We start from the raw sequence: 288,358 nt of genomic DNA, 5'->3' as shown, positions 1-288,358 counted from the left end.
TATTATTATTATTGAATAAAGAATGTTGGGGGGTATTTTCGTATTTTTACCTACCCCTCTGACAAAAAGCCCTTATTTGCAACTTTTTGAAACTAGAAGGGGGAAGTTTGAATAATAGGGGTGTTATTTGCACATTTTTGAAAATACAGGGGTGTTTTTTACACTTATTCCATTTGTAAAGTACCAAATTACATGTATTTATAAAGTACGAAATTACTTGTTTAAATGACTTTATATCCCATTCTTTTTGATACAGGTCACTTTTGTAATATAGTTTTCATTTAATAAATAATTCCATTTATATATTAAAGACCATATTAGATTTATTATTATTATTATTTTTACTAAGACCGGATTAGATTCATCAAGAAGTTCAGTAATTTTGTTCCATCCAGAGGAGTAAATAAACAGTATAATAATAGAAGGTAAAAAAAAATTTAATTTTTTATATACAGAAACTAAAATCATATATATTGTATATACATCACAAATAAGTCATCTCCTTCCCTTTCTTCTTAATTGAATTGCTCGCTAACGGGATGGGATAGTTAATAAGGACAATACTTGCCTACTCGCCGGTGAGTAGGAAGTTCATACTTACCTTGATGTGACGTAAAATTAGTGGAACACGACTCCCTATAATATAAAATAATAAAAATTAAAAAATTTGAGAGATTATCCAGATTAAACCTAATATAATCCAAATCTAACTCTCTCCCATCTCTCAGGCTACTTTGGTTTTTTCTTTTTGTCTAGGAGTGAATGAGAATGAGATCTAGTCGGAAAAAATCATTTTAAGCTAAAATTTTTAAATAAAATAATATTAGAATATACAAACAAAGCTATGAATAATGAATAGAAAGAAGAATTATAAATGTAATGATACATATACTATGGATAATGAATGGAAAGAAGAATTATAACTGTAATGATGCATATATATTTGTTTTCCATCAAAAGAAAAAGAAGATGAGAAATAAGTAATAATAGTCTATCCTACAATATCTATGAAACCATGTGAATCAGATTTTATATAATTGGGTGTACTTTAGATAAAAACAATTGATAAGTATATGTAAGAATTACACATTAAACCATGAAAGATAAAAGTCAAAACTTTCGGTATTAGCCGATTAGGGTTTTAGCGGAATAGTTTGAGGGAGAGGAAGAGAGGGAGAGAATTAAATTAGGATTGCATCATTTTGGGTTGACTTGGTAAGCATTCAAATTTTTTAATTTTTATTATTTTCTATTTTAGGAACACTTGTCACATTACTTTTGTGTTACATCAGATGTAAGCATGAATTTCCTACTCACTGGTGAGTAGGCAAGTATTGTCCAGTTAATAATATTGATTTGTTTCCAAAAAAAACCATCTCTTTTATTCCATTCATGTGTTTCCATAAATTTCTTCTATTTCTTCATTTACGTTAGATATTTAATTCCAAATTAACAAGTAACACAGGAGAAAAGACATTATTACCATTTTTTTTTTCAAACAAAACCTTTTATTTCCAGAAGAAATCAATGGCAGAAAAAAGAAGATAATTACTAAGAATGAAGGAAGATAAGTAGATGATACCTAGAAAAAAGAAAGTAATTCTCCATTTATTTGTTTAATTCATGCCTAAATTGTTTGGGTTTAAAGTAGATATAGACATTTGCTGAGCAATTTGAAATATGTTGTGGACTAGCATGGTTTTTTGTTTAATTATTTTGTGTACTGCATAACATCCCAAGCCATTTGTAATTTAAGTCAATATAAATTGTGCAACATCCCAAAATAATCCTACTGGATGATATGCAAATACTTTTGTAAATAACATCCAAGCAGTTTGTAAATATGCAAATACTTTTGTACATAACATCCAAGCAATTTGTAATTTAAGTCAATATAAGTTATATGCAACATCTCAATATAATCCTACTAGATGATATTCATCGACTCTAATCGAAGAAACACTAGTTCTTTATTTATAATTCTTCAAGATACAATAAAAGATGGTGATCCAAATACAGAAGATGATACAAGATGATTAAAACAGTCTTCACATATTTGTTCCTCTTCTGTGGTGTAAGCATTTCTTTATTTATAGTCCCAGCCAATACTTGTCTCTGGAGAGTTTTGTTTTGGGTTTAGGCCCACTTCATTAGAGTAGTCATTATAACCTATTAGGCATGTAGGGCTATTTTGGTCCTCTCGCTCAAATTTGGGTACAGTGGCATTGAATGCACATCCCTTTGAATACGACAGCAGATGGGAGTCATTAATGTGATTTTAAGTAGTGTTGCAGCCAGAGCACATGGGCACGTCGCTTCACTAGTTTAGGTTTATGGGTTGGGTGAAGATGTTCCTTAGACCCACCATACCTATATTTCAAGATGCTATGTTTGGGTTGTTGGTCTCGAGTGAGGATGAGTACCTGTACACTTGGTCTCGCCTAATGTGCCATGTGTCACTAGGGATACGTCCCTTACAATAGTCATTGACTCTAATTGGAGAAACAATAGTTCAAATTATAATCTACTTAACATCCTAAGCAATATGTAATTTGTTTCATACTTATGTTATACGTAAAATCCCAAGCAGTATGTACTTTATTTCATACTTATGTTATAAGTAAAATTCTAACAAAATTCTACTATATAGAGTAATTGCAGTACGTAATTGAGTAAGAGAAGGATCAGAAATAGATACGAAGAGATAAAGAGAAGAACACCAACATAGACCGAGTTTCTTCTTCAATTCCAGAGTAAGAAATTATTAATCAATGAACCAATCATTTTTAGACAAAGTGAATAGAAATGACTCTTATCATAGGAATTCAAGTTATACCATGAAAACAATCTGAATTTGGAATGAATCAACAATTGTTCACACAAAGGGAACAAAATTGATGATAATTAAAGGAATTTCATTGGAACCCCAAAATAAAATACTAAAGACCAAGGAGAGTATGATACCCCTCGGATCTGAGACACGGGTTGATCAGGCCCAGGCCCAAACCCGAGGGAATATCAAACAATTAATATTTTAAAACGAACACAGAATATAAAAAAAAAAAAAATTAAGATTAAATAACAAAGCTGAAAGAATTATAAAATCCTCCAAACGATAATGAAAAGTAACATTCCAAATCTCCAAAACCTCCAAGAGAACAACTTGGGAATCCATCTAGTGGACCCCTAAACAAAAATCCCAACTGAACAGAATAACTGAAAATAATTCAAACTAGAACATAGAGAAAAGTCATACGTAAGCAGATGAAAAAGAGACTGTCCTCGATAAGCACGATCAAGCTCTAAGGCTGGAACCGTCCTGTACCTGAAAAGAATAAAAGAGTGGGTCAGGCCCACGAACAAGTTCTAATCTAACTGCAATCTATACAGTGACCTGATATGCAAATACACCCTAAATACCTCACAATATTTATCTAGTCCATACATATATATATATCCACACTAAGGGACATTCACTGGACTACAATAGGGGTCTCAACCTAAATAGAAGCCAACATGCGGAAACGCACCCAAATGTGGGCATGAGTACCTAAACCTAATAGGGTACACCTCAACCTATCATAGTCAGTTACGCATCCACTGCATATACGCACCCTAACCAACGAGCCTGAAACTTAAGCTCATCTTGTGATACCATAACCACATATCTAAAGTCCGTTCAAAACCAGAGTATGTCATTCAATTATTCATTGAGCTGATATGCAATATACAATCCAGTTAGTCACCCAACTTATTCAGTTGATATGACTTAACTATAACCAACTAATCCAGGAAGTCATTCAACTTAGTTAGTTGATCTGACTTAAACACAATTAGGATTCAATATTTTACAATCCATTCCTTTAATTCAATAGGTTAGGTCTTAGCGTTTTGAGCTAAACCATCCCTAGTATGCCACCGTCCCATACCGGTGCATACAATCCTCAACATCCATGTAAATTACGACACATAAATAATAGTTTAGCAATTTACAGTCCAAAACCATTATCCAAATAATTGCAGAAGAGTGTTCAATATTTCAGCAATTAAAAATCCAAGCGTTAACCCATGGAATTACAGAAAAAAGTTTAATATTCCAACAATTAGCATCCAGAGCATGCATAGATCAATTCTAATAAATAAATGACCCTATCATGCATTTAAAATAAGTTTTATAATCATACTATATCCCATTAAATTGCTAAAATTAAACCAAGCAATTTATTTCCTTCTATCCGTTAACAGCATAACAAATAGTTTAATTTTATACTGTTCGTCCCATTAACTTAGAGGCAAAGCTTAATCAATTAGAGGTCTTAATAACACCCAAAATTAACTACTTAACCCTTCTGTGAAGTCCCAGAATTAATCAAAACAGTTCAACCCTCAAACAGTCTCAATACAGTGCGTAAAAAAAAATTCAGAAAAGGCAAAATTGAGAGAGCCTGCTCCATAAACTTGGGAGCAGGCTCTTTTGTGCTTGGAGCTAGCTTAATGCATCTTAGAGCTAGCTCCCACTTCCATGAAGCCGGCTCTCTCCTCCTCCGAGAGCCTCCAGTTTCGTTTCGCTCCATTTCAGCCCATCTACTCCGTCTCCGGCCATTCCAACCTTACTGTTCTTCCTCTAAATTGAACTTAAGGGTCTTAAATTTCAATCTAGTATTAGTTAGACCTTGGTTTATAACAGTAAGACTCAATACAAAGATTAAAACTGTGGCGACTTTTTATGCTAAAAACAGATGATAAAACCATACATGCAAGAATTACTTCAGATAAAATTTCCACAGACTACAAATAATCAATTTAACACATAATAATCATGCATGGTTCAATTAATGTCCAATTAGTCTCCTAGAGACTATCTAGGTGCACAGAACACAAACCAATGGGAGAGAGGAAGAAAAGAACTTGCCTGTGATTTCAGTTATGAAATCCCGGCGTCGTCTCTAAATTTCAGGCAACCACGGAATACCTTCAAACCTCCTATAGTTCTGGTTTAATCCACAACAACACTCCCTTGGTCCTCTCTGTTTTTCTCCTTGACAACCCTTACGGTGCCTTTGTTCTCTCAACCCTCTGTTTTATGTGAATAGAACTATGTTTATATTTGTAAAACCCTAAACCACCATAATATTATATTTTTAGGCTTAGTAAAAATATAACCCTAATTCTAATATGATCCGGGAAGGAACAGATAATTGTTAAGTCGGCCCACTAATTTAATAAACCTAATTTTAATATCATAATAATTACACTAATTTAATCTCATTAAAACACGTGAATTCCAAATAAAAATAATACAATTAAACAATTAAAGAAAATAACACACAATAATTAAAAATTTAAATAAGTCAAATAATGCACATAATAACAATTAATTCAAATAAATCAAATATCAAATAATAAATGCAAATAAACAATTAAACAAACCAAATTTACAATTAAACAAATAAAAATGCAATAAAATAACTATTAAAATGCCGAGACTATCCTTTTAAAATTAGGGGTATTACATTTTTCCCCCTAACAAAATGAATTCTGTCCTCAGAATTCGCTCTCACCTTCTTCCAATATTTCAAGAAACTACGAGCGAATGATATCCTCCCGTTCCCAAGCAGATTCAGCCTCATTGTGATGACTCCACTGAACACGCACCAAAGGGATAACCTTATTACGAAGGATTTGATCCCGACGGTCGACAATAAGACACGGTGGCTCCAAATAAGTTGCATCCGGCTGCAACTCAATCTCCCCAACATCAATATGTTGATACCGATCCTCATCTCGTAGAAATTTTCGCAACATGGAAACATGAAACACGTTGTGTACGCGATCCAAATTATCCGGAAATGCCAACCGATAAGCGACAGCTCCCACTCGATCTGTAATCATGAATGGACCGACAAATCGCGGAGACAACCTCCATTTTCTTCCTAAAGCGCATTACCCCCTTCATAGAAGACACTTTGAGTAGAACCTGATCCCCAACCTGAAACTCCAAAGCACGTGTGCGACGAACGGCATAACTCTTCTGCCGACTCTGCGCAGTACGCATGCGATCCCTAATACAAGAATCTGCTCTCGCCCACCTCCATCCAACAAACAGGCGATCGACACGGTCAGGCATATAATGCCTCAAATGGTGCCATCCCAATAGTCTTCTGGAAACTATTGTTATATGTAAACTCCATAAGTGGCAAATAATCCTCCCAGTGGCCCTTGAAATCAAAAACACACGACCAAAGCATATCCTCTATGATCTGATTAACCCTCTCAGTCTGTCCATTAGTCTGAGGATAATAAGCAGTGCTAAGATACAACTCTGTACCCAAAGCCTGCTGAAAACTCTTTCAGAATCCTGACACAAAACTCAAATCCCTGTCCGATATAATAGACAACGGAATTCCATGCAGCTTTACAATCTCTGTAATGTAAAGTCTCGCCAACTGCTCCGAAGTGAAGTCAATGTGAATAGGCAAGAAATGAGCTGATTTAGTCAATCTGTCCACGATGACCTAAATGGAATTGTGATCCTTGAAGGAATTAGGCAATCCCTCCACAAAATCTATAGAAATGCTCTCCCATTTCCACTCCAGTATCGGCAGTGGCTGTAGAGCTCCTGGCGGCCACTGATGATCAATCTTGACCATCTGACAAGTACTACATCGAAAGACAAAAATAACAATGTCCTTTTTCATACCTACCCACCAAAACTGCCGCTTCATATCCTGATACATTTTATCACCCCCTGGATAAACAGAAAACTCAAAGTGGTGAGTCTCAGTCATCACATCCTTCCTCAAATCATTAGCAGAAGGTACCACCAACCGTCCCTTGTACGTCAAACCCTCATCAGCCCCAACATAGTAAAAGGGAACCTCCCCGGAAGCTATCTCTGCAACTCTGTCAATGCACTGCTGATCCGTGAGTTGTGCCTTCAAAACCTTGTAAATGATAGAAGGTGTAACTACCATACAAGCCATAAAAGCATCTGACAATTCATCCACCGTTTTCAAAGTATTCCACTCAGTAGTGAATAGAGCAGAAAGACTACCAACAGGTCGGCGACTGAGTACATCTGCCACCACATTCGCTTTCCCTGGATGATACTATATAGAGAAATGATAGTCTTTCATAAACTCTAACCATCGACGTTGTCTCATATTCAGTTCCAGCTGAGTGAACAAATACTGCAGACTCTTGTGATTGATAAATAATCTAAAGAACTCACCCAACAAATAATGCCTCCAAATACGTAAGGCAAAAACCACAGCTGCCAACTCCAAATCATGTGTTAGATAATTAAGCTCGTAAGGCTTAAGCTTACGAGATCTATAGGATATCGGTCGCTCCTCCTGCATCAAAACACATCCAAAATCCTGCAAAGAAGCATCTGTGTAGACAAGATACTCTATCCCGTTTTGTGAGATAGGCAAAACCGGTGTAGAAGTCAACTTAGTCTTCAGCTCATCAAAAGCTTTCTGACAATGTTCATCCCACACGAACCGTGCACTCTTTTTAGTCAAATGAGTAAGTGGTCCGGCTATCTTGGGGAACCCCTGGATGAACCTCCGATAATATTCTGCCAATCCGAGGAAACTCTGAATCTCGGTAGGTGAAGTAGGTTGTCCCTACTCAACCACTGCAAAAACCTTGGCTGGATCTACCGCTATTCCTCTTTCTGACACCACGTAACCCAGAAACTTCACTTCCGGCTGCCAAAATTCACATTTCTCGAATTTGGCATATAACTGATGCTCACGAAGCATCTGCAAGACTATCCGAAGATGTCTAGCATAATCGTCCTCTAACCTTGAATAAATCAAAATGTCATATAAACTATCCAAACCAGAATGTTGAATACTCCGAAGAGCAAAACACGGAAAATATACAAAATACTCTGAAACTACTCCCTTTTAGATTATTATGCTATCCTGGGAATTCTTCTTCCGAAAACAAACCTACCATATTGATTTACACAAGTTCTTTTATAAGCTTCTTGGTAATCGTCTCGACTCAACACAACGTCTATACAAGCATATTTATTTTATAATTCTTTCAGCTTTGTTATTTAATTCTTAAATTTCTTTTTGTATTCTGTGTTCATTTTAAAATATTAATTGTTTGATATTCCCTCGAGTTTGGGCCTAGGCCTGATCAACCCGTGTCTCGGATCCTAGGGATATCACAGTTGGTATCAGAGCACTCCAGGTTCAAGTGTCTCTGGGATGTTTCATATTAAGACTTCCACGTAGCGTTTTTTCTTGATTAGAGTTTAAGTTTAGGATTCATTGTATTCATTTATGGTTCATTTAACCTCGTACTGATATCTGTCTTTCTATGTTAACAGCATGGTTAACGCTAGAAGAGGACAGATGAACAGTCGACAAAGGAGAGTGGCACGTAGGCAACAGGAACGCCTACGGCGTCAGCAAATGGAGGAAGAGCAGTGAATGTCTGGGTTTCAATATGATGATGGTCAGTTTCAAGAAGAGCAGGAGGAGATTCAGCAAACTCGAGATCAGAGAGGAGATCCAGAGTATCCTCCTCACATCAACGACCTTATTGCTCGGGCTATAGAAGCAGGGGTAACAGCTGTACTTCGGAATCAGCCTCAGGTACAGCCAGCACCGATACCAACACCGGTTGTTCAGACTGATACTTGGGAGAAGGCTAGGAGTTCTGTCACAAAGGGGAGCCTACCTGAGTTCACAGGCTCTATCGATGCGAAAGCAGCTCATCAGCGAAAGAAGAATATCGAGCGACATCTTCGTCTGGTTCAGTGCACGGAGGTTCAGAAACAGATGTTTGCTACCTTCAAGCTAGTTGGAGATGCACTACAGTGGTGGGAGTCAGTTACTACCGCAGAGGAGAGGATGGCATTGACTTATTATCAGTTTAATGCACGCTTTGATGAGAAGTACTTTCCTTATGCAATCATGGCAGCTATGAAGACAGAGTTTCTTAATCTGCAGCAAGGGAACATGTCAGTGGCAGAGTATGAGCAGCAGTGCACACGCTTATCTCTGTTTGCTCCGGAGGAGGTGGATATAGAGGAAAAGAAGCGTAATAGTTTCGTTAAGGGACTCATGTGGTCTATTAAGCGATCTATTACCGGTTGTCCAGCTTATACTACCTATGCTTAGGTGGTAGTAGGGGTACACAAAAGAACCGAAGAACCAGAACCAGAACCGAACCAAATTTTCGATTCTCACGGTTCCGGTTCCGGTTCCGGTTCCTAAAATGAGGAACCGTTGAGATTCGGTTCGGTTCCGGTTCTGGTTTCACTGTTCGGTTCCGGAACCGAACCGAACCGATATATATATATATATATATATATATATATATATTATATAATTATAGTTGTGGGCCTTGATAGCCTTGTGTTATGTGTGGCTGTTACTAATAGACTATGGAATTCCTTAGGACACGTGCACCACTAACTAGCATATATTATATATAATTATAGTTATGGGCCTTTAAATAAAAATTAAAATCACTCTGAATCTCGATAAAAATTAAAAGCACAAAACCTAAAACTAGTTTTACACTTTCACCTAACCTCTCAAACTCACTCCGCCTCCCCTCATCAGTCCTCTCCTCTCCACTCATCTCCTCTCAGTCTCAGACTCTCACTATCTCAAGTTCTTAACTCGCTTGTCTCTATCTTCTCAGATCACAATCTCGCGGCGCCGACTGGCCTTTGATTTGTGGATTCGGTCGGATCGTTTTCTATCTTCTCAGATCACAGTCTTACAGCGCCGACTGGCCTCTGATTCGTGGATTCAGACGGATCGATCTCTATCTTCTCAAATCACAGTATCGCGGCGCTGACTCGACTCTGATTCGTGGATTCGGTCGGATCGTTCTTTATCTTCTCAGATCAATTCGTATTTTTTTACTCTAAATACTACTACTTATTAATAATTTTTAACAAAGAAGATGATGAAATTTGTCATTTCAGTATTATTTATTTCTGTCAATTTTTTATATGTACGTTTCAACTCGATCATCAAAGCTATATATTCTGATTAATTAGCATTAATCAAACTGGCCTATTGCATGAACTAACTGTGTGCTTGCTTAGGAATATCTTCTGGGAATTGAAAGTTTCTAATATATATGGTAAAGGCAGGTTATAGAATTACATCGATCTGTATTTTGTTTTAAGGAAAATTAAAATAATTTTGAAATAGTCATCTTGGTCAACGGTTCCATGGAACCGAACCGAAAATGATGGTTCGGTTCGGTCCGGTTCCAAAGCTCAACGGTTCCGGTTCCGGTTCTATTTTTAAGGAACCGTTGAGATCGGTTCCGGTTTCGGTTCCGGCAGGAATCGGACCGAACCGAACCATGTGCACCCCTAGGTGGTAGACGCTGCTTTATAGCAGTATCAGTTGACCGTGGACTTCAAACAGGCCAAGGGTGATAAGCGGGGTGATAGAGACTCTGCAAATCAGTCAGCTGAGAAAGGGAATGGCAACGGACACCGACAGAATGACAAGGCAAATTCCAGGGACAGCAGCCTTGGAAGAAGCACAAGGGTGGTTCGGATGCTCACAGGGATGGGGCACCTATTTAGCGACAGCAGAATGGGGGACCACAGGCAAGACAGGGTCAGCCACAGGCTAATCGACAGAGGAGGCTATTTGGTACTTTCCAAGATGGTGCCTATACTTGTGTAGAGTATGGTCACACTTTCAGGCAGTGTCCTAAAGTAGGACAGGGGCAGGGATAACATGTGCAACAGGGACAAAGGGCACCGGTACCTTTACCAGCTCCACAGGTTCCATGGATTCAGGGACAGACATATCCGGCTTTGCCAGCGCCGCCGCAGCCTCATGGACAGGCACCGGAGCAGTTACATTATGTAACGACCCACTCCACCACATGGTATGATATTATCCGCTTTGGGCCTGAGCCCTTGGAGTGGGTCGTTACAAAATGGTATCAGAGCCTGACCCAGCCGGAAGTGTGCCGACGAGGACGTCGGGCCTCCAAGGGGGGTGGATTGTGATGACCTTGTGGGCGCGTGTGCCATGGGCTGGTGCAAGAGACATTGTCAGGCTACCACACTGGCGATCTATGGGTGCACAGTCCCACATCGCCTGGGTAGAGGAAAGGTGAAGTGCTTATATGTAAGTGCATCATCTCCAATTGATATGAGGCATTTTGGGGTGAAGCCCAAGAGCAAAACCGTGCGGGCTCAGGCCCAAAGCGGACAATATCATACCATGTGGTGGAGTGGGTCGTTACACATTACGGTAGGGTTTTCAACCGCATGCCTCAGGATATTCAGGCACCCCAGGCTATTGAGGGTATGTTTCATATTCATGGTACAAAAGGTCGTGTTTTATTTGATATGGGTGCTACACACTCATTTGTAGCTAGATCTTTTGTTGCTTTATCCGGGATGACGACACGGGTATGCAGTAGACCTTAGGGTATTTCTACACCGTTAGGCAATACAACCATTTTACATGAGAGTGATGGGCCTGTGACACTAGATATTGGTAGACTCAGATTTTTAGCCAATCTTTTGGTCCTGGACATGCACACTTATGATGTGATACTTGGGATGGATTGGTTATCGCATCACCATGCCCAAGTTAATTGTTATGATAGGTATGTGGTTTTTACCATACCTGGTCAGGATGGGTACGTCGTTGCTATGCCACGTTCTAACGGGGTCACTAGCACATATTTGTTCCATATGGAGGAGGAAACGGAGGAGGAGAGCGCTGTAGCATTGGATAGTATACCAATCGTATAGGACTTTTCGGATATTTTTATGGGATTCCAGGGATGCCACCTAGTCGCGAGATTGACTTTGTGAGTGACTTAGCTCCAGGCACTACGCCTAATGCTAGGGCATCATACGAGAGGGCACCAGCGGAGATGCGAGAGCTGAGGGATCAGATTCAGTAGCTAAGGTTTTATTCGTAGAAGTACTTCACCCTGGGGAGCACCAATCTGTTTGTGAAGAAGAAGGATTGTTTACTTCGCCTGTGTATAGATTACAGGGAGTTGAACAAGGTTACTATTCGTAACAAGTATCTTTTGCCCAGGATTGATGATCTTTTTTATCAATAGAAGGAAGTTATATATTTCTCTAAGATTGATCTGCGGTCTGGATATCATCAACTTCGGGTTAGGGAGCAGGATGTTCCAAGGACAGCGTTTCTCACTAGATACGGACCTTATGAGTTTCGTGTGATGCCGTTTGGGTTGACTAATGCACCAACGGTCTTTATAGATTTGATAAACAGAGTCTTCAGGGCTTATTTAGATCAGTTTGTCATTGTCTTCATAGATGACATTTTGATTTATTCAAGGTCAGAGGACGATCATGCTAAACATCTTCGGATAGTCTTGCAGACGCTTCATGAGCATCAGTTATATGCCAAATTCGAGAAATGTGAATTTTGGTAGCGAGAAGTGAAGTTTTTGGGTCACGTGGTGTCAGAAAGAGGAATAGCGGTAGATCCAGCCAAGGTTTTTGCAGTGGTTGAGTGGGGACATCCTACTTCACCTACCGAGATTCGGAGTTTCCTCGGATTGGCAGGATATTATCGGAGGTTCATCCAAGGGTTCCCCAAGATAGCCGGACCACTCACTCATTTGACTAAAAAGGGTGTACGATTTGTGTGGGATGAACATTGTCAAAAAGCTTTTGATGAGCTGAAGACTAAGTTGACTTTTGCACCGGTTTTGTCTATCCCACAGAGCGGGATAGAGTATCTTGTCTACATAGATGCTTCTTTGTAGGGTTTTGGATGTGTTTTGATGTAGGAGGAGCGACCGATTTCCTATGGATCTCATAAGCTTAAGCCTCACGAGCTTAATTATCCAACACATGATTTGGAGTTGGCAACTGTGGTTTTTGCCTTACGTATTTGGAGGCATTATCTGTTGGGTGAGTCCTTCAGATTATTTAGCGATCACAAGAGTCTGCAGTATTTGTTCACTCAACAAGAATTGAATATGAGACAACGTTAATAGTTAGAGTTTGTGAAAGACTATCATTTCTCTATACAGTATCATCCAGGGAAAGCGAATGTAGTGGCAGATGCACTTAGTCGCCGACCTGTTAGTAGTTTTTCTGCTCTATTCACTACTGAGTGGAATACTTTGAAAACAGTGGATGAATTATCAGATGCTTTCATGGCTTGCATGGTAGTTACACCTTCTATCATTCAAAAGGTTTTGAAGGCACAACTCACGGATCAGCAGTGCATTGACAAAGTTGCAGAGATAGCTTCCGAGGAGGTTCCCTTTTACTATGTTGGGGCTGATGGGAGTTTGAGGTACAAGGGACGGTTGGTGGTACCTTCTGCTGATAATTTGAGGAAGGATGTGATGACTGAGACTCACCACTCTGAGTTTTATGTTCATCCAGGAGGCGACAAAATGTATTAGGATATGAAGCGGCAATTTTGGTGGGCAGGTATGAAAAAGGACCTTGCCATTTTTGTCTCTCGATGTAATACATGTCAGATGGTCAAGATTGATCATTAGCGGCTGCCAGGAGATCTATAGCCACTGCCGATACCAGAGTGGAAATGAGAGAGCATTTCTGTGGATTTTGTGGAAGGATTGCCTAATTCCTTCAAGGATCACAATTCCATTTGGGTCATCGTAGACAGATTGACTAAATCAGCTCATTTCTTGCCTATTCGCACTGACTTCATTTCGGAGCAGTTGGCGAGACTTTACATTACAGAGATTGTAAAGCTGCATGGAATTCCGTTGTCTATTATATCAGACAGGGATTTGAGCTTTGTGTCAGGATTTTGGAAGAGTTTTCAGCAGGCTTTGGGTACAGAGTTCCATTTTAGCACTACTTATTATCCTCAGACTGATGGACAGACTGAGAGGGTTAATCAGATTATGGAGGATATGCTTCGGTCGTGTGTTCTTGATTTTAAGGGCCACTAGGAGGATTATTTGCCACTTGTGGAGTTTGTATATAATAATAGTTTCCAGAAGACTATTGGGATGACACCATTTGAGGCATTGTATGGCCTACCGTGTCGATCGCCTGTTTGTTGGATAGAGGTGGGCGAGAACAGATTTTTGTATTAGGGATCGCATGCATACTGCGCAGAGTCGGCAAAAGAGTTATGCCGATTGTCGCACACGTGCTTTGGAGTTTCAGGTTGGGGATCAGGTTCTACTCAAAGTGTCTTCTATGAAGGGGGTAATGCGCTTTAGGAAGAAAATGGAGGTTGTCTCCGCGATTTGTCGGTCCATTCATGATTACGGATCGAGTGGGAGCTGTCGCTTATCGGTTGGCATTTCCGGATAATTTGGATCACGGTCACGTGTTTCATGTTTCCATGTTGTGGAAATTTCTGCGAGATGAGGATCAGTATCAGCATATCGATGTTGGGGAGATTGAGTTGTAGCCGGATGTAACTTATTTGGAGCCACCGTGTCGTATTGTCGACCGTCGGGATCAAATCCTTCGTAATAAGGTTATCCTTTTGGTGTGTGTTCAGTGGAGTCATCACAATGAGGCTAAGTCTACTTGGGAACGGGAGGATATCATTCGCTCACAGTTTCCTGAAATATTGGAAGAATGTAAGAGCAAATTCTGAGGACGGAATTCCTTTTGTTAGGGGGGAAGAATGTAATACCTCTAATTTTAAAACGATAGTCTCGGCATTTTAATATTTATTTTATTGCATTTTTATTTGTTTAATTGTAAATTTGGTTTGTTTAATTGTTTATTTGCATTTATTATTTGATATTTGATTTATTTGAATTAATTGTTATTATGTGTATTATTTGACTTATTTAAATTGTTTAATTATTGTGTGTTATTTTTCTTGAATTGTTTAATTGTATTATTTTTACTTGGAATTCACGTGTTTTAATGAGATTAAATTAGTGTAATTATTATAATGTTAAAATTAGGTTTATTAAATTAGTGGGTCGAGTTAACAATTATCTGTTCCTTCCCGGATCATATTAGAATTAGGGTTATATTTTCACTAAGCCTATAAATATAATATTACGGTGGTTTAGGGTTTTACAAGCATAAACATAGTTCTATTCACATAAAACAGAGGGTTGAGAGAACGGAGGCACTGTAAGGGTTTTCAAGGAGAAAAACAGAGAGGACCAAGGGAGTGTTGTTGTGGATTAAACCAAAACTATAAGAGGGTTGAAGGTATTCAGTGGTTGCCGGAAATTTAGAGACGACGCCGAGATTTCATAACTGAAATCACAGGCAAGTTCTTTTCTTCCTCTCTCCCGTTGGCATGTGTTCTGTGCACCTAGATAGTCTCTAGGAGATTAATTGGACATTAACTGAACCATGCATGATTATTATGTGTTAAATTGATTATCTATAGTCTGTGGAAATTTTATCTGAAGTAATTCTTGCATGTATGGTTTTATCATCTGTTTTTAGCATAAAAAGTCGCCACTGTTTTAATCTTTGTATTAAGTCTTACTATTATAAACCAAGGTCTGAACTAATACTAGATGAGATTTAAGACCCTTAAGTTCAATTTAGAGAAAGAACAGTAAGGTTGGTATGGCCGGAGACAGAGCAAATGGGCTGAAACGGAGCGAAACAGGACTGGAGACTCTCAGAGGAGGAGAGAACCGACTCCATGGAAGTGGGAGCCAGCTCCCACACTCTTAGAGCCGGCTTCAAGATGCATAAAGCCGACTCCAAGCACAAAAGAGCCTACTCCCAAGTTTATGGAGCAGGCTCTCTCAATTTTGCCTTTTCTGAAAAATTTTTGATGCACTGTATTGAGACTGTTTGAGGGTTGAACTATTTTGATTAATTCTGGGACTTCACAGAGGGGTTAAGTAGTTAATTTTGAGTGTTATTAAAACCTCTAATTGATTAAGCTTTACCTCTAAGTTAGTGGGACGAACAATATAAAATTAAACTATTTGTAATGCTGTTAACGGATGGAAGGAAATAAATTGTTTGGTTTAATTTTAGCAATTTAATGGGATATAGTATGATTATGAAACTTATTTTAAATGCATGACAGGGTCATTTATTTATTAGAATTGATCCATGCATGCTCTGGATGCTAATTATTGGAATATTAAACTTTTTTCTGTAATTACATGGGTTAACGCTTGGATTTTTAATTGCTGAAATATTGAACACTTTTCTGCAATTTTTTGGATAATGGTTTTGGATTGTAAATTGCTAAACTATTATTTATGTGTTGTAATTTACATGAATGTTGAGGATTGTATGCACCGGTATGGGACGGTGGCATATTAGGGATGGTTTAGCTCAAAACGCTAAGACCTAACCTATCGGATTAAAGGAATGGATTGTAAAATATTGAATCCTAATTGTGTTTAAGTCAGATCAACTGACTAAGTTGAATGACTTCCTGGATTAGTTGGTTGTAGTTAAGTCATATTAACTAAATAAGTTGCGTGACTAACGGGATTGTATATTATATGTCTGCTCAATGAATAATTGAATGACATACTCTGGTTTTAGACGGACTTTAGATATATGGTTATGGTACCACGAGATGAGCTTGAGTCTCAGGCTCGTTGGTTAGGGTGCGTATATGCAGTGGATGCGTAGCTCTCGCTATGATAGATTGAGGTGTACCCTGTTAAGTCTAGGTACTCATGCCCACATTTGGGTGCGTTTTCGCATGTTGCCTTCTATTTGGGTTGAGACCCCTATTGTAGTCCAGTGAATATTCCTTAGTGTGGATATATATGTGTATGGACTAGATAGATATTGTGAGGTATCTAGGGTGTATCTGAGTATCGTGTTACTGTATGGATTGCAGTTAGATTAGAACTTGTTCGTGGGCCTGACCCACTCTTTTATTCTTTTCAGGTACAGGACGATTCGAGCCTTAGAGCTTGATCGTGCTTGTCAAGAACAGTCTCTTTTTCATCTGCTTACGTAGGATTTTTCTCTATGTTCTAGTTTGATTTATTTTCAGTTATTCAGTTTAGTTGGGATTTTTGTTTAGGGGTCCACTAAATGGATTCCCAAGTTGGTACTCTTAGAGGTTTTGGAGATTTGGAACATTACTTTTCATTATTGTTTGGAGGATTTTATAATTCTTTCAGCTTTGTTATTTAATTCTTAAATTTTTTTTATATTCTATGTTCGTTTTAAAAAATTAATTGTTTGATATTCCCTCGGGTTTGGACTTGGGCTTGATCAACCCGTGTCTTGGATCCAAGGGGTATCACAGAGAAGGAGGAAGACGACTTAGAACACAAAATTGAGAGTTAAATAATATTAAACCAACCCACCTTCTCTATTAAAATATTTTGTAAATATTGTTTAAAGTTTATATATATATGGAATACAACTTAAAGAGGGGTGGTGAAAAATTAGTTACTCAATATTTTTAAGGGCTATTATCATAAAACCCCCACTATTTTCACATTTTGATCATAAATTCCTAACATGTTTCAGAAAACCCAATATGCTTTAAAAAGTAATCACATTCAGGGGCGACTCAATCTAATTTGGGGCCTTAGGCGAAAAATAGAAAGTGGCTTTTTCAACAATATAAATAAAATTAGTCACAACTCAAAAACAAAATACACAAATATATACACACACAAATTTATAATAACAAAAGTTAATAAAATTTAAAAATAATTAAAGAAAAAGAACCATTGAACCTGATTTAGAAAACCCAAATCCAATACTTCTATAATTTTTCAATAGAATAAAAATGAGTTCATAACAACTATAAACTTGTAATGAGAGTGGGAGGAGAAGACTTGTGAAAAGAAGAAGATAAAACATAAAAAAATAAAGAATATGGATAGTTTTTGCCATTTTCCCAAACAACAACCTTAAATAGATATTTAATATTTTCCTGTTGGTGTAACTTACCCAAAAATATTTTTAGTGTTGGTGTAAAAAACGTGAATGAGAGAAAGAAATAGGGGAAAAAAATATTTAATGATACAAATTTTTTAGCCTAATATTAAATTTCTATATTGGTTAGGATTTATTGTAAAAGGTGAATAAGAGTAGAAAATGGGAGTGAAAAAAAGTCATATAAGGATGTAAATCTTTGGGGGCCAATATTAAATTTATGTATCAATTAAAGTTCAATGGAACGAGGGATGAGAGAGAAAAAAGAAAAAAGAACTTATTTTTATTTGAGACCTAATATAAAATTGAAACGATTGGGGAGAGACAAAAAAATTAATTTAGATCTTTGAGATCTAATATAAATTTTTTATATTTATTAGAGTTTAACAATATTAGGAAATAATTATAGTATAACTTAATATAAGGAAATTTTAAAATTTTGGTGCTTTCCTATTGGTTGGGGCCTTAGGCCTAATCACATTGCTTAAATATTCATATCTGACCCGTTAACCTGGTTGTGAAATAACAAATTTGACCTTACTATTTAATGTTAATTTAAAAACTAAAAATTATTTTATTAAAATTACAAGAATACCCTTTTTAGTTTTTTTCTTCACCCTCTCTAAAAATCTCACCCCTTCTCTCTAAAACAGACCCATCAAACCCTAATCGTCACCTTATCAAAAACCCTTAACACCTTATTCACTACCTATTTCAATGGCTTCCCTCTTGGCCATTCTTCACGCCTCAACAAACCCTAGTCCAAAATCGTCCAACCCCCACCCACAATGCCAATATCGCCTCTTCAATTTCGCTGCGGTCAGTGATCATGACTTTCTGCTCACTTCTACTCTTGGTGGTGATATTTCGACACCTAATTATTTTTTTTGTGTTCATCACTGAATTATCCATCAATCTTAAGTAAAAACTTGTTGACTTCTTCACGTACAACCAGGTTGCCAAAACGTGTTATTTTAAAGGATTTATTAATTGGGATTAATTACTTTTATTTTGTTTAAATGATTTGTTTTATTTAAATGAGTGCTTAGATTAATTGTTTTATTTTAATTAGATTATATTTCGTGATTATATTTGTTGAATTGATATGATATTTTGCTTTATGGGAATGTTATGATTGAATTGGTTGTTTGATTTGTGTGTAATTTGCCTATGTAAGAATTATTTTGTTGATAAATTAACTTTTAAGGTTTGGTACGTGGTTGAATTGTAGGCATGGATGAGTTGCCAAAGGTATAAATATATTGCCTAAGTATTTGTATGAATAAAATACATACATAAGAAGCATGGATGAGTTGCTAGTTTAAAAGTATAAACATATATATACTTGTGAAGGCATGATTGAATTGCCAATGTATAAATAAATATACTTGTGAAAGCATGGTTGAATTACAAATGTATAAATAAATATATTTATAATGGTATGGTTGATTTGCCAAGGCATAATTAAATTGCTATGTGTTAGGTGATTAAAATTTCATCCAAGGTTATTGTATGTATAGGTTGGATTAGGATTAGATATTCTTAAATTAGAATAATCTAGTAATTACAGGTTAGTGTATTATTTTATGTATATTAATAAAATAATATTGGTGGAGACATGGATGATTTGTCAAAACCTAGATATTGACTGTGTGATTTAAATAATTAAATTATTATTGGGTTTTGGATTAAATATAATATTCATTTAATTATATTCTATTGTTTAAATGATTTAATTAATTGTCTAGGATGTGATTGAGGTTAATGAATTTTTCTTTAAAAGAAATGGTGGATTGGTCTAGGTATGATTATTATTTAATCATTGTTAATGGTTTTGGAATTTATTAACCTAGTAATAGATGTGACTATTGTATTATATATATTTATATATATGTGTGTGTGTGTGTGTGTGTGTGTATTTTATATATTAAAGATAAAAGGCTTTATTAGGATTGACTTTGGTCAGATATAATATTTTTATTGGTTTTCAGAGGCATGGTAGAGAGAACTTGCTCGTAGGTTTGACCCACTTATTTTTATCTTTCAGGTTACTAGAGGTTCAAGTTTCAAGGTTGAGGATCCGCAGTTGGAGGACTTATCTATTATTTTGTTTGAAATACTTGAATTGTTTTGAGATCCCTTAATTTTGTGCGCGGATTTGATCAACCTGTGTTCTGAAATCTAGGGTATCACAAAATGCGACCTAGAAACCACCATGGACGGCGACAAACCGTGGTCACCGTCCCCCTCTAAAACTATTGGGTCGCTGACCAACAACCCAACCCTCTCCAAATCGCCACCAGATGAATTGTAGCCACAATAATAACACAATGCCATAACAATCAGATGTAAAATTTATTTAAAATAATTGATTGATTTCAGTTGGAAGTTACAATACTAAATTTTATTTGTTTCTAGGGTTAAGTGCAAAAAATTCCCCTCTACTATCGATATAGTGCAAAAAAGTCCCTATATGGTATAAAATCCCCCTATACTATCAATTTGGTACAATTACCCCTATTCACATAAAAAGATATTAATACACTCTCTAATATAAATTTCAGGGTTAAGTGCAAAAACCCCCCCTTATATATAGGGTTTGTGCGGAAATAATCCCTACTTTTTGAAAATGTGCATTTCAGTTCATAAAATTTAAAAAATATGCAAATAAGCTACTCTGACCACTTTTTGGTCAAAATTGACATATAATAAATTCAAAAAAACTATTTCCTTTTTTTTTTTTTTTTTCTCTTGTCCTATGTTCTTTTTCTTGTATATCATGAAATATATCAAAATAATAGAAAATGATTGTGGAACACACACACACACACACTCTCTTTCTTTCTTGCTCTGACCACCATTGAATTTTTTCTCTCTCTCTCTTTATTGCTCTGACCATCATTTAATTTTTTTTTTTTGGATAAATAAAATAAATGAGAAAAATATACAAATATAAATGGGGCATACTCCATGCCCTATAAGAGGCCAAAGCCATTCAGGCCAAAGCAATAGACGAGTCCAAAAACAAAAGGCCATAAAAAAAAAAAAAAAAATGTGAAGTCCAAATATGACTTAAATTCAAAAATAACTAACTGAACGCGAAAGAGAGGCTTGATTATTAAGTTTGTCATATATATACAAATATTTCTTCTTATTTGAAAATTACACTAACCTCTGCCCCTTCCTCTCCCTCTATCACCTCTATCGCCACCATAGCTTTTAAAGCCGCTGCCACATTTGGGGCCTCTGAGGTTTCTTCCTTCTCTGAAGCCCCTTCCTCCTTTCCCTCCATCACCTCAGGCGCCTCTGAACCTTTCACCATCGCGACCTACGAATCAATCAACCAAATACAAAGGAAAAAAAAAAAAAAAAGAGAAAAAGAAAAGAATAAATTATCTAAAATGATAATTTTACATTGCCTAATTTTTTAAATATTATTTCATTTATATTAGAGGGGGTATTAATGTTTTTTTTTTTTTTAATGCGAATAAGGGTAATTGCACCAAATTGATAGTATAGGGAGGTTTTGTAACACACATGGATTGTTTTGCACTATATCGATAGTAAATGGAGATTTTTTCCACTAAACTCAAGGGCAAAATAGGGTTTTTGAATTTATTTTATGTCAATTTTAATCAAAAAATGGTCAGAAGGGCTTATTTGTACATTTTTTGAATTTTATGGACTGAAATGCACATTTTCAAAAAGTAGGGACTACTTCTATATAAACCTTATATATTTGGTTTTTTGCACTTAAGCCTTGTCTCTATTGATTATGCAATAAAATAGTAATCCAATTCCAAACTAGAAAAAAATGATCTTCTACGGATTCGGGAAACCTGTGCATAAATGAAATTGTATTGTGATTTGAACGGTTTAATTGGTGAGAACACTTTACACACTTTACGGTTAATAGATATGAATATTGAGGTAATGTGGTTATTTCTAAAAATGTAGGGGCTTTTTTCAAACTACTTGAGGGTTTACGATCAAAATTTAAAAGTTGGGAGGTGTTATGATAATAGCCTATTTTTAATTTACTTGGCGCTTAGACAGCCACTTATTCCGCAAAGGAGAAAACCAGGGGTTACTGTGAGACTCGAGTTAGCTTCATTACTCAGAAGATTTTTTGCATTTCATTCGAAATTATTTGTGGTGATTAAGGAGGCTGGGGAAACGACCTGCGTGTTTGCGAAGTGGATTGAGTGAGCTATGAGTTTACAAGGATTCGCTATTCAGTAATCAGTATGGAATAATTTCTATTGATTAATATATACATATAGTAGTATACATATAGTTTATCTGGAATGGCTTGCTCCGTTCTTCAGCAACACGCCCATAGTTTCATCTCCAACCATCAGGTCAGTCTTGAATACTTACTCTCACTATTTTATTGGGAAAAAAAAAAAAAGTATGTAAAGTGCGGTGGTTTGGTTTTTCGAATTGAAGCAGTCATTCAAAGAATTCCGGCATGAATTGGGCCAAATCAGATGCAACAACAAGAGGATTGGATTTAGGGCCCTCAGAGCTTCTTCTGCCGTTGAGACCTATTCTCCTACTTCATTCCCACTCTTTCAACCTCCGCCGCAACTGGAAGATTATCATTCTTCGTCTGAGGTTCACCATCAATCTGTCTCTCTCTCGCGTCATTTCCACGGTCAATTTTTTTATTATTATTAATATTATTATAAATTGCATATTTTTACGAGAGATACCATCCTTGGAATTAATTTAAATTGTTTCCTCTTATCTTATCCACACACACTCTTTTTCTCTGAAATTTTTAGAGGGAACTTTCCCAACAATTGGAGCCAGCAGATCCTGATTTCTATAAGATAGGATATGTTCGAAGTGTTCGAGCTTACGGCATTGAATTCAAGGACGGGCCCGATGGATTCGGAGTTTATGCTTCCAAGGATGTTGAACCTCTTCGACGAGCCAGGGTTAGTCGCTTTCCATCTTGGTCCATTTTATCGCTACCCAATATCATGCAATTTCTTTTTTTTCCCCTAAGTATATCATTCAATTTATTGCTTATTCTTTTTATTAGTTAATCTTGTTGATGCGTTGCAATTTTAATATCACGACATGATAGGCTTTATAATTTTAATTTCTGTACCTGACTGCTTAGGTGATCATGGAAATTCCATTAGAACTGATGTTAACCATAAGCCAGAAGCTCCCCTGGATGTTTTTTCCGGATATTATACCAGTGGGTCATCCAGTTTTTGACATTATTAACTCAACCAATCCAGAGGTAATTGTGTTCCTTTTTCTTTTCTTTTTTTAGTTCTATTATCATATATAAATGTTTGATTTATATATATATTGATTGACTCCCTTGTCAGGTCAGGAGATAAGTTCCCTTATTCTTCTGCTTCAAACTTGTTTTTTATTAACAATTTGTTTCACAACCTATTGGTAAATCAGACTTTTGGTTTATTTTAATTTTCTTCATGGTTTGTTTATTTGCTGTGGCAGACAGATTGGGACCTGAGGTTAGCATGTCTTCTTTTATTTGCGTTTGATCGAGAGGATAACTTTTGGCAGCTGTATGGTGACTTTTTGCCAAGTGTTGATCAGTGCACTAGCCTGCTTCTCGCTACAGAGGTGTGTGCAAAATGTAGATATAGAACTGATTCTCTCTTGCAAAACTGTTCAATGATGTACTTCCGGTGTCTGCTTTTATATTCTAGTTTTTCAGTTTTCTTAATTAACAAAGTTTTGAATCATCTTCTTCTGTGGATTCCTTTTGTTCTTGTTTAGTCCCCTTCGTTTTAGAAGTTGTTTCTATTTCTACATCTGTTTCTTCTGCACTTTCCCTTCTTTCTTCCGTTTTTGAGGTTTCTTTCAGTTTCTTAGTAAGAATGGGTGATGGTATTCTGCCAATTATCCAAGTCAGGGATATCCCTTGCACTAGTAAATATTTGATATGTGAAACAGTATTTTAAAATGGTCAAACGCTTACTTGGTTTTGAGGTTTGACTTAAGGAAGGATCAACAAAATGCATTGAGACCCAATCTTAATACTTGCGGCACAAGAATTGGTAAGCATACGAGGTTTACTGCCAATGTCTTGAGTCCAGCTAATAATACCTTAGGCACTTAAATACACGTCTAATAGAGGGTCTCCCTGTCAAAAACAACTTCAGATATTGTTGGACTTCCTACAAGGCTTTAAAATTCTCGCTTCAAAGATTCCAAGTTTTCATTTTATTGTTTTGAAGTCCTAACTACTCTTAAATTATCTAAACATGGATAACCGTGTAATCCTAATTCATTATTCAACATTGTGTATGCTTTCAAAAGTCCACATTTTTTTTGCGTCATCTTTCTCCTGCATGAAATAGTAGTAATGCACTTTTCCTTTTTGACTGAATTAATATGAAAAACAGGAACATGGGCTGAAGCCTCTTGCCTCAAGGCTAGTGCATCACACTCTGCGTGAAGTGTTAGTCTTTCTGATATGATTGTTTAAATTTGTGAAGTGTTAGTCTTTCTGTTATGGTTGTTTAAATTCGAAAAACTAGACAACACCAATACGCCATTCTTTTAAAGATCAATTTTCCTAACTCTAATAGTAGCATATATGCATCTGAAATTCTATTGATCATCACCATCTATTGGTTACTTGAATTCATGTTCGCCCCAATCAATTGTTGAGACAGAGCCTTGGACTTTTCAATTACAAACATGAGAAAAGAAAATACAGATAATGACGTGGTTGGCTGTGTCAAACTTCAGCACCTGTATCTTTTTAAGAGCCATCATCTGCTTCATGTTTCTTGAGTACTTAATAATCCTTTTGACTTTGCTTATTTTCCTTACTCTTCTTCATATTCTGTAGGAGGACCTCATGGAGCTGCAGGATCAGAATCTTGCTTCAACCATGAGAGAACAGCAACGTCGAGCCTTAGAATTTTGGGAAAAAAATTGGGTATGAAGTAGCCTCTCTCTCTCTCTCTCTCTCTCTCTCGCTCGTCTTTTTTTTTTGACAAGTGAAGTATCCTTTTCTCTTACTTCAGTATCATTCATTATTTTGATGCTGTTGCATTATCAGTATTCCAGTCTATTACTTGCTATTTTAACATTCTTTCTTTTTTTGTATTCTAGCACTCTGCGGTACCGCTTAAAATAAAACGCCTTGCTTGTGAGCCAGAGAGATTCATTTGGGCATTGAGTATGGCACAATCTCGATGCATTAACCTGCAAATGAGAATCGGGGCATTAGTTCAAGATGCAAACATGCTCATTCCTTATGCTGGTTAGCTTTTCCACTTTGATTTTTATCTTATCGACTAAAAACTCTGCCCATGGGATCATTGTCTCTTCTACAATACCGATTGGGGCTTATTAAGATAAAAATATGCCCTATTGCAACAAACGCAGCGAACCAAGAACAAAACAAGAATCATGACAGAAAAGTAAACATGCCGCACATAAAGATTTACATGGTTTGGCGTAAGCCTACTCCACGGTGAAGATCCGGTGAAAGATTTCACTATTTGAAAAACAGCAGATTGCAAGTTTCAGCCCCAAACCTTAGCTCTTGCTCTTACTCTCACTCTCTTTCTTGCGATTTTCAGTCTTCTCTCATTATTCCACTCAAAACCCTAAACGCCCTTATATACCGGGCTACAAGAAAGTGCCAAATCGACCCGGGCCGAAACAAAATTTGGGCCACAACATCACATGTCCTGACTCCTTACATTTTTTAAATACGATTTAATTCAAGTTTGTTTTTTTTTTTTGATAAATAAAATTTTATAAAAACGCTCAAAAGGGGAGCGAATCCCAAGAGAAATTCAAGTTTGTTGTTCAATTACTACTGTACCAGATGTCTAGAAATTGCTTTTTAAACAAATAAAGATATACTCACTGATATCAATGTATAAACATAATATAAAGCAATTTAAAGTGCACACCAGATTTTTATGTGGAAAAACTCTCTTTCGGCGAGTTAAAAAATCACGGGACCTAGTTTGGCGGCAGATCAATCCATTATGAAGAAAGAGATGTACAGTCCAAGTTTGTTCAGTACCCTCAAACTCTTAGTTGATCCCTAAATACAGATTTACAACAAACCTTCCGTCCTTCGAAGATCTCCAAGTTTTCCTTTTGATATCTACAACATTCAATACACTCAACACTGCCTATTCACTGATTAACTATCATCCACTTGTCTGTTTGGATTAAGAATCTAGGTGATTACTCTGAACAGTGTTGTTGTAAACTTTGCAGCTCAGCAATAATAGTATCAACGCCAATTATATATCATCTACTCGCCAAAACTAATGTGCATGATGAATGATGAAAAACAAATAAATATTGCACTCAGCATTTTACTTTGATCTCACAAGTATAATACTAGAAAATATGACTGTTATGACAAACACAACGAACTCAAGTTAAACCAAGAATCATGACAGAAATTAAATACGCCACACAAAGAACACAAAGATTTATACGTGGTTCGGCAACAGCCTACGTCCACGGTTGGGATCGGCGAAAGTTTTCGCTATGTGTAAAATTGAAGATTACAAGTTTTTAGCCCCTTACTCTTTGTTTCTATATGAATATCAAAGTCTCTCTTCTCCATACTCCAAATCCTAAGTGCCCTTATATATCGGGTTACAGGAGACTAATTAGGGTCCACGACCCATGAACAAAAAACGGGTCAAAAATTTTATTCAACGGGTCGTCGGGTTATAAGTGGGTCCCGACACAAAATTCGGGCGACAATATCATAAATCTCCACCTTAACTCAAATTATGCCAAGCTCCACAATCTCTAGCTACTCCTTTCGCCGCCTCCACATGCCCCTAAGGAGCTCAGCAACTGCAAGTACCAATCAAGTCCAGACAATGTCTGAACTTGAGTGTAGGAATGACCTTAGTCATCATATCTGCCGGATTCTCTACTGTCCCAATCTTCGTCATTGCAATAGCACCTTGTGCAACCACATCTTTGATGAAGTGAAACCTGACATCAATGTGCTTGGTCCTCTCATGGAACATCTGAATTTTTAATCAAATGTATAGCACTTTGGCTGTCGCAAAACACAGTCAAATCATCTTGCTGCAAGCCCAAATCACCAAGCAAGTAGGGCTGCAACTTGGGCGGGTTGGGGGGGCTTGGCACTCATCTCGGGCTAGGCCCATATAGAAAATCTTTAGACTAAGCCCATCCCGATCCCGCCCTTAAGCCCTAGCTGAGGTGCCCAAGCCCATTCTATACATAATTTGTCCAGCCCGAGATCGCACTAAGCCCACCTTAAAAGAATTTGTGTGTAAAAAATAAATCAATTAATGTTGCACCCATGACTTGAACCTGAAACCTTAAGTATAAATCCCAAGCACACTACCAACTTTACTCCTACACTTTTGTGACTTAAGCATAATTATAAATATATATTATATTTTCGGGCTCGGTTTAGGCTTCAGGCTTCATCCATATCAACCCAATCCCAGTCCGAATTGAATTTGGGCTCAAAATATATAACCCCGGCCCAAACCGAAATTAGAAAAACATTGGCCAAGCCACAAAATTTCGGGCTGGGCTCGGGTTATTTCGGGTTGGGCCAGCCCGAGTTGCAGTCCTACAACCAAGCCTCTCAACTATATAGCTTCCTTCACTGCCTCTGTAGCTGCCATGTACTTAGCCTCAGTAGTAGACAATGCAACTATGGGCTGCAAAGTCGCCTTCCAATTGATCACACTCCCACAAAGAGTGAAAACATATCCTGTCAAGTACCTCCTCCTATCAAGATCTCGAGCATAATCCAAATCAACATATCCAGCAACACTCCCACAGGTATCGCTGCCTCTGTTATAGACTAACCCAACATTTGTAGTGCCTTGCAAGTATCGTAATTGTTGACTTTAAGATATAATCAAATCAAGAGTAAGTGATAAAGAAAAAGAGAAGAAAGCGGATGCAAGAAAAAGAGAGAGAGATGGGGAAAGAGAGAAAGAGTGAAAGAATACTTTCATTCTTCCACCACATTCTATTTATTATGCCCAGCTTGACTAACATATTTTGCAAGCAAGTCTTGCTCACACCCTTAGTCAAAATATCAGCAACTTGATCATGTGCATTGACGTATGGAGTATAAATCAGCCCAAGATGAAGCTTTTCCTTGATGAAGTGTCGATCGACTTCAATTTGCTTTGTCCTGTCATGTTAAATTGGATTGTGGGCAATGCTAATAGCAGCCTTGTTGTCACAATACAACTTCATTGACTCACGAAAAGGATAACCCAACTCACCCAACTTTGTACGTAGCCATAACAACTCACAAACTCTATGTGCCCTGGATTTGAACTCAGCCTTTGCACTAGATCTAGCTACTACACACTGTTTCTTGCTTCGCCATGAAACAAGATTACCTCCAACAAATGTGTAATATCCTGAAGTAGATCGTCGATCTGTCACAGACCCTGCCCAATCAACATTAGTATAGGCTTTAACACGCAAGTGGCCATGACTGCCAAACAATATCCCCTTACCAGGTGAACCCTTGAGGTAGCGAAGAACATGATGAGATGTCTCAAGGTGAGGTATATGTGGAGCATGCATAAACTGACTAATCACACTAGCAGCGTAAGCAATACTTACTTACTTCAGAGAATGGGGTTCGGAAGCAGATTGAGGAAATGGATAGAGACATGTCTTTCTACTGTAAAGTTCTCTGTTCTTGTGAATGGGTCTCCCGTTGGTTTCTTTGGGTGTTCTCGGGGTTTAAGACAAGGAGATCCCTTGTCGTCTTTCCTTTTTCTCATTGTAATGTAGGGTCTGGGTAGACTTATGAGGAGGGTAGAGGATCTTGGTCTTATAAAGGGCTTTAGGGTGGGTAGAGATATAGTCCATCAGTTGGAGATCTCTCATTTACTTTTTGCGGATGATACCCTGGTTTTTTGTGATGCTGATGTGTCACAATTTAGATCCTTGAGGTGCATTCTGGCTTGTTTTCAGGCAGTTTCTGGGCTGAATGTCAACGTGGCTAAGAGCGTGCTATTCCCGGTTGGGGATGTTTAGGATATTTCTTCCTTAGCCGCAGTCCTTGGGTGTTGGGTGAGTTCTTTTCCCATTCCTTACTTGGGTTTGCCCCTAGGGGTTTCCTCCAGGTGAGTGGGGAGTTGGGATCCTGTGATTGACAGGTATGTGAAGAGATTGGTAGGATGGAAGAAGCAATATCTGTCCAAGGGAGGAAAGTTACCCTTATAAAGAGCACTTTATCAAGCCTTCTTACTTATTTTTTATCTATGTTCCAAATTCCATACTCCGTTGCCAAAAGGATTGAAAAGATCCAAAGGTATTTCCTTTGGGGCAAAAAGGGCGAAGAGTTTAAGTATCACCTTGTCAGATGGGAGCAAGTTTGCAAGCCTATGAAGTTGGGTGGTCTAGGCATTAGGAGGTTGGTTCCCTTTAATCAAGCTCTCTTGGGTAAATGGTTATGGAGATTTGGGAAGGAAAGGCATTGCCCTTGGCGAAGGCTTATTTCATGTCGTTTTGGGGAAGAGAGTGGCGGTTGGTCTACTTGTCCGGTTTCTATTGTGGGAGGAGTTGGTGTATGGAAATCCATTCGGAAGGGTTGGGATGTTTTCTTTTCCCACATCAGATTCAAAGTTCGTGATGGTAGATGTGTTCGATTTTGGGAGGATTTATGGTGCAGTGAGTCGGTGACCAGCCATTATCTTGTACATTTCCCAGATTATATAGTATTGCAGTTGATAGACATGCTTGCGTAGCTGACTGTTATCGGCTTGATAGTAGTGGGGTTACGTGGGACGTGCACTTTCGGCGTTCTTTTTAAGATTGGGAGATGGACGAGGTATGTGTTCTTTTGGATCTATTGTATCGGCAGGAGACAGTTGGCAGAGGTAGTGATGATCTTATGTGGATCCCCTTTTCCCATGGTCGTTTCGAAGTACGATCCTTGTTCCTATACCTATCTAACTTTGATAGCCTTGATTTTCCATGAAAGACCATATGGCGTTCTATTGCTCTAACTAGAGTGGCATTCTTTGTATGGACTGCTGTATGGGGTAAGATCCCGACAATTGATAATTTGAGGAAGAGAGGAAACTGTATCGTTAATTGGTGTTGCCTGTGCAAACAAGATGGTGAGTCAGTTGACCATGTCCTCCTACATTGCCCCGTGGCGTACGGCTGCTGGAATCTTATATATGGTTTGTTTGGCATGCTTTGGGTAATGCCTTGATCTTCTAAGGATTTGATTCATGCATGGAGAGGTTGTCGTGTGAGAAGTAGTGACGCGACTACTGGAGGATTGTTCCACATTGCGTGTGGTGGTGCATTTGGAAGGAGAGGAAAAACAGAATGTTCGAAGGGAAGGAGTCGTCCACGGCGACGCTGAAACTTCATATTATTCGCTCTGTTTTTAGTTATGTGAAGAGGAGTTCTTGTTCCTCCTCCGATGATTTAATCATTTTTTTGGATTCTTTGGGGCCTTAGATTCCGCTTCCACTTTTGTATAAGGGATGCGTTCCCCTTTGAACGCCTTTTATTCAATTATTACTTATCAAAAAAAAAAAAAAAAAATCCAGGCGCGTGAGAGATAAGTAAATCAATCTCCCAACCAATCGCTGAAATCTTCCCACATCATCTAGTGGGTCTCCATCTACATCATTAAGCCTATGGTTCTACTTAATGGGAATATCAATAGGTTTAGCTCCAAGTCTGCCTGTTTCAGCCAATAAATCTAACATACACTACCGTTGAGAAATGAACACCCCTTTCTTCGATCTGCACACCTCGATGCCAAGAAAGTATCTCAATGATCCGAGGTCTTTAACCTCAAACTCTGTCCCCAAGAATGACTTTATTCGACGAATCTCTTCCAGATCATTTCCAGTGAAAACAATATCACCAGCATATACAATAAGGGCAATGGTGCTTTTCACAGCAGTGCTGAACCTCTAAAACCAAGCACGTGGCGACTGCTTTAACCTATACAAGGCTTTATTTAGCTTGCACACTAAATTCTGACCATTGGCAAACCTAAAGCCTGGTGGCATAGTCATATACATCTCTTCCTCTAAGTCACCATGAAGGAAAACATTCTTTACATCTAGCTGATGTAAGGCCAATTCAAATTAGCTGCCAAAGAAAGAAGAACACGTATAGAGTTCATCTTGGCAATTGGAGCAAATGTTTCCAGATAATCAATTCCATACGTTTGAGTGAAGCCCTTTGCAACTAACCGAGCTTTATATCTCTCAATTGTTCCGTCTGCATGATACTTTATTGTGTAGACCCATTTGTAGCCTACTGGTTTCTTACCCCTAGGTAATGGAACAATATTCCAAGTACCATTCTTCTCAAGGGCCATCATATCTCAAGCATAGCTTTCTTCTGTTAAGTTTGACTGAGAGCATCTGAAACACTAGAAGGAACAGATACAGAGGAGACACACGAAGTGAAAGCACGATATGTTGGAGATAAGGCATCATAGGATACAGACTGAGATATGGGATGCTTTGTACAATTACGAACACCCTTATAATAGGCAATAGGGACATTAAGATCAACGATTTAGCATGAATGCTATTGGGAAAAGAATCAAGAGTATCAATGTCAACTAAGGAAGTACTTGGATCGAGGGAGACTTCTTGGTCCTGGGGTGAGTCAATAACTTGTTTTGTTCTCCTAGTGTAGACAATTGGCTGCTTTCCTGCTGCAAATCATTAGTTTTAAGGAGGACTAGACATAGGCACCTCAGTAAGAAGCTCCCCCTAAATGGGAACCTCACCCTGAATGGGAACAGGCAAAGGAAGGGGGACATTCCCTCTGAATGAACAACGGATTCTCTACCTGTATAGTAGTCTCCCCTTGTAGAGAATTCCGAGCAGGGGAAAAAAAAAGGAACAGACTCAAAGAATGTAACATCTATGGAGACAAAGCGATGATGAGTGGTAGGGTTATAACACCGATACCCTTTCTGAGTGGCAGAGTATCCAAGAAAGACACATCGGTTTGTCTTAAGGTCCTTTTTGTCCTTGCAATGATGAATGTGAACATAACAAACACAACCAAACACTTTTGGAGGGACAGTAGTAAACAAGGCAGTGTCATGGTGTAAGACAGAGAAGGGGGATTGATAGCCAAGAACCTTAGAAGGCATGTGATTGATAAGGTATGTAGCTATTAAGGTTGCATCAGCCCAATAACTTTTAGGCACTCCCATCCCAATTAGAAGAGAACGGGTCACCTCCGTAATATGATGGTGTTTTCTTTCAGCTACACCGTTCCGTTGTGGTGTATCGACACAAGAGGTTTGATGGACAATCCCGTTATGAGCAAAAAAGGAGGCAAGGCCACCATACATAAACTCTCCTCTATTATCAGATCAAAGGATTTTGAGGGGACAATCAAACTGAGTACATACCATCCTCCTATGAATAATGTTACACGATCCTAACTGCTAAAGTCTTAGGTAAGATCGAGCTCCTTCCCTCGCTAAGGTAAGGGTGCCCCAGAGCATGAGATCCAAGTGTTTGGCATCCATCTTTGGTTTTCATAAGATAAAGCCAAGTATATCGACTAAAGTCATCAACAAACACAACAAAGTAACGAAAACCAAGTAACGAAGTAGTAGATTCAGACCCCACACATCAGAATGAACAAGCTGCAAAGGAGCTGTATTTTTATTAATACTAGTAGGATAAGAAATACGACATTGTTTGGCAAGAACGCATGTTTGGGAGATTATAGTTTCTCTTATGAGGGTTTTATATTCAAACCTCGGCCACTTCCAAATTAAATGGAAATATTATTTTTTGATTGTTTGGATTTTTTAGTTCCTTTCAACTGTTTTACATTGACTTTTCACAAGTACACGAAATACCCGTGTTGGACACACCACACTTGGACCAGAGTGTGGTTTTATGGGAACACATTTGGTGATGGAGACCTATGCAAGTTTGCAATTCAGGCTGTTGAAGTGCCAGAACATATGAAGAGTTCATTAACTTATAATCCTCTAATAACTTTACCTCGGTGTGAGGTCCTTTTAGTCCCTCAATTTAATAAAGCCACAACAGGAACAGCGGCAATAACATTATCAGAGAAAATCACAGTGATAAAGCTATGGATCCTCCAGTTGTGTAAATAGTTCTTCAGATGCGCAATTTGTCCTTCTGCCAACCTCTTTATGTGGCAATGCTGGCGCTTAGAAATCAATTTCACCACATTTAAATGGAGATTGCCCCTTTCTTCTGCAGCTTCGTTAACTGCCTATTTACAGAAAATTCTAACATTCAGCTTTTGAATCTTGAGCTGGTTATTGGAAGACTCCTTTTCCTCCGCTATGACTTGCCACATGACTCTAATACATTCTTTGAACTTCTTTTCAAACTGCGCAAGAACTGATTCGTCAATTGAGTTTGCACCTGAGATCAGATAATATTAAGGTTTTGAGATTAGATCTGTATAATTGTGAAAGAGATCAGTGAAATCCTTAACAAGCTTGAGCTTTTGAACTTCCATGACATGAGGCATAACATAGAATAAGAGATCATGATTGTCCACTTGCTTTTATATTTGATCGAGTCTCCCCCTTTAGCAATCAGTTTTCAGAGTGAGTTTGGACCTTCCTTTCAATCCAACTCCATTCTTATTACTGAAGTCGAGATCGGAGGGGTTGGTGGGTTGACAAAGAGGTGTTGGGCATTACACTTAAAACCGGTTGTGAATGGATTAGTAAATTGGCTCACTAGACCAGCAAATCGTTTTTTCTTTTTTTTTTCCCCTGAATGTGTTTGATTTTATTAATACAAGATAAAACAATAATGTACAGAAGAATGAGTGATCAAGGCATGATGACAAGGATAGAAAAAAGGAAAACAATCTGAAAGGGGCATACCCCAAATCAGAAAACAAAAAAAAAAAGAACAATGCCAAAATAGCACATGAAAGAAGAAGATACACTGCCAAACTGCAAAAAGAAGAGAGAATGACATCAAAGGTAACATCCACCAACACTTCCAAAAATATGGGTTCAATCAGAGAGAGATAATCTAACCGAGTTTCCCCTCCAAACATGCTATCATGGCTAGCTTTTGAGGTGAATTTCTGTCACATCCGTGTACTCTTCTATTCCTTTCACCCCAAATGCACCACAAAGCAGCTGTGAACAAACACCTTTCCAGCTTGCATTTTATAGAATGACCTTCAGTATGATGCACAAACCAATCTACCACCTCTGAAAAGTGTTGGACGTGAAGAATATCCCAGTGACAGAGATGAGAGAGCCACTGCCACACTAGCTTGGTTTAAGTACAACACCAAAAGAGATGCACAAATCGTTTTGTTGAAAAGAGTAAAATGTTTTGTGCAACTTTTTCTGCAACCAAACACCGAAAATTGAGAAAATGTTTTGCATCGAAATAAGAAAAGCATAGAAGTTATGTGAATCTTATTTAAATCAAAATATATTTTTTACTTTTGTATCCTAAAGGTAGACTGTTGCGACATATTTCGTATTCCTTAGCAAATATTAATCTCAATTGTTAGATATTTGAGTCTGGCATATTCCTCATCAAAACATACTTGTATAAAGTGTTAAGAGTGTCGTTGAGTTGATCAAGAACATCTGTTGAGGACATGGTGACCATAAAATGCAAGAATGGTATGTATTCAATCATTTGGATATGCTAAAGGTAAGTAAACTTAGATTGACTTTTAGTTTAGCCTGTTTTATTTTTGTGTTGGGGTTTAAAAGTTTTAAAAGAGGATTTTGCTTAAATGGGTTTTTAAAACTAAGCAAAAATTTTGTTTTCATGAAAAATTGGAATTAGAATCTGGAATCAGTACATCTCAATTGATCGAGATGGTTAGTCGATCGATCAACAGATATCCAGTGGTTTTGGTCGATAGGTCGATCAATCGAATGTTTACAGTTTACCCACAAAAATAAATTCAATTCAAGTCAGTTTCGATTGATGGGTCGTCATCGGATCCGATTGAAGAATTTCCTGATATTGATGAAATCCAGTTGAACACATTGTCTTCGCTGCTACGAAGTAAGCCTCTTGCTTTGAAGTCAATTTCGTTTGTGGAAAGATCTATCTCAACTCCACATCCAACTCTCTAGCCCTCTCTGCCCCTAAATCCCTCACTGTCGTTGCTTCCATCAACAGAATCGTCAGATATGGCTAACGAATCGGGTGGGAAATTCGAGCACATTAAATCAGGTGTAACGTTGTTGCCGAAGACGAAGACGAACATGCGTGCTTCTTCGGATCCTTCTCGCTTAGGAGCGAAGGTTGTGGTGGTGTCGGCGTCGCCTCTGCGGCAACCACCGTCGAAGTCATGCCTGGACAATTTGGGGGTATAAGGATACATACATATATATATATATACACACACACACACAGAGCCCATTTCTCTATCTTCCACAACCCCTTCACAATCCTTTTCTCTCTCCTCCACAGCCCTTTCACGACCCCTCTCTCTTTCCTCTCTCCGTTCTCTCTTTTCCTCCTCTTGCCGCTCCAACACCACCCACCGTCGCCACCACCGCCAACCCACCCCTTCTCTTTTTTTCTCTCCACGACTCCAACCTCATCACTTACCATCGCCACCACCACCCAACTTCACATCCACAACCCACGACAGTAATCCCCAATTTGGCCCTTAAATCCACGCTCAGTTGGTGCGACAAGTGCTCGAAAGGCGAGATTGTGGTGGTCGTCGAGTCCGACAAGAATGTCGAGACCTTTTACTGCTACTTGGCTGCCATCATAGTTGATGAGGGCGACGTTGGAGCCGTCATTGCCGCCCTCGCCAAAACAGAAGACGAAATCGACCAAGTTAAATCGAAGGCCTCTTGTTCATCATCATCATCTAATTCACCGGTGCGATTCATCCTTAACAACAGCTCGCTGTCGTCGTCGTCGCCGCTGCCCTGTGTATGTGTGGATATATATATGTATGTATTTGTATATACATATATATATATGTGTGTGTATAAAAAAGAAAAAATGGAAGGATGAAGAGGTGGTGGTTTGGTGGAATTAGTGTTGGCAATGTCGTGGGAAAATAGGCGGCTGCTGTTGGGGCGGCAATAGGAGGAAGAGAGAGAACGGAGAGAAGAGAGAAGGAAATAAATAGGTCTGCAAATACTAAACCCAGAGGAGGTTAGAAAGGTAATTTCAACATTCAAATTGGTCAATATAAAAGTCAAAGGGCAGCAATGTCAATTCATTACATGTTAGAGAGCATTGTGGTGTCTTTGTTAACTATATCAAACTTGAGGGGGTTTCTTTGTAAAAAAATAACTCAACTTGTATATGGTTGTCCTTATGGCAAACCTCAAGGGTGTCGGTGTACTTTACCCATATATCTTTTTAGGATACTCTTCCATGTCATAAGGTTACTGGTGTTATGATCCTGTACACAAACACATGTATCACTCTCTTGATGTCACCTTTCATGAGCATACCCTTTTTTATGGTTATAACACTATCTTGCAGGAAACTTCTACTCTCGATCAACAGGCTTCTCCTCTTGCTCGTCCTCTTTCTAATTTTCAAGAAGAGTCTTCTCTTGTGGTTTCCTCACCCCCTTTGCAGGTATATTCTCACCGCCCTCGTGCTTCGCCTCCACTGCCTTCATCCTCCTTAGATTCAGGTTCAGGTACATCTCATCTCTCTCCTTTACATTTCCCTGGTCTTGTTCTTGAGTCTCGGTATCCCACTCTGGACTGCAAATCCCCTGCTCGATTTGGATTCTCGCTTGTAATACTGATCATCCTATTTCGCAGTATATCTCTTATGATGGTCTTTCAGGGTCTTATCGAGCCTTTCTAGGCAAACTTGATTCCATTTCCATTCCCAAAAATGTGTCTTAGGCTCTTCGGAATCCCAATTGGATGTTTGCTATGAAGGTAGAAATGGATGTTTTGCAGCATAATAAAACATGGGAACTTGTATCTCTCCCTCCTGGTGAAAAGACTGTTGGTTGCAAATGGGTATTCAGTGTTAAATATCTGGCTGATGGCTCTATTGATCAGCATAAGGCCCGTTTGGTGGCCAAAGGGTTTACTCAGATTCCTGGTAAAGACTTTAATGATACCTTCGCTTCGGTGGCTAAATTGGCCTCAGTTCGTTTGCTTGTCTCCCTGACTACCCTCACAATTGGCCTCTTCATCAGCTTGATGTGAAGAATGCTTTCCTTAACTGTGATCTTCTTGAGACTATTTACATGAATCCTCCACCCGGATTTTAGGCTGAGGGGGAGTATGCTGGAAAGGTCTATCGATTACGGAAGTCTTTATATGGATTAAAACAATCTCCTAGAGCTTGGTTCAGCCACTTCAGTGATGTAATTCTATCCATGGAGTTTGTCAGATGCCATTATGGCCATATATGTTTTATCCACCGTTCTTCCACTGGTCGATGTATCATTCTTCTTGTCTATGTTAATGATATCATCATTACTAGGAATGACATCCCTAGGATTGCTCAAGTAAAGCTTCAATTGGCTAAAGGTTTTAATTTGAAAGACCTTGGGCAGTTCAGATATTTCTTGAGAATTGAGGTTGCTTGATTTTAGTAGGGTATCTCTTTATCGCAAAGGAAGTATGTTTTGTATCTTCTTCGAGACACAGGTTTGCTTGGTGTAAACCTGCTTCCGCTCCTATGGATCATAATCTGAAGATTTTGGCCAAGTCTGGAGATCTCCTTTCTGATCCCTCACAGTATCAGCGCTTGGTAGGAAGATTGATTCATCTTACTAAACACCCGTCTTGATTTGGCTTTTACGGTTAGTGTTGTGAGCCAGTTTATGCATGCTTCTCATATAACTCATATGGATGTGGTATATCATATTCTTCGATATCGTAAGTCCTGTCATAGACTGGGATTATTCTATTCTTCTAGCAGGCAGGTTGGACTATACTGTTTCAGTGATGCAGATTATGTTGCTGGGTCCAAGATTGACAGACGTTCCACATCTGGCTTTTGTACTTTCTATGGAGACCATCTTATATCCTGGAAAAGTAAGAAGTAACCTGTAGTTTCGAGATCTTCAGCAGAGGCTGAGTATCGTGCCATACGTCATGGGGTTAGAGTTTCAGCACCACTCTAGCTACTCCCGTGCGGCACCAAGACGTTGCTTCTACTTTTGCAAGTACCTGGTCAGCTTAACTCCCATGCCCACCTTAGCCAACACACTCCCCTCGTGCACTTACTAGTGTTGTAGTGGCCCTCGCCTCTCCTCACTTGGTTTGCGCGCGCACACACACACTAAGGCACTTAAGTTAGCAAGGAAAGAACACTTCTCTTACTTCAAAGAATGCTTTGTACAAGACTAGTTCTCAAACTCTCTACAAGGCTCTCAAGACTCACTCTAGGACTTGATGGCTACAAAATGAAGTCCTATTCTTATTTATAGGTATCCCCATCCCTAATGGACGGCTAAGATGCAATCTAACCGACGGTGGAGATCGATTTTCTAGATTCTTCTCCCACTTTCTTCACACTTCCATATATATCTACAAGTATCTACAATATTTTAAAACTCTCCATACTACTCCACACAACTCTGGAGAACTGTAGAACATTCCACACACTTTTACAATATTCTACACATATCTAGAATCTTCCACACAACTCTAGACAATTTTGGAAGACTCTAGAAACTCCTCTCGCCATGCAGCGTCCTACTCAGCGCCTGCGTGTCGCCTGCGTGGCGTAACCTCCATAGGCGGGGCGTGACACATAGCTCAGGATACTTGTGAGATTCTATGGCCTCGATCTTTCTTGGAGGAGCTAGGGCTAGGTGAAAAATAGTCCTCAGACTTGTTTTGTGATAATAAGTTAGCCATCATGCTTGCTTCAGATTCTGTTCTTCACGAGAGGACTAAACATATAGAGGTGGACATTCATTTTATCAGAGAGAAGGTTTGTTCGGGAATTATCAAGCTGTGCTTTGTTCAGTCCTCTAATCAGTCGGCCGATGTGTTCACCAAATTCGTGTAAATAGTGACAATAATCATGCCTTACATTTACGATTTTATTAGCTAGCATTGACTTACCTTAATATAGTTGCTGTAATTATAGGATTTGATTAGGTGATTTACCTTTTAGATACATATTGTAATTACTCCTTAATTGTAGCCACTTGTTTGGCAAATCTTGTAATATAAATAGTAATGAAAACCAAAGGGAATGCATCGCTTCCATCATCAGAAATTCTGCTTTAACTCCATTTTCTCTGATTAACATGGTCTCAGAGCAGGGTTAGTCAAAGACTTGCATTTTTTTTTTTTCTCCGTTTAGATCTTTATTTAGTTCTCTGTCCGGATCTGATTCACAACATCATCAACCTCTTTGAAACCTCTGCTTATAGCAGATCTTTGCTGATTTATTACTCTCCTTGCATTATTTTGACTAATAACTCCGTTGACATTTATTCAGATTCGACTCTTACGTTGCATATTTGTTCCACTTTTGCTATGGATAAAAGTGACATCATTCCTATTCGTCTTGCTGGTGCTATCAACTATGTGGGATGGTCTTTTCATCTCAAGCACTATGTCCAAGGACAAGGATTAGTTGGGTTTGTAGATGGAACTGCCGCTGAGCCTACTGATGACAAACCAAAGTGACATGGATCCAAAACAATTCAAAGGTGATTATTTGGATCTTGAATTCTATTGATCCTTCAATCACCTTGTCTCTTCAGTCCTTTTGTACCTCATAGATGTGGAAATATTTGAAGAAAGTTTATCATCAGACCAACAAATCAAGGAAGTACTTTATTGACATGGAGTTGCCTAATACAGTCAAGGCGATAAGACTGTACAAGAATACTACAATGGTTTCCTCTCACTCTAGCATGAGAAGGATTTTATGATCTTGGATGGTGTTGACCCTACTGCACATTCCCAAGTTCTTAAATTACAAGAGGAAGCCCATGTTAATCAATTCTTGATGACACTACGCCCAGAGTTTGAGTCTGTACAGGCTGCTTTAATGAATAGAGAAGCTTATCCAAATTTAGATACATGTTTCCAAGAGGTTTTGAGAGAGGAACTTCCTCAAAATCTAGCTGCCTTCCATACCCAAGCTGATCCTACCCCAGCTAATGAGTCTTCCTCCCAGGCCATTCTTTTGACACCTGATCAGATTCGCGAGATGATTAATGCTTCTGTTGCATCTGCCTTTACCTCCATGGGTATTAATGGTCGGTACAACTCAACTTCCTCTTCTACATTTAATTCTCCATCCTCTTGGGTTATTGACTCGAGTGCGTCTAACCATATGACTTCTGTAGAGCATAGCCTTGATAAATCTCATCCTTATACTGGAACTGAAAATGTTCTGATTGCAAATGGCCAGAATATGCCTATTTCTGGTGTTGGTTCTATTACCCTCTCTACTCCCCAAAACTAACTTCTTAACTTATCTAATGTTTACTCTGTTCCTAATTTATTAGCAGATTATTATCTGTGGGATAATTGGTTGATAATGGTTACACGGTTCAGTTTACATCTTCTGGTTGTGTGATACAGGACCGGCAAACGGGGAAGGTGATCGGGACAGGGAGTAAACGTGGGAGAACATTTCTGTTGGACGTGGGACTTGGAGTATTGCTTGCGTCTTCTGTTAGCTCTCAGAATAATTTGTGGACCATTTGGCATCGTCGCCTTGGTCATTTGAATAATGATAAACTTTATTTTTTATTCAAGTGCGGTTATTTGAATTGTTCTTTGAATAACAAAAAGTTTACTGATTTGTTATAGTCCAAATGTATCTCCTGTTGTTTAAGTAAAAGTCATGTTTTACCATTTTCAGTTCATTCCTCCCGTCATACTGGTCCTTTTAACATTATCCATACAGATGTTTGAATTGCACCCGAATCCAGTAGGCTTGGTTATAAATATTATGTCACATTCATTAATGATCACTCCCGGTTTACATGGATTTATTTTCTTCGTTATAAATTTGTGGTTTTGTCCACATTCAAAAAATTCAGTAATCTCGTGGAAACTCAATTCAACAGAAAAATCAAGGCCCTCCGATCTGACTCAGGTGGGGAATACATTCTTAAAGAGTTATCTTCCTTTTTCTTTGATAAAGGGATCCTTTCCCAGAAAACCTGCCCACACTCCTCAGCAAAATGGGATTGCCAACGCAAACATCGGCATATTCTAAAGACAACAAGGGCCTTACTATTTGAATCAGCAGTCCCTTCTAGTTTTTGGTGTGAGGCAGTGCACACTACTGTCTATTTGATTAATAGACTGCCCACTCCTGTGCTTGAGAATATTTCCCCATATGAATCTTAATTTCATTCCCCTCCTTCTTACACACACTTGCGTACGTTTGGATGCCTTTGTTTCGTTCATCTTCCTTCCTTGGAAAGAAACAAATTGTCCCAGTAAGCAGCTAAGTGTGTGTTCCTTGGCTACAGTGATGAACATAAGGGATTTTTATGCTATGATCCAGAGGCTCGACGAACACATATATCCCGTAATGTGGTCTTCCTTGAGCATATTCCCTTCTATTCTCTTCAAAAGGAGTCTCATATATCAAATATTACTTACCTTATGCATCGATCCTATCTCAATGTTGCGACTTTACCACGTCTCAACCTTCATGGAGAAATCAAAAGCTGCTCTATAGGCAACGATCTGGTTTTTAGGGTTGATCATCAAAGCATCAAGGAGCGAGAATCTGCCTTGCGATCATGCTTGGTAGGTCGCTTTGATAGAGACGTGGGGAGTACTGATGGGATTGAGGCTTTGGCGTCGAAAACTTGGAAGGTATCAAGCGGGGTGAAGGTTTCTCCTTTGCCCGACGATCTGCTATTATTTAGATTTCCATCGGAAGCTGAGGCCTTAAGGGTATTGGATGAAGGGAGGAAGAGATGGGGCGAAGCTTTGTAATCCATCGACATTTGGTGCTTTGCGGCTGGATGTTCTGCTGTAAAAGAGAGAATAATACGAAGGGTGATCTTGTTTGGTTTGCCTCTCCATCTCTGGTGTAATAAGCTTTTTGAAGCAATTGGGAATTTATGTGGTGGATTTCGAGGTGTTGAGGTAGACGTCTCGGCGAATGGACAGAGAATTCTCCTCTATGTTTCCGTCGAAAAAGTAATACCTGAGTATGTTTTTGTTGAGGACCAACATGTGGCCTTCAGGGTTAATCTGATAGAGGAAATCACACCTCGCATCTTTCCGAAATCCTACTACGGTCTTGGAGAAAGCCCTCACATCCTGGCTGTTGTAACAGTAGGTAGTCGCCAGAAACACCAAGGCGTTGAAGGAAAGAGGCGACTGCATTCTCACACACCTGAAGCGCGTAGACGAGATAGATCCAAGAATCGTGTCAATCAAGCCCTCAGTCATCGCCTTGTGTTCCCTCATAATATCCGCGCTAACAGATACCAACCACGTGGCCATAATCGTGGCATTGAAGATGATCTTTATGTTGCAGATTCAACTGGGGCAAAACGTGGATCTACAAAGGTCTATGGGCCAAATATGACAAGTGGGCCGCTAGTTAATCATGGCCCACAGGAGTTTAATAGGGCTGTTCATCGGGGGCCTGTTTCTTTTCAAAACAAGCCCAGCCCACATTCTTGAAGCAACTTGAAAAGAAAGGTTTTACGGGGGCCCAATAATAAAATCTTAGTTTCTCTTATTAACTCCAAGCCCAGCCTACCTACTTCTACTGAAATAAGCCATTCACAAAGCTGTCGTTCTAAAGAAACCTCTGTAACTTTCTGGAGTTCACCGTAGAAGAAGAGATGGAGGGGTTTATCTGTTGCTCCAGCTGGTGAAGGTCTTGATAAGAAGGGATTGCGTCAGTCTCAGTGTTGTGCAGGTATCTCTTCTTCATCCCTCTCTGTTTCTACACAGATGAAGGGACGAATCTTCAGATCTTCATCTCGGGACATTCACAGTGGTGTTAGATGGTCCCGAAAAGAAAAGCAGAAGTGGACTTCTCTTGCTCTAGGTATGCCTTCAGCTTCACACTCTCAGAGCTTTAATATTCCATCCTCTTCTTCTACCTCTTCTAGTGAGGTGTTGAGGAGTGTCGGCGTTGTGACTGAAGTGGAAAAGAGGTGTGGGCTATCGGTAACGAACAGTGGAAATGGCCTTATGCATGGGCTGAATACAGAAGGAAAAGATGATAGTGTTTCTGGTGTTTCTAGGCAGCTGGAAATCACTGATAATGCAGTCAAGAAATTTTATGAAGGGGTTACAGTCTGTGTGGGCAGAGATTTGCGTTTTCAGTTGTCCAATGATGAGGCTGTAGCTCTGTTCAATGAGCTTCGATTAAATGCAGCTTTGAAAGGCCTTAACTGCATGCCTTCTGCAGCGGTTGAGGGGAATGATTTTGCTACAGATTCAGATTCTTTTTATGAGAATGACAGAGAGTATGCAGAGGAGGTGGTTGATAACTCCGGCCTTCTTCAACAGGTTAGTTCCAAAGAGCTTGCACCCTGGATTGGGTTGTTGACAATATTGGAGTCACTAGTGAGCTGTTGGGAGTCTCTTCAGAAGGTAATGATGATCAGACATTATCTATCCTTCAAGCAATTGTGGAAGGGAGAGAGGTCGCAGTGATCAATGAAGTTATAAACACGAGGCCTTTATCGTCTTGGAAAGGGGCAAAGGAGATAAAGAATCTTATTTCTGAAGTCAATTATGAAGGGAAAAGAGGTGTGGTGAAGGAAAGGGGAAGGACCCAGGAGTAGGAGTCTTAAGAACGGTGGAGGGGAGATAATTTTATCAGGTTTTTAATGAAGCTACGAATCATTACATGGAATGTTCGAGGTCTCAATGATCCGAACAAGAGAAGGGTGGTGAAGGTAGCTTTAAGAAAGTGGGGTGCCCAGGTTGTTTGTTTACAAGAAACCAAGCTGACATCCATTTTTGACGTGGTGGTTAGGAGTTTGTGGGGAGGTAGGTTTGTGGAATGGGAGGCTTTGAATGCCATAGGTACTTCGGGTAGGATATTAATCATGTGGGACAGCAGATGGTTATCTAGAACGGACGTGTGGATGGGGAGATTTTCTGTGTCTTGTCTGTTTAATACGGAAGATGACAATTTCAGATGGGTTTTTACTAGAGTTTATGGACCGGTTATTGATGAGGAGAGACCCATCTTTTGGGAGGAGCTTAGTCATGTCCAAGGATTGTGGCCTCTCCTTTGGTGTTTGGGAGGAGATTTCAACTTTGTCAGGTCCCATCAGAGAGGTCTACAGGGGAAGGTCACTGGAAATGGATCAATTTTCTGATTTTTTTGATGAGCATCTTCTAGTTGATTTATCAATGGAAGGTGCAGCATATACTTGGTTGAATGGTAGGGATCCAATCACTCTTTCAAGACTGGATAGATTTCTAATTTCTGGGGCGCGGGAAGAGAATTCCTGGATGTCATTCAGGCGGTGTTAACAAGAGTCATCTCTGATCATGTTCCCTTGGTCTTGGATTGTGGGGGCTTGTGTACTCGAAGAACCCCGTTTAGATTTGAGAATATGTGGCTACGTGCAGAGGATTTCCAAGAGCAAGTCAGATCTTGGTGGGAGGGAGTCATTGTTTCAGGATCGCCCAGTTTCATAATAACAAAGGAGTTAAGAGCTCTCAAATTCGCTCTTAAACAGTGGAACAAGGATGTTTTCGGGAATCTGGAATGGAGGAAGAACAGAGTCCTTGCTGATTTTTCCGAGATTGACCGTCTTGAGGAGGCGGGTGGGGATGTGGAGTCTCTACGTTCTAGGAGAGTCTCCTGTCAAGCGGTTCTTGCTGAGATTGCTTGTATGGAGGAGATCTCGTGGAGACAAAAATCTCGAGCTCTTTGGCTAAAAGAAGGGGATAGGAACACAAAATTCTTCCACAGATTAGCTAATGCTCATAGGAGGAGTAATCATATTGGAAGAATTCGGGTGGAAGGTGTGGAGTTGTGGAGAGAGGAGGAGGTGCGTAATGAGATTGCTTCTTTTTATCAGAAGCTTTACACCGAGCCTTTAGCTTGGAGACCTAAACTTGATGGTCTCCATTTTGAGGCTTTATCTGAGCTGGATAGAGATAGGATTGAGAATCCTTTTACTGAAGAAGAAGTTCTAAAGGCTTTATCAAGTTGTAACTGGGACAAAGCTTCGGGCCTGATGGTTTTACTATGCGTTTTTTGTTGGAAAGTTGGGTGATAGTAAAACATGAGGTAATGGGTCCTTTTCAGGAATTTCATTCTTCTGGTGTCTTTGAGAAGTCACTTAATGCTTCATTTATTACCCTTATCCCCAAGAAAGGAGGCGCTTTTGACATAAAGGATTTCCGTCCGATTAGTTTAGTGGGTTGTATTTACAAACTTATTGCTAAGGTGCTTGCTCTAAGGATGAGGGAAGTAATGGATGGGATTATTTCGGACTCCCAGAACGCCTTTGTTGGAGGATGACAAATTCTTGATTCAGTTCTTATTGCTGGCGAATGTGTGGATTCTATATTGCGAAGCGGTATTCCTGAAGTTTTATGCAAACTTAATATTGAGAAAGCATATGATCATGTGAATTGGAATTTCCTACTCTATTTGTTACAAAGAATTAGGTTTGGAAACAAATGGAGGAAGTGGATTGAGACTTGTCTTTCATCTATCAAATTTTTTATTCTTGTGAATGGCTCTCCTGCTGGTTTCTTTGGTTGCACCCGGGGCATAAGACAAGGTGATCCTTTGTCATCTTTCCTCTTTCTTGTTGTTATGGAGGGATTAAGCAGACTTATGTGCAGGGTAGAGGATCTTGGCTTTATTAAGGGTTTCAGAGTGGGTAGAGATTTAGCCCATCAGATGGAGATTTCTCATTTACTTTTCGGAAACGATACCCTGGTTTTCTGTGATGCTGATGTGTCTCAACTTCGTTATTTGAGGTGCATCCTAACTTGTTTTCAGGTGGTCTTCGGGCTAAGGTCAATGTGGCTAAGAGTGTGCTTGTCCCAGTAGGGAATGTTCAGGATATCTCCTCCTTAGCTGCAGTTCTTGGATGCAGAGTGGGTTCTTTTCCTATTCCTTATTTGGGGTTGCCCTTAGGGGTCTCTTCAAGGATAATGGGGAGTTAGGATTCAGTGATTGACAGGTATGCAAAGAGATTAACAGGATGGAAAAAGTAATATTTGTCCAAGGGGGGTAAAGTTACTCTTATTAAGAGTACGTTATCGAGCCTTCCCGCTTATTTTCTTTCTATGTTCCAAATCTCTTGTTCTGTTGCGGATAGGATTGAAAAAATTCAAAGGGATTTCCTGTGGGAAGGAAGGGGAGATGAGTTTAAGTATCACCTTGTCAAATGGGAGCAAGTTTGCAAGCCTGTGAAATTGGATGGACTTGGCATAAGACGAATAGTTCCTTTCAATCAAGCCCTCCTGGGTAAATGGTTATGGAGATATGGAAGGGAAAGACACCGTCCTTGGCGTAGGTTAGTTTCCCGTCGGTTTGGGGAAGAAGATGGAGGTTGGTCTACATGTTCGGTTACTCTTGTGGGAGGAGTAGGAATGTGGAAGTCTATTCGGAAGGGTTGGGACGCCTTTTCTGCTCATATCAGATTCAAAGTTCGTGATGGACATCGCATTTGGTTTTGGGATGATCTTTGGTGTTGTGATCAGCCACTATCTCATTCATTTCCTAGATTATTTAGTATTGCAATTGATAAACACACCATTATAGCTGATTGTTATCGTCTTGATAGCAGTGGGATTACATGGGATGTGCACTTTCGGCGCTTTTTTCAGGATTGGGAGATAGATGAGTTTTGTGTTTTTTTGGATCTTCTGTATCGGCAAGAGGGTGTTGGCAGAGGAAATGATGATTTGATTTGGGTTCCTTCTTCCCACAGTCGTTTCGAAGTAAGATCCCTGTTCTTATGTCTATCTCATTTTGTTAATTATGTTTTCCCGTGGAAAACTATTTGGCGATCCATGGCTCCAACTAGGGTGGCTTTCTTTGTTTGGACTGCTGTTTGGGGAAAGATTTTAACAATTGATAATTTAAGGAAAAGGGGCAATTGTATTGTTAATCGGTGCTGTCTATGCAAGAAAAATGGGGAGTCTGTTGATCACCTCCTTATGCATTGTCCTGTGGCGAATGACTGTTGGAATCTTATTTTCGGGTTGTTTGGCATGTGTTGGGTATGCCACGATCTACTAAGGAATTGATTCATGTATAGAGAGGATGTCACGTGAGAAGGGATGTTCGCGATTTCTGGAGAGTCATCGCACATTATGTTTGGTGGTGTATTTGGAAGGAGAGAAATAGTACAATGTTTGAAGATAAAGAGTCGTCTACGGCAATGGTGAAACATCACATTCTTCGTTCTCTTTTCAATTATGTGAAGAGGAGTTCTTGCTCTTCTTCTGATGATTTAATTATTTTTTTGGATTCTTTGGGGCGTTAGCCCCTGTTCCATTTTTGTACAAGGGACACGTTCCCCTTTTGAATGCCTTTTTATGTTATTATTACTTATAAAAAAATAAAAACTATACTAAAGAATTGCAGGTTTATAGTCAAAGGTTGCAACGCCCTCCTACATCTGCTTCTGCTCCCGATCACTCATCCGTGCCACCTTCATCACGTTGGTCTTCTCTTGTTTCTAAACTGCCTGACCGCTTTGGATTTTCTGCCCTCCTTTCCAATGTAAATTCTATGTATGTTCCTTCATCTTATTCACAAGCCAAAGATCTACCATGTTGGCAAGATGCTATGACAGAAGAATTAATTGCTCTTGAATCAAATCACCCTTGGGATTTAATTCCCGGCCTTATGGAGTTCTAGTAATTGGAAGTAAATGGATTTACTCATTGAAGTTGAAACCTGATGGTAGTTTGGAACGATACAAGGCTCGCCTTGTTGCTCAAGGATATAAACAAGAGTATGTTATCGATTATGAAGAAACATTTGCTCCGGTTGCTAAGATGCCCACAGTTCTAACTTTACTCGCCGTTGTTGCCATTCGAGGATGGCCTTTTTGGCAAATGGATGTTAAAAATGTATTTTTGCATGGAGATCTTCATTAGACAGTTTTTATGAAGCCACCACCAGGATATGTCTGTCCTCCCAAACATGTTTGCCACTTGCACAAATCTCTTTACGGTCTTAAGCAAGCTCCTCGTGCATGGTTTGAAAAATTTCGCAGTGCCATCATCAAAGCTGGATTTCACCAGTGTTAATGATAACTCCTTGTTTGTTAAGCGCACAACTTGAGGTTCTACATGGTTACTATTATATGTTGATAATATGATCATTACGGGAAATGAATCAAATGATGAATCTGGAATTACCTGTCTGAAGACCTACTTAATGCAATCCTTTAAAATGAAGGATTTGGGACCTCTCACATACTTCCTAGGATTGGAAGTTTCTCGTTCCAAAGATGGTATTTGCATTCGGCAAAAGAAATATGCTGAAGACTTATTATCCTTGGCTCATCTAACGGATTCAAAACCATGTGATACACCATTGGAGTTGAATGCTAAGCTACACAAAGATGATGGACCTCCTCTTCCCGATGCTATTATATATCGTCGTCTTGTGGGAAGCTTGATCTATCTCAGTATGACTTGTCCAGATATATCTCATGCAGTTCAAATTATTAGTAATCCTCATAAGCCCCATCTAGCTGCTGTTCATTGTATTCTTCGTTATATTCGGGGAACTCTTGATTGAGGGCTCTTTTACTCTTCCACCTCTTCCTTGGCACTTCACAGTTAAGCTGATACTGATTGGGCTGGCTGCCAAGATACACGATGCTCTAAAACTGGTTGGTGTATGTTTTTGGGGTCATCTCTAATCTCTTGAAGTGCAAAAAGCAGCCAACAGTTTCTAAATCCTCAGCCGAGGCTGAATACAAGTCTATGTCATCTGCTAGTGGAGAGGTGAAATGGCTTCGTAGACTTCTTCGGGAACTTGGAATTCCAATTCATGGTCCTCCTCCATTCTATGTTGACAACACGAGTGCTATACAGATTGCTAATAATCCAGTGTTTCATGAAAGGACCAAGCATATAGACGTAGACTGCCATTTTATTCGGCACCATGTTCTCACAGGTTCTATACAGCTTCCTCATGTTTCCTCTGAGAACCAGCTTGCAGATTTGTTCACCAAAGCCTTATCTCGTCTACGTCATGAATTACAAACGACCAAATTGTTACTTTATCAGAATCCGCATCATCATGCCTTACATTTAGGATTATATTAGCTAGCATTGACTTACCTTGATATAGTTGCTGTAATTCTGGGATTTGATTTGGTGATTTACCTTTTAGATACATACTGCAATTACTCCTCCTTGATTGTAGCCACTTGTTTGGCAAATCTTGTAATATAAATTGTAATGAAAACCAAAGGGAGTGCATCGTTTCCATCATCAGAAATTCTGCTTTGACTCCATTATCTCTGATTAACAATCCGTTTGTCTATCTTTGCTTCATTCCTCGATTACCAAGCTGGGCTTGATTGATATCTTCACTCTAGCTTGAGGGGGAGTGTTGAAATATCTTTATTATTATTATTTTTATTAGCTGTTTTTAACCTTTTATTAGGTATTTTATTTAAGATCCCTGTAATCATGGGATTACGTAGATAAGATCCCCTTAATCATGGGATCATGTAGATAAGATCCTCATAATCATGGGATCACGTAGATTTTGGCATATTTTCTGTTTTTTTTTTTTTTTTTTGATTTAGTTTCCTTTCTTTGTACCCTATTCTTGTAAATAAATATAACTCTTGGCTCTCGGTTTGAGTAAGCCAAAATCCAAAACTTCTTCTTTTGTATAATAATGTATCAGTTGAGTTCTCATCGATGAAATTTTTGCTATGGAATATTAGTTATCTTGGCTACTTTGTTCTTCATCACCTATTGAATAAACTTGGTCATATTTCGCAGACATGCTAAACCATTCCTTTCAGCCAAATTGTTTTTTTCATTGGCGTTTCAAGGATCGAATGCTTGAGGTGATGATAAATGCTGGACAACGTATTAAAAAAGGAGAGGAGGTATACTTCGATATATTTTTATATGCTGAATTTATATATATATTTTTATATGCTGAATTTATATATATATTTTTTTGTTTCTTTCTTTCTTTTTACAAAGACACATGCAAATAGGACTCGGAGAAGTTCTGTTGAGTGAATAAAGATACGGTAAACAAGAAAGAAAAGGCAATAAAGCATCGTTCATCCATTATTTAAGTTCGTGAAATAGATAGTTGAAGATTTTCTATTACTTATAACAGAACCTGTATCTTTCCTACAGGTTTTTCAAGTGGTAGTCCTGGTCAGCCAGAAATGTTTAACATGGAAATTCCCATAATAAAATTTGTGAACTTTTTACCAGTAATTCTGTAAATAGTATTGCATTGATGCAAACATTGTGGGAACTGGTAGCCATTGGATATTCAATTTGGTTTGAGATTCCAACGCAATTAGTTTCCCTCTTAAAAGCTAACATGCAATATGTTATTCACTTCTTTCTTTATATAAAATCTGGTCAAAAATTCGAAATGGCTTTGATCTTGCCACATTTGAAATCCTTACCTTCACAGTTGCAGGTATAAATTTGCAATTATTAATGTAGGCATTATGCTCAATGCGGATACAGCTTATATGTAATATAGGCTTTAGAGAATTTCTGTACTTTCTAGTTTTCATGCATTTGCATGTCGACCATTGGGCATTTAAGTTGTTCACAGTAACAATTGACAAAATTATATGTAGAAGGATCCCTTAAATATTCTCAGGACTAATAAGTTCGAACATCCTATGTCTTGAAGGACCAACTTGATTTGATAGTTCGAAACTATTGCTCTATACACTAAAAGTTTATTTGTTTGTTTTGATATATTTATTTTAAGAATATAATTTTGTATAGACGAAGTGTGTGTGTGTGGATGCATATACATGTTGACTACGTGTAGATTTCATCGAATTGCTAGTTTACAGGTTAATAGTTATAATCTATTTCTGAAAAAACCAAAATATTCATTTATGAAATTTGATTTTATCACGTGTCAAAGAACTCAAGCATCATCAATCGCAACATGTGATATTGGTGTCGAATACAATATTTCTTCACAAGTTATTCAATTGATATTTTTTTGTTATCTTTTTTTATATATTTTTTTCTTTGTCTTGCTGCTGTGAAAATATTAATACAATAGATCTGAAGTTACCTTTCTTGTGATGGATGACAATAATAAGCTGATAGCTATGTGGAACCAAAAGCCAAACATAGAATAAGAGACAGTGCAGGATAAGAATGCTGGTTTGACATGGTTGATTACTGCATCAAGCGGCTAATCTAAGTTGATGGTTTCCTTTATAGTTGATGAAAAAAATATGAAATTTGTTCAAATTAGCCTGGACAGTGAACCTTATATAGATTTCTAAGTCCTACACACTGACCAGGATAGCAAATCTGATTCTGGTTAACCAGAACACTACCAGCACAGTCATTCCACCCATAAACTAAACTTAGGCCTTCGGGAAAACATATATTGTATTTTCTAAAAAGAAATTTGACGAAAATATTGTCACGACAATTAGGAGGCATTCAAACATATAAGTTCCGAAAACTTCTCCCAAAGGCAATTTGGGACACTCCCTTTTGGGACCCATCGTCCTTGCTGGCTTGACCTTCATGGGCTTGTACATGCTCTCCCATTTTTGGCTGGTGATTAGCTTTGATACCATCCTTCACACCCAGCCTCGCTGTGTAGATATAGTCCGCTTTGCAAACTCTCCGTGCTCACGGTTTTCAAAACACATCTACACAATTAGGAGGCATCCACCTCTTGGGACCTAACGTCCTCATTGGCCTAACCCTCATGGGCTTGTGTACGCTCCCCCCATCGCCAACTGGGCAATGGCTCTAATACCGTCTGTCACAACCTGCCCTGTGTAGATATTGTCTGCTTTGTGCACTCTTCGTGCTCGTGGTCATCTACATAATTAGGATGCATCCACACATATAAGTGCCAGCAACTTTTCCCCCAAAGCAATGTGCGACGTCACAAATATATTCATTATGACCACTCAAAATTCTAAAACATGATCTAGGGTTCATTTGAACCTTTGCAAATTGTTAATCCAACTTGATGTCCTTGCATTATCGGTAGAAACCACTAAAGTAAATGTATGTGCACTGAAGAGTTTGTTAAAAGGAAGTTGATCATCTGTGACTAAATATTACTAGTAGCATTTCAACTTTGAAAATTCTTAAGATTAAACTCATTAGCAATGAAATGCAGTTAAACAAACTTATCAAAAAAAAAAAAAAAATGCAGTTAAACAACATTTTCATGGCCTTTGGAGCCGTTCAGTGTGCAATAGAGTTACTATGGAAAGTATGGTGGTAAATTTCAATGATCATTGCAGTAATGTATCTGTTTTTGGTCCCAATTTAATCGTTATGTTTTGAACTCGTTACATTTTTGTATGATGTCAATAACCTTACACATGTAATAACATTTCTTGGCCATGATTGACTAGTTGTCAATTGCCAAAAGATGTCTTAGGCTGGTAATTTTCTCTTCCATGTGTGCTCATTTTCATTAATACTGCATAGAACGTGAAGATAACATTGTTGGTTTTATAACTTCTTTGCAGATGACGGTCAATTACCTGAATGGACAGAAGAATAACATGTTCATGCAAAGATATGGTTTTTCGTCATCTGTGGTAATTCTTCTTAGCTCTACACTTTGCAAACAGAAAATTATTCATTTTAACATTCATTTTCTGTTTTTATATTGTACACATTGTTATGTAAATTGAAATAGTGGTGCATTTTTCTTAAAATTACAAGTAAATCAGGTTGTGGGTGGTTATGTTCCTTGCTAATTAAGTGAAAAAGAAAATAAGTAATTGTTTTACTCCTCGGCAAGCCTTTTTAGTATGTATGAACAGATGTCTACAACCAATAAGGTACACTTGATTAAGAAGTTGTTCAACTTGAAGATGGCCGAAGGTGGGAGAGTCAACAAGCATCTAAATGTGCTCAATGAGACTCATTGTGAGCCAATGAAAGTCTGTTGAAATCAAATTCAAAGATGAGGTCCGAGCATTGCTAATTCTAGGGTATTTACTTGGGAGTCGTAGTGGCACAATTACGGTGATAGTAGCTGTGCAGGGAGTCTTAAGTTGAAGTTCAATGAGACTGTTAGCATGATTCTGACTAAAGAAATCAAAAGGCAAACAAGAAGGGGTCTCCACCAGTGGTTCAATATTGAATGTTGAAAGGCAAGGTTTCTAACAAGAAGAAAGGCAACGATAATGGACGTGGCAGATATAAGTCTAGGAATGAAAGGTCACAGTCTCGAAATCCCAGAAATTCCACAGATTTTAGATGCTAATTATTGGAATTGTGGCAAGAACAGTCATTATCGAAGAGATTGCAGATTTTTGAAGAAATAAACTGAAGGAAAAACATAAGCAAACGTGATCTCAGAAGAATCAAATGATGCATTGATATGCTCTTTGGAGAGCAATGCCGAGTCATGGGTATTGGATTCTGGTGCATCGTTTTATGCTACCTCAAGCAAAGAGCTATTCGATAGCTACGCACCGGGTAACCTTGGTAGGTGTATCTTGGCAATGACCAGGCCTGCAACGTGGTTGGCAAGGGTGAAGTGCAGATTATTTAAGTGGGTCTGTATGGAAATTGAAGGATGCCAGACACATCCTTCAGTTCAGGAAGAATTTGATTTCGATGGGACCGTTTTCAAAAGGTTATGTTACAACCTTTAATGGAGACTCGTGGAAGGTTTCTAGAGGTGCTGATCATTGCATGTGGGAAGAAGGCTGGCACTCTCTACATATGTAGGTCGATAGCAGTTGCATAAAATAAGGAGGATCACAACCTTGGCACTAGAAGGTAGGCTACATGAGTGAAAGGGGGCTCAAGATTATGCACTCGAAGAGGAAACTATCAGAGGCCTCAAGGCAATTGATATGAACTTCTGTGAGAGTTGCGTGATGGGCAAGCAGAAGAGGGTGAGTTTTAAGAAGAGTGACAGAATTTACAAGGAGAATAGCCTTGAGCTAGTTTACCCAAATGTCTGGGGACAACCCCCATCTCATCTATTGGTGGAAAGTCCTATTTTGTGACTTTATTGATGATCACACAAGGAAGGTATGGGTCTATTCCTTGAAGCACAAATCCGAGGTGTATAAGGTGGTTAAGAAGTGGAAGGCCATGGTGAATAACAAGACGGGTTTGAAAATCAAGAGGTTGAGGTCAGACAACGGTGGTAAGTATGAAGACACCGGGTTCAAGAAGTTCTATTTTGAGAATGTGATCAAATTCCAAATCCATAGGATCCGAGTCATGGACGGGGATGAATACAAATCGGACTCTTGCCCAAGTCCGACTATCAAGCTAGGGGTCAAATGATCATGTAAAGTGCCAATAACATGTCCCAAACATCCTAATACAACACCCAAATCACATAGCATACATATACACATGAATTAGCCAAAATGATCCCTTTCACATCCATTGATATACCCATATCCCATATACATACAAGGGATACAAAATAAGAGAGTTGTCCAAAAATATGCATGCCAATTGAACATAAGTCCTTCCAAAAGAAATATAGTTACATCTCAATAACTAGTCCACCAAAGATTTCATTAAGAGTTGGTATTACTAACTATATGTAACATTTGGCAAAAATAGCATGAGGAATGGACTAGACACGACAAAAGACAATCCAAAAGCTACAATAGAAGTCTCTAAGCTTGTGGTTGTGGATCCCCACCACTTCCTTTCCATTATCTAAAAATGTTAATGGGGTGATCAACACTTGCCCAGTAGAAAGTGGTTAACTAACACTTCCTATAGCTATGTGAGTCATGCTCGAGAAATCATATAAGTAAGCAAAGGAAGGAAGGAGGAGGGATCATGCTTAGGTGAGGGAAATTGAAGTCGACTACACAAGAGCAATGAGTAATGTAAGAATGAGAATCTCAAGTAATTAACTAGAGAAATTTTAATTGTTGATATCCATAGTATTTAGTATTTAGCAATTACTATTCAAAACTAGAATGCATGTTATGAATGGTGAACTCACACATACCATACCCGCCACCCAACTCAACCCACACAAAAACCTGTTAACATCACCCGATGCGGAGCAGTCTCCCCGTCACCACGAGGGAAATTGGATAACTATCCTTGGTGAGGAGCAGTCTCCCCAACACTATTTGGGGCCTAGTTAATTCAACCATATACGGATCACTCTCCCCGTACCCCTCTAGGCTAGTTAACACACCTGAATGCGGAGCAGTCTCCCCAACACTATTTGGGGCCTAGATAACTCAACCATATACGGATCACTCTCCCCGTACCCCTCTAGGCTAGTTAACACACCTGAATGCGGAGCAGTCTCCCCGTCACCCGTTATCGAAATCATTTTTCCAACAAACTTGGGAAAATCAACCACCACCCCACACATAATGCATGTGTGATGAATGAATATGCATCTAATCAAACCTTATTTCAACATTAGAACACGACTAACGTCAATTTCCAACATTTAAATATAATTGTCAACACTTAATATGAATTCCAGCATTAAAATATAAATTCCAGCAATTAAATCACATTTTCAGCAAATAAAAATAAATTCCAGCAATTAAATATAAATTTTCAGCAAATACATTCAATTTTCAGCAATTTAATTCAATTTCCAGCAAATACATTCAATTCCCAGCAATCAACATTAAGTTCCAGCAAAGAAATTCAATTTCCAGCAATTAACTTCAATTTCCAGCAAAGAAATTCATTTTCCAGCAAATACATTTAATTTCCAGCAATTAAATTCATTTTCCAGAAAATACATTCAATTTTCTGCAAAGAAATTCTTTTTCCAGCAAATACATTCAAATTCCAACAATTAACTTCAATTTCCAGCAACGAAATTCATTTAATACAAAGTCGATAATTCAAGGTATACTAAAAAAAAAAAAAAAACACTTCAAATGCCCACACAACTAAATGAAATTGCTAGTTAAACACCCCTACCTCGAAATCTAAGCAAAACCCCAAAATGAGTCAAGGTGCAAACTTCTCCGAAATGAAATCTGAGATCACCGGTGCGTAGCTCTTGTTGTGCTCATTAAACTTCCCTTCTATGGTCTCCTCAAAATCCAAGCCTAATTAGATCAAACCCTCATCTTCTTAAGCATGTAAAAGTTATAAACAAAGAAAAAGAAAGGAAAGATAGAGAGAGAGAGAGAGAGAGAGAGAGAAGATACGGCTGAGAGAAGAGAGAATATCAAATTTTTGCAGCATGGCCAGAGATTGTTGGGATTTGATGCTTCGATTATTTGGGGTCCATTGGGCCATGCCTTTTTCCTCTAGAGGGTTGATTGAGGCTTGGAGAGGCGTCTCTGTTGGGGCTGGCATTAAGGACGCTTGGAGGGCTACGCCGCTTTGTATCTGGTGGTGTATTTGGCTTGAGAGAAATAGGAGATATTTTGACGAAAAAAAGAAGCCTGTTTCTATGCTTAAGTTCTCTGTTATTTCTACTCTTTTTTGTTGGGTTTTAGGGAGAGATTATAGATCTATGGAGGAAATTATTGTTTTCTTGGCCTCTCTGAAGGTCTAAGGTGCCGTTTGGCCCTTTTGTTTCTTTGGGCTTCGCTTCCTTTTTGAGCATTTTTAATAAATTCTTACTTATCAAAAAAAAGAATGACTTACCCACCTGTGTACAAGTCTTGGTCAAAGGGAGGTCCCATTTGTGCACTAACATCTCTGAAAAGCCCTCCATGCTATATATGTGCACACAACACTAAAACAAATGCACTTAGTCACAATTGATCACATTAATTTGCATAAAAAAAAGATGACGAAATTAAATCGGGAAAATTCCCGAACACGAAAACCCGTCCCCTGGCCCACACGGGACCTCTTTGGCCCGAAAACTCAAAATGCACCAAATGATCATAAATACGTTTCTATGAGTCTGGAACTCGAAGAAACGATCTAAATGACTCTTGTGACCCACATGGCACGTATACCCATGCACAAAATACACAGAAAATAAGGAAAAATACTGAAAAAATGGGAAATGAAACTGGACCTCACAACAGCAGAACGAGATGGTAGAACGGATGAACCGAACATTGACACAGAAAGGCAGAACCATGTGCAGACATTCGGGTCTTCCCAAATAGTTTTGGTAGAAGCAGTTGGTACATCCTACTTGATTAATCGTGGATTATTAGTGCCGTTAGAGTATCGGATACCAGAACAAGTTCGGAGCAGCAAGGAGGTAAATCTTTCATGGTTAAATGTTTTTGGTTGTACTGCATATGCAATAGTGACCATGCTAGGGAAATGTTCGACCCCAAGTCACTAAAGTGCATCTTCATTGGGTATGGTGGAGATGAATTTAATTATCGATTTTGGGATAACCAGAAGAAGAAAATCATCAGTAGTAGAGACGTGGTTTTCAACAAGAAAATGATGTACAAGGATAGGGATGCAACACAGTCAACTAGTCCTGTATTAGAGTAATATTAAGTATGTTGAGTTGGATGTTCCAGAGAGAGTAGGATGGTAGAGTAGACACTTGAGGGTTCACGGCCAAAACTCACCGAGCATAGTGCACCGCAGAGTCTAACTCCTACACCTGCACCTCAAAGGTCCACGTGTCCTCATGTACCGAATCGGAAGTATATGTTAGGTTGAAGATGCTAGCAAGTGGGATCTTGTAATGAGAAATGAGATGAAGTCCTTTATCTCCAATAAGACATGGGAACTAGCCAAGTTGCCTGTGGGTAAGAAAGCTTTTCAGAACAAATGGGTGTGCAGGGTCAAAGAGGAATATGATGGTTCTTAGAAATCTAAGGCAAAGTTGGTGGTCAAAGGCTTTCGGCAGAAGGAAGGAATTGACATATTTTCCTTAGTTGTGAAATTGAATACCATTCGTTTAGTTCTTAACATTGTTGCAGTAGAAGGATTGCACCTTTAGTAGTTGGATATGAAAACTGCTTTCCTCCATAGTGACCTAGTGGAGGAGATCTACATGCAACAACCGGAGGGTTTCTTAATTTAAAGGGAAGGAGAAACTAGTGTACAAGTTGAAGAAAAACTTGTATAATTTGACGCAAGACCTGAGGCAGTGATATAAAAAGTTTAATGTTTATACAACGACATGGCTACAACAAGTGCAACGCTGACCAGTGCTGCTACTTCAAGGTTTGAGTCAAGTTACATCATTCTCTTGCTTTATGTTGATGACATTTTAGTGGCAAGATCTGATTTTGAAGAAACTAGCAAGTTGAAGAAGTAGTTTTCTAGTGAGCTTGAGACGAAAGATCTTGGTACATCGAATTAGATTCTTGAGATGAGGATTAACAGGAACAAGCAAAAGGTACTTTGCAGTTGTCTTGGGCTGATTATGTTGAATAGGTTCTGAAGCGGTTCAACATGAGTGATGCGAAGGCGGTGAGTACACCCTTAGCTAGTCACTTCTGATTATCCAAGGATTAGTGTCTTAAGACAGATGATGAGAGGAACTTTATGGCTAGAGTCCCATATGCCTCAACCATTGGAAGTTTGATGTATTTAATGGTGTCCATACGACGAGAAATTGTGTAAGTAAGTAGGTTTATAAAAGATCCATGCAAGCTACACTGGGAAGGAGTGTTGTGGATATTGATATATCTACAGGGTACCACAAATATAAACCTATGTTTCGTGAAGCTACATGGGTATGTAGATGCAAACTTTGTTGGTGATCACAGAAGAAGTAGTAACGGGTATGTTTTTGTTAACTTTAAGAGATAATAAAAATAATACTAAAGTAGAAGAAGATGAAGAAGAACAGAAGAAATAGGCAACTGGCCATGACGGCCAAACAATATCCCCTTACCCAGTGAATCCTTGAGGTAGCGGAGAACATGATGAGCTGCCTCAAGATGAGGTGTACATGGGGCATGCATAAACTGACTAATCACACTAACAAAGTAGGCAATATCCGAGCGCGTGAGAGATAGGTAAATTAGTCTCCCAACCAATCGCTGAAATCTTTCCACATCATCTAATGGGTCGCCATCCACATCGTTAAGCCTATAGGTCTGCTCAATGGGAATATAAATAGGTTTATCTCCAAGCTTGCCGGTTTCAGCCAACAAATCTAACACATACTTTTGTTGAGAAATGAACACCCTTTTTTTGGATATGCACACCTCGATGCCAAGAAAGTATCTCAATGATCCCCAAGAATGACTTCATTCGATGAATCTCTTCTAGGTCATTTCTAGTGATAACAATATCATCCACATATACAATATGGCCAGGCACTGGTGCAACCTGTGCTTTGATGAAAAGAGTATGATTTGCCTGACTTTGTGTGTACCTTACTCTTTTCACAGCAGTGCCGAACCTCTTAAGCCAAGCATGTGGGGACTGATTTAACCCATACAAGGCTTTATTTAGTTTGCACACTAAATTCCTACCATTGGCAAGCTTAAACACCGGTGGCATAGTCATATACACCTCCGCCTCCAAGTCACCGTAAAGGAAAGCATTCTTTACATCCAGCTGATTTAAAGGCCGATTCAAATTAGCTGTCAAAGAAAGGAGGACACGTATATAATTCATCTTGGCAACTGGAGCAAATGTTTCGAGATAATCAATCTCATAGGTCTGAGTGAAGCCCTTTGCAACTAGCCGGGCTTTATATCTCTCAATTGTTTTGTTTGCATGATACTTTATTATGTAGACCCATTTGCAGCCTACTGGTTTCTCACCCCTAGGTAATGAAACAATATTCCAAGTACCATTCTTGGCAAATGCCTTCATTTCCTCAAGCATGGTAGCTTTCCATGGAGTTTGACTAAAAGCATATGAAACACTAGAAGGAACAGAAACAAACGAGATAAACGAAGTGAAAGCACAATATATTGGAGATAAGGTATCATAGGATACAAACTGAGATATGGGATTTTTGTACAACTACGAACACCCTTACGATAGGCAATAGGGACATCAAGATCAACATGAATGCTATTAGGAAAAGAATCAGGAATATCATTGGCAAGTGAGGGATTACCTGGATCGAGGGAGACTTCTTGGTCCTGGGGTGAGTCAATGACTTGTTTTGCCCTCCTAGTATAAACAATTGGCTGCTTTCCTGCTACAAATCATTAGTGTTAAAAAGGAGTAGACACAGGCACCACATATACCGCGGATCCAACTCCGTGCTAAGTTAGTTGGGGGTTGCATAGGGCACAAACTTGACCCAGGGTTCCAATTACACACCCTAGAGCTTTACAAACCATGCTCTAATACCATGTTGACTTTAAGAGATAATCAAAATGATAGTAAAGTAGAAGAAGAGAAGAAAGAGGAGTAGAGAAAAAGAGAGAAAGAGATGGGGAAAGAGAGAAAGAATGAAAGAATTTTTTCATCCTTCCATCACATTCTATTTATACTAACAAGTTTAAAAAATTATACATAAGCACCCAACATTATATCAGTAATAACAAATAAGCCCCTAACAACAGTTTTCACGTGGGCACATCTGCAATTAGTTGGGTTTCTCAAATACAGAAGATTGTAGTGTTATCCAACTGCAGAGGCAGAGTATGTGGCAGTGACAGAGGCCAGCAAAGAGATGGGTTGGTTCCAAGGGTTGTTGGTAGAGTTGGAATTTAAGCAGGTGAAGAATGTTTGTACATTTACATCTGGTGAAGAATTCAGCATTTTATTTAAGGACCAAGTATATAGGACTTCAGTATCACTTTATTAGATCATTGTTAGAAGATGGGGTGTTGACACTTGAGAAGATACTTGACACCGAGAATCGGCTGACATGTTGATCAAGACAGTGACCGTGAAGAAAATGAAGTTGTGCACAAGTGCTCCAACCTCCAATTTGCGCGTAAGTGCTCCAGCCTTCAATCTGTGCATAAGTGCTCCAGCCAAAAAATTGTGGGTCAAGTTGTTTCACTATATATATTGGGTTTTGGTACCAACCCTAGGTGGACGAGAGGGGTGAGATCATTTTGCCTACACAAGAGAGAGCAAGAGAGAGATTGACAGGAAATTCTCCATTGTAATCCTTCATCTTTTCATAGGGAAATTGTTCGGTGTGCTCTGTGGATGTAACACAAAGTTTGGGTGAACCACGTATATCTTGTGTTCTTGTGTGATCGTCTATTTTTTTCTTCATGATTGCTTTGTTTGTGTTTTACTCATCGGACATTGTTGTTCGTGCTTCCGCTACAACAATTGGGATCAGAGCATCTAGTTGTTTTGCAACAACTGGTATCAGAGCAATTGATACCACGACGACGCTAAGGCCCACCCTTGGGATCACTGTTCTTAAGTGAAAATGTGAAATTAAATGGTAAATACTGTTGGAGCATCTTAATTTTCTCTTCATGAAAAAGTATCAATTGTGGTTAACTCTCAATATTTGTGTTGTAGCTCTTATCTACTACAAAGCCAAATGTAAAGGATGACATTGACTACGTACATTCTGTTTATTGAAACATTATAGACTTGAAGAACATCTGGTGTTAAACAACTCAATTATGGAGTTGGTCGGTTTTAAACCCCTTTTTTTTGGTTTTTTTTTGGCGGGGGGGGGGGGGGGGGAAAGAAGATAAGATATAAGATAAGAAATCAATTTTTACCATTTTTCTTGTCATGTAAAGCTTTTTTTTCTTGAGTGAACATCAGGCATGTCTATTTTGAGCAAATCTTGCAGAATTCTTGGGTTGTGATCCTTGGCACATTAAATCCAATCTTGTAACAGTTGCTGATATTTTCCTTGGATTAATATCCTGGTATTTCTGAATTAAAAACTTGCAGAATCCTTGGGATGTCATCCAGTTCTCTGGCAATGCACGGGTTCATTTGGATTCCTTCTTGTCAGTCTTCAATATTTCTGGCCTTCCTAAAGACTATTATCATAACAGTATGGGATGCATATCGTTTCTCTTTACAAATGTGGTCCTTATGTGATATTTATTGGTTACTAACGTAACTTTCTTATAAAATCCCCATGGCAGGTCGATTATCAAGCAATGGAGATAGTTTTGTTGATGGAGCAGTCATAGCAGCTGCAAGAACATTGCCCACTTGGTCAGATGGGGATGTCCCTCCAGTCCCAAGCACAGAAAGGAAAGCCGTAAAAGAGTTACAGGAAGAATGCCAACGGATGCTTGTAGAATTCTCGACAACTTCTGAGCAAGACCAGAAAATTTTGGGTAATTTTATTATGATTTCAAGGATGTGTCAAAGTTCTCTTCTGTTTTTTTCTTTCCTTCTGGTAGCTGATGCTTCAAATCTTCCTTGTCCAAAAAGGGTTTTGACAGAGTTGGTCTCTTTTTATATTTGGAAAAGCTAGCAAAGTCCTTATTTTCATGAAAGATGGTGAATTCAAGTCTTCACACTTAAGGCTCTACTGTTACACTATGAAAGTAGGACTTGAATTTAGTAGTCAAAAACTTGAAAGGATATGTTCTATTGAGTTTTTAGTCAGTTTAACTTGAAACTTGGTTATAATTGAGTTGGTTCAGCAATTGCAGACAAGTCAACTTGCTGAAAGTATCAAATAGTATTGAGGGCTTCAGTTTCGGTCTTTTGCTCTTTGGGTCTGGCTGAAAGATTATATGCTGGTTTCTAACTTTACACATTTCTCCTTTTGCCTGGCTCAAGTGCAATCTGATCAGAAAGTAAGGTGGTAAACGAAGCAGAAATAGTTGAGGAGAATATGATTTGTTTATATTGGTGGAATCCTGATTTTCTCATGTCTAATTTTTCTTTTTTTTTCCTTTTCTGTCCCTTTGTATTCACTGTTGACAGATTCTATGCCACAAGCTAGGAGGACGCTTGAAGCAGCAATCAAGTACTTACTGGTTCCTAAGTTTCTTCATTTGGTGATATTTTTTTTATTCAATTTAGTGGTTAAACATGTGCATATATGCAGGTATAGATTGCACAGGAAATTGTTGATAGAGAAGGTCATCCAAGCGTTGGATATTTATCAAGAGAGGATATTGTTCTGATGGTGGATAACTTTTTAAAGTATGTGATGCAGTTCCAGTTTGCACCAAAACATGCATTATTCATGTGTATGTGGCCATTGCAGTAGTTTCCATGTTGAAGTACACCTGAGAATGCTCGAAAGATAATAGGGAAAGCATTTTTTTAGAACAGACTTCTAGTCTTGTAGGTATATTAATACTAGTACTCCGTAGTATAGAACAGGATACGGAGGGAATTTTTTTTTTTTTTGCCTTTTGATTTTAATTTCTACTTTTTAGTTATTTATTATTATTATTATTATTATTATTATTATTATTTTATCGGTTTTGGCATATGGTTTGGCATTGAGAGTTTGAGATACATCTCCTCCGTAATGTTTTCAAAATCAAATAATTTTGTGCACTGATCCCCTCATCAAAGATATGTCGGAACAATCATTACCATTTAACCTTATGGAGCATTACATGAAATGATTTAAAAAATAATGAAAAGCTCGTAATTTTCGAATTAAACAATACAAACCGACGTTTACCTAAAATGTGAAGTTCGGTGCAATCTGCTATTGATCTATTGGATCTTAAAAACAATCAAGCCTTGTAAAAATTTACCATTTCTTCTTCTTCTTCTTCTTCTTCGGGGGAAAAAAAAAAAAAAAAAAAAAAAAAAAAATTCTCTTTGTCATAATAAAATCTGGAAAAAATTATTAGACAACTGATTTTTTAGTTTATATTACAAATACGAGATATGCAAAAATATATTGGGTAGTCACTAAACAAAATTAAGTTACTAATAGAGTAAATTCTTATTTTATTACAATAGGGCCGAGTGACTTCCCACTTAAGCCAATTTATTGGGGTTGTCATTTCAAGTCTCAACAATTAAAGGGTTGTAGACACTCCAATTTTTGCCCTCCCCACCAACTATCTAGACTTTGAGAAGGAACCACGTTTCTATCTCCCGAGACCATTTTCTAGTAGGGCCCATTTGTGATAGAAAATTGAGAACAGAGAACCAGACTGTCTTCACCATCACAGTTCTAAATCACATAACAAGAAAACATTTTGATAGGCCACATCACACACTTTCCTCGAAAATGGCAAAATTAAGATTTTACACTACAACCCTGGGATCTGATTGTTAGAACGACAAACGGAATTCACCATCGAGTTCAGAACACCCAAAAACACTAGGGTACATCTCTCCTAGAGGTCCTTACCCTTCTCCATCACTCACTTTGACCAAAACCCTCAGCGGGGCCCGCGATCAACCCCAAGTTTGACTTTTCATACCGATGGTCAAACTCACCCACGGACTTCACCATTGTGCTTAGAAGGTCCAAAACCTTAAAAAAAACACTGTAATATTGCCTACCTTCCATCCTGACTCCACCTTTGACTAAATCTTTACGGTAGAGACTAAACAGTCAATTTCGAGGTTTTAATTTTCTCCGAAGGGTCAAATAGACAAATGGACATCGCCATTGGATTCATAGGGTCCAAAAACCTTATAAACCATTATAATATTGGCCATGTTCCAGTCCGGGGCCACTTCGACCTAATTTCCACTCCTAGGGGCAATGCAAACAAATCAATACTGTGCATGGGATTCCAGACTTCACTAAAGGACAAAATGTGCCACATAAGATGTATGAGGTCACTGTGAGTAAGGGTGGCAATATTTGACACGACATGTTAACATGACACGAGATAAGAGGGTTTGGGTTTAGGCTAATCGTGTTCGTGTCGTAATCGTGTCGACACGGATTGACTCGCTAACTAAACGTGTCGTGTTCGTGTTGGACCTATAAACCCGATTATGACACAATTAACCCGATTAACTAAATGTGTCATGTTCGTGTAAAAAATGACCAATTTAGCTAAACATGTCGTGTTCGTGTCAAAAATGATTTAAACGTGTTTTTTATGTAGTGTAAAGTCTTACCCATTCATTAAACAGGTTATGTGTGTCATGTCGTGTTACACGTGTAATAATTGTGTCGTGTTCATGTCAAGTGTCTTAGACACTATTAATAATCGTGTTATGTTCGTGTTGACCCTAATCGTATTCGTGTCGTAATTGTGTCAACACGAACACGACACGCCAACATTAGTTGCCACCCCTAACTGTAAGGTCAAAAATCCCTGAAAATGGCCTTAAATTCGATCAAATGAACATTAATCTTAAAATTAAAGCAATTAAATTGTAGTCCTCGGAAACGGCGCCAAAAATTGATGCGTTTCTCAATTCAAGTGTAGTTTGTAGGTTAGGAATCAATTTTAAATTTATTCCACTACTTTAGCAATATAAAGAAGTAAAGGATCGAACACGAGGACTATAGGCTTGAATCAAATTTAACATCAATGAACGTGAGATCAAAAGGATAGTGATTGGTTTGTTTAAAACTAATGCTAAGATTAAACTAAGTAAAAATGCAATGAGAGAATATTTAATGATCAAGTGAAAGCAGATGAGAGAGAGAGGGGCTTAGGACATGGAATTCACCTCTAAGCCCTTGTAATTATACCAATTGCATTCAATTATTGGGGAAAATGATGTGTTTGTTTTTCAATGATAAAAACTACTCGCAATAGAACGAATCCTTGTAGGATAAAGCTATATTAAGAGTGTCGAACCTCAAGGATTGTGGTGGATTTTTAAGTATAAAATTAATCATAATCTAATTATATGAAAAGATGATTTTGTTGTTTGATTAAGTCTAAATTGCATTAAAATGAAAAGTAAACTAAATTAGCAAGTATTGAGATCAAGGGAAGAAGAACTTAGGGCTTGACTTCACCGCTAACCTCGTAACATGGTCAATTACTTCAACTATGGGGAATTCATTTTTATGTATACTCAGGAATTGAATAACTACAAGTACGTTCTAATTCAATTTAAGAAGATAATGGATGAATCAACATTAAGTAATGGCACGAACTATCTACCTAACTACTTTAATCTACGGTGTAGTATAACTGATCTTCCCTAAACATAAATTATCAAAACATTCATTCATACATATTCAATTAAGCACCGTTGCATGATCACTTCTTAAACAGTTAAGAGAAGCCGTTAGTCACCAATCTCTCACAATAAAAATAGTTTGAGTTTGATTAAAGTAAAATTAATTCTAAGACAAGAAATCAATTTCATCAAAAACCAATTATATTCATTGAAAACCCAATTGCTTAGGAATACTAAATCAATTGCTCACAACTAATAAGTGCCAAAATATACACATTTCGGCCTTTATTCTTATGATTGTTAGCACTTTAGCCCTATCTTTATTCATTGTTTAGTACTTATTTGCATTATTGTCATTTTCAGGTTGTTGCACTAGAAAATGGTTCATTCCAGTGCATTAAAGTTTTTTTGGAGTTGAGCAAAATGCAGCGAAAAGGGGAAGCTCCAGAAATAGCCAAGTAGGAATTCACGATCAATCCTGGGAAATCATGATCAACCTTGGCAAAGTCATGAACAATCATGGCCAGCATAATTCACGATCGATCCTGGCAAAAACACGTTCGATCATGCTTCGGGCAGAATCATTTAATGCTCGTTTTGGGCCCCAATTTCGCGGAGCCAGGGTCAACGAGATAGCCTGACTTAAATGTTTGGGTTTAACTCATTTTGGCCTCCAAGAGTCACCTATAAATACATGATTGGACCATTTTTTTTTACAAGGGTTGGACATTTAGGAATTGAATAGGTAAGGAGAAATTCTAGATTTACTCTCTCTCTCTCTAGGGTTTCTCTCAAGAAAAAAGAAGAAGAAGATGAACCCAAACTTGGAGATGGATTGTGAGACCACCATGATGACATTTACCTTTTCTATGAGTGGCTAGTTATTTACTTAGGTCTTGGATGAGCCCTAAGCTTGTGTAATTAAACCCTTATTTTTAATTTTTGGGATTATGTATTGTAATTTCTGCTCAAGCACAAATTCAAGAAAAACCAGAAAAAATGCCAAGTGTTGAAGAAAAGACGCTTCAAAAATAATTGATGGAAATTTGGTTAAGTATAGAATTTATGCTTAAGCACAATTTGTGCTCGCGCACAAGCTGCAGAGCTCAAGCACAAGAATTTGTGCTCGAGCATTATCAATTCAGGAAACTTTCCAAAAGTGCAGGGTTAATTCTAAAAATATCATTTTAAGTTCCAGACGGGCTCAGATGACTTCAGAAGTCCTAAAGCCCATCTAAGAAGGAATAGAAGTCAGTTGTTTCTATAAAAGAAAGTCAAAAGCAACAAAGAATCTCTATTGTAATTCTTTAGATCTAATGGCGGCTTTTAGGGTTTTTAGAGTTCTCCTTGAAGATTGAAGAAAAAGATCCCAAGAAGAGGAGTTGCAGTCCATGGAGATACTTTCCAAACCAACAAAGATGATATTTTCCATCTTCATGAGTAGCTAAAACCTCTCTCAGGGCATTGATATAACCCGAATCCGATTAATATGGTTTGATTGTTCTTTACTTTAGGGATTTTTAGTATTTGTGTAAATTGATTGTATGATTATGAGCAATTGACTTAGATCTTCTAAGCAATTGAGTTTTTAACAAAATAAAATTGGTTTTGATAAAATTAATATATTGTCTTAGAATTAATTGTTCTTTAACAAAATTCAAACTATTCTTATTGTTTGAAATTTGTGGCTAAGGGCTTCTCATGACAATAAGAATAACGATTATGCAATGATGCTTAAACCGTTTTTATGAATGAGTGTTTTGATAGTTTAAGTTTAGGGAAGACGAATTATTCTGTAAATTAGTTTAGAATAGGTAGGTAGATAATTCGTGCTAACCGAAGATAGGTTATTGCTTAACAAACATTCATGATTTATCCTCTTAAAATTGAATTGAATAGAATGTTAATTCATTTAATTCTTGATCATGAATAAATAATGAAATCCTTAAAGTTGAGTCAATTAATCATATTATGAGGTTCGTGGTGAAATCAAGCCCTTAGTTCTTCCTTTGATCTAAGTTTATTTTATTTACTTTTTTTTTTTTTTTCATGCTATTGGAACACAATCACATCAAACGAAATCTTTCTCTAAATTAAAATAAAAATTAATTTTAGACTTGATAATATGCCATAAAGAATTTGTTTTATTGCGAGTAATTTTTACAATTAAAAAACAGACACATCATATATGTGTACATATATCAACAATCTGAACACCACAAAGCCTTTGTACTCGGCCTTTGCATCCTAAGGTTTGGATAAGCAAACCTAAGAACTGTAAGTAACTGCCATTAATGGTATCTCTCCTCTCAATTGGACCCAACCTGGTCTTCTATCCCTTCCCAGACTAAACAAGAACCATAAACCAACTTGTCCACCGAACGCCTAGTTTTTGAGGTGTGGTGGTTCGTCAATGGGTGGTGGTCGAGGTGTGGCGGCGACAGTGGTTTTGAAGATGGAGAATAAGATAATTTATGTCTCATCACTGCTATAGTGTGTTAGGTTTGTGGCTCAAAATTTGTGCGCAGAAAATTAGTTTCCTTTTTCGTTTTGGAAGCTGCGAGAAACAGTTTCCTGATTGGTTTTGGAATCCAGAAAACTTGGGGAAAAAGGCTGAAGATTTGGGAAAGAAGTTATACCTACTATTTTAGAGTTGAAGATGGATATGATAACTCCTTGTAGGTAAGTTGATCATTGTTCAATAAGGAATTGGATTTGAGGAATACTTGTTCAACAAGGAATTGGGTTTTGAAGATTCTATAAATGGAAATGGGTATAAGAGGTTTAGAGAGAGAGAGAGAATAGAGAAAAGATGTAAGGGGTTTAAAGGTGAGTGTTGTGAGAAGAGGGGAGAGTATATGTAATTCCCGATTGTATACGTGTAGCCTAAAAAAGATGATGAGTGAGTGAGTGGGGTTTTGACATGTGGTTGTATATTTTCTTCCTTGATTCATAATAGTGAAATATCTCTCTCTCCCATGGACGTAACACTAGAGTTGGGTGAACCATGTAAAATATTGTGTTATGCGTTGATGTATGTGATTGTTATCTCCATATATGCTTGTGTTGATGTGATATAATGATGCTTCTGCTGTGTGTGATGAAAGAGGGATTTAACTCTCAATAACAGTCAACCGTTGAGTGGGTTGGAGGGAGTTAATTATCCCCAACATAGTGGTGGTTCACTGGAATTTGTTGCCGGAGTGGATGGTGGTGATGGTGGTGGTGGTGGTGGAAGAATTTTGGAGATGAGGGAAACGTTGTGATTCATCGCTTATCATATGTACAAATGTTTAATTTTGTGGATTTGTTGAATATTTAGTGTATGCCCAAATTAGATTGTACATAAAGTACAAAAACGTGTATGCTATATTTGGAGTTCACGAGTTGGAGTAATGATACCCAGTGAATATATGTCTACATGTTCTTATTCTGGGTTTATAATTAATTTTGTGGATCTGTTGAATATTTGGTGTATGCCCAAATTGATGGTGGTGGTCGAGGTGTGGCAGCAGTGGTTTTGAAGATGGAAAGCAAGGTTTTTTGCGTCTCATCACTGTTATGGTAGTGGCTCGTCGAATTTAATGCCGGAGAGAATGGTGGTGCTGATACAAAGAGAGAAAATAGGGTCATTCCCATGTTGACGCAAACAATGGACTCTTGCGTCTTCTTGGTCTGCGATGGTAGTGGTGGTTCGCCGGAGAGGATGGTGGTGGTAGTGGTCTTTTTGGTTACTTGGCAGGTGGTATGGTTTTCAAGGTGGGGGACTGGTGGGTGGTGTGGTTCTTTGCTGGAGCGGGAGAGGAGAATGGTGGTGGTGGTGGTTGTTTATGATTTTAAGGAAGGGGTAATTTAAATTATTGGTGAGGGGTAATTTGGACTTAAAATATATTGGAGTTTGTCAAATATGAAATTATTTGTGTAAAATTGTCACAAACACAAAATTAAAGACAACTTTAAGATTATTGTCTTTTTATAAAATGAAGGGTAATATGGTCATTATAAAAAAAGGTAATATAGTCATATTAAAAATAAGGATTCTGGGCTGTCATCGTCAAAGAAAATATTTGTATAGAGGGTTTATTAAACTATTGCATATTTACATATGGATAAAATGTATAAAACTTCCCTGAACTATTAACTAACTTGCAACAAATCTCCTTAAACTACAAAAATTTTCAAAAAAACCCTTTTGTACTAAACATTTTTTTACAATTTGCCCCATTCAGCAATGTGCCGGTTGAAAATTGTCGTAAAAAAATCATATGCAGTCACTTGACACACTTTTTGAATTTATATGACCATAATGCCCTTATGAATATGAAAGGCCAATAATGCCCTTTTTGCTACCATGAGATCCAAACACCACCCATACAGCCAAACCCATTATAACTTGCTCACACCCCCAAACACTACATTGTCATCTCACACATTCTTAATGTCTATATATAAATTACACACATATATCGTCTTCCTTCACCGAATGTCTCTCACTATATATACATATTTACATCCATCCATCCTATTGTGTAGTTCTTGGCGGTTAAAAAAAAAAAAAAAAAAAAAAAAAAAAAAAAAAAAAACTCTGCAACTTATCTTAAACCAATCTCCACCACACATATAGATCATTAAACCCAATCTTTGTTTCAATTTTTTTTAGCTTTCTAGAATGTTTTCTTCCTTGTGGGTTTAAGGAATCTTCTGATGTGGGTATAAGAGTGGCCCAAAATCTAGTTTTTTAACACAAAGGTGGATTTTTGGAGGATTTCTGGTAAATATAGGAACTGAGCTAAAGGTAGATTTTAGAGTTGGATTTTGAAAAGGAAAACCCACTTCATTAGGTCTCATAACGAGAATGAGTTGTGATGAAATTAGGCACTGAGAGAGATGAATGATAAAATGTAAAAAACTTTCCTAAACTATTGACTCACTTGTAACAAACCCCCTTAAACTACAAAATTTTTTTAAAAAAACCCTGTTGAACTAAACATTTTTTGCAATTTGCCTCATTCGGCAATGTGCCGGTTGAAAATTTGTCATAAAAAAATCACATGCAGTCACTTGACACACTTTTTGAATTTATATGACCATAGTGCCCTTATGAATATGAAAGGCCAATAATGCCCTTTTTGCTACCATGAGATCCAAACACCACCCATACACCCAACCCATTATAACTCGCTCACACCCCCAAACACTACATTGTCGTCTCACATACTCTTACTGTCTATATATAAATTACACACATATATCGTCTTTCCTCACCGAACGTCTCTCACTATATATACATATTTATATCCATCCATCCATCCATCCATCCTCTTATGTAGTTCTTCGTGATTAAAAAAAAAAAAAAAAAAAAAACTCTGCAACTTATCTTAAACCAATCTCCACCGCACATATAGATCATGAAACCCAATCTTTGTTTCATATTTTTTTAGCTTTCCAGAATGTTTTCTTCTTTTGTGGGTTTAAGGTATCTTCTGATGTGGGTGTTGGGATTTATATGCCCTAACATAGCAAATTCCTATTTGGATTAAAGTGACATATGTTCTTAACATTTTTGAAATATTTATGTTTTATACAATTGGTGAATTCAATGTATTATATTTCGATTCATTATGGAATTGATAGTGTCTACTTAATCACAAAAGATATTTATATATGTATGTGATAACGATCAATACATGAATATAAATAATAATCATAAATAGTTCATAGTCGGTAATTATGGATGGACTCATTATTAATTAAGATTTGAATTGGATCCGCGTTAGGTTGAGATATATTGCGAGAGCCGTCGTATTCAATTGCTGCCTATCACTGTCATGGCATTTGACTCTTAAATATGAGAAAAATATAGACTCTTTTATTAATTAGTAATTATTTTGATTTGTTCGGCGGAATCTTCAAAATCTTTAGACCGGCACTTTGGGTAATTATGTAATTAATAATTAGAGGGTTATATTTTTAATATTTGCATTATTGCTACTTGTATTTATTTTGTATTGGTTATGGTTGATTACAAAGTAAATTCGAAGGCCTTTATATATTTTTAGACAAATTGATTTATTATGTATTTATTTATTTAAATTATTATTTTTGTCAAACAAATGTTTTATTGTGATCAAGCCGGAAATAATCAAAGGTACCAAAATAAATATATTAATTAAGTAGTCGGATTGATGGTTTTATTTATCCGATAACTAATTATGCATAGAGGGGTCAAAGTGCAACATTGACTTAGAGGTTATTTATTATTTAATTGGAGTTCAATTAATTTATTTTAGTGGAGTAGAAATTAATTTATGAATTAATTGAATTGAGTCCATGAATCGGGCCAATTATTAATTCAATGTAGCCAAGAAAATAATAAGCCCAAAGGATTATCACTCATAGCACAACTTGATATTGGAATCCTATTAAATTTGAAATATGTGAATTAGAGATTGAGAATGATTTATTATTTCTTTTCCTTATCTTTATGTTGTCTATATATATATATATATATATATATATATATATATATGGTTCATGTATATTTTATGAGAGACTTTTGGAAGAAATTTTTTTTTTTTTTCACTCTAGAATTTTAGGATTAGTGTTCTCATCTAATGGAAGCTCCCACAAGCTTAGTTTTTCAAGGTCATTCGTGGAGGCTATTCTTAAATACAAGATCATTACCAAGAAGATAGAGATCTAAGGACAAAATGATCTACAATAAGGGAGAACATTCACTTTATAGAAAGAGATTTAAGTTTTACTCAAACTTAATGTAAGTATTCAATTCCTTAATTGAATGATACATCAAACTTAATGTAAGTATTCAATTCCTTAATTAAATGATACATCATATTTTATTTTTGCAAAGAACTTGTCTATATATACATAAGCAATCAAGATTTATGTATGAAAATTCCGCAAATTATTTTTTTAAACTTGTAAGTTTCCCGATAGTGGGTATAAGAGTGGCCCAAAATCTAGTTTTTTTAACACAAAGGTGGATTTTTGGAGAATTTCTGTGATACTGAACCTGTGCTGATGACTGGTGTTGCAGGGCTTAACCGAAGTTGGCTTAACATCTTCTACAGCATCTCAATTTGTTTATTGCTGAAGGGTGCAGTTTCGGCTGTTGGTTGCTCATCTGTGGTGGGAACCGAGCTAACGGTAGATTTCAGAGTTGGATTTTGAGGGATTGTGGTGGTAAGTAATGGGCACAAGAGGAAAACCCACTTCATTAGGTCTCATAACGAGGATGAGTTGTGATGAAATTGGGCACCAGAGAGATGAATGAACCGGTATACCTAATTACCCATTGAAAAATAAATCCAGATGTTTTGACAGTGGCGACGCCCTCGACAACTTGATAACTCCATAATTCAATAAATACACGAATTGCTCCGGATTCGATTTTGCCTCATTCAATCCAAAATTTGATTGGGACGAATTGCTCATATGCCAGTAACTCTTGAATTGACGGCCATCACAACTTCGAGTAGTTCGGAGGAACAACCACCATCGAAGTCGCAGTCATTGAATGCTATATGGACTAAGAATTGTTGCTGGATAAAATGGTGTGGGCATAAAGTTTAGTGAGAGAGAATGGTGTGGGTGGCGTGTATATATAGAGCCTTCTCTTTATTACAACTTAAGTTAATAAAGCCTTGAAACCACGTCGTTTTTCTGACTTTCGATACCAGCTGGCGGGTAAACTGCAAAATAAAAAAAATAAAAAAATTAGTTCCGGGTTTCTTGTATTCAGTTTTTTTTTTTTTTTTTTTTTTTGAGAGGGGAAGAGGCATGCAATGGATGCTGCTGAAGCGACAGCGGTAGTGACGTCAATCTTCATATACCCGATCAAATCATGTCGTGGAATTTCTGTTTCTGTAGCGCCCCTTAGTTCCACTGGTAATTCATGACAGTAATTCATGATATGTTATGTTAGGGTTTTTATTATTTATTATTTGTTAATGCTTAAAATTGTACCTTTCTAGTTCTCCTGCTGTTGTTGCCGATGATAATCTTGTTTAACAATTGCAAAATTGAGTAGCACCGTCAATATATAGACTATTATGGTTCTACATGCTGCAAGCAATTAATTAACTCAATTTCTACCATTATGCTTGTGCTTGAATATACAGGATTTCGATGGGATCGAGAGTGGTTAGTTGTTAATTCCAAAGGTAGGGCATACACTCAAAGAGTCGAGCCAAAGCTTGCTCTAGTTGAAGTGGAGCTGCCGATTCAAGCTTTTGCTGAGGGTTGGGAGCCTACTAAGACCTCATATTTAGGTAAAAAAAACATCATTCTCGTATAAATTTCCACCTCTTTTTTTTTTTTTTTTCAAAATTTTGTTGTTATTTTTATTTTGCCTAAAAAAATATATAATATAGGGGCAAGTGCAAAAAAAACCCTATTAAATAATAAGTGCATATAAATCCTGTATTTTTAAAGTTCACCTTGATGGTTAATTTTGACTAATTTTTTTTATAAAAATCCCAAAACACCCTTAATATTAAACTTTCTTTCACACCCATTTAAATCTCACTATAAAAATACAAAATTGCCCTCACTCATATAATTATATTTTTACCTCACCACTGATATAAGTAACAAAAAATAAATAGAATTAAATATATCATATTATGTAATATTTAATATAACTATTCACCGCCATTACCATTACACAACCCACCTACCTCGCCATCTGTGAGGCCATACAATCTCGCCACAGCCACTACCACCAACCAGTCATACAAAAACAAGAAAGTGATTGATGGCTATGATATCAAAATTGGTCCTCAAATATAATCATGTGATTCTTTAAGGTAGTATGTGAGTGTGTATATTTATTTATTTATTTATTTTGCTAATTTGTTAGTTTTAGTGATATGCAAACTGAGATATACTGTGACCCATGAAATAGCCATTTTCTCATCCTTGCCCAATCCTTATCAATCAATATAGGATTGCCATATGATGACTTGAACATGCCCTCAGCCAGCCAAAGTAGTTGTCACCACCTTTATTTATTTATTTATTTATTTTTGATAAGTAAAATGTATTAGAAAGCGTTCAAGAGGGGAACGCATCCCAAGAATTGTTCAAAAACCAAGAACAAAATAAAGAAAGCCTAAGGATCCAAAAATCCCAAAAAGTCCAGAAGCTCCTCAACAGAGGAACAATCTCTCCCCGTACCCCAACAAAAAAGAGAACAAATAATAGAATACTTAAGAGCCCCAATGGATAACTCCTCCCCAATAAAGGATCTTCTATTGCGTTCTTTCCAGAGACACCACCAAATGCAAAGGGGAGTCGCCCTCCAGAAATCGCGAACTCGAGCCTCCACCCTTTGTCCCCTCCAGATATCAATAAGACCCCGTGAAGTCCGAGGCATAACCCATTGAACGCCAAAAAGACCCAACATAAGACTCCAACAGTCATGGGCCACTGCGCAGTGCAAGAGAAGGTGATCCACAGACTCTCTATCGGTCTTATACAGACAACACCGATTAACAATGACATGTCTCCTCTTCCTCAAATTGTTAAGAGTTAGGATCTTGCCCCAAGCAGCAGTCCAAGCCAAAAAAACCACCCTAAGAGGAGCCTTCGAATGCCAAACCGTCTTCCATGGATAAGAGGGGGTCTGAAAACCAGACAGACAAAAGAAGAAAGACCGGACCTGAAAAGTCCCCTGCGAAAAAGGCACCCAAGTCAAAAGGTCCGCCCCAGTACCAGCCACCTCCTGTCGATACAAAAGGTCCAAAAAGGCAGTGACATCATCCAGCTCCCAATCTTGAAAAGCTTACCGGAACCGAACATCCCATGAAAACCTACCGCTATCAAGGCTATAGCAGTCGGCAACCAAAGCATGGCAATCCACAGCAATCTTGAACAACGTTGGAAACTGACGACACAATGGACGCTCCTCGCACCAAGGATCCTCCCAAAACCAGACACTCTGACCTTCCCAGACTTTGAATCTAATATGCTTAGAAAACTCATCCCAACCCTTCCCAATGGATTGCCACACACCCACACCAATAGCCGATCTAGCCTGTCGAGCAGGCCAACCCCCTCTATCCTCCCCAATCCTACAAGCAACGATCTTCATCCAAAGTCTATGTCTTTCACTGCCAAACCTCCAAAGCCATTTACCAAGAAGGGCCTTGTTGAAGGGGGGCAACCTCCGAATCCCAAGGCCTCCTGACTTGAGAGGCTTACAGACCTTCTCCCACCGAACAAGATGATACTTAAACTCCTCCCCCCTACCGCCCCAAAGAAAATTACGTTGAATCATCTCAAGTCTCCTAACAACAGAGGAGGGAATCTGGAACAGAGAAAGGAAATAAGTTGGGAGGTTGGACAGGACACTCTTCACCAGCGTAACTTTTCCTCCCTTCGAAAGATATTGTTTTTTCCATCCAGCCAGCCTTCTCTCGAAGCGCTCAACAACCGGGTACCAACAACCCACCCTTCTTGAGGAGACCCTCAAGGGCAAACCCAGATAAGAAATAGGGAAGGAACTCGTCTTATATCCATGGACAGCTGCCAAGGAGTTCACCTCCTGAACCTCCCCCACAGGAACAAGCACACTTTTTCCCACGTTAATTCTCAAACCAGAAACAGCCTGAAAACAAACCAGGATACATCTCAGGTAATGCAATTGTGACTCCTTTGCCTCACAAAAAACCAACGTATCATCCGCAAACAACAAATGAGAAATCTCTAATTGATGAACTGCCTCATGACCAATCTTGAAGCCTCGAATAAGCCCCAAGGAAACAACCCTCCTCATCAGCCTGCTAAGAGCCTCCATAACAATAATAAACAAGAAGGGGGAGAGGAGGTCCCCTTGCCTCAAACCACGAGAGCTGCCAAAAAACCTGAAAGGGGAGCCATTAACCAGCATCGAAAATCTGACAGACGAAACACAAGTAACAATCCAATTCCTCCATCTCTCACTGAAACCATCCTTTCAAGCACATAGAACAAAAAGTTCCAGCAAACATGATCATAGGCTTTCTCGATGTCCAACTTACATAGAACTCCAGGAGCACCGCTACGAAGCCTAAAATCCACACATTCACTGGCAATGAGAACGGAATCCAGATTTTGTCTGCCCAATAAACGCATTTTGAGCCTCTGAAATGACTCCGTCTAAAACCCCCCTCAATCTTGAGGCCAAGACCTTGGCAATGAGCTTATACAAACACCCAATCAAGCTGATAGATCAAAAGTCCTTAATATCAGAAGCTCCACCCTTTTTAGGAATCAAAGCAATAAAAGAAGCATTCAGCGACTTTTCGAACTTTCCAGTGGCATGAAACTCATGAAAAGTGACCATAATCTCCTGTCTAACCACCTCCCAGCTTTCCAGGAGAAAACTCATAGTGAAGCCATCCGGGCCTAGAGCTTTACTGCCATTGCAACTTTTCAAAGCCTCTAGGACCTCCTCCTCCGTAAAGGATCTCTCCAACCCATCCCTATCCTCTACTGAAATAGAGTCAAAATGAAGCCCATCAAGCCTTGGCCTCCAGCGAAGAGGCTCAGTATATAGCCTCTGATAAAAAGAACAATGCTCCATGGTGTTGTGCTTAATAGCTTACTTAGATCCAGAGAATTTAAACTTCTAGAGTGCACACTTCAGTTTTGGGTCTTCCTATCATACAACATATAAGTTGCAGGTATAGTTGATTGAGTTAATCATATGCAAATGGCCTGTACTTCTTGATCATCGTCATTACTGCCGGATGAAGATCGATGCCTCTAATCTTGCTGCGGTGACGAGGACCAACGACTCTGCAACGAAAATTCTACCAAAGCACCACCACCATGAAAAATTCTACCCCCATTCCGCCATCACCAATACACCACCACCAACCCGGCCGCCATCGCTGCCACTACAGTCACACCACCACCACTACTCCTATCTCTCTAACACCCAAATAGACCAATTGATAATGAATGTGCATAATAAAACGTCATCAAACCACATAAGAAGATGAAAAATCATGTATTAGAACAAAATTGAGAAAGATAGGCAAAGCTTAGAAGAAATTTCGCTGATTAAATTATTTTACAAATCAAATTTAACCCAATATTCAAGTATGTGGGTGTGTGTGTGTATATATATATATATATAAATGTATAAAAATATACACACGTAACCCAACTCATCCAATTTTGCATTTTATTTTATTTTGGTTAAAGCTTTTACAATGAATTGAAGGCACCATCGTTGAGCAGAGCACCAAGATCAATCTCAACCACGACCCCAATTTACCATTCTTGATTTGAATCTTACAAACCCTAATCCAACCTGAAAACCTTCGACATTGGAGAGCTAAAAGAGAAAGGGTGGAAGTGGTGGGGACCGATGGGAGGAAAGAGAGGTGGTGGCTATGGTGGGTGGAGAGAGAGAGAGAGATGGGGGTGTGTGTGTAGGGAGAGAGAGGGAAATGGATGGGATTTACTTGGGTATCTTTTGGTAATTTCAGGATTAAAAAGCTATTATAAAATAAGAGATGATGCTATTCTATATATAAATAGTATACTATAAGGGTATTTTAGTCATTTCAATGTTCAATTAATCCCAAATTGTTGATTTGTCCTTATTTGCACAAAATGAAAAATGTAGGGGAGTTTTTTGAACAATAGGGGGGTATTTGCACATTTTGTATATAAGGAGGGTGTTTTTTGCACTTAACCCTATAATATATATATATATATATATATATATATATATATATATATATATTGGTAGGTGTTAGCATATATGATAGCCACGATTTATGAAATGACTTACCATATTAGCAGATATTTTTTTTTTTTTTGATAAGTAAGATTTTATAAAAAACGCTCTAAAAAGGGGAGCGAAACCCAACGGAACAAAAGGAACAAAAGGGCCAAAGGGCTCCTTAGACCTTCAGAGAGGCCAAAAAAACAATAATATCCTCCATAGATCTATAATCTCTCCCTGAAACTCAACAAAAAATAGTAGAAATAACAGAGAACTTAAGCAAAGAAACAGGCTTCTTTTTCCCGTCAAAATATCTCCTATTTCCCTCAAGCCAAATACACCACCAGATACAAAGCGGCGTAGCCCTCCAAGCATCCCTAATGCCAGCCCCAACAGAGACGCCTCTCCAAGCCTTAATCAACCCTCTAGAGGAAAAGGGCATGGCCCAGTGGACCCCAAATAAACGAAGCATCAGATCCCAACAATCTCTGGCCATGTTGCAATGTAACAGGAGGTGATCAACAGTCTCCTCATTACACAAACACATGTAACAGTGATTAACCACCATATTAGCAGTTATTTGACTTACCATATGCCATAGAATATGCTTCAGAATATGCTGTGATTTGATTTAGTTTTCTTTCTTGCAATATGAGTATGTGCTCTTTTTATCTATAAATACTAGAGTTATGAATGAGTGATTCATCTCATTCAAGCCTTTACACAATTCTCTCTTTCTTCTTTTTATATTTCTACTTGGTATCAGAGACAACACCTTTCCATACCTTTCAGCAGCCTTGCTACTTGTGTGACAACCACCTTAGGCTGTTTGTAACATCGTGTGATGTTGCCTACACATGTTTTTCTATGTTGCTGTTTTGTGATCGAAAATAGGTATTTTTAAATTTTATAATTTCTTTTTTACTCTTCTAGGGTTGGATAAATTGGGATAATTGGTCTCCAACACCTAGAAGGGCTTGGGTAAAAAAAAATTTAGTCAACAAAGAGGTTCCGGATATTAAGAAGGAGGCTGTCTGGCTATATGTAAGCGGGCAGCGCTCCTTAAAAAAGTATGTATTTGGATTTTTCGGGAATGGTCTGAGGAGATATTATTACTGTTTATGGTCTGAGGAGACCCTTTGATTTATTAACAAAATTAGTGGTGTTTTTGGAGTTTTTTTTATTGTCGTGCAATAGATTATGGTATCCTCAACTGTTAATTCTCTTGGCTCAAGTTATGTCGGTGGTGGTGCCATTTTTCCCACCAACTCATAAAAAAATCCAGGACTTCAAATCACCATAGTGAAGTTGGATAGTTCCAACTGTTTGATTTGGGCACAGTCTGCCAAGGTGTTCATTGGTGGCAAAGGCAAGATTGGCTATATTACTGGTTCTGAAAAAGAGCCAGCTGAGTCAGAGAAAGCATATCCACAGTGGTTTGCAGATAACGCTATGGTTATGTCTTGGCTAATCAATTCGATGCAATCAAACATAGCTGTTGGCTATATGTTTATGAAGACTACTAAGCAGATTTGGGATTCAGTTTAACGCACCTATTCTCAGAGGCAGAATAATGCACGGATTTTCCAGCTGGGGCGAGATATCACCAGGATTTCTTAGGGTGACGTGACAGTTTCAGGTTACATTGCTAAGCTTCGTGCTATTTGGGAGGAGATGTCATATTATGATTCCTTCCACTCTTGGAAGGATCCAGATGATGCAGTTTTATATGCAGGGATTGTGAAGAAGAATCGAGTGCTTCAGTTTCTTGCCGGGTTGAACGACGAGTTTGAGTATGCTCGTGTTCATTTATTGGGCTTATTTTCATTCCATATTCTTGGGGATGCATACTCTTATGTGTTGTCAGATGAGAGCCGTCGGACTCATCCACCGGTCCTTCTCTGGGACGACAACGTGGACGATGCGACCATTGCGGAAAAATTGGTCACATCAAATCTCATTGTTATACTTTACATGGACGCCTACTGCAACAGAAACAACAGTCTCAATCCTCTGCACATTCTGTTACAGAACCAGTCTTGTCATCAACTCCTGACAACTCTGTCTCTACATCTTCTGCCACAGTTACCTTGACTCAAGCTGATTTGGACAAGTTCAAACAATTCTTCAACCAAATGGAGGCATCATCTCAACTGACCTCCACTTCTGCTCACTCAGGTATTATTGCGTCTACACATAGCGTATTTACATCTTCGACACTATGGATCATTGATTTTGGTGCTTAAACAATATGATTGGTATGTCCGCATTCTTCCAATCTTATAGTATCTGCTCTGGCGATCGCAAGGTTCGCCTTGCGGATGGCTCTCCATCTTCCATTGCTAGGAAGGGTCATATATCAGTTACTCCTTCATTAACTTTGCCAGATACACTTCATGTTCCACAGTTGACTACAAATCTTATTTCTGTTAGTAGGGTTACCAAATAATTAAATTGTAATGTAACGTTCTTTCCCTCTCATTGTATTTTTCAGGATCTGGTGTTGAAACGGACGATTGGCAGTGGGCGTGAAGTGGACGGTTTATACCTGTTCAAACTCAATATGGTCGTAACTCAATATGGTCGTACCATTAAAAAATTCAGATCTGACTAGGGTACGGAGTACACTTATAGGGAGGTACAGCGGTTATGTACAGAATTTGGGATTGAGCATCAGATGGCTAATGTTAAAACTCCTCAACAGAATGGCAGTTCTGAGAGAGAGAATCGCCACATCCTTGACTTAGCTAGAGCAATCTGCATTGGCATGAATGTCCTCAATCATTTTGGGGAGATGCAGTTCTTACAGCTATTTACATCATTAATAGGAATCCTTCTAGGGTTTTTAACTTTTCAGCCCCACTCTCAATCTTACATCCTAATTCATCTCTTTTTTTGATTCCTCAGTGAGTCTTCGGGTGTGTGTGCTTTGTTTAGCAGTTGGGCAGACTCGTACAAAGCTTGACCCCAAAGCTTTGAAGTGTGTGTTTTTGGGCTATTCTCACTCTAAAAAAGGTTATAGGTGTTACCATCCTCCCAGTCGTCGGCGACTTATATCCATGGATGTTTCTTTCTTTGAGTATACACCATACTATAGTGGTTCAGTTGGTCCTCTAAGTGAATGGTTCCCATTGAATATAATTGATGATCACCTTCTTCCGTTTTCAACTCCTCTACCATTACTTGTTTTGTTTTCTATGATTCCTTCTTATGATACCCCTTCATCAGGGGGAATTGTTCCTTTTTCACAGGTTTATAGTCGGAGACAACAGGTACAAGCTTCTACTCCCACGATCGACGGCCTTATTCCTTTGGCACCAGCTCCGCCTTCTCAAGCTATTGTTTCACTTAATGATCACCCCATTGCTCTTCGAAAGGGTAAACTTTCTTGTAAATACCCTATTTCTAATTTTGTTTCTGATTGTGCTCTCTCACCCTCTTATCGGAGTTTTCTGGTTTCTGTTGCCTCGGTTCCTCTTCCTTCTAGTGTTGCAGATGCACTAGCACAACCAACCTCAATGGCGTGATGCTATGACGGAAGAACTACAAGCACTTGAGAAAAATCAGACTTGGGACATGGTTCCGCTTCCTATTTGACGAAAGGTTGTGGGTTGTCGTTGGGTGTTTACAATTAAGCATAATCCAGATGGGTTAGTTGCTCATTACAAGGCCCGGTTGGTTGCCTAGGGTTACGCTCAGACTTTTGGCATAGATTATCGGGAGACTTTTGCCTCTGTTGCCAAGATGAATACCATTCGTGTATTATTTTTCGTTGCTGCGATTCGATCTTGGCCTCTATTTTAGTTAGATGTCAAGAATGCCTTTCTTAATGGTGATTTGCACCTCCTCCAGGCTTTCGTTCTCCTGCTCATTCTGGTATGGTCTGTCGTCTTCATCGTTCTCTGTATGGCCTCAAGTAGTCTCCTCGAGCTTGGTCTGATTGCTTTGGCACTGCTATGCTCAAGTTTGGTTTCCATCAAAGTGCAGCTGATCATACCTTATTTTACATCATTCAGACGGTAAGACTGTTGCTCTCATTGTGTATGTCGATGATATTGTTCTTATCGGAGATGACACTAATGGAATTGCTGAGGTTAAGAGCTATCTTGGCCGTCAGTTTGAGATTAAGGATCTTGGTCCCCTACGGTACTTCTTCGACATTGAGGTGGCTCGCTCCTAGGCTGGCATTTTCATCTCTCAACGCAAGTATGTTCTTGACTTGCTTTCTGCTTCTGGTTAGCTTAGCGCTCATCCTGCTGATACTCCGATTGAGTAGAATCATCGGTTGGCTGATTCTGAGGGGGAGTTGTTGTCAGATGTTGGTCAGTATCAATGACTTGCGGGGAAGCTCATCTATTTATCCATGACTCCACCTGACATTGCTTATGCCGTAAGTGTTGTGAGTCAATTCATGCATTCTCCTCGTACCCTTCACCTTGATGCAGCTATTCGGATCCTTCATTACTTAAAAGGGTGTCCGGGCCGTGGTATTTTGTTTGCCAATCATGGCCACTTATGTGTTGAGGCTTGGATAGATGTTGATTATGCAGGTTCAGTTTTAGATAGGAGGTCACTTCGGGTTATTGTACCACAAATGGTGGTAACTTGGTTACTTAGCGTAGTAAGAAGCAGGATGTTGTCTCTCGATCTAGTGCTGAGGTAGAGTGGCTCTTGGGGTATGTGAGTTGCTATGGCTGAAAACCTTGATGACAGACTTGTGCCTTCCAGTGTCGGTTCCATTCTCACTCTACTGCGACAACAAATCTGCCATTAGCATAGCAGCAAATCCCGTTCAGCATGATAAGACTAAGCATATAGAGGTGGACCGTCACTTCATTCGAGAGAAGATCATCTCTGGTCAAATTTGCACTCCATTTGTCACAAGTTCTCAGCAGCTTGCAGACAAGATTGTGTTTGAGAATGCATTTTCCAAGTTGGGCGTTTCAGATATCCACGCACCAACTTGAGGGAGAATGTTAGCATATATGATAGCCACGAGTTATGGAATGACTTACCATATTAGCAGAGATTTGACTTACCATATGCTATAGAATATGCCATAGAATATGCTTTAGAATATGCTGTGATTTGATTTAGTTTCCTTTCTTGTAATATGAGCATGTGCTCTTTTTATCTATAAATACTAGAGTTGTGAATGAGTGATTGATCTCATTCAAGCCTTTACACAATTCTCTCCTTCTTCTTTTTATATTTCTACTGTAGGTGTAGTTCGAAGCCAAAAGATTGGTTTACTCTCAGAGCAAGTCAGAAAAATTACAGAGAGAAAAGAGAGTAAAAGAGACAGGGGAGAGAGTGAGAGCCAAAAAATGAGAAATTTGATTGGGCCTTGATGATAGCTCGCGTTAGGGCGCAGTGCTCTATTTATAGAGGTAGGGCACAATGCTCTATTTATAGAGGTAGGCACGTGCTAGTCACGAGAAAGTCATCATGCCTATTAACTAGGTCGCGTGTGATGTGTATGTTATCAATGATAAAAATCACTCACAATAGAACAAATTCTTGTAGGATAGGGCTATGTTGAGGGTGTCAAACCTTAAGGACCATGTTGGTATTGTTGAGTACGAAATTAATTCCAATTTGATTCAAGATAAGAAAATTTGTGGTGGTTTTTCTATTTCTAAATGCAATGAAAATAAAAACTGAAAATAAACTAAGTTAATGGAGAATAGATATAGAGAATTAAGGGACTTAGGGTATTGACTTCACCACTAGCCTTGTAAAATGGTCAATTGCTTCAATTATGGGGAAATTCATACTTTGCATAGTTGGGAACCAAGTGGCTACAAGCACACTTTAATTCAATTAAGAAGATATATGAATAAAAACTAAGCCATAACTCATCTTCAGTTGGCACGAATTGTCTACCAAACTACTCTAATCTATGGTGTAGTACACCAACTCGTCTTTCCTAAGCATGAATTATCAAAACATTCACTCACACATTCGTTAAGCACCATTGCATGATCACTACTTAAATCGTTAAGAGAAGCCCTTAGCCGACAATCTCTCACAATAAAATAAGTTTGAATTCAATTATAATAAAATCAATTCTAAGACAACAGATTAATTTCATTAAAATTGATTATAATCATTAAAGCCCAATTGCTTAGTACAACTAAGTCAATTGCTCATGACCATGTAATCAATATACATAATCCAGAAAAATTCCCAAAGTTAAGAACAATCAAACCATGCTACTCGGACTAGGGTTACATCAATTCCCTAAGGAATGCTTTAGCTACTCATGGAGAGGAAGGATGTCATCATTGTTGGTGTAAAAGTTCTTCTCCATGGACCGCCAATTGGAATATTCAATCTTCAAAACCCTTGTTCAAAATCATAAGAGAGAGAGAGAGAGAGCAATGTTACTTAATTACACAATAATCCTAACTACTATAGGTAATTACATAATGACCCAACATAAATATATATATACATAAACATTCTAACATTCCCCCTCAAGTTGGAGAATATATATCAAATAATCTCAGCTTGGAATAGATAGTCCTTAACCGGTTATGACCCAGTGCTTTGGTAAACATATCAGCTAGTTGATCTTCAGACTTCACAAATGGAGTAGAGATGATCCCACTTAATATTTTTTCTCGAATGAAGTGACAATTAACCTCAATATGTTTGGTCCTCTCATGAAACACAGGGTTTGATGCAATGTGAACAACTGCTTGATTATCACAAAACAATGGAGTATGAGCTTCAACTGTCAACCCAAGTTCTTTTAGAAAATGTTGTATCCATGTTAACTCACTAGTGGTATGGGCCATTGCCCTGTACTCAGCTTCAGCACTAGATCGAGCTACCACCGTTTGCTTTTTTTCTTTTCCATGTAACAAGATTTCCTCCTACAAATGTACAGTAGCCTGTAGTAGATCTCCTATCTGAAGGAGAACCAGCCCAGTCAGCATCTGTTAGACCTTTCACCCTGAGATGACCATTTGATTTGTATAGTAACCCAAAACCTAGAGCTTGCTTGAGATATCGGATAAACCGAAGAACAACAATCCAATGTGGCATTCTAGGAGCTCCTATGAACTGACTTACAACACTAACTGCATATAAAATATCAAGTCGAGTGATAGTGAGATAAATTAATTTCCCAATAAGGCGACGAAATCTGCCCGGGTCATTAAATAGATCACCCTCATCAGACACAAGTTTTGTATTTGAATCCATAGGAGCATCAACCGGATGACCACCTAACATACCTGTTACTTCTAGCAAGTCCAACACATATTTTCGTTGAGATAAACTTATACCCTCATTGGATCTAGCAACTTCAATACCCAAGAAGTACCTACGTTTACCCAAGTCTTTAGTGTGGAATCGATTTTGCAGGAACAACTTCAACTTAGCAATGCCTTCAAAATCATCACCTGTGATCACAATATCATCTACATACACTACAAGAAAAATGAAGCCAGCTTTAGTGCGCAGGTGAAATACCGAATGATTGGTCTGGCATCTGTTAAAACCAAATTCTAATGCCGCCTCAGAGAATTTTCCAAACCAAGCCCGTGGAGATTGTTTCAATCCATACAGGGCCTTTTTAAGGTGACAAACAGTGTAACGATACTCCCCCTGAGCAACAAACCCAAGTGGTTGCTCCATATAAACTTCTTCAACCAGGTCACCATGTAAGAAGGCATTTTTGACATCCAATTGAAACAACGGCTAGTTACAATTGGCAGCAATGGAAATAAGAACCCGAATAGAAGAAATCTTAGCAACAGGGGAAAAAGTCTCATCATAATCAACACCATAAGTCTGAGTGTACCCCTTTGTCACTAGACGAGCCTTCAACCGCTCAATAGACCCATCATGAAGGTATTTAACTGTGTAGACCCACTTACAACCAACTGTTTTGGAGCCCAAAGGTAAGGGAACAAGATCCCATGTTCGATTACAGTGAAGGGCATCCATTTCATCTACCATAGCTTGTCGCCAACTCGAATAAGAGAGAGCATCCTGCAAAGTCTTGGGAACAAAAGTAGCAGACACTTTGGATAAAAAAAACAAGATAAAGAGGATGAAATATGACGGTAGGAGACAAAGTTAGAAATGGGATGTGCAGTAACACATGACCGAATACCTTTACGGAGAGCAATAGGCAAATTATCAGGTAAAGGCGTCGGATCCGAAGACTCTGAAGGAGATGGAGGGAGCAAAGTAGGCGGTCGAGGTCGTCGAGTATAAACCTGCAATGGGACAACGGAGCGAGGAGGTGCGGAAGCAGGAAACGGAGAGGGAACAGTTGGTATAGGTGGCTCAGAAGTAATATCGAGAGGAGTAGTAGAATCAGAAAAATATGGGAGAGACTCAGAAAATGTGACATCAGCACTAGTGAAATAGTGTTGAAAATGAGGACTGTAACAACGATAGCCCTTCTGAGTGCGAGAATACCCACGAAAAACACACTTAGTGGCACGAGGGTCTAGTTTATTAAGACCGGGTCCAAGGTTACAGACATAACACACACATCTAAAGACCCGCGGAGTAAGATTAAACGATGCGGAGTCGGAAAATAGAACAGAATGAGGAGATTTACCTTTTAACACTGACGAGGGCATCCGATTAATAAGATGACATGCCGTAAGAATAGCATCACTCCAAAACCGTTTGTGAACATGTATATGAAATAAAAGGGCACGACAAACTTCCAGGAGATGACGATTTTTACGTTCAACTACTCCGTTTTGTTGCGGAGTATAAGTACAAGATAATTGATGAATGATGCCTTTAGCATGAAAATAAGTCTCAAAAGGGTCCGAGAAATATTCTTTCCCCTGCTGCTAAGATTTCTTCTATTCGGGTTGTTATTTCCATTGCTGCCAATTGTAACTGGCCGTTGTTTTAATTGGATGTCAAAAATGCCTTCTTACATGGTGACCTGGTTGAAGAAGTTTATATGGAGTAACCACCTGGGTTTGTTGCTCAAGGGGAGTATCGTCACACTGTTTGTCACCTTAAAAAGCCCTGTATGGATTGAAACAATCTCCACGGGCTTGGTTTGGAATATTCTCTGAGGCGGCATTAGAATTTGGTCTTAAAATATGCTAGACCGATCATTTGGTATTTCACCTACGCACTAAAGCTGGCTTCAGATCTGACAATGACGAATGAGGCTTCAAATCTGAGGACGACGATGACGAATGAGTCTCTCAACCTACCGGCGACCAAAACTTCCAGCAAAGACACCAACAACACACTCGCGATTCCGATCGCGATTCCAATCTCATACAAGAACAACACAATTGTCGTTTTCCACACCCAGATACCATGTTCAAATTCATGAGAGAGAGAGAAATTTGTATCTCTATACTGTATATTACCCTTAAGCCGAATGAGGCTTATATAAAGGAAAAGAGTTATAACCTAATTACACAATGTTACTTAATTACACAATAAATCCTAACTACTATGGGTAATTACATAATGACTTAACATAAATATATATATACATAAACATTCTAACAACCCTAAAAGCTGCCAAAACTCTCTTCTATCCTCCTCATCCTCTTCTGTTGGAAATCTCCTATATATATATATATATATATATATATATATATATATATATATATATATATATATATATATATATGTTGTAGGGTTTCCTCTCAAAGAAAGGAAATAGAAGAAGCCCGGTAAAAGAAAGAAGCCCAAACAGTTTTCTATATTTTTGTCAATTTGCAACGTTGTTTTGACCAATTTGGAGTACGAATCTCGAAACTACTATTAGACACAAAAACAACGGGCTTCAAGTCTTCTTTTCAGAGCCCTTGAGTTTTCCCAATTCCGAGTTTTGGGTAAAACGTTATGTCCAAAATACTGAAGTGGGTCTAGAGTGTCCTGCTCAAGTAGTTTCCTTATTGGAATAGGAAACCTCCTTTTCTTCATATAATGACCCAAAAACGCCTATTTCTTGTTGAAAACTCCTTTTAAAGTCTTCTAGAATTATCCTTGAAGATCTTGGCCATTGGATCACCTTGGATAGTCTAGCTCTTGCGGTTTCCATCCGTTGATTGAACTCAAAGACCCTAAAAGTAATGGAATTGACTCAATTTTTGGAGATTGCCTAAAAATGACAAAAATCAATAAAATAACATAAGTACTACTACTATGTAATCATCACTAAGGAGTTATAACATGCAAGTTTAAGGGCTTAAATGTGCAACTTTTAGCACTTATCACACCCCCAAACTTACATATTACTAGTCCCTTAGCAATACAAACCCTAAAAAAAAATAAAAAATAAAAAAGAACTAAACTAATTCATCTTTCGTGGAAGAATCGATTGCATTTAACATATGCAACAAGCCTTTAAACCCCTACGTTACCTTTAGTGGACGAGTTATAGTCTCGTGAGGGTTTACAGAGATGATACCCACAAATATCCAAAATTTGTGCATTTAACGCATTTAGCTCATTCATAACCTGTTTAGCATAACAAAGTATCCCAACAATCATTAAACAAAGAATTACAACAAATATGTAAATTATGCACATTCAGAAATAACTTCGAACCCTCAACATCATGCACAACAATTATGGTCCCCAATTGAAGTTCAAATCCACATATCAAATAATTTCGAACTCTAGCATTCTTATAAAAGTGAACTTACATCCATCTATGTTGCTCACCATCCATGCTCATGTTTATTCCATAACATTCCTTATTTTGCTAGCAAATTTTTCAAATTTTGATTCTCAAGACATAAATAACAATTCTAACGTGTGTGCATTTATTTCAATTTATATATATATTTTTTCACCTTTTTTTTAATTTTTTTTTTAATTTTGTTTTTAATTTTTAATTTTTATTTTTTATTTATTTATTTTTTTATCAATAAGAGCTTTCTAGAAAACTCATGTAGCAAGCTTTTGGCCAATGATTCCCAAACCGGCCGATTTTACGGCATTAGGTGTTAAGACACCCCAGAGGACTTAATCACTCGAGTTAACTAGGGTACAAATCCAAACTAACTCTTCAACCTCTACTTTTCTAAGTTTTCCACCTTTTTACGTGAATCCTCAATGCTTAACTGGTGTTGCCTATGTAAAACAGACGGAGAGTCCGTGGACCACATTCTTATGCATTGTCCTGTCGCGTCTGATTGTTGGAATCTCATATTCAGTATTTTTGGCGTTCAATGGGTAATGCCTAAGCACTCTATTCAATTAATTAACACTTGGAGAAGATGCCCAGGTTATGCTCGTGATTTTTGGAGGATCATCCCACACTGTGTTTGGTGGTGTATTTGAAGAGAGAGAAATAACAAAAATTTTGAAGGAAATGAATCATCTCTTGAAAACTTAAAATCTCATCTTCTTCGTTCTCTTTTCTGTTACGTAAGAGGCAGTGCTTACTCCTCGATTGGTGACTAATTTGATCTATTGGACTCTGTTGATCCTTAGGTCTTTCGTTTTTGTGTATTAGGAATGCATTCCCCTTTTGAACGCTTTTCTAATATATTTTTTACTTATCAAAAAAAAAAAAAAGAAAAAAAAAAGGGTCTACTTTTGCATACATTCCTATCATTATGCCACAATCATCAAAATTTTCAAACCTACCAACTCATCTCAGTCAATTACAAAATATAATGAGATATCAAGTTTATACTCCACATAATATGTGCAAGTGTGCTCATGTGCAACGTGAAGTACTCTAGAAGTCAGAAATCATGAAAATATGGAAAGACGAATAATGTGGACCACTTATGCTGACACGATGTCAAAAAATTTCAATTTATCCCCAAAATAACATTAATTCCACATACATGATATGTTAATACATTAAAAACTGCTTTGTGACACGATGTCATAAAATCGTTGCTAACACCAAATGCTCTCAACTCTAGCATTCAAAAACTGCAATTTTTTTTTTTTTTTTTTCAAAAAATGTGGAATTAATTAACAAACTTGCAATTATATTGCCCAACCCCCAAACTTGAACTGCACATTGTCCTCAATGTGCAATGAGAACAAAAATAGAAGAAGGGTTAGAACAATATTACTATAGAAATGATGAATGTCAAAAGCAAACTGTCCAAAGCATAGGCAATTATCAAGCAAGGTGGTACCCCCACACTTGAATGCAAAAACCTGTCAATGAAAGCAACTAAACACCACCACGTGAGAGTGAACAAGTCCCTAAAGGGTATGAAATAATAAACACACTATATATATATATATATATATATATATATTAAAACCTATGAAATCTACAATTACAAATAAGACGCAATGTATCCCATGGGTGCTAAGTTTAACGTCTCTAGCAAGACGGAATGTCACTCGCTAGCCCGTATCTAACAACTCGACTACCTCCTTCATCTCGTGCACCTAAATTCTTGCACTTAAAAACAAAAATAAATCAATAGAATATTATATACCAGACCTAAACTAACAATCAAACTAGAACTAATCTTTAACCTAACAATAACCGTTACACAGTCGCCGACAACGACGCCAAAAATTGATGTGTATGTTATCGATGATAAAAACCACTCGCAATAGAACTAATCCTTGTAGGATAGGGCTATGTTGAGGGTGTCGAACCTCAAGGACCGTATTGGTATTGTTAAGTATGAAATTCATTCCAATTTGATTCAAGATAAGAGAATTTGTGTTGTTTTTTCTATTTCTAAATGCAACGAAAATAAAAACTGAAAATAAACTAAGTTAATGGAGAATAGATATTAAGAAATAAGGGACTTAGGGTATTGACTTCACCACTAGCCTCGTAAAATGGTTAATTGCTTCAACTATGGGGAAATTCATACTTTGCATATTAGGGAACCAAGTGGCTACACGCACATTTTGATATTAAGAAGGTAAATATGAATAAACACTAAGCCATAACTCATCTTCGGTTGGCACGAATTGTCTACCTAACTACTCTAATCTATGGTGTAGTACAACTCGTCTTCCCTAGACATGAATTATCAAAACATTCACTCACATATTTGTTAAGCGCCATTGCATGATCACTGCTTAAACCTTTAAGAGAAGCCCTTAGCCGCCAATCTCTTACAATAAAAGAAGTTTGAATTCAATTATAATAAAATCAATTCTAAGACGAGATTAATTTCATTAAAATGGATTACCAATTGCTTAGTACAACTAAGTCAATTGCTCATGACCATGCAATCAATATACGTAATCCAAAAAAATTCCCAAAATTAAGAACAATCAAACCGTGCTACTCGGACTAGGGTTATCAATTTCCTAAGGAATGCTTTAGTTACTCATGGAGAGGATGTCATCATTGTTGGTGTAGAAGTCATCTCCATGGACCGCCAATTGGGATATTCAATCTTCAAAACCCTAAAAGCCGCCAAAACTCTCTCTTCTATCCTCCATCTCCTCCTCTATATATATATATATATTGTAGGGTTTTCTCCCAAAGAAAGTAAATAGAAAAAGCCCGGCGAAAGAAAGAAGCCCAAACAGTTTTCTATATTTTTGTCAGTTTGTAACGCTATTTTGACTTGTTTGGAGTACGAATCTCGAAACTACTATTTGACACAAAAACGATGGGCTTCGGGTCTTCTTTTCAGAGCCGCTGAGTTTTCCCAATTCCGAGTTTTGGTAAAAAGTTATGCCCAAAATGCTGAAGCAGGTCCAGAATTTTTCTGCTCAAGTTGTTTCCTTATTGGAATAGGAAACCTCCTTTTCTTCATATAATGACCCAAAAACGAATATTTCTTGCTGAAAACTCCTTTTAAAGTTTTCTAGAATTATCCTTGAAGATCTTGGCCATTGGATCACCTTGGGTAGTCTAGCTCTCGCGGTCTCCATCCGTTGATTGAACTCAAAGACCCTAAAAGTAATAGAATTGACTGAATTTTTGGAGATTACCTAAAAATGACAAAAATCAATAAAATAACATAAGTACTACTATGTAATCATCACTAAGGAGTTATAACATGCAAGTTTAAGGGCTTAAATGTGCAACTTTTAGCGCTTATCACACCCCCAAACTTACATATTACTAGTCCCTTAGCAATACAAACCCTAAAAAATAAAAATGAAAGAACTAAACTACTTCATCTTTCGTGGAAGAATCGATTGCATTTAGCATATGCAACCAGCCTTTAAAAGTGAACTCTAGCATCCTTATAAAAGTGAACTTACATCCATCTATGTTGCTTACCATCCATACTCGTGTTTATTCCATAACATTCCTGAACTTGCTAGCAAATTTTTCAAATTTTGATTCCCATGACATAAATAACAATTCTAACATGTGTATGCATTTATTTCAATTTTTTTTTTTTTTTATTTATTTTTTTTTATCAATAAGAGTTTTGTGCAATGTTCGGATCCCTTAAGCTTTCTAGAAAACTAATGGCATGCTTTTGGTTAATGATTCCCAAACTGGCCGATTTTAGGGCTTAGGTGTTAAGACACCCCAAAGGACTTAATCATTCGAGTTAACTAGGCTGCGAATCCAAACTAACTCTTCAACCTCTATTTTCCTAAGTTTTCCACCTTTTTACGTGAATCCTCAATGCTTAATGAGGTAAGAGTCCCAGTTACTCAGTGGAAAACGGTCTACTTTTGCATACATTCCTATCATTATGCCACAATCATCAAAGTTTTCAAACCTACCAACTCATCTCAGTCAATTACAAAATATAATATGATATCAAGTTTATACTCCACATAATATATGCAAGTGTGCTCATGTGCAAAGTGAAGTACTCTAGAAGTCAGAAATCATGAAAATATGGAAAGACCAATAATGTGGACCACCTATGCTGACACGATGTCAAAAAATTTCAATTTATCTCCAAAATAACATTAATTCCACATACATGATGTATTAATACATTAAAAACTGCTTTGGGACATCAAACTAGCTTCACAGACATAAAATCATTGCTAACACCACATGCTCTCAACTCTACCATTCAAAAATTGGAATTTTTTTTTTCAAAAAATGTGGAATTAATTAATAAACTTGCAATTTTATTGCCTTACCCCCAAACTTGAACTGCACATTGTCCTCAATGTGCAATGAGAACAAAAATAGAAGAAGGGTTAGAACAGTTTTACTATAGAAGTGATGAATGTCAAAAGCCAACCGTCCAAGGCAATTGTCAAGCAAGGTGGTACCCCCAAACTTTAATACAAAAACATGTCAATGAAAACAACTAGACACCACTACGTGAGAGTGAACAAATCCCCAAAGGGTATGAAATAATAAACATACTCTCACTATCGCACACATATAGAGTAAAGTGTCATGATAAACAAAATAGAAAATAAATAAATAAATAAATAAAAATAAATATATATATTTTTAAAACCTATGAAATCTACAATTACAAATAAGACGCAATATGTCCCATAGGTGCTAAATTTAACGTCTCTAGCAAGACGGAATGTCACTCTCTAGCCCGTATCTAACACTCGACTACTTCCATCTCGTGCACCTAAATTCCTGCACTTGAAAACAAAAATAAATCAATAGAATATTATATACAAGACCTAAACTAACAATCAAACTAGAACTAATCTTTAACCTTACAATAACCGTTACACAGTCCCCGACAATGGTGCCAAAAATTGATGTGTATGTTATCAATGATAAAAACCACTTGCAATAGAATGAATCCTTGTAGGCTAGGGCTATGTTGAGGATGTCGAACCTCAAGGACCGTGTTGGTATTTTTAAATATGAAAGTAATTCCAATTTGATTCGAGATAAGAGAATTTGTGTTGTTTTTTCTATTTCTAAATGCAATGAAAATAAGTTAATGGAGAATAGATATTAAGAAATAAGGGACTTAGGGTATTGACTTCACCACTAGCCTCGTAAAATGGTCAATTGCTTCAACTATGGGGAAATTCATACTTTGCATATTAGGGAACCAAGTGGCTACACGCACATTTTGATATTAAGAAGGTAAATATGAATAAACACTAAGCCATAACTCATCTTCGGTTGGCACGAATTGTCTACCTAACTACTCTAATCTATGGTGTAGTACAACTTGTCTTCCCTAGGCATGAATTATCAAAACATTCACTCACATATTTGTTAAGCGCCATTGCATGATCACTGCTTAAACCTTTAAGAGAAGCCCTTAGCCGCCAATCTCTTACAATAAAAGAAGTTTGAATTCAATTATAATAAAATCAATTCTAAGACGAGATTAATTTCATTAAAATGGATTATAATCATTAAAACCCAATTGCTTAGTACAACTAAGTCAATTGCTCACGACCATGCAATCAATATACATAATCCAGAAAAATCCCCAGAGTTAAGAAAAATCAAACCATGCTACTCAAACTAAGGTTACATCAATTCCCTAAGGAATGCTTTAGCTACTCATGGAAAGGAAGGATGTCATCATTTTTGATGTAGAAGTCATCTCCATGGACCGCCAATTGGAATATTCAATCTTCAAAACCTTAAAAGCTGCCAAAACTCTCTCTTCTATCCTCCTCCTCCTCTGCTGAAAATCTCCTATATATATATATATATATATATATATGTTGTAGGGTTTCCTCCCAATGAAAGGAAATAGAAAAAGCTTGGCAAAAGAAAGAAGCTCAAACAGTTTTCTATATTTTTATCAGTTTGCAACGTTGTTTTGACCTGTTTGGAGTACGAATCTCGATATTGCTATTAGACACGAAAACGACGGGCTTCGAGTCTTCTTTTCAGAGCCACTGAGTTTTCCCAATTCCAAGTTTCAGGTAAAAAGTTATGCCTAAAATACTGAAGCTGGCCCAGAATTTCTTGCTCAAGTTGTTTCCTTATTGGAATAGGAAACCTCATTTTCTTCATATAATGACCCAAAAACGAATATTTCTTGCTGAAAACTCCTTTAAAAGTCTTCTAGAATTATCCTTGAATGATCTTGGCCATTGGATCACCTTGGATAGTCTAGCTCTCGCGATCTCCATCCATTAATTGAACTCAAAGACCCTAAAAGCAATGGAAATGACTGAATTTCTAGAGATTACCTAAAAATGACAAAAATTAATAAAATAACATAAGTACTACTATGTAATCATCACTAAGGAGTTATAACATGCAAGTTTAAGGGCTCAAATGTGCAACTTTCAGCCCTTATCAGCGTGTCATACCAATATCCTTTTCTGTGTCGAAGCCCGGATGTCCCGGTCCCATGGGTTTTTGTGTTGCGGGAGTCACCCGTTTCCACCTCCATCCCACTCCGATGAGCCTCTCATTCAATCCTTCCATGCCACATTTTACCCCTTTTCCCATGCTAGACTATGACAAAGTGTTGCTCATGACACTCATTATAGCCGCTTGGGATGCCATCATGGAGCTCCAATGACACCACTCCTCCCACACCGTGCTTGGACCTTAAAGTAGTCCCTTATGATGTTTATTCAAAATGTGCCGCGGTTCACATCCTTGAACACCATCATTGAGAACTATTCTTAGTCTTTGCACGCAGGTTTTGTTGCGATTACCATTTGCTCGGGTGAGACCATAACATTAGTTTACTCCTTGTGATAACATTGGCAAACAAATTATATATTTGTTTTGCCAAGTTAAATACAAGTGTGTTTGGTGACATGATCGTCTACCTCAAAATACCTTTCTTTTACATTCTTTGGCTTTTCACAGCCCGAACTATGCCGGAAATATATTACCCTTCACTACCGACACCTTTCCATTCCTCCGTGGAAGTACTTAGTTACTCAATAGTTTGAGATAATATATTTAGACATAGCCGCGGACAAGTCCCACAAGAGATGGCCCAATACTCTCATGTGTACATGCCCCCATGCTTTGCAAATGGTCATGCTCATGCATTAACGATGCACGCATATGAACTATGAAGTATGAACCAAGCTTGTACGCGCATATGAAGCATGAACCAAGCTTGTGCATATATAAGCGACGTGCGTGATACCCACATGCTATGCAATATTGTCTCGGGTACCAGTGACCTTTCTAATCAATATTGATGATAGTTAGAACAAGTACTCATCGCTACTAATGCAGGAATGTTATCACCTTTTTTTGCTTTTTATTACTCATTAGTTAATATTTATATATCCACACATACTGGACAAATGCATAGAGATACTCACACATAGATTATAGGGCGTGGGAATAGGTGATGCCCTCATGTTAGGAAAAGCTATATTATTGATTTCCATATGCCCTTCTTAGCCAACTAGTGTTTTCCATATAATAACATAAATGCATATCTATATATATATATATATATATAAATGCACGTGTATACGTGTTGCAATTAAACACTTTTGCTCCATCAATTATGATATCCTGTAGCCAAAACTAACTAACTATATATGTACGCATATATTTCCCATACTTACACCTATTAACTACTTAAAAATAATGTAAACCCATTTTTATTTAATATGCATTACAGTAGGCATGGGTATGGTTTGTGATTTTGGTTCCATGGAAGAGTTAGTTTGAAATTCTAAACTGCTGTAATAATTCGCTCTCCACAGATACCAAGGGCCTTGTAGCCTAGTGGTATCTCCTCTACCTCTCAAAGTGGATGGTAAGGGTTCGAGTCCCCAAAGGGACAAAGTGGGCATGTGAGTGGTGTGTGTTTCTTGCGAATGAAAAATACGTAGTAATAATTTCTCTCCACAGATGTCTTCTGTCTTCCCTTTGACTATGTGAGGGTTTGTTGAAATCAAGAGCTGTTTTGTCTTTTCTGTTAATTTTACGTGAATCATATGGGTTGCTTTTGTTTTCCTAGACCTATTTATTCTTTTATAAATAATTGTTTTATTAGGTGCTTTGAAAGAGATTTTTACTTATGATTTTATTAATTAACAATTATTGGTATAATTTTATTTCAATTATTGATATGATTTTATTAATACTCTATCATTCACTTCCTCCTACAGTTATAAGGGCCCCTGGGATGGACGTGCTTAAGGTTTCATTGAGTAAACCGTGTGAAGTAACTGATGGTGTCTCAGTGTGGGAGTGGACAGGCTCGGTCTTGGATGAGGGAGACGAAGCATCAAAATGGTTTTCTAATTATCTTGGTAAACCGAGTCGGCTAGTGCGTTTTAATGAAGGTAGCACTTGATTTAGTGTATCATATATAGTTGCAAATATAAAATTGTTTGCATACTGTTTTTCTGTAGGATTATGATGTGTTAAGGTTCCATTTGTTGCAGCAAAAATCATTTTCTGAAAGAGGAACTCCTGTTACAGCCGAATTTTACTATCAGGCTGTTTTAGGTTTGCAATATGAGGGCTGTAAAAAAAAAAAATCTGATGAGGAATCTTTTCAAAGCATGTCATGTTTCTTATAATGGAGACAAATTTTCTTATGGTATTTGGTGTGAGCTGCTTCCATCACTTTACCCTGGTTTGACAAGAAGCAAATTATTGCAGGCGTTTCCGTAGTTCTTTTCCCTCCGACAGATGATTCTGATTACAAAAGTTGGGGTATTTTGTACATGTATGGTGAAATGATAAAAGCTAGGACTGTCAAGCATGAAAATATGATTCGAGTCTGAAGTAAGCCACTTTGTGCAAATAATTCCAAACTCTACATGTGTACCTAATTAATCCTTGTAGCTCCCTTGATTAACAAGGACCATAATGGGTAATGACTTTTTATTTTTTCCTTCCCCTCATTAGGTTCCACTTTGATATAGAGGAGATGATTGTGGGGAGATGTTCACTTGAATTCCTAATGTGCGTCTCCGTTTTTTTTTCATTGGCAAGAAAGTCACACTCCCATTTGTCCCTGACGGGACTCGGACCCTCACCTCTCACAATGAAAGGTAGAGGAGATACTACTAGGTGTAGCAAGGGTCATTTGTCTTGCATCTGATCCAGATGGGAAAGTGATTAGGTATAAATGAGTGGGTATGCAGCACTACCCAACAATTTGAGCTTATGGGTAAATGAGCAAGCGTCCACCCGTTACAATTGGTATCAGAGCCAGACCAGTCTTTTATCTGGTGTCACGCCAAGCACCAGGACAAGAGGGCGTCCGGGTTTGCAGCCCGGGTAGGCAGGGTGGCCCGAGCCGCAACGAGGGCGTTGTGATTTTGGGTGGGGGAGAATGTAACAAGGGTCATTTGTCCCATATCAGATCCATATGGGAAAGTGATTGGGTATAAATGAGTGGGTATGCAACACTGCCCAACAATTTGAGATTTTGGGTAAATGGGCAAGCGTCCACCCGTTATACTAGGCCACCACCTTTGGTATGTCTCCGTTGTTATCACCATCATCTCACCTTGTATCCTTTGTTGACGATAATGATTATAATTAAAAGAGAGAGGATGAATGCTTATCTGTTGAACTAAACCTATTATATAGATTTTGGAAGTGTGGAAGCAAGCAAGTTTGGGGGCTGAAACTTGTAATCTCTAGATTTTCGCATAGTGAATTCTTTTGCCGGATCTTCACCATGGATGTAGGGTTTGCCGAACCACACTAAATCATTGTGTTCTTTGTGTGTGGTGCATTTACTTTATGTCTTTTTTCTTGGGTTCGATGTGTTTGTCGTAACAACTCTGATGCTAGGTGACTAGCTTGTTTAGTTGTTTGTCAAATGAAGCTGCAGCATGCCGTGGTGGGTTTGGATCCTAAGCATGGTATACCATGATTTATATTGTGTAAAAGAAAATCTATAGAGTTGGTTGATAAATTTATAAAGCAATGTAATTTTGATATACTATACAGCATTATTTATTTAATAGTGATCGTTATTTCTCTGTTATTGATCCCATCTATTTGACATTCATTCATATTAAATTCCTGGAGGAAATTTGAGTAGCCTAATGGAAACCTAAACCTTATTTTGGCTGTCCCTCTCATATCCTAACGGCACTCCATGAAGCCCTCCCCCTGTTTGTCTTTAATCAGAGTCACGAGATTTTAGGTATCTGTCTATTTGCAATTGTGTGTGTGGTAAAGCTTATAACTGTCACGAAAATAAAGCCGTCCTGTTATTTTTTTTGTTTTTTTGTTATTCCTTCTTTTTTCAGCTTGTGACTTGCTCTCTCTCTCCACACACACGCTCAAGTATTTTTCTTTTCAAAATGTTGTGTTCAGGTTAGAAACATGTTCTAATTTAATTTACTTTTGGGTCTGTTTGACTCTCATGGAAACTGAATTAGATTGTTGAGTCTGCGTTGTTGCCTCACTTGGGATAATCTATTAGATAAGAAATGGGCAGGACTCAGAAAAGTTGATGACTAGGATCAAGATTCTCACAAAAAAATTATTGTTGTGCGTAACTTGCAAATAAATGGGTGTAATTTTGGTTGGTTATTTTTCTATGCAGTATCAGAGACTAGAGCGGTGGACCCTAATTATGCTTGTGGATACAAAATTATGTTTTCTGACCAGTATCCGTTCCTCCTGCTATCCCAGGTTAGGTTAAGTTCACAATTAATAATTTATGTAATCCTTGCTATTGGATAGAATCTCAGACCTGGATCTTGTCAATGCATTTTTTGCAGGGTTCATTGGATGCACTAAATAAGATTCTCAAGGAGCCCATATCAGTTAACCGTTTTAGACCCAAGTAATTATTTGGCTTGCATCTATTATTTCATTTTAGCTGATCCAAGCATTTTGTTTCTTATGGTACATATATAATAAACTGTCTGAATCTATGAAACTTGCTTCAGTTGGAGGCTTGGGGGCTGGAGCTTGTTCCAATTATTTACTGCTTTAGACCCATATGTTTTACTACATATTCTAATCCTCAATCTTAAACACTTTTTTTTTTTTTCTTTTGACTCTTTCTTCCCTTTCTGTGTTCTCACATGTGATACCTACTGTTTCTTATCTTCTTAAACATTTATATAACTTTTTAGTTGAATGTCACAGCATTCTTGTTGATGGTTGTGAACCTTTTTCTGAGGACTTATGGAAGGAGATCAAGATAAACAAATTTACATTTCATGGTGTCAAGCTATGCTCCCGCTGTAAGGTAAAATGTTATTCACCTTCATTTTTCTCTTTTTATATGAAAAATCACTTTTTAAAGCATATTAAAGTATTTTACATTTACCATTAAAAACAATCATTATTTTCATAGTTGCCGATTTCTTCTTCTTCTTTTTTCTTTTTTTCGAGTATTGCATTTTACAGTGACGTCAGCTAGTAAAATATTATTAACTCAGCTAGGAAAATATTATTCGCGTCTTGGTAGATACAACAGCAACAACCACTACCAAAGACTTTTCCCAACTACTTTGGGTCGGCTACATGAATTATATTCTTCCATTTCGCTCTATGGCCATAGCACTTGGTAGATATGAACTTAAAAGATAATATGCAGAAAGCGACTGCAGCTTGTTCATGCCTAAGCAACAGAGCTTAACAGGTAGCCCATATTGAAGTTCTGAGGTTTTTTAGAATTATAAATTCACAATTATCAAAATCACATGTTTACTTGAAAAAAAATTTGTTCTGTTTTGCATTTTTAAATGTCCAGTAAGATCAGCAGTAACATGAGTGATCAAATTATTTGTTGGCGCTCACTTTCCCGTGGAAATATCATGTCAGACCCTTTTTGGGGATTGCCATCTTTAATTTGCAAGCCGAATATACGAGTTCTATGATTTTTATTTTATTTTTTATTTTATTTTTATTTTTTTGCATAAAAAATGTTCCTTCTCATCATGAATAGGCTTGTTAGATTTGTGATGTTTGATCATTGATTCGTCATGTTTCTCTCTTGGATATATGGATGTATTATAACTTCTGGCTGTTTACTGAGACTCATAATTTTCAGGTACCCACAATTAATCAAGAAAATGCAGTGGCAGGATCTGAGCCAACTGAAACTCTTATGAAGTTCCGGTCCGATAAAGTCTTGCGCCCGACAAAGAAACAGCAGGGGAAGGTGATATTTGAGTAACAAAAAACAGTCAAACAACCCTCCATTAATGTGAAGTGTTCTGAAAATTCATGTAACATATTGCTGCAGGTATACTTTGGGCAGAATTTAGTCTGCAAGGACTCTCTTACTGAAGAAAAGAGAAAGATCATTGAAGTGGGAGATCCTGTTTATGTCCTTCATGAGATCTCTTCCTGTGTTGATGCAGCAGCTTGAACACTTTTACTGTCTTGTGTCTATAGCTGCTATAATGAATAATACAGTATGTGTGTCATAATAAAAGAACCAGTGGGTGGTTTGATAGTGTCTAGCATTTTCATAGGCAAAAAGTTCCCAAATGAGATGCATATTCAGAAAGTTTGTGTGGTACAAGTCTTTATAAAAGAACTTTGAACTGCATGCTGGCACTTCGACTCGGAGCATATTGGACTGGCAAATGGGGCTACTGTGAGGTGACTTTGTCCTTTATAATTATTTGAATCAGTAAGTTACTGTTGCGAAGCATTTCCTTTAATAGATGCATTAGTTGCGAACACAATTAAGTACTTAAATTTGAGAAAGTAAGTATCAGCGGAAATGTTTTGCTGCAGCTTTTAATTTACAAAAACTTCAAAACGCACTTGGAAGTTGGAATGCATTCTAATAATGCACTCTTGATAAAGAAATGCAATTTTCTTGTATCACAATACAAGTACTTACGTGGGTAGAGTAAGGAATGATATGATAGCTTAAGGATTGCCAGACCCAAAATAGTTGGTAAAAGCTTCCGTGTCTGTAATTTATTTAATTTAGTGTATGTAATTTTTAAATTTTTTATAAAATGTCCCTATAAAAATTCTCTTTGTCTAGAAATTTCTCTAACTCTTTCTTCTTTCCTTCTTTTAATTTGTTGTTTTTTCAGGTTTCTTTGATCCCTTAAAAAAAATTTGCATTCACTATTTTCAATAAAACTCTAATTTTCCTCGTCAAAGCTTTCATTTTTCTTTTCTTCTTTCTTTTATTCTTTTTCTCTTCTTATTTTTATTTTTATTTTTTATTTTTTTATCATGCTCATTATGCCTCGTTCTAAATTAAATTACTGGCTTCGTCCCTTAACACACACCTCACGTGTGGCCTTCTTTTGGTCCAACGTGTGTTTTGATTTTAATTATAAGGGTGATGGTATGGTTTGAACTCGGGATCTTATCTGCTCTGATACTATTTTAAATCATTTATTCTAAAAGTTTAAGCTATTAAAGATAGTATAACTTTAGTGGTTAAATATTTCGATAAAATACATATACCGAATACCTTTAGATGGTTAATGAAATATTGAACACATGCCTGTGGCTATGAATATGCCAATAAAACGAGAAATACTGGTTGTCATAACCTCAGATGAAGTTATTACAAATGACATTCAAAAGTTAAATATAGTCAGCAAAATGGCATGTAATAGAAAAAGATTTAAGACAAACAATTAATGTTGCGGACCAGGATCATATGGGATTTAGATAAAAATGAAGAAGATGATGATTGATTATTCATGTGGAAAGGGATGAGTAGGTGGTTATAATGTGGTGATTGTCGCTTAGAGCATCTCCAGCAGTATGTTAAAACATCCTTTATGTAAAATAAACACTGGCACGTATAATGTGTAATTTTTTTTTTATCTCCAGAAGATACACAAATGTGTAAAATTATTGTGTATTTTACACAGCCACATCAACATATTTCTTTTCTCCCCCCTCTTTCTCATTTCATTAACAAATCAATCCTATATTAAGTAGGTTTGTACAAGTTATGTAGAGACACGTGGTTGGTTATTATTGGCAGATATATTTTAACACAAAAGATATAAAATAATGGCTGGAGCTAAAAATAAGTGGCCCAAAATTTTTGTATAAATCTACTATGACACATCAGAATTACACTATATATATATATCTGATGTGTATTTTGTGTAAATTTGATGTGTGATAGTAGATTTACACAAAAAAAAAATTTGACTAATTATTTTTAGCTCCAACCATTGTTTTTTATATTTTGTGGAAATATATATATATATATATATATATATATATATATATATATGCCAATAACAACCAACCATGTTTCATACCCAAAATCCTACATAACTTTTACAAACCTACTTAACATAGGGTTGATTCGTTAATGAAAACACAGGGTTGATTCGTTAATGAAATGAGAAAGAGGGAGGAAAGAGAAATTATGCTGATGTGAATGTGTAAAAGGGTTGTGCAAAATACATAACAATTTTACACATTTGTGAGGAAATAATGTATCTTAACATACTGCTGGAATAAAAAAAGTTTTACACATTATGTATATTTTACACAAATTGATCTTTTAACATACTGTTAGAGATGGTCTTGGAAATAATTTTTCGTAAATGAAAAAACTGAATTGTATCTGTTTACAAGGACTTCTCTCTTCATCTCCTCCTGCATCTTTCCTACATAATCAAGAAATATTCAGAGATGCAACAGATGAGAAGTTTGTACGCATATGTATACACATCTATACAGAAAAAGGGGATCATTAGAGAAAGAAAGTACACAACATAGTTTGTACACATAGTGACCTAGAAAATTTTGTAAGGGGGCGGTCTTTTAATTTGTGGGGAGCAAACTTATATAGTGGGTCCATTTTAGTAATTTTTATAGGGTTTTCTTCATAAATTTTAAAACAATTAAAGTATAAAATGGAAATAAAATAAAATAAAATTAGTGGGAGCGAATTATAATTTTAGTGGGGCCATCTTCATAAATTCTAAAAAAATTGAGGTATAAAATGAAAATATAAAAAATCCAGTGGGGGCATCTGCCCCCACTGGTCCTATGTTAGGTCCGTGCCTCTTTGTAGTCGCATATGCAATGTAACAAAATTAGGCCATATCAGCATAACTAAACAGAATGGGTTATTGCACTTGTAAATTTTTTTCAACTTCACACGCATAGCATAAAATGCACCAATATGTATGACGATGTTATTAAAAATGTTTAATATTATACTTTTTTTTTATGAAAATATACTTAATTATGAAATGAAAGATATATTATCTTCCATTAACAAATGATACGTCAACAAGTTTCAACTTTAACTTGAAATAAAAGGTAAATTGCACTCACACCATTTGAAGTTCACCCTATCTACTCATATGTATAATTTGGATAAACCTACCTTCATACTTTTTGTGATTTGTCCTCTGATTACACTCAACCCCCAACCATCTTCTATCAGTCAGAAAAGTACTTTGAATCTATGCAAAATGTCCATTTTACCCATTGACTTGGTGAAAAGACCTATGACTTTACTTTCTCAATTGAAATGACTAATTTACCTCTTTTAAAATTTTCATATATAGACAAATATACCCTTTTTTCCATTCTACATAAACATACAAATTCATGCAATTTTCAAATAAACAAATTATTATTAAATTTTTTTGTTATAGAAGTAATTTTGCTTTAATCAAACTCAAACTATTTTTATTGTGAGAGATTGGCGGCTAAGGGCTTCTCTTAATGGTTTAAGTAGTGATTATGCAATGGTCCTTAATTAAATATGTATGAATGAATGTTTTGATAATTCATGCCTAGGGAAAATGAGTTGTACTGCACCCTAGATTAGAGTAGTTAGGTAGACAATTCGTGCCAACCGAAGATGAGTTATGGCTTAGTATTTATTCATATTTGCCTTCTTACTTGAATTAAAGTATGCTTGTAGCCACTTGATTCCCGAATATACATAAGTTTGAATTTCCCCATAGTTGAAGCAATCGACCATATTACGAGACTAGAGATGAAGTCAATCCTTAAGTTCTTCTCACTTTAATCTTATCCCTTGATAATTTAGTTTATTTTCAATTTTATTGCAATTTAGAAGTAAAAAACAACAAAATCATCTTCTCTTGAATTAAGTTAAACTATCCCTATTTGCTCCTTGATTCCACGAGCTTATCGATGCAAGGGAGTTTGGCTAGGAATAATTTTATACTTAACAATCCACCATAGTCCTTGAGGTTCGACACCCTCAACATAGCCTTATCCTACAAGGATTTATTTTATTGCAAGTGGTTTATCATTGATAATACACACATCAGCGGGATTGCTGATTTTTGCTCTTTTCAAATCCTACATAGGCTGGACTTTCTCAAAAAGCTCTAGCACGAGTTTAGGGCCCGTTTTTTATGACAGAGGTCATAAGAATGACTATTGAAGGGGGAGAACACACAAGATATTGGATTGGCAGCTTGGAGCAATCTTCCATTGTTGAAGCTTAAAGAAGGTGACTTTGGTCAAAGTTTCAGTCCATGGAGATGGCGTTCATCACACCATTGAAGATTTTTACTTTCACCTAAATCATCTATTAGCTAGGGAATTGATGTAACTCTAGCCAAGTAACATGGTTTAATTGTCTATATTTTTAGGGATTTTTATACACATGTGTATTGATTGCATAATTGTGGGAATTACATTAGTTATACTAATGTAATTGGATTCTAAAGTTTATAATCAATTTCAATGGAATTTTCTTCTTGTCTTAGAAATTAATTGTGTTTTAATTAGGATATTTGACTAATCCAGTTTGTCCATGCGTCTTCATTAAGAAATCCAGATCTGGATTTGCTATTATAGTAGTATATGTTGACGATTTCAATCTTGTGGGAACTCCTGAAGAGCTTACTATGACTGCTAATTATTTGAAATAAAAGATCTTGAAAAAACAAAATTATATCTCGGCCTGCAGATTGAGCATTTACCAAATAAAGTTCTTATCCACCGGTTAACATATATAGAAAATGTCCTGAAGCGCTTTTATATGGATAAGGCTCATCCATTGAGCTCCACAATGATCTTTCGATCACTTGGTATTAAGAAAGATCATTTTTGTCCTAAAGATGGTGAATAAGAATTTATTGGTCCTGAAGTACCATATCTTAGTGCAATTGGTGCTCTGATGTATCTTTAAATTGCACTCGGCCCAATATAGCATTTTTAGTAAACTTACTAGCACCGCACAGTTCTGCACCAACTCAGAGACATTAGACTGGGTGAAGCACATTCTGCGTTATCTTTGTGGAACTACTAATATGAGGTTGTTCTATTCAAAAATATCAAAGCCCTACTTGATTGGATATGCAAATGCAGGATATCTTTCCAACCCACATCAAGCTCGATCCCAAATAGGGTATGTGTTTACTTGTGGCAATACTGCTATATCATGGTGATCTATGAAGCAGACAATGACTGTAATACCCTTAATTTTAAAAGGATAGTCTCGGCATTTTAGTTATTGTTTTATTGTATTTTTGTGTGACTATTTGCTTATTTGTTTAAGTGTTTAATTGTTTTCAGTATTGATTTGATTTAATTGTTTAATTATGAATTTAAATTTCATTAATTGATTTCTTGTTTCCTTTACTTGACTTGTGTATTTAGTTGTATATGTATTTTCTTTAATTGGATTAATTCAGTATTAATTGATTTATTGTAATTGTTTAATTATGTAAAATAAGTTAAATAAGTTTTGTTTTTAAAATACGTTAATTAACTAGGGTTCTCTAAGAGGTCAGTATGTGTAGCCGACATAGATTAACTGGGGTTTTGTTCTATGGGCCGACTTGGATGTAATTAGGGTTATATCTCTAATTATACATGGACTAGGGTTTATTGTTCTAAGCCTATAAATATAACATTACTGTGGTTTAGGGTTTTAGAAATCTTAAACGTAATTCTGTAAAACAAGAAATAAAGAGAAACAAAGAGAGGTTGTGAGGGAAACAGAAGAACCTAGGTGAAGGTTTCGACTGTGGTTTATGGGTCGGACCTAGGAGAAGGGAAACCAGAACCAGAGGAGGCTTGAAGGTATTCGGTGGTTGCCGGAAATTTAGAGACGACGCCGAGATTTCATAACTGAAATTACAGGCAAGTTTTGTTCTTCCTCTTTCCCGTTGGCTTGTGTTCTATGCACCTAGATAGTCTCTAGGGTTTAATGGATTATTAATTGAATTATGCATGCTTAGTATAGGCTAAATTGAATATCTGTATGTGTTGAATTATTTCAGTTACGATTCTTGCAAGTTTTGTTACAATGTTTGATTCTTAAGCATGTTAAATCGGTAAGGGTTCTAAGGTTCTTATTAATGCAAACTGGTTTAAATAATGGGACCGGGATGATACTGGATATATAGTAGACTGTTAAGACCATTAGAGACCTTTACATAGATGAACAGAATCATCGGAAGTTGCCGGAGATGAAGCAGAAGACGCGTAGTAGGCAAAGAGAAGGCTCTTTGATTTAAAAGAGAAGGCTCCATGCCTTAGGGAGCTTTCTCCCAAGTCTTGAGAGCAGGCTCTCTCATTTTGTGCGTTCTGTAGTTTATTTTTCAGAACTATTTGGGTGCTTAGCTCTTTTTAATTAGTTGTGGGACTTTGCAGAGGGTTTAATTATTGAACTTAAGTTGTTATTAAGACCTCTAAATGCCTGAGTGGTCCATTAAATTAATGGAGTTAGTAGTGTGAAATTTAAACAACTTCGCATGCTGTTACCGGTTGGAAAGGAAATTAATTGCTTAGCCTTAATTCAGCAATTTAATGAGTTGTAACATGATTTAAATCTTATTTTGGATGCATCGTAGGGTCTGTTATTTATTAAATTGTACCTATACATGCTGTGGACTTTGGTTGCTAAACTACTCTTTATAATTCTGTAGTTTACATGGTTTTGAACTGGATTAGACTTTGGGTTTTAATTGTTATAATATCACCTACTGTTCTGCAATTAATTGGATTTCGGTTTTGAACTGGATTATGGTTTTGGAATTTAATTGTTGAAATATTATATATTATTCTGCAATTAACTGGAGTATGATTTTAAACTGTAACTGCTGAAATATTTTACCCTATTCTGTAATTACCTGGATTATGGTTTGGAACTGGATTATGGATTTGGACTTAAGTTGTTGAACTGCTATCTAGGTTCTGTAATTTAAATGGATGTTGAGGATTGTATGCACCGGTATGGGACGGTGGCATACTAGGATGGTTTAGCTCAAAATGCTAAAACCTACCCTATTGGAATAAGGGAATGGATTATAAAACTTGAATCCTACTTATATTTAGGTCAACTCAACTGAGTAAGTTGAGTGACCACATGGATTAACAGTTGTTCGTAGTTAAGTCATATCAACTGAATAAGTTGAGTGATTAACTGGATTTTAAATTGTATGTCAACTCAATGAATAATTGAATGATATACTCTGATTTTGGACAGATTTTAGATATATGGTTATGGTACCACGAGATGAGCTTGAGTCTCAGGCTCGTTGGTTAGAGTGCGTATATGCAGTGGATGCGTAACTAGCTATGGTAGGTTGAGGTGTACCCTGTTAGGTCTAGATACTCATGCCCACCTTTGGGTGCTTTTTCGCATGTTGCCTTCTATTCAGGTTGAGACCCCTATTGTAGTCTAGTGAATGTCTCTTAGTGTGGATATATATATGTATAGACTAGATAAATATTGTGAGGTATCTAGGGTGTTTCTGTGTATCGGGTCACTGTATGGATTGTAGTTAGATTAGAACTTGTTCGTGGGCCTGACCCACTCTTTTATTCTTTTCAGGTACAGGACGGTTCTAGCCTTAGAGCTTGATCGTGCTTGTCGAGGACAGTCTCTTATTCATCTGCTTACGTAGGATTTCTCTCGATGTTCTAGTTTAGTTTTATTTTCGGTTATTTAGTTCAGTTAGGATTTTTATTTAGGGGTCCACTAGATGGATTCCCAAGTTGTACTCTTAAAGGTTTTAGAGAACTGGATTAACATTATTCACTATCGTTTGGAGGATTTTATATTTGTTATTTCTTTCAGCTTTATTCTATTTATTATTTCATTTTTATATTCTGTGTTCGGTTTAAAATACTTTAATTGTTTGATATTTCCCTTGGGTTTGGGCCTGGGCTTGATCAACTCGTGTCTCGGATCCAAGGGGTATCACAATGACTGCCACTTCTTCAAATCACTTTGAGATCCTCGCAATTCATGAAGCAGGTCGGGAATGTATTTGGTTGAGATTTATGATACAACATATTCGGGAATCGTGCGGACTCTATCCAATAATAGATAGCCCCACAATTTTATATGAAGACAAAATTGCTTGTATCACACATATAAGAGGAGGCTGTATCAAAAGTGATAAAACCAAACACATTTCACCAATGTTCTTCTCCGCACAGAAGTTCCAGAAGAGCCGTGACATTGATATTTAGTAGATACGATCCAGCGACAATCTATCAGATTTATTCACTAAAGCGCTTCCAGCTACAACATTCAAGAAGCTAGTGCATAATATTGGAATGCGTCACCTAAAGAATCTTCATTGTTGAACTAATGCAACAATGAGGGGGAGCAATTAATTGAAAAGATATTGGCATACTGTACTCTTTTATCTTCATTTAGGTTTTTTCCCACTAGATTTTCTTAGTAAGGTTTTAATATTGCAGTTTTAACCCATGCAATACACTTTTTCAGATACACAAGAATATTGTATTCTTTTTTCTTCGCTAGGGGTTTGTCCCACTAGGTTTTCCTTAGTAAGGTTTTAACGAGTCATATTCTTAGTGTAAACTAGTGGACCCCAAAGAAGGGTATTGTACATGTGGGATCCATGTGCCAAAAGCAAAAGCACTGATGTATAAATGTAATTGGAAATTAAGTGGACAAAATGGGTTGAATAGACATGTGTGCTTTCGTGTTTAAAATGTAATTAAAGTGTGAGCAATTAATCAGTTATCAGAACTTGGAAGTTACACAAACAAGGTCTTTATTTATGTATGCTTGTGTACAAGGTGAATTAATGAAAAGCAATTCAAAGCTCCTTTTTGTAATGACACTTCTGTTAGTAGTTCTCTCATATCTTTTTATATATATTTCTTTCTTTATATTAATAATAAAATATAAGGATAATTTTACTCACACCCCCTTAGGTATGGCCATTTTTCACCCTCAAATATGTTTTGAAAATAACTATTATTTAGGTTGATTTTTATTTTTCTGTTAAAGTCTCCATTAAAAGAATTAGAAAAGACAACTTTGCCCCTAATTTTTTAATCCCATTTATTACAAAAATATCAGATTGCTTAAATGACAATTATACTGCTACACCCACCTTACGTCAGTGCTCCGTCCAGCCTCGGCTGTGGCCCACCTCTCTTCGACTTCTTCTACAACTTTTCGGACAGTCCCGTACATTTCGTCCTCTTTATATCTCACCATTCACCATCTACCGTAGATACAAAAACCTATGTTTTTAGTTCGTTAGATTTTGAATTTTCTACAAAGGCTTCGGCGACTCTTTTTAACTCCTTCACCACACCATAGTCCAGACCCATTACTTTGTCCTCCTCCTTCACCACATAGAGTGATGGATCTTATCACTGGTTCGGTGTCGGCTGGATCGGTGGTGCTTGAAGCGGTGGTTGATGTTGTATATTTGTCAATGGCATTCGCCGGAGATGGTGGTTTTGTCCACCCTAGGAACTACATGCGAAAGCGCGTTGATTTATGAGTTATCAAACCTAGGTTCAAACCTATCGGAGTTGTCAAACGGCGAGGAAGAATAAGCGATGCCGAAACGACCGGGAAGAATAAATGGTGCCGAAGGATGTAACAGAAAGTAGTAGGTTTGTCAGTGTTGGTGGCTTTCGTGCCCGCCGCCGTCATCATGATGGATCGCTTGCCCTACCGTCGTCGTTTCTTGTACCGGCCCCACTACCGTCTCTTGCGCCGACACCCTTGTCGGTGTTGGTGGTGGTGTGTATAATATATATATATATATATACACACACGTGTATATATATATGTTTTATATATATAATTTGTAAATTTACAAAATTTTTAGAGATATTTTAGTCCTATAATATAATTATTTAGGCTAAATAGTTGTCTTGACAAAAAAAATAAAGGGTATTTAAGTCATTTTATATCATGTCATTGCTTATTTTTGAAAGATATTTGAGGGTGAAATATGACCAATGGGGTGTGAGTGAAATTAACACTAAGGCTATGTTTGATACGGTGGGTTTGAAGGGGGAGGATAACATTAGTTATGAGGGAAATGGAAGTGAATGATAATTTTAACCCCCTGTCGTATTTCGTTGATTAGTGAGAGAAAAGAAAGGAAAGGATAGTAATTATGTTTGGAAAAAAAAAAGGAAGGAAAGCATTTTTGTAAATTTACTATTATACCCTTTTATATTATAAAAATTAAAGTTATGGGCCTCATAATTTATAGGTCAGGGATGATGGGCCACCAGAAAAACAAATATATTTTTAGGGCAAATAATTTTAGCCTTCGCCTCCATCTTTATTCTCGTTCTTAACTCTAAACTTGCCTCTCTCTCGCGCTCACTTTCTCTGTGCAACTGCAAACTACAAAATCTACAAGAATCAGAAGTTCAAAACCCATATATTTCAGAACCAATAGTGAAGTAGTTAGGTCCGACGGTTTCCATGAGCGGTGAAGAGGTCTGGTCAGCCACAAAATTGAAATTAGCTCCATCCATGTACCTATTTGACATGTTTGATTCATCGCCGGATTGAACTTCGCCGCCCACTCGCCGTCACGCACGCATGCGAGTAGATTTAACACGTCTTTCATGTGCACACGCGCCTCTTCATCTCCGGTGACTGCAATTCTGTTCCAGCCTCTCCTTAATATAGTGAATTTTGGTGCCCTAGAATCAAGGGTAAATTTAGTATTACATTGCTCTCTCGTGCTCTGTCCTCCTCTTTCTTCCCATTTTTGGGAGGATTACAAAAGTCACTGTTGAGCCTATTTCTATTCCTCTAAAACCCTCCATTTCCTTTCCTTTCCTTTCCTTCCAACTTCCAATACCAAACACGTTTTTTTATCACCCTCCGTAACATTCTTTTCCTCCCATTTCCACTTTACCAAATTGAGCTAAAATATAATTGAAAAGGAAAAAGTAAGCAAATACGACTCCTTTGGGTTTCTCCATTTCCCATTCGGTCCAAACACTGGTAAGCTTTCTGTTGTCTGTCTGGTCTCTTCGACCTTGAAAAATCATCATTCAACGCAGTAAACCCTAATCCCATCGAATCGACTTGAAACATTTTTTTCCCTCTCTAAAAATGTGTCTCCATATAAGTCTCTCTTTATATATAATCGAGTTCTTCTGTCTACAATTTGTTCACACCCACTTGAATGAATAATTTCAACATGAACGCGAGTATTCTTCATAAAGGGAGTTGATACGGCATTATGTCCATCAGTAACTCAATCCGGATGCAGCGGCAGCAACTAATTTTACCATTACTTTCTTCAAGTCCATGTAAGTTTTCTCTCTCTCCTCCGACTGCACATCATCATTACTTTTCAGCTCTTACCATTCCATCCACAAAAACTTGTTCGGAGAAGAACGAACATGGGGATGTATGCCAGACCGAACCCCCTATTATTTCAGATAAGATATTCCAATCAGCTGCAAAATTGGGTTCTTACAGATTGGGCGATTCCACTTTTTATTCTCTGATTGAAAATTATGCCAACTCTGGCGACTTTAGGTCACTGGAGAAGGTTTTGGATCGGATGAAACGGGAACGGAGGGTATTCATAGAGAAGAATTTAATTACAGTGTTTAAAGCCTATGGGAAGGCACATTTCCCGGAAAAGGCGGTGGATTTGTTCTACAAAATGGTGGATGAGTTCCAATGTAAACAAACGGTTAGATCATTTAACTCAGTTCTTAATATAATTATTCAAGAGGGTCTTTATTATCGCGCTTTGGAGTTCCACTGCCATGTTGTAAATACTAAGAATATTTTGCCAAATGTGCTAACTTTCAATTTGATTATTAAAGCCATGTGTAAACTAGGGTTGATTGATAGAGCAGTAGAGGCATTTAGAGAGATGCCTCTTTGTAATTGCACTCCCGATGTTTTCACTTACTGTACATTGATGGATGGGCTGTGCAAGGAGAAAAGGATTGATGAAGCGGTGTCTCTGTTGGATGAGATGCAAATAGAGGGGTGCTTCCCTAGCCCCATGACATTTAATGTGCTGATTAATGGCCTCTGCAAGGAGGGTGACCTGGCTCGTGCTGCAAAGCTTGTGGACAATATGTTCCTAAAAGGATGTGTTCCAAATGAAGTGACCTATAACACCCTTATTCATGGTTTGTGTCTCAAAGGAAAATTGGACAAGGCAATTAGTCTTTTGGATAGGATGGTGCTAAATAAATGTGTTCCCAATGAAGTCACCTATGGTACAATCATCAATGGGCTTGTGAAGCAAGGAAGAGCTGTTGATGGTGCTCGTGTTCTAATCTCTATGGAGGAAAGAGGGCACCAAGCAAATGAATATGTATATTCATCACTTATTAGTGGGTTTTTCAAGGAGGGAAAATCAAAAGAGGGAATGAGAACGTGGGAAAAAATGCTAGAGAAGGGATGCAATCCCAATATTGTTGGTTTCAGTGCTCTTATTGATGGCCTGTGTCGAGAAGGAAAACCTGATGAAGCTAAGGAAATTCTGTCTGAGATGGTGAATCAAGGTTGCATTCCCAATGCTTTCACTTATAGCTCCTTGATGAGGGGTTTCTTCGAGATGGGGAATAGCTATAAAGCAATTATCTTGTGGAAAGAGATGGCGGATAACAATTGTATTCATAATGAGATATGTTATAGTGTACTCATTCATGGCCTATGCAAGGATGGGAAGCTTAAGGAGGCTATGATGGTATGGAAGCATATGTTGGCCAAAGGCTGGACGCCCGATGTTGTGGCTTATACTTCAATGATTCATGCCCTCTGCAATGCTGGGTCCATAGAATTGGGTTTGAAACTTTTCAACGAGATGCTCTATCAAGAGTCTGATTCTCAACCAGATGTAATAACTTTTAACATACTTTTCACTGCTTTGTGCAAACTGAATAGGATCTCCCATGCCATTGATCTTTTAAATCATATGTTGGATCGAGGTTGTGATCCTGATCTAGTTACATGTAACGTTTTCTTGAAAGCTTTGAAAGAGAAGCTAAACCCACCACAAGATGGGAGGGATTTTCTGGATGAGCTTGCAATACAACTATACAAGCGACAGAGAACAATAGGAGCTTCCAAAATTGTAGAAATGATGCTTCAGAAGTTTCTTCCTCCAAAAACCTCCACTTGGGAAAGAGTTGTTCGAGAACTTTGCAAGCCAAGGAAGATTCAAACAGCTATTTATAAGTGTTGGAACAACTTATTCTGCTGATTCATTAGGTGAGACTATCTGTATGTATTATAATTTCCAGTGATTTCACTATTAATTATCATTAAACCTTACTGTTGATTATATATATATAAGTATAATTCAAGCCATTTAAATGCTTCAATAAAATTTGTACTATTAGTGCAATTCCTAGAGTTACTGCATCAGCATTTTGAGCTTTCAATATTTTATACCAATTACGAATTGACAAAGGATATCCTCTGTTTAGTATTCAACATTTAATGGGTAGTTGAGATCTCAAATTCTTACACCTTTATGCAAACTTGCTTGGAATTTTGTAGAACAAGATGATGGCTTTCCCCTTCAACTATTCTTTGTTATGCAAATGACATCTTTCTTACCATGTATTCATTAATTTTTTTGATAAGTATGTATTCAGTAATTCACAACCTTCGATTATTTCTGAAACAGAAAAAAAAAAAAAAACCAAGGACTAAAAAATATTAATGATACTCCAAATAATTCTGACGGATACAATATTGATGACACTGCCTGAATTCTTGCACATGCTTAGTATAAGTAGATTTGTCCTGTTGCAGTTAGCATAAGCCCTTCTCCTGAACATCGTTGCTTTTATGTTGACAGACGTATTTTGCATGCAAAATTAGTCGTGACACAGCTTAGTTGAGTTGAATTAAGTTTGCAATTATATTATTGTTAAGCATTATTTGACCTTGCTTCACTCTTCTCAACACACCATATTCACTCACATTTGAGGTGCAGCGATTGGAGCTTACAAATTACTTGGAGAACATGTGTGATAGAGAATGGACCTACACTAATGCAATCTAAAATGATTGGGATGTCATGCATAAGCGAGTATGAGTATGAAAACATCCACTTTGTGCAAATAATATCAGAGTTTAGGTTTGTTTTTAGTCTACCGCACCCAGCATCCTCTACTGGCAAGACCTATTGCAATATACCGGATACTATAAATTTAGCTTTTCAAATAATGTGTTGAAGGAGACCATCTATTTGAAGGATACATAAATTAATTTCAATAAACATTTTTGTACTTATTTTATTTTATTATTATTTTAAATTTTTTTTCAATGAAGGTGAGCGTTGGCACAACGGTTTGGTTCTCTATTGTGTGACCTAAAGTTCACGGATTTGAAACAAGGAAACAACCTCGATCTCTAGATGCGGAGGTAAAGCTACGCACATCTAACCCTCCCCAAACCCTGCAGTGGTGGGAGCCTCGTGCATTGGATTTTCCCGCTTTTTAAATCATGTTAAAAAAATATAAAAATGATTTTTTAGTGTCCTATGAATGTGTGTTGTTATATGAAAATTCTCACATAATTTTCAACTCTCATACATGTGGTGCTTTTGAACCTGATTTGCTTATGTTTCTTTTTCATTATGCAGTCCTATCTAGTAGGTGGAAGACTATCTCGACTGCCTTTTGATGCGAAGAAAGGTTTGACTTTTCAAAAAGAGATGATGACGATCACTAATACTATCTTCAAGCAGAGGTAAATCAGCTATAAGATTTTATTTTAGTTTATTTTAGTTTATGCTCCATTTGGGCCATTGCTTGGTGAAATATTAAAAGTTTAAATGGTCAAGCGTGAGAATGGGGGGTTTTGGGCGCAAGGGCAACCACATTTTTCAAATAATGCCAAAGTTTAGAACTGTATACAGTCCACCCATCCAAGTGCCCTGCAGTAACTAGACCACATTGGCTAATGACCTTAAAAAATAAAGGATAAATTACATGTACGTCCCCTCTAATTAGGGTTTATTACAGTTACCTCTCTTGTGTTTTGGATAATTTTAGATACCTCCGTTCTAGCTACATGTCCTATCAAATCAACCACTACCTTTAGTTTCATTAACGGTCAGAGATGGTCAACGCTAATGTGATAAGTTTTTTTAGCTTCATATGACTAATGTGCCATTCAAATTACTGAAAAGAAACTTTTGTCCAATGCTTGTTGTGTGAAAAAGACAATTATGCCCCCAACTGACAGCAATTCCTTCAAAGGACGAGGAGGAATGTTTGAGAAAAGTGGTGGCGGGGGGTTTCGCAGGCTAATGATCTTTTTGCTTCCATAGCTCACATAAGGCTTCCCTTTGTTTTAGGGGTACAACACCACCACACAATAGACATTTGGCAAAAGTGTTTCCATAGCAATTTGAAGGGCTCATTTGTCATATGAAGCTAAAAAACTTGCCACGTCAGCTTTGACCATCTTTGATCATTGGTGAAACTGACGATACATTTGTTGCACACATGTAACTAGAAGGGGGGTAATTATAATTATCCAAAACATAGGGGACGTAAGTGTAATAAACCCTAACTAGAGGGGCGGTAAGTGTAATTTACCCGTAATAAACTTGTACTGTTTTTCTCTGCGTAGCTTCATGTTATTCATTGTCGTACTGCCTAATATTTTGCGTATTTCACCTCCACCTCCACCTTTTTTATTTTTTTTTATTTTTTTGTTAAATTGATTTCTCGAGTTATAGTTAAGAAATTACTGTCTGGCTCCAAGTAGTTGTGAAAAGGTGTTCTCAAGTTAAGCTGGGAAGGTAATATTTGTTTATTTTGAAATGACAAGCTATCTTACCCTTTAAGGTAAGCTCAAGTTACAGAACTAGCTTATAAATTCGAGTTCCTAACCACAACCAAATAAAAATATAGGGGCTCATAATTCTGCAGTGAAATAACATTAGGATATATTTTGCCATAGGCGCTATACTTTGAGCACTTGAGCAAAATAAGCTTATAGTTGATAAAGTGTTGTTCCAACATTGTTAGAATTAAAAACAAGATGACACATTCAGGCTGTCAAAAGAAAAGAAAATAAAAGAAAGAGAAAAAGAATAAAATCCTTTCAAAAGTTAAAACCTCCACAAACAACTCCGATCTACATATTAATCAAAATAGAATAAGATAATGAATTTATGCCCATTATATTGAACTTATTAACACTATATCCAAACAAAAGAATTATACCTTGAAAAATAGTATTATTGTTTATGGGACGACTTATAGACTTATAGTAGCATCTATAACTGCTAAAGCAAGTATATCTCTTTCATGTCTTCCACTGTTCTCTCAATCAGTAAATTTGTCTTCTGTTTTTTACAGAAAGCCGGAGAAACCAAAAGTCAAGCAAGTCAAAAATTGTTAAAGGAGGTTATTTAATTTTTTGACAAAGAGTTTAAAGCACAATATCTGCAAACGCATAGTATAACATACAAATAGACTAACAAGATAAAGATAGGAAAAAGAAAGAAAGAATGATAGATGAGATACTACAAAACATGTATTTGGAATCAATATGTGAACAAAAAGGTTTCCAAAGCATTCACTACCAAATTTCATCAATCATCTTTTTTTCTTTACTTCTCAGCTTTCTATTTCCATGAAAGCATTGAAACTGTTGTACTCCATTTGTTTTAATGGAAAACCTTTTGAGAACTTTTTCAATAGAAAAAGGAAAAAAAGGACATTTTAGGAAAAAATTTCTCACTAACTTTATGGTGATACATTCCATGTATCTCTTTATTTTATTTTATTTTATTTTTCTGTAAGGAATGTGTCTGCTTGCTAATCAGAATATGACATAAATTTAAGAACTAAAATTGAATAATTCTCCAATATATATATATATATATATATATGTATGTTTATATTGGGTAGTATTAAAAAGTGAACATATAGTCACCAAACTTTTTTTTGTTACGATGCAACCCAGACTATGTTTTAAAGCCAAAAAGACAAGAGAAGAAAAATTGCACTCCAAAATTCTCAATACAAAGCTAATGGATAAATATTTTCTTCTATATTCAGTGGGGTGCAATTTGAGCATACCATCGCAAACTTAACCCAAACCCAACCCAACCTAACCTTTTCACGGTCTTGGACAGCACTTTCTAAACCTTGAGTCAGGATTGGATTTGAAGATTTCAGTTTGGGTTGTGGTTGGGCTGAGGTTTCAGGCATCCTGAAACCTACTCCAATTTGTCAAACCTGATCTTAACATGAATATATATTATACACACGCATACCACACGTGGATAGTTGTTAATGTGGTAGCTTATGAAATTTTATTTGCATATTTTAATGGTATAATTATTATTCTGAAAGGTATTTTGAGTGATTTGTAATTTTGAAGTAGAACTATCATTGGGTTCCTGTCAACCCGAACTCAACCCAAATTTCCTAACCCGTGCTCAGAAAAGTGTGTGGATTGGGCTCTATCTTAGAAGCTCAGGTTGGGATCTTAGGTTGAAGGTTTCATACTTTGGATTGAGTCTGGACTAATTCCTCAACCTCCCTGAGTTGCAGCCCCAATTTTCAGGACGTACGTGCCTTGCTATCAGTGAGATATGAATGATATGAGTAGTTCTTTGTGATATATATTATCATGCTAGGCATGAATTATATATCGATATATTTGCATTCGTACTTCACATAAGATTTTATTTGCACATGCAACTTGAAACAGGAATCAGAATTCAGATAGTGAACTGGAGGATGCAGTTCTCAATCATCAAAGCAGAACTTTCGGACTCAAGCACTTAACAAGCAGATGCACACTTTTAGAAGCTGTCCCTTAACAAGAACTGACATTTATTTATTTTGTTACTGTTCCTTGTATCAAATTGAAGTGCTCTGATTTGGTCCCTCATTGATTTTATTTTTTATTGATGAATTTTTGTGGTTTCAGATGTTTAATAAGAGTAGTGGGTTGAGGTAGATTTTCTTAGGGCCTTCTTGGAAGAGTGGCAGATTGTTAACGCTGGGTGGAGAGCTGAGTAACAACATGCCATTTGATGCAACACCTAACTATAACATTCAACCACTAATGTGAAGATTTAGAGCAAAATTAGCAGCATGAGAGCCAAAGGCAACTTTAGTGCTTCACCGTGTGTAGTGTTAATATTCTAAAACCTGACAGACTCACTCTTGTTTCTTGAGTAAACTTCCCAAATAACCTTTACGAACACTAGTCTAGTCCATCTATAGTCTCTCTTACTCTCCCTTCCCCAGACACGCACTGTCACACACATGGCCATTCATCATGCATTTGGTATATGGTTTATTCTCTCATGGTGTGCATCCAAACATGCACACAGTACACACACAAACACTCATATGTAGGTATCATATATATATATACATACATACATATATATATATATATATCAACTTATTTTGTTTATATATAGAGGGGAATTATTCCTTCTTTTTTTCTTCTTTTGGATGCTGATGTGCGTGATATTTCTATTAATAATAAACAACTCGCAATAGAACGAATCCTTATATGATAGGGCTATATAGAGGGTGTGGAAACTCAAGGATTGTGGCGGAATTGCTAAGTATAAAATCAATTCGAAATTCGATTTGGGTGAAGAATTTGATTTGTTTTCTATTTCTACTTTGCAATGAATGTAAAAACTGAAAATAAACTAAGTTACGAGAGAATATGTATTAAGAGAAGGGGAACTTAGGGATTAACTTCACTACTAGCCTCATAACGTCGCCAATTGTAGTAATTTTGTAAATTCATATTTATGTATATTCGGGAATCAAGTGGCCTTACGTTCACTTCCAATTCAATTAGAAAGGTGTATATGAGCAAACACTAAGCATAACTCATTTTCGGTTGGCATGAACTATCTACCTAACTACTCTAATCTACTGTGCAGTACAACCCGTCTTCTCTAGGCATGAATTATCGAACCATTCATTAATATATTCGTTAAGCACCATTGCATGATCACTTCTCCTATAATCACATAAAATAAGAGATGTTTGAATTCGATTAAAGTAAAATCAATTCCAAGACAAGATAGAGATTTCATTAAAATCAATTATAATTATTAAATCTCAATTGCATAGTACTACTAAGTCAATTGCTCTTAATCATGCAATTAATATACATAATCAGAAAAGATCCCCAAAAATAAGAACAATTAACAATTGTTACTTGGCTAGGGTTACATCAATGCCCTAAGAGATAATTTAGCTACTCATGGAGAAGGAAGAAATCTTCAATGATGTGTTGAACACCATGTCCATGGACTGCTATTTCTAACCAGAACCACCTTCTTCAACTTTCAACAATGAAGAAAAGCCATTAGCTGCCAATCTCTTTCTAAAACTTGTCTCTGCATAAACCTACTTCAATTGTGGTAATCATACCCTAAATAAGTTTCAGGACGGGCCTCAATGTGAACCATAAGCTTTTGATGAAGTCTGGTCCGTAAAACATGTAAATCCCACAACTATTAGGATTTAAATTTGATGTACCGAAGATCGATAGTAGGTGAGCTGCGATCAATCTTGTGCACCGCAACGATCGATTGTACCAAGGCCACGATCGATCGTAACCTTGGCATAGAGTTTTTGGTCTTCGGAAAGCTTGCAACACATGCATAAGGACATTAGAGTATTTAGGATCGATCCTAGAGGAGCTAGGATCGATTGTAGCTTCACAAATTTGACTTTTTCATCCTTTGGAGTCCGGAATTGTCCCCAATCATGCCATTGCTCCTCCCAATCCTCGGAAACTGTTAGCATATATGATACCATGATTTATGGAATGACTTACCATAATAGCAGAGATCTGACTATGCATATGTTAAAATATATGATAGCCACGATTTATGGAATGACTTACCATAATAGCAGAGAGTTGACTATGCTATAGAATATGCCATAGAATATGCTTTAGAATAGGTTGTGATTTGATTTAGATTTGATTTAGTTTCCTTTCTTGTAATATGAGCATGTGCTCTATTTAATCTATAAATACTAGAGCTGTGAATGAGTAATTTATCTTATTCAAGCCTTTATGCAATTCTCTCCTTTATCTTCTTTTTATATTTCTACTTGGTATCAGAGCCAACACCTTTCCACACCTTTCAGCAGCCTTGTTACTTGTGCGACAGCCACTTAGGCTATCGTGTGACGTTGCCTACATATGTTTTTCTGTATTGCTGTTTTTTGATCGAAAACAGGTAATTTTAAGTTTTACAATTTCTTTTTTACTCTTTTAGGGTTAGGTAAATTGGAATAGTTGGTCTCCAACACCTAGAAGGGCTTGGGTAAAAAAAAAAAAATTAGTCTACAAAGAGGTTCCGGATATTAAGAAGGAGGCTGTCTGGCTATATGTAAGCGGGCAGCACTCTTTAAAAAAAGTATGTATTTGGATTTTTCGGGAATGGTCCGAGGAGACATTGTTATTGTTTATGGTCTGAGGAGACCATTTTTTTTATTAACAGAATTTGTGGTGTTTTTGGAGTTTTTTATTGTCGCGTGACAGATTATGGCAGATTCAGGGTCCTTGACTGTTAATTCTCTTGGCTTAAGTTCTGTGGGTGGTGGTGCCATTTTTTCCACCAACTCATTAGAAAATCTAGGACTTCAAATCACCACAGTGAAGTTGGATGGTTCTAACTATTTGATTTGGGCATAGTCTGCCAAGATGTTCATTGGTGGCAAAGGCAATATTGGCTATATTACTGGTTTTGATAAACAACCAGCTGAGTCAGAGAAAACATATCCACAGTGGTTTGCGGATAACGCTATGGTTATGTCTTGGCTAGTCAATTCGATGCAACCAAGCATAGTTGTTGGTTATATGTTTATGAAGACTGCTAAGCAGATTTGGGATTTAGTTCAACGCACTTATTCTCAGAGGCAGAATAATGCACGAATTTTCCAGCTGGGGCGAAATATCACCAGGATTTCTCAAGGTGACTTGGTAGTTTCAGGTTACATCGCCAAGCTTCGTGTTATTTGGGAGGAGATGTCATATTATGATTCCTTCCACTCTTGGAAGGATCCAGATGATGCAGTTTTATATGCAGGGATTGTGGAGAAGAATCGAGTGTTTTAGTTTCTTGCCGGGTTGAACGACGAGTTTTAGTATGCTCGTGTTCATTTATTGGGCTTATCTTCATTCTCTACTCTTGAGGATGCATACTCCTATGTGTTGTCAGATGAGAGCCGTTGGACTCATCTATTAGGTGTTGCTTTTGTTGATCGTTCTGCTATGGCAGTTCGGGTTCCCAACCTTTCAGGAACTGCACCATCCCAATCAGTTCAGAGCTCTACCACCGGTCTTCCTCTGGGACGACAAAGCGGACGGTGTGACCATTGCAGAAAAATTGGTTACATCAAATCTCGTTGTTATGCTCTACATGGACGCCCACCGCAACAGAAACAATAGCCTCGATCTTCTGCACATTTCGTTACACAACCAATCTCGTTGTCAACTCCTGACAACTCTGCCTTTACATCTTCTGCCACAGTTACCTTGACTCAAATTGATTTGGACAAGTTCAAGCAATTCTTCAACCAAATGGAGGCATCATCTTAGCCAACCTCCACTTATGCCCGCTTAGGTACTATTGTGTTTGCACATAACGTATCTACATCTTTGACACCATGGATCATTGATTCTGGTGCTTCAGACAATATGACTGGTATGTCCTCACTCTTCCAATCTTATAGTATCTGCTCTGGCCATCGCAAGGTCCGCCTTGTGGATGGCTCTCCATCTTCCATTGTTGGGAAGGGTTACATATCAGTTACTCCTTCATTAACTTTGTCAGATACACTTCATGTTCCAAAGTTGACTACAAATCTTACTTCTGTTAGTAACGTTACCAAACAATTAAATTGTAGTGTAACGCTCTTTCCTTCTCATTGTATTTTTCAGGATCTGGTGTCGAAACGAACGATTGGCAGTGGGCGTGAAGTGGACGGTTTATACCTGTTGGATGCTCCTTTGTCACCTCAGGCACATTTAGCTTCATTTTCTAATATTGTTTCATCTAATAAAGCCCATCTTATGCCTTGGCACATACGTTTAGGACATATTTCTTTCGGTTATTTAAAACATTTATTTCCTTCCTTATTTTGTAACGTGGCAGTGTCAGATTTATCTTGTGAGACATGTCATATGGTTAAACATGTTCGTTCCAATTATCCTGCTAGTAGTAATAAATCTGCTTTAACACCTTTTGATCTTGTTTATTCAGATGTGTGGGGTCCTTGCCCAATTACTTCTAGTCTTGGATTTCGATATTTCGTGTTGTTCATTGATGATCATAGTCGTGTTATATGGGTTTATCTTATGAAAACCAAAAATGAGGTATACACCATTTTTAAAAATTTTATGACAATGGCTCAAACTTAATATGGTCGTACCATTAAAAAATTCAGATCTGATCAGGGTACGGAGTACACTTATGGGGAGGTACAACGGTTATGTATAGAATTTGGGATTGAGCATCAGATGGCTAATGTTAAAACTCCTCAACAAAATGGTCGTTTTGAGAGAATCGCCACATCCTTGAGTTAGACAGAGCAATTTGCATTGGCATGAATGATCCCCAGTCATTTTGGGGAGATGCAGTTCTTACGGCTGTTTACATCATTAGTTGGACTCCTTCTAGGAATCTTAACTTTACAGCCCCACTCTCAATCTTACATCCCAATTCATCTCTTTTTTTGATTCCTCCGCGAGTCTTCGGGTGTGTGTGCTTTGTTCAGCAATTGGGGCAGACTCCTACAAAGCTTGACCCCAAGGCTTTGAAGTGTGTTTTTTTGGGCTATTCTCACTCTCGAAAAGGTTATAGATGTTACCATCCTTCCAGTCGTCTGCGGTTTATATCCATGGATGTTTCTTTCTTTGAGCATACACCATACTATAGTGGTTCAGTTGGTTCTCAAAGTGAATGGTTCCTATTGAATATAATGGATGATCTCCTTCTTCCATCTTCAACTCCTCTACCGTTATCTGTTTCGTCTTCTATGATTCCTCCTTGTGATACCCCTCCAGCAGGGGAATTGTTCCTTTTTCACAGGTTTATAGTCGGAGCAGGTACAAACTTCTACTCCCACGATCGACTGCCCTGTTCTTTCGTCACCAGCTCTGCCTTCTCAAGCTATTTTTTCGCTTGATGATCGCCCTATTGCTCTTCGCAAGGGTAGACGTTCTTGTACATACCCTATTTCTAATTTTGTTTCTGATTATGCTCTCTCACCCTCCTAGTGGAGTTTTCTTGTTTATGTTGCCTCGGTTCCTCTAACTTCTAGTGTTGCAGATGCACTAGCACAACCTCAATGGCGTGATGCTATGACAAAAGAACTACAAGCACTTGAGAAAAATCAAACTTGGGACATGGTTCTGCTTCCTATTGAACGAAAGGCTGTGGGTTGTCGTTGGGTGTTTACAGTTAGGCGTAATCCAGATGGTCAGTTGCTCGTTACAAGGCCCGGTTGGTTGCCAAGGGTTATGCTCAGACTCATTAATATCAGGAGACTTTTGCCCATGTTGCCAAGATGAATACCATCCGTGTATTACTTTCTGTTGCTGCGATTCGATCTTGGCCTCTATTTCAGTTAGATGTCAAGAATGCATTTCTTAATGGTGATTTGCAGGAGGTGTACATGGTTCCTCCTTCGGGCTTTCGTTCTCGTGCTCATTCTAGTATGGTATGTCGTCTTCGTCGTTCTCTATATGGCCTCAAGCAGCCTCCTCGAGCTTGGTCTAATCGCTTTGGCACTGCCATGCTCAAGTTTGGTTTCCATCAAAGTGCAGTTGATCATACCTTATTTTTACATCATTCAGGCTGTAAGACAATTGCTCTCATTGTGTATGTCGATGATATTGTTCTTACCGGCGATGATACTACCAGAATTGCTGAGGTTAAGTGCTATCTTGGCCGTCAGTTTTAGATTAAGGATCTTGGTCCCCTACGGTATTTCTTGGGCATTGAGGTGGCTCGCTCCAAGGCTGGCATTTTCATCTCTCAACGCAAGTATGTTCTTGACTTGCTTTCTGCTTCTGGTCAACTTGGCGATCGTCCTGTTGATACTCTGATTGAGAAAATCATCGGTTGGCTGATTCTGAGGGGGAGTTGTTGTCAGATGTTTGTCAGTATTAACGACTTGTGGGGAAGCTCATCTATTTATCCATGACTCGACCTGACATTGCTTATGCCGTGAGTGTCGTGAGTCAATTCATGCACTCTCCTCGTGCCCTTCACCTTGATGCAGCTATTTGAATCCTTCGCTACTTAAAAGGGTGTCCAGGCCGTGGTGTTTTGTTTGCCAATCATGGTCACTTACGTGTTGAGGCTTGGACAAATGCTGATTATGCAGGATCAATTTCAGATAGGAGGTCAACTTCAGGTTATTGTACCACTATTGGTGGTAACTTGGTTACTTGGTGTAGTAAGAAGCAGGATGTTTTCTCTCGATCTAGTGCAGAGGCAGAGTATAGGGCTATGGCTCTTGGGGAATGTGAGTTGCTATGGCTGAAAACCTTGATGACAGACTTGTGCCTTCCAGTGTCGCTTCCATTCTCACTCTACTGCGACAACAAGTCTGTCATTAGCATAGCAGCAAATCCCGTTTAGCATGACAAGACTAAGCATATAGAGGTGGATCGTCACTTCATTCGAGAGAAGATCATCTCTGGTCAAATTTGCACTCCATTTGTCACAAGCTCTCAGCAGCTTGCAGACATTCTTACAAAGGGCGTTAGCAAGATTGTGTTTGAGAATACATTGTCCACGTTAGGCGTTTCAGATATCCACGCACCAACTTGAGGGGGAGTGTTAGCATATATGATACCACGATTTATGAAATGACTTACCATAATAGCAGAGATTTGACTATGCATATGTTAGCATATATGATAGCCATGATTTATGGAATTACTTACCATAATAGTAGAGAGTTGACTATACTATAGAATATGCCATAGAATATGCTTTAGAATAGGTTGTGATTTGATTTAGATTTGATTTAGTTTCCTTTCTTGTAATATGAGCATGTGTTCTTTTTTGTCTATAAATACTAGAGCTGTGAATGAGTAATTTATCTCATTCAAGCCTTTACGCAATTCTCTCCTTTATCTTCTTTTTATATTTCTACTGAAACACTGTTGAAGGCCTGAATTAGTTAGAATTGAAACACTGTTGAAGGCCTGAATTAGTTAGAATTGACCAGAGTTGACGATGAATACCTAAAAATGACTGAGATCAAGTAAATGATATAACTACTACTACATAATTATTACTAAAGAACTAAGATATGCAACTTTAAGGGCTTGAATATGCAACATTCAGCGCTTATCAGCTACTACAAGTGGAATACATTTATTTCCAGTCATAACTTATACATTAAGAATAATGTGTTCCCTTCTTCAGCTAGATTACTGATTTCAGAAGCTTGTAGCATGCTAAGATATGTGAGGCAACTGCCGAGTGACACTTATTAAGAAGGATTGTTCCTCAACCAGGGATAGGAGAATTTAATTATCTCAAGGCCCTGGATTTCTCATATTGTTTGCTTCTTCAGGTACCTTAACGGTTTCTGGCTTGTGTTGCTGATGGGCCATATCGTAAGTTGCATGTAAACCAATGAAGACATAGTAAACAAGCATTACAATGGTGCAGACACAGAACCTTATAAAAGCATCAGATCCCAAAGATCCCATTAGAAACAAATTTGTTGCAATTGACAAAGATGGAAACCACGGGACAAGTGGAACACCCCAAACCTTTGGTGTGCGTTGCTGCGGCAAAAACACCGAAATCCCCATAGTCCCCAAGAACCAAAGAGGAAGAGTGATGGCATAACCAACCCAACCATTGGGGTACAATCCCCAGTAAGCTGAAGTTCCCATGGAGGAAGCAATAATGATGAGCAGGAAGATTATTAGCTTCAATATGTTTACTTGAGGAGTGATCCCTTTCACATAGTATCTCCTCACAAGAAGTGCAACTGCCATCATCATGAAGATAAAGAGCGTACTCAGAGATAATAAACTTGCCAAGACATCCAAACTTGAAAAGAAAGCAATGCAGGCACTGGAAATGGTAATCAGGAGTGTAGCATTTATAGGGGTTTTTGTCTTTGGGTGGACGAGAGCAAACCATGGTGGGATCATGTGAGCTCTTGCAATATGAGTAGTATAGCGTGCCTGTCCAAGCGCCCCTACCAGAAGAACAGTGGTCATCCCCTTGAGAGCTCCGAGAGCTACCAAGTACTTTGCCCATTTCATCCCCACGCTCTGAAACGCAACAGAGTAGGCTGCATTGAGATCTATTTCTGTGTATTTCTGCATCGCACTCAATGAAAGTGCCATCAAGCAATATATGACAGTGATGATAGACATGGAACCAAGCAATCCCAACGGTATATCTCTTGGCGGATTTCTTGTTTCCTCTGCCATGGTTGCGATATTATCAAACCCTCCATAAGCAAAGTAGACAACTGCTGCCGCTTTGAAGATTCCTTTAGCACCATAAGGCAAAAATGGTGTAAAATTGGAGGTGTTGGCATGAGCAAAGCCTGCAATTATCACGAACAAAATTACTATAGTGTTTACTGCAGATGCAATCCAATTGACGTATGAAGTTTTTCTGGTGCTGATCATAGCAAGTGTGGATGCAATTGCTAGAATTCCAACAGCAATTGGGTCCAAGAGGTTGAATCCCTCTTTGAGTTTTGTTGTGTGTATGCGTAATGAGTTAGGCTGAAGGTTCAAAAGAGTTGTGAAGTATGAAGTCCAAGCTCGAGCAACTGCTGCACTTCCAACAATACTTTCAAGAAGTGTGTTCCCTGCTGTTATAAATGCTGCAAAGTCTCCTAGTTCTACCCTCAGGTAAGCAAATGAACCACCAGCGACAGGAATTTCCACAGCAAATTCTGTGTAGCAGAAAACAGAGAGCATTGCTGAAACACCCGAAGCGATGTATGATAAGACAATGGCTGGTCCAGCGTTGTTATGGGCTTCTTGGCCGGTGAGCACAAATATGCCAGCTCCAATGACTGAGCCAAAGCCAAACCAGGTAAGGTCCCACCAGTTGAGGCAGCGTTTCATGTCGTGTTCGCTCTGTTTCCGGAGCTCCCCAAGCTCGTTGGCATCATCAGATCGGCTTAGAAGACGATCCTTGAACCGGAAGCATGTTTGTCTTAATGCAGATAGGTAAGCATCCATGTTGTTGAAAGATTCTTCTGGGAAGAACTCTTGTTTGCTCCATCTCCTCCAATAGCTTCTTGGTGGGATCTCGTCATTCTGTTCTCCAACAGATGAACCCATTACTGTTTGTCACCTTTGGTTTTTTTTCTTTTCCGCTCTTCACCTTGTGTTGTTGATGGGTACTGAAGACTAGGGATCAAAACCAAATTGATGCGATGCTGCTGTTAGATAAGTTATTTCTTAAGTGAACCAGTACTGGCTAGCTGCTGTTGCAACTTGCTGCAAGTCTGGAATCTATCGATCTTGTGCAAGAGAGCTAGCTAGCTTTTGATTGGTAAACAGAAATTAATATAATATGGTTGTCACGGTTCTACCTTGTCATTTTCATGGCCCACTTATTACTAAGTAAATAACCCATTGTTATCAGATCACAATTTCATTGTCATTTTCCAGCTCATAGTTTTTGGATGTTTGTGAGAAATTCAAACTGTCATTGTATTATGGGAGCCACTTGCTAAATTATATAGATGGATATTTGTTTTAATTTTCAATTACAAGCTAAGATTTGGATGGTTCATATCTGCCATAAGAGAATGACACCACATGAAAAATAAATAAATAAAAATAAAAATAAAAATTGAGTTCTATCAATGATCTCACTTCTTCTACTGATGATTAAAATGTGAGTTCTATAAAAATGTGAGCCTTGAATAATTAAAACATTATGCTATGCTAGGTAGCATGAAAATGTGTCTGGGAACGCCTATACTCTCAGAATGATCTCACTTCTACTGATCAAACGTCTAGAAGGATGAAATGAGAAATGTTAAAAATAAGATGATAGATCAGAGTTTGAGTAAATACAACGCCCTATGTGGATATTGTTTAATGACCCACTCAAATCATGTTTCAAGGCTTTCAAAACATATTTTCACCCTGGGAACATTTTAGAACCTTTTGAAAGCTTCCAAATGCTTGAAACTCAATTAAGTGAATTTTATGAAATTAAACCAACTTCAAAACCTAAGTCAAAGGTATCCCAAACAATCTTAAGTCTTTACCAACTTATTTCCCAACTTCTCTAAGGTGATTAAACCTCATGGAACTAACACATTGTTGAGATATTTCAATGCAGCTTAGCTGCATACTTTAATCCTCATCGGTAAGGTGACTGACAAAGACAAATGTGACCAACGAAACTCACATCCTAGCATAAAACTTGCCACATACAAAAACTATCCTCATGTAGTCTGGATGGGTGGCGGTGGATTGTCAAACAACTCCGAGCCCTCAGAGGGACAGATAGTTGATATCCAAGCAAAAATTTTCTTGAACCAAACAATGTTGCATTAACATTGCAATTATTTCTTCTCTTTTACTGTATCATCAGTACACATTCACTGATCGCATGAGAGCAAAAGAAAAAGGAAAATCGGCAGGACCAATCTCCTCAGAAAGTTAATTTTTCTGAGGTAAGCCATTCTTGTGCAGCCACCAAGTCAGGGAGCACAGTTGCACCAGATTTTCTCCAATTCTCAGCATCAGGTGTCTTAAATCTATCCAACAACAATGCATGCATCCCCACACTCTTTGCTGGCAAATAGTCTTTGCGCATGCTGTCTCCAATGTGCAGAGCTTCCTCCGGAGCAATATTTCCAGCCCTCTCCAAGGCAATCTCATATATCCTCGGATCCGGCTTTTCTACACCCTCTAGACCAGAGAACACGCCAAAATCCCACTCAGATCCCTGAATTCAGAAAACATTATAAAAGGAACTCAGTATTCTCCACACTCGGCATAGTTTTTGCTATGAATTTATTGTTACCTTGATACCTGATTAAATCAAATCAACTACATAGAATTCAATTGGGATTCCAATATTTCCATTATTATTTCGTACTTACCTGATTTAAATCCAACGCTGGAAGAATAACATCCTGATAACGGTACTCTGCATTGCTGACAATCCCAACTGTTACACCTTTTTTACGAAGCCATTGTAAAAATGGCTGGGAATCTGGAAAGACAGAATAAGGTGCCGATGAACCAAAGGATGCGTATATTCGTCTAAACACCTTGTCAAATGTCTCCTCATCGTAATCATATCCTGCCTGTCAACAGAACAAGTTTCATACTCATTGCAAAGCTAACACATTCCTATAAATTGTATTGAGAGCATATATTCATACCACGGCTCATCAACATTTTTTTTTTCCTTATACTTGACGGGGGAAGGGGAAGGGGGATTATTATTATTATTATTTTGCCTTATTATCATTTGAAATCAGCCTGTTACCAAATTCGGTACACTGCATCTATCACAATATGTAAAACGGGTGGATTACTGATGTGCTTCTTGCTTTTTCAGAAAATTAATGTGAGTTCCTCTAATAATGTGCCACACGGTTATTAGTGACATGCTGGAGAATGCAAAAAATATCCATGATATTCTTATTTTATTTGGTATAGGCAAGGCCTGAGGCCAAAAAAATCCAGGATGAAGTAATATATCTTACCCTGATAAAGGAATCTCTCACACAAGTCTTCCACCAGACAATGTTGGGTATTTTGGCTCCATAACCAAAACATGGATACTTTTTTGCCACATCTGAGTATGCAAGCTTAAAACCCTCGTGCACACGTTTGTAATCAGGACATGGCAACCCAACAGATTTGGCTGCCATACAATAGTAGTCACCAAGCTCCCCTTTGTAAGCTATGAGCGTACCAGTAACATCTATTGTAATACAGCGTAACTTTGATAAAATAGACATTGTAAAAAGTGATTCTGCCTAGATGTGTGAAATCAGAAATGCCCAGAGGGGCTTATTTTATGTACTTGAGTAAGATCATGATGACAACCAACCAATATAACAGATCAGCCAGCTTCTTTAGAAGAGTCAACAGCCCTGCATTTGAATAAGTCAGCCAATTGTGTTACAGAATGCATCAGTATATTTTGAGCAAACATGTAAAACCAGCTCAAACCATTCTCACTTGAGCATGAAAAAATTTATAATTATTGTTTAAAAAAAATAAAAATCTAAATGTCTAACGATAACAAATTGTCATCGCATTCACGTCTAAACAATTACATAGGCAGCAAAGAGGGCTCGTCTATCAAATTATAAGTCACTTCTAAACATAGTATTATTCTACTACATTTATTTGTATCAACAATAGCAATATCGAACACAAACCTATCAAAGCTACACATTGCCAACGTCTTACACAAGCTTATAACATTTGGTAAGCTACATATCACTGTTCTCATTTTAAACTTCCTAGCAGTTCCATATGGTTCCATAAATAAATTTATATCAGTTGACTGAAATCCAACCCAAGAAATAAATTAAAAGCATTGATCCCAAGTGCCGGGTGAGCTCTTCAGTTCCAACTCGGTTAACCTTGTATATCACATTCAAGCGGTCATATGGTTGATTTCATCTTTTATTATGATTAATTAATTAATTAATTATGAGAAGTAAATATCATCTAATTCTCAACCACTTCCACCTACCAAATTTTAGGACATCTCTAAAGTTCTGTATTTTCTTATCATTCCCATTTTAGGATTCAGTAATTACATTTCAAGAAAATTGTTCACATTCCCAAAATGAATAATTAAACATAGCTTCACGCGGCCCCCCCCCCCCCCCCCCCCCCCCCCCCCCTCTTCAAAACACACACACAAATGAGCCCACTTAGTGAAACACAGAAACCACATTTTCAGAACAGCAGCAATCAAGGCCCAATATGTTCCGCATATTCAGTAGGGTAGACAACAGTGTAGTTCTTGCTTCAAACACCATAAGCAAAAGTCATCAACTAACAACTGGAAAGTTGCATGTTAATTGATAAATATGACATACAAATCGCATGCTTTTTGAAAGACAGAATATGACTTCACAGTATGACTAATCTAGTTCAGAAAAAAGGTCCATGGATTTTACATTGTCAAGATCACAGATATTCAATTCAATATATGAAGATCTGCAAATTCTTTATCTTTAAGATAAATATGTGAATTCTGAAAAACTCAAGTAAGAGAGTGTATCGGCAAAAAAATTGAAAAATTCTATCGGAGACAAGATGAATTATACGTAGTAAGTTAATAGTACAGAAGAGATAATAAATGCAAAATTATATAATAAAGAACAGAGAGAACAAAGTAGAGCCATGAAGAAAGGCTAAAATTGTCTGCCTGGTCAAGTCTTAGAGACAATCACAAAGGTCTTTCACAACATCTTTTACGATTTTTCTCCCTTAAAGTAATAACATCCAGAATAAATCAGATTTTTATGACAAGGTTTTGTTTCCTGGCAGGAACAGAAATTCCAAGGAGAAATTCAGTTTAAAGATTTATAACCAGAAAATTGACCTATGACGAACTTCAGGCTAAAACATGCACAATTTCTTTGTGCTAGCACCACACAAAATTATTACAACAAATACTTGTTTAATTTCTTTTGCTTGGTCGATTCCTAAATCAGATGGAAAATGAAATGAAGCTGATACTGGAAGGTATTAGACCCTTAACTTATATTGAGTTTTAATGTCATGTTACATTTTGATAAACAAACATACCCCTCACTTGAAACTCTTAGTCTTCGTTTGGTTAGAAGGAAGTGAAAGAAACAATAAGTTTCCTAGCATGTGGTTAGAATGAAAACTTAGAAGGTTGTAGAAGAATTCCAATGGATGATTTGGATAGTATGGAAATTACAAATATATATTACTTTATACTCAAATATGCCTCACTTATACTAAACAGAAAACAAGTCTAAATGATTTTTTCTTAAATAAAAATCTTTTTAGCCTTTTTAAAAAAAATAAAAGTAATGTAAAATATAAAATAAAATAATTTTCTAGAAGATTCAATTTTTAAGAGAGAGAGAAATGAAATATTTTACCATTCCTTTGAATTCATGAACTCAATCCATTGTAGAGAGATAGAGAGAAAGGGCACAATTAGATGTTCAAATAAAATTATAGAACATAAGTTACGCAGGAAAATAAATATTTCATGCGTATCTTGCAAGACAATTTTTTGGATAATTTAAGTGGTTCTGAAAAACATTCTCTCCTTAAGTTTTCCTTTTTCCTGCTATCAAAACTCTGACAATTTTTTTTTTTTTTTTTCATAAATATTTATTTCCTGCATTGTCAACCATTTCCTGTCTAACCAAACAAACCTTAGAATTAGTGATGATTATATAAAAGTTTTCCAAAAATATCTCTCCCTCCTCTCTCATTTTTAAGTCTTCTTTTCAATGGTATCATATGATGATTTCCAACTTATTATCACAAAAGGCCCGACACCTCAAAAAATAAAAATAATAATAATGATTAAATAAATCATAGTACAAATGCATTCAAATAGTAAATATTTATCATAATATATCTTCCCCAAACTCATCAAGAACAGATATTTGAAATCAAATTATTTTTTGAACATTTTCAGAAATAATATATATATATATATATATATATATATATATTATTCGGGTAATAAATAGACAAATATAGTGTATAACATTGTTGTATAGTATTGTATGAGTTGTCACACGTGTACAGTTAGATTACATTGTATATTAGGGTCATCTGTATTCTGTAGCCGCCTTCACCTACCCCTCATTACCATATATAGAATTACCATGTATAGGGTTTACTTGTTCTCCACTCACCTACTCCCGTAACTTCTCCTATATAAATACCATTGTATTATTGTATTACTAACTTAATAATATATACGCTTTCATATATTCTCTCTCTCTCTATCTTTCAACATGGTATCATAGCGGAAATCGATCCCTTTTTAAATTTTTTTTTTTTTTTCTTTTCAGTCTTACTCAAACTCCAATCTTGATTCCATCTCAGCTTTCTCTTAGCAATCTCTTCTCGGCGTTCTCTCCTCGGTGATCTCGATTCTCGTCTAGACAATCTCTTTCGGATCCCTCCTCGGCTCTCTCCTCGGTAATTTCTCTCGGGTTCATCCCGGCTTAATCTTGGTTCTCTATCTCAGCTCCCTCTCGCTACTATATCTCATTTGTTCGGCAGCTCTTGTTATGGATACTAAGGAATCTCATCTTCTTGGGTCAATCACCAGCACCAAACTAAAATGCTCCAATTACCTTCAATGGTCTCGAGCCGTACAGGTGTTCTTACGAGCTCAAGGAAAACTGTCCTATCTTAAATCAACCAAACCCACCAGTGATGAAAATATTATTGAGGCTTGGGAGAAAGAAGATGCTCAGATTATGACTTGGTTATGGAACAGCTTGGAGCTTGAGATATTCAATAATGTGTCCTTCCTAGAATCTGCATAAGATATCTGGGAAAATCTCATCTGTGTCTTTCTAACTTTACTTATTTTAGCAATTAATCAATTAATCTTATGCAAGATAAAATTGTAAAGTAATAGAGTTAGAGATGACACCAGGATTTTTAGCAAGGAAACCCCAATTAGTAAAATAGACCAATTGTTTGTGCGGGAAAAACCTCGTGGACTGTACAGTCCAAAATAAACCGATCCACTATATTTGAAACAAAATACAATGGAGTTTGACTCAGGCTCACACCCTATCGTTCTACCAAACACCAATTGCTGACAATCTTCTGGCTTTGCGACGTTCCGTCCAACAGCACTTGACCTCAGGCTTACTCATTATCTCTGTAGAAGGATTGCTAGTATATCAAACAACACTTCTCGAATGCTTTGACCCTTTCAAAATGTGATCGCTTCACCTCTGTTCTTCAAGATCTTAATTTGATGTAGAATAAGTAGATCTGTTTTTCTGATCGTTGTAGATGCAAGACTTTGATCACGATCAGGATTTGATAAACACTATAAACTCACTCTTGTGTTTATGTGTGTTCTACAAAGAATAACAGAAAAATCAACTTTAATTTTCTGCAAAAATATCTCTTTAATAGGCTTTTAAGAATTATGAAGTTGTAGTGCAAAAGCCGTATCAACCTAGATGTAAATCAAGGTTTATATAGAATTTTTAAAGACCTAGATATGCATAAGAAAAGGTAATTTTCGTGCATACGACTTTTGAAAGAATTCTAAGCCATATAGGAAGTTTTAGACAAAACAAGAAACTGAAATCCTAAACTGTATCAGCAATTGGTACCAAGTTTGATCCTTCAAACCTGGGGCTTTGTTTGTGACTTGACCTTCATCCATTTCTTCAAGATCTTTTCTACAGGTTGATTAGAACCTCTGTATAGCAGACCAAAGCTCTGATACTAATTGATGAACGAAGAGCGGGTTTAATTGGTTCTTTTACAAAAAAAATTCCAACACTTAGTCAAGATCAAGTGTAAATAGGCTCACACATTCAATCACAAGTACATAATGGTTTTACAAGGAAAATCTCTCTCAACTAGAGATCAAAAACCTTGGTTCTTAGCAACAACCAATGTAATCTTCCACTAGTTGTAACGCAGGTAGATACACATACAACTGTCTCTCATTCTGCACACGCCCTAGCTCACAACAATGCACATATGCACTCCCACTGTTCTATGCAACCCTACTTGGACCCTATGAGCCCTCACAGCTCACCAAATACATATATAAAGATGTATTACAACAATACTTAAGCTATTATGCAAGATAAAACTGAGAATACAACTCAAAGTATCAACCACAACAGCAAAACTTCAATCTGCAGAACCTGTATATAGTACCCTCAACCTTATACCAACATTATACACAGATGATTTCTCAATGATTCAAACAAGGTATATCACTTTCACAGCTCAATAGGGCTTATGTTTGCATAAAACCCTAAAACCTAGGGTTTCAAAGGCCAAAATACCAAATGACCATTTCTCTGTGTAAATATCAACTTGTACAGCCTTGAATCAACTATAGAAACTTGCTCAAATAATAGGAGTTCAACTCACAGCAAGATAACATGCATATATACTCATGACAGAAGGCTAAACCAGAAAAACAAGTAACAGGTGGAGGTTTGAGACATCAAACTCAACTACAACAAGAATATGAACAAGATCACAAGTTCTGCAGTTGTAAAATGGTAAAATAAACTAGCCTCAACCGCTAAATACCTCTAAACTTGACTTAAGCATGGATTGAACCTCTGACCAACCATCTGCAGCAAAAACCCTCAATACACAGCCTTGTACTTCATCTTCAATTGTACATTCACATTATAGAGATTATTGAGTTGAAATGGATTGCAAATTAGTATCAAAACTCAATATAAGGTCATTGTTCTTGGTGTCTCGAGCGCATGTCAATATTGCTCACAAGCATGCTCAATTAGGCCTTACGAGGCACACTTTCTATAACAGCATATATATAGGGTACAATGGATTTTAAACCTACAAAAGAGGAAATCCACATGGCATCACCTACCAATCATTGGCCAGATAATGTTCTAACATTCTCTCATGACCACATTGCCCTTGCTACAGCTCACTATTTTGTCTTCTAGTAAGCATGTAAATTGACAGCTTGTGTATATATATAAACACCGGCAATATATATCAAGCTTAACCACTAAGCAATGCATAACAAGCTTCATCTTCTCACACTAGGACCACAAGGCACGTGTCACTAGGATGCTCATCAATTGCATTGACCAAAATACCCCTGTAAGGGACACTTGTCAATATACACAGTTTTCTGCAGCTGCAACTGTAGACACTTGATCAAACTGTGAATAAGAGCATTAAAATACAATGTACTATCACAAACAAATGTATTATGATAGAATACAAATGTAAAAAGACTTAATTGCCCCTGAAAAACTCTATAGCCAAATATCAACCTCTGAACCAGTCTTGTAAACCCTAATTGACTGTAACAAGCACTGTCAACACAATATAGCTTCCTCAAGCTACCTCAAGTGATATCTCATGAATGTAAAATGACAATACTACCCCTGTAAGCCTCTGTAATGCACTAAGTACTCAAGAATCAATTTAAGTTTACTGAAATAGACCTGTGACAGCTTTTTGACATTTAAGAGGGCAAACCCTAAATCAAAGATGGGACCAACAAAATTACCATGTATAGGGTTTACTCATTCTCCATTTACCTACTACCGTAGCTTCTCCTAAATAAACACCATTGTATTATGGTATTACTAACTCAATAATATATATACGTTTTCATATATATTCTCTCTCTCTTTCAACAAACATGAAGAAAAGTACAAGTCATCACCATTTAACAATTACTAAAGTAAGGCACGTGTTGTCCCCATGATATTCCAAGTGTACGAAGAACCCGGTCTAATTACTTTGTTGAGGCCCAAAATATTTGGTGTTTGTTGTACCTCAAGTGATTGGTGCTTACTAGCTAAGGCAGCGTTCCAAGGAGGGAAGGATACTTCTCATTGACATTCAAACTATTTCTCCCACATATGGCCAAAGGCTTAGCTACCTGAATTTAAAATATTTGTATGATTCAATTTGATGTTTAGGTTATAAACTTCCTAGCAGTTCCATATGGTTCCATAAATTAACTATTGTATCAGTATTGCCTGAAATTCAACGCAATTGACTTAGTTCAATTAAAAGACTTGATCCCAAGTACTAGGCAACTCTTTAGTTCCCAAATCCAACACTACTAACATTGTTTACTTGTTCACATGGTCATATGGTGAATGTCATTATTTATTTAGTTATTAAATTATTTAGTTGTCTAATTATCAGAGTTATCAACCACTTCCACATACCCAAATTTCAGACCTCCAAATTTCTCTAATGTATTATTGTTCCAAGACCAAAGTGAACATGGGCAGAGCTAGTAAGGAAAGATATGGTAACATATGGTTTGACTGAGGCTATGGCCTTGTATAGAACAAAATGGAAAAATAGGATTCATGTAGTTGGGAAAAGGGCTTTGTTGAGCTGAATTGAGAATTATTATTGCCGTTCTAGTATATGGTAATTTACGTGTAAAGAGGATTAACCTTCCCACATTCCCATAACGTAATTTGATGATAATAAAAAGTGTCTACTCAACTCTTGACAAGAAGAAAGGAATTAATTTGCTGCTCATATAATCAAACAGTTAAGCTTTATTTATATGTTTTGTTTTTTTAATGAACCCACCTACGAAACCTACAAATAACGTGCGTTGTTTGGTTTAGTTTTCTGAAAACAGTTTATATTCACAGTGAACCAAAAAAACAGAGAACAGTACAAAATTTTGTTCAGTTAATAATTTTACTTTAAAATAATATATATATATATATATATATATATATATATATATATATATATATCATTTTCTAAATACTCAATTAGAAAAAGGATTGTATGCACAGAGAGTTGTTTATTTATAAGTCTCTAAAAATGTATTATGTTTTTTGAGTTCCCGAAAACTGTTTCTTCTCTAAACTAACAAGCCTCAAATTTTCAATACAGCTGCAGTTAGGCCCAATGCATCCTGCACATTCAGCAGGTTCATCAATGGCTCAATGACGCACCCAAATAGAATGCCTCTTTCATACACAAAGTAACATTTCATAGTCTGAACTACTCTAGTTAGTCAAAAAGGTAGGGCCTCCACTGTTTTGACATAGTCAAAATCATAGATATTCGATTCAATGCCTCAAGATCTACAAATTTTTAAGCTTTACCGAAAAATATGTAAATTCTAAGAAAACCAGATAAGATAGTGTATAGGCACAAATTTATTAGTCTAATTGGAGAGGACTCTAAGTGCAATACACTTGGTAAGATACCAATAAAGAAGACAGATATGCCACGAATCAGAATTAACAAAATTACAAGAAGATTATGGGGAAAAAAATTGACAATAGAATTAATTAAACTATAAACAGAGATGGGAAAAGAAAGATAAAATGCAGCTTGTCTGATGAGAATCTTGCTAGAATTATTACATTCCAACAAACAAATCACAGACAGAGAGAAACCATAAAATAACTGATAGATTGACAACATACCCCGAAGCTCAAATCGATGGGAATCTAGGTTGCTTCTGCGAAATCGCCAATTTTGAAGTTGGCTTCAGCTGCACATTTTAGTTTCTTGCGATCTTCTATTATTCTTCGAGTATAAAATAGCAGGAGTGTTTTGCACTGATGTCCTTCTATTTTATCGTTTTCGCACTAGCATTTCTTCTCGAATTTCTATCATTACCCGTACCTCCAAAGTTTCTTAACAATGCCCCCCATTTGTTAAAGAAAATTACCGTAGTATTAGTTGTGTTTTTTTTTTTTTTTTTTTTTTGGAAATAAACTCACACTGTGATTAGTGTTAAATCTGGGCACAACTCTCGCAAAGTTAATAAATTAAAACGAAAAACGAACTTAAATGATATGCATAACTTATAAGTAATTACATATATATAAAGTTTATCTTACAATCCTCTGTTATATAATAATAATAATAATGTGCTACTAAAAAGAATAATGTGCAGGTTGGGTGTTGTTTATGTGAATATGTGCTACTAAAATAAGTGATTTGGTTATTAGAGGAAGATTCTACTCATCATCACCATTATTTCAAAATTACAAAAAAATTACTTGTAGAATTTGATAGATTGGAGAAATTTTTTATTTCCTTAATGGGTTATTCTAAGAAGCTCACTCACAACCTAAATTTTTAGTTACACACTAATCATTAATATAAGAAACTTACAGTTTTTGACTATATACTATTCTTTTTATAAGCAATATTTTTGGTTAACTGTTACAACGAGGTCTATAGAACTTTGACAACTTTCACTTTCTCTTTTTGTAAAGTGTGTAAAACACCTCTTTGTTAAATACACAAATTTCATTTTTATATGGGTGACTGAGGTGAGGTAATGCCTCCATTCTAGACATACAAGGTCTTGATTAATACAATATTCAGCTCCTACCCCCAAAACTCAAAATAAATAAATAAATAAATAATAATAATAATTGTAGTTTGTTGTTATTATTATTAGAGATGTGCTATTTTAGCTGACCACTTGGGTTGCGTTCATGATCCAAGTTAATATATCATCACAAGACTTTCATGTCTCACACTAAAGAATCTAAAAATTGATGCACTATTGAATGAAATACGCTTAAATGGTGGGTTATAAATTTGATTGTTTAATATTAAAATCGTCATAAGAACACTAGTTAAAGGCCCTGACACTACCACGTGGACGTAGAACCTATATGAAGATTGGTTTGATTTAAAGGTATAATACCTACCATACCAGTGGAAGCAGATGAGTGTTTCTGAATTTTCTCCCTCTCTTAATGTGTTTCCTTTGTTTTTTTAAATTGTTTCCTTATATTCTACCTATATAATTTTTTAATTTACTTCATTCCAAAAACATATTTCTTTGTATTTATAACAATCTATATCTCTCTATATATTTTTATATATATCCCTTAATATTAATTTATATATATACAATGTGCCCCTCCTGACAACAAATTTTGGCTCCCCTGGATGAGAGGATGAACATGAATGGAATATGCAAATGTTGGGGTAATAGGTAGAATTCAGATGTTTTGATAGATACCAAGATAAGAATAAAATACAACAGAAAGTAAGGATAAAATTGCAAATCAAAAAATTAGAGACAGAAAAAAACCATGGACGATGGCATGCGGTTTTAGTACAGGGAACTGGGACGGTATCTAGTTTTTGAATATATTTTATATTTTATAATATAAATTAGCTCGAATAAACCAGCAATCTGCCGTTGTAAAATTTGTTGTCACAAAAATTTCCTATAGGTTTTTTTTTATTTTATATATATTGTCACCAATTTTTATGTGAATTGTTTTAAACAAACCTAATATAATAATATATTGAACTACTATAACATTCTAATAATAAAAAGAGATGGTGGGTGCTACATCTCTCACAATTTTTTTATACTTAATGATGAGCTAATTTAAAATGGATATTAGTCAGAGACAAATAAGATAAGATAAGATATTCAAAGGTTTGAAATCAAATTAAAGATACGGCTGATATTCAAATTCAAAGTACGGGAGAATATCTTCGAATCTCCAATAGACTAGGAGAATTGTTATATATAAATACGAAACCTGACTACTGAACAGGTATGAGACAATTGAATACATTAAATTACTGCCATTTTTCAGAGGTCACTGATTTGATCGGCAGAGCTCTTGGCAGGCACCACACCAGCGTACATTAAGATTCATCTCTTTTCTTTGCAAGGAAAGAGTGTCATTCCGAGCCGTGCTAATTTGCCGCATGTGGGAATGATTAGTTTCTTGAAAAAATATGACTCAAGCTGGGACGCACTGTTCCAAATTAAATTAGGAAAATTGTTAGTTTTATGTTGGATATTTGACTGTATCAACAAGTTGATGTGACCCAACAGACATGCAAATGGGAGCAAAATGTATTCAAATTCCCTTTGGGCCGTTTGACTATTTTTTACTATCATAATGTCAAATTGAGAACACGATCCGGGAACACGACTCCGAGCAACACATTACTCAAAGGGGCACAGCTCGAACAACTAAGGCTGGGGGCATATTGACTCGAGATGAGAGCCAATTACAACTCCAGTGAGTTTTTGAGTGAACCAAGTTATATGGCCTACTATTGAGACCGTAAAAATAATTTTTGTATACTATAATTATGATCCCACGTAAACCACGAGACACGTGCTCTCATGGTCTAACCAATACACAAATATTATGATATATATATATATATATATATAAAGTAATATCACTAAAATCAGTAACTTAACTTGCAATTTGTCCTACATATATGATTTTTTGTGAATAAATATACACGATTTGGATGATCTTTAATAATTGCATGCCGATAAAGTTGGTGTGAAATTGCATGTTAAATGTCAAAATCATGAACATTGAGTCGTTTTTGCTCATTTATTTGTGCATGACATGCTAATTATCGCAATGTGCTAAAAAAATGTTCGGTGATATGATTCACATATTCTATTATAAGATATGGAAGGAAATTAATGCAAAATGAATAGCAATATGTTTCTTTGCATAGTATTTTGGCCATGAAGGATCATGCCCACCTGGTTGAAATTACAAATCATTATCACTATATATATATTTATATAGAGAGAGAGAAAGCTGTAACCAGCAAATATTTGGGGAGATGAGCTCCAATGACAATTTAAAAAATAAAATAAAATAAAATAAAATAAAATTCTTAACTCCCCGTGTCTAAAATAAATGTTGTATACTCTCGTAACTTTGATTTTATTGTTTGTTGTTTAACAATAACAACCCAATAACAATTAATATAACATGCGTACGAATTTACTATTGGGGAAACGGAAGTTTTAAAACTTTATGAGGGATTTTCAAATAAAGATCTTGATTCATGTGTAGAGACAAATTTTACGCATAAAGAATATGATGAGCTTCAATTAAAGATAGAAAACTTACCTCTCCTCTAAAGTGAATATTTTCACTTATTGTAGATCCCTTTGCTAGATGCCTCTTCCTTAGATCTCCATCCTGTTGGTAATTATCTTACTGTAAGTGCAAAATTTCGCTCAACCAATAATGATTGAGAAAAATAAAACAACTCACTCAAAAACAATAAAAATAAATAAGAACAGTGTATAGAGAAGCGTAGAATTGCTTGGCCCTTTTCATTGGAGGTCTGGGCCTCTATTTATACACAAAAATTGGTAGAATTAAGGTGGGACTCGCGTTGCTTGTCCTCCAATTCTTCCCATACATGACTTTCTTTATAAATAGAGTTCTTTCTATTGTATAATATTTCCTACGCAGAACTTGCCTTGTATAGAACTTCCTATCAAAGAATTCTCCTTTTATGATAAATCCTTCTACCGATAGGACTTGTTCAATCTTGGAAAACTGGGCTGAATATATCTTGAACTAGTTGGGCTTGAATAACGGGCCGGATGTTTAATGTTAACATGTTGGGCTGTTAATCTCTTGATTCGAGCTTCAACAGGGCTGACGGTCAAATAACAATAGTATTGGGCTTGTGAACAGTGATCTTGGACTAGTATCAAACTCAATTTGGGTTTGAGCGAGGTGGGCTTCATAAACTCATCAAGGATAAGTTTATATTTATGGTGACGTGGATTATTCTCATTGGAGGGAGATTTTTCCCTCCACACTTACCTTTAGAAATCACCAATAAGCCTACATGAATGACCTTGGAGAGCTAAGCTTGTGGGAGCCTCCATCAGATGAGAACACTAATCCTAAAATTCTAGAGAGAGAAAAACTTTTCTTGTTTTCCAAAAATATTGCACAAAGGTGTAACCTAAAATACACGTGAACCCATTTATATATACGCAAAATAAAAATAATAATTGAAGACAATATATTTTTCTTAATCTCTAAAATTATCGTGATATCTCAAATCTAATAGGTCTCCAATATTAAGTTGGACTATGAGTGAGAATTCTTTGTGCTTATTATTTTCTTGGCTACAATGAATTAATAATTAGCCTGATCCGTTATACCATGGATCCAATTCAATTAATTCATAAATTAATTTCTACTCCACTAAAAGAAATTAATTGAACTCCAATTAAATAATAAATAACCTATAAGTCAATGTTGCATTTTGACCCCTCTATGCATAATTAGTTATCGGATAAATAAAGTCATCAATCCGACTACTAAATTAATATCTTTATTTTGGTACCTTTGATTATTTCCAACTTGATCACAGTAAAACATTTGTTTGATAAAAATAATAATTTAAATAAATAAATATATAAAAAATTATTTTATCTAAAAACACACAAAGGCCTTCGAATCTACTTTGTGATCAACCATAATCAATACAAAATAAATACAAATAGCAATGATGCAAATATTGAAAATATAACCCTCTAACTATTAATTACATAATTACCCAAAGTATTGGTCTATGGATTCCAAATTTCCGCCGAACAAATCAAAGTAATTATTAATTAATAAAAGAGTCTACATTTCTCTTATACTTAAGAGTCAAATGCCATGACAGTGATACCTGGAGGAAGATTATATTATGAACCACATACCCAGTAGCCAAATAATATTAGAGGAGATGGTTGGCATATCAGATATACCCCATATAGACACACCTAATATAAATACTGAGAATAATGAGACACAAGAAGTCCCTGTTGAAATGACATCATCTAGTACATCGATTCCTGCACCGGTCCTTCGTCGTAGTGGGAGGACTATCATCCGACCCGATAAACTAACCCTTTTGGGTGAGATCTATGAGGCCGTCCCCGATAAACACGAGTCGGACCCAGTAAGCTATGCGGAAACGTTAACCGATATAGATGCGAATCATTGGAAAGATGCCATGAAATTAGAGTTGGAATCTATGTATTCTATAAAGTCTGGGAAATTGTAGAACTTCCTAGTGGGGTTCAGCCCATTGGTTGTAAGTGGATCTACAAACGAAAGAGATGAATGGATGGGAATGTTAAGACATTCAACTCAACGTGAAAGTATTAATTATTAGTGCTCATTATGACTATGAGATATGGCAAATGGATGTTAAGACGGCATTTTTAAATGGTCATCTTGAACAAGACATCTACATAAGGCAACTAGACGGTTTCGTGGTTAAAAGTCGTGAGGACTGTGTATGTAAGTTGAATAGGTCTATTTATGGACTTAAGCAAGCTTCATGCACATGGAACATTTGTTTTGACTAGGAAATCAAATTATTTGGCTTTGAACAAAACATGTTTAAACCTTGCGTTTACAAGAAAAAGCACGGTAATGTCATCATGATTCTCGTTTTATATGTTGATGACATTTTACTCATTGGTAATGATGTAGAGGCTTTGTTATCAGTTAAAAGATGGTTGCTCAATAAATTTGAGATGAAAGATTTTAGAGAAGCAAGCTATATTCTAGGGATCAAGCTTTGCGAGATCGAGTTAAAAAAAAATAGGCTTGTCTCAAGAGTCTTACATTGACAAAGTTCTGACCAGGTTTGGAATGGAAAACTCTAAGAAAGGGTTTTTACCATTTAAACATGGATTGGCTCTTTCCAATGACCAGTCTCCCAAGACTGATAAGGAAATTGAGCAAATGAGGCGGATACTATATGCTTGGTAGTCTTATGTATGCCATGGTCTGAACCAGACCGGACATATGTTACTCTATAGGGATTGTCAGTAGATATCAGTCCAATCTTGGACTTGATCATTGGTCAGCTGTGAAGAATATCTTAAAATACCTTAAAAGAACAAAGAGTCTCATGCTCATTTATAGAGGTGATGATCTGATTCCAGTCGAATATACGGATTCTGATTTCCAATCAGATCTAGATGCCAGGAGATTTACATTTGGATATGTGTTCAAACTCAATGGAGGGGCAATTAGTTGGAAGAGTATAAAGCAGGGTTGTACTGCTAACTCAACCATAGAAGCAAAATACATTGCAGCCTCTAAGGTAGCAAAAGAAGTTGTTTGGTTGAGAAACCTTCTAATTGAACTATAGGTTGTGGAACATATAGATCGGCCTATACTGCTTCATTGCGATAATAATGCGGCTATAGCACAAACCAAGGACCCAAAATTTCATAAAGGAATAAGACACATTAAGAGGAAACATCATGTGGTTCGTGATATAGTAAAGCGAGGAGATATACTTGTGGCCAAGATTGCATTAAAACATAACCTTACTGATCCATTCACAAAGGCTTTACCAATCAAGATCTTTGATCGTCATATGGAAAATATGGAAGTTAGATGTCATTCGAATTGACTATAAGGGCAAGTGGGAGCTGTTGGGATTATGTGCCCTAGCATAGCAAATTCTTATTTGGATTGTAAAAGTCATCGTTCCTTATCTGAATATTGTTATTAAGGCATTATACAATTGGTGAATGGAATGTATTATTTTTTCGATTCATTATGGAATTGATTTTGTCCACTTGATTACAAGATATATTTTATATATGTATGTAATGGCAATTAATACTAAGTTATAAATTAGTAATCATAAATGGTTCAAAGTCGATAATTATGGATGGACATTTAAATAACTAAGACTTGAACCGAGTCCACGATAGGTTGAGATATATTGCGAGAGCCATCGTATGCAATTGCTCTCTATCACAGTCATGGTTTTTAACTTTCAAGTATGAGAGATGTATAGACTCTTTTATTAATTAATAATTACTTTGATTTGTTCGGCGGATATTTAAGGATCCATAGATCGGCACTTTGGGTAGTTATGCAATTAATAGTTAGAGGGTTGTATTCTCAATATTTGCATCAGTGCTACTTGTATTTATTTTGTATTAATTATGATTGATCACAAATTAAATATAAAGGCCTTCGTATGTTTTAGACAAAATGTTTTCTATATATTTATTTAGTAAATTATTATTTTTGTGAAACAAATATTTTATTGTGATCAAGCCGGAAATAATCAAAGGTAACAAAATAATTATATTAATTATGTTGTCGAATTGATGGCTTTATAATCCGATAAATAATTATGCATAGAGGGGTTAAAGTGCAATATTAACTTAGATGTTATTTACTATTTAATTGGAGTGTAATTAATTTCTTTTAGTGGAGTAGAAATTAATTTATGAATTAATTGAATTGGGTCCATGGATTAATGGACCAGACCAATTATTAATTTATAGTAGCCAGGAAAATAATAAGCCCAAAGATTCTCACCTATAGCCCAAGTTGATATTGGAGTCCTATTAGAATTGGAATATATGAATTAGAGATTGAGAAGGATATATTGTTTTCTTTCCTTGTCTTTATTTTGCCTATATATACATTGGTCCATGTATATTTTAGGGGTGACTTTTGAAAGACAAATGAATATATTTTCTCTCTCTAACTTTTATGGCTTGCTTTCTTTTCTAAAGGAGGTTACCATAAGCTTTGCCTCTAAGGTCATTCATCAAGGTATATGGGTGATTCCTAAAGGGAAGATCACTATCAAGAATAAGGAAAAAGGATCTTGCTAAGGAATCTACAATAAGTGAGAACATTCACTTTAGAGGAAAGATTTAAAGGTTTACTCAAACATTTGATATAAGTATTCGATCTATTAATTGAATGATGCATCATCTTTTATTTTATTTTATTTATAAAACTTGTCTCTATGTGATAAATCAAGATTTATGTATGAAAATCCCTCAAAAAGTTTTTAAAACTTGCACGTTTCCGAACAGATGTAAGTGGGTGATTGAATTTTATAGTGGGTTTACAACCTAAGATGGAATAAAAGAATGCTCGATTACTAATCGGGAATAAAAATAAAGTATGGAATGACCCCAATTCTAAAAAAGGTCAATTTCGAGTTGAAAATCAATATCTACACTTCAAAAGCAGCTCTAATAGAAGAACATAAATAATAATTACCGTGCATTTTGTTGCATTCTTATTTGATACTTGTTGTATTTAATTGACATTGTATTTGACATTTTAAGTCCAACGCTCTCTTCAAAATGATTGGGGGCAATATTCGTTTGCAAAAAAGATTACAATCTCCTATATTAGATGGGTTCTCACAAAGGTTAGAAATATATATTCCTTATTAAAGGGAGCTTACGAAGCTTAGACAAAATAATTAATCCCTTATTAAAGGGCGAGCTGAGAAAGCCGTAAAATTTATTCCCTTATTATAGGGCGAGCTAAATGAAGTTCGTAAAATTAATCCCTTATTAAAGGGCGAGCTGAGTGAAGCTCGTAAAATTTATTTCTTTATTAAATGACAAACTAAGTGAAGCTCGTAAAATCTCTCTTTCATTTAAGGGTAAAATAGTGGCCAACACATGTTTTTATGAGCTTGTAAATACGTGACAATCTACAATATGCTCGGTCGATATATAAATAAAAAGTGTTCCCTTCCAAAAGAAGGGAAAAATAACTTTTGACATTCTCGATACTCGATAAGCGAAGCACGAGAATAGGATGAGCCAATTTAATATGGATATTAGTAAAAGAGAGATAAGATAAGATATCCAAAAGTTTGAAATTAAATTAAAGATAATGCTGATATTCAAATTCAAAGTACTAGAGAATATCTTCGAATCCCCAATAGATTACAACAGACTGTGAGCATCGACATATATAAATACGAAACCTAACTACTGAACAGGCATGAGACAATTGAATACATTAAATTACTGCCATTATTTAAGAGCTCCGATGACTGACTTGATCATCAAAGAGCTCTTGGCAGGCACCACACCAGTGTCAGTCAAGGTTCATCTCTTTTCTTTGTGGGGAAACGGTGTCGTCCCGAGCCGTGCTGAATTTCGCTTCAACACTTAATAATTAAAGTTCTTAATCTACCAACTTTTTTTATTTTAAAAAGTGAATTTTTGAATTTAGCTTTGTTTATTAGACACGCATCGCGCGTACATACAAAAAATTACAATCACTAAAGAGTAAGTTGTAATACCCCTAATTTTTAGAGCATTTAATTTAATTATTTTAATTGTATTTTAATTTTTTTATTTGGTTAATTGTTAATTTTGTGATTTAAGTGCTTATGTGATTATTTGTTTAATAAGATTATTTGAATTGTTTAATGTGTTTTACTTGTCATTAATTGTTTATGTGTAATCAGTTTAATTATTTAATGTGCTTTAGTTAATTGGGCTAGTTTATTTTTTAATTTAGTCATGGATTGGGCTTGGAGTTGTTTGACCCAAAAGAATGGGTTGGGCTAATTAGAGAAGGCCTAGATGTTTACATAAAACTATGGCCCATGGGAAGGTGCATATAGTATTATATATATATATATATATGTGCATGTTATTTATATATATAGATATATATGTATATGGTAAGTGGTTAGTGCTTTGGTAAGTTATTAAGTAAAAGGAATAATAATAATAGTAGTAATAGGATTATTATTATTATTTTATTTTAGTTAGTTTTATGTTAGGATTTGGGTGTTAGTATATATAGATGTGGGAGTTAGAAGAAGATGGTTTTACACATACGTGAGTTACAAAAGAGGCAGAGATCTAGAGACAGAGAGAGATGAGGAATACGAAGCTGACCGGAAATAGCTTGAAGATCGCCGGATTTAGAGAATAAGACCGGAGAATTCATAGTTGGTTTTCAATTCGAAAATCATAAGCAAGTTCTTATTCTTTCTCTTCTCCTTTGGATATCTGATATCTCCATCTCTTGTTGAACTTTAGGAATTAAATCAGAGAATTTAATTGGATCAATTGATTGCCATGCATGAATTGAATTGAAGGATTTTGTGTTTTAATGTGTTCAATCTTCGACTTGATGAATTCTTTGATTTGATGCATAAAACTTGTTTTAAATTGTTAAATCTTGTGTAGATTCGTTGTATAAATCATGGGTGATCTTATGAGACTTAGAAATCTTGTTTTAGGACCCGAATCGTGGATTTATAGATCAAAAATCAGATCTGCAAAAGCTGCTAGGAACTCTGCGCTCGAGCACAAACCTGTTCCGACGCACAGTGCTCGAGCACTGGGGTTTGTGCTCGAGCACAGAGGGTTGTGCTCAAGCTCTGTGGGTTGTTTTCTTCAAAATAGTTTTAAATAATCCTATTTTAAATGTAATTAATCCCGAACACGTTTATGGGTATTGGAGACAATAATATAGGTCTAAAATATATACTTTGGTGATAGACCTTCATGTTTTGATGTTAGATGGAAATAATTAAATTAATTAACTAAAATTAATTTAATCTTTTGTAATATTTAATTTGTGTAATTAAATATGATTGTTGATTTCATTATTATATCAATTAATCTTTTGGAATATTTAATTTGTGTAATTAAATATAGTTGTTGGTTATAGGATTATAATCATTGTTGTTGATATTCTTATGATCTACAAGCATGATAAATGGATATAATTAATTGTTTATCCTTGTTAAATATAAGTTGTTAATATTATGATTTTAAAATCATGTTTCTATCATAACTGTAGTTCTAGACTTAAATTGTTATGGATTATAATTGTCATGCTCTTAAATATATAGTTATGATGAGATTTATTCTTGTATGTAATGTTGATCATTGAGATAGCTATTAAGTTACGCTCTTTGATAATTTGTACTATTGTTAGATATGGTATTGATGTGTAAGTGGACTGGCTATTAAGTCATGACACTCTACTTGTGCCATTGTTAGATATGACATTTATTTATTAATGTTGTATATATATATGTGTGTGTGTGTGTGTGTGTGTGTGTGAACCATGATACAAGCTTAAGGTCTTCGGATCTATGGTTAGGACCAGGGGCGAAGCCACGATTTCAATTCAGAGGGGGCACAATTTAAAATAAAAAAAAAAAAAAAAAAAAAAAAAATCGACTAACATTGATATAACATGCAAAAAGAAGAATTTTAAGAAGAAAAAAGAAAGAAAATTGAGATATATTTCAAAGGAAAAAAAAATTAGAGTATGATTCTAAAAGGAAAATTTGACTTTCTTTTAAAGAAATTTAAGGAATTTAAAGAACAAAAGAAAGAAAAAGTTAAGATAATTTTAGAAATTTAAAATTTAGGGGTGCACGATATATAATTTTTCATATATACTTAAAAAAAATTACAAATTAACTATATATATTCTATTGGGCGGAGCCAGGCCAGGTGGGCACATGCCCCCCCTAGGCCTTAATTGGCTCTGCCCCTGGTTAGGACTAAGGCGTATATTGTTGGATTCCGATGGGTAGCCAGAATAGGTGATGTGTGTGCCCTTGTAGATGACAGTATTCATGATTACTTTGTGTGCGCTTTGCATGATGCCTACTACATGATTGAGACTGCCATATTACTAGTGAGAGTCCTAATGTGTATAAATGTATATATCGACTATGTAGATATAGCATGAGTTTGGCTAGGGACGTATTGATTATCGGTTCTCTGATTGGGTCGTAGTAGAGCGAACTTGTTTGTGAGCTTGATCCACCATTTTATTTTTCAGGTACTCGGCAGTACCAGTCTTAGAGTTGTTCGTGTAGATCAGAGATTATTCATTTTCACTCTTTCGGATCATTGATGTAAGACATTCTTCAGTTTATTCATTTATTTATCAGACTTAGTATTAGTATTTACTTCAGTTGGGATTTTATTTAGGGGTCCATATGGTATGGATTCCCGAAGAGAATTATTGATATCAAAGAAGTTTATTAATTATTGGATTTTATTCATTAAGGATTTAATTATTTAATTAATATTTTAGTTTTCCTTTCAACTTTTATTTATTCTATAATTACCTATTTGTATTCTGTGCTTGTTTTAAAATATTAATTTCTTGATATTCCTTGATTTTGTGCACGGACCTGATCAACCCGTATTCCGAAATCGAGGGGTATCGTAGTTCTATTGAAAAAACTAATTGGTAAATTACACAAAACTCCCCTATGATTGGCCATAATTGCAGGCACCTCCCCTATGGTTTGGGAAATTACTCGGATCTCCCTTAAAAATAAAACTAACTTACACAGACCTCCCTTCTGTTACAGTCAACGCAAGTCAATGACGGATTTTACTGATGTCATGTACACACCTCACATGTTTTATCCTTTTGCACGCGCCAACAATTTCTTCACCCTCTGTTGGCAAACTATATGATTTAGGGTAATTGCACGGATCTCCCTTATAATTTGCCATAATTACAAGGACCTCCCCTGTAGTTTGAGAAATTATTCGGACCTCTCCTAAAAATGAAACTATCCTACGCGAACCTCCCTTATGTGACAGTCAACGGCAATCAATGACGGATTCTGCTGATGTCATCCACTTAACTAAGTAAAATACCCATAATACCCTTATCCCTATCATTATATATAATGTTCCCAAATGGTATATATAGACATTGTATAACACATATATTTATTTGCACAAAGGGAATTTTGAACCTTGAGATGAACCCCAAATGCATTCCAACCCAATTATACATACATATACATATATATATAATTTTTACAGAGAAAGAGATGTTCTTCATGATTCAACCCCATACCCATACAATCACGCAACGAACAACAAAGGGGAGAGTTTTGAGAGTCGATAAAATTCAGAGCAACAACCAAATGGGAAAGTGCACATAACTTCAATATCCATAGACGCGAGCAAGGGCACACAACCTTAGGCGACTGATTTTCAGTGAGTTTCAGAAGATCAAACAAAGACCAAATTAGAAGCTTCAGAGATAACCCAATTGAACTAAAAGCTGGGTTTTCAATGGATGAACAATTGCACCGCTTAAGGTTTGGTATTTCAAATTTCACCGTCGGTTTAAAAATCATTCTCTTTATCAACAAAACCCAGTCATTGAAATCAACAACTTCGCTTTCTCAGACAACAAAACCATATTTGACATTAAACTTCAAATAAAAACAATTAAAATCGCGACTCGTAGTTTTGGCTAATTGTTCTGTAAATATGGATTGATATAATATGATCCCTCTTTCTCGTTTCCATTCATTATGTGTTAACGGGTCTTTGGGAGGGGTGTTTTAGGCATACTTTACTGAGTTATTTAACTCACCCCTTTATTTAATAATTTTCAAGAACCACCAAAGAAGTGGTTGATGAGGTACCTCCACGAACTTGGAAGTGGACACGTGTTCCTTTCGACTCGTTTTGTAATGACAACAGTTTTTATAAAGACTTGACCATGGATTTGTAATTTTTGTTATCTATTGTAAAAACGTTGTGAACATATTTTTTTGGATGACTTATGGTCATCTTGGAATGTATATTGGGAATGTATGTTGACTTTAGTTCCACGTATGTAATGCTAAATTGAAATTGGGAATTATGCTCTTATGTAAATGAACTATTTTTACTATGAAATTTAAATAGACGGAAATTGGGTATGTAAGTGATTGAATGATTTAGTATATTAATGTTTACGAGTGTAATGGGAGCCTTGGGTGTCATATATACCATGTTTATTACAAGTTGAAAAATATTTTAATGACCTTCATGGGACCAAAGTGGTGTCGACACTCAAAATAGGTTTTTCTGTGCCATTTTATGCATTCTGGCCATGAAATGGTTCAGCCCCTCTGAACCGGTTGAGATATGAATTTAGGTTTCGAAAATGGGCTACTACCCAAGTTGAACAGGTTCAAATGTCCCCGAACTGGTTCAAGTGTCCCAAAATCAATTGAGTCTTGACATATTAAAGTTTTGGACCCCCAATTTCAAGTAACCATAACTTCTTAATTTTTTTTTTTGATAAGTCATAACTTCTCCATTTGAAATCCAAATTAGGTCATTCTTGAATCCAAACTAACGAGCTTGATGTCAGCTTTCCAATGATACCAACCGCATTCCAAAAATACAAATGTAAAGAGAGTTATGACCGCTGTTCCAGAAATCTCTTAAACCGAAAAGGGATATTTGTGGGAAACCATGGTTGAAGTCCTTAGAACCTTTTAGAATGTTATCAAATGATTAGAATGGATTTAATGGACCTTATTTGACTTGTTTAGGGTCAAATTATCCTCCTACCTTGTATGAAATGACTATTTTGCCCCTAGTAGGCCCTCACGTTCGGGTAAGGACCCAAACTTACTTTCATCGCCTGTTAATGACTCGGATCCTCCGAGGTTGGGTCATTACACACACACACACACACATATTCCCCGTTACCATGTTTGACAACAAATCATAGAACATAGAAACAGAAACAACAATTTGGAATTTGGGATTTGCTATGGCGTGTGAAGCATTAAGGTGGGGAAAGGTGGTGGGTGGTTGAAGATGGGTTTGGTCGCAGAATGTCTCAGCCTGAGAAGATGACTTTGTCAGTATCGCCGGAATGTATAGTCGATGGGTGGTGGTGATAAAATTTTAAATAATAGGGAATTTTGGTGAAAAATGTAAGAGAAAGAGAGAGTGGAGACAAGAAGAAGTGTTGAAAATTAAGTGTCCCTGGCATTGTACCAATGGAATTGAATTCCTTAACACTTCCTGATTCCTTCCCCCACCCCACCACTAAATTGTTTGGCAAACAAAGGCAGATGGATCAAAAGTTTAAATAAATGGGTAGACAAAATATATATATATATATACACATTTGTTGTTTATCTTCTAGTTGGTGCTCAGCTGTGGTGGGGGTGGTGGTTCGCCGGAGAGAAATGGTGGGTGGGTGGATGGTGGTGTTTGGGATGGAGGTGAAGTTGGGGTTGTGGTGATGGTGGGTTGTGGCTAGTGGTGGGAATGGAGGTGAAGTTGGGGTTGGGTGGGTGGTGAGTTGTGGTTGGTGGTGGTGGTGACCGTTCAACAATGGTTTGGAAGGCAATTTGCATAATGTGAAGGGATACTTTGAAATTACTAGTGCAGAGGTCATATTTATAATACATTTTGTTAAAGTAGCATTATGTAATAGCATACAAATAAATTGTCATTTATTAAATTATTCCTTAGAATAATCACAATTGATTAATTGTTACGGAAAATTGTCAAAAGTATCGATCAGATAGTACACATATTCTTCTGAAAACGCTCGAGTGCACAAGGGTGGTACAATCAGTACTTGGGTTGCCCTTCCAAGGAATGTATAATTAACATGTTTCAATCAAAGTGATTGAGAAAACACAAAAATAAGAAATAAAAAAGAAAAAGAAAAAGAAACTCACAATTTACCCATCACTAGGAGGAGGACAAAGGAAATTACTGTGCTCTGAACTTCAATTTCTTCCAAATTTTTACTACGTCAATTTTATAATAGGATCCAAAGGACGGTGAAAAGTAAGAGAAGAAAAAAGGGAGAAACTTTACACAGGCTGGACTAAATTACGTTGGATTTCCCATTACAAAAGATTCAGGTGACTAAATGAAAGGGATTGGGGTTCTCTGGACTCTGTTTCCACATTAATAATCAGCAAGAAAGCAGACTAAAAATAATAGTTGGCAGATTAATGATTACAACTATGTACAGGTCCCAACTTGGAGTTCTCTATGTGTTTTTGGCAGGTAAGAAATAATTGGCAATACTTGGACCTCGTCTGGCTGAATTAGAACGCTTGTGAGGTCGTAGCCAAGCTCGCACTTCATCCTGGATTTCCAATGGTAATTCATTAATCACGGAGGGGTCAATTTCAGCAATGTTATAACTCCATACATCCTTTCTTTGTTCATCTCCACCTAAACTAAGCGCGCTACTGTTGGTCCAAGTCTCTGCAAGTTGAATTTCTTGAGACGGCTCTGCTTTTATCAGGTCAGGGCAAATATTACCTACTGACTTTGAGCCTGCACCAAATTCAACATGTGCGTGCATGAGAGAGAGAGAGAGAGAGAGAGAGAGAGAGAGAGAGATAAGTTTTGATCACAGAATTACCAGAGGATGTAGATGCTTCAGTTTCTCGAACAGTTTCAACATGCTCTTGCTTTGAAGAAGAGCAAGAGTTGAGACTTTGGAAGAATCTCAAAATCGAAGACGTTTCCTGCCACAACAATGGAGTAAAAAACCAAGTTATTTTTATTTTTTATTTTTTTTTTGTTTACCTTGGCAAGTAACTTCCACACCCAATTATCCCCGTGGGGACCATTTACCTTCCACTTCGGAAGGTACAGGAGATACCAGGCTACAACCTTCTGTCAAGTGATTTGCCCTTTAAAAAATAATAATAATAAAAGAGCTAGAATTATGATTGGTGGTGTCATATAAAAAAAGTAAAAAGTCATGCCACACTTTCTCTGCATGTTATTAAATTGAGCCTTTCGCAGACAAACCAACTATAGTCCAAATTGAAAATTTATAACCTGAATTAAGAAAGCCAGATTGTCCCATTGTTCTATGTTTCGTATTATTTTCAAATTTTCACCAGGATCACTACATGGATCATTAAGAAACAGTAACACGGGCCAAAATTTCTTCGCCACTTTTTTCCTTTATCAAATTTAATTTCAGGATTAACAACAAACTTTTTTTCTTTTACCGCGATTACTTATTTTGACTCAGTATCCAACCCACATTTTTTGCAAATATTTGCTGAATCAGAATTAATGCTCTTCTAAACAAGCAACATCATGATCCATCTTACAGCTGAACCATCTGAAAATATATTTATCATGATCAGTAGGTTAAAGAGAGATTCTTTTTCCTTTTCTTAATTTTTATTTGCTCATTTCTATGGCAGTTCAGAAAATCTGTAAGGAAAGATGGCTGAATCAGATATATTGTGTTGTTCTAAGAAGTTCCTTAATCTCCTTTATGGACATATTTCTCTCACGTCCAGTTGATAAAGACACATTACAAGTTAAAAAAACAAATAAACAAGCTAGGAGAGAATGAGAGCAAGAGTGACAACAAGAAGGTTGTTTTGGAAGTCGTGAACTTGCCACAGCTTCTAGTCAACACAGACACTACAAGGTTGGCGGCAAGGAGAGTTTTCTTTAGGGTGGATGAGAGGGGAACAAGAAAGCGAAAGGACTTTCTACAGAGTTGTCTAGTCGGGAAGTTTGACAAGGAAGTGGGAACTCTGGCGCACATAGCTCAGTGGGCGTGGAAGGTAACGGGAGGTGCCAGCATTTCCCCGCTGCCGGAATCACTTATCTTGTTTTGGTCGCTGTCATGCCAAGAGGAGAAGAGGGTTCTCAATGAGGGAAGGAGAGATTGGGGGAAGCTTCCTTGAAGCTAGATGTATGCGTTTTCAGAGCAGGTTGCTCTGGAAGTCTTAGAAAAAGTGAGGGAAGAATCCTCATTTACGGACTCCCTGTTCACTGTGGAGTCGGTCATTGTTCAAAGCAGTGGGGAACAAATGTGGGAAATTCTTAAACGTCGAGGCAAATCTGAGCTTGGACGCCTCCAAAGTCTGAATAATGGTGCAAGAGGGAGTTGTTGAGTTTTAAGATATAATCAAATCAAGAGTAAGTGATAAAGAAGAAGAAAAGGAGAAGAAAACGGATGAGAGATAGAGAGAGAGAGAGAGATGGGGAAAGGGAGAAAGAATTAAAGAATACTTTCATCCTTCCACCAAATCTATTTTTAATAACGAGTTTCAGAAATTACACATAAGCCCCAACATTATAGAAGTAATAACAAATAAGCCCAGCTTGACTAACATATTTTGCAGGCAAGTCTTGCTCACACCCTTAGTCAAAACATCAGCAACCTGATCATGTGTAACGTATGGAGTACAAATCAGCCCAAGACGAAACTTTTCCTTGATGAAGTGTCGATCAACTTCAATGTGCTTTGTCCTGTCATGTTTGAACTGGATTGTGGATAATGTTAATAGCACCCTTGTTGTCACAATACAACTTCATTGACTCGCGAACAAGATGACCCAACTCACCCAACATTGTACATAGCCATAATAACTCACAAACTCCATGTGCCACGGATCTGAACTCAAGCCTCTGCACTAGATCTAGCTACTACAGACTGTTTCTTTCTTCACCATGAAACAAAATTACCTCCAACAAATGTGCAATATCCTGAAGTAAATCGTCGATCTGTCACGGACCCTGCCCAATCAGCATCAGTATAGGCTTCAACACACAAGTGGCCATGACTGCTAAACAATATCCCCTTACCAGGTGAACCCTTGAGGTAGCGAAGAACATGATGAGTTGCCTCAAGGTGAGGTGTACGTGAAGCATGCATAAACTGACTAATCACACTAACAGCGTAGGCAATATCCGGGCGCGTAAGAGATAAGTAAATCTGTCTCCCAACCAATCGCTGAAATCTTCCCACATCATCTAATGGGTCTCCATCTACATCATTAAGCCTATGATTCTGCTCAATGGGAATATCAATAGGTCTAGCTCCAAGCCTGCCTGTTTCAGCCAACAAATCTAACACATACTTCCGTTGATAAATGAACACCCCTTTCTTCGATCTGCACACCTCGATGCAAAGAAATTACTCAATGATCCAAAGTTTTTAACCTCGAACTTTGTCCCCAAGAATGACTTTATTCGACAAATCTATTCTGGATCATTTCCAGTGATAACAATATCATCAACATATAAAATAAGGGCAGTGGTGCAGCCCTGGTGCTTCTTGATGAAGAGAGTATGATCTGCCTGACTCTGTGTGTACCCTACTCTTTTCACAGCAGTGCTAAACTTGTCAACCAAGCACGTGGCGACTGCTTTAACCCATACAAGGCTTTATTTAGCTTGCACACTAAATTCTGACCATTGGCAAGCTTAAACCCTGGTGGCATAGTCATATACACCTCTTCCTCCAAGTCACCATGAAGGAAAGCATTCTTTACATCCAGTTGATGTAAGGGACAATTCAAATTAGCTACTCAAGAAAGAAGAACACGTATAGGGTTCATCTTGGCAACGGAAGCAAATGTTTTCAGATAATCAATTCCATATGTCTGAGTGAAGCCCTTTGTAACTAAACGAGCTTTATATCTCTTAATTGTTCCTTCATACTTTATCGTGTAGACCCATTTGCAGCCTACTGGTTTATTACCCCTAGGTAATGGAATAAAATACCAAGTACCATTCTTATCGAGGGCCATCATTTCTTCAAGCATAGCTTTCTTCCATGGAGTTTAACTGAGAGCATATAAAACACTAGAAGGAACAAATACAGAGGAGATACACGAAGTCTCGCGCTGCAGTATGTGCCGTAGATAACCCCGTAAAAGGACCAGGCCTTGGCCTAGCATTCGCATTAGCAGGAGCTGGAGTAGGGCGACCGTGTAGATTCTAGTATGTTTCCCTAGTGTGGCGCGTACACCCACAGTGATCACTCCTCAACTTGCTTTTGTCATCCTGTTTCCCTCTTTTTAGAGATTGGGATTGTTCCATTGTTGTGTGGCAAGAGCAGACCTCTCAGACAATGGTGCTTCTGGCTTAGGTTTAGTGCATACAGGTGCAAACATAGCCTTCCTTTTACTCACCTCAACCTGGATATACGAAAACACATCTCTAACAGAAGTAGGGGCTGGATACCTGCCTACTTATACCCTGGCATGCTCGTATCTCGGATGCAGACCACCCAAGAACTCATAGATTCGATTCTTTCTACCACAACATGAAATGCTTTAACATCAATTGCACACACAGGTATATAGTCTTGGTAGTGATCTAACTCTTCCCATTAACCACATAGAGTGTGGTAATATGTAACAAGAGTTTGGTCTTCCTGCTTGAATATTTAAATTTGTTGTTGGAGTTCATACAGTTTTGCAAAATTACCAACCGAGGAATACGACTCTTCCACAACCGTCCATAGCTCTTTAGCTGTTTTCAAAAACAGAAACCCTTTGCTGATCTGTGGCTGTATTGACTGCAACAACCACGTCATAACTAGTGCATTATTTACACTCCACTCTTTGAATTCAGGATCGCTCTTAGAAGGATACGTGACAGTCTCTTCGATATAGTCAATCATCCTACAACAAGTGAAATGCATATGAGTAGATTAAGCCCACTCCATATAGTTCGTCTCATCCAGCCTAACAGTCGTAATACAAAGGCCTGGATGGTGATCACTACTACCTCACAACACTGGAGTCAAACTAGGAGAAGACCCAGCTTCTTTTGAAGTCACCTACCATCTTCTAAGATGTATAAAAAAGCGACCACACAATCACCACAAACCCTAGAAAGCAACAAAGTAGACCATACCAGAATCGCGAACAACGAAGAAAAAGTCGTCGTTGCAGAGTACGTGTGGATGTGATTTAACACTACTTCCTTGCAAATAAATCCCATCTTGGAATCTCTTCAAAACCCTTCACACCCACTAGGGTTTACACAAACTTGCCCTAGGGTTTCAACTACACATCTAGAGCTTTACAAACCATGCTTTGATACCATGTTGACTTTAAGATATAATCAAATCAAGAGTAAATGATAAAGAAGAAGAGCAAAAGCGAATGAGAGAAAAAGAGAGAGAGATGGGGAAAAAGGAAAAGAATGAAAGAATACTTTCATCCTTCCACCACATTCTATTTATAATAACAAGTTTCAGAAATTACACATAAGCCCCAACATTATATAAATAATAACAAATAAGTCCCTGACAACAGGAGTAACGATTTCAACGCATATATAGGTTGAGGGTGCTGGACTATGTTATCAGATGGCTTTCATGGAGGAAACACCCTCGGAACTAGTTCCATCAATAGCTTCCTTCACAGGACGTGACGAAAATCGTTGATTTTAGAGGATGAATGGTCTACGAGGGCAGTCAATGCAAGGGGGATCATAAATTATTTGTAGAGACGAGGCCCGTTATAAGGATAGGGATGGAGTGCGCTACATGGGTCTGTGGTGTGGGGAAGGGTGACGTCGAACAAGGGGTCACATGGAAAGTTGAACCCTCCCCCTAAGAAAAATAAATAAAAAAGGCTCTAATATATGGGATACAGATAAGGGGCTAAGTGTCGTGAGAGGGATAAAGATGGGGAGGGTGAGTCACGTGAGAGGCACAGGGCCAATTTAAAACGAAATGGGCTGGGCTACAAGCTTAACAAGAGAGATGGGCTAACTAATGTTAACCCAAAGGCACAACACATGGAGGGCTGGCAAAGGTAACGGAAATGGGCCTATTAATCGAAAAGAAAATCAAGCCGCAATATGGAGAATTTGGCCGAGTCAGACCGACCCAATAAACGAGATTGAAACAGACCCAACAGGCGATAAAGAAGCTAGGTAAGTCTGAGCAACTTGGTCGTTGTATTACAAGGCCAACTCAAGTTAAAAAGTATCAAAAAGAAAGAATGGGCAAGGCTTAAGTAACTGCGCTAGTTAGCACAGTATATGTAGTATGGAAATGAGGCCTGGTTTATGGAGAATATTGAGGAGGTAAGCAAGACTTTAAGTCTTACGTATGCCGGGGGAGATGAGAAAGCTCATGACTTCTTTCAATCCAATGAAAACGAAAGGAAATTGATTATGAGGAAGAAAAGCTCATATTGGGTGGGGTAGCGAGAGCTTCAGAACCTAATCTCATGTGAACTATGATCATAGGAGTGGGGGTGGGATTGAGATGAATTGAGGAGGGACAAAGAGAGGGTAGAAGGGAGGGGGAAGTGATTGTTTGCCAATGAAGCTTAGAATTATTTTTTGTTTATTTATTTATTTTGGTGTGTGTGTTGGGTTGGGTTGGGGGGGGGGAGGGTGGGGGTGTCGTTTAGTGGGAAGCTTTACATACGGTGGGGTCATCAGGGGGCATTGTGGTGTTTTGGGATAGAAGATGGGTGTCGAAGGTTGATGTTTGGATGGGGAGATCCTCATCTCCTTATTGTTTTCTTTGGAGAATGAAATTTAATGGGTGTTCTCGGGGGTGTATGGCCCAATTGAGGTTTGGGAGCAAAGAAATCTATGTGAGAAGTTGGAGTGTGTGAGAAGGACCGGTCCTTGGTGTGTGGGCAGAGATTTCAATATGGTCAAATCACCTAAAGAGAGATCCCCACATTGTTCCGGCTTGACAAATTTTTGATCTCTGGGGAGTGGGAGGAAAAGTTTTCGGATGTGGCTCAAGTGGCATTGGCTACATCGGTTTCAAATCACATTCCCATTCTTCTGGTTTGTGGAGGCTTGAGGAGAAGGAAAGTGTCGCTCTAGGTTGAAAACATATGGCTCCGAGCAAAGGAATGTAAGAAGAGGGTTCGGAACTGGTGGACTGGCTATAAGGTGAAGGGCAACCTGAGATATCTGTTGGCCAACAAGCTTCAGTGCTTGAAGGGAGACATTAGGAAGTGGAATCAAAAGGCTCGAATTTAAACCGTAAGGAGGGAGTGGAGGGGATAAATGAGGCGTAGGCTGGTAGGAGGGAGAAATGAAAATTTGAGTTTGGAGAGATTGTCTTGTTGGAGGAGATCTCATGGTGGTAGAAATCTAGAGCCTTACGGTTGGAAGAAGGGCATCGGAATACGAAGTTCTTCCACTAGTTGGCAAATACTCATAGGCGAGGCAACCACATTGGTAGGATTTGAATTGATAGGTGTTTATTTAGTGAGAAGGAGGAAATTCATTGAGGGATAAGGTCTTTTTATCAACAGTTGTACACGGAAACTGCTAGCTGGAGACCTTAACTTGATGGACTAGAGTTTGAGGGCATCTCAAAGGAGAATAGAAACTGACTGGAAAGGTCCTTTAGGGAGGAGGAGGTGGAGAGGGCCTCGAGAAGCTGTGATGAAGAGAAGGCCTCGGGGCCAGAGGCATTCCTATAGCTTTCTTCCAACAGAACTGGGAGGTAGTCAAGGCAGGCGTGATGGAAGTTTTCAGCTCATTCACTGACAGGGTCAGTTTGAGAGGAGTCTCAATGCATCCTTTATAGCGCATATCCCAAAGAAGGGGGAGACATAGAAGCAAAGGACTTTTAGACCAATTAGCTTAGTAGGGGCATTTTTAAACTCATCGCTAAAGTTTTAGCCATTTATTTGAAAAAGGTTATGAACGGTGTGATCTCAGACACTCAAAATGCTTTTATGGGAGTGACCGCTAGCGAATGTGTGGAGTCTAGAATCAAGATTATGCAAATTAGACATTGAGAAGGCTTTCAATCACGTGAATTGGGACTTCTTGGTAAATATATTGGAGAGGATAGGATTTGGTGGAAAATAAAGAAGATGGATTCATTTCGGCATATTTACAGTTGGGTACTCAGTCCTAGTGAATGGCTCTTCAGTTGGGTTCAACTCTCGAGGTTTATGACAGATGATCCGCTTTTTGCTTTTCTCTTCACTATTATCACAGAGGCTTTCAGTATATTGTAAAGGAGGGTGGAAGGGCTAGGTCTCATTCGAGGGTTCATAGTGGGTAGAGAGCAGCTTAAACAGTTAGTGATATCTCACTTGTTGTTTCCAGATGACACCGTCATATTTTGTGATGTGGATGACTAATTGAGATACTTGAGATGCGTCATGATGTCCACCCAAGCAGTCTCAAGCCTAAAGATCAACAATGGAAAGAGTGAGATTGTACCAATGGGATAGGTTAAGGAGATTAACTCTTTTGTCGATCTTCTCTGGTGCGGAGTAGGGTCCTTCCTGGTTTTTTATTTGGGCCCTAGGGCTACCTCAAGGAAGGCGTTTTTTTGGGACCCCATCATGGAACGGTTCGAAGGAGGCTTGTTGATTAGAAGAAGCAATCTCTCTCAAAGGGTCACTCTTATGAAGAGTACTATTTCGAGCCTTCCGAATAGACATTCCTTAGTGAATTAGGGAAAGGTGTGCACTCCCATACTTTTTTTTTGATAAATAGAAGGTGTGCACTCCCATACAACCAGGGGGGATTATAGTATTAGGAGGTTGGATTTGTTCCATAAGGCTTTTTTTGGGCAAATAGCTATGGAGGTTTGGGATGGAGAGGAAAGGCTTATGGAGGCAAGCTATTGTGTGTCAGGTGGGAGAGGACTTCGGAGGGTGGATTTCCAAAGAGGTGAGGTCTCCAATCGAGGTGGGGTTTTGGAAACTTATCAGAAAGGGATGGGAAGAGTTCTTCAAACGCATTTGGTACATAGAAGGAGACATGTTAGATTTGGGAGGATGGTGTGGAGACAATTCCCTGGCGCTTGGATACCCATGAGTCTTCAGGGTTGTTGCGGATAGACATTCCTTGGTCATAGACTATTATCGACTTGATAGAGGGTGGGAGAACGACTTGGGTTGTGCAGTCCCAAAAAGATTTTCATCATTAGGAGCTAGTGGAGATCGCAAAGTTCATGGCCTTGCATTACAGTCACATTGTGGAAGGGAAGGGTACGGATAAGATGGTTTGAAAGGTCTCTTTGAAGGGGGTTTTCTAGGTGCGCTCATTCTATCACAGCCTTCTAGGGATGCCAGGACCGCAATTCCCTTGGAAGGCCATTTGGAGATCAAAAGTCCCCTTGAAGGTGGCTTTCTTCACCTAGACAGCAGCTCTTAGCAAGACTGACTTAGGACAACCTTAAGAGGGCATGGCAGATTATGGAGAACTAGTGTCGCAAATGCAAAAAGGAGGAGTCGGTGAACCACCTCCTTTTGCACTTGTCAGTGGCGAGGGACATTTGGTCAATTTTTTTGACAGTGTTCGACATGCATTAGGTTTCTCCCGGCTCCACGGTAGAGACATGATCGAAGCTTAAAGAGGATGCATAGTGGGTAGCCGAGCCCAAGATGTTTTTGAGGAACAATCCCCTTTGTTTATGGTGGGGCTTGTGGCGTGAGAGAAATAGGAGGCCCTTTGATGAGGAAGAAACCCCTATATGATCTCCCAAATACATTATTTTGAATTCTTTATTCTTTTGGGTTAATAGGCGTAATGGTAAATCCATAGGGCACTTTGTGGATTTTGTTGATTATTTGAGATTATAGACGACCATGTTAGGCCTTCTGTGTATTCCTTTGTGAGCGCAGCCCTCTTGAGTGCCTTTTAATGAAAATTTTCCCTACAAACAAAAGGCAGCTGAAAACAAATAAAAAAAATAATGTGTAGTGAATAAAGTTTGAAAATCCAAAAACTAACTGAAGATACGGATGCCTATGCAGTGAAAGATGATTTAGCAGCCTCCAAAATCTAAAAAGACAAATATATAATAGCTATAGTCGAGGCAGATGGTTCAATTCCAAGCAGCTAAAGGTGAGAAAAGAAAAGAGGGAAAAGAAAAGGAAATAAAATGAGAAGGCGGCTAATGAGGTTCGGAGATCTATGGATAAAATGGATTGAATCTTGCATCTCATCAGTTATGTTCTCTGTGCTTGTGAACGGCTCTCCTGCTGGTTTTTTTCCGAGTTCGCGTGGTTTGAGACAAGGAGATCCTTTGTCGTCTTTTCTTTTTCTTATTGTCATGGAGGGATTGAGTAAATTAATGAAAAAGGCAGAGAATCTGGGTTACATAAGGGGGTTCACTGTTGGCAGAGATGTTGCCAACCAGATTGAGATATCCCATTTGTTGTTTGCAGATGATACCCTGGTTTTCTGTGATGCTGATGTTTCCCAACTCAGGTATTTGAGGTGCATTCTTACATGCTTCCAAGCAGTGTCTGGTCTTAAGATTAATGTTGGAAAGAGTGTGCTTGTCCCAGTGGGGGAGGTCTCTAATATTTCCACTTTAGCTGCTGTTCTTGGATGTGGAGTGGGTGCCTTTCCACTCCCTTATCTGGGCTTACCTTTGGGAATCTCCTCCAGGATAGTGGGGACTTGGGATCCGGTGATTAACAGGTATGAAAAAAGATTGGCGGGGTGGAAAAAACAGTATCTTTCGAAAGGGGGGAAGGTCACTCTTATTAAGAGCACCCTTTCGTCCCTTCCCACATATTTCTTATCTCTATTTCAGATCTCGTGTTCTGTTGCTGAACGAATTGAAAAAATTCAGAGAGACTTTCTTTGGGGTGGAAAAGGAGAGGAGTTTAAGTATCATCTTGTTAATTGGGAGCAGGTTTGCAAACCGTTGAAGTTTGGCGGTTTAGGTATCCGGAAGTTAGTCCCTTTCAATAGAGCCTTATTGGGGAAGTGGTTATGGAGATTCGGTAAAGAACGTCATCGACAATGGAGAAGAGTTATCTCGTGTCGTTTTGGGGAAGAGAGTGGAGGTTGGTCCTCTCGTCCTGTTTCTATTACCGGGGGCGTTGGCGTTTGGAAGTTCATTCGGAAAGGTTGGGTTGTGTTTTCCACCCATATTCGGTTCAAGGTTCGTAATGGTATGTTTGTTAGATTTTGGGAAGACTTATGGTGTGGTGATCAGTTGTTGTCTCTTTCTTTTCCTCGTCTCTTTAGCATTGCCAAGAATAAGCATGCTTATGTAATTGACTGTTATCATCTTGATAACAGTGGAGTTACGTGGGATGTGCGTTTTAGGCGTTCCTTTCAGGATTGGGAGATAGCTGAAGTTTGCGTCTTTTTGGACCTGTTGTATAGACAGAAGGATGTTGGCAGAGGTTGTGATGATATTTTGTGGACTCCCTCTTTTCATGGTAGATTCGAAGTTCGATCCATGTTCTTGTGTTTGTCTAATTTTATTGGATATGATTTCCCTTGGAAGTGTATTTGGCGCTCTAAAGCTCCTCTTAGAGTTGCCTTCTTTGTTTGGACTGCTATTTGGGGAAAAATTCTAACATTGGATAATCTGCATAAGAGAGGTAATTCCATTGTTAATTGGTGCTGTCTTTGTAAAAATGATGGTGAGTCCGTGGACCATCTTCTTATGCATTGTCCTGTTGCACCTGATTGCTGGAATCTCATATTCAGTATTTTTGGCATTCAGTGGGTAATGCCTAAGCACTCTTTCCAATTAATTAATTCTTGGAGAAGATGCCCTGTTTCTGGTCATGCTCGTGATTTTTGGAGGGTCGCCCCACATTGTGTTTGGTGGTGTATTTGGAGAGAGAAATAACAGAAACTTTGAAGGGAAGGAATCGTCTTTTGCAAACCTTAAGTCTTTTATTCTACGCTCTCTTTTCTGTTATGTCAGAGGCAGCGATTGCTCCTCGATCGATGACTTTTATGTTCTATTGGACTCTGTTGGTCCATAGGTTTGGCTTTTACTCTTTCGTTTTTGTGTATTAGAGACGCGTTCCCCTTTTGAACGTTTTTCTAATATATTTTTACTTATCAAAAAAAAAAAATGAGAAGGCGGCGGAATAATAGGAGGAGTAACATATGGAAGGAAATAATTACCAAGATAGGATTAAGAAGAGATGAGAACTTCAGCTACTTCCTGTTTAATAAACTCTACAGGTCAGTTTGAGAAACTGAATAAACACGGGGGAGAGCATAAAATCTCACCGATCTATCTATCTAAGGATAAAAAAATAAAAAAATTAAAGAAGAAGAAGTTAATGTCTCAGACACATTATTAATCGTAAAGACGGGTACAACTATCTAGTCTAAACGCTCTAAACCTTTTCTTAAGTACCAAACTAACCCCTATATGAAATTGATCAACTTATAAAAATGATATTTTCTCCTAGTATGGAACCCTCGATGCAAAAGGATTTTACACAGAAAGATTCTCATAATAGTAGCCAAAAGCAAAATGTATACTGAAACCTTTTCTCTCGATATCCTTTTTTTCTGCTCTTGTGATTTCACACCATGTGTGGCACACTTGATTCCAGTTCCTTCCCCTGCGATTTCTGTTTGTGGCTCATTTTGATTTAGTTTAGAACAGCTATTGGTTCCTGAATGTATACCAGCTTATATTATAATGCGAAATACAGATAAAAAAAATAACTAAATAAAAAGATGAAAAGGTAATAAGGAAAGAAGACTAGTAATACAGCACCTGAGCATAACACTGCTGAAGTTTCATGGCTGAACCCAGCTTGTCCCTGCTTGCTTGTGGAGCATAATGGATCCTGGTCATCATCAGATCTCATGACAAAAATTGTCAATCAGATATGATACATTACAGTTATAACTTACAGTAAAAAAGGCTAGAAATCATAGGATCAATTTGGCCAGTCAGAAGTGTTAAGAGAGTTGTATTTTATGTACTTTTACATTTTTATTAGGGGAAACTTTTTCTTTTCCTTTCTTTTAGTTAGTCAGCCTTTAGGGCATATTTTTTATTGTATTCTCATGACTGTAGTTCTTTGTAAAATTGAATATACACAACTGGTTCTTTTTTCATCTTCTCTGTGCAATATTTTCATGGAATCAGAGCTTGTTCATTTCTGGCCCTAAAGATCTGAAGCAAACAGAAAAAGGAACAAGTCTCCTTACAATGGTAAGGAAGACTAGGAATACTCCAATCACTGTCGGAACCTAGATTTCGAAAGGGAAATTTGGGAAAAAGCCTTAAGAGAAGTTTATACTCTGAAAATAACTCAAATTATATTGACAAAGACTTGGTTACAGCAAATGTAGAGGTCTGCCTTTTTTATAATACTATTATTAGTGACACTTGACACTTCCTCAAAAAGACTTCTAGAATTCCCACACAACTTTAATAGCACTTCACCACTTTCGTAAGTGAACACTTAGTAGTTCTAAAGCTTAATTAATTACTACCCAAAAACTAGAATGACTCTTTTGACTTTTTCTTCAAGGCACCATCGACTACCCTAAAGTACCCTTAATGATTTGCATCAAGATCGCAATCGCAAATCGCTGCTGGACTTTGTTCGAGTACACAATCAGTCAATTTGCATGGCATCATCTTCTTTTCTCTTCTTCGATTTGTCACAACCCTATCGCAGCAGTTGCATCTTCTGTTTGCATGATTGTTTTCTGTTCGATTTTCTCTTAACTCCATTGTCACTGGCAGCTTGAAGGTTCGCCGACTTGGTTCATCCTCTCTGGTTAGTGGTTACTGCTTTTCTTCAGTTGCCTTCGCGTTGCAACAGCAGCTCATCTCGCAGCAATCAAAAACCCTAATCCAGTGTTCGACACCTTGGCTCCTGCACTTAGTTTGCAAGTTCCCAGTAGCAATGTGTTCGCATCTCAGTGTTCTTGGTCTAACAAATTACAATCACATTGTAATTTCTATTCAGATCAGTTGGTATCGAAATCGCACCGCAATATCTGTTTGGCTTCATCTCCATCAGTTTACTTGAGTTTCGGCTTGCAACCCATCACAACTCATTGCAATCCATTGTTCGACTTTCAGACACTCTGTTCTTCATCACACAACAGCTGGAATTTCAGTAACCATTGCAAGCCATCGTCTCGATTAGTCGCTCGACCGAGTTGGATTTTTTGTTCGACTGCTGCATTTTACTGTTGAGGATTTTCTGTTGCTTCTTACTGTTTAATATCGACTTTGCGTATAAGAGTGACTTACATAACACGACCTAAGTTCGCATCGAGTAACTCGTCACACAACACAATAGTGACCTGTTATCACTCACTTGTCTTTTTCTCCGTTGGTTTCATTCTTCTCTGAACTTTGTGATATTTACCAGCTCCTATGTTGTCATTGATTGTAGAGCAGTTGCAGAAGCCTATTTTCACCCATCAGCCAAGTGATCTTGCAGTTTCTTCCTCTGTAGGTTTGTCTTCATAAGCTTTCTCAGGTATATGTAGGACCACTTGGGCTTTTGACACAGGTGCCACGCACCATATCACTAGTGATTGTTGATTATTCACATCTATTTTTTCTCCTCCACCATCTATTTCAGTTTCAGCTGCCAATGGCACGTCTATGCCATTGGTTGGTATTGGAACAATTGTTTCTGCACATTTGACTCTTCCTCATGTTAATTGCATTCCTCACCTTACATTGAACTTAATTTCTATTAATCAATTGTTCGATTCTGGATACTCTATACATTTCTCATCAAATGGTTGTGTTGGATAGATCCTCATTCCAAGAAGCTAATTGGGACAAGCCACAGAGAAGCTCCATGTTCCAACTCAGCCCAAAACTGCACCTGCTTGTGAGTCGACTGAACATGACTACCCTTCAACTGAACCTCTACATGCTCCACCTACTCACTGACACTCTGAGCTCTCCCTGAATCAACTACTTCCTTTTGCGGAGTAAACATCGCGGACTCATGAAAGGTCACATCCCTGCTAACAAGTATCTTCTTTCCCAAAGCCTTTTGGGCATCATAATCTGTATCCCTTGACCCCGGGCTGATAACCAAGAAATATGCATTTCTTAGTCCTCGGTTCAAGCTTCCTCTCATTCACATGAGCATACGCTGGAAGCCAAAATATTCTCAGATTACTATAACTAGCATGAAAACCAGACCATACCTCCTCTGGAGTCTTACAATCGCTAGCAGTCGTTGGACACCAGTTCACCAAGTAACATGCTGTAGAAATAGCTTCAGCCCAAAACGCTTTGTCTAACCCTGCATTAAGCAGCATACATCGTGCCCTCTCCAATAGCGTTCTGTTCATCCGTTCTGCAACTACATTCTGCTGCGGAGTCCTCCTCACTGTGTGGTGTCTCACAATCCTATGAGTCTTGCAGAACTTGTTAAATTCTCCATCACAAAATTCCAAGCCATTGTCTGTTCTCAAGAACTTGACCTGTTTTCCAGTCTCCTCAATCAAGGTCTTCCACTGCTTGAATGTAACCAAAGCCTCATTCTTGTGCTTCATAATATAAACCCAAACTTTCCGAGAACATTACACTTATAGCTGCTACTTCTGTTGATTTGTCTTTTTTTCGTTTGAGTCCTCAACATTCAAAATTTTATTTATGGAATTCCCATCTCGGACATGTTTCTACGTTTACACTATTTAATTTCTACTCGGGTAATTACAGTGTCATGACATTTATGATTGTAATGGTTGCAAACTTGCAAAATTTTCTGCTTTGCCCTTCAACAAGAGTTCTACGAATTCTATGGAATCTTTCGATTTAGTTCATTCTGATGTGTGGGGACCAATTCCATTTCTATGAAAGAAGGGTCCAGATATTATGTTTGTTTTATTGATGATTATAGACGATATTGTTGTGTTTATCTTACGAAGCGTCATTTCGAATTTTTTTCTATCTTTAGTGCTTTTTGTGCTATGATCCACACTCAATATTCCAATATTATCAAATGATTTTGATTTCATTTAGGTGGAGAGTATAGTAATAGTCCATTCCTTGATCTGTTGAAAGCTGACACTCCTGAGCAAAATGATGTTGCTGAGCGAAACATCAACACATCAAGGAGATTGGTTGTTCCCTTCGGTTATTTGATAGTGTTCCTAGTAGTTTTTGGGGAAGGTTGTTCTCACTGTTGTCCATATAATAAATAGAATACCATCAATTGTTACTTCTTCTCCATATTGATCTCTTTCTTGATGAAATCTATAATACACCTTCTATTGGTGACATACCTCCTCCTAATGTTTCAACTTCTTCAGCGCCTGTACCTCTATCTATTGTTTCTCCTCCTATTGTTCATACTTACACTCGCACGAATAAAGCAGTTTCTTCCACAGGTACATTTTCTTCATCTCTCTCGGCGGACTCTCCATTGGTTTCTGATGATGTTGATCCTACTCCTCCTCACTAGCCTCAGCGTGTTCGTAAGTGTCCTGATCATTTTGGTTGTGCTAATTTTTTTATTCTTCTACTTTCTTCTCTTTTATGGCATCTATTCCTTCACTTTCTGAGCTCACCTGGAGGCAGTTCTTAATCTTCTCTAGCAACAGGCAATGAACGAAGAGTTTTATGTTTTGCACAAGACTCAGACGTGGTATATTTGCCTTATGATAAAGGTGCAGTTGGATGCAAGTGGGTCAACAAAATCAAAACCAAGTTTGACGGCTCTGTAGAACAATATAAAGCCTGTTTGGTTGCAAGAGGGTTTACCCAGGAATATAGTATTGACCATGTAGAGACTTTTGCTCCTATAGCCAAAATGACGATTGTCCGCATATTGATTGCTATTGCAGCTATTCACCAGTGGGGTCTGTCATAGGTGGATGTAAAAAATGCATTTCTGAATGGCGACTTGACTATAAAAGTTTATGACAGCTCCTCCTGGTCTTTCTCACAATCCTAGCCAGGTGTGCCAACTTAGAAAGGCATTGTATGGTCTCAAACAATCTCCTAGGGCATGGTTTGAGAAGTTCTCTTCAGTAATATGTGCTTTGAGTTTTCATACCATTGATCATGATTCTGCTCTTTTTATTAGCTTTACCTCTGCTGGCCGTATTATTCTTCTTTTATATGTTAACTGGTGATGACACTACTGGCATTGATCTTTTGAAATCTCAATTGCAACAACAATTTGAGATGAAGGATCTTGGTCCTTTTCACTATTTTCTTGGTATTAAAGTAGCCCATTCTCCAAAAGGTTATCTTCTCTCTTATGCAGCAAATGTAATTCATTTAGCTCGTCTCACTGATACTCGGACAGTTGACACTCCTTTAGAGCTTAATGTTCGCGACAGTTCTACTGATGGTGTTCCTTTAGTAGAACCCACTTTATATCGAGCTATAGTTGGCAATTTAGTGTATTACACAGACATTCGACCTAATCTTGCCCATGTTGTTCTCTTTGACGGTCAATTTGTATCCTTTCCTACTATTGTACATTGGGCAGTGGTACTCTGTATCTTGCGCCATCTTCGGGGGACTTTGCACCAGAGTTTATTACTTTTTTCTACATCAGCTTTGCACCTTTGAGCTTTTTTTGATACTGATTGGACTGGGGATCCCACAGATTGTAAGTCCATCATAAGTGTCCAAAGGTGTCTTGAACATGCCCCCGCTGTGTCCATTTTGTGTCCAGCAGAAAGAAAGCTCAAACTCCAGGATAATCTAACTGTGTTGAACAAGTGTCCAGCCATGTCCCAAACATCTCTGTGTGGAACACGCATCTGATCCCACACGGCACCCCTAGAGGAATGTTTGTGCCTCCTAGCATAAATCAGTGTGGAAAAAATAGTGGGAGAGAAAGAGGGAAAGTGTCAAAGTCCAAAAAGTTGTTAAAACGGTAGCATTATAGAAGCATGTGCAAGTATATGATAAATCATAATGTCAACATGCAAACACATAATATGAGGGGGTTCAAAATGATTATTAGGATTTAGGACATGTGTGCCAACTCGGGCAACGGTGTAATCCCTCAATATAACTCCACACAATGAATCATTTCTCATTCAATATTGTTCTTTCTATTACCCCTCATCCACCATACCATCCTTATTTTAACCGTCATTTGAACATGTTTCTTAAGTAACCAAAATTATGCTATATAAAGCAATAGATCGTCTTGTAGCCATCCTAGATTCTGTAAAATTGACTTAATAACTAAAAACTATTCTTCACTCCATTTATCCTTCTTCATGGTGACAATTGTGCTAAAATAATTAATTAAGTTATCTTGAGGCATCGGAGGTACGGCTGCGCACATCTGGCCCTACCATGAACCCGCAATGGCGAGAGCCTCATGCACTGGGTTTGCCCTTTTTATCTTTTGGCAATCAATTTTGCTCATAATCTTATATTTCTAGGTTTACTGAATTACACTATGGAAGTCGATATATCCTTTAGCTTAATCCTCCTCATCCTAAACCCATATATTCCAAAGTGCCTATATAGTTATGACATAGAATTGATCACACATTACTTTTGTCAACTGAAGATATACATCTGCAAAGAACATTATTCATGCATAAATCCAAAATAAACCCAATGAATTTGTCCATAGTATTGAAAAAGATAATAGCTTAATATTGTCCTTGATAAAAGTCTACTGAGATTCATTACTCGAAAATACCATGTGCAAAATAGATAAAAATACAAAAATCTTGGCTAATAGAATTGCAAGAGTAATTCCCTATCTGATTGGGAAAGAACTGTCAGCTTTTGTGAAAGGGAGACTAATTCAAGACAACATTATTAGGTCTCATGAGCGGGTGAGAAGATTTACTAGCAAAAGAAGTGAAAGGTTTATGGCTCTCAAGGTGGACCTTCATAAGGCTTATGAGTTATGATTCAGTCAAATGGAGTTTTTTGCAGCAAGTGTTGACAGCTATAATAGGGTTTGGATCTAATTTGATTGCTTGGATCATGGAATGTCTGCGCTCTGCATGGTATTCACTATATGTATTTTTGTACCAGGGTTGTGTCCGCGTTACATTACAAGCATTGCCGTGTTATCATGTCCAAACTGTGAAATCTTGTGTCCACACAACAAAGATTGACATAAAGGTCTTACCTTTGCGTTTTCTGAACTTTCTACTCAGCATGCATGCAACATGTATTGACCATGAATCACGGTATAATTCTGTAACTTTTTATGTCAATACTAAGGCCTAAATAGGCTAAAGATAAGGTTCCCCACAGATTGGTTCATTTTATTTTATTTTCTATTTACTTATTTTGAGAACCATATACTGGTTCAATTGTTGAAGCAAAATGCCACACCCTTTCTAATTCCAATCACTTCCTGCATATGTCATATTTGATGGTACTTAAAAAAAAATTACTGGCTGAACATTCTTGTGATAAGATAGTATAATTCGAGATACAATTGTCAGGAAATGAAGCCATGTATTGGCATATTCCTCCTCAAAACATACTTTTATAAAGTGTCAAAGTGTTGTTGAGTTGATCAAGAATATCAGTTCAAGACATGGCAGACACAACATGAAAGAAAGATGGATACTCAATCACTTGGATAGGTTACAGGTAACTGAACTTGGATTGTCCTTAGGTTAGCCTATTTTATTTTATGGGTTGGTGCCTATGTTACCTGGACTATGGTACGTGTGTCGAACACAGGTATGTATCCATGTGTCAGACGTGTCAGATCTCTAAACACGATACATGGACAATGCTAAATATTCATTTTATTTAATTATTTTTTTTTTTTTTGATAAGTAAGATTTTATTAAAAACGCTCAAAAAGGGGAGCGAAACCCAAAGAAACAAAAGGAACACAAGGGCCAGAGGGCCATTTTATTTTATTTATTTTATTTAATTATTTTATTTTATATTCTAGAGTAAATTAATGTTTAAATCTAATATAGTGTTCAATATAGGCATTTAACTCATTTTAAAGTAATAATATAACATAATTGAATGATTGAATATGCTTTCTAAGTAAATGTCCACCCAAAAGTGTCGAATACATATCCCAAACCCATGTACAAGCAATACGTGTCCAACACAGGTACTTCACTCCTTTTGAAGAGTCCATGTGACATAGGTTGGTGGCTTGGTGCTCAACATGTTTTAAAGTTAAATGGTTTTTCAAAACTAAGCTAAAAATTCATTATTGTGAAAACTGGAGCTGAAACCTCATATCAATAACAGCTCGACCACTAGAGGTTTTGGTTGATCAATTGACGGAGGTAAAGTAAGCTTCGATCGATGCAGATCCAGTGAGGTTCGATCAATAGTCGAACATAGACGGTTCGATTGTGAGGTATCGATCAAAGTGTCGAAACCTGCTGTGAACATAACTCTCGAGAATCAAAGTTTTAATTGGGTTTGATGACTAAAAATGCGATAGACTCTCTTGTTGACCATTGTGATGTTGTAGCCCGAATTTGGTGTCGGGCCACGTTGCGACCCGATGACCCGTTGGATGAGTTTTAATTGGAAATTTGTTTACCTGTTTTTGCTCATGGGTCGTAGACCCTAATTAGTACTCTCTTGTAGCCCGATATATAAGGGCCCTTAGGATTTGGAATGTGATCATCAAGAGACACTGAAAATCGTATAGAGAGAGAGTGGGGGTAAAACTTGTAATCCCTGATTTTACAAATAGTGAAGACTTTCGCCGGATCTCCACCGTGGACGTAGGCTTTTCCGAATCACGTATAAATCTTTGTGTTCTTTATGTGGTGTGTTTATTTTTCTGTCGTGTTTCGCAATTGTTGCTTCGTTTGTTGCGTTTGCCTTAACAACTATAAATATGGGTTTAGATTAAATTGAGAGTAAGATCTTTAATTCTTCAACTCCTATAAACACTTTGGGGAGATTTGGGATAGACTTTCATGTTTTAACCCATATAGATTATTCTTGAATGATTGAATACACATCAACTACACGGAGAGATCAGTTTTGCTACAATAAACCAGAGCAACAAAGTATAGAGACGGAGAACAATCAATAGAGAAACAGGTTCGTGGGAAACGGATGTAGTTGACAGATGAGAAGAATGTCCCGGAGATCTTCAAAGGCACTTAAGAATTGGTATTCTATTGTGTCTATAGATTAGTTAGGAGATCGGGAATACTGAACTGTGACAATATTGTACATCTCTTTGTCTATAATGGATTGTGCCTGACCGGACAAGGTCCCGTGATTTTTTACTCTCTTTTTGGTTTTCCACAAAAAAAATTAATAAATAAATAAATAAAAATAAAAAAAAAAAAATTTGAGTCTCTTCTACTCTCTCTTACTTAGTTTATTTATATTTACTGCTTACTACATATTTGTGAATTGAAATTAAACTGCAAACTTGTTTTCACGAATATAAAGGTAATAATTAATTGTGAACTTAAGAATATTTAAAAGCAGAAACATATTCACAAGACATATTCGCCCCTCCCTCTAGGTCTATAAGATCAGAACGATCTCATGTATATGTACGTATTCAATTGATACTATACTGAATTGGTTGATCCCATCATAAATTGATCACTAATGAAAAACAATCAACTTAAATTCGAACCTGCTCTTTTATCATCTTTCTTTCGTGTTCATGTTGATCCAAACTAGGCATGACATTCTTAATCCCAATTTCTTCCCCACATAGTTCTGTTTTAGGCTCAGTCTGATAGGTATCACTTCCTGATTGAAATGTTACCTTATTAAAACTTTTGAAATAAATGTGAAAAAAATAAGAGATGTAGAAACAAAAATGACAACCGGTACAAAAATAACACTACCAGATGCTGACGATAATTCAGCTTCTTGGATGAATCTGTCATTTGATTGCTTTGGGTAAGAGAAAGATTGATCTTGGCCATGAAAGTATTTTGTGATTGAACATGTTCCCTGCCAAAAGCATTCACAAATCACAAGTTAATAGATCATGTCACAATAATATCTGAACCATTAAAACAAGTTGAAAACTTAAAATTTGTAAAAACAATAAATTGATATATACTCAATTATGTCTGAATGCATATGTTAATAGATACTTATCCCTACATGGCATGCTTGTAATTTGAGGAAATTTGGTGGGGCCCTTGTTTGACTTTTGGGGAAATTGTGTATATCTAGTATATAAGTGAAGAGAGAGGAAGAGAGAAGGCATTTTCAGCCCTATCCTCTGGCAGACAGCAAAAACCTTCTTCTCTATCTACTTTCTTTTTCTAGATCTAGAATTTCATGGCCATGTATCATTAGCTTCCTTTGAGATTTAGACAAGAAAACTTGAAGACCACATCAAGAGCTACAATCTTATGGTTTTTATTTTCAATTTGAAGCATCTTCATGTTGGGCTGAATTGGGGCTTTTTCTTCTAAGTGAGGTAGGGGTGTCTAACTAATGAATTCCTTGGTCTATGTAAGTGATTGAGTGATTTTCTTTGTATAAGCACGCTAATTGAAGTAATTGTTATCTTGACAACTTATAAATTGCTAGTATGTCAATAATTCATGTTCCAAATGATACAATTTGATGAAATTGTCTTCCTTGTAGGTAGAGTTGTGCCATATCATGACTTTATTGGCTATATTTTGTGTGAATTGTATAGAACATGCTAAATTGTTGTTAATTTCTGATTTAGACTTGATTACCAGCATGTTATTTGGTAAAGTATGCCTCCTTGTTATTGTAATTGGAATTTAGCATGTATAGGATGATAGACACAAGGCTTAAAGTGCTATATATGTGAATTGTTCATGAACAATCACCATGCTGGAACATTATAAAGTTTTGCTGGAAATTATGTTTATTTGGTGGAAAATTATTTAGTTACCAGAAATTTTGTTTATTTGCAGGAAATTATCTTTAAATGCTGAAAATAGTATTTAAATACAGGAATTTGTATTTATATGTTAGAAATTTGATTTAAATGTCGAAAGGAGGTAATGATTGTCATATTGCTATTGTTATAGCTTGTGAGGTTAATTCTCATCATCTCACCATACATGGCATTGTGTGTGTGTGATGGAAGGTAAGTGCGAGTATTGAATTTCACAAGTTTTGTGGAGTTGATTTTCCTAAGTTTGTGGAAAATGGATTGAAAATGCGATTAGTTGTGGTTTAAATAGGAAGGGCAAGGCCCTAGGGTTGAAAATCCCAAAACTTGGCCAAGCGGGTGTCGTTACCGACGGGCTAAAAACCCGTGAAGCGAGGGTAGGGATATGGGAAGGTACCTCATATTCGGTTGTGAACCAATCCATGTGTTTGTGTTGATATTTGGATCACAAGGTCGTGTTGTGTATGAGTCCATGTGGGGGACTTCATGTTGCATAGGTGTTAATGCATATGATTCGGATGGTGTTCCTAAAGCTATTTTGTTTGAGTTATGTTGTAGTACCAGCATGCCAACACTATTTTACTCTTTGGAATTTGTGGGAACTTGTACATCTACTTTTACTTCTATCCTCAAAGCATGATCCCTTCTTCTTTGTTTCACTATATGCTATGTGAGCATGACTTACGAGACTATAGGAAGTGTTATTTAGCCACTCACTACTAAGCAATTTTAAGCTCACCCGTTGACAAATTTCAGGTGAAGAGCAAGTGGAAGGAAAGATTCCTCAATCTCATCCTTGAAGTTGCCATGTGAAGCTTGGAATCCATTTTGTCTTGTGCATTTTATCATGTCATAGCTTTTGGCGTAAATTGATGCTATGCACGAAGTAATGTCTATATGTATTTTACTTGGTGCTCGTAAATATATGAAGTGTGTATGATTTTGAAGCTCTAGCATGATAAATGGTGTTATGAGGACTTAAAACAGGTAATGGGATATTTTAGGTGACCACCATACTTGGGTTCAATTGGGAGCCTAAGGACTGGGTTTATTTCTTTCATGTTCACGGACCGGGTCCTACGGATTCGGGTCGTGACATATCTAGTTCATATAACATAGGTTACAAGTAAGGACAATGAAACAATTCTCCTCTTTGGAGTACTCTAGTTGCCACCATTAATTATTCATAGCTTTAAATGGGTAATTATACTTTTTCAATTGATGGTTAGAACAAATAGGTCATGAAAATCAACCTATTTGTACTTACAAAGTCAAGATGATTGTAATCCCTAAAAAGTTAGAAGGAACTTTAAAATTGTATTTACCAAATGCCTTTGCCGTTTAATTTTATCAAGAAAAAAGTATTCCTTCATGAAAGGCCTTCCCAGTAAAAGACTTTAATGTCAAGAAGCTTCCCGAAACACTACCTAATAAGGAAAGCTAAGAAAATGTATGTAAAAGTTAAAAATAATTATAAAAATTACACTATTTATGTGAAGAAAAAAAAAAAAAAACAAAAAAACAAAACAAAAAAAAAAAAAACTGAAAAAACCATTTACAAATTAGCAAAAAGTTGGGAGAGCTTGACTTGAGATATGGATCAAGTTAGATGCATTAAAAACATAAACCAAACATTATTAATGAAAGACAAAAAAAAATTAGATATATGGAAAAGTTATTTTAAAATACTTACGAGAAGAATATCTTAGACAGAAATTGAGAGTAATGAAAGAGTATAGGAACGATAAGACAAATAAATAAGAAATAAGTTGAGGAAACAATTTTCCATGAAGACCACTTCTCATTATATTTGTTTTGTTCAATCGACAAAGGGACTGGTACACCATGTGCATGCACTGTCTGAGTAGGATATGGGATTCAGTGGGCTCTTAAAGCAAGTGCATTCTTGTCATTGTGGCTCATTTTGAGGTACTTGGATAAGTCACAGGAATCACAACTCCACAACAAAATTCTAGAAGGTACTCAACTTGGTACCTTGTTGCCTTAAGTGCACACTAGCACCACCCTCATCACCCCTATAATCAAAATGTGCCCCTACCGCATCCTAATCTGATAGCCCAGTGCAGTGGAGACGTCCCTTTGGACCATATTGGTGCGTACATCGTGACTATGTGAGACCGCCGTGTTGGTGTGAGCACAGATTTTTTGTTGGACTATAAAAAAGATTTATAGGCAAATGGACAATCCTTTAAAAAAATAGATAAATAAATACATAATTATCAAGACCTTGGTGTATTTGGGTCCTAAATAACCCAAACTTTCCTATGGAGATTTAACCCATGACCCATCCACTATGGTCTAACCCTTGAAAGTCTATGTTGACTCTCTCTCTCTCTCTCTCTGACTCTGTGTGTATGTGTCTCTCTCTGTGACTGTATGTGTGTGCTGAGTCAGCTTAGGCTTCCACCTAACCAGTCTACCTAGGGTTTCACCTACATTGAACCTTTGTTTCCTACTCAGCCACGACAAAAAAGACTTCCTCTTAAGTCAGCGGCAAGGGAGAAAAAAACACCTTCAGCGACTGTTAGCCTTTCCTACTTACAGAATTTGTTTGCTTCAAACTGTAAGTCATAATAAATATTAATGAGAAGTTGAAAATCAGAAAATGAATTGTGAGAATTACAATGGCCATTACCAGTTTTTCAATTTCTTATTTTCGTCTGTTTGTCACGGTAACTACCAGCTAACTCCACTCAACTCAACTACCAGTCAACAGGAACAAAAAAATGGGTCTAAGGATGTCCTTTGCACCATCATTAAACATAGGTGATGCTACTACGGTAAGTCCCTATTGCAGTACCTGCTTCTTTGATTTCCAACTTACCAACCCCACTTTTTCCATCATAAATTACATTAATCTAGAGACGTTAATACAGCATACACATACTAAGTGACTTGTGTAAACTTAAATTTTGAACATTGGCAGAAAGAAAATGCAGTAGTGAGTTATTAGTACTTTTATCATGATCCAAAAAGGTTCTTTAACCGGGAAGTTTACGATATGACCTCTGTAATTTTCAGGTGGAAAGGGGTTAAGTTTCGTTACAGTCACAAAATGCTGATAACAAACCTAACAAACCTAACAAACTCCAGCAGCTAAAAATTAGACACGATACTCAGAAATAAGTATTAAGTAATGCAAGTAAACAAAACATTGTAAGACAATAAATTACAACAAAACAGATAACTTTGAGCTTACAGATGGTATAGCAACTATTTTACCGGCCGAGACAGAAAGAGCTGTTATCCCCCATCCATTGTATTGACTATTTTGAATCTTAACTCTGAATAAGTCAAGATATTCGCGCAATCCAGCTTGAAACAGGTTAAAGGCATCTTCTTGAATCTTGGCAGTCCCATACCTTAATGGACATGACTTGGAAGGAAATTTTTTATGGGAATCTGAGTCACCAGACTGCAAGATAACATATGATCAACACATAAACATATTGATATATATATATGCATGAGATGTTTAAAAAATTTTAATTGGTGGAAGTAAGTAACCACAGATATGAAAGTACTCGAAAATATGGTTGGAAGAAACAATAACAACCTTGTATGCTCTAACATGCAGAGTGAGAGTGTGTGCGATTCGCTTATTCTGGTCCAGATCAGAGTGAAGACGTTCACTGAGTTCTTCACAAAGTTCATTAAGCCAGTGTTCAACCTGGAAGACAAGCACAGGAACAAGTAGGGAATGACAAATAATGAGATGATCTCCCTTACAAGTGAAGATAAGCATTGCTCAAAGCACTTCTTACTTTCTTAGGAATGAAAGCATAACAAACTAGCACTAAAAATGAACTTCTAATGACAAAGAAACATCAAGTCAGAATTTTGGAGACATGATTGTATGGACTTAACCAAAGATATAGATAAATGATTTTAGTACAACAATCATATAATAGATAAAGGCGACCTGGGATTTGATGTTATGGAGGAATTAGGTTATGAAAAGCCATTGAGTTTAACTTTTTAAGGATCTGGAACAGAGGTATTTGGCATGGAGAACCTTAAGAAGGGTAGGAGTTGAATGGCTAACAAATTTATTTAATAAAACTTTGGAGGAAGGCACGATGCCTAAACATACAATATCCAATAATCAATTTAGATTTATGTTAGGGAGATTGATGCAAATCATTAATGGTGCTTTAGGAAAGTTCCCTGAATTCCATATTCTTGATCTGATTTGGTATAGATTTTTGGTGCGACATATGGCCATGAGTAGCTCCAATGTAAAAATCAGAGTAGTTCAAGGCTTGGTTCATAATTTATCTTCAAGCAAGTTTTGGAGATTTCACAAGAGAGCTCCGAAAGTTAGTTCAGAGTTGTTCTTTGTCAGTAACAGAAGCTTATTGTGCTTTGATCGAGCGAGGAAAAGAAGAAAGAAAGTATGGATGGCTTTATTCTGGCTTGTCATTGATCGTGGTAAATTGTTTCAAACTCAAGGGCGAGTTTTCTTCAAGTAGGAGGGTCTGATGCAAATCATTAATGGTGCTTTGGGAAAGTTCCTTGAAGAAAAACTCAAAGAGTCATTCTTGTTTTTGGGTAGTAATTAATTAATCTTTGCAACTACCAAGCGTTCACTTAGGAAAGTGGTAAAGTGCTATTAAAGCTGTGTGGGAATTCTAAAAGTGTTTCTAGGATATGTCAAGTGTCACCAATTGGCAATAGTAGTATTATAAAAAGGACAGACCTCTATATTTGTTGTAACCAAGTCATAATCAATATCAATTTGAGTTATTATCAGTTTATAAACTGTTTTTTTTAGGCATTTTCCCATATTTCCCTTTAGAAATCTAGGTTCCTGACAGTGATTGGAATATTCCTCGTCTTCCTTACTACTGTAAGGAGACTTGTATCATTTCCGTTTGCTTCAGAGATCTATAGTGGTGGTTTACTTATAAAGGCAGTCAGTGGAAAATTGAAGAAACAGGCAAAAACACATGGTTTTCATAGACTTAGAGAAGCCATGTGAAAGGTACCAGGAGATATATTTTGGTGGGCTCTAAATAGGAATATGTGGTGGGCTCTAAAAAGGAAACAAATTCCTATAAGATTCATAAATCTTATTCAGAATATGTATAAGGATACAAAAACTAGAGTTTGTATTATATGTGGGAGACTAATGATTTTCATATAAAAGAACGATCACACCAAGGTTCAGCACTAAGCCAATGGTGCATGTTATTTGTTGATTACATAATGTTATTGGATAATTCTAAGGAAACCTTAGCAACAAAAAGAGTCAACAGGTTTAAAAATTAGTAGAACTAAAATAGAATATCCATCTAAGATTGAAAGGGAAGTTATACAAAACAGCTATTGGACCAGCCATTCTTTATGAGACAAAAATGTCTGGCAACTAAGATATAACATATGCATAAAGTGGTTGTGGGAAAAATGCAAAGTTGAGACAGATTTGTAAAATTACAAGAAAGGGTAGAATTGGAATTTAGGAATGAACATGTTTTTGAGATGATTGAAGTGGCACCAAATAGAGATAAAATGCGAAAAAAATCAACTAAGATGGATGAACATGTGCAAAAATTAAATTAATAAAACACTAAGTGCACCTGTTAGGAAGAGTGACATGGTCCATATTAAAAGTAGTGCTAGGGGAAGGGGGAGACAAAAATTAACAAAGATAGAGTTAGGAAGAAAGGATGTAACATGTGGTTTGACTAAGGTTGTAGAGTTGGAGCAGAATGGGAAAATATGATTCATATAACCGACCCCAAGTAGTTTGGAAAAGGCTTTGTTGAGCTGAGTTAAGCAGAATCATCGTGTTCATGTCGTGTTTGTATCCTACCTTTTAGGATTTGTAGGATCGTCATATCCGTATCATTTCATATCCATCTGCATTGTTCATAACCATGCTTCTTAGCTAAATGATATAACTAAGAATGGAATTCCCTTGCATAACAATAATAAAGATCTCGCAAGCAAGCTTTGGTTGTGAATCTAAAAAGGATTCCTAACATAGAGGAGAAAACATATAACCCTAATGGGTAGCATTCTCCACCAAAAAGGCAAAGAAAAGCATTTTCTCTTCAATTAAATGAAGAAAACTTTTCACGCCCATCATTGTTGGATATTTAACAAATAAGAAAATGATTTCTTACATGAATCATATGTTTTGTATAGCTATAAATTATATCCATTAAGTTATGAAATAAAAAAGTTAAATCAATATACTCTTAGGGATTATTACTCGGTGCAACAGAAAAGACACAGGTTCCAAAATGTACAAACGCGGTTATGCGAATCAAGTTATAGGTCAGGTATATACCTAATCCACACCTTCCAACATTCTAAATTGACACAACTAGCATGGAGTAATGGAGCTTTTTTTAACAAAACTCGCCTATGTGGGAATCTTTTCAATAAATAAGCAGCCTTCCTCTTTCGTTGTTCTATCTCTCTCTCTCTCTCTCAGAATAAGGAAACAATAAGAAAAAGGAGGAGTAGCAAGCCATTGCTTCATTCGTCCACTAACTCCGTGTCACAACTGACTTCACAAGGGACTGATGGAATAATAATACTGTTCTTTTACCAAAATTTTGGCCTTACTAACATAGAGTTCTTAAAGGTAGGCTTCAGGAGTATTACTTTGCAACTCCCTCCTCATACTTTTTGATGCATGCACCCTCTATACTTTGGTATTTTTAATTTCTGGGTGGGCATGTGTATTCATTTTACTGGAATTAATGAAATAGATATAATTGTCATTCATCAACATATCATGATCAAGTTGATGCACTGGTAATCGTAACAGAGGAAAATCTTGGGGAAGCATGGAATTTCTTGCAAGGGAAAGCAGTGCAATGACTCGAACTCCATATCTTATACAGAAATGCAAGGCAATGCTTTTCAATTTTCATAATTGTTGAAGGATATAAATATAAAAGTTGCACCCTCTCTAACAACTTAAGCTTTTGGAGTAGATGGTTGTTAACATGGTATCAGAGCCAAAGGTCTCGAGTTCAAACCTCACGGTCACCCTAATTAAAAAAAATTTAAAAAAAACACGTGTTTGACCAAAAAGAAGGCCACACGTGAGGGGGCGTGTTGAAGGATATAAATATAAAAGTTGTACCCTCTCTAATAGCTTAAACTTTTGGAGTAGATAGTTGTTAACAATAATCGTCGTAGTACCTGACTTCTTGTGTATTTTAATAATAACAGACAAGATAAATGGCTGTGAACAAACTGTGATGCTATTGATACATAACTACAGATATTGCAACGACAAAAAATGCTGAAGAAACTGCAACCTGCATTAATAATTATGTAAATTCACTAATACATTTCAATAAATAGTATATTATGAGCACAACACATTAAGTTTCACTCATGTCATGGCATAAATACATTTTTTTTTTCATTAACCACATAATGAAGAGAATCACTTGATTATTTAAGAAACATTCTTTGTTGCGGTGGAAATACTTACAGAAGCAGTCGTTTTCAGAGCCCTAGGTCCAGGAAACGTTTTCCCAGAACCATGACTCTTGGGAAGAAGGCGACCCTCAACCTCTTCCCCACTGATCCCCCTTGCAATATTCCATAACCAGGTACTGGATGCAAGTAAAAGTTAGGAATCAGAAATAAAATGCCTAACAAAAAATCAATCTTCATATATTTATGTATTGCAAAGTAAAGCTTATATGTAAAAAAAAAAAAAAAGGAGGAGTTTGACAATAAAGATATGTCACATCCTATGGCATGAAAGTTAATGATCCAATCCTAGTCACGTAGTTACCACTTCCCCCACCCCAAAACACCCACACACAGAGACAGCAAGAGAGAGAGAAAATAAAAATGAAAAGCAACAAATACTATTACAGGATAAGGGACTTACTTATTCAGCAGCAGGAAAAAATAAATAAATAATCAGAAAGAACAAGGAAAAAAAAACTGATTTTTTAAGAGGGGGGGAGTGACAAAAATGAACTAGACCAGGAACTAAATCAGGAGAGTGAAATTGGAACCATTTAGATTTATTCAAAATAACTTACAAGTTTTGGACATTAGCAATGAGTTCCCAAATTTTCCATTAGAGGATATGTTTGGTTAAGCACTTGAGTTTTCCTAATTGAAATGCCACCAACGATCAAAGAATCATACAAGTTCTAAAAATAATGTCTAATGATAGATAATAACCCGGTATTTATGCCATAACATTCTTGTAGTTTCTCCTCGGAAAACTGCAATAGATCCCCAACAGTATTCACACCAAGGTCAACTTGCAAGGAACTCCCAAGCTTTCCCCCAAGTTGTTTCCTGCACATCAGTTTAGCCTCCAGCATTTTATAAGACCACACAAGCAGCAATGTCATCCACAATAAAATGAAAAAGAGTAATGCATTTAAAAAAGAAAAACATTTCCTATTGCACAATTAAAATCCCCAATTTAAATTTACAAAATAAATACAGCTAAATTACAGGCACAACATTTGACCTCAAATTGCAAGTTAGAAAATGGGTATAATAAGTAGAAAGCCTACATCTAAAGCAAGACCTTACATTTTCTTTATAGGTAAAGGTTTGAGCAATCCCATTACAGATGAGAAGGGAACAACAGTTTGTTGTGCAGGTTTATTCATACCACTTGCCAGTTTGGCCAGCATCTGCTTACAAAGTCATATATAAGCTAATATCAATAATTATAAAGTAACAAATAAAATTCCTTTCAGCAATATAATGCACCACAAAGAGATAAATAAAGGAACTGAGCACCACTCCCCACCTTATTATGAGCGACCCCAGCAGAACATGTAAATTCAGTCTCCTTCAAAACTTGCAACCTTAGTTCTGCAACAATAAGAGCCCCACAGGCTAACAATTTATCACGGTGATCAGCATTACTCCTACGGAGCCACTCCCTAACATTTTCATCAACATCATTTCCATCCTGGAGCAAATACCAATTTTAGTAAAGTAGCTGTTGCAAATGCAGAATATGTAGGTACAGAGATAAGACACTCGAAGAAAGAAACTCCTTGCTAACACTATCTAATGCTTATAGTTTTCTTTATTGGTGGAAACATGTTACATTAATTAATTAATAATAAGCAAATCTTCTCGTCAACTTCCATAAAGTGAGATTCCATGCACTGCATGCTTACGTGTTCCTCCTTTAAAAAAATAATAATAATAAAATAATAATAATAAATAAATAAATTGTGTGGCCCACCAAAAGGCCCATAATTAAAGTCTCGTCTTTCGTATACTTGGGATACCATAAACCTTTCTGGGAAAGAGGCAAACTACGGTATTTGCCATTTCTGCTGCTGTGTTTTGAGTCAATGTCAGGTTTGAGAATAAACTTGTGTAATCACCAAGTTGATTCAGGGTAGAGAATAAGAGTCTCATCCAATTTGGGTTGATGGGTGGTGATGTAGAACAGCTTGCTCACGAGTATCTGAGCATACAGGATCGCCGCAAATCAGGGAGGCTGAAAAGATAAGGAGACTAGAAGAAAAATAAATAAATAAGGAAAAGTCAACAATAGAAAAAGGAAAAGTTGAAAATAAACAGGAAGATTGGTGGCGGAGTTCACAATAGGCAACATCATGATTGATTTGGTCGAGCATGGGGAAGACAAGGGTGAGGAAGGTGAGTTCCTTACCTTTGAAGAAGAAGAGGTGATTGAAGGAGACAATGGCGAGTTGTTGTCCCACTCTTTAGTCATGAGGAGGTTGATGCTCACGCCAAAGGAGGAGCACCCACAGCATCATAATGTGTTCCGTATACGTTACACTATCAGCCATAAGGAATGTGACGTTATTATTGATAGCGGCAGTAGTGAGAACATTGTTTCCTTAACAATGGTCCGATCGAGCTACAACTTCGGAGGGCCGAAGAGGATGACGAGGGGAACGAAAAAGTCTCCTGGCCGCCTCCAAATCTAAACCCTAGCCTCCACCCAAAATTTCAAAGTGTCCCAAACCGAAAATAAAACAGGGGTTTTGCTTCTCTCGGTGTCCCTATCATTTCTCCCTTCTACGGCAATGTGAAAAACCAAGTGGGAGTGGGCTAAAATGGAGCTTGAAGCTTGGTAGGAAAAGAAAAAATAGAGAAGAAGAGAGAGGAGAGAGAGATGGCCGGATGGGAGAGAGAAAATGTGAGGTTTGGTGGGTTAGTAATCCCTTTTTCTCATCATATACATACACATATCTATGTTCTACACTCTCCACCACACACATATTAATACACATATCATATAATACAAGCATTCACTCTCTACCACACCTTTTTCTTTTTATAAGTAAAGATGTATTAGAAAGCGTTCAAGAGGGGAATGCGTCCCAAGAGCTGTACAAAAATCAAAAAAAAGGATAAAGAGGAAGACCTATGGACCCAAAGACCCCAAAAAGTTCATGATCTTTTCTAAAGAAACACAATCTCTCCCCATTCCCCAACTAAAAAGAGAACAAATAATAGCAAACTTCAACGCCCCAATGGAGATCTCCTCCCCATCAAAAAATCTTCTATTTCGCTCTTTCTAGAGACTCCACCAAACACAGAGGGGGGTCACCCTCCAGAAATCGCGAACACGCACTCCCACCCTTTGGCCCCTCCAAATATCAATCAAGTCTCTCGAGGTCCGGGGCATAACCCACTAGACGCCAAAAAGACCCAAAATAAGACTCCAGCAATCATGAGCCACAGGACAATGCAAGAGAAGGTGATCTACAGACTCTCCATCATTCATACACAGAAAACACTGGTTGACAATGACTTGTCTTCTCTTCCTCAAATTGTCCAAAGTCAAGATCTTACCCCAAGCAGCAGTCCACACAAAAAAGGCCACCCTAAGAGGAGCCTCACTACCACACATCTAACACCAACAAATCAACCGGGTCCCACCAACCTCCACAAAATGCACTAATGCCCCAATGTGATAAATGATAACACACAAATGTATGGAATGCCTCGCAATGTCATGAATAATGAATGTGACCCCAATAAAATAAAAGAATGTGTCAGGAAAAATTCCCAAGCACTTGACCCAACCCGAGCCCACATGACCCGAACACGAAAAAAAAGGAAAAAGAAAATGGAGAAAAAGGAAAAAGAAAATCTGTCCCCACAAGTGGGTCTTTTCATCATATGTGGCCCCTACCTTTGAACTCCATGGCATAAGATGGAAACCTTTGGAGCCAATTCGGAGAACATAATGCTCTATCAAGTCTAGATTGAATAATCTCCCTTCAAGGCAAACAGTGTTAGGTTTTGGTGGTGAAAATGCTAAAAGCAAGGTGTAAGAGGCAATATTTGTCCAAGGGACAAAAGTTCAATTTTATTAGAGCACATTATCTAGTACCACCGGCAAATAGTGCCACTGGTGCGAGTTAGAGCCCCAGAATCACTCCCCAGGACCTTGTTGCGGCGGGACCAAAACTGGTTAACTGTCCCTTTATCTAGTCTCCCAACATACTCCATGTTTATGTTTCCAGTTTCAACCCAGAGCGGCTAAGAAAAATTCTAGAGAGACTTTCTAAGAAGAACCAAGTGATGATTTTTATTACCACCGAGTGGATTGGAGGTGGTATGATCACATTGAAAAGATGGGCTTTGGGTATGAGTAACCATCAGTTGTTTAACTAAATCTTTTCAGTCAAGTTGTGGCTTGCGTCTGAGAGGGAGATCCTAAAGAGGAAGGTAGTTGAGGAAAAATATGGCATTGCCAAAGAGTAGCAGTCAACAAATGAAGTCAGAGATTCACATGGAGTGGGGTCTTTTTGGAAGAGTATTAAAATGAGGTGAGAGGATTTCTCCAAAAGATCAAGTTTGCAGTTGGATATTGGAAAGAGAGTTGATTTTGCTATGAAAGTTGATGTGGCAACCGAAGCATAACCTGAACATTCTGAGCCTAATGCGACCAATGACACTGATGATGTTTGATAACTTAATTCAGCGATTAATTCTGAAAGGATTTTAAGCGCTTAGCCAATTAAGTGCGTTTGATAATACAATTTGAATAACACTAAAAACGGTAAGCATCACTTAAAATGGGGTAAAATTTTAAGTAACGGGGACATCACTTATCACTTAATGTTGAACATAAAAATTCAAAAAGATAACAAAAAATTTTTAGTTTTTAATTACCACTTAAAAACTTCAGCATTTAAAATTCAGCTCTTAAATTTTTCAGTACTTAATTTTCAGTTTTATCAAACAGCAACCCAACTAACCCAAGCTTAGAAAAAATATGGCTGGGTTTAGCCTGCAAGGTTGAAGTGCAGATTGGGCTCGAGCGTGGGTTGAGTGTCTTATAGATGTACTTAGTCTTATCAAGATCTCCCATCACAAGGGTTTGCTGTTTGTGCTTTCTTTTTTCTCGTTCTCTTGTGATGCGGACGTTCTTGGAGGTTGCTAGGTTGCCTTGTTTATTTCAAGGCGGAACTATAAGATCTGCTTTCACTTATCGAGGGCATTCGATTTTTCTGGATTCCGACTCGGTTGGAAGGAGAAGAGAGGACCTTCGATCTTGTTTGGTGGGTAAGTTCGATAAGGATGTGGGTGATGGGGCTCAAATTGCTGCTTGGGTGTCGAGAGTTTGGAATGTCTCCTCTAGTGTGGGAGTTTCGTCGTTGCCGGATTCTCTGCTTCTCTTTCCGCTTCCTTCTCCGGCAAAGGCAACTCGTGTTCTTTAAGTGGGTCGACGTGACTGGGGAAAGGCAACTCTGAGTGTGGAGGCTTGGAATTTTAAGGTGGGGTGTTCGGAGGTTCTAAAAGAGAAGGGGCTGAAGAAAGTTTCGATTTACGGTCTCCCTCTTCATCTCTGGAGCCAAGCTTTGTTCGTGACAATCCGTGATTTGTGTGGTGATTTTATTTGGGTGGACGCTGATGAAGCAATTGATGCTGAGAGAGTTCGTATCACAGTGGCGGACGGTAAGGTTTGCCCTTCGTTTGTGTTCATTCATGATGATCGGTTTTGCTTTAAGGTGGCTATTTGGGAGGAGAAGCCTCCTGAGCTTGTTCCGACAACAAATAGTTTGGAAGGGGGTGATGGTTCTCATCTGTTAAAGGAGAAGGAATGGTTACAGTGGGAATCGTCGGGGGTGAAGGGGATGGCAGAGTTTAAAAAATGGAAAGAATGGAGGGATGCGCTGTGGATCCAGAATACGGAGTGCTTTAGAAGATTGTATGCTCAGAAACGGCGGGATGGTCCTTCTTTCATAACGGATCATCGCCGGCAAGATGGGTTCCGGCCGAATCAGGGGGGTGGAGGTCTCACCGGGAACGGCCGTCGGTCTTTTTTGCAGAGTTGGGATCAAAGAAGGCATCGCGGTGATGTTCACGTGCAGCAAGCGCGTGGGAGGGGGAGGAACCTTATGCATACACGTGGTTGGCGTCCACGCCATGCCCGTTACAAGAGTTCTACAGCTGTACCCAGGTTATTTTCAAATTCTGCTCCAAATTCAGCTCCATTCGCTTGGGCTCGAAAGGGTTCAAATCCTTCTCGGGATGATGGGCCTGTTCTTGGGCCAGGGAGTGGAGCTTTGGATGTTAAAGGGTTTAAAGATGATTCTACATCTTTAGGTGGGCCGAGTGAGGGGCCTAAGGTTTGTGGGCCGGTTGGAGGTTCGATTTCTCATCCATTTAAAGATGTTTCTGCTGAATCTGGGTCGAAGTGTGGGCTGGAATCAGTCCCTTCTTGCTCTGGAGTTGGGTTGAGCAACAAGTTTAGGCCCTTATCTTTGTCTTCCTCAGTGGACAGAAAATGCTCTCAGCCATCGGGTTCTCTCAGTGCAAGTTTCAGAGAGGATAGGCAAGCAAAGCCTGCGCAACGTCATCGCCTATCTAAGAAGAAAGTCATCTTTCCTGCGCTTCATAAGAGGTGGACTCGAAAGGCCAAGCAAAAATGGGTGATGGCTTCGCAATAGGGTTCTGATCCGGGTAAGTCCACAGTTTTTTCTGGGTCCTCTTCTCTCCATACTTTCTCTCTTCTTCTCCTTCTCCTTCTGTTGGGGGATCGAGTAGATCGTTGGGGTTGGAGAAGGGTGGGGTGAGCACTATTTCCAATTCTTTGGCTCCGGTTGGCAAAAGTGACTCGGTGTTAGAGTCAGTTGAAGTTCATGACGACGGGTCTGTGAATGGGCTTGGTCTCGCTCATCTTTCAGAGAATTTTGGTAAAGGTATTACGGTCTGCGTGGGACGGGATGTAAGGGTGATGATCAATGATGCTTCTGCCACTGTTTTGTTGAAGGAGATTCGGGACCTTTTGACCTCGAAATCTATCCAGTTTGAGGAGGATCCTGACTCACTGCTATCTGATTGCTCCCTTTCCTCTTCTGTCCTTGATGATTGGGAGGGTGATGCTGGTTCTGTACCTGATGGGGATTTGGGTTTAGTTCAATGGGAAAACATTAAGCAAGCAGTGAACTTGGCTATTCATTTGGTTGTTGTTCGTCCGGAGGAGGATTGGATGAGAGGTCCTTCTGTTTCTGAAGAGTTGAATGATTTGGAGGAGGACTGGGTGAGGGAGAATGGGATGGATGTGGGTTCTCAGTTGGGTAAGGAGGATGAGGCGATGCGGTTGTTTCAGGAAGTTCTCAATTCTCAACTCAAGGAAAAGGTGGGAGGTAGGGGAAGTAGGGGAAGAAGGCAGGATGGGGTGGGTGATTTGGTGTTGCAAAATCCCACTGGTTTTATCACATATGAAAGGAGGAATAGGGGATCTAGGGAGAGTGATGGTGGAAGGAGGTGAGGGTTTTCTAATTCTGTTATTTCCCTGTGAAGCTACAAATCCTTTCTTGGAATGTCCGGGGTCTTAATGACTCGGTCAGAAGAAAAGTGGTGAAGTCGGTCATTCGTAAAGGGGGAGGTCATGTGGTGTGTTTGCAAGAAACTAAACTCGCTTTGGCGTCGGATGGGTTGGTGCGTAGTCTTTGGGGTGGGAGATTTGTGGAGTGGATTGTTTTGGATACTGTTGGCTCTTCGGGTGGCATCTTGATCATATGGGATAACAGATGGGTGTCTAAGGTGGATTCTCTTGTTGGGAGATTTTCTGTTTCCTGTGTGTTTTCCTTGGTGGAGGATGGTGTTCCTTGGGTTTTTTCTGGTGTTTACGGGCCTACAGAGGATAGCGTGCTTCATCTGCTTTGAGAGGAATTGGGGGAGATTCGAAGACGATGGATGCTTCCTTGGTGTGTTGGAGGAGACTTCAATGTTGTTCGATCTCCTTTTGAGAGGTCGACGGGGGGTAGATGGACTTCTGATATGGAGCTTTTCTCGGAATTCATTGATGAGTGTAGGTTGATTAATCTGCCTCTGGAGGGAGGGCCTTTTACTTAGTCCAGTGGACGTTCTCCCCCCACTCTCTCTCGACTTGACAGGTTCCTTGTGTCTGGGGAGTGGGAGGAGATGTTTTCTGATGTTGTGCAAGCTACTTTGGCTCGTCCTATTTCTAACCATGTTTCCTTGATGCTGGATTGTGGCGGGTTGCGGAGTAGACGCTCTCCATTTAGATTTGAGAATATGTGGCTTAGGGCTGAAGGTTTCTTGGAAAAGGTCCATTTTTGGTGGGAGGGGTTCGGGGTGTTAGGCACCCCAAGTCATTCACTTGCAAGTCATTTGCGTCGTTTGAAAGGAAGCATTAAGATTTGGAACAAAGAGGTCTTCGGGAATCTTGTGTGGAGGAAAAATCGGGTTCTGGCTGAGATCGCTGATATTGATAGGATGGAAGGTCAAGGGGATCTGGCAGATGCTTTGAAGGTTAGGAGAGCGGAGTGTAAGGCGGAGTTTGCTGAGATTGCGATCATGGAGGAAATCTCGTGGAGACAAAAGTCTAGAGCTTTGTGGCTCAAGGAGGGGGATAGTAACACGAAATTTTTTCATAGATTGGCCAATGCTCATAAAAGGGGCAACCATATAGGGAGGATTCATGTGGAAGGGGTGCTTCTTTGCAAGGAGGAGGATATCTGCAAGGGCATTTCTGAGTTCTACAAGAAGTTGTTTACTGAGTCTGTTGAGTGGAGACCTTTGCTTGAAGGGCTTCAGTTTGCCTCTATTTCTGGTGAGGACTGCTCTGGTCTGGAGGTGCCTTTCTCTGAAGAGGAAGTTCTTATTGCTTTGAAGAGTTGCAACGGGGATAAAGTCCCGGGTCCTGATGGTTTTACCATGAGATTTCTTTTGGAGTGCTGGGAGGTGGTTAGAGGGGAGGTTATGGGTTCTTTTCATGCTTTCCACGCTCAGAGCTCTTTTGAGAAGAGCTTAAATGCCACTTTCATTTCTCTCATTCCGAAGAAAGGGGGGGCGATGGATATTAGGGATTTTCGCCCTATTAGTTTGGTGGGGTGTTTCTATAAGTTGATTGCCAAGGTCCTTGCTTCAAGGCTTCGGAAAGTCCTGGATGGCGTCATCTCTGATTCTCAGAATGCATTTGTGGGAGGTCGTCAGATTTTGGACTCAGTTCTTATTGCTAGTGAGTGTGTAGACTCCCGTTTGCGTAGTGGGGTTCCGGGAGTTTTGTGTAAGCTTAACCTAGAGAAGGCTTACGACTATGTGAGTTGGAGCTTCCTTCTTTACCTGATGGAGAGGATGGGGTTTGGGGATCGATGGAGGAGATGGATCTATTTTTGTATTTCCAGTGCTCGCTTTTCTATTCTTGTGAATGGTGCTCCTACCGGTTTTTGCCTCTAGCTCGAGGGGTTTGAGACAAGGGGATCCGCTTTCCCCTTTCTTGTTCCTGTTTGTGATGGAGGCCCTAAGCAGATTGATGAGCAAGGCTACTGAGTTGGGATTTTTGAGAGGCTTTCGGGTGGGCAGGGATGTTGCTCCCCAGTTGGAGGTCTCTCATTTGATGTTTGCCGATGATACTTTGGTTCTTTGTGATGCGAATGTGTCCCAGCTTCGTTATCTGAGATGTGTCCTGATCTGGTTCCAAGTTGTTTCTGGCCTTAAGGTGAATGTGGGCAAAAGCATTTTGGTGCCGGTGGGAGAGGTTCCTGAGATTGAGTTTTTTGCTGATATTCTTGGTTGTTGTACTGGCTCTTTTCCCATTTCTTACTTAGGGATGCCTTTGGGGGCCCCATCAAGATGTGTTGGGGTTTGGGATCCTATGGTGGATAGATTTGAGAAGAGGTTGGCGGGTTGGAAGAAGCAGTATCTCTCCAAGGGAGGTCAGGTCACTCTGATTAAGAGCACCCTTTCTTGCCTTCCTACTTATTTTATCTCTCTGTTTCAGATTCCCTCTTCAGTTGCGGAAAGGATTGAGAGATTGCAGCGTAATTTTCTGTGGGGGGGTAGAGGTGAAGAGTTTAAGTTTCATCTGGTTTGTTGGGATCAGGTGTGTAGGCCAATTCGTTTTGGTGGTTTGGGTTTTTGAAGACTGGTGCCTTTCAATAAGGCTCTTCTTGGTAAATGGTTGTTGAGATTTGGGGTGGAGAGGCATTGGCCTTGGAGGAGGGTCGTTGCTTGTCGTTTTAGGGAGTCTAAAGGGGGGTGGTGTTCTCTGGAGGTGCGTAGCCCTCGGGGTGTGGGGGTTTGGAAAGTCATTCGGAAGGGATAGGATGAGTTTTCCAAACACGTTCGTTTTCGCATCAGGGATGGTAGGAGGATCAGTTTTTGGGAGGATGTGTTGTGTGGGGATTCTCCTCTCGCCATCTCTTTTCCTCATCTTTTTAGGATTGCTACGGATAGGCAGGCCATGGTGGTTAACTGTTATCATCTTCATAGTGGGACTCTTGTTTGGGATGTTCGATTCAGGCAGTTGTTTCAGGATTGGGAGATTAAGGAGGCCATTCGTTTTTTGGAGTTGTTGTATCGCCAAAGGATTGTGGATGGGGTTTCTGATTGTTAGTCCTGGGTTGCAACCTCTCATGGGCGCTTTGAGGTTAGATCCTTTTTCAGATGCCTCACGGATGTTACTAGAGCTCGCTTCCCTTGGAAGGCTTTTTGGCACTCTAAGGCTCCTCTCAAGGTGGGTTTTTTTGCTTGGACTACTGTTTTGGGAAGGATCTTAACCCAGGATAATTTGAGAAGGCGAAATCAGGTGGTGGTCAATCGTTACTATTTGTGTCTTCGGGATGAGGAAACTGTGGATCACCTTCTCCTCCATTGCACCATGGTTAGAGACTGCTGGAATTTGATGTTTGGCTTGTTTGGGATTCTTTGGGTTATGCCTGGATCCGTTAGAGGGTTGATTGAGGCTTGGAGAGGTTGCCATGTGGGGCCTCACATTCTGGATGCTTGGAGGGCTACACCTCTTTGTGTGTGGTGGTGTATTTGGCTCGAGAGGAATAGAAGATATTTTGATGGGAAAGAGTTGTCGATTTCTACACTTAAATTCTCTATTATTTCCACCCTTTTTTGTTGGGTTTCTGGGAGAGATCATAGATCTTTAGAGGAAATTGTCGATTTTTTGGCCTCTTTGAAGGCTTAAAGGTCCTTGGTGGCCTTGTGTATATCTTCAGAGCTTCGCTCCCCTTTTAAGCGCTTTTATAAAATTTTCTTACTTATCAAAAAAAAAAAAAGAGTGTCTTATACCTCAAGTTGACCACTCAGCCTGTCCGATTTGCACTCCGAATTTTCGCTAAACTCATCCTGTATTCCTAGTTCTGAAGTAACGTTCTTATGTTCAATTCTAAAAGTACTTTATCTTATACCATCCTGACTTAAGAACTTCTCTCCACCCCTGTAATTTAGCGCACATCAATTCTTTAGTTTCATCTATCAGGACAATATCATCAGCATAAAACAAACAGTATAGATCCTCATCTTGTATCTATTTAATCAATTCATCCATAATCAAGCCAAAAATAAGAGCACAAGGTTGATTCCTATTTTTAACCAACAGTGAATTGGAAATTTACTTGATTATCCTGCAATTATTCTTATTATATTCACAATGCAATTGTACATATTATTTGTCATATCAATAAATCTATCTGTGACTCATATTTCTAAATACACCATATCATATCTCTAGGGATCCTATTATAAACTTTCTGTAAGTAAATAAAATCAAAATGAAGACCTTTCTTCTTCCCTCTACAATTTTTCCACAAGCTCCTCAATTAGAAAACAACTTCCTTGTTTACACCTCTAACATAAATCCAAATTAATTTCACTGGCATTTTTATTTCATGTCTTAGTCATTACTCAATCATACTCTCCCACATATTTATAATAATATATTACATTTTCATGTGTTTTAACATTGTTCTGTGTCTGGTTTATATAAATTTTTATTCATATAAATGTTTTTAGTATTTTTCCCTCACCCGAATCATATGGACCCTCTTAACAATCCAACTATAGGATACTTATTTTCACAACTTTGCAAGACCTCCATCTCTAGCTAATATTGGTACAAGTGTGATTGTCATCAGAGCAAGGAGAAGTAGAAGGTAAGTTAGGTAACAACTGGAATCATACAAAGAATCCTCATCTATTGATGCGTAAAACTTTAGAGAATGTGGAGTTGGCGATTCATGTTACAGTGATAATAGTCAAAGCTACCAACAGAAGCATATATTTATAAGCTGTTTATCTTTCCCGAACTTCCAGGTCCCAAATCTTGATTTAATCCGAAAAGTATCAGTTGACTATTCAATGCAATACTAAAACTTCCAACAGCCCATGGTGCAGAGAGAGAGAGAGATAATAAGAAAAAATCATACAGATCAACAGGGAAAAAAGAAAAAAGAAATCCAAACTCACGGACATTTTCAGAATTTGAAGGACGGAGTAACAAAATCAGAAAGAATGGCAGTATTTCCTCTATGAAAAATTATCTCCTAGTTTTTTTAAAAACACGTGATAACAACAATAAAAATATTTAATATCATGTCATGATATTAAGCATCATTTACTAAGCACTACAAGGATCATAAGAAACTGGAAGAAGTCAAAAAGTAAAGTCTTCCACCTGATTAAGCCCCAAAACATGTGATTTAAGAACTTCTTCAGGAATTGCTTCCAAGCTCTCTGGAGGAGTTTCTGCCAGCATTATTTCTGCAGCATCAGTAAGGTCAAGATACACTTCATCAATTGAAGCCCGCTCACATCGACCTGTCCTTGCAAAAATAGAAACCACCTGCAAGTTGAATAATATAAACCATAAGTTCCATTCCCTAAGACAATTACAAAATGGAATAAGGTTAAAAACACAAGGATAGCTTTAAAATTCCTTAAACCTCTGAACCCGCATTTCGGTATATGCTCAAGTCAGCTTTACCACGAGCAACTGGGACTCGGACAAGCTGAATTTGTGGGCAAACTTGCTTAGCCTCATCACCTCTCATCGAACTTAAAACATGCAAGAGACTTCAAAGAGTCAAAGAAAATCAAGTTACAGCCAAGAAAAAAATAACACTCTACGTACCGCTTCACCCCGTATTCGCGGGCCTCATAGCTGACAGCAATCAGGCCCCCACCTTTCCAGGAGTTATATTGTATCACAGCAGTGGGCTTACCTCTTAAATTTGGTTGCTTACGCTGCTCCACTACAAAGACACAAATTCGAAAAGCCAATTAGCATGGCAAAACTAAAGATGCCGCAGTAAATTTAGCAAATCACATGCCAGCTCAAAATTTTCACATATTTTTTATGTTCATGATTATTTAGTAATTTCTGGAGAACTTATGACAATTGTAAGGATATAAGAAAAGTCATAAACCCTAAAATCAGAGCTAAGGAAGGAAAACAATTGCAATCAACAGGAGAACGAGAAGGCCGATTCAGAGAAAATCATGGAGTATAAAAATAAAAAGCCCAAATTATTTTTAACTGATACGAAATGGAAATCCAAACCTGACAACCAGCGACTGATTTTGCCTCAAGGGCAGTGATACCGTAAAGGGCATATGCCAAACTATGGTAGGCTTTGGAGGGCCTTTTTGGCATCTCAAAATGTGCTTTGAATCCTTGGAAATCCTTTTACAGAGAATGGGTGTTCGTTTAGCTTACCTAGATTGGTTTTTAGAAGAAGCCCAACTCTTTAAAAGCTCTACTGGTAGAAGCTTCCAGGAGCAGCTTTTTGAACAACTTCTCGCAAGCTAGGTGGGAACTTATGTGACAAATCTGAAGAAAACGATTTGAAGTCTAGACTTCAATAGATGTTCTCATACAAACCCTAGTCCTTCATAAAATTACAAGCTCCTATAATAGTGATTCAAAAGAGCAGGAAGGACGACCAATGAAATTAAATTGCAGAGAGAATAAAATAAATCAAGTTCGTGTTAAGAAATAAATATGATATATAAATGAGCAAATTGCACTGATCTCCCCTCTAGTTAGAGAAAAATACACTGTGCGCCCCTATGATTTGGATAATTACACTTACCTCCCTTATAAGTTACGGACGTTAATGTCTGTTAATAGAGCATATGAAATTATAATTTTGTCCTTGTTATTTTAACGCTCTCTGCTCAAACCTTCAACTACCCACAACCTGTTAAAATTCAGAGGTTTGTTTCCCAAAGCTCCTGATCTCCATCTGTCCATCATGCAAGGGAAAGAGAGCACGATCTCCATCCATGGCAGAGAACACCATCATGGAAGCAAAGGAAAAGCTCATGATTTCACTCAGAATTGGAGACATTTCCTCAAATCCTCTGTCACCACATTGATAAACCAGTCTTTGATCTTCCTTCACTGTCTCTCTCCCCTGTACCCACCAATTCTGAGCCAAAGAAACAGCCATTGAAAGCGGCCTTGCAATTTCGTAAGCTTTTCCATGTTGCAATCTAGTTGCGGACTGTCAGAAGTTGGAATCAAAGAACCTCAGAAGTTTCAAAGAAAGAAGCAAATTGAATTGAATGAAAAGTTAACTAAGAAAAAAATAATAATAATAAATAAATAAATAAATAAATTTATTGAATGAAAAGTTGGGTTGGCGATGGAGCCAACATGAGAACAAAATGGGTCCATACTCCAAACATCTACATCTCCTGTAAATATTACTTCTATATAGCATTTCATTACACACACACACACACACACATATATATATATATTCTGGCTCTTCAGACTTTAGGCTTCAGGTTTGAGTGTGGAGAGAGACTTTTCTGGGTTGTGTGTGGATTTCTGTTTTGGGTTATCCCCTGAAATGCATCGATTAGCTGATATAGTTATTATTCGTTGTCAATGCAAAGAGGGAGAATTTAAAGAGAGAGAGTTTTAGATAGAGGGGGCATGTAAAAGAAAATTAGGAGTTAGTGAGAAGGTAAAAATGTCTTCACAGACATTTCAAGGGCATAATTGTCATTGAAAGTTTAAATTTTGACTCACGACAAATTACGCGTACCAAGAACACAATCAAGACTCACAACAGAAAAGTAAATATGCCACATAAAGAACACAAAGATTTACGTGGTTTGGCAAAAGCCTATATCCACGGTGAAAATCCGGCGAAAGATTTTACCATATGAAAATCAGGAGATAACAAGTTTCAGCCTCCAAACCCTAGCGCTCTCTCACACTCTCTTTCGTGCATTTTCCAATGCTCTCTGGTAGACCATCCAAACCCAAAACGCCCTTATATACTCATCTACAAAGAGTCCTAACCAGGGTCCAAGACCTGCGCCAAAAAAACACACACAAAAACCCAATTTATTTGGCCAAGACCGGGTCTTGTGAACAAAATTCGGGTCACAACTTCACAAAATCAGTTTCAACCACTACAGAAGATATTACCTAAAAAGAGGTCACTCACATCTTATAGTAACCCTGATAGTTTTGATGAGTGTACAACTAACTTGACAGTGCAATCAGCAATACCATGTGTAAAGTCTCCACCTGCCGTGAAGCCTTCTTTGTATCCCAATGTCTGGGGCGTCCATGAAGTTCAAGATTCTTGCATTGACTGACACTCTGACATAAGTGAAAATGTATGAAGGCATCAGAAAATAAAACTTTCCAGGTGGATCTAGTGACACTTTATTGTATTCTTTGGGTTAAAGAAAAGATTAGGTGACACTAGTTGTAATCCCCAGCATAATTTGAGGAGGTGGAGTGTCATTAGTTGCTTATTGTTGAAAGAGAGATAGAGAAAGAGAATATATGAAAACTTATATGCTATTGAGTAAGTAATACAATAACACAATGGTGTTTATATAGGAGAAGCTACGGGAGTAGGTGAGTGGAGAACAAGAAAACCCTATACATGGAAATTCTATATATGGTAATGAGGGGTAGGTGACAACTCACTAACTGTACACATGTGACAACTCATACAATTCTATACAACACTCCCCCTCAAGCTGGAGTTTAAATGTCAATAACTCCCAACTTGCTACATATGGAATCAATAGAGTTCTTGGGAAGCGTCTTAGTGAAGATGCCTGCCAGTTATCTACCAGAAGGAACAAAAGGTGTAACAATCTCATTCGAGTCAACTTTAGTTTAAATGAAATGGCAATCTACTTCAATGTGTTTAGTCCTCTCATGGTAGACTGGATTGCTAGCAATATAAATAGCTGCCTGATTGTCACAATGAAGAGGAATTGGGTACTGGACTGAAATCCCAAGTCCTGTAAGAGAGTTTTCAACCAAGTAAGTTCACAGGCAGGGTGTGCCATGGCACGATACTCTGCTTCAGCACTAGAACGAGCCACAACTGACTGTTTCTTACTCCTCCAAGTTACTAGATTTCCTCCTATGAAGGTGCAGTAACCCATGGTGGACCGACGATCAGAAGGAGAACCAGCCCAATCTACATCTGTATATCCCTCAATCCAAAGATGTCCAGAAGATCGATTAAGCAAACCACGTCCCGGAGCACCCTTGAGATACTTCAAGATGCGTACAACTGCCTCCATATAATGTACCCGAGGACTGGTCATGAACTGGCTCACAACACTGACTGAATAGGAGTTGTCTCGGCGAGTGATTATGAGGTAAATAAGTTTACCTACAAGTCTCCGATACGTCTCTGGATCATCGAGTCGGTCACCATCATCCACCTTAAGTTTTACATTAGTATCCATGGGTGTAGCTATAGGTTTTGAACCAAGATATCCAATATCCTGTAATAGATCAAAAGTATACTTCCGCTGAGAAGACTAATGCCTTGCTTCGACTGAGCCACCTTAATTCCTAGAAAATGTCAAAGTTTGCCCAAATCCTTAATAAGGACGCTAGAACCCAAGTGTTGGATTAGAACTTGTATCCCATCTTTGTCACTGCCAGTGATAACAATATCATTTACATACACCACAAGAATCACAATACGACGTTTCGTTTTCTTAAAAAAAAAAAGAGAATGGTTAGCTTAGCTTCCGGTCATACCATGAGTTACCACTGTTTTACTAAACTTATCAAACCATGCACGAGGGGACTGTTTGAGGCCATAGATAGACTTATTGAGATGACACACACACTCCCCCTTATACTCAAACCCAGGTGGTTGAGTCACATAGACTGTCCCATTAAGGTCACCGTGCAGAAAGGCATTTTTAACAAGAAGTTGATGAAGTGGCCAATCTAGATTAGCTACAAGAGAGATTATCACACAAACAAAATTCAGTTTCGCCACAGGAAAGCATGTCTCAGTATAATCAAGGCCATAAGTCTGAGTGTAGCCTTTAGCAACAAGTCGAGCTTTGAGACAGTCAACAGTACCATCAGTCTTCTGTTTAACAGTAAAAACCCAACGACAACCAACAACCCAAATATCAGCAGGCTTAGGAATAAGGTCCCAAGTATGATTCAATTTTAAAGCGTTTATTTCTTCTTCCATAGCTTTCCTCCACCCTGGATGAGAAAGTGCCTCCCTGTAGGACTTAAGAAAAGTAATAGAGGATAATGACAAAGAAAAAGCTTAAAAAGAGGAGGACAATTTATTATACGATACAAAATTAGAGATAGGGTGATTGGTACAAGACCGTTTACCTTTCCGAACAGCAATAGGTTGATCAAGATCAAAGTCCGGAGAGATGGAAGAATCTCCAGGCGTTGAAGCGACTGGTGGAAGTGTCAAGGCTAGGCTTACTACTTCAGTCGTTGGAACATGATTAACTACTCTTTTCCGGCGACGAGCATAGACATAAAGAGCTGGTGGGATGTCAGAATCAAAAACTGGGCTGGAAGAACAGAACAGACTCTTGAAGAACAGAGTCCTCTAGGCGACTGCCTTCCTGAGAATAATAAGGAACATCCTCAAAGAAAGTTACATTTGCACAAACAAAATGTTTACAAATAGTTGGACTGTAACATTTATATCCCTTTTGAGTGCGAGAATAACCTAAGAAAATACATTTGTGAGCACGAGGATCAAGTTTGTCTCGTCCCGAGCTTAGATTATGAAGAAAACAGACACACCCAAACACCTTTGGAGGAATGGAAAAATGATTTTTGTCAGAAAACATTATTTGGAAGGGTGATTTTCCTTAAAGGACCCGAAAAGGCATGCAGTTTAAAAGATAAGCAGCAACCAGGACTACATCTGCCCAAAAATGTTTTGGAACATGCATTTGAATTGTTAAGGCACGAGCGATAGCTAGGAGTGGGCCATTCATCCGTTCAACAACTCCATTTTGTTGAGGGGTATCAACACAAGATGTTTAATGGATAATGCCCCTCGACTCAAGAAACTTTTGAAAAACATTAAGTTTATATGCAAGGGCATTGTCAATTCTAAGAACAAGTAATTTTGCATCAAACTGATTTTTGAATTTCAGCATAAAAGGATTGAAAAACAGAGAATACTTGAGATCTATCTTTAAGAATATAAACCCAAGTTAAACGTGAATAATCATCAATAAATGACACAAAATAACGAGCACCAAATAAACCAGTAGTACGAGCTAGTCCCTAAACATCCAAATGTACTAACTCAAAAGGTTTTAAACTTTTATCAAAACGAGACTTAAAAGTAGCCCAACGATGTTTACTAAGTTCACAAGTAGTACAATTAAACTTAGAAAAATCAACTAAAGAAGGGACCAAGGCTCGAAGACTATTTGAAGAGGGATGTCCAAGGCGGCAATGCCACTGGTAAGCTGAAGAAGAGGTGGAATGTAGAGATGTCAGAACAATAGTTGGCTAGAAGTAGTAAAGACCATCCTTCTCAAACCTCCCACCAATCGTCTTCTTCATCTTGAGATCCTAAAAGACACAACGGGAAGGAGAAAAAGTAACTGAGCAATTTAAATCTAATATGATTTTGCGAACTGACAATAAATTGAATGAAAATTGAGGCATATATAAAACTAATGAAAAAGTGAGACCCGAAGTGCGGAAGGTACCAATTTCATGAGTAGGTGATTTGGTACCATTCGCAATAGTAACAACCAATAGTGAGAAAACATGAGAAATATTAGAAAGAAGAGATGGGTTACCTATCATGTGATCGGATGCCCCTGAATCAATGATCCAAGGTGTAAAAGATGAAGCATGGAGACACGTATTACCTGAAGTAACGATAGTAGTGGTGAAGGAGGGCTGATTTGCACGCTCACGCTTTACCAGTTTGGTGCTAATAATTGATCCAAGAAGATGGGATTCCTTAGTATCCATCACAAGAGCTGCCGAACAAATGAGATATAGTAGCGAGAGGAAGCTGAGATAAGAGAACCAAGATCTAGCCGAGATTAACCCGAGAGAAATTAAGGAGAGAGCCGAGGAGGGATCCAAGAGAGATTGTTGAGACGAGAACTGAGATCACCGAGGAGAGATCGCCGAGAAGAGATTGAGAGAAAGCCGAGATGGAATCAAGAACGGAGTCTGAATAAAACTAAAAAAAAATTTAAAGAGGGATCGATTTCATACCATATTGAAAGAGAGAGAAAGAGAATATATGAAAACTTATATGTTATTGAGTAAGTAATACAATAACACAATGGTGTTTATATAGGAGAAGCTACGAGAGTAGGTGAGTGGAGAACAAGAAAACTCTATACATGGTAATTCTATATATGGTAATGAGGGGTAGGTGACAATTCATACAATACTAATTGTACACGTCTGACAACTCATACAATACAAACTGTACACGTGTGACAACTCATACAATACTTTACAACACTTATAAATATGAGAGACCTCAATAGACCACAAGACAGAGAGACACGTGAGATCCTTGGTGTACTGAGGATATGTACCAAAATAACCTTGCATTTCTTAGTGTGATCTCAATATAAAGTCCAAGTGATCCCTTAAATTATACTCACTCTGTCCCATATTAGTAGTCCACCTTTCTATTTAGGGATGTCCCATATTAGTTGTCCCATTTGAAAAGTCAAAGCAAAACAAGACTATCTTTCCATAATTACCCTTTAAATTTTCAAAAACCTCAAAACCTAGTGATATGCATATTTAAACTTAAAAGGACAAAACTAGGAAAAAAAAAAAAACTTAGAAGGACAATTTTGTACTTCACAGTGGGTATTAGATTAACCTAAAACCTTGTCAAGGGGTTTAAAGATTTAGGTACAACAGTACAAGATGACAAAGGTCTAAGACCATGAAAATTTGGTATTCTCACAGGTCGGTGTAAGGCAGGCACGAGGCAAAAAAGTCAGTTCAATACATAAGCAGGCATCAGCACAAGTTCGAAAAATTGATTCTCTGTGCTGACTGCTGAGGCAGTTGAGCTAGTAGAAGAGGACTAATGTCCAGGGGAAAGTGCTTTAGAATGACATAATTAATTAAACAAAGTCGGGACAAGCAAGAAGCAACAATTCTTAAGGGCTCATTCATGTGGCACAAGAAAGCACAGAGACGTTAGGCGCCATACTTAGTGCAATACAGTGTCTGCAATGATAAGCATGTAGGACCAAAGATCAGAGAGCAAAGGCATTCAATGGGGTACGACTGAGCATAACCTAAGAGGAATATGCCTCAAAGGATCTAGTGCTATAAGGAGGCAAACATATTGAATGAAGATGGACTGGATAGAATGGAGGCTCAACAAAAAATAGTACCATGTCATGGGAACGCCTAGTCAATTGGAAGGACTGACTTCGCATATGCAGTGGTGTGCAAGTTACAAAGGCTAGGTGGTGAAGAATCACAATCTGGCACTAGCAAATGTTCCATTTACTTGGAACCTCCCAAAGGCAACTAAAGGTCACAAACCTTGACAGGACCAAGAATTTCACTGGGAGATGACATAATATAATGGGTTTGGATAAGGTGTAGTTGTGTTTCATTTTAAAATGCATCACCCTACCTAACACACTTATTAAGTAGGTCTATCAAAGTCAGGAAGTTGAAGTCATATGACCTGATTTGACCTGTTAATTATTCGGGTCATGGTGACACAATACAATACGAACGTAAATGTGGTCCAAACAACACAATTATTTTTTTTTGATAAATAAAAGAATATTATTAAAAGACGCTCAAGAGGGGAGCGAAACCCAAGGAAATACAAAAGAGCGCAAAGGACTCAAGCCTTCATAGAGGCCAAAAAATTAACAATTTCCCCCAACGATCTATGATCTCTCCCTGAAACCCAACAAAAAAGAGTTGAAATAATAGAGAATTTAAGCACCGAAATCGACATCGCCTTTCCTTCAAAGTATCTCCTATTCCTTTCAAGCCAAATACACCACCACACACAAAGCGGCGTAGCTCTCCACGCATCCTGACTGGGAGCCCCCACATGGCAACCTCTCCACATCTCAATCAACTCTCTAATAGATCCTGGCATAACCCAATAAAACCCAAATAAGCCAAGCATCAAATCCCAACACTCTCTAGCCAAAGAGCAATGAATAAGAAGGTGATCCACAGATTCCTCATCACGAAGACACATATAACAACGATTGACCACCACCTGGCTTCTCCTTCTCAAATTATCCTGGGTTAAGATCCTACCCAGAACTGAAGTCCACACAAAGAAAGCCACTTTGAGAGGAGCCTTAGAACGCCAAACAGACTTCCAAGGAAAACGAACTCCAGGATCAAAAGAGAGGCACTTGAAGAAAGACCTCACCTCAAAACGCCCCTTGGAGTTTGCGACCCAATACCAACAATCCGAATCCTCCACCACAATCCTCTGGCGATATAACAACTCCAAGAGACGAATTGCCTCATCAATCTCCCAATCCTGAAAGGCATGCCTGAATCGAACATCCCAAACCAGTCTCCCATTATCAAGATGATAACAGTTAACCACTAAGACCTGCCTATCCGAAGCAATCCTGTAAAGCTGAGGAAAGGCAAAAGCAAGAGGAGCATCACCACACCACACATCCTCCCAAAAACAAATCCTCCTCCCATCTCTAAGATGAAACCGAATGTGCTTGGAAAAATCATCCCAACCCTTCCGAATAAATTTCCAAAACAACACAATTATGAATAAAATAATTATATAATAAGCTAGTATAATAAGCTTTTATACAAAACAAGTTATGTCATCATTAACAATGAAATCAACTTACCAAAAATCCCCAAAAAGAAGAGTGAAGTATAAGTAAATGAAAAGGAAAAGAAGAAGAATTGATTCACAATTTAGAATCAAATGTCGGGTTGCTTTAGCATTGAATAAGTTGGAGCAGTCAAAGACAGAGGGAAAAAAACGTATAGTAATCAATTCATTCCCGAAATCCAAGTGCCCTAAGAACCGATAAATTATTGGTGATATATATATATATATATATACACATATATATATATATATATTATATATAACAAACACAGATAGAGAGAAAGAGATATGGAACAGACCTTGAACGTAAAAGCAATCCATGTCGATGTGAGCGATGATCCTTGCATCAGATGATTCAGGTCGTGCAACTGGCATCGTCCCTCTTCTTGCTTTCGCTCTTTACTGCCCTTTCACTCTTCGACCTTCGATCTATTCCCTTCCCTCCCAGGGTATTCTCTTGTCAAATATCCAGGACGGATGGGGCGCGTAATTCATTTCGTTTCATAATATAGTATGTACTGCGTATAGGGTTTAATTCATTTATAACACGTGATTTGTCAATACTTCAAGCAAACCCACATTATCAAAAAATTACTCGGTCTCTCTTGAACATTGTCGACTGACTTTAGACAACTCGGATACTATGAAAATTGATTACATTGCATGTATGTAATTAAATGACAAAACTAGTCTCACGATATATCCAATTAATTAAAAAAATCAAAATTGATATTTTGTCAATTATTAAAATAACCTATGTAACATTTAAGTCATCAAAATACAAAACGACAGCATTTTTTGTGTAAATATATTTATATTTATTTTGGTATAATACAATACTAATCTCTGTTTACCAAACCCAAAACCCAATTATCCAAAATCTCTTTTCTTCTGTCTCTAATGACACTTTAATTAATCAAGATTAACTTAATCAAACTCACGCCAGAAATCATCATTTCTCGCCGTTGAAATGTCAATCTCAATCAGGTTCTCTTTTTCGACTTCACTTGTTCTTTTACCATCCAATGCAATCTCAATCAACCTATCTCTGTCGTCTTCCTCTCACCTGAAACCCATACTCTCCGGCGAGTCCCAGCCTCAGATCATCGGAAAATCGCCGTCCGACGAGCTATCCGAGTCAGATTCCGAATAATACAGCGACAACGAACTCCGATGGTGCTCACCGAATAATACAGCGACAACGTCGTCGTTTCTTTCTCCTTCTTCATCTTCACCTTCGTACTCTTCGTATATGAACTCCAATGGTGCTCTCAAGTTCCATTCAACAAACGAATCGGCGTAAAACGGATTTGGATCCAAATCCAAACCCAAACTCGTTTCGGGTTTGGACTGTGGGTGTTATTCGCGTGAGACCCATTTGCGATCTTCCTCTGGTGATGATGAATCATAGGTTTGTTGTGTGTCGGTGGAATTGAATTCCTTTTCCGTCGTTTGGATGAGTGCTAATCGAGGAAAAGAAAGAAAAAGAATTCCAGTTGAAATCAGAACTAGGGAGAAAACAATTCCGAGGAAAAGTCTAGGGAAATATAGGAGAATTAGGGTGTAGAGTGTGACAATGCTCGAGAAGAGAGAGTCAGAGGAAAGAGTGGAGAGAAAGGAAAATGTTCTTTCTAGAAACTTCATGGTCGAATTGAATTCCATAAGGAGGAGATTCAGAAAATAAAATAAGGGAATTCAGAGAGGGAGAGAGGGAAGAGAATGGAAAGGAAAATGATGGTTGGGATGAGATAATAGACATAATAAATACATACGCAGTCGTTTTGTACTTTGGTGACTTAAATGTCACCAAGGCTATTTTAGTAATTGGCCAAATATCAATTTTGACCTTTTTAATTGATTTGGTATATCAAAGGGGTAGTTTCATCATTTAATCACAGACATGGTGCAATGTAATCAATTTTCATAGTGTTGGAGGTTTTCTAAAGTAGGTTGGGGTTATTTGATCAAAAACTTATAGTATTGGGGGTTTTGTGAAATTTGCCAATAAAAAAAGCAAAAGTGTAAAAAAAAAATTTAAAAAAAATCCCTTAAACTATCAAGAAAGTGAAAAATAACTCACTTAATTATCTCGGATTGCAAATCAAACTCTCAACTATACAAAAGGTTGCAAATAAGTCTCTTCCGATCACTAGTCCACATTTTCTGGTCAAAATTATCACAATACCCCCACTTCTTAATTTATGTAAAACTTATAAAATATCAAAAATGTTTAATACCCATAATACTCTTCAAGGACCATCTTGCAACTAACCAACAGTTCACGGTTTTTTTTTTTTTTTTTTGTAATTTTGCCTAATAATAATAAAAAATATTAATAATTATAATAATAATATTAATAATAATAAAATAATAATAATAATATAAAAAATAACAAAAATAAATTACTTGATTAGTTGCTCGATGGATCCATATGCCTATAAATAGTTTTCGCAAGCCCATAAATTATCAAAAAATATTTCAAATAATAATATTTGTAGACACTAAAATTTTGTGGGCTTTTTCCTTGGCAAATTGGCCCATCAAATATGGGTCTTATGTTTATTTAAATTGTTCACTTAGCCCAAAATTTAAATTATTTAACTAGCCTGGTAGGTTAGTTAAATAAAAAAATAATTATTCCCAATAAAATATATGTGGAGATAATTATTCTAATGGATAATTATTACAATATAATAATAATAATAAAAACATATTATTATGATTGTGTGTTTATCAATAAATGACACATATCACTATCCTATTCATCTAGGAAGTCTGTAAATAGAGGGATGGAGGAAGGAAAAAGGACATCTAGAAATTCAGAAATCCAGAAGACTCAGAGAGTGAAAACTTAGAGAATATCATTCTCTAAACATTCATTCTCTCAACCCTAAAGTCTTGAAGAAGTACAACAATAAACACATTTTAAATCATGTCGTTAATTCTTCCTCAAATTCATCAAAATTCTCTGAAGATCGACGAAGAACAACAAGCACATCCAAAGTCGTATCGTTCTTCTTCAAATTCAACTAGTTTGAAGAATCACTAAACAACACTGTTTGAGATCAAACTTCGTTAGCTGTCGATCACAAATCATTTATGTTGAACAATAAGCACATCCAAAGTCGTGTCGTTCTTCATCAATTTCAACAATTTTGAAGAATCACCAAACAACATTGTTTGAGATCAAGCTTCGTCATGCCTTGATCATAAATCGTTGACAGACACCGTTCGAAATCAAGCTTCGTCAGTAGGGACGGAATAAGAAATTTTTTTAAAGGGGGCACATTGTATACTAAATACATATAAATTAGTGTTTATAGAGTGTATATATATAAATATATATAGAAAGAGAGACATAGGTAGACATATATAGAGAGAATGATATTTTGGGGATGAGATAAATTAATAAATTATATATATATTGTTGGAAACGTAGCATACAAAACATAAACATTGGGTGAAATTTTGGGTAGGTCCTGCTAAGAATTTCGTGCGAATCTATAAACGAAAGTGGTATATTTACTTTCTCAAATCCGTTTCCAGATAAATAAGAAATTAGTTCAAAAGTAAGGTATTTGATAAGCTTGAGTGAGTATGCAAAATGTAGGAAGTGGTTGGCCCACATTGAAAATAAAGTGAAACCAATTAGAATTTATATAGCCCAAGTTTAGAATTTGGGATTGGCCCGAGGCACCCAAGTTTTTAAAAGGGGGAGGACCTAGATAAGCTTGGGTCTAAGCCATTTACCACACACGTGCGTGCCATGCCCGCCTGGTCCTGTCCGAGCTTGGGCTTAATTATAAAATTCGATTAATTTTTTGTTAAATGAAAATTTTATTTTGGGCTGGGCTTACGAATGGTTGCACCTGGTGTGAACCAGTGCATCCAAGGGTTGTACTTAGTGTGAACCCCATTTGAATAAGTGCCTTTGGTGTTAGTTCAAGTTAAATCATTGTGTCCCGTGGTTGTTCGGGTTAACTGAAAAGGCACCTGCATGCCTATAAATCCTTGGGTCATTTGCAAATCATACCAAACTCATAAATCTTCTTCTCTAATTCTGAGTTTTCATTTCTTATTTTCTTCTCTTGTATTTACATACACATAGTTTTAGTGTGTTAGTTCAAGTCTGGTTCAGAAATAGAGTATTTCACCGAGCGGGTTCGCCCATTTCTCTGGTTTACAATACTGCTACATAAGAAAGAAAGGTTGTTGTATCATAGGGACATACACTACAGAATCCGTCAGTACTATAGTGGGGCAAATCTGTCTTAAGGACATAAAATCAAATTTTAGCATCGGACTATTATCAAGTTCCTTTATATATATATATATGTGTGTGTGTGTGAGTGTGTGTGTGTATATATATATATATATAGTTCGGTTTTATTATTATACTAGTATAAGTTCGGTTTTATTATTATACTAATATAAGTATATTTTATTTAGTATAATATATATGATTAGAGAATTTTATATATATATATATATATATATATATATATATATATATATATATATATTTATATTATATTTAAATTGTATTACTATAGTATATGGTACATAAAGACCATTTTTGGACAATATATGTAATACTCCTAATTTTAAAAGGATAGTCTCGGTATTTATTTCATGGTTTTATTACATTTTTAAATTCATTATTTGATTATTTGGCTATTTGTTTAATTGTTTAATTGGATTATTTGTTTTAATTAAAATTGTATGCTTATGTGGTAATTGAAGTATATAAGTAATTGTTTCTTTGATTTATTCTTAAATAGTGTGTTTGCTTTCATGAATTTATTTGTAGATTAAATGTGTTGTTTTTTTTTTTTATGTTTTTTTTATTTATTTTAAAAAGGTTTTTTAAATGGATAATAGTAATAGACCAACAGTTAGGTTACATGGACTACTTGAATGGGAGTTGGTTATGGGTACGGAAATTTACCCATATATGGATGATTGTATATATATTTAATATATACGTATATAAGGATGGAGAATTATTATTATTATTAATTATTTATTATTAATACTAATATTAGTAATTTCAGGTTAGTAGTGTATATATATATATATATATATATAAATTATGTGTATATATTTGATTATCACGTGTAGGACATTATATGTATATGTAATTATATTTTACTTTCATTTCTTTTTCCTTAAGTTCAAAGACTTGGAATGAAAGAAGGATTAGGGTTTGTATAAGCCTATATATATGTGTGTTATGTCTGTCAAGGGTTAGAAACCCTATTCATGTAAACATAGTGGTGGAGAGATATACAGAGAGGTTTGAGAGAAAAGTGTAATGCCCCTAGTTTCAAAAGGATATAAAAGAGATTTAATTATTTATTTTATTGTATTTTAGGTACTTACGTGGCTATGTGCTTATGTGACTTCATGTTTATGCTTATTTGTTTTAATTGCTTATATGATTTATTTGATTTTTTTGGATGTTAAATGATGTGTAGATTAATTGTAATTATTTGTTAGGATTAAATGATTTAATTGGTTTATGATTTTATTTTATGTTATTTTTTAAAAGGATGGATTTGGATAGTAGTATTGGACCACTCACTTGGGTCATATGGACTATTTGGATAGGATGAGTAACAGGTACGGATATATTACGCATGGATGTTGGTACATATATATATGGGTATATATGTATATTTATGGATTTTGTACTTATTAGTATATTAAATAATTATATTAATAAGTATAGTTAGTTTATTTATATATATATATTTACGTACAGACTTTAAATATATGTATTATGTTTTTTTTTTTTATTATTATTATTTTTCTTCTCTTATCATTAGACGTAGGTTATGAATAGGATTAGGGTTTGTTATAAGTCTATATATACATATTAGGTTTGTCTGTCAAGGGTTGGAAGAAACCCTATTCACGCCATTTTTTAGAGACAGAGAGTTTGAGAGAAAAATTGAGAGAGGAAACTAGGGTTTTGGCCAAGGGATGAAAGGTCGGACCAAGGAGGGAGGAAGAGGGTTTACTTATGGAATAGAACCAGAGCTGTAAGAGGCTTGGCGACAATCAGACGTCGCCGGAAAGTCTAGGAAGAAGACGGTTAAAGGTTTCAAACCGAAACCTTAAGAGGTAGGTTTTATCTCTGACTCTTTCTCTTAGACTTGTGTTCTATGCATGCTTAGGTAGTCTCCAGGAATTTATTTGAATGTTAAATTAATCTTTTATTCGCGTTTAATTTGATCTGGAACAATTCTTGTTAATTTAAATTATAGTTGTCTGATCTTGAAGCATATAGTATGATTAATTATTTTCGTTGTTGTTAATAATGCAAACTGTTTTATATAAATTATTGGGATGCTACTGGATATAGCTCAGACTCTTAGGATCAGTATCAATGAGGAACAGAAGAGTTGGAAGTTGCCGGAGATGAGGCAGAAGGGGTAAAACAGGTTCAGGGCTCTCAGAGGGGGAGAGAGCCGACTCCATGGGTTAAGGAGCCTACTCCCTCATGTATAGAGCCGGCTGCAAGGTGTAGGGAGCCGGCTCCATGTGTGGTTGAGCCTGCTCTCAATTGTTCGGAGCAAGCTCTCCTGTTTTGATGCGTACTAGAGGATGTTTGGCTACTGTTTGGATGTTCTGGGATTCCCAAACTGTGTTAGGTTAATAATGAGAATCCTAAATATTGTTTTCATGATGTATTAAAACCCCGTATTGCATAAATTATATATATTTGCTAATGGTTTGAATAGTGTGAAAGTTTAAACAATTTTGCATGCTGCTAACAGATATAAAGGATTTAATTGCTTCATTTTATTTTAGCAATTTAACGGATTATGACATGATTTTTAAATCTTGTTTTGGATGCATAATATGACAATACACCTATCAGATTTTTATTATGCTTATTCTGGATTGTAATTGATGAACTGTTTATTCTGTTTTGTCAATTATTAGATTTGTTTTGTGAATTATATGCACCGGTATGGGACGGTGGCATATTAGGTATGGATTAGATCAAAATACTAACTCCTACTTATTCTGAAATAAGGAATGGATTAACTATAAAGGTTAAGTCCTACCTATATTCATGTCCGGTCAACTAAAATAGTTGAATGACATATTGGATGTTTATTTTTATATTCTGCATTAGGAAAGATATTATATATATGATTATGGTACCGTGATATGAGCTTGAATCTTAGGATCATGGTTAGGGTGCGTATATCGCCTAGGATGGATAACTGGACATAGTTGATGTTCCCTGGTAGGTCTAGGTGTACATGCCTACGTGATGTGCGATTTACATATTACCTTCTATTCAGGCTGAAACAGAACTATGGGCTAGCGAGCGTCCTATAGTGTGTGTATATATATACATATATGGACTATTTAGTTATTGTTGGGGTTATCTAGGATGTATCTGAGTATCGGGTCTCTGTTTGGACTGTAGTAGAGTAGAACTTGTTTGTGGGCCTGACCCACCATCATTTTTTAGGTATTCGTTAGGAGTAGGGATTGTTCGTGCTGAGTAGGGATCATCTACTTCACTCTTTCGGATTATTTACTTAGGAGTTCATTTATCTTTCAGTTTTCTGATGTAGACAGTTATTGCTGTCATTTGTTTAGTTTTGGTTTTCCAAGGGTCCATAGAGTATGGATTCTCGAGTTGTATAAATTGGAGGATTAGTTATATCAGAAGAATTTGTTAATGAAAATTTATTCTGAGGTTTTATTAATGGATTATCATTTTAGTTTCTTTCAGTCATTTATTTATTCCTGTTATCTATTTTATATTCTGTGTTCGATTATTGTCATTTGTTTTTTATATCCTCGGGCGTTCGGGCATGGGCCTGCCAACCCGCATCTGGAAATTCGGGGGTATCACAAAAACTAAGAGAGGGAGAATTAGGGTTTGGCTAGGAACAAGGGTTGAATAAAGGAGGGGTTATTGAAGCTTGCACGTGGGTTGAACCAAGAGCAATGGAGGGTCTGTGAAAGCAACCAAGGTCGTCAGAATAATCAGTGAAGAAGGTTTAAGGTTTCAAAACTGAAACCAAAGGCAAGTTTTTTCTCTTACTCCTTCCCTTAGACTTGTATTCTGTGCATGCCTAGATAGTCTCCAGGATTTAAACGGACATTAAATTGATATTGTATGCATGTTAATTCAGAGTTTAAACTATATTACGGGTTGTTAATTGAGGTTGATTTATTGTATCAATTGTTTCGAATTATGTATTTTAATTGTTGTTAATGATGCATATTGGATTTTATGAGTTTCTAGGATAATTTGGGACACAGATTAAATCCCTAAGAACCTTAATAAAACATTACAGAGGGTTCTTCACATTGCCAGAGGCGAGGAAGATGATGGGTTTCGGCATACGGCTCTCTGGAAGATAGAGCCGGCTCTCTAAAGGAGGGAGCAGACTCTAGGAGAGAGAACCGGCTCTCCATCATGGAAAGCTGGCTCCCTCCTTGGGGGAGGCAGTTCCCCTACTGGCAGTGCACCTACGGGTGTAATTTTGGTATTTTTGGAACTTCAGGGGCTAAAATGGGATTCTGAACTTGAATGGGGTGTTTTAAATGATTTAAATAATTATGTTAAAATTCCAGAATGGTTAATCTATGCTATTATGCTAAGATATTAGACATCATGAAATTTTAATACTGATTTGCATGCTGTCAAGGATTATGGAAGATTTAATTTCTAGTTGTTATTCTAGCAAATTAAATGAATTTATATGAAAGTACTTGCGGAATATTTTAGTATGATGTGCTCAGTTTCATATCTGATTTTCATTATATCGTTCTCTAGATTTTAAATTGATGAACTACTTTATTTGGTTTTATCAATTATTGGATTTTATGGATTATATGCACCGGTATGGGACGGTGGCATATTAGGGACAGATTAGCTCACAACGCTAAGTCCTACCTATTCTAGAATAAGGGAATGGATTAACTATAATGTTAAGTCCTACTTATAATTCGTGTCAGGTCAACGAATAGTTGAATGACATTACCTTGGTTTGGATGGATTTATATATATATAATTATGGTACTATGATATGTGCTTAAGTCTTAGGATCATGGTTAGTGTGCGTTCTATTTAGTGTGCACTGGTAGGTCTAGGTACACATGCCCACTTTAGGTGCGATTTGCATGTTACCTTCTATTCAGGTTGAGACAGACCTATAGTCCAGTGAGCGTCCTATAGTGTGTATATATATTTATATGGATTATTTAGTTATTGTTGAGTTGTCTAAGATGTATCTGTGTATCGGGTCTCTGTTTCGATTGTAGTAGAGTAGAACTTGTTCGTGGGCCTAACCCACTATTATTTTTTAGGTGTTCGACAGTTCCAGGCTTAGGGCTTGTTCGTGCCGAGCAGAGACAGTCACTCACTATTCCGACTATGTAGGACTTTGCTTTATGTTTTAGTGTTGGTTTTCTTTTTAGTTCAGTTTTAAATTACAGTTAGGATATTATTAGGGGTCCACTAGATGGTTCCCAAGTTGTAATAATATTGGAGGTTTTGGAAAGATTGAAATATTTTATTAATATTTTAAGAATTATTATTTAGATTGTTCTTAGCTTAATTATTTATTCTTTATTTCTTTTGTACTCATGCTTAATTATTTATTCTTTATTATTTACATACTAAATTCTTTGGTATCCCTCGGATCTGTGCTCGGACTTGATCACCCGTGGCTCTAAAATCGAGGGGTATCACAACATATATAGAATATAATGAAATAATTTAAGGGAAAAAATTTAAGGAAACATATATAGTATATACTGCCTCCGTCTCTGTTCGTTAGCCTTCGATCAGAAATAATTGACGGAGAACAACAATTGCATCCAAAGTCTTGTCATTCTTCCTCAAATTCAACAAGTTTGAAGAATCACCAAACAACATTGTTCAATATCAAGGTTCGTCAGCCCTCGATCAGAAATCGTTGATAGTCTTCCTCAATGACAAATACTTGAAGAAGACTCTTGACAACCCAGTTCAAGATCAAGCTCTAATAGCTCTTAAATCCGACCAACAAAGGAAATCAAATTAGATGACAACTTCTTTCTTTTGTGAAGATATACAGAGAATTGTAGTCATCAATTTTTATAAATTAATAAAATAATTATTTGCTCCATATTTCGTTTGCATATACGAAATTTGTGTGCACAATAATAATAATAAAATAGTAGTAGTAGTAGTAGTAATAATTATTAAAATAACAAAAATAAATTGCTTAGATGCAAGATATGTCAATCAATTTTAGAACCCATGCGAATTAACAATAAGAAAAATCAAAATGTCAATAAGAATAATAATAACTAATAATAATACTGGTAGTAGTAATAATAATAAAAATTTAAAATAATAGTAAAAATAAATTACTTGATTAGTTGCTTGATGGATCTATAACTTATAAACAACTTTTGTAAGCTCATAAATTGTAAATAATAATAAGGGTTAAATGCAAAAAAAAACCCCCTAAAGTATTGTCATTTTGCAAATAACCCCCCTGAACTAAAAATTGCCCCTTGAACTATTGATTTGTTGCAATTAAAGACAAATCCATCATAAAAGACTATTTTACCATTTCTCATTAAAAATTTTATTTCTTATTAAATTATTTTTATTGTCTTTTCTCTTATGTAAATATTAATTACAATATTTACCTTAATTTTATTATTAGTATCAATTTATCATAAAAATAATAAAAAATAGATAAATAATAAAATACTTTTGAAAAAAAATACCTTCTTTTCATGTCATATATTCATTAAAAATTAAAAAATTAATTAATTTTTTTTTTAAAATTATACTAAAATTTTTATTTAAATAATTAATTTAAAAAATTAAAGGTAAATTTATGCAAATTTAATGAAAAATACCTCATCAAATTAGTATGAATTTTTTCATAATTTATTTTGATAACACAAATATATTAAATGTAATTCAATAAGAAGGGGCATTATGGTCATTTAATGAAATATAGTATAGTCCTTGTGGTATATTACAACAAAATGAGATAGTTTAGGGGGTTTTATGCACATAATATAGTTCAAGAGGATTATTTGCAAATTCAAACATAATTTATGGGGTTTTTTTGCACTTTACCCTAATAATAATAACTATTAAAAAATTTATACGATTGTGTATTTTGAGGTAATGCCCAAATTATCCTTTTGAATGACTATTATACCACCATTTGCAAATAGTTTTAATGATTTTACTTAATTTATATACATTTCACGATTAGAAATTAAGTTCCAAGTCCCAATTTACAAAATCAATTACTTCTAAGACTTAGAGAACCTAATACATTTTTTTTGAGTCCCAATTTATATTTATTTTTTTCCCTGGCTAACACAAAGGAAGCTAAGAAACAAAATTTTTTTTTAAAAATCTATCCCTCAATGGATTGGATCAACCAAATGTCCCATTCTACATATGAGACTTTTGAACTAGGAGCCCATTTATTAAGCGAATGGGGCTACCTTGGTTACATATTCTTGGAGTCGAAGAAAGAGAGAACGTTGGCATTTTTTATTTTGGTCCAAAGACGGAACATTTCACATCCTCTAGGGCTATAGAAGCAACAGTCCCCCCTTTTACATCAACTTCATTGTAGCCCCAATGAATCAGGAGCTTCAAACCCCTGAGAGCAATTGATTTTGCTGCAACTTCAGCACCTGTGACATGAGAGAAGGAATTCAAATTGGATTTTACTCAAAATAACGAACATCAGTACTTAATGTACACTCTCCAAAATTTCATGAGGATCTCATTTAGAGTTGTTAAAACACCAAACATTCTTCCCCTTCCAAATTTGCCACAGAATACTGAGATGTCAACCAAATCCAGAACTCATGTCAATCCTCAGAGGGATGTTTCGATATCTAGTTGTAAATTTTCGGAGTAGGGGAGCTTGTAGTGGCTGTATTACCATAAAAAGAACAATATTTCCCTTTTTATGTCAATTTCCACGATCTCTTCCACTTTAAGATGAAATTATTGAGGCAAACTGCATCCATGGAGATGGGGACTAATAGCTTCTCATTCACTCAGAGTAAGAGTAACCTGATAAGCACTCTCGACTGTAAAGTGTACACCTTCCATTTGGTGTCAATCCCCTATACCATTGAAATATCGAATCTTCAACACCCAACTGTCTCAATAGGGTTTGTTGCACATTTTGGTTGAAGATAGCTCTGATCACATTCTCTTTCCACTTTTGAGTCTTGATTAATCAAGTTCTGCTACATAGGTTACTGATGTACTTGGAGGAGGAATTGTTGAAACAAAAAAATTGCCATTACCAATTAACAGTCCAACATTTAATTAAAACCATTTACGGTCATGGAATACTCAAGACCCAGGTCCATGCAAAAAGTATATTTCCACATCATATCTGGAGACACTCAGATTAGTTGGGAACAAAATCTCTCAAATTCTTAACATATATGAAAAGCGATCATCTGAAAACGAAAGATTATATTCTAAACTAATTGCTTAAGCACAAATAAATATGAGTAATGAACTATGTTATAGCGACAGAAGTCAGTATCACTAGAATTCACTTTTATATTGACTCCATCCATACAAGTCATCTTCACTGTCACAAGACTTCAAAGGACTCTGGACTTCCAATAAGTCGGGTTCCATATCCTCAACTTTTTCCTCAACCTGCTCATCAGATTTTGCTACCACCTCCTGCACACATAAATCATTATATAGTTAGAATCAGGTCATTACTACTAAGACCAAACTATTTTAAGTATGAGGCTTCAACTAAAGAACGATGTTACCAGCCATAAATGCATTGAGAAGAAATATAAGATACTTAAAAAGTGAAGAGAGGCAGAAAACAATAGGCCACAAGCATAAGCATAAACTAATTTAGTCCAAGCCAACATTTTGCATTTAAATGGATTTCATGTTGGATTACCTAACTTTTCTAAAAACCAGTTCCTTTACCTATTTATTCGGCTTCACAGTAAGAACTGTGTCCATAATAAAAGGCCAGAGCCAAAATCTCCGTATAACCCAATTTCTGACCTTCCTACGAATGCAACTTTTGTAATGTATTGCCCGCATATATGTCGGGAATTGTGTCTCAAATTCCTAGTTTAATCAGGTTTCTATTTTAAAGTCGTATTGTGTTAGGAAATTTCTTGCAAGGCAAGTCTTGGGCTCCAAAAATGGTAATCCTTGTCCAACAAGGAATTGAGTTTGGAACTCCATAAATAGGCACCTAGGTTATGGGTTGAGACTTATGAGATTGAGAGAGATGTAGTCTCGTGAGGGAGTTGATGGGTAGAGGTGATGGGTTGGTAGAGTAGAAAAAACACCGGTGGCACTGGTAGCAAGGAAATAGGCTCGTGGAGTGGTACATGGTGAAAAGACATGTACGTGATGTTGGTACTCTATTGTTGTAATATATCTACGAATCATAGTGGAATCTCTTCTCATCCATGGACGTAACCCTGAGTTTGGATGAACCATGTATATCTTGTCTTTGTGTGTGATTGCTTTGTTGACTTTCATTGGATCTGTGTGTTCGTGCGCTTCCATTGCCCCAACAATATATGATATCGTTTTAGCCAAAAAGTCATACAAATTGAATAATAATGATATTGTTTATACAAATTGAATAATTACTTTAGAAAAAAATCTACCAGTATGCATTGTGATCTGGATTGAGAATAATGCAATTGAGAAAGGTTGAGAAGCTATCGGTTAATGTACCAAAGCATGGGTCCCTAGAAACTTGAATGGGATGGCACAATTTAAAAGGATGTCGTTACCTTGAACAGATCAAATGACTTTACGGAATAACTTCATCAAAATTCTCCAAAAAAGTTAAAAATAAAAAATAAAATTCTTCACAATACATCTTAGGGGAGATCCACTAACAGTGATAGGAAGTAACTAAGAGTTCGTACTTTTATTAGGGGAGATCCACTAACAGTGATAGGAAGTAACTAAGAGTTCGTACTTTTATGAATGTACTATCCAGATATATAGTCCGCAAATGAGTATATGTAATTTTCCACGACAATCTTAAAATCACACACCAGCTATTTACCCAGTACAACAGTAAGAAATAATTAAAGAGCCATACATTAGTTTCGGGAGTCAACTCCACCTCCTGCTCTCCTGTCAAGCCATATGAGTCATCTGCATTGTTTTCTTTTCCCAGAGCTGCAACTTGCTGCAGGCGCTCAATTACTAGTTCAAAATGGGAATGATCTGGAAGAAAAGTCAAATAATAATTACAATTTACAGCAAATTCCAACTCACCACATTTAACATTTAATAAAGGTTCCAATTGAAAAAACACAGTTATATCCTCAGACTAAATTTTGGTGGGAATCCAGAAACTGCAATCTTGCAATCTACTTGTCTCAGCGTATTTTACCACGTATGGTGAACCCACCAGACCTCTACTGAGTTAGATGGATGTTATGGTTAAACAACCTGGTTGTATCTATAAGAATGTGCATCATTTTTTTTTTCCTGGGTGCAATATCAAATATCAAACACTTTTCAAAGGTTGATTTGCCAAAGGCAAGTGTTACCTTTTTATAAAAAAAATTTAGTCTCCCTTCCAGTTCTTGTTTGTTTTTTGAGGTCCCTATGTCGCCTGGTATGCTGTTCATTTCTATAATCTGAAAGAAGAGGGAGTATGGTACTCTATATAGTCTAAAATGTGTTGTTGTATATGTAGGTTTACATAAATCACACCAACTACAGGTGATGTGATGTTTTGGCCTGAATTTTTTTCGGTTTTTACCCGATTTTTTGACCCATTTTTCTCTTGCAGGTTTTGGACCTTGTTTAGGACTCATTTGTAGCCCGGTAGGTATATAAAGGCATTTAGGGTTTGGAATGGGATAACGAGAGAGCACTGAAAACGCAGGAAAGAGAGTGACAGTGAGAGTGAGAGGGAGAGAGCGAGCTAGGGTTTGAGGGTTAAAACTTGTAATCTCCTGTTTTTCTGCATAGTGAAATTTTTCATTGGATCTTCACTGTGGTGTAGGCTTATGCGTAACAACATAAATCTTTGTGTTCTTTGTTTGTGGTGTGTTTAGTTTTCTGTCCAGATTCATGATCTGTTCTTGGTTCGTCGTGTTTGCCTCAACAAACTGGTATCAAAGCTTTCAGCTCAAAGCTAGGATGGCAAACAAGTTTATGGAAATCGAGAAGTTCAACAGCATAAACGATTTAAACCAGTGGCGGGTTAGGATGCGTGCTCTGTTGATTTCAACATAGGTTATTCAAGGCATTGAAGGAGAAGGATGCACTGCCATAAAAGATTTAAGGATAAAGATAACGTTATGAAGAAAACGATTATGTTTTGCTTGAGTAGCGAGGTTTTGCGGGAAGTTTCTGGAGGGACTACGCCAGATGGGCTATAGAAAAAGTTGTAGGCCTGGTATATGACAAAATCTCTTGCGAATCGCTTGTATCTTGACGAGGTAAACAATATTATCATGGACTTGAGTAATACTAATTTTAAAATATCATATGAGGATCAGGCTATAATTCTGTTGCATTAGAATCACCCTCATATGAGAACTTTGTTGATACGATGATGTATGATAGAACTGTGTTGTCTATGGAAGACATGAAGACAACTTTGAATTCTAAGGAGTTGCACAGAAGGGTGTTTGAGAGCTACACAAAAGGTTCGGCAGAGGGATTCATTATTAGAGGGAGAATGAATCAAAAGAGAAAGTATTGCAACAGAGGTCGTTCTAAGTCTAAGAACAAAACGAAGGTGCTGAGATGTTACATCCATCACAACGAAGGGCACTTCAGAAAAGACCATCTAGAGCCTAAGAAAGGAAAGGTAAAATCCTTTGAAGCCGGTGAAGTGGCTGTTGTAGAGGGTAATGGTTCAAACTACGAGTGAATTTTTTATTCACATTGCTCGTATCACATTTGTCCAAACAGGGACTGGTTTAACTCCAATCGGTCCATTGACGGAGGGGAAATCCTAAAGGGGAACAATGTGCCATGAAAGGTTGTAGGTATCGATACAATTCGAATCAAGATGCATGACATTGACGGCATAGTAAGAACATTGGCAAGAAGAATTTGATTTCCCTAGGTATGTTGAATTCCATAGGGTGCAATTACAAGGCTGAAGGTGGAGTCATTCGAGTTTCAAAGGGTGCTCTTGTAGTGATGAAGGGACTAAAGCATCATGGTTTATATGTGTCGTAGGGTAGCACAATCACGGGTTCAACTGCAGTATCGCCCTCGGATCCAGATTCACATACTAGGCTTATGCGGTTTGGGCATATGAGTGAGGGGGGGATGGATGTTGGTTGAAAAACCAGGAATGCAGAGTGAAGTTTAATTCGAGAACCCATCGAGCCAGAGGTACATTGGATTATATCCATTCTAATCTTTGGGGTTCTTTTCAGGTTGCTTCACATAGTAGCGGTAGATATACGATGACGTTGATTGATGACTTATCTCATAAAGTGTGGGTTTATATTCTGAAGCACAAGAATAAGGCCTTTGTCATGTTCAAGCAGTGAAAGACCTTGATTGAGAAGCAGACTGGAAAGCATATCAAAGTCCTTGAGGACAGACAATGGCTTGGAATTTCGTGGCAAAGAATTTAAAATGAGTTCTGCAAGGATCACAGGATTGTGAGACACCGCACAATGACGAAAACTCCGCAGCAGAATGGAGTTGCAGAACAGATTAAAATAACACTGTTGGAGAGAGCACACCATATGCTATCCAATGTTGGTTTAGGCAAAGTGTTTTGGGCAGAAGTTGCTAGCACAACTTGTTACTTGCTGAACCGGTCTCCATCGATTGCTATAGACCGTTCTCTTACCAGTTATAGTGATCTGAAAAATATTTAGATGTCCTGTATATGCTCATGTCAATGAGAGGAAGCTTGAACCGAGGGCTAAGAAATGTATATTTCTTGGTTATGAGCCCGGGGTCGAGGGATACAAATTGTGGTGCCCATATGCTTCGCGAAAGAAATTACTTCTTAGTAGGGATGCAATCTTTCATGAGTCCGCGATGCTTGTTATGCTTACTGATAAGTGCTTAAATATGCACATTTCAACCCTTATCCTTGCATAAGTTAGCGCCTTAATCTATCTTTGTTTTCCCATTTTAGTCCTAAAGTGCTTTATTTCCCATTTTCAGGTACTTAGGGCTAATCCGAGCTAAATCCAGTGCTTAAAGGTTCATTTGAAGATTGTAGCAAAATGGAGCAAAGAAGGCAAGCTTGGGGCAGGATTCAAGGCAATTCGATCGATCAGATTGCATTGTGGCATCATTCGGATCGGTTGGAATCCGATCGATCGACCACTTGATCCGATCGATCAAGTTCGGGCAAATCAGCTGCGAACTTCCGATCTTCAGCCTTCTTCAAGAGAGCTCGGGGTGCAATTAAGGGATTGACCTTGCGTACAGGTTCTGACCAATTATAGAGCCCAAGAGTCAAGAATAAATAGGGATTGAAGCTCATTTTGCAAGGGGACTTGATTTGGATTAGAGCTTGGGTCCTCTATCTACTTTCTCTCTCTAGGGTTTGCTCTCAAGGATTGGAGAAGAAGTGTGGCTGAGCTTGGAGATGGAGTTTGAAGCTTCAAAGATGACATTAATACTCTCTATGGCCGGCTAACTTCTCTCTTAGGGCTTGGATGAAGCCCTAAGCTCAAGTATTCATGTCAATTGTATTCAATTTGGGGGAATAATTAGTATATGAATTGTATGATCTTGTGTATTCAATTTGGTTGTACCAAACATGATGATGCTTAAATTCTTCAATTGATCTTCATCTAATCTATATGTTGTCTTACGTTTAGATTGTTAATGATTAATCTCTACATCACTCACTCTTTGTAATTGTGGTTGATGATGGTCATGCAATAGTTTTAATTGGATATAATTGCATTAACTTGATGATTCATACTTAATCTTGATGGATTGTACCACACCTTTAGTTTAATTATAGTTATGTAGACAATTCATGCTTGATTTTGATGGTTCATGCTTGTTAGTGATGATTATAGTATTATCGTGCCTTTTGATGTGTGCTTGTAGCCACGTCTTCATTATACACACTTGTTTCCCCAAAATATGAATGCAATTGGTGTGATTACAAGGGCTTAGAGGTGAATTCCATGCCCTAAGCCTCTCTCCCTCCTATCTTCCTTTAACTTGATCATTGCTATACTCTAGTTGCATTTTTCGATAGTTTAATTTTAGCATTAGTTCTAATCAAACCAATCACTATCCTTTTGGTCATATGTTCATTGATGTTAAATTTGATTCAAGCCTATAGTCCTCATGTTCGATCCCTACTCACTTTGCTATACTTTGTGGTAGTGGTATATATAAATTTAAGATTGTTTGCTTCCACACTATACCACATTGTTAATCAAATCTAAATTGAAGTTGGAAGCCATCACTTACTCTGCAGGAGGAGGTATTTGATTCAACGAGAGCTCAAGATGTCAATGAGCGGGTGGTGCGTGTATATGATGTGTTTACAATGCATGTGTAAGTAATTGAAGTAGGAACTCTTTGGAGTTGAAGAAACTCGATTTTGGAGTGCTAATATCTAGCCAGCCTTGCAAGAATGCTATAGAATAGATCAGGCTTTACTCCTCCCTAATAAGCACGGGACACCTACAACATGTTACCAAAAAGAGAACTTGGCCTCTCACTACTACGAACATTTTTTCCCATAAAGATTTGATCATCTATAGCGAGTCAGTCATTTTTGGCCAACCGATTGGCATGACATCATGAACACTCCTTGGATTTGGTTTAATACTTGTGTACAACCCCTAGAAAGTTTCTATAGCAATCAACACGCATGTTACCATTAAAAAATTGGATTGTGGCGGATTGTGCAGTAGGCGCTCTCCTTTCAGATTTCGAGAACATGTGGTTGCGGGCTGAGGGCTTTCTGGAGAGGGTCCGTCCCTGGTGGGAAAGGTTTGGTGTGGCTGGCACCCCTAGTCATGTGCTAGCAGGCAGATTGCGTCTTTTAAAGGATAATCTTAAGACTTGGAATAAAGAGGTTTTTGGGAACCTTGAATGGAGGAAAAATCGGGTTCTTACTGAAATAGCGGCTATTGCTCAGATGGAGGGTCAAGGGGATTTGGTGGATTCTTTGAAGGCTAGGAGGGCGGAGTGCAAGGCAGAGTTTTCTGAGATTGCTGTCTTGGAGGAGATCTCGTGGAGGCAAAAGTCTCGAGCTTTGTGGCTTAAGGAGGGGGATCGAAACACTAAATTTTTCCACAGATTGGCTAATGCTCATAGAAGAGGCAATCATATAGGGAGGATTCGAGTCGAAGGGGTCATTTTTTGTAAGGAGGAGGAGATTCGCAAAGGATTCTCAGAATTTTTTGAGAATTTGTTCAACGAGTCTGTTGAGTGGAGACCTTTGCTCGAAGGGTTGCAGTTTGACTCCATTTCTGAGGAGGAGTGTTTGGGCTTGGAGTTGCCTTTTTCTGAGGAGGAAGTTCTGTTTGCTTTGAAGAGTTGCAATGGGGATAAGGCCCCAGATCCAGATGGTTTTACTATGAGATTTCTTCTTGAATGTTGGGAAGTGGTTAAAGGAGAGGTGATGGGCACTTTCCATGCTTTCCATTCTCGGGAATCTTTTGAGAAAAGCTTGAATGCCACATTCATTGCTCTCATTCCAAAAAAAGGAGGTGCTTTGGATGTTAGAGATTTTCGCCCTATTAGCTGGTGGGTTGCATCTACAAGCTGATTGCCAAGGTGCTTGCTTCAAGGTTGAGGAAAGTGTTAGATGGCATCATTTCGGACTCTCAAAACGCTTTTGTAGGAGGCCGTCAAATTTTGGATTCAGTCCTTATTGCAAGTGAGTGTGTGGACTCCAGATTGCGTAGTGGAACCCCGGGTGTTCTTTATAAGTTGGACATTGAGAAGGCGTATGACCATGTAAGTTGGAGCTTTCTTTTGTACCTGATGGGGAGGATGGAGTTCGGCGATAGATGGAGGAGATGGATTCATTTTTGTATTTCCAGTGCTCGCTTTTCGATCCTTGTTAATGGTGCTCCTACTGGTTTTTTCTCTAGTTCAAGGGGCTTAAGACAGGGAGATCCCCTTTCCCCCTTCTTGTTCTTGTTTGTGATGGAGGCCCTTAGTAGATTGATGAGAAGGGCTACCGAGTTGGGTCTTTTGAGAGGCTTCCGGGTGGGCAGGGAGGCAGATTCTCAGTTGGAAATCTCTCATTTGACGTTTGCTAATGACACTTTAGTTCTTTGTGATGCGAACGTTTCTCAGATTAGATATTTGAGATGTGTTTTGATTTGGTTCCAAGTTGTTTCCGGCCTTAAAGTGAATGTGGGAAAAAGTGTTTTGGTGTCGGTTGGGGAGGTCCCTGAGATTGAGGCTTTTGCTGATATTCTTGGCTGTCATACTGGTTCATTTCCCATTTCTTACTTAGGATTGCCTCTGGGAGCTCCTTCGAGGTGTGTGGGGATTTGGGATCTAGTGGTGGACAGATTTGAGATAAGGTTGGCGGGATGGAAGAAGCAGTATCTCTTCAACGGCGGTAGGGTCACGCTGATTAAGAGCACCCTCTCTTGTCTTCCCACGTATTTTATCTCTTTTTTCCAGATTCCCTCTTCAGTTGCGGAAAGGATAGAGAGGTTGCAGCGTAATTTTCTGTGGGGGGGTGGAGGGGAAAAGTTTAAGTTTCATTTGGTGAGATGGGACCAAGTTTGCAGGCCAATTCGCAATGGTGGGTTAGGTCTCCGTAAATTGGTGCCCTTTAATAAGGCCCTCCTTGGGAAATGGTTGTGGAGGTTCGGGGTGGAGAGACATCGGCTTTGGAGGAGGGTTGTGGCATGTCGTTTTGGGGAAATGAGAGGAGGGTGGAGTTCTTTGGCAGTTAGAGATCCTCGGGGGGTGGGGGTTTGGAAATTTATTCGGAAGGGTTGGGATGATTTTTCCAAGCACATTCGGTTTCGTCTCAAAGATAGGAGGAGGATTCGCTTCTGGGAGGATGTGTGGTGTGGAGATGTGCCTCTTGCCCTCGCCTTTCCTCAGCTTTACAGGATTGCTATGGATAAGCAGGCCATGGTGGTTAATTGTTATCATCTTGATAATGGGAGACTGGTTTGGGATGTTCGATTCAGGCGTTCCTTTCAGGATTGGGAGATCGAGGAGGTCATTCGTTTCTTGGAGTTGTTATATCGCCAGAGGATTGTGGAGGAGGATTCGGACTGTTGGTCTTGGATTGCAAACTCTCAGGGGAGCTTTGAGGTGAGGTCTTTCTTCAAGTGCCTCACTTTTGTTCCTGGAGTTAGTTTCCCTTGGAAGTCTGTTTGGCGATCCAAGGCTCCTCTTAAGGTGGCTTTCTTTGTGTGGACTTCGGTCCTGGGTAGGATTTTAACCCAGGATAATCTAAGAAGGAGAAGCCAGGTGGTGGTCAACCGTTGCTCTATGTGTCTTAGTGATGAGGAGTCTGTGAATCACCTTCTTATTCATTGCCCTTTGGCTAGAGAGTGTTGGGGTTTGATGCCTGGCTTATTTGGTGTTTCTTAGGTTATGCCTGGATCTGCTAGAGGGTTGATTGAGGCGTGGAGAGGTTGCCCTGTGGGGGCTCTCAGTCAGGATGCGTGGAGAACTACGCCGCTTTGTGTGTGGTACTGTTTATGGCTTGAAAGGAATAGGAGATTCTTTGAAGGAAAGGCTTTGTCGATTTCGGTGCTTAAATTCTCGATTATTTCTACTCTTTTTTGTTGGGTTTCAGGAAGAGATCATTGTTCTTTGGAGGAAGTAGTTGATTTTTTAGCCTCTTTGAAGGCTTGAGGCCTTTGTGGTCTTTTGTATTTGCTTGGGTTTCGCTCCCCTTCTGAGCGTTTTTTAATAAAAATTTTACTTATCAAAAAAAAAAAAATTTGGAGCTTTTTCTAGGAATTTACAGTGCTTACTGAACATATCAATAGTATGACAATAGTTTTTTCTTATAATTTTCAACCATCCAACTACAATGCACCGCCCGAAGAACCACATATATAGATACAAGACACAAATACGACACAACATGAACACAGAGACACAGCAAATTGTAAAAAAATTAAGAGACGGCAGGGAGGCGTTGACTAATAAATACTATATGATCCTGTATTTTAAAAGTAATATTATTTTCATCAACCTAAAGACGAAAAATTCACAAATCATAATAATTAATGAGCTATAAAGATAATTAATTTATTGTTTAAAGGCCTACATAATTGAAACTACTCCACAACAACAATAATTTTTTTTTAAAACCAAATAAACTAAATATTTTATGTCATGACCATCGTATTATTAAAAATTCAAAGTAGTCATCATATTCACAGATTTACCCACATTTCTTTTTAAAACTTTCTTAAACCTCCCTAATAATGAGACGAGTCCATGGGGTGTCCCAAAATTAAAATAATTAACAAATTCCGGGCAAGTCTTTTGGCGTGTCAAACAAGTGTCGGGCCGTGTCCAATGCGTGTCGGTGTTCGACATGGATTATTTGACCTTTCAGGTGTGTCCATGCTTCCTAGGCACATCATTACAACCCCCCACCCCCCAAAACACACAAAAATAAAATAAAATAAAATAAAATAACAACTTTTTTCTTGAGATGTGGTGTTTTCCCTTTGAAACAAAAAGAACTGAACTTCATCATCTAAAATTCTATATAAACACAATCTCTGGTTTAATGCCTGCAGCACTAAACCTTCAAAATATTGGGCTCCAATCATTTATCAAATGTAGTAATTCACACCTTTAGAAATTACATAAACACTTGTGCCCTCAGAATGTAGAGAGATAGATAATCCAAAGAACAGAACTTCACCTTTGGAGCGATTAGTTAGAGCTTCACGAAGCCTCAAGGGGTGCTGACGCTCTTCTTTCTTGTATTTCAACTTAACTTGCCTACGTGTCCGATCAGGGAAAAGTTGCTGTACCATTGATAAATCTGTACCAAACTGCCGCACCGCCTAAAACACACATCAAAGCAAATAGTGGCCGAAATAAATCAATGTAGTGGAGAGGGAAAATTTAATAGCCTATTCAATTTGAGCCTACATATATGCAATTTGTCTGATTGGAATCCATACTGATGAGGCATCACCAGAAATTAGACGAGTTGAAGCTTAGAATTTCTTTATCTGATCTCTTTGCAGTACCCATGTAATAGCCATGCCGTCACATACAGAGAATTGGGAACTACATTTAGAAATTACAGATTTGGTACTGAAAAATGAAATGGGATGTGAACAAGGCATCTAACTGAAGCCTTGAGATTGAATTGAGTATTTTAAGTTGGCTATACTGCTTTCATTGCAGTTGGAAAATTGTCAATCTGAATTGGGAATATTTAATCTTATTGAAACCTTACGCCCAGTTTGGTTTAAGATGAATGGAAGGAAAAGAAAGAAAGAAAATGTAATGGTGGTTACAGTATATTGTGTTTGGTATAAAATTTTGGATGGAAGAAAAAGGAAAATGAAGGGATTTGGAGGGATACAATAGGCATGAAAGGAAAATCTCATGTAGAGTTCTGTAGAGTGGCAATAAGGGCGATATCTGTCAACTTTTCCACTATCAAGTATAACCACAAAAAAACCAAACTCTACCTTACGTAAAGTTGACGGATTACGATTAACCTCTGGATCCGAAATTACTGCTTATACACCTTGTATTGGCCATAATTCACAAGAACATTCTGTAGTCTTAGTAAGAGGGAAGGGAATGGTGGTTACAGCATACTGTGTTTGGTATAAAATTTTGGAAGGCAAAGAAAGAAATTGGAGAAATTTGGAGGGATACAAATTAGGCATGATGAATAGGTTTGATGTCCTCCCAAAACTGGGAAGGAATAGAAGGAAAGGGCTACAAAGTTTAATAAAATTTCTTTAATACTGATTTGGCCCTCATTTAAAATAAATAAATAGAGACTAAAATACCTTGAGTCCTAGGACATGTTTTTATTCTACTTAACCATTTGTTTGCGTTCGGATTGTCACTTTGACTTGAATGATGTGTAGCATAATCATTATATTTGTCTTACCACTTCTTACCTATATATTTGTCTTTTAAATGTGAAAGGGTATAGTGGTAAATTTATTAAAATGTTTTCCTTTCCTTTCTTTCCCCAAGACTCATCATCATCCTCTTTGCCTTTATCCCATATTAATGAGGTTGGCCACATGAATTCCCTTTTTCTATTCTTTTCTATCATATATCTTTTCTTATATTTAATTTTTTAAGATCGTTCTTTATTACTTCATCCCATGTAAGTTTTGGTCGGCCTCTTTGACGCTTACATTCTAAGCAAACAACTCTTCCTCTTCTAACCAGCTCCAATGTTATCATTTATAGGCGCTATACCTAGTGTTCCCCTCACACATTCATTATTAATCTTCTCTCTTTGATTACTCATATCATCCAATGTAGCATCCTCATTTTCGTAACATGAATGCGTTGATGTTGTTGTTGTGTCTTTTTCAATGCCCAACACTATCCTCCATATAATATAGTTGGGCTAATAATTGTTCTATAGAATTTTCTTTTTAATTTATCTGGTATTTTGTTTTTCACAAAGGACACAACTAGCTTTCCTCCATTTTGTCCACCCCGCACCAATTCTACTTACTGCATCACCATCTACCCCCTCATCTTTTTGTACTATTGATCCTAGGAAACGACAAAAAGCTATTTTGAGTAACGTTTTGGTCTTGAATTGTAGTTCTTATATTTCCATCGTTTGTTACTTTCTCAAATTTACATTCCATATATAATGTCTTAGTTTTACTAATTTTTAAGCCTCTTGCCTCCAATGTCTTTCTCCATATTTCTAGTTTCGTAACTTTTGTTGCCAATGTCTTGGCACTCTATCTTATGCCTTTTCTAAATCTATGAAACCATATTTAAGTCTTTTTGGTTACTCTAATATTCTCCTATTATTTTCTTATTATGTGTGGCTTCGATAGTGGATCTACATGGCATAAATCCGAATTGGTTATTAGATATTGATATTTCTTTCCTTAATCTTTGTTCAATTATCCTTTCCCATAATTATATTGTGTGACTCATTAATTTAATCCATCTATAATTTCCACAATTTGGTATATCTCCTTTATTTTTATAAATTGGTACTATTGTGCTTTTCCTCCACTCACTTGGCATTCGTTCTTTTCTAAAAAAATTATTAAAACAACTTTGTTTACCAATCAATGCGTATCTTTCCTAAAGTTCTCCATGCATCTGGTCCAACCTTCTTATTATTACCCCTTTTCTTAAGTGTGTCATCTGCTTCCTTATTATTAATTTCATTTACCATTCCTATATAAGGTTCATTACTTCCGTAAATGTTGAAAGTAATTTTTTCATCTTTCCAATATATCTTCTTTTTTCCTTTTTTTTTTTGATAAGTAAGATTGTATTAAAGAAGCGTTCAAAAGGGGAGCACATCCCTCAAAAGCTATACAAGGCCATATAGGCCTCTAAAAGTCCAAAAAATCAACTATCTCCACCATGGATTTACAATTTCTCCCTAGAACCCAACAAAAAAGAGTGCTAATAATGGAGAACTTCATCGCACCTAGGTACTGGCAATGGGAGTCTCAAAAATACCCTAAAGTTTTGTTGGTAATATCTACATAAAATTTTTAATGTAGCAATACATTTTGGATCATTAGTTATTTATTAGATCGGTTTTGAAAAAGGTATCTAACTATCCAATTCTTAAAGAGCAACAAGGCCCTCCTTGGGAAATGGTTATGGAGGTTTGGTGTGGAGAGGCACTGGCTTTGGAGGCGGGTCGTGGCAAGCCGGTTTGGGAAGTTGAGAGGTGGTTGGAGCTCTTTGGAAGTGAGGGGGTCTCGGGGGGTGGGGGTTTCGAATTTTATTTGGAAGGGGTGGGATCTCTTCTCCAAACATGTTCGTTTTCAATTCAGAGATGGGAGGGGGATTAGTTTTTGGGAGGATGTTTGGTGTGGGGATGTTCCTCTGGCTCGTGCTTTTCCTCAGCATTACAGAATTGCTTCAAATAGGCAGGCCTTGGTGGTCAACTGTTATTATCTTGATAGTGGAAGACTGGTTTGGGATGTTCGATTCAGGCGATTGTTTCAGGACTGGGAGATTGAGGAGGCCATTCGTTTCTTGGAGTTACTGTATCACCAGAAGATTGTGGCTGAGGAGTCTGATAGTTGGACTTGGACTGCCAACTCTCAGGGGCGGTTTGAGGTGAGATCTTTCTTTAGGTGTCTCTCAAATGAGCCTAGAGTTTGCTTTCCTTGGAAGTCTGTTTGGCACTCTAAGGCTTCTCTCAAGGTGGCTTTCTTTGCGTGGACCTCTGTTCTGGGAAGGATATTAACCCAGGATAACTTGAGAAGGATGAACCAGGTGGTGGTCAATCGCAGCTACATGTGTCTTCGAGATGAGGAAACAGTGGATCACCTTCTTATTCATTGTACCATGGCTCGTGATTGCTCGAACTTAATGATTGGGCTATTTGGGATGCTATGGGTTATGCCGGGAACCGTTAGAGGGTTTCTTGAGGCTTGGAAAGGTTGCCAAGTGGGGGCCCATATTCGGGATGCTTGGAGGGCTACACCTCTCTGTGTGTGGTGGTGCTTATGGCTTGAGAGGAATAGATGATATTTTGAGGGAAAAGAGATGTCGATTTCTTTGCTTAAGTTTTCTATTCTTTCTACTCTTTTTTGTTGGGTTTCAGGGAGAGATCATAGATCTTTAGAGGAGATTGTCGATTTCCTGGCCTCTTTGCAGGCTTAGTGGCCCTTTGTGGGTTTTTGTATTCCTTTTGGGTTCCGCTCCCCTTCTGAGCGCTTTTATATGATTTTACTTATCAAAAAAAAAAAAAAAAAGAACAACAAATCAAAAACTACAAAAAATACTTGATAAAATTTTCTATGCAACACAATATATGCCCCAAAAAGGGTAACAGTAAGGAAGTAAATATGCAGTGTAGATATATATGTGTGTAATCGCAAGCGCATGAGTATATGTGTGTAATTGTCTGCGTATATGTGTATAAATGTCTTTATGTGTGTAACTGTGCGTGTCATGGGTTTGAAAAAAAGAGAGATGTGTATCAAACAGAACATGTCACCGAAGCTCTGTTTGGTAAGGTTGCCAGAGAGTTTAGTGGATCAATACGTGTCAAAGATGTAACGAGGGGTTTCTTGGATTTTGGGAACCTGCAACCTAGGTTGTAATCCTTTCTCATAGTGGATTTGGTTTTCCTAGACTAGGTCCTATGGTTTTTCCTACTTAGATTTTCCATGTAAAAGAGCTAAGTATCCATTTTTCTATTCTATGCATGAAAGATTTGACTGACTAATTTTGTAGACATAAATTTCTGTTATGATTTAAATTTTTGTGAAGTTAGTTTAAAACAATAATTTGAAATAAATAGTTGGCTTATCTGTAAATTTATGTAAATGAATATATACCTCGTAGAACAATTCCGTTTCCTGTTTCGACCACCTTGAAATGGGTGTTTTGTCCATGAAAGACTGATAATTATAACAGGTAGAGCTCTCCTGAACTCTAGGAATTGTTTGTTCAACGTCAGAGATTCCGCCATTATCTGAAGCAAGGGTCTCATCATTATAGTGGGCAAAAGAATTACTGCCACTGCAACCAAAATAAAAAATCAATAGATGACATATGACGTTGGAATACTGTTCAACAGGTTCCTAAGAGAAATGTGCCAGCTTTAAGACAAGCAATGTGTCACGAGAACAAAAATGGATATGGAAATGCTACAATCTAACCAAGCAACCATGAAAGACATGAAAATTTTGGCTGCCATTATGTTATCACATTCAAGGTTTAGCAATGCATGACCTCTACAATTCTACACAATCAAGATGATTTCTTGCCCCACCACTAGTCAACATTACTTTCCAATGCACTCCGCTTCATAGAATCAATGACAGTGGAGAGAGAGAGAGAGAATAATTATAACTTACCGTACACTTCATTATGCCAAAGAAAGCTAATGTATAAAAGAAGGAAAGGATGCATTGCCACTTATTAAAAATAAATAAATAAATAAAAAGGGTGCATTTCCACTTAGCAGCTTACTTATGCATGACGCATCCAAATCCATTCCAATATAATCAGATTTTACAAACATAGAGTATTCGCAGAATGTAATCTGGCAAAGAAATTACAGAAATATACATTGCTTCTTGTTAGGTCATAGGACATAGGACTTGGGTTGGTTAATTTCATTCAAAACTTGGTCTATATTTTTATTTTAGCATAAAGCTTCAAGCAAGGGCAAAAAAGTAATTGCAACTAGCCAAAATTGAAGTACATTATGCATATACATTCATGTTTTAAACATATTAGGATTTACAAATACATGTTTTGATTCATAAAACTCCATATAAAATTGCTTTTGGAAGTTTCCATTTTCAAAATCTCAAGAATCCAAAATAGGATAACTTTGATGGATCAAGGGATTTGTTACTGGAGTACTTTTGATCAATAGAAATTAGTTCAAATCGATTGAACCTGCATGAATGAGTTTCCATATAGAATTAAACACTTGCAACCCCAATCCTTTCATACCTCTAAACTCTACATAAGACTTTATGGTCTCATAAAATAAGAGGCATCCAAGTAATCATAAGTCAACCATATATAATCATATTGAGTGCATTCTAGCAATTCATATGCTAGAATTTTCTTTCTTTGTGCATTTATCAACATACATCGAGATGATTAACGTGAACTGAGTTCTGAAATTTAGAGATCCTAGTGCAACGACTTTTCGACACCGGAAGTATTTTCCACACATATACATAAAACATACATCACTAGTCAAGGGATCATTGTGCAAAAGAAGAAATGCATGAGCAGTAGATTCATTGACTAGTAGCAGCAGATTTCGAGGAGAACGTATGGCAAAAATTTGGGTCAGAAATAACTGGGAAATTCTTGATCTAGAATCTGATTAACCTACTGTGTAATACTTTTTCTCATTTGATCAATTTAGACTAGGTCTCATGGTTTTTCTTTGTTGGGGTTTCCATGAAAAAATCATGAGTTTCCTTACTTTCTCTGTATACGCAAACATGAATAATTTTTACATGCTTACAAGTTAGTTGAAATTCAAAATATAGTTATTAGTAGCTTAAATTTTGATTTTTAGTAAAATTTGTTAATAAACCTATTCAACCCCCCTAGGTCTAGGTCACGATTTTCGAGTACTCGAGTGTAGGATTACGATCTATGATCCTTCATATATTAATGCAGATACTTAAAAAACAACATAACTTGGAATGCTTAAATCATCCGGTCAACATAACAGCTGACAGCCAGTGTCAAGTATCTAAAGCCACTAAACCAGCTTATTCAAGTCCGCTTATTTTTCCTTCTTCGACTTTGCCTGTATAATTAACATTGGTTTTTTGCAGCTGTTGTACCATCAGGAGGTCGAGAGTGGAGGTTCTGATTCCTGCATGTGGGTTCCCTCTTCCCAGGGCCGTTTTGAGGTTTAGTCTTTTTATAGGTGTGTTACGGATGCCCCGGGAGTTTCCTTTCAATTGAAGGCTATTGGTCCAAGGCTCCTCTCAAGGTGGCTTTCTTTGCATGGACTTCTGTGTGGGGGAAAATATATCGACTCAGGAATATTTAAGAAGGAGACAGGTTGTGGTCAACTGGTGTTGTATGTGCTGATCATGTCCTTTTGCACTCTCCAGTGGCTAGGGCCTGCTGGGCTTTGTTGTTGAGTTTGTTTGGGGTTCGGTGTATTATGCACAGGTCCTCCAGAGGGCAGTTGAGGCTTGGAGAGGTTGTACAGTGAGGGCCCAAGTCCGAGATTTGTGGAGGGTTGCGCCTTTGGGTTCTAATGGTGTTTATGACTTGAAAGAAATAGGAAATCTTCCTTTTGAGGGTTGCGCTCCCTTCTTAGCGCCTTTTTATACAAATCTTATGTAACATCCGTGATTTTCTATTTATAGCTACCTAAGTGATACATCATATACATATACATATATTGTGACCAGTTGAGTGGATAAGATATTTAAGAATTTGAATTAATTGAAGGTTGTGATGTTGTGGCCCGATTTTGGTGCCGGGTCGTGTTGCAACCCACTTACAACCCGACGACCCGTTTGATGAGTTTTGTGTAGGACAGTCCTTTTTGACCCCTTTTTGCTCAAGGGTCGTGGGCCCTAATTAGTACTCTTTTGTAGTCCAATATGTAAGGGTGTTTAGGGTTTGTACTGGGTGTAAGAGAACACTGAAATTTGTACAGAATTGAGAGTGAGGGGCTGAAACTTGTAATCCCCTATTTTACACATAGTGAAGACTTTCGCCGGATCTCCACCGTGAACGTAGGCTTTGCCGAACCACATACTAATCGTTGTGTTTTTTGCTTGTGTGTTTATTTTTCTGCCGTGTTTCGTAATTGTTGCTTGTTTTGCTGCGTTTGTCATAACAAATTGTTATCAAAGCTTTCGGTTCGAAGAAGGGATGGCGTCCAAGTTTCTGGATATCGAGAAGTTAACAGCAGAAACGATTTCAACCTGTGGGATGTAGGCTCTGTTGGTTCAACAAAGGTTATCCAAGGCGCTGATGGGGAAGGATGCACTGCCAAAAAAGATTAAGGACAAAGATGAGGTTATGGAGAAAGAACACAGTACAATTTTGTTGTGCCTAGACTAATGAGGTTCTGCGAGAAGTTGTTGTAGAGACTACGGCGGAAGGGCTGTGGAATAAGTTGGAGTCCCGGTATATGACAATAACTATTGCGAACCGTTTGTATCTGAAGAAGCGGTTGTTCACTCTTCAGATGCACGAAGGCTCATCTCTCAAAAACCATCTTGACAAGGTAAATAGTATCATCACTTGAATAATATTGATGTCAAGATAGAGGATGAAGATCAAGCTATTATTCAGTTGTGTTCTCAACCACCCTCGTATGAAAACTTCGTCGATACGGTGATTTATAGCAGAACTGCTTTGTCATGGAAGATGTGAAGGCAGCTCTGAATTCCAAAAAGTTGCAGAAAAGGGCGTTTGAGGGCAATACAGAAAGTTCGGTAGAGTGGCTAGTTGTTACAAGGAGAACGAGTCAGAAGGAAGGGTCTAGTAGCAAAAATCGTTCTAAGTCGAAGAACCAGGCGAGGGTGCTGAGATGCTACATCTGTCGCAAGAAAGGGCACTTTACGAAAGACTATCCGCAACGTAAGAAGGGAAAGGGAAAATCCTCTGCAATTGATAGTTTGGTTGTTGCAGAGGGTAATGATTCAAATGGTGGTAACGTTCTCATAGTCAAAGCGTCTATATTCGACTATTGATCGAACCTCACTAGATCTGCATCGATCGAAGCTCACTGGACCTCCGTCAATCAATCAACCAAAACCTCGAGTGGTCGAGCTATTATTGAATATTGATATAAGGTTTCAGCTCCAGTTTTCACAATAATCAAATTTTTTGCTTAGTTTTGAAAAAACATTCAACTTTAAAACATGTTAAGCGCTAACCCATGTCACGTGGACTCTTCAAAAGTAGTGAAGTACCTGTGTTGGACACGTATAGCATGGACATGGGTTTGGAAAATGTATCTAACACTTTTGGGTGGACATGTACTTAGAAAGCATATCCAATAATTCAATTATGTTATATTATTCCTTTAAAATGAGTTAAATGCCTATATTGAACACTATATTAGATTAAAACATTATTTTACTCTAGAAGATGAAATAAAATAATTAAATAAAATGAATATTTAGCAGTGTCCATGGATCGTGTTTCGAGATCTGACACGTCCGACGCATGGATACATACCCGTGTTCAACAAACATACCAGAGTCCAAGAAACATAGGCGCCAACCCATAAAATAAAATAGGCTAACCTAAGGACAATCCAAGTTCAGTTACTTGCAACCTATCCAAGTGACTGAATATCCATCTTTCTTTCATGTTGTGTCTGCCATGTCTTGAACTGATATTCTTGATCAACTCAACAACATTCCAACACTTTATAAAAGTATGTTTTGAGGAGGAATATGCCAATACATGGCTTCATTCCCTAACAATTTTATCTCGAGTTATTCTATCTTATCACAAGAATGTTCAGCCAGTAATGATTTTTAAGCACCATCAAATATGACAAGTGATTGAATATCCATCTTTCTTTCATGTTGTGTCTGCCATGTCTTGAACTGATATTCTTGATCAACTCAACAACACTCCAACACTTTATAAAAGTATGTTTTGAGCAGGAATATGCCAATACATGGCTTCATTTCCTAACAATTTTATCTCGAGTTATGCTATCTTATCACAACAATGTTGAGCCAGCAATGATTTTTAAGTACCATCAAATATGACATATGCAGGAAGTGATTGGAATTAGAAAGGGTGTGGCATTCTGCTTCAACAATTGAACCAGTATATGGTTCTCAAAACAAGCAAATAGAAAATAAAATGAACCAATCTGTGGGGAACCTTATCTTTAGCCTATTTAGGCCTTAGTATTGACATAAAAAATTACAGAAGCATGCCGTGATTCAAGGTCAATACATGTTTCAGGCATGCTGAGTAGAAAGTTCAGAAAACGCAAAGGTAAGACCTTTATGTTAACCTTTGTTGTGTGGACACAAGATTTCACAGTTTGGACTTGATAACACGGCAATGTTTGTAATGTAATGCGGACACAACCCTGGTACAAAAATACACATACTGAATACCATACAAAGCGCAGACATTCCATGATCCAAGCAATCAAATTAGATCCAAACCCTATTGTTGTGAACAATTGCTGCAAAAAACTCCATTTGACTGAATCATAAGCCTTATGAAGGTCCGCCTTGAGAGCCATAAGCCTTTCACTTCTTTTCCTAAAGACCTAATAATGTTGCCATGAAATAATCTCCCTTTCACAAAAGCTGACAGTTCTTTCCCAATCAGATAGGGAAGTACTCTAGCAATTCTATTAGCCAAGATTTTTGTATTTTTATCTATTTTGCACATGGTATTTTGGAGTAGTGAATGTCAGTAGACTTTTATCAAGGACAATATTAAGCTATCATCTTTTTCAATGCTATGGACGAATTCATTGGGTTTATTTTGGATTTTATGCATGAATAATGTTCTTTGCAGATGTATATCTTCAGTTGACAAAAGTAATGTGTGATCAATTCTATGTCATAACTATAGAGGCACTTTGGAATATATAGGTTTAGGATATGTAGGATTAAGCTAACGGATATCTCAACTTCCATAGTGTAATTCAGTAAAACTAGAAATATAAGATTATGAGCAAAATTGATTGCCAAAAGATAAAAAGGGCAAACCCAGTGCACGAGGCTCTCGCCATTGCTGGCAGCTCTTGGTAGGGTCAAATGTACGCAGCCGTACCTCCGATGCCTCAAGATAACTTAATTAATTATCTTAGCGCAATTGTTACCATGAAGAAGAAGGATGAATGGAGTGAAGAATATATTTTAGTTATTAAGTCAATTTAAAAGAATCTAGGATGGCTACAAGACGAGCTATTGCCTTATAGTGCAGAATTTTGGTTACTTAAGAAACATGGTCAAATGACGGTTAAAATAAGGATGGTATGGTGGATGAGAGGTAATAGAAAGAACATGATTGAATGAGAAATGATTCATTGTGTGGATATTAAGGGATCACACTGTTGCCCGAGTTGGCACAGGTCCTAATAATCATCTTGAACCCATAGTTGTTAAATGCTCGAGGCCTCTTGGAGCCTGAGGCGCAAGGCAAGGCGCGCGCCCGACTGAAGCAAGGCGCGAGCTGAGGAAACAAAAAAAAAAGGCACCCAATAAAGATGCAATAGTAAATATAAAGATGCAAAAGTCAAGTAAACCAAATAGTTTCAATAGCATGCAATTTGCATTATACTAGTATCACTATAAGCACTAAAGTTCAAATGTATTTGTGAATTAAGCCAGCAAATGGACCAAAAGAGAAGGAAAAAACAGAGAAGGTAAAAAAAAAAAAAAAAAATAGACCAGAAGAAGAAGAAGAAGGGGAGAGAGAAGAAAACAAAACAGAAGAGAGAGAGAGAGAGAGAGAGAAAAAAAAAAAAAAAAAAAAAGGCCAGAAGAAGAAGGAGAGAGAGAACAAAGGAAAAAAAAAAAAAAAAAAAGACGGAGAGAGAGAGAATATTAGAGCAGAATAAGAAAAAGAGTGTGTGTGTGTTGTCGGAGAAGGCAGAATATACAAGTGAAGTAACTGACTAAAAGAGTCTGTTGTTTGGAGTCCTAAATCTTCAAGTTACTTTACCTTTTGTTTCTATTCTATGTGAGGGTCCACTAAATAGATTAGCACCAAACCATTTAAAAGTCAAGAAGAAGGGTCCACCACTAAATACATTAGCACCAAATCATTTAAAAGACAACAAAGAGGGTCCACCACTAAATACATTAGCTCGAAACCATTTAAAAGTCGGGATTATTTAAAACACGCCGCCTTAACTTGGATACATTACCAATACGGCCAAGTCCAAAAAGAATGGATGAAAAGTGCCACTTTTAGAAAAAAAGTTTTACAAATCTAACAACTTTACACAATTAATTGTGTATTTGACAAGTCTGTATATATTTAGGACAAAATTACCCCTCCACATTATGCAAATTGACTTCCAAACCATTCTTCCCCAATTTTTCGCTCTATTCAATTTCTCTCTCTAAATCACCACCATGACAACTATGCTAAAACACCCTCATATTATGTGTTTGCATGTTTGCATTTATCATATACTTGCACATTCTTCTATAATGCTACTGTTTTAACAACCTTTTGGACTTCGACACTTTCCCTCTTTCTCTCCCACTATTTTTTCCACACTGATTTATGCTAGGAGGCACAAACATTCCTCTAGGGGTGCCGTGTGGCATCAGATGCGTGTTCCACACGGAGATGCGTGGGACATGACTGGACACTTGTTCAACACAGATAGGTTATCCTGGAGTTTGACATTTCTTTCTTCTAGACACAAAATGGACACAGCGGGGACACATTCAAGACACCTTTGGACACTTTTGGTGGGCTTACAATCTGTGGGATCCCCAGCCCAACCAGCATCAGAAAAAGCTCAAAGGTCCAAAGCTGAGGTAGAAAAAATAATAAACTCTGGTGCAAAGTCCCCCGAAGATGGCGCGAGATAGGGAGTACCACAGCCCAATGTACAATAGTAGGAAAGGATACAAATTGACTGTCAAAGGGAACAACATGGGCAAGATTAGGCCGAATGACAGTAATACACTAAATTGCCAACTATAGCTCGATATAAAGTGGGTTCTACTAAAGGAACACCATCAGTAGAGCAATAGCGAACATTAAGCTCTAAAGGAGTGTCAACTGTCCGAGTATCAGTGAGACGAGCTCTGTGAATTACATTTGCTGCATAAGAGAGAAGATAACCTTTTGGAGAATGAGCTACTTTAATACCAAGAAAATAGTGAAGAGGACCAAGATCCTTCATCTCAAATTGTTGTTGCAATTGAGATTTCAAAAGATCAATGCCAGTAATGTCATCACCAGTTAACATATAAAAGAAGAATAATACGGTCAGCTCATGTAGAGCGAATAAAAAGAGCAGAATCATGATCACTGGGATGAAAACTCAAAGCACATAACTGAAGAGAACTTCTCAAACCAAGCCCTAGGAGATTGTTCGAGACCATACAATGCCTTTCTAAGTTGGCACACCTGGCTAGGACTGTGAGAAAGACCAAGAGGAGGTGTCATAAACTTCTATAGTCAAGTCCCCATTCAGGAATGCACTTTTTACATCCACCTGTGACAGACCCCACTGGTGAACAGCTGCAATAGCAATCAATATGCGGACAATCATCATTTTGGCTATAGGAGCAAAAGTCTCCTCATAGTCAATACTATATTCCTGGGTAAACCCTCTTGCAACCAAACAGGCTTTATATTGTTCTACAGAGCCATCAAACTTGGTTTTGATTTTATAGACCCACTTGCATCCAACTGCACGTTTATCACAAGGCAAAGATACCAAGTCCAACGTCCGAGTCATGTGCAAAACATAAAACTCTTCGTTCATTGCATGTTGCTAGAGAAGATTAAGAACTGCCTCCTTATAGGAGGTGAGCTCAGAAAGTGAATGAATAGATGCCATAAAAGAGCAGAAAGTAGAAGAATAACAAAAATTAGCAAAACCAAAATGTTCAGGACACTTACGAACACACTGAGGCTAGTGAGGAGGAGTAAGATCAACATCATCAGAAACCAATGGACAGTCCGCCGAGAGAGATGGATAAAATGTACCTGTGGAAGAAACTGCTTTATTCCTGCAAGTGCAAGTATGAACAATAGGAGGAGGAACAATAGATAGAGATACAGGCGCTGAAGAAGTTGAAACATTAGGAGGAGATATGTCACCAAAAGAAGGCGTATTAGAGATGTCATCAAGAAAGAGATCAATATGGAGAAGAAGTAACAATTGATGGTATTCTATTTATTATATGGACAACAGTGAGAACAACCTTCCCCAAAAACTACTGGGAACACTAGCAAATAACAGAAGCGAACGACTAGTCTCCCTGATGCGTCGATGATTCACTCAGCAACACCATTCTGCTCAGGAGTGTCAGCCTTCAACAGATCAAGGAGTGAACTATAACTATACTCTCCACCTAAATGACATCAAAATCATTTGATAATAGATGAACATTGAGTGTGGATCATATCATGAAAAGCACCAAAGATAGAAAAAAAATTCAAAACGACGCTTCGTAAGATAAACACAACAATATCGACTATAATCATCAATAAAACAAACACAATATCTGGACCCTGCTTTCATAGAAATAGGAATAGGTCCCCACAGATCAGAATGAACTAAATCGAAAGGTTCCATAGAATTCGTAGAACTCTTATTGAAGGGCAAAGCAGAAAATTTTGCAAGTTTGCAACACTAAAATCATAAATGTCATGACAATGTAATTACCCGAGTAGATATTAAATAGTGTAAATGTAGAAACACGTTCGATATGGGAATTCCATAAATAAAAATTTGAATATTGAGGATTCAAATGAAAAGAAGACAAATCAACAGAAGTAGCAGCTATAGTGAGGGGCTGAAAACTTGTAGTCTCCGATTTTACACACAATGAAGATTTTCGCCCAATTTCAACCGTGAACGTAGGCTGTTGTCGAACCACGTGTAAATCTTTATGTGGTGTGTTTACTTTTTTGTCATGATTCTTGATTCTATCTTGGATTCGCTGCGTTTGTCGTAACAAACTGGTATCAGAGCTTTCGGTTCGAAGCAAGCATGGCGTCCAAGTTTTGGAAATCGAGAAGTTTAACGGTATCCGAGGCGCTAAAGGGGAAGGATGTACTGTCAGAAAAGATTAAGGACAAAGATGAGGTTATGGAGAAAGCACACAGTATGATTTTGTTGTGCTTGTGTAACGAGGTTCTGCGAGAAGTTGCTGGATAGACTACGGCGGATGGGCTGTGACAGAAGTTGGAGTCCTGGTATATGACAAAATCTCTTGCGAACCGCTTGTATATAAAGATGCAGTTGTTCACTAATGCACGAAGGTTCGTCTCCGAAAGACCATCTTTTCTTTCTTTTTTTAATAAGTTCTGCGAAAGACCATCTTGACAAGGTAAATAATATCATCGTGGACTTTAATAATATTGATGTCAAGATAGAGGATGAAAACCAGGCTATTATTCTGTTGTGTTCTCTACCACCCTCGTATGAGAACTTTATCGATACAATGATGTATGGCAGAACTGCTTTGTCCATGGAAGACATGAATGCAACTCTGAATTCCAAGGAGTTGCAGAAAAGGGCATTTGAGGGTGGCAATATAGAAAGTTCGTCAGATGGGTTGTTTGTTAGAGGGAGAACAAATCAGAAGGGAGGGTCTGGCAGCAAAGGTCGTTGTAAGTCTAAGAACAAAACGAAGGTGTTGAGATGCTACATCTGTCACAAGGAAGGGCACTTCAAAAGGGATTGTCCGGAGCGTAAGAAGGGAAAGTGAAAATCCTCCGAAGTTGAAAGTGTGGTTGTTGCAGAGGATAATGATTCAGATGGTGGTAACGTTCTCACAATTTCAGTCGGCAGCTCTTGCGATGAGTGGATGCTTGATTTGGGTTGCTCGTTTCATACTTGTCTAAACAGGGATTGATTTACTTCTTATCGATCTATTGATGGAGGGAAAGTTCACATGAAGAATGATGTGGCATGCAAGGTTGAAGGTATCGGTACAGTTCGAATCAAGATGTATAATGGGATTGTGAGGACATTGACTAATTTCAGGCATGTACCAGAACTGAGAAATAATTTGATTTCCCTAGGTACGCTGGATTCCATCGGGTGCACTTATAAGGCTGGAGGTGGAGTCATTCAGGTTTCAAAGGGTGCTCTTGTGGTGATGAAGAGACTGAAGGAACATGGTTTATATGCTCTTCAGGGTAGCACAATCACGGGTTCAGTTGTATCATCCTCGGATTTGGATTCGAATACTACCAGGTTGTGGCATATACGGCTTGGGCATATGAGTGAGAGGGGGATAGATGTTCTGAGTAAGCAGGGTCTGCTTGTTGGTCAGAAAACTAGGAAGCTAGATTTCTGTGAGCATTGTGTCTTTGGGACGCAGTGCAAAGTGAAGTTAAGTACAGGAATTCATATAACCAAGGGTACGATGGATTATATTCATTCTGATCTTTGGGCCCCCTATCAGGCTACATCACATGGTGGTGGTAGATATATGATGACGATGATTTTTCTCGAAAAGTTTAGATTTGCATTCTGAAGCACAAGAATGAGGCTTTTGTTACCTTTACATCACATGGTGGTGGTAGATATATGATGACGATGATTGATGATTTTTCTCGAAAAGTTTAGATTTGCATTCTGAAGCACAAGAATGAGGCTTTTGTTACCTTCAAGCAGTGGAAGACCTTGATTGAGAAGCAAGCTAGAAAACAGGTCAAGCGTTTGAGGACAGACAATGGCTTGGAATTTTGTGATGGAGAATTTAACGAGTTCTGCAAGACTCACGGGATTGTGAGGGGGGCCTGAGGAAGACTCCACCGTAAAATGGAGTTGCAAAATGGATGAATAGAACGTTATTGGAGAGGGCACGGTGTATGCTGTCCAATGCAAGGTTAGACAAAGGGTTCTAGGCTGAAACTATTTCAACAGCTAGTTACTTGGTGAACCGGTCTCCATCGACTGTAAGACTCCGGAGGAGGTATGATCTAGTTCTCTTGCTAGTTACAGTAATATGAGAATATTTGGGTGTCAAGCGTATGCTCATGTGAATGAGGGGAAGCTTGAACCGAGGGCTAAGAAATGCATATTTCTTGGTTATCAGCCCGGGGTCAAGGGTTAAGGTATACAAATTATGGTGCCCAGAGGCTTCGAGAAAGAAGGTACTTGTTAACAAGGATGTAACCTTTCATGAATTTGCGATGCTTGCTCCACAGAAGGAGGTAGTTGATTCAAGGAGAGCAGGTGGAGCATGTAGAGGTTCAGTTATAGGATAGTCCTGATCGGTCACCTAATAAGTAGGTGCAGTTTCGAGCTGAGGGAGATGCAAAGTTGCAACAATATAGTGTGCTAGAGACGGGCCTAGGAGGGATATTAGGCCACCTGAGAAGTATGGGTTTTCATATGCTGATTCAGTTGCTTATGCACTTAGTGTGGCAGAGAATATTGATGAGCAGGAACCGTGTACTTATCATGAGGCCATCACAGGTGGAGAGTCAGCACAGTGGTCTGTTGCCATGAGTGAGGAGATTGAATCTCTTCATAAGGATCAAACTTGGGAGCTAGTTAAGAAGCCTAAAGGACAGAAGATTGTGGGCTGTAAATGGGTCTTCAAGAAAAAGGAAGGAACTCCAGGGGTGGAAGATGTGAGGTACAAGGCACGCTTAGTGGCAAAGGGCTATACACAGAGGGAAGGGGTAGACTTCAATGAAGTGTTTTCTCCTGTGGTGAAACATAGTTCAATCTGGGTGCTACTTGCTGTGGTTGCTCTACATGACTTGGAGCTTGAGCAGTTTGATATCAAGATTGCTTTCTTGCATGGTGAGTTAGAAGAGCAGATTTATATGCATCAGCCTAAGGTTTTGAGATTTTAGGAAAAGAAGAATCATGTTTGCCTACTGAAGAAGTCCTTGTATAGGCTGAAGCAGTCTCCTAGATAGTGGTACAAGCGATATTTGACAACTCTAAGTCCATGGAGGAGTTGGTTGATTTTTGGACTCTTTGAGAGTTTAGAGGCCCTATTTGGCCTTGTGTTCCTTTTGAGGGTTGCGCTCCCTTCTTAACGCCTTTTTATACAAATCTTATGTAACGTCCGTGATTTTCTATTTATCATTACCTAAGTGATACATCATATATATATTGTAAGCAATTGAGTGTATAAGATATTTAAGAATTTGAAATTAATTAAAATACTTGAAGGTGAAAAAAAGAGTAGTTACGTGGGGAGAGCGCCCATATATCTCTCTAACGTGCAAACAGATTACATTCTTCTGTAAATATATATATGATAACTGATATGTTTAAGGAATTTTGGGGATATTTTACTAAGAAAGTAAAATATTTTTTGTAGAAACTGAGAGAGAGTTTCAATAAGAGAAGGTGAAGTACAAGCTTCTGCGTCATAAGGGAGGAAGGAGAGTTGAAATTGAAAAACTATCTTGGAAAGAGTTTTAGCCTAAGCAGAATTACCAGGCAAGTAATTCTCTTCTATGTTTTAATCTCAATTGTATGATTTTTTTTTTTTTTTTTGATAAGTAATAATAAATTAAAAAAGGCGTTCAATAGGGGAACGCGTCCCATAAACATTAGAGAGACCGGCGTCTAAGGCCTCAATTGTATGATATTTTTAGGCATGGAAATATATTAATTCTGTAGTAATGGTACTAGTATTTGTATTAAACTACTTTAATTAGAACTCTGTTAGATGTAGTAGATAACTCAAGCATTTAGGTTCCACATGTTTGTACTTGTACAATAAAGGTTCGGTTACTATTGTTGGGTACATTGAGTTTTAGTTTTACGGGTTGACTGTTACTATATTAAGTTGGAATATATACGAAGCATGTCCAGATAGGCAAATCTCTTATTTGGGTTCATATACAGTACATGAAGTATATATACATCCATTGTGTTATGTGAATCACAATTCCATGAGAATGAGCATTCTATGTGTATATATCTTAATTGACTAACATGGATTACCTGTTATAGAGAAGTATACATATGTGCGGGCTCGCAAACATATGGAAACCATGCGACATGATGGTTGCTGATGGGTTTGATTTATTACATGAACAACTATTGTATGATGATGATAAATAATATTGATGATTGAATTAAGGACTTGAATCATGCACTGTTTCATTTTGAATGGAGTAGGATTGTAGAGAGTCTATTACATATATAGAATTATATTTAAGTTTGAATAAGTGCTTACATAGCCGAGGCTTCAGGAACATTAATTGGAAAACTCATTTTGTTTAGGTCTCAAGCAGATCCGGTTGTTTGGCCTCCCATTGCATCTCTGGTGTCATGCTTTGTTCGTCGAAGTGGGAGAGCTTTGCGGTGGGTACGTCAGATCTGATGCAGATTATAGTGCAATCCGGTCGTGATTTGGGAAGAAATTTCACCGGAGCTTGTTCCTTCAACGGAGAGCCTTGAAGGCAGTGATGGCTCTCATCTTATGTTGGAAGAGAAATGGAACGAGATTCTTAGTAAAAGAAAAGGGGTTCTAGAAATTCAGCAGTGGCTGAAGGATCGCGAAATTCAGCGAGCAGTGAAGTTTATTGGAGGTAGACAACGAAGTGAGCTTCACGTGCCTGCCAAACGCGTCATTGATGAGCAGCGCTGGTGTACACGTGGTGACCGACGGGATGCCCCTTCAGATTCGGCTTTATCCTTATCTTTTGATGCTAAGGTGGGGGAGGATTTGTTTCGGGCTGTGAAAGGCGGAGTGTTAGCCGGTAAGATGTCAAGACAGGCCAGGAGGACTGGCCTGGTTTCAATCTTGGGCTCACTCAGCCTAAACCCAACAGAGCGAATTTGGGTTCTGGGCCTAATCGACGGGTACAGAAAGGGCCACTTAGATTTGGTCAAAGTGGGCAGCTTCAGGTTGGGTCTATTAGGTCTGGGCCTAATAGATAGGTACGAAAAGGGCCTAATTCCTTATTTATCTCTTTACCAAATACTGAACCTGGCCCTCAAGAATCACAAACCCATGCTAAGCCTTCAACTCATTTGTTGAAACCTGATAGGAGAACGATGAACGTCGGTCGCCATGGATCTCGGTGGACTCAGACTGAAAAACAAAAATGGGTTGCACGATCTCACACTTCTTATACAGGTTTGAGTTCTGATCTTTCTCTAAACGCTTTCTCTACCTCTACCTCTACTTCTTCTTCGGGTGGAGAGATAAGTAACAGGAATGTTGTGGAGGATGTATCGAATCAACAGAGAAGTATTATTGGGACTTCAAGTTCATGGCGAGATGGGTCAAAGTTGGATGTCTCAAAGGTCACAACTGGGAGTATGGGTTCTTTCAATGGAGTGACAGTTTGCGTTGGGAAAGATCTGCATTTCAAATTGAATAATGACTCAACTGTAGCTTTGCTTAAAGAGCTTCGGCTCTTTGCTGCGGTTGAAGGTTTGAGCAGTTTACCATCTGAGCATGAGGAGATTTTGCCAACCCCATCCAAAGAAGTTGATGCTTCGGAAACAGAGGGGAATTTGCAGTTAGGAGTGGTTGATGTTCCTTCTCAGCAGCATTATATATTGGAGCAGTAAAGATGCTTTGGGTGTCTCTGCAGAAGGTTATGAGGAACAAACCTTGTCTATTCTTCACGAAATTGTTGTAGGAAATGGTAGTACTGAACCAAATCGTGACACAAAAGAAGTCCAAGCCAGAAATTCACATCGGAAAGGCGAACAGGAAGTGAAGAATTTGATTTCTTGTGTTAATTATGACGGGAAGAATGGGACGACCAAAGAAAGGGGAAGAACCAGAAGTGGTAAACGGGGAGGAGGAGGAGAATTGATTGTTTTTGGTTCTTAATGAAGCTACGACTTATAACATGGAATGTTCGTGGTCTTAATGATCCGAAAAGAAGAAGAGTTGTCAAGGTAACTTTGAGGAAGTGGAGTGCTCATGTTGTCTGTTTACAGGAAACTAAGATGGCTGATATTACTGTTGAGATTGTTAGGAGTCTTTGGGAAGGTAGGTTTGTGGATTGGGAAGTGTTAAATGGCAAAAGGTACTTCAGGTGGTATTCTACTCGTGGGATCGAAGATGCTTGTCAAGTCTGAATTGTTGGAAGGGTATTTTCTCTGTGTCTTGTATGTTTCAGATGGAGGAAGACAATTTCAGGTGGGTGTTTTCAGGAGTTTATGGGCTGTTACTGATAGTGATAAACCAGTCCTGTGGGAAGAGCTTTGTTATGTGAAGGATTTATGGTCATTGCATTGCTGCTTAGGTGGGATTTTAATTCTGTTAGGTCCCCATTTGAGAGGTCCACAGGGGGCAGGTGGTCTTCAGAAATGACCATGTTTTCAGAATTTATTGACAGTAATTTCCTTATTGATATTCCATTGGAAGGAGCGGCCTTTACTTGGTCTAATGGTAGGGAACAGGTTACTTTTGCCCGGTTAGATAGATTCCTGATTTCTGGGGCGTGGGAAGAGCATTTTCCGAAAGTCTTAGGCTGTGTTGGTTAGAGTCACATCTGATCATATGCCTCTTGTTTTAGATTGTGGTGGCTTGAGTTCTAGACGCACTCCTTTCCGTTTTGAACACATGTGGCTTAGATCCGAGGACTTTCAAGGGAAGGTTCAGTCTTGGTGGGAGAAAGCAAATTTCACAGGCTCTGCTAGTTATGTGTTAGCTAGAAAGTTTCAGTTTCTTAAAAATGAGTTAAAGAGGTGGAATAAAGAAGTGTTTGGGAATCTTGAATGGAAGAAGAATAGAGTTCTTGCTGATATTGTTGAGCTTGATCGTCTTGACGAGGTGGGACAGAGTGGGGAATCTTTACGCTCTAAAAGAGCCTCTTGCCAAGCGGTTTTTGCTGAGATTGCTCATATGGAGGAGATTTCGTGGCGCTAGAAGTCTCGGGCTTTGTGGTTAAAAGATGAGGATCGAAATACAAAATTCTTTCATAAACTTGCCAATGCCCACAGAAGATGTAATCACATCGGGCGTATCCGGGTCAATGGTTCTGAATTGTGGAGGGAGGACGATGTGCGCGGGAGAATCGCTTCTTTTTATCAGCAGCTTTACACTGAGACTCTGGATTGGAGACCTACTCTTGATCGTCTTCCATTTAATTCTATTTCTGCATTGGATAGGGATAGAATTGAGTTTCCATTCACGAAGGAGGAAGTGCTTAAGGCACTTTCCAGTTGCAACGAGGACAAAGCTCCAGGCCAGATGGGTTTACCATGCGCTTTCTTAAAGAGAGTTGGGAGGTGGTGCGAACTGAGGTGATGGGCACTTTTCAGGAGTTTTATTCTCATGGCACATTTGAGAAATCTCTGAACGCATCTTTTATTGCTCTTATTCCTAAGAAGAGCGGTGCCTCTGATATTAAGGACTTTCGGCCAATTAGCTTAATTGGATGTTTGTATAAGCTTATTGCCAAGGTTCTTGTCTCCGGGATGAGTAATGTTTTGGATGGTCTCAATTCAGAATCACAGAATGCTTTTGTTGGTGGAAGGCAGATTTTGGATTCTGTACTTATTGCTGGGGAATGTGTTGACTCTAGATTAGGAAGTGGGGTTCTTGGCGTTTTGTGTAAGCTTGATATTGAGAAACCTTATGACCATGTTAATTGGAGGTTTGTTCTGTATCTGCTACGGAGGATGGCGTTTGGTGATAAGTGGATAAAATGGATTGAAACTTGTATTTTGTCAGTTATGTTTTCTGTTCTCGTGAATGGTTCACCTGCGGGTTTTTTTGCTAGCTCGCGTGGTCTGCGACAAGGAGATCCATTATCGTCTTTTCTTTTCCTCATTGTCATGGAAGGTTTGAGCAAGTTAATGAGAAAAGTAGAAGATTTGGGTTACATCAGGGGGTTCAGAGTTGGCAGAGATGTTGAACATCAGATGTAGATTTCCCATTTATTATTCGCTGATGATACTTTGGTATTTTGTGATATTGAAGTTTCTCAACTCAGATATATGAGGTGCACTCTCGCTTGCTTCCAAGCGGTTTCTGGGCTAAAGATTAATGTCGGAAAGAGTGTGTTTGTCCCAGTTGGGGAATGTTCCAGATATTTCCTCCTTAACTGCTGTTTTAGGATGTGGAGTTGGTTCTTTTCCTCTTCCTTATTTAGGATTGCCTTTGGGAGTTTCTTCTACTCGAGTTGGGAATTGGAATCCAGTGATTAATAGATATGAGAAAAGATTAGCAGGATGGAAAAAGCAGTATCTTTCTTGGGGGTGGGGGTGGGGGGGGGGGGGAGTCACACTCATTAAGAGTACTCTCTCATCCCTTCCTACCTATTTTTTTATCTTTGTTTCAAATTCCATACTTTGTTGCTGAAAGGATTGAAAAAATTCAAAGGGATTTTCTTTGGGGTGGAAGGGGAAAGGAGTTTAAGTATCATCTTGTCAATTGGGATCAAGTCTGCCAACCGTTGAGGTTAGGTGGGTTAGGCATTCGAAAAATTGTTCCTTTTAATCGTGCTCTCTTGGGAAAGTGGTTATGGAGATTTGGAAGGGAACGTCATCGTCAGTGGAGAAGAGTTGTCTCGTGTCGTTTTGGTGAGGAGAGTGGGGGCTGGTCATCTCTTCCAGTCACTATTACGATTGGCGTTGGTGTGTGGAAATTCATTCAAAAGGGTTGGGATGTTTTCTCCACACATATTAGATTCAAAGTTCGTGATGGCAGACATGTTCGTTTTTGGGAGGACCTTTGGTGCAGCGATCAATTGTTGTCTCACTCATTTCCTAGGCTTTACAGTATTGCAGTCAATAAGCATGTTTACGTGATTGATTGTTATCAACTTGATAACAATGGAGTTACGTGGGATATGCAGTTTAGGCGTTCAGAATTGGGAAATAGAGGAAGCTTGTGTTTTTTTGGATACGTTGTATAAACAGAAGGATTCTGGCAGAGAGTGTGATGATATTTTGTGGGTTCCTTTAGCTCATGGTCGGTATGGTATCCGCTCTATGTTCATCTGTTTGTCCAATTTCGTTGGTCCTGAGTTCCCTTGGAAGTCTGTCTGGCACTCTAAAGCTCCTCTTCGAATCGCATTCTTCGTTTATTGGGGAATATTTTGACATTGGACAATTTGAGAAAGAGAGGCAACATCATTGTTAATTAGTGTTGTTTATGTAAAGGTGATAGTGAATCCGTGGATCACATTCTTTTGCATTATCCTGTGGCGTTTGATTGTTGGAGCTTTATTTTTAGCATGTTTGGCCTTTTTTGGGTAATGCCTAGGCACTCCTCTCAATTGATTAATGCTTGGAAAAGGTGTCCTGTCAAAGAACAAGCTCGGGATTTTTAAAAGATTGTTCCACATTGTGTCTGGTGGTGCTTGTGGTGTGAGAGGAATAACAGATCCTTTGAAGGAAAAGAATCGTCTTTAGCGACTTTAAAAATTCATATTCTTCGTTCTCTGTTCCCTTATGTAAGAGGAAGTGCATGCTCCTCGACTGATGATTTCTTTGATCTCTTGGATTCCACTGGTCCTTAGACCTTTTTTTTCCTTGTATTAGGGACACGTTCCCCTTTTGAATGTTTTTCTAATATATTTTTACTTATCAAAAAAAAAAAAAAAACTCATTTTGTTTCGAAAATAGGTTGATAGTACTGACAAATGAATTGGGAAGTTAGGATGAATTTATTTTACTGGTACTGCACTTATATAATTATAAAAGCTTGAACTTCTTGTTATAGTAAAACCTTGTGATTGTCAGGGAAATAATTTGTTAGAAGATTGATTTTCTTTTAGGAAATTTTGAGTGGGTTGATGTGATTCAAGGTGGATTATGAATGAATAATATAATGGGCATCACTATAAAAATATAGTTATAAGCAAGAACTCTTGAGTTCTAGAAATTGGTACCTCATAAGAAATATTAAAATAATTAGTTCCTTGGTGAAATAGGCTGGAGTTGACAAGTGTTAGTTCATGTTTAAATGTGATTTTCGGACTCAGAATGGGGTGATTGTGATTGGAGAATTTGCAATAATGGAAGGTATTAGGATTTGGGTGAGCTGGATGTTAGTGAGGAAAATAGAAATAGATTCCAGAGAATTCTAGAAAATTATCAGAACTATTATGAGATGTAATTATGCATAAGTTTTTGGAATTAATTTAATTAGATGGTATTTGGGTCTATTGCAGAATTAATTAGCCTATAAAGAGCTACTTTAGTTCTTAAGTGAGAGTGTATGAGAATGGTTGTTAGTTAAATTAATTAAGTGTCTTATTGATTATAATGAGTATGTGGGGTTATAAGTTAATCAATGTATTATTTAAATGATTGTACTCTTTTCATAATTGAGAGGTGTTAATGGAATAACATGTTAAAGTGCTACTAAAAATGTAATTAAATTAAATGTTCTGTCCTTGAAAGGTGGATTTGTTCCTTGCCTATTATTGGATGGTTGGGTTCGTTCCTTACCACATACTAAAAGGTTGGATTCGTTCCTTGCCCGAAATTTCAGGATTTGTGGAATTAACTGAGAATTTAAATGATTAAAGATTAAAAGGTTATTATTATTACCTTAACTAATCAAGCTTGGAAGCTATTCCTTGATAAATGGAACCAAGTGGGAGAGTTGCTTATTATTACATGTGTATTAAAATATTATTAGCTTATAATATATTGTACAATTGTTATTAAGGTGTAGTAAGAGTTTTCTTGTTGAGCTGTCAGCTCACCCTCTATTTAACATTTCAGGTAAGGCACCTATGGAGCAGAATTGATGTTATGATAAGCATCTTTGTTATTGGTTTTAGTTGATTTCTTTTGTATGCAAGATATTATTGAGTGGAATAATGTAATTATTGGAATTTGTTTCCTTGTAATTCAAATGGAATGCCTTAACTTTTGCTTATATGTACGGTTGTTTTAATCCAGTTAATAAAGTCAGTTATTTGTTATTTTGCTGGATGATGAGATTTAAGTTTTTTTTATTTTTGATAAGTAAGAATTGTATAAAAAACACTCAAAAGGGGAGCGCATCCCAAGGAACAACAAGAAGCAAGAACCACTAAGCCTTCAAAGAGGCCAAAAAATCTACAATGTCCTCAATATATCTATAATCTCTACCCGAAACCCAACAAAAAAGAGTGGAAACAATGGAGAATTTCAGAACAGATATAGGTGACTCTTTCCCTCAAAATATCTCCTGTTTCTCTCAAGCCAAATGCACCACCAAATACAAAGAGGCGTAGCCCTCCATGCGTCTCGAATGTGAGCCCCCACAGAACAGCCTTTCCAAGCCTCAATCAAACCTCTAGAAGAGTCAGGCATGACCCACAGAAAACCAAACAGGCCAAGCATCAAATCCCAACAATCCTTGGCCAAAGGACAATGCAAAAAAAGATGGTCCACTGACTCTTCATCCTCACGGCGCATATAACACCGATTAACCACCACCTGATTCCTTCTTCTCAAATTATCCTGAGTCAAAATCTTTCCCAAAACAGAGGTCCAAGCCAAAAAGGCCACCTTATGAGGAGCCTTAGAATGCCAAACTGCCTTCCACGGGAAAGGACCTTCAGGCTCTTGAGAGAGACACCTAAAGAAAGACCGCACCTCAAAGCGACCCTGAGCATTGGGAGCCCAAATCCAAACATCAGAATCACCGACCATAACACCCTGCCGATACAACAACTCCAAAAGCAGATGGTATCGTCAACTTCCCAGTCCTGAAACAGACGCCTAAATCGAACATCCCAAACCAATCTCCCACTATCAATATGATAACAGTTGATCACCCTGGCCTGCCTATCCGAAGCAATCCTGAACAGACGAGGGAAAGTAAGAGCAAGATGGATGTCCCCACACTAGACATCCTTCCAAAAACTAATCCGCCTACCATCCCTGAGACGAAACCGAACATGATTGGAAAAATTAGCCCAGCCCTGTCGAATAAACTTCCAAACCACCACACCCCTAGGACCACGCACCTCAAGAGAGCACCACCCTCCTATACTCTCCCTAAATCTGCTCACCACGACCCTCCTCCAAAGCCAATGCCTCTCCACCCCAAACCTCCATAACCATTTCCCAAGGAGAGCTTTATTGAAAGGCACCAATCTTTTAAGCCCCAACCCTCCATTCTGAATCGGCTTACAAACTTGCTCCCAACGAACTAGGTGAAACTTGAACCCCACCCCCCAATCCCCCCAACAAAAAAAATTGCGCTGCAAACGCTCAATCCTCTTCGCCACCGAGGAGGGAATCTGGAACAAAGAAATAAAATAGGTGGGAAGACTAGAAATGGTATCAGAGTCACCCGCCCCCCTTTGGAAAGATACTGCTTCTTCCACCCCGCCAACCGCCTCTCAAACCTATCCACGACTGGATCCCAAACCCCCACACATCTCGAAGGAGCACCAAGGGGCAACCCTAGATAAGAAATGGGAAAAGAGCCTCTACGGCATCCAAGAATGCTCGTAAGGAACCCGATGCCAGGGACCTCACCGACTGGAACCAAAACACTTTTTCCAACATTCACCTTAAGGCCGGACACAACTTGGAACCAAATCAATACACATTTAAGATATCTGAGCTGGGACACATCTGCATCACACAGAACCAAAGTATCATCTGCAAACATCAAGTGCGAAATCTCCAACTGACTAGCAATATACCTGCCCACCCGGAAACCGCTCAGAAAACCCAACTCCACGGCCCTCCTCATCAACCTGCTGAGGGCTTCCATCACAAAAAGGAACAAAAAAAGGGAAAGCGGATCTCCCTGCCTCAACCCCCTCGACCTAGAGAAAAAACCCAACGGAGCTCCATTCACAAGCACAGAGAAACAAGCACTGGAAATACAAAATTCCTCCATCGCACTCCAAACCCCATCCTCTCCATCAGATAAAGAAGGAAGCTCCAACTCACATGGTCGTATGCCTTCTCGATGTCCAACTTACACAGAACACCTGGAACCCACTGTGCAATCTGGCATAAACACACTCACTAGCAATAAGAACTGAGTCCAGAATCTGACGACCTCCCACAAAGGCATTCTGAGAGTCAGAATGACTCCATCCAACACCTTCCTCAATTTATTAGCAAGAACTTTGGCAATCAACTTATAAATGCATCCCACCAAACTTATAGGGCGAAAATCCTTAACATCCAGCGCCCCCCCTTTTTTGGGAATAAAGGCAATGAAAGTGGCATTCAAGCTCTTTTCAAAAGAGCCCCGAGTGTGGAAAGCATGAAATGTGCCCATCACTTCCCCTTTAACCACCTCCCAGCACTCCAGAAGAAATCTCATAGTAAACCCATCAGGACCTGGGGCTTTATCCCCGTTACAGCTCTTCAACGCAACCAACACTTCCTCTTCAGAAAAAGACACCTCCAGACCAGAGCCCTCCTCACTAGAGATAGAATCAAATTGGAGCCCCTCAAGCAAAGGTCTCCACCCAACAGACTCTGTGAAAAGCTTCACATAGAAGTCAACGATACCCTTGCAAATCTCATCCTCCTTGCAAAATAACTCTCCTTCCACCCAAATCCTACCAATATGATTGCCCCTGCAATGGGCGTTGACCAAGCGATAGAAAAATTTCGTATTCCTGTCACCTTCCTTGAGCCACAGAGCACGAGACTTTCATCTCCACAAAATCTCCTCCATAATAGCAATCTCAGCAAATTCCGCCTGACATTCCACCCTCCTAGCCTTCAGGGAGTCCGCTATGACCCCCTGACCTTCCATCCGGTCAATATCAGCAATCCCAGAAAAGACTTGATTCTTCCTCCAGATAAGATTCCCGAAAACCTCCTTGTTCCAAATCTTGATGTCTTCCTTAAGAAGACGCAAGTGAACCGTGAGCAAATGGCTTGGGGTACCGTCCCCCCCAAATCCATCCCACCAAACTCGAACCCTATCCAGAAAACCCTCAGCACGAAGCCACATATTCTCGAATCTGAATGGAGATCGTCTTCTACGCAACCCACCACAATCCAACATCAACGGAACATGGTCAGAAATAGGGCGAGCCAAAGTAGCCTGAACAACATCAGCAAACTTCTCCTCCCAGTCTCCCGACACAAGGAATCTATCGAGCCGAGAGAAGGTAGGAGGAGAGCGTCCACTAGACCAAGTAAAAGGCCCTCCCTCCAAAGGCAAGTCAACCAACCCAGAAGCATCAATGAAAGCCGAAAAAGACTCCATGTCCACCTTCCCGTCGATCTCTCAAAAGGGGAGCGAATAACATTGAAATCACCCCTAATACACCACAGCAGCAACCAATGCCCGCCACGAACCCCTAGCTCCTCCCATAACATCAGCCTTGCCAGATCATCCGTGGGCCCATACACACCCGAAAAGACCCAATGGAAACCATCCTCCACCATAGAGAACACACATGAAATAGAGAAATTCCCAATCCGAGAATCCACCAAAGACACCCATCTGCTATCCCACAAAACAATAACCAAAAGAAAAATGCGTCCTTGGACATGCACATGCATAACACACACATAATCTGGTGCTATAAATCAACATGGAGGAGAGTAGCCTGGAAGCTAAACTGCAAGTGTCTGCCCAAAAAATGAAATCAATAGGCTAGAGGCCCAAAAGTTATCAGAAAATTCATGTATGTATATATATATATATATATATTTTGTGGAATCCATGCCATAGTAACATCTAGTTCCACATCCTATATTGGTTATTCATGTAACCGTTCTAAGTGAGATATATTTCTGGCAAAGGAAAAATAGACCCCTCCGTTTCTCAACAAATTCAACAAAAGGCTGTCTGGGTAACCCCTAATAAGTGCTGAAAACTAAAAAAATCCTATGGTTTCCCAATTAAATAAACTCGATAGCACATAATTAGTTAACACTTGAAATAATTCACTTGAGACTTGAATTTTCAATTATCAGTTAACAAGCTTGCAGAAAGGAAGTTTCAAAATTAAATTTGAATTTATAAACGTATCCTCGAAAACTATTTCAACTTAGAGTCTTTAGGATTGGTAATTTAACACTAAAATTTCCTGAAACAAATTTTAGGCTTATATCCAACAGCTTCAAAAAGATGAGAAAACTTGGGGAAAAAAAAAAAAAAAACACTCAAGCCTGTGATCTTTACACAGCCTGTCCCAAGCCAGGATAAAGGAGGGGGTTGTGTCAGGTAGCTTGAGCCTGGCGTGAAAATTTGTCATGACCAATATGAACATGAATAGGCCGACGCCAAGTAATTCCGCGGATTCAAATCAATTACAACCTACTCTTCTTATCGAACAAAACCATCAAAGTTCCTGTCAAAGTTCCTCTGCAGCGAGCCAAAAGGTTTGCCGGGAAAAGGCTTGGTTGTTGTCGTTGTTGTCACGGAAAAAGAAAAAATATCATGCAAGCTAAGCTCAGTCAGTCATGGAGAAAGTGAGACATGTATTCAAGCAGACAGACTCAGTTCTTCCCATCCCCTATTTTCCACTTCCAAGACACACACCCATGTGCGTGCACAAACCAAAAAACAAGTTGAGCTGGATTTAACATTATGCCGCTACGTGGCATGAAATTTTTTTGCAGTTCAATGGGGTATGTATCCAAGAAAACCATTACGCCTATAGAAAAAGCATAGATGAGGCACCTAAAATAATCAGAAAATAGATCATGTTCAAAGAATTTCAATACCTGTGATTGGTTAATGGTGTTTCTGATGTTGTCGCCTCTTTATTCTGCACCAAGGAAAATAAAAGGTAATTGGTAGTAAAGCTACTGAGGCTATGGAAATGCAATGCAAAGGAAAAGAAAATTAAAAAATAAAACGATAAAGAAAAACTTAATGCATATGTTATTTATCGATTTATGTTACATGGATTCAAGTATGTGTATGGGTGTGGGTGTGTAGGCATCAAACCGCCATAAATTCCAAATCTCTTGGCTGAAATGTGTCTAAATGTCACATGTAGTTATGTAGACACACCCAGCACATTTAATTTAAATACATTATATATTACAGTTATATGTTATATAAAAAAGTAGTATATGATATTATTATTCTTTAAGAATATATTCAATTAGAATTTATATTAAATGGAATGATGTGAAAAAAGAGGGGGATCTTCATCTATTTGCAAAACAATCTTCAATCAAACTTGAAATTTTTTTCTTCCACCATTATCACGTCTATTGGATTGACTCATTTGTATTCATGTGCCAAACACATATTCTAAACTCATACCAATGTTGTCTCATGTCAACAACAGTACAGTGAGGGGAACAAAAGAATTAAAAACATATATATATATATATATATATATATATATATATATATATAAAATAATGATTGGCATGTACCACCATTCGCTCCCGGTGCTCAGCAAGCAGAATTAGATCCCTGATACACAACTTCTGGAGGTCAATTTCATCCTCTGGAGTTTCCAGCAAAACCTTGTCCACTATAAAACAGAAGGTTGTTTAACAAGTAGCTGAAAAAATTCATCATGCCAGTCAAATTTAACACCGAGGAACTGAAGTTACCTCGCCTTTTATTTCGCCGAGTAGAGTGAGAGAACCTTTTAGGAGGCTCTTTTGTAGATTGAACTGTTACTTCATGGGCCTTGTTACGTTTTCGAACAGGCTTATCTTTCTCGGCAACAGGTCTCTTGGACTTTCTTGGCAATCTTTTATTTCGGGGTTCATTTTCCACGTGATATGCAGTGTCATTGTCTACAACAGAAACACTAGGACACTCTGCAGGGAAGTCCGCATAATCATGACCCTCATCCTCAGACTCATCAACAAGTTCACATGCATTGATCTGCTTTCTCAACCGCCTCACTGTTCTGCGGACTTCATTCTCTTGAACAGATGTGGAAACATTTTGATGTTCCAATGAAAGATCTGATATCGCATTAGTTTTTCTTTTTCTATGCTTAGCCCTCTGAATAACCTAACTCAAATTTATTGTTTATAAGAAAAAAGAAACACATCCAAAAAAAAAAAAAAAAAGGCTAGGATCAGATAAACACAAATAAACAGAAGTTGTTCGTGTTAAACAAAAAGTACCACAAAAGTCAAATGTCATACAACTTCTCCAGGCATTTCAGGAACAGTCTCCATTTGTTGTCCAGGGTTGTCAGCGTCTGATTGAGAAGTCCCAATAATATTTGTTGGTTCTTCATTCACTGTGAGTTCAGATGTAGGATCCGTGGGAATATCACCAAACCTCAATGAGGAGAAATCAACAACATGGTCAGGTGGGAATGCAGGGATTGAGATCTCATCAATGCATTCAACTTCAGAATGAACCAACTGAGAATCCTGGGGACATGAAATGCACTCAACTGCATCTTGATCAGAGATGCTAGCTCTCGATTTCTCCTTATCAATGTGTACCTTGGGCTTAGGTTGAAACTTGCCAGTCCGCCATCCTGCAATCAAGACGGCCTCAGTAAGAAATTCACCACAGCTAAATAGAAGCAAAACAAACAATCAAGAATGGTGAAATTTGCATATACCTGAGCTAGTGGTTAACTTGGACATAATATCTAGCTTATCCAGGCAAGGAAACACCTCCATATCCTGAAACTAACCGAAGTTCAAACCGAATTAACCCCATAACTATCTTTAATGAGATAATAGAATGGCTATAATTTAAAAGAACAAGAACAAGAAGAAACAAAAATAATCACCTCTGTTTCCAACCTTCGATCATCTACATAAAAATCTCCACCGCTATTAGAAACAGCAGCTTCTTCACAGGATCTAGGAGCTAGGCCCATGGAAATTTCAGAACAGGTGGGAGCTGGGGCAGCATTATATGCCCTAGAGGTTGAGACATCAAAGGAAGAAACCGCGGGAATAACAAGTCCCTCTTCTGTGTTTCTGGTATCAGAAACATTAAAATTTGTCATCTTTGAAGACACAACAGAATCTTCTGCCTCTGCATTTACAGTACAGGGCGTTGAGAAATTGTTCTTTAGTTCAGCATCCATGTCCATCTTAGGTGGAGACCTATTTGCAGTGCTCACTGCCAATGTAATACAAAAAGTAGTCAATAAATTCAAGCAAGGCGAAGAAATCTAACAACAGGTTAAAAGGCATTAGCTACTCACCTGTTCCCGTTGTAGATTGAGAAAAAAAATCATTAAAAGATTCCAACCCAAAAAAAAACCCAGAATGCCAATCTCCATTGGTTTCAGGCATTACAGAGTGTGATTGCAAACCATCTACGGGGTCCACACTCTCTCTAACGACAACATATTCTAATGAGGGGTTCACTGATTCAGAGCTTTTATTGTCATCGGAAGAATGAACTCCTGACAAAGAATCTTTACAGTTTCCCAGTGGTTCTTTAGTCCTGAGAGCCTCTGAGGTAGACAAAGATGAATACAGATCAGTTGATCCATTCTCCACAACATCAACAGTCTGAACTAATTGTGTGGAAGTGACTGACACGGATGAACCATTTCTTGGTCGGGGTTTGGCCTTAGGTTGAAATTTGCCACCAGCCCTAGCTGCAACAGCATTTAATATCAACAATTCAGTCCTTTGAAGCAAGAACAGCCCGTCATATACAACAAGTTGACAATAGTTTGAAATCATTACATACCAATCTTCGTAGCAGGATCAGGAAGGATATCATCAAAAGGGTCCAAATCAAACGCCATTGGGACTGCCTCAACCTAAATGGAAGTTCTGGTTCAAAAAGAACTAAAATTTTATGTAGATGCAATACTATAAAAGAGAACTACAAATCTTCAAAAAGTTTCTTGCCAATTCTCCAAAGCTAGAAAAACAATCTCCTCCATCATGTCATTACAACATCCGAATGCATATTATTTGAAAAGACCACAACCTATGCCTGCCACAGCTATATTTTCAAATAAATTTTTAATAGAACTTGCCAGAAGCAATGTCCATTTACACAAATAACTAACTTATCAAAAATAATAATAATAACACAAATAACAGAAGAAGAAAAAGCAAAGGAGCAAAAGTTGATGTACAACATTGAGAACTAATTGGTAAATATTCATTTGTTGATATTCCACATTGAGAACTTACTCGCTGATAAACTACACATAAACTCATCCCCCACCCCCCCAAAAAAAAAAAAAAAATTGAATTCACTTTTGTAAATGAGGAAAAATAAGATGTAGAAGAATGTGAAAGTTGATGTTCTCCTTAATCTTAATCACCTTTTGTGTTACAAAATTTTTATAATACTATGTAAAAGTTGGTGTTCTGAGAACATATGTATCATATTCTATATCATGCGTATTGAAAAATGAATTTAGGACAAGATTATTGAGTGATCTCAAAAGCATAAAATGAAACATCTGATTGAATAACAAGAATCAAACAAATCGTTGATTTATAAATATGCAAAATTCTGTATAAATTGGGAACACCAATTAAAATGAATGAAACAAACAAAAGAGTAAAATCTATTCTGAAGTGATGAGTGATATAAAGAATAAAGAACATCCTTATACCTGTAAATCTCTGATTGATTAAGAAGAAATATGCAAGTATTTCGCACTTCGGAGAATTTTCAAACAGGTGATAGATATAGAACGATATGCGACGGCAAGATGTGACTCAATGCAAAAGTGAACAGTATGTTGTTAGCTAACTTCTAAATTTTGCTCCATCTTGTAGGCCACTTAGAAGTCCCTTGCACATTTGCAAACACAAAATGACCACTACCAAGATGCCTCATTATCAAAAAGCACCCCTACAATATATAGCCGGTAAGAGTTTCGATAATATTTTGCTAATAAGCAAAGCATTTAATTGATAGAAATGTAGACACAACTAACTACAAGCAGGGTAATATGTGTTGAAAACTTGCCGGATACACCTGTTTGGCTCAAAGTGTGGCCCAGGGGCTTACTTGTAATTTTATGGGTTGAGGGCGTGGCAAGACCGTTTGGTCCAGATTTGCAGCTTAGCTGGCTAAAGCCAATGCGCCAAGCTAATGAGAGCCAAGCAAATATTCCTGATGCTACCGCCGTGGATGGCCTTAAGAAATGCCCTATCTGACTTGCGATTGTGGAGAGCAAGAATGACTCTCTCACTGATTTGTTTACTTCAGTCCTAACTGGAGGACTCTGTCCATTTTTTAAATGAGTTGGTTACGGAGGAAAGTGTTATACCATGAAACGAGCAAACAACAATACCTTTAAGCAAAAAGTAACTTTCACCTCATTAACTTTGAAACAGTACAATGAGCATCAGTTACAATCTATCAGACTCGTGGGCTAAGGATTACAGATTACACTAACGAAAGCACATAAATGAGAGTGAAGGAAACTTAAGAGATACTGATTACACTATGGAAGCATGTAAAGTGCAATGAAGAAAAGCTATAAGCTACGCTGTAAAAGAAACTATATACGGAAGGCTTGGAGCTCAAGGATGCAAGTATGGAAACAAGTGTTTTAGTGCAGGGTGCCAGGGACACCTCCATGAGATCTATTTATAGTAGAGGAGAAGCAAGGTCCATGACTGGATGAATGCCACGTGAACGGCCATGATGGAGGTCAGTGATAGTAAGATATTTTCCCACGTGAGGATATGGTTGTGGTAGACATGGATTGGATGTTTCGGGTGAAGCTGCACCCAATGTAATGACTTGGAGTTGCAATGCTTAACATTTTTCATTTTTTTTTTTTTTTTTTTTAAGGTAAGAAAGATTTTATAAAAAGGCTCAAAAGGGGAGCGCTCCCAAATAAGACGACCGCCATCAATAACAACACTATAGCTTTAACCTATCAACAAAATCCAAAAGACAATCCATTGACATACAATCCCGCCCATTTACCCAAAAGAATAAAGAAGAAAGTATACTATACTCAAGAGCCCAAATAGGAGACTCCACTCCCTCAAAGTATCTCCTATTTCTCTCACGCCACAAACCCAATCATATACACAGGGGAGTAGCCCTCCAAGCATCTCTAACTCGGCTCTCCACTGTACACCCTCTCCAAGTCTCTAGCAAGTCGACCGTAGATTCTGAGAACACCCATGGAATACCAAACGCAACCAAAAACAAAGACCAAACCTCCCTTGCCACTGAGCAATGAATGAGAAGATGGTTGACAGATTCCCCCATCTTCTTACACATGTAGCACCTGTTAACCACAAATTAACTTCTTCTTCCAAGATTATCAATAGTGAGGATGCTTCCCAAAGTAGCTGTCCACGAGAAAAAAACCACCTTCAGTGATGCTTTCGTCCTCCAAATAGCTTTCCAAGGAAAAGCGGACCAGGAAGCTCCACCATACTAAAATAGAATGACTTGACCTCAAACACCCCTCTCAAGGAACCCACCCACACCATCTCATCCATGCCCACCCCGACCACCACCTGGCTATAGATGAAAGCAAGAAAATCTGTAACCTCCAATAGTTCCCAATCATGGAACTGTCTACGGAACTGCATATCCCAAGTCACCCTTCCATTATCAAGGCAATAATAGTCAGCACTACAGCATCCCTATTCACAACAATCCGGTAAATTTGAGGAACCAAAGGGCCAAAGCCGAATCCCCACACCATCTGTCTTCCCAAAACCTGACATTTCTTCAACTTTGAACCTTGAACCGAATCCTTTTAGAAAATTCATCCCAACCTCTACGGATAAGTTTCCAAGAGCCCATACCCGCTGGGAATCTAGCCTCCGTAAATTGCCACCCACCATCACTCTCCCCGTAATGACAAGCGATGACACGCCTCCAAAGCTTAACATGACAACTTGGGACGTGCTGTTGGCTGTCAGGTACTCAAGCACCCCCATTCTGAGCCTGTCTTATCTTACGCAAAGCACATGTTGATTTGATGAAAAAAGTTATGGCCAGCCTTAGGAGTTATTTTGCATTGAAAGTTGTTACATTGGTTATAAGGCTTTACCATGGCATCACAGATGATGACGTGTCCCTTGCCAAAGGCTGACCTTGCATGGGGACGCCTGAGTTATTTATCCTTGTGAAAATTCCTCTACAAAATTTTGAAGTACTTCTCATCTTTATGTTCCGAAAATTTGGACTATAATTCAAATCCATCCAGTTACTTAAGGTGTGACAAGAGAGCATATCCAAGAGACAAGTTGACTATTGAGAAAACCTCTTGGGGGCCTTACATTTCAATAAAACAAAAATTGCATGATCACTTAAACGTACTAAAAATATCTTGTATATAGTTCTGATCATGGATTGTAATGCCTCTATCAAAATTCAATCTACAAATATAGGGGGGTGTGCTAGGTCCAAGAGTCCAAGATATTGCAGTTGTGGACTCTAATATACCTAAACTAGCATTCTCACAAGGACCATAGATGACAATTAAGGGTGCAACTTGGGCGGGCCGAGGGGTTAGCCCATGCCAAACCCAAGGTTTTAACACCTAAACCCCAACTCCCGAGAAACCCATGGCATCTCTATCCATGTTATACCGCACGGGTTTCTCAGGTTACCTAAAATTTTAATAAACTACCATTAAATAAGTATTACAAAAAATAAAATGTTAAAATATATAACTACATACGTTAAATAAATGGGTAAATTACACGGACCTCCTCTATGGTTTGTCATAATTACAGGGACCTCCCCTCTGGTTTGGGAATTTACACGGACCTCCCCTAAAAATGAAACTATCCTACACGGACCTCCTTTTCGTTACAGTCAACGCCAGTCAACGACGGATTCTGCTGATGTCATCCACTTAATTAAGTTAAATACCCATAGCACCCTTATCCCTACCATATATTGTTTCTCTCTCGTCTTCGTTCTCTCTCCTCTCTCTGCCTCCTACCAATGCAGGCCATGCCTTGGGTTGATGATTGGATTTGGAAAACTACTTGTCATTTGGGAGATGATGTTTTTACTATCAATGCTTGATGATACGAAGGTGGAAGATTGGAATTAAGGTGGCCATGTCTTGAATTGGTCGGGTTTGGATAAAGAATAAGGCAACTGGAATATTGGGGTTTGAGAGAGGAGAGAGAGTCACGACCTCGCCGTCGTTCTCCATGGTCATCGCCTAGTCTCTGTTCATCGCCAGAGTAGTCACTACGGCAGCCGAACACTCTGCTCACCGTTCTCCTCCTTTCTCTCTCTACCCCTCTCTATAATACTATATACACGTAGCAATCCACCCACCTGCCCACCACCGCCGTCTATTCACTCTCTCTCTCTACCCACCACCACCACCATTACCATCACCAATACCTACCACCACCAACAAGCCCAACAACGTTCACAAAAGCTAACCTAAAAACTGCAAGTATACGCCATTAATGGCCTCTCTACTCCCAATATGGCGGTGGTTTACTGGAATTTATTGCCGGATAAAATATTCTAGGTTTAGATTTAGGAACCTAGCCCGGCCACAACAGACTTAAAGTTTGACTGTATACCTTAAAATTCCAAATACTTTGGATCAGCTACACTGCTTTTTTCCTTTTTGTTTTTATCTTTTTTGTTATTCAAGTATAAGGTTGTCTTGTCCATTAAATTATAGGACATCTTGTATTTTTTCATAGTGACGTAAATTCATTTTTCCATTTATCATATAATGTGTACTAGATGCTATCCATTATATTAAAAACATATCTGCAGTTTCACTTCTACTCTTTTCTTGAATACATCATATATAAAAATCAATTCAATAATTGATCTTTTTTTTTTTTTTTTTTTTTTTTTTTTTTTGTTGAAAAGTAATAATTTATAAAAAGGCGTTCAAAAGGGGAACGCATCCCTCAAAAACAAAAGAAGGCCAAATAGGGCCTCTAAACCCTCATCAGATCCAAAAACTCTATAAGCTCATCCAAGGATTTACAATTTCTTCCTAGAACCCAACAAAAAAGGGTGCTAAGAATAGAGAATTTCAACGACCCAATATGATTTTCTTTTCCATCAAATGATCTCTTATTTCTTCAAGCCATAGACACCACCAGACGCACAAAGGAGTGACTTTCCAAGAGTCACGAGCTTGGGCCCCCACTATACAGCCTCTCCGAGCCTCAATCAAGCCTCTGGTAGACTGAGGCATAACCCAATGAATAACAAACCCAAAAATATAAGTCAGCAATCTCAGGCAACTGGGCAATGTAAAACAAGATGATCAACCGTTTTCTCGCCATTTTTGCACATGTAACACCAATCCATTACAATCTGTCTTCTTCTTTGGAGGTTGTCCTGGGTCAAGATCTTTCCGAAAACGGACATCCAAGGAAAAAAAGCAACTTTGAGAGGCACTCTTGTTCGCCAAACGGCCCTCCATGGAAATGATAATCCAGGAGCATACACCAATTGATCTTATGCTTTCTTTCAGAATTTGCAGCATTTGGTGATGATGAGAATGAGATTGGTCCACATTTAAAACTAAACTAGCTTCAATGTTTAGAATTTCAATTACTGTGACCGTCTTCTTTGCCTAAATGAATAGAACTCTCTCTCTTTCGGTCTCTTGATGCAAAGGCTCAAAAAGCACCATTACCATCACCAATACCCACCGCCGCCGCCACCAATACCATACCCCCCGCCACCAATATATTATTATTATGGGTCTAGATTTAATTTTGTGGATCTGTTGAATATTTTGGTATATGTCCATATTAATGGTGGTGGTTCACCGGTGGGTGGTGGTCGAGGTGTGGCGGCGGCGGTTTTGAAGATGGAGAGCAAGGAAATTTGCGTCTCATCACTGTTGTGGTGGTGGTTTGCCGGAATTTATTGTCGGATAGGATGGTGGTGGGTGGTGCATTTCCCTATATATATATATATATATATTCTAAAAGAATATGGGTAATTCAGTCATTTACTATACTAACTTTAGGGCATTTTAGAAAATTAAACACGTCCGTTAGTCCATTTGACAGTTCGTCACTAGGATGGGAGGTCCGTGTAAAATAGTTTCATTTTTAGGGGAGATCCGTGTAAATTCCCAAACCAGAGGGGAGGTCCTTGTAATTATAGCAAACCATAGGGTAGTTCTGTGTAATTTACCTTAAATAAAACCACTCATATCATGTGACAAAAAATAACCAAACCATGTGTAATATAATCTCATGGTAATAATTTATAGGTTGTAATAAAAGATATATCAACCATTTGATATTTCAAGATCGATAACATGTTTCAAAATTTTATATTCTTTATTATTTTGTTAATTTAACAAAAATTCAATTATTATAAATTTTGTCAAAGGTAGGTTAATACCTATACTGCTACAAATCATCTAATTTTAACTTCATTTTACATAAATAACATACAACATTAAAAGTATAAAATTTATAAACTTTTCTTGTATTTCGGGTTCCTCAATCCCGTACAAAATAAATTCGGGCTCTAAAGTTTAAACCCAATCCCATCCTATGGTCTCATGTACCTTATCCACGCCTCTAAAATTTTTGGGAGGGATTCGGGTTCCTGGAGTTAGTCCCCCTAATAACCTATAACCCTAATAACCGGACACAGAAAATTGTGTGAAGGGGATCAGCCTTTAACAACAAGGAGATAAAAATAATAAAATAATAAAACCATCATGATAAGCAGAATAATTCTGCGCCTGTGTATACCCCAAAAATAAAATAAAAACAATAGAAAAAACAGAAATTAAATATTCACAAATTGCATATAACAGAATAATTCTGCGCCTGTGCATTGTACACCAAAAATAATAATAATAATAACAACAACAACAATAATAACAAAACAGAAATATAATATTCAGAAATTGCATATGCAATGCTATTAGAAAAAAACAAATAGTGTACCTGGCAAAGGGCCTTAACTTCCAAATTCCAATTGATCCAAATAGCTGTGTGTAAAAAAATAAATAAATAAATTATGAGAAATTTCAACATTTAATTCGACTTAAATAAAACTTATTGAAATTTTTTGAACCTAAGTATAGATAATCTTACACCTTCAATGAAGCTTTTGTTGAAGAGAAATGTTGAAACAAGCTAGACCTTAGTTTCAGAGCCAAAGATTAGGAAAATTAGGGTTTTGATCACCAACTATTCAAGTTAAAAACTAGGGTTCTTGTAGCAAGTGTGTGTCGTGTGTGAGAGAGAGAGACGTGGATGACTGGATGGGGATGGGGATGGGGGCTGGTCGCGATGGGGAGAAGAACTGCTGTTTCCAGAAGCCATAGAGTATATATATTCGTTCTCGTTCGATAGTGGGGTTTTTTTGTCATTATTTCAGCCTGGCCTCTTCATAAATTTTCAAAAAATATTGCATATATTGCCCAAAAAAAAATCATAATTTCGGTGGGGATGCCCACTGAGCCCATTAAGGCACTATAGCTTGTTTGGATTGATTTTTCAAATTTTACTTTTGACTTTTTGAATTTGAAAGTTATTTTGAATAGTATTTGGGAGCTTTTAAATTTTGGAGGACCGTTTTAGATAAATTGGTACCCCTTTTCCAAATACGGGAGGAGTTTTGGTATTTTAGTGGACCTTTTTAAAATAACAAACATATTATTTTTATTACCAAATAAAAAATATAATTACAAGCGTATCCCGGTAAAAATCCGTTCAATTTTCTTTCCAAACCCTAGTGCTACACGGAATAGAATCCACTCCTGTGCTATAGGAGAACTTGTGCCATCCGGTGACTTAAAATGGTAAAGGTTAAAAATTATAAAAACAAAACTTTTGTATATACAAACACACATACATACAAGATCCTTTGGGATGTACGTTAGGAACATGTTGGGATGCTGGTAAAGAGAAAGTTCGAATGTATGTTAGGAAAATGTTGTGAAGCAAGACCAACGTTCCAATATTTTCCAAACATTTATCCCTAACAAGAGAAAGAGATGAATAGTGGGATGCTGGTAAGGAGAAAGTTACATTGCACGTTAGGAAAATGTTACGATGCAAGGCCAACATCCCAATATTTTTTTAATATGTATCCCAAACAAGATAAAGAGATGAATAGTGGAATGCTGGTAAGGAGAAAGTTGTCATGTACATTAGGAAAATATTGTGATGCAAGGCCAACATTCCAACATTTTCCTAACATGTATCCAAAACAAGATAAAGAGATGAATAGTGGGATGTTGGTAAGGAGAAAGTTGGGATGTAGGCTACGAAAATGTTGTAATATACAGTTTGTACCAGGATATGTTTATTTATGTATTTGTATAATAAGTGGGATGTTAGTAAGGAGAAAGTTGGGATGTAGGTAAGGAAAAAATTGAAATGTACAGTTTGTACCAAGATATGTTTATTTATGCATTTGTATAATAAGTAACTTACTGCGGTGAATTTTTTTCTAATTTGTTTGGGCAGCGACATGGCTCAACAAGAGCCAAGCAATGTTCACTGGCTCGGACAGGATGAACGTGGCGCTGGAGAGGATTTTGATCCAGTGCTACACAACTCGCCTTTGTGTTTCCTTCATACTCAAAAGATTAATATGATTGAACACTCAACCCGAGGAAAACCTAGAGCAATATATATATATATATATATATATATATATATATATAATTGAGGCATACTTCGGTGGCTGCTAATAAACAATAAGGTGGCTGCTTCAATGTACCACCTAAATACAATTTTTGTAGTATGTTTGTACATGGATTGAAAAATAGTTGATTTAAGCATTTGAAACTATTCTATTTTCATTTTTAGGTATTTTTTTTTTTCCAAAGTTGATAAAATAAAGTTTTTGGCCCTTCCTATGAAAGTAGACAATAGCCATTTGTGTTGGCTCTAATAAATCAATTTAGGATAGGGTGAAGTGCAAAAAAAACTCTATAGTTTTAATTTAGTGCAAATAACATCTCTCGTCTTTAAATTTCACCCATGTAGTACGTAAAGTGAGCAAATAAGAGTTTATTGTCAAGTAAATAAAGTGAAAAAAGCAAAAAGACTAAAAGCCCTTCATTCCACTTATAACAAAAATAATTAAAAAAGCATAAAAGACGAAATTACCTCAAAGGACGTGTGGAATACGATACCATTTATTTTAGCCCAACAAATTCAATCATCTTTGTGCCATCTCACCATCATTTCTCACCCCTTGGGTTCATGCAACTGCTGGCACGATCATGACACAAGCGAGCACGGGGGCGATAAAACCAAGTTTCAAAATACGGGTTCATGATTTGAATGTTAACATAGTTGAAAGCAAAACAATGCTTCAATCCATGAGAAATAGAAAAACCCAAACCGAGTAGTTCATGGAAGAACTGAGAGCATCTTTATGCGAAGACTGTTTTTGAATTATTTTAATTTGATGATTGATTCATCAAGAGAAAAAAAATGATGAAAATTTTAGTGTTTTGTTCGAAAGAAAATGACATGGTCCGTTGAAATAGTCCGAGAGCTCCAGTATATACTAATGTCAAGACCAGTGATAGTCTGAAGCTTTATCAATATGAAACCCAGCGAGAGATTGAAGCCCATCAATGTGAAGAGAATTTGTGCTCAATTTGTTTAGGTATAGTTTTGTTGTTGGTAAAATATGATCACAAGTAATAGACATTAGAAAGTAAAGAGAAAATAAATGAAAAGGTCAGTAAAGATTTCATATATTTTATGTTTTATCATATCCTTTCTCTCTCTTTTCCTCTCATCAAGGGTGAGACCAAAGTGAGAAGAGCTTAGGGATTGACTTTACCGCTAGCCTCGTAACATGGTCAATTGCTTCAACTATAGAGAAATTCACGGATATGTATATTCGAGAATCAAGTGGCTACAAGCGTACTTTAATTCAATTAAGAAGATATATATGAATAAACAGTAAGCCATAATTCATCTTTAGTTGACACGAATTGTCTACCTATCTATTTTAATTTACCATGTAGTACAACTCGTCTTCCCTAGACATAGATTATCAAAAAATTCATTTATATAGTCGTTTAAGCACCATTGCATAACAACCTCTTCTACCATTAAGAGAAGCTCTTAGCCGCCTATCTCTTACAATAGAAGGGTTTGAATTCAATTAAAATAAGATTAATTATAAGACAAGAGATTAAATTTATAAAAAATTATTATAATCATTAAAACCCAATTGCTTAGTACAATTAAGTCAATTGCTCAAAACCATATAATTGATATACATATAAAAATTCCCAAAGTTAAGAACAGTCAAACCATGCTACTCAGACTAAGGTTACATCAATTCCATAAGGAATGCCTTAGCTACTCATAGAGAGGAAGAATATTAGCATTATTAGTGTAGAAGTCATCTCCATGAACCGCCAATTGGAATCTTCAATCTTTAAAATCCTAAAAGCCGCTACAAGGTAAGAGAACCAAGAGAAAGCTTTAATGTATCCTCTCGTCTTCTTTTATAATGGAGAACAAGTCATAATCCCCTTTGGATGGGCTTTACAACTTTAAGGGACAATTGGTGTGATACCCCCCAATTCCGGAACACGGGTTGATTAGGTCCGCACACGAGACCGGAGGATATCATAACAATTGATAATAAACGAACACAGAATACAATAAGAAATAAATAAAGAATAAATAAAATGCGAAAAAAAAAAAACTAAAATGATATTCTAATAATTAAATCCTCAAAATAAACTCCAATAAATAATAAACTCCTCTGATACTATTAATCCTCCAAAATACAACTCGGGAATCCATACTATGTGGACCCCAAATAAAATCCTAACTGAAATAACAATAATAACTGTCTAAGTATGAATACTGAAAATAAAGATAGAACCATACGTAAATGACTGGAAAAGTGATGATAACTGGTCTCTGCTTTGCACAAATAAGATATACACCTAGCACTGATGATGATCTGAAAAATAAATAGTGGGTCAAGTCCACGAACAAGTCTTTTGCTATTACATCCCAAACAGAAACCCGGTAAACAAATACATCCCAGTCAAACTCGTGTAATAAGTATATAGTCGATATATATAACATATACACTAAATACTCTCACTGGACTATAAGGCAGACTCAACCGGATAGTAGGCATCATACAAAGCGCACACGAAGTGGTCATTAGTACCATCATCTACCAGGGCATACACGTAATAGCCCTATATTTTAAATGAATTATTTATTGAGTTAATGGTTTTATTTTAGGGCTAAAATCATAAAAACCCCCTGTTGTTTCTAAAAATTATCAACTAATCCCCCAACTAAAGAAACTATCATATTACTCCTTAATGTTTTAAAAGCCTATCATATCGCCCCATCACGTTAGCTTCCCATTTAAAACTAACCGAAAAAAACACCTAACAGCCACGTGCATCATTTTGCACTTTAATCTGACAAAACTACTGTAACACTCCCACATTTTTCACGCATAAGTTGATCAGGCTTATACACGAAAAACGAGGGATATCAAAAACAATTGGCAATATACAAGCATGGAATACAAAATGATGATAATAAAAGAATTTAGACAAGAAAGGAACACTAAATAATACAACATCCATCCATCCTTTATTTAATACAGTACTTCATTACAACTTGGAAATCCTATGTCAAGGATCCCTAAATATAACCCTGAGAGTTCAACGTCAAAAGTAAATAAAAACTGAAACTGAAGTAATACATAAAACTTCTACCCTGAACTGAATCGTAAGAGTAGATGAGTTCGGATGGTGGTCCCACACTGCTAACCTCAACCTTGGAACGGGTACTGACCGTATCCTGAAATAACAACAATGGTGGGTCAACCCCACGAGCAAGTCCTCTCTACTATGACCCAAATCAGAGAATCAAATAAATTAATCATTATAAATCGGTTGAGTACTATATCTGTATACATCCTAAGGGAACTATCCCATGTATAACATGACCTCAACCAGAATAGACGGTGATCACTTAGACTCACACTAGGTGGTTAAGTGTCGCCTTTCCCTACCCGGGAAATCAGCTATTATACATGGTGCACAGTACTGACAACACAGACTATAACGAACTACACAGTGATAACACATCTCAAAGTACTGATGAATATACTGAGCATATCAATTAGGCAACACATGCCAACAATATTAATAAATATACCGAGTATGTCAATTAGGCAACACATGCCAATAATATTAAACCACATACCCCGACAGCCACACATCTGTCTATAGCAACGAATGCATAAGGTATAAATGAGTCTAAACTTATTAGCCAGCTCATATGGTTCTATATGGCAACACATCCATATAATATAAATGCGACATAATTAAACAGTCCATTTATTTCCTGAAATGCACACAGCATAATAATCATGGTTTATATATCATTTAACAGTATAAACATCCCATAATATCTAATGGCTAATATATATGACGATAACCGTGACATTATTAACAGTACTACTGAATACCATTTAATAAAACAATAACAGCATCTATAATAATGTTGATAAATGAATCACCTTCATATTCGTACAGTAAATGTGTCATTTAAGGTTTAGAAATATTAATCGGCCATAAGAATAAGCAACGGGTATTAAAATAATAATTTCGTGACCCGTTAAACCCGTAAATACCAACACAGTACCTAAAAATCCACGTTTAAGGTTCTGGAATTTACAAAACAGGCCCTAGGGGTATTCTGGTAATTTCCAGCAGCTGTAGAGACCCCACACACGCCCTCACGCGCCTCCCAGAGCCTCCCCACGCGCAGCCCAACCTTCCCCACTCTCCCACGCGCGTCTGGCATCAGCCACGCGCGCGCACGCGCTCCCACGCGCGCGTTGATGGCTTCCTGCAGACGTGTCACTTCCTGGTTGGTTGGCTGCATCCGGACTCCGTACTCGCGTCACACCGGATCATCTCACCCTATCTTCCCTCCATCCAACGCCCACAGATCCGGGTGTACCGCGGTAACATGGACCGCGGTGCACCGGATCAATCGCTCCTATTAATGGCCCAGATGCGCGCGCATACCCTCCTATGGTGCGCCGCATCACACCGGATCACTCCGGTCGTCTCCCCCATTGCCGGCGACCGGAAAACTCGCCGGAAGGTCGCCGGAAATTGCAGAAAATGCCCGAAAAATTCCTAAAAATTCTATAAAAAATCCCTAATGCCTTAAGGAAATATTTTTAGCTATTTGGAACATCATAGGATAATAACTAATTATATACCATCCTAAATAATTAAAAATTCATTAATTTAATAAACTAAAAAAATCATTTAATAAAATTTAAGCATGCTCTCAATGCTCCATCATAATCTAAATAATTTAAACAATTAATTTATGGATTCAAAGGGGAAAAATAGATAATAACTTGCCTTTTTGGATTTAAAATAAATCCGCCGGTTGCGCGTAGTCGGGTAAATTCCCTACACCGGTCCAAGCTCCTTTCTTTCTCTCTCTTCCTTTCCACACTTTTACAATGGCTCACTAGAATTTATAATTTGTTTCTAACTCCCTTTCTTTCCTTCTAAGGTAGGCTAGCTAATTTATATACAAATTATATAATATAAATATTACAAATATCTATTTTTGCATTTAATTAACCACATTCCCAACCATAAGGCTTTAAGGCTAGCAAGCCAAGTCAAGCAAGATGTCCTAAGGTAAATCCTATCCTAAGATTTAATTTTTCATCATTACATTGATTTAATACTAATATTATTATTACTAATATTATTATTAATAAAACTTTTATAATTATTATTATTATTATATTATTATTATTATTATTATTATTATTATTATTATTACATAAGAATACATTATATCATTATAATACTTTATAACACAAATATAATACTTTAATTAACTAATAATGATTAATATAAGCATAACCAACAAATAAAATTATTAATAATAATACATGCATAATTAAATGAATAAATTTACTATTTTAACATACACAATTAATTTACATGCACATTTAAATGAACTTAATATAATAATGTAGCATGCACAATAATAAGTAAAGAAATCCTCACATAATTGAATTTTTAAATAAACTAAACTCTTTAATAAAATACGGGGTATTACAACTACCCTTCACTTCACTACTGACCAAACTGCCCTTTTAGAACAGTGTATCATTCTAGTAGCGTTCTCGATTGCAAAGAAAAGCTTGCTTTCTCTTCTTCACAATTATGTCCTCTATTACAGCACATGAAGAAAAAATCTTGTTTTGTCAGTCATTCGTCCTCAAATCATTGGTGACGTCCTCAAATCAATTTGGAAGTCAAGCATATATGTGTTAATTGGTTCAATTCATTCCATTTTTTTATACTAATTTTGTTAGTTGATGCCCAAAATGGAAATTTATATACGAGGTAATTTTGAAAATAAATAATTGGGTTATGCAGTTCTTTCCAATTTTGTTTTTCTTATTTTGATGGTTAATGACCAAAATGGAAATTTATATATGAGGTAATTTTGAAAATAAATAACGTTTTGAAAAAATTAATACCCAAAAGTCATTTTTATTTAGAAATGTTGACTTCTAGAGTCATTTTGTTTTAGATTCTTCTTTACGTTAGTGGACTTGAAGATTCATCAGATTCAACTAGTAATCTCAGCACTTAACCAACAACAACCATCACCGAAAAATCAAACCTTGCCGAACAAAAAAGAAAAGAAAAAAAAAAAAGGAAAAAGAACAGGAGTTCCAATCGACATCGTCAGAACACTTGCATACCCACATATATCACCATCATCTATTTGAACCATAAACCCTCATCCGCCATAATTGAAACCTATTATCGAACCCCAAACCATGACCCACAACCTTCATCACCGATTGACGAACCACTGGTTAGTTAAATTGTCTTGTGGACTCACAAATCCACCACTAACCACTGTCATCTCATCGACGTCCTCAAATCATTAGGGCTTTATTTGCCTTTGAATAAGTCGATCAGCAGGTAGGTAATATTGAAATGATTAAACCCTTTTGAGCTAATGAAATATTTTCATTGATTTATAAAAAAATGATATTCCTAATCTGGAATTGAAGTAATTGAATTCTAATGGAATATTTTTATTGATTTGTAAAATAAATAAATAAAAAGTAATTATTTTTTTATTGCTGACACTAACTAAAAACGTCATTGTTTTAATTTTGTATTGTGTATATTTTTTTCCCTTCATGAAGGGCATATTTGGCATTTAAAAAATACACATTCAGTTTTATAAAATAATACATCCCAATACTACATCGTTTCACACGGGGGCATAATTGCCATTTTAAATTCACAATTTCATTTTAATATAATATTAATATACTATCAAGGGCATTCTTGTCATTTCGCCGTCATTTAATGGTTCTATAACGAAAAGGGGGAAATGTGATAGTTTATGTTAGTTTTAGGGGGAGTTTAATAATTGAGGGGGTTATATATAGTATTCGTAAACAACAGGGGTGTTTTATGTTTTTAGCCATTTATTTTATTTTAAATAATTTATTTGATTTAATTGAGTGTTTTGATTAATTGTCTTGTTTTAATTAAATTATATTTTATAATTATTATATATATATATATAGTAAGTATATACATACAACACGTGTGTGTGTGTGTGTGTGTGTGTGTGTGTGTGTATATATATATATTACATGAGTTATATATATTAAGGATGGCAACGAGGCGGGTTTGGAGCGGGTTTCCCTAAATCCAGTCCCGCCTCATTTAATTTTTATCAAGTCCATGCCCGCCCCGCGACGGGTTGAATTTTCATGTCTAGCCCCGCCCCGTTGGAAAATATTGTGCCCCGTGCCCGCCCCGCTAACTAAAATTTTTCTCCCACTTTTTGGGACTTAAGCGGCTGCTATTTATAAGTGGAAAGCCTGGGAATGGCACAACATAAATGAAATTATGAATCCCAACAAAAATAAAAAAAAAATAACATGCACATAACATAATTCAGAGAGTATAATCAACAAAAATAAGGATTTAATACAATCAAATCACAAGAAATTCTAAGCTCCAACTTCCACCATAACCAAATCAAAAGTAAATTTAATACCAAGTTTACATCCCAAATAAGTTATTAATATTATATATATATATATATATATATATATATATATATATATATATATATAGTTATATGCTTAGTGGGGCGAGGCGGGGTGGGGCTCCGGCAGATATGTATACTAAACCCTTAACCGTCCTGTGACCCGCAACGAGTACAAAATTTATATTCATGCCTGCCCCAACGGTATAAAAGGTGTTCCCATATCCGTTATTAACGAGGCGGGACGGGCCGGGGCCCCGACGGGGGGATTAAAATTGACACCCCTAATATATATAGTAAGTATATACATACAACACGTATGTATATATATATATATATATATATATATATATATTCATATATTTTACTATATTTTTATATTTAAGTAATTTGACTTGGAATCGGACTAGGGTTAGGTTTGGGATATATATATCTATATATATGTATTATATTATGTGAGAAAGTAGAATGTGAGAGGAAAAAAAAAAAAAAAAAGAAAGGTCGGCCGAGAGAGAAAGAGGAAGGAAAAGAAGAAAAAAGAAGAGGAGCAGGCTGGACCAGAAGAAAGAGGAACAACAGTGACATCTACACGACTGTTGGAAATTGATAAGGAATTGGAAAGCTTGTGGCGTGTTGGTTTCATTTTGAAACCTTCAGGCAAGTTTTTTATCTGCTTCTTCTCTTAGAACCCATAAGTTCTATATCTTGGGTATCATGATATTTGAACTGAATTTGTATGTAAATCGTATAGACTTAGGTTAATAGCATGAAATCGGAGTTGCGTGTTTGTGTATGTTTACGTGTATGTGTGATTTATATTTATATATGTGTAAAATGATGGATGTTGCAAATAAATTGGTTGATCTTCAATTTGGATGTTCTAAAACATGTATTTAAGTTAGTTATGATGTATAGAAATTAATTGAGACTTAAATGCATGATATAGGACCCGAAACGACGAATTTCAGACTCAAAAATGGATTTGCGAGCTTGTTCTGGGAATGAGCACTCGAGCGCTGTTCAGACAAGCCTCGAGCATTGTTGGTCAAGACTTGAGCCCTGGAGACCTATTTCGCCTCAAAAATGTTCCAAAAGGTCCCGAGTTGATTTTTGAAGGTCCCGTACGTGTTCTAAAACGCTGGAATCAGTGTTTATGATGTAGTTACATATGATTTAAATTAAAATTTTATGTTATGAGATTTGACAGAAAGGATAACCATAATTATGTTTGAAATTGTGGTATGTGATTTAAGCATGTGTTAATTGACAATTAAGTTGCTATGTGGTATTTATCATGCTGAAAATACTGTTAATGGATTGAAATCTTTATAGGATATTTTAAATATTTTATTTGTGCCTTTAATGCATATGGCGCATATTTGTTGATTTAATTGTGCATTATTTATAATGTTGACATGTGGCTTACGTGAGGGCGCTAATGAGTTTCCAAAGGTATAAATAAATTGCCTTATTAATTCTACTAGTAAAAGAGTGTAGATGCACGTGGTGTAAATCCAAGTTATTAATAAGATTATAATAAATTTTAAAAAAATTTATTTGATAAGGGATTAAGCTGATAAACTATAATTTATTTGATTTGATGCTTTTCAATGTGAAACAAGGAATATGACAATATATCTTCATATGTCATTTATATCACAAATGAGCTTCTATTTTTAATTTGCATTTTTGTTACTTGTATTAAAATATTTTTTTAGTTTTATCACACCTCTATCTATAATCATTCTATGTAGAAATCTCTCAGTAGAGCAATTCTCATATATTTTCACGTTCAAATATTTTAAATAATCATCATGCACCAAAAGATATCTTATTTTGCTTCTTGGGCTTTAAACTTAAAACTATGTATATTAAGATATATTCTAAAATATAGATTATAATCAATTATATATATATATATATATATATACATAGAATTATCATTTTGTAATCCACATGGATCAAGCACAAAAAGAATAACCTTAATTAAAGTGATAAGAAAGAATACCTTCCGGGAAAAAAAAATAATAATAATTTCACTTCTCAAGCCTTCTTTCCTTATGCATGACATGATCATACAAAAAGAAATAAAAAAAAAATTAAAAAAGAAAAAAAATTAGAGTTTAACAAAACAAACGTTCTAAAACATTGCTTCAATATTTTTCCTCTACTCCTCTTATCCTCCAAACAATTCTTTGCAGTGTAATGAAGCTTAATTCAATATTCTGACCAAAACAAGAACACATAATAGAATGATCAATATCCATACATATTCATCAAAATGAAATAGTGATTTTTAATCCATAGAAAAAAATAATCTAAAAAATACTATTGAAAGAGAGGGAATGCCCAAAATATAATGTAGTAAAGTATATTATATGTAACTCCTGGGCAATTTAAAAAGTTGTAACTGTTAACTATTCAACTCCCAGCCTTTTTAATACACTTGTAATACTGAGTATACACTTTTTTCATTAGAATAGTATATATATATATATATATAATAAATGATATAAAATAAAATTAACCTTTAATTATACTTTTATTGGGCACGTTAATGTAAATGAGCTATAAATCATTCAGCATAGTCAATGAGACATTTTATGAAAGGAATATATATATATATATATGTTAAGAAATTTCTTAACATTAGTATAGATAGATAGATATGTCGTGAATATGTATTTTAACAAAAGAAATTCCTAAAATAATAACATAATAATTAAATAAATAAATTTCTATTTAAAACAGATAAATAAAGTTTAAGCACATTTTTAGTTTTCTATTTAAAGAAGAGGAAAACTTTTTCACTAATTAAATATGCATGTATAGGTTTATATGTGGGATATGGTATATATGTTTAGAAACTGATACAATTAATTTGATGATTAACTAAAATAAATTGCTATTTAAAAGAGATAAATAAAAGTTTAAACACATTATCAGTTTTCTACTTAAGGAAGAGGAAAAGTTTTTCACTAATTAAATATGAATGTATATATTTATATGTGGGGCATTCTAATTTTTTTTTTTTTAGAATTAATGTTCACGGTATGAAAAATTATTGATTAATGAACTCTTTTATGTGAAAAAAAAAAAATCAAAAGTTCATAAATTCCTTACATTGTTTCAATAATTATAAATACTATTGTTTACCAAATTTACTTACTTTCTTTTTGTTATATATATATATATATATATATATATAATATCATTTTTAATTTTTTTTTTTTTTTATGTTATAATCTTGCTATATATGGATATAAATGTCGTGAATATGCATTTTAACTAAAAAAATTCCTAAAATAATAAAATAATGATTAACTAAAATAAATTGTTTTTTAAAATAGAAAAATAAAAGTTTAAACACATTATCAGTTTTATATTTAAGCAAGAGGAAAAGTTTTTCACTAATTAAATATGCGTGTATATATTTATATGTGGGATGTGATTTTTTTTTTTTTTTTTTTGAATTAATGTTCATGTGCGGTATGAATTATTATATATTAAGGAACTCTTTTTATGTGAAAAAAAATATCAAAAGTATTCATTAAGAAATTCCTGACACTGTTTCAGAAATTATAGATACTAATGTTTACCAAATTATTGTTGGGTATTATTTTAATAAAATTAATAAATATATTAAATTATATATTAAGTTACATTATATTAATATTATTTATTAGTGTATATATATTTATATTATAACTCAAAACAGCCGTGAGTTATATTATATATAATAGTAACATTAAATAGATATTGATGTATTTATGTTAGATGTCCATCCAATTTCCTACCATTAAGAATTTTGTAACGTGAGTGGACTGTTATAGTATTTGCATTAATTTATTTTAATTCTTCACGACTGTTACGTGTGTATATATCTATATATATGCGGATCAATTTTGTTTAACGTTTAGATAGCATTGATCATATTTGAGGTCAAGTGATTAATATTATTTTAATATTTTTACAACTGTCCGTATAAATTCATGATGAGCATTTATTGGGTATTGATATGTATAAATAATTTAAATGTAATGCTTCATCACTTCATTGTCGGTAAAGACATTATGGGATTAAACCCAATTTATTTTGAAACGGTTTAATCTTTGTAACCTTGCATTATTATTATAGCAATAATAGTAGAACATTATACTATTGTTTTGCTTTGATGTCTATTATTTAATGATTGTATTTATCTATCTAAATCTTTTAACACACCCATAATCGATTTTGGTAGGACAATGAAAGCATGTGTGAAGCAATACAAGAAATTACATAAAGGTGGGGTCTGGCAAAATTGAGAGCTTCCATGGGGGACGGTTCAAAGGAAGAACTCATGCATAGTAACTGTTTTGATGAGGAAAAAGACTTTAATGCAGAGCTTGTGATCAGATTGGTGCACAAACGAAGACAAAGCTAAAGGAAAATAAAGATGAAGAGGAAAAGAAGAAGTTAGAGCTGATGCTGGATAAAGTCAAAGATAATATAGCTCGCTAGGAGAGAGAGTGGGTGGCGTTAAAGAATTTTTCAGTGCGGAATCTTCAGTATTATGTTCATGAACTCAACGAGGATCGAGCTTCTCCACATATATATCTATATATTTATATATTTGTAAAGAAAGGAAAATGTAAACACACAAGGACTTTACCATGGCAGGTGTGCTTGTATGGTAGGTCACACACTCAATAAAATTTAATCTTTTGTTTGGGGAGAGAAATCGCACGGGATTGCCGGGTTTTCTTCTCCAATGTTGTGTGTGTCGGGAAACGTGCAAGTTTTAAAAACTTTTCGAGGAATTTTGATTTATAGATCTTGATTTATCACATAGAGACAAGTTTTATGCAAAAAAAAAAATATGATGTATCATTCAATCAGTAGATTGAATACTTACATTAAAGGTTTGAGTAAACCTTAGATCTCTCCTCTAAAGTGAATGTTCTCACTTATTGTAGATCCATTTGTTAGATGCCTTCTCCTTGGATATCCATCTTCTTGGTAATGATTTTGCCTTTAGGAATCACTCATAAACCTCCTGAATGACCTTGGAAAACTAGACTTGTGGGAGCCTCCATTAGATGGGAAAACAAATCCTAAAATCTAGAGAGAGAAAAATATATTCTTTTTTATTTTATTCCAAAAATCACTCATAAAATATACATGAACCCATGTATATATAGGCAACATAAAAATAAGAAAAATAAATAATAAATCCTTCTCCATCTCTAATTCACATATCTCAAATCTAATATAATTCAAATATCAAGTTGGACTATGAGTGAGAATCCAATTAGGCTTATTGTTTTCTTGGCTACAATGAATTAATAATCGGCCTGGTCCATGGACCCAATTCAATTAATTCATTAATTAATTTCTACTCCAGTAAAAGAAATTAATTGAACTCCAATTAAATAATAAATAACATCTAAGTCAATGTTGCACTTTGACCCCTCTATGCATAATTAGTTATCGGATAAATAAAGCTATCAATCCGATTACTTAATTAAAATATTTATTTTGATACCATTGATTATTTCTGGCTCGATCACAATAAAACATTTGTTTGACAAAAATAATAATTTAAATAAATAAATATATAATAAATCATTTTATCTAAAACCACACGAAGGCTTTCGAATTTAATTTGTGATCAACCATAATCAATACAAAATAAATACAAATAGCATTGATACAAATATTGAAAATATAACCCTCTAACTATTAATTGCATAATTACCCAAAGTGCCAGTCTCAGGATTCCGAAAATTCCGCCGAACAAATCAAAGTAATTACTAATTAATAAAAGAGTCTATATTTCTCTCATGCTTAAGAGTCAAATACCATGACGGTGATAGGTAGCAATTACATACGATGGCTCTCGCAATATATCTCAACCTAACGCGGATCCAGTTCAAGTCTTAATTAATTATGAGTCCGTTCATAATTACCGACTATGAACAATTTATGATTACTATTTATATTCATGTATTGATCGCCATCACACATATATATATAAATATATCTTGTAATCAAGTGGACACAATCAATTCCATAATGAATCGAAACATAATACATTGAATTCACCAATTGTATAAAGTATAAATATTTCAGATACGTCAGGAACATATGTCACTTTAATCCAAATAAGAATTTGCTATGTCATAACATATAAATCCCAACAGTGTGTGTGCGCGCGCGCGCGCGCTTACATGTGACTTTTCTAATTCTCTCTCATGCCACTTCCAACATTACAATCTTGCATCCAAAACATATATTAACATTCTATCCGAATAGAATAAACAAAACTAACTATCAATCTCAAAATTTTCAAACGAGGTATTATTCAAGTGATGTATTATTTTGAAAAAAAAAAAAAAAAAAAAAAAAAAAAAAAGAAGAAAGAAAGAAAGATGAGATTGATAAGAAGGAAATGGTGGGGTGGAAAAAAAAAAAAAAAAAAAAATATATATATATATATATATATATATATATATATATAGAGGAGATAAAAATAAAAAAATGAGAGAGAGAAAGGAAAAATATGAAGAAAAAAAAAGGAGAAAGAAAGAAAAACCCAAGAGTTGGGAAGGAAAAGAAAGAAAAATAAAAAGACCAAGAGTCTTCTTGGGACATAGTCCTATATATTTGTCGAGGGGGATGGGCCTAAGCCCCAAGGGAGTCACCTATGGAAGTAACCCAACCTTTTGATTGGCGATTTAATCACATGACAAAAGGCTCAATTGGTAGAAACAATCTGCACTGTGTGACTCATTGACGACACTTTTTTTAGGAGGTTTCTCGAGAAGAATCTTTCCTACAGATCCCTATGACATCCGTGTTGTGATGTGACATCAAGGATGGGCTTTGCCCTGAATGAATTCGAGGCGAGCATACTCTCATAGGGTATAGGTTACATATACTCTTGGAGGATTCACCTAAGTGAAAGTTGTTGTGAGGCCGTAACCGTGGGAGTTGGGCTGTTCCCTAGGAACTTTCATGAGAATCAAGATATCAGTGCATAGCCATTAATCGAGTTAACTCACCAAACCAAGTCTATCGTCAATACTATGTGTGTGGTATATTAAAGTTTGGCTCAATGGACCGAATTCAAGACTTAGTTCATTCAGGTTCCTCAAATGGAGACTATCACACTAAGTGTAGGTTCAAGCCTGGAAAGCATCTACACCGATTGCATAGTATAAAGTTGCTCAAAAATATTTTACACCTACACTGATTGCATAGTGTAATACCCCTAAATTTTAAAGGATATTTCTGGTATTTAATTGAGTATTTAATTGCATTTTTTTTTTTAATTTTAATTAATTGGTTTGTTATTTGATTTAATTACTTACTTGACGTAATTGATTGAGTTAATTGTTTTAATTGGACTTAATTAATTATTTGAATTAATTGGCTTATTTGATTTAATTGCAGTCTTTATTTTTTATTTAATTGTATTATTTTTGATTTAATTGAATTATTGGATTTAATTAATTATTTAAATTACATTAAGTGTTGAATAATATGTAACTTGGATTAATTACCTGTTTTAATTACCATACTTATTTAATTGATTTAATTAATGTAATATCCCTAATTTTAAAAAAGATATTCTTGGTATTTAATGGTATTTCATTTATTATTTAAGTGCATTTTATTTGATTATGTGTCATTATTTTTTTTATTAGGTGCTTAATTGTTTTCTTTTGTGGTGATTTAATTTATTTCTTTTGTGGTGATTTAATTTATTTAAATGATATTTATTTTTAGTTATTTGATTGGAATTACTTGTTAGTGTTTTAATTATTTAATTGGCATTAATGGTTTAAGTGTAATTGGTTTAGTTATTTGATTGGAATTACTTGTTAGTGTTTTAATTTTTTAATTGGCATTAATGGTTTAAGTGTAATTGATTTAGTTATTTGATTGGAATTACTTGTTAGTGTTTTAATTTTTTAATTGGCATTAATGGTTTAAGTGTAAATGGGTTTACTAATTATTATTTTGTTCAATTAGATTATTTGTTAAGTATTTAATGGTAAATAGGGTAATTAGGTAAATACATCTAACTAGGGTTTTAATTACAGTATAAATTAGGGTTTTATATTATAGCCGTCGTAGGTTTCTACGTTAATTAGATGGGCCGGTTAGGATTGTGAGTTGGACTTAAATGAACCTAGGGTTTAGGAAAACTCTATCAGTATAAGGTAGACGTCTGTGTAGGGTTTTTTTAAACAAAGCACACGTTTTGTGGAAGTGGAGAAGGAAAAACGCAGTTTTTCACATTCTGTCCAGATTTCATCAAACATCCGATCCCGCTTCGTCCGTGGTCCGATCGAGCTGAATTTTGGAGGAGAGGTTCACGACTCAGTGACGCACAATATGAATGGTGCAGATCAGAGTTTGACCTCAGGAACAGTGATTCGTACTCTTGAACAGTAACTGGGTCGCACAGGTTTTTTCCATTCTGCCCAGATTTCATCAAACATCCGATCCCGCTTCGTCCGTGGTCCAATCGAGCTGAATTTTGGAAGAGAAGTTCACGACTCAGTGACGCACAATCTGAACGGTGTAGATCAGAGTTTGACCTCGGGAACAGTGATTCGTACCCGTGAACAGTAACTGGGTCGCACAGGTTTTGTTTCCATTCTGCCCAGATTTCATCAAACATCCGATCCCGCTTCGTCCGTGGTCCAATCAAGCTGAAATTTGGAGGATAGGTTCATGAATCAGTGTCGCACAATCTGAACAGTGGAGATCAGATTTTGAGTTCGGGAATAGTGTTTTGTACCCGTGAACAGTAACCGGGTTTTGGAACTCGCCGGGATTTTTTTAAGAAGACGACGTTGAAACTTTGAACAAAAGTTTCTGAGGCAAGATTCTATCCTTACTCTTTCCC

The 288,358-nt window shown here is 37.3% G+C and overlaps 7 protein-coding genes across 22 annotated transcripts; 3 read left to right on the top strand and 4 right to left on the bottom strand.

Annotated features, from left to right (window-relative positions):
- The first annotated feature begins 21,905 nt into the window (after positions 1 to 21,905).
- On the top strand, positions 21,906 to 63,205 carry LOC132268875 (protein PLASTID TRANSCRIPTIONALLY ACTIVE 14). Of its 4 annotated transcripts, none has more exons than XR_009469388.1 (14): positions 21,906 to 22,212; positions 22,304 to 22,468; positions 22,639 to 22,794; positions 22,983 to 23,108; positions 23,333 to 23,461; positions 24,699 to 24,788; positions 24,965 to 25,115; positions 49,761 to 49,870; positions 52,484 to 52,555; positions 61,710 to 61,815; positions 61,910 to 62,107; positions 62,429 to 62,575; positions 62,706 to 62,748; positions 62,830 to 62,958. XR_009469388.1 is itself a non-coding variant. In XM_059769771.1 (13 exons), exons 1-13 carry the CDS (start codon positions 22,159 to 22,161, stop codon positions 62,906 to 62,908), a joined length of 1,479 nt encoding a protein of 492 aa, XP_059625754.1. In that variant the 5' UTR covers positions 21,908 to 22,158; the 3' UTR covers positions 62,909 to 63,205. The 4 variants fall into 4 exon arrangements, 1 of the variants encoding a protein (XP_059625754.1); XR_009469386.1 differs by having other exon boundaries at positions 62,420 to 62,575; XR_009469387.1 differs by having other exon boundaries at positions 62,420 to 62,580.
- A 10,397-nt stretch (positions 63,206 to 73,602) lies between these two features.
- Positions 73,603 to 102,043, top strand: LOC132268865 (uncharacterized). 2 transcript variants are annotated; one of them, XM_059769751.1, is made up of 8 exons: positions 73,604 to 73,760; positions 73,994 to 74,143; positions 97,519 to 97,695; positions 99,927 to 100,015; positions 100,105 to 100,169; positions 100,478 to 100,580; positions 101,388 to 101,498; positions 101,583 to 102,043. In XM_059769751.1, the coding sequence occupies exons 1-8, from the start codon at positions 73,658 to 73,660 to the stop codon at positions 101,706 to 101,708; spliced, it is 924 nt and encodes a 307-aa protein (XP_059625734.1). In that variant the 5' UTR covers positions 73,604 to 73,657; the 3' UTR covers positions 101,709 to 102,043. The 2 variants fall into 2 exon arrangements, with proteins under 2 accessions (XP_059625742.1, XP_059625734.1); XM_059769759.1 differs by lacking the exon at positions 97,519 to 97,695 and having other exon boundaries at positions 73,603 to 73,760.
- A 10,408-nt stretch (positions 102,044 to 112,451) lies between these two features.
- LOC132268845 (pentatricopeptide repeat-containing protein At4g20090) lies at positions 112,452 to 126,749 on the top strand. Of its 3 annotated transcripts, XM_059769715.1 has the most exons (4): positions 112,452 to 114,776; positions 115,848 to 115,940; positions 116,161 to 116,267; positions 119,253 to 119,505. In XM_059769715.1, exon 1 carries the CDS (start codon positions 112,777 to 112,779, stop codon positions 114,766 to 114,768), a length of 1,992 nt encoding a protein of 663 aa, XP_059625698.1. In that variant the 5' UTR covers positions 112,452 to 112,776; the 3' UTR covers positions 114,769 to 114,776; positions 115,848 to 115,940; positions 116,161 to 116,267; positions 119,253 to 119,505. The 3 variants fall into 3 exon arrangements, with proteins under 3 accessions (XP_059625698.1, XP_059625707.1, XP_059625693.1); XM_059769724.1 differs by lacking the exons at positions 115,848 to 115,940; positions 119,253 to 119,505 and adding an exon at positions 123,477 to 126,749 and having other exon boundaries at positions 112,453 to 114,776; XM_059769710.1 differs by lacking the exon at positions 115,848 to 115,940 and having other exon boundaries at positions 112,453 to 114,776.
- A 70-nt stretch (positions 126,750 to 126,819) lies between these two features.
- Positions 126,820 to 129,265, bottom strand: LOC132268858 (cationic amino acid transporter 5-like). The gene has a single exon (XM_059769737.1). It carries the CDS (start codon positions 128,874 to 128,876, stop codon positions 127,092 to 127,094), a length of 1,785 nt encoding a protein of 594 aa, XP_059625720.1. The 5' UTR covers positions 128,877 to 129,265; the 3' UTR covers positions 126,820 to 127,091.
- Positions 129,266 to 130,080: 815 nt separating this feature from the next.
- Positions 130,081 to 139,826, bottom strand: LOC132268836 (uncharacterized). The gene is made up of 4 exons (XM_059769698.1): positions 139,712 to 139,826; positions 131,273 to 131,665; positions 130,661 to 130,867; positions 130,081 to 130,503 (listed from the first exon to the last, which is right to left on the bottom strand). Exons 2-4 carry the CDS (start codon positions 131,528 to 131,530, stop codon positions 130,207 to 130,209), a joined length of 762 nt encoding a protein of 253 aa, XP_059625681.1. The 5' UTR covers positions 131,531 to 131,665; positions 139,712 to 139,826; the 3' UTR covers positions 130,081 to 130,206.
- A 15,550-nt stretch (positions 139,827 to 155,376) lies between these two features.
- LOC132268806 (DNA polymerase eta) lies at positions 155,377 to 207,934 on the bottom strand. 5 transcript variants are annotated; one of them, XM_059769655.1, is made up of 16 exons: positions 207,607 to 207,932; positions 198,316 to 198,436; positions 198,128 to 198,239; positions 197,860 to 198,027; positions 186,727 to 186,891; positions 186,504 to 186,607; positions 186,141 to 186,260; positions 185,431 to 185,554; positions 181,528 to 181,641; positions 181,171 to 181,386; positions 176,911 to 177,019; positions 176,694 to 176,812; positions 167,891 to 167,963; positions 167,656 to 167,786; positions 156,044 to 156,149; positions 155,377 to 155,955 (listed from the first exon to the last, which is right to left on the bottom strand). In XM_059769655.1, the coding sequence occupies exons 1-16, from the start codon at positions 207,680 to 207,682 to the stop codon at positions 155,663 to 155,665; spliced, it is 2,151 nt and encodes a 716-aa protein (XP_059625638.1). In that variant the 5' UTR covers positions 207,683 to 207,932; the 3' UTR covers positions 155,377 to 155,662. The 5 variants fall into 5 exon arrangements, with proteins under 5 accessions (XP_059625638.1, XP_059625647.1, XP_059625654.1 ...); XM_059769664.1 differs by lacking the exon at positions 207,607 to 207,932 and having other exon boundaries at positions 198,407 to 198,436; XM_059769679.1 differs by lacking the exon at positions 167,656 to 167,786 and having other exon boundaries at positions 155,817 to 155,955; positions 207,607 to 207,933.
- Positions 207,935 to 219,704: 11,770 nt separating this feature from the next.
- Positions 219,705 to 270,715, bottom strand: LOC132268770 (uncharacterized). 6 transcript variants are annotated; one of them, XM_059769615.1, is made up of 15 exons: positions 270,457 to 270,709; positions 270,307 to 270,350; positions 264,024 to 264,265; positions 263,138 to 263,223; positions 262,641 to 263,042; positions 262,218 to 262,555; positions 262,044 to 262,113; positions 261,613 to 261,956; positions 261,064 to 261,475; positions 260,881 to 260,981; positions 260,215 to 260,258; positions 234,803 to 234,986; positions 230,179 to 230,323; positions 221,437 to 221,564; positions 219,705 to 220,025 (listed from the first exon to the last, which is right to left on the bottom strand). In XM_059769615.1, the coding sequence occupies exons 4-15, from the start codon at positions 263,193 to 263,195 to the stop codon at positions 219,882 to 219,884; spliced, it is 2,370 nt and encodes a 789-aa protein (XP_059625598.1). In that variant the 5' UTR covers positions 263,196 to 263,223; positions 264,024 to 264,265; positions 270,307 to 270,350; positions 270,457 to 270,709; the 3' UTR covers positions 219,705 to 219,881. The 6 variants fall into 6 exon arrangements, 5 of the variants coding, with proteins under 5 accessions (XP_059625598.1, XP_059625623.1, XP_059625592.1 ...); XM_059769640.1 differs by lacking the exon at positions 264,024 to 264,265 and having other exon boundaries at positions 261,064 to 261,466; positions 270,459 to 270,711; XM_059769609.1 differs by lacking the exon at positions 264,024 to 264,265.
- Between the last annotated feature and the right edge of the window lie 17,643 nt (positions 270,716 to 288,358).

Source organism: Cornus florida, unplaced genomic scaffold (genome assembly GCF_030987335.1).
Source record: "Cornus florida cultivar Cherokee Brave unplaced genomic scaffold, ASM3098733v1 CherokeeBrave_3.0.0_Hap2_Chr01, whole genome shotgun sequence".
NCBI classification, from domain to species: Eukaryota; Viridiplantae; Streptophyta; class Magnoliopsida; order Cornales; family Cornaceae; genus Cornus; species Cornus florida.
Note: the sequence above shows the minus strand (reverse complement) of the source record. Positions and strands in the feature narration are given on the sequence as shown.

Coding starts and splice junctions, on each gene's coding strand:
- LOC132268875 (XM_059769771.1), top strand. CDS start 22,159: ATGGCTTGCTCCGTTCTTCAGCAACACGCCCATAGTTTCATCTCCAAC. Junction 49,871..52,483: donor GTATTAAAAAAGGAGAGGAG/GTATACTTCGAT, acceptor ACTTCTTTGCAG/ATGACGGTCAATTACCTGAA. Junction 62,108..62,705: donor GCAAGACCAGAAAATTTTGG/GTAATTTTATTA, acceptor CACTGTTGACAG/ATTCTATGCCACAAGCTAGG.
- LOC132268865 (XM_059769751.1), top strand. CDS start 73,658: ATGGATGCTGCTGAAGCGACAGCGGTAGTGACGTCAATCTTCATATAC. Junction 74,144..97,518: donor TACTAAGACCTCATATTTAG/GTAAAAAAAACA, acceptor TTCCTCCTACAG/TTATAAGGGCCCCTGGGATG. Junction 101,499..101,582: donor CAAAGAAACAGCAGGGGAAG/GTGATATTTGAG, acceptor ATATTGCTGCAG/GTATACTTTGGGCAGAATTT.
- LOC132268845 (XM_059769724.1), top strand. CDS start 112,777: ATGTCCATCAGTAACTCAATCCGGATGCAGCGGCAGCAACTAATTTTA.
- LOC132268858 (XM_059769737.1), bottom strand. CDS start 128,876: ATGGGTTCATCTGTTGGAGAACAGAATGACGAGATCCCACCAAGAAGC.
- LOC132268836 (XM_059769698.1), bottom strand. CDS start 131,530: ATGTCTATTTTATCAAAGTTACGCTGTATTACAATAGATGTTACTGGT. Junction 130,868..131,272: donor TGAGAGATTCCTTTATCAGG/GTAAGATATATT, acceptor TTCTGTTGACAG/GCAGGATATGATTACGATGA. Junction 130,504..130,660: donor CAGCGTTGGATTTAAATCAG/GTAAGTACGAAA, acceptor TTCTGAATTCAG/GGATCTGAGTGGGATTTTGG.
- LOC132268806 (XM_059769655.1), bottom strand. CDS start 207,682: ATGCCAGTTGCACGACCTGAATCATCTGATGCAAGGATCATCGCTCAC. Junction 198,240..198,315: donor CGCGAATACGGGGTGAAGCG/GTACGTAGAGTG, acceptor GCATGTTTTAAG/TTCGATGAGAGGTGATGAGG. Junction 198,028..198,127: donor ACCGAAATGCGGGTTCAGAG/GTTTAAGGAATT, acceptor TTCAACTTGCAG/GTGGTTTCTATTTTTGCAAG.
- LOC132268770 (XM_059769615.1), bottom strand. CDS start 263,195: ATGGCGTTTGATTTGGACCCTTTTGATGATATCCTTCCTGATCCTGCT. Junction 261,476..261,612: donor CTGAAATGCCTGGAGAAGTT/GTATGACATTTG, acceptor AATTTGAGTTAG/GTTATTCAGAGGGCTAAGCA. Junction 234,987..260,214: donor ACACCATTAACCAATCACAG/GTATTGAAATTC, acceptor TTTTGGTTGCAG/TGGCAGTAATTCTTTTGCCC.